This window comes from Trichosurus vulpecula, chromosome 2, assembly GCF_011100635.1.
Source record: "Trichosurus vulpecula isolate mTriVul1 chromosome 2, mTriVul1.pri, whole genome shotgun sequence".
In the NCBI taxonomy this organism is placed as follows: domain Eukaryota; kingdom Metazoa; phylum Chordata; class Mammalia; order Diprotodontia; family Phalangeridae; genus Trichosurus; species Trichosurus vulpecula.
In genome coordinates, this window is record NC_050574.1 from 337777894 (window position 1) to 338062042 (window position 284149).

The following is a 284149-nucleotide window of genomic DNA, read 5'->3' on the forward strand; positions in this document are numbered from 1 at the left end:
TTTGTGGATGAGGAAATTGAAGCTGAGAGAGGTGAAGCAACTTGCCCAAGGTCACACAGCAAATGAGTCATAGAGCCAGATGTTCAGACTTCAGATCCATCAAGTCACACCTGACATTGTTAGCTATTAATTATTTCTAAATTATTTAATTACATTAATATAATTATATAATTTATGTATAATTTATATAATTATATTAATTATGTAATCAATATAATTATATTAATATAATTAATATAAATTACACTAATTATTTAATTATTTATAAAGTGCTTTAAAATTTGCTGGTTATTTTAGATGCATTAACTCCTTTGATCTCTGTGATGAACCTGTGAGATAGGAGCTTTACACCCCATTTTACAAATGAGGAAACTGAGGCACAGAAAAGTAAAATGACTTGCCTAAGGTCACACAGCTATCAAATGTCAAACTCCTAACTCCAACTTGTTGCCCAAGTTATTTTATTTTGGTGCCCACTACTATACTACTTGTCATCTTTGCATCATAAAAGGCATACAGGCACTACCATTTTTCTCCCTGAGCTTATTCTTTGCCATAGATCCCATAATTGAAGGAGCAATAAATCTGGACTAAGAGGACTTGGGTTTATATCCCAGCATTCCCGCTGTGTGGCTTTGGGCAAGACTCAGCCTCTTTTGCCTGTCAAATGAAGAGCTTGGACCAGCTCTCTCCTAAGGTCTATAATCCTAAACATACAAATGCAACGCTTTGGCCCAAGGACATACTCGCAGGATATTTTGCCTTGCAAGGCCCCTATCACAGTGGGTGAACTCTCTGTGGCAGATTTAGGAGAGGACATGGACCACTGCTGCACAGAATGGGCGTGATCAGGAAATCAATGAGAATACACATCCCTAAGAGCATAGGAAGTACTTAAGGTTGGTGCAATGCACATCACATCCTCACTGCTACCCTGTGATGCCAGTACCTTGGGCATCATTAGCCAAGGCGTGACTCAAACCCAACCCTCTCTTAACTCCAAATCAAACACTCTTCTTGCTCCAGTGTTTTTAAGTGACTTCAAAACTGGTTTGTTGCTATTGTTGTTTGATTTTGGTCTAGAGGGTTCAGTATAACAGCTTTGGAGTGCCCATCAGCTTCCTTCTGGGGGTGGGCTCCCTGAAACACTTGGGCATTGTGGTTCAATGTTATGAGTTGCCTGAAACTGTGATGCTAATTCTACTTGAAAAGTGCTGATGTGGCAAGGTCATTCCCGGAATGGATGTCCATTTGAAGCAAAGGCTAATTTAAAAATAGATATGGGGTGTCCCAAAAGTCTTAGGGCAGCTTTAAGCTTTAATAGCTTAAATGAACTCTATTAAAGCTTTATAGTTCTAAGCTATTAAAGCTTTAAAATGCCCTAAGACTTTTGGGACATGCTGCATATAAGCCACAAACTACATCCCTCTTAATTTCCTATTTTAAACTTTAGAAAATTCCTTTTCTTCTATTGGCCATGTCGCGTGAGCCAGTGGTGAGTGGAGAGGAGGAGAAACAAAGGCATGATTTTCATCTCGACCTTTAGAAGCAGTGGAATTTCACTTTCCAGCATTTCATGTGAGATTGAAAATTGTTCTCTGAGATCTCCTATTTTTAGGGTTTTTTGATAATACATGGCTCCTGCAACTTCCAAAAAATCATTTTAAATTTTTTCAGATCCATAATGTACATTTTAATTAACTCAGTGGTTGTGCCAGAGAGAATTATGCAACATTTAATTGAAAATTCGGAGAAAACTTGATGGCTGCTGCTTCCCATGATTCATCCCTACTTAGCATGAGTCAGGAAAAAGACATTTTTGGCTAACAAACTGCTGCCCTTACATTAACAGTGTCTCTTAAATCCCTGCAGGCAGAAAATGAAGTCACTTTGGCCTGATGCCTAAGAACGCATTGACTTCTTTTTCTGTAGTTAAGGAGGGGTTCTTAATAGTCACCCTAAGTGAAATTTAACAGGAACTGAGATTTAAACTCCCCTAACAGTTGAAACTATTTATGCTTAGATTTTTTTTAAAAGGCAGTTTTCTTGTTTGCATCTGTTCAATTTACTTGGTTTTCCTTTATCGGTGTGGTTTGGGGAAGAGAAATATCTAAATACACAATTGGGAGGTAGAATATTATGTTATAATTTCCCCTCTGCTAAGAACAGTGAAATTAGATCCCAGTTGGTCTAATTACTGTTCAACTAAAATCTGATTGATTAAAAGAAAATAGTCTTTTTCTGAACATGAGGGTGTGTAGGCTCCCATGACACAGCAGATGGAAACACATTGACCTAGAACAAAAGAAATGAAGTCCTTCTTAAGATATGTCAGACACTCAGGCTGTAAAGGAACTGGGGAGGGGAGGGGGATGAACTTGAGTAATGAAAACATTGATTTCCAAAGTAACATTATTAGTATTCCTGATTCATGTTTTCAGAGTTTTTTCACAGTTTTCAGAGAACATCTTCAAAATCAGCTCCCAAGTTTTGGGCTTGTAGGACGTCCTTTGCAAAACATGGCTTATGTTCCCCACCCAGACTTCTTCCATTCCCCTTTTAAGATGCTGAGAGGGCAGCCAGACTTAGTAAACGCTTTCTCAGGTTTCTAGGTATGCTTTCTGGATGAGGGAAGAAGGGAGAGAAGTGAGGAGAAACCAAGGCTATACCATTGGTTTTGGGTGCCATCACAAATGAATAGATGCAATTTCTTCTCAGGGTCTCCCTCCTACACAGGCCCAGAGCAACTAGAATCATGGAGTAAGGGAAGGGAGGAAGGTATTGGTAAACACATAAGGCCACTTGATCTGAGGGCCTCCGAACTATTTACCCCTGGTAGGCCATCTGGCTTCTGGTGAAGTGCTAAAAGACCAGAAGCTTTAGGATAACAAAGCAATTCCTTTACTGGCCACTAAGCCAAAAAGAGCTGCCCACAACCTGTGCTCTTGACATCTTTCCTTCCTCTATCTAAAAGATGCAGTGTGGAATTCTCTCTCTGAAATTCCTGTGAGTGGATGAAAAGAGGTCCTGTCTCCCTTGACAACCATGGCGGATACTCACACGTGGTAGTGTTCACAGGTGTTGCCTAGGTGAGTCTCAGCCTAGGCCTGGGGCCCCTGATTTGTTTCTCTCCTTGAGGACAGGTAACTCAGCAGTGAATAGAGAGTGACATTTTTGGCCTTGAAAGCAACCTCATGTGTTTGAAAGAATGAGAGCTCCTGGGTCCATGCCGGCTACACTACTGGAGGTACGCCCTGTATCTATGACAATGACTTCCAAGGGGATCAGCCTGGCTTCCCAAAAGCTATGGGCCTTAACAGTGTTGTTTGGACACTATAGTGCCCATGTTTTCAGTATCAACCTTCTGGAAGAGGACAATAAAAATAGTAAGGTATTGCCTTATGTTTAAATGTTTGTCAATATTCTATTGTGAGTCTTTCATGTTTTAGGGCATTTCTTTTGAGTGGAGGAAATAAATAGCTGTCCTATACTTGATTTGTACTATACACAGTACCTTTCTACTCTTTTGAAGGGATATCATAGACTTAAGCCAAATCTAATCTTTCTTTAAAAATTTTTCTCTTAGGACTTCAGGGTATATTGGAGAGGGCCTAAAGAGTCAAGGAGCAAGAGAAAATAGCCCAGGAGGTTCTTTTTTTGGAGGTCCTGTTCTTTTTAGAGTCCTCCCCTGGGACTGAAGCTGGTGTGTATGTGAATGGAGAATTAGAAGCCTATTAGTGGGAGAAGATGAATGACCCAGCCCCCTAGGACTGAGGGTTCATCTGTTGTTGCACCAGGACCACAGAATCTTAGAACCAGAAGAGACTTTAGAGATCACTTAGTGCAGACTCCATCATTTTAAAGTGGAAGAAATTAGAATGATAGAATATCATCACTGCAAAGGGCCTTGGGTGAAATCTAATCTAAGCCATTCATTCTCTAGATGAGGCACCTAAGACCCAGACAGGGGATGTGGCTTTACCTAACTTATATAGCAAGCTAGGGACAAGAGCCAGGACTTTCTAGAACCAGGGTTTTGTGATTGCTGGTCCAGGACTCTTTCTATTCTCCAAAAGCCTGCTTCATTAACTTTCCCTTTAGCACAGCAATCACTAGAAAATAGAGCTCCTTTTTTCTATATAAGAGAACTACAAAATTATAACACATTCTGGACCATTAAACATTTGTAACCTAGAGCTAATGTTAAAATTACTTTGTGCATTTACCTTGGGAAGTGATGGGAAACCCAGGGCCCAATTTGCATATATACTCCAATACCAACATACAAAGATAAATTGGAGATCTATGCCCTGATCCCCTGGATTCCTAGCTTTAGAAAGTCGTTGCCTAGACTTCAGAGATTGAAGCAGGATGCACTGTGGGAAGGCACCCCTGAAGGGTATAAGAACTCAACTCAGGAAATGGCAAATCTGTGACCTGTCTCATTATGGAAAAGAAGGAAAATCTTGTCATCATTATCATTTATGTAACACTTTCAGGTTTTCAAGGTACTTTATAAATACCATCTTATTTTATCCATACAACATTATGGGTGCCATTTTTCAGGATAAAGCTGTAGAGATTAAGTGACTTGCCTAGGGTCACGCAGCTAGTGTCCAAGGTCAGATCTGAACTCAGACCTTCATGAGTCTAGGTCCAGCATTCCTTCCACTGCTCCACCTAGCTATCTTCTGGGACTTGAAGCCAGAAAAACTGGGCCCAGAAATGGGTAACTAGAATGGTTGAGTTTGGGATAAAAGAACTGGTGATGTTTAGAAGGAAGAGAGATGATTTGGGATGGAGGAGAATGTACAAGCTGTCTTTAGCTTTCATGTCTCCCCCAATAAAATGGAAGTTCTTTAATCACAGGGATGATTTCATTTCTGTTTTTGTATCTTGAGTGCTCAGCCTATAGTTGTTGCTGTTTGTTCTTTGTTTTGAAGAGGACCAATGACATTAAGGAGAGACTCATGAGTGAACTGGAGTTAAGTGAGGCAGAGTTGTACAGTCCTCAGTCTCAACTCTCTCTTCCATGGTCAATGAAGTCCAGTGGCAAGACAAAAGTCAGGATGACTGGTGATGGCTTGGGATGCAATGGATGACCTTGGCATCTTCAATGTCTGACCAAGCTCCAAATGTTCCATGGTGCCTGCTTCAGCCACCTTCATGGCCACTGGAACAAATTGTTCTCATCTGCCCATTCTGCTAGGGGAGGTCTTCACATGCTTGGTACAGATATCCCCTTAACTCACCAACGGGTTTGAGGCCTGTCAGTTACCCTCAACCTGGTTTAGCCCATCTACCAAGAGGGCAGATATTCACACATGGCAGCACTCACAGGTGTTGCCTAGATGAGTCTCAAGTTGAAAGACATGGCATACAGACTAGTCTTGTTCTCTTTTGCTCCAGAGGGAAGAACATTGAGCAATGAATAGAAGTTACAAAGAGGAAATTTAAGCTTGGTAGTAGGGGGGGAAATTCCTAATTATTAGCACTGTTCACAAATAGAATTACAGTTTGGGGAGTGGGTAAGCAGTGGGTACCTCATCATTGGAGTTCTTGAATGGATGAGAATTATTTGTTGGATGTGTTGTAGGAAGCTTGTCCTGGAACTGGTTGGGCAAGACTGCCCCTGAATTCCCTTTTAACAGTGAAACCCTAATACTTACTGAGTCATCTTAGAGCAGTCACTTCTGGTCTCTAGGCCAGGTGATGGAAACAGATCAGACTGGATCCCAGGATTTTGATCTGGAAGGGACCTCAGAGTTCATCTGGCCAAATCTCACATTTTACAAAGGTGGAAACAGAGACCTGGACGGATGATGCCTAAAGTTCGTTCTAGATCTAAGATTCCTTAATTCTATTGGGAGAATATAATTTCATACTATCTCAGGGGCTTAGTTCTCTGGAAGATTCTAGAGGACTAAGTTCCAAAGACAAATGGTTCTTGAGTCAACTGTGCAATCCTCTAATTTCAAATAGGGGGATTTAGAAGAGGGTTCCAAGTAAATTCTGGAAGGAGCAACTTTATGGAAGAAGAGGAGTACAGCAAGTCATTGCTACTGCAGAGCTCAGACAAAGTACTGGTACTGGCTGCCCTCTAGAGGTGTTAGGAGAGAACTATGCCAAGCAGCTTCTCTGATGCTCAGGATGCCAGGAGTATTGTGAAGGACCACCGCATGAGTTGAGGCAGACTTTAGAAATCAATATGAGCACAGTGGAAAGATAATCAGCTCCAGAGTCACAGGACCCAAGTTGAAATAATTTCTCTGGTGCTAATTATTTGTTTGACCTTGGAGAAGCTACTTGACTTTAGATTTCTTGCCTGTAAAATGAGGAGGACAGAGAAAGGGCCCTGGGGATTCTAGCTCTGTGTCGATGATCCCATGACTTCTATCCCTGGCAGCTGCATGCCCCTCACCACCAACACCGAAGGCAATACTGAGGTAGTGAAGAGTACTGATGTGACTTTAGGCAAGTATCTTCACATTTCAGGACTCCAGTTTTCCCAATTGTTAAAAAAAAGGAAATTAGATCACATATTCTCTAAGATCCCTTCTATCTCTAAATATAATTATGTATTTATAGAAAATACAGCTAGGTGGCAGCAAGATGGCATGGTGGATGGGCCTGGAGTCAGGAAGACCTGAGTTCAAATCCAGCCTCATAGACATACTAGCTATGTGACCCTGGGCAAGTCATTTAACCCTGTGTGCCTCAGTTTCCTCATCTGTAAAATGAACTAGAGAAGGAAATGGCAAACCACTCTAGGATCTTTGCCAAGAAAACCTCAAATAGGGTCATGAAATGTCAGACATGACTGAAATGACTGAACAACAATTTATAGAAAAAGGTGATCTTCTATTTTAAAAAATCCACTCGGATTGGTGTGAGATGGAAAGAAGAACAATTATTGAAGTGGTGACCTGGTAGGATTAGAGCTCTGATTGTGGGTAGGGCAGCTCATCCAGCAATAATAATAATAGATTATATTTGACCCTCACATCAGTTCTGGACTTCAGTTTTTTCATTTGTAAGGTAAGAGGGTTGAACTATATGGCCTCTAAAGCCCCTTCTAGCTCTAAATCTATGATCCTACGAGAATAAAGAGTTCGCTAACCTTAGGGTCACAGATTCAGAGGTGGAAGAGGCTCCTTACTTTACAAATGAGAAAACTGAAGCTTATTTGGTCAACTCTTCTAGTATTAGCTCCATCTTCTGTAGGAGGACACTGGCTTATAAAAGTTAAGTGATTGTTCCAAGGTTAGTCCTCAGCTGGAATGTGAGCATAGTTCTTCTAATAAGTTCAGGGCTCTTCTCATTTGTCGTTGTTCATTCATTTTTCAGTCTTGTCTGCATGACAAAAGCTCCAACCCCAACATCTAGTCATATATATGCCATATACGTCATCTAAAGTCACATATTTAGGGGAAATCTGGGAGTCACAGCGGATATAATGCTGGCCTTCGAGTCACGAAGACCTAAGTTCAAAGCCTGTTTCATATCCTTTCTTTTTTTCCCCCTTTATTCTCAATTACATGTATACAAAATATTTTAACATTTAAAAAAATTGAATTTCAAATTCTCTCCTTCCTTCCCTCACCTTCTCCCTCCTTGAGGAGGCAAGCAATTTGATATAGATTACATATGTTCAGTTATGCAAATATTTCCGCATTAGCCATGTTGCAAGAAAAAAAATGCAGACAAAAAAACTCTTAAGAAAAATAATGAAAGTAAAAAAAGTATGCCTCAATCTACATTCAGACTCAATCAGTTCTTTCTCTGGAGGTAGATAGCATTTTTCATCATAAAGTCTTTTGGGATTGTTTTGGATCACTGTATTGCTGAGAATAGCTAAGTTATTCAGTTGATTATCATACAATATTGCTGTTACTATGTACATTCTTGTGGTTTTGCTCACTACACTTTGCATCAGTTCATATAAGTCTTCCCAGGTTTTTCTGAAACCATCTTGCTCATTATTTCCCATAGCACAATAGTGTTCAACCATTCCCCAATTGATGGGCATGACCTCAATTTCCAATTCTTTCACACCACAAAAAGAGCTGCTATAAATATTGTTGTACATATAGATTCTTTTCTTTTTTCTTTGATCTCTTTGGGGTATTGTAACAACAATGCTGCTAGCAGCTACAGTGGAGGTATAAGACCAACAACACTAGCACACAGGAAGGCTGCTAGCATAGGTTCTTTGATCTGCTTTTCTAAGGAAAGCAACTTTAAGGAGTGTACAGTCTCACTTTAATTAAACATACATATATCATTCATTTAGTTCAGGGGAAAAAGTCAGCACCCTGAACTTCAGAGAAAACACGAACAGAAATTACAATCGGAAATTATATAAACAGAGCAAATAATACAAATCAGCAGACAGGGCTTCCATAGACAGGTCTGTCCATAGCAATACATACATAGTTTCCAGAGAGAGAGAAACACCAACATCTGGGTTTTCAAAGCCAAGGAGGAGAGGGGAGGCGGGACTCCTTAGTGGCTACCCAGAGTCTCGTCTGGTCAAATCACACAAGTACTCTTCCAGTGAGTGAGCTCCCAAGGCAAAATGCTAACCTGAGAGTATATATATATATATATATATATATATATATATATACACACTTCTTCAGGATCAGCCCACAGAGGTCATCACAACCATGTGATTCAAACTCATGTCACTTAGGCTTTCTTGTGGCTTAAGCAGGTCACCAAAGACTCTTGATTCAATCAAAGACTCCATTCAAACAAAGACATGGCTCAATCAAAGGCACTTAGTGCTGAGAAGCAATCCAAAATAAAAAACAGCAAAAAGTCCCCCTTTGCTTACCATTACAGGTATAAACCTGTAGGGAGTTAGGGCCGACCCTGGGGCTGCTCGGACCCTAGCGCTTGGCCTGTTTCCTGGGTAATACCAGATAGGCTTAGTAGGAGTTGGAACAGCAGGTGCCCGGAGGAAAGACTTCCGTCCCTAGCAGCCCCCCTAACAGCACCCCCCTCCTGCTCTGATAGCCATCCTTTCTCATGCAGGCAGAGTCCATTCACCAAGGACTCACAAGCCCAGAAGGAGGAACACAGCTGGCCACTACCTAATGCTCTTGAACCAGTGCCTAACACAAACATGCTTTAATTAATGGGAACTTCTTTGATACTTTACAAGGGCATCCTGCCCCGTGCTTCACATAGCTCATACAGCTCTGATATCAGCTGGCTACAGACCTGAGCCTTCCCATGCCTCCGTAGATACTGCAGGACAGCACCCCGCCCTGTTCCCATACTCCTGTGGAAACTACCTTACCACAACCCTAGTTTTCCCATACGCTTGTAGGCAATATAGTTTATAATAATCCAGATTCTTCCCATCAGATATCGATTTTCCCATGCTCTCATCCCCTTACCCCTTGAACACCTGCTTCTGCTTATGTAGTGCAAAAACCTATAAAAATGGATAATGGCTTCCAATAAATTGGAGTTATGACCATCGTTGATCCCACCTCATCATTGCGTACTGAGATAGGGCAACTTGCTGGTCAAACCCTAACATCAACCTAGTTGTAGTATTGCTGGGTCAAAGGGTACACACAGTTTTATAGCCCTTAGATTGGATCAGTTCACAACTCCACCAACAGTGCATTAGTGTCATTGTTTTTCCACCTCCCCTCCAACATTTGTCATTTTGCTTTCCAGTCATGTTAGTCAATTTCATAGGTATGAGGTGGTTGTTTAAATTTGCATTTCTCTAATCAATAGTGATTTAGAGAATTTTTTTCATATGACTACATATAGCTTTGATTTCTTCTTCTGAAAACTAACTATTCATATGACTTGTATACTTATGAATTTGACTCAGTTCTCACCATATTTGAGAAATGAAGCCTTTATCAGAGTAACTTCCTGTAAGTTTTTTGTTTCAGTTTCCTGCTTTTCTTCTAATTCTGGCTGCATTGGTTTTGTTTGTGGAAAAAAAAAAACTTTTAAATTTCATGTAATCAAAATTATTCATTCTACATTGTATAATGCTCTCTATCTCTCGTTTGATCACAAATTCCTCTCTTACACATACATGTGGCAGCTAAAATATTCCATGCTCCCTAATTTTGTTATGCTATCACCTTTTATGTCTAAATCATGTACCCATTTTGAGTCTATCTCAGTATATTGTGTGAGATATTGGTTTCCTATACATTCTGTGTGTCTCTGGACAAGTCCCTTAACCTCTGTCTGCCTCAGTTTCTTCATCTGTAAAAAGAACTTACCTCACAGAGTTGTTATGAGGATCAAATAAAATAACATATATAAAGTACTTTGAAAACTTAAAAGTACTATATAAATGCTAGTTATTATATAAGAACCTCAGAACAAGAAGAGAAATTTTGATCATTTGTGTATGTGTGTGTGTGTGTGTGTGTGTGTGTGTGTGTGTGTGTGTCTATGTAGGAGATGTGGTGTTTATTTTTGTTTTCACAAATGAAGAACCTGAAACCCAGAGAAATGAAGTGACTTGATTAGCCAGCAAGTTGATAGAAGAGCTGGACCCCAAATCCTGGTCTCCCCGCTTTCATTCTCACACTCCTCCCACTACACCCCAATGAGTCTAGCCTTACGTACTGCTATCCTGTATTTTAAAATGTAACCAACATAAATGCAGGCCTCAGATGGTCACCCATCTGTGTAATTGTGGAAAATTCCTCCATAAGAATTAGAGGAGAGGGAAGGTGGGGAGGCACTGAACGTGGGGGAGGGGAGCATTTGTCCCACTCCAGCTGTCACTTCCACCACCTGCAGTCTAACAGTGAGGACACAAGGAAGATTTGTTACTTAGAAGATGAGATGAAGAGAAAAGAAAGGGAGAGGGAAAAATAAAGGGGGAATATGTGAAGGGGAGACTTGAATGACATTAAAGGAAAGATCATGTCTACAGGGTGATGGTGAGGAAAAGGGCAGAGGCTGCTGCTGAGTTGTATTCATTCTCTCAGGCTCCTAATCCTGATATTTTCATGGTAGCTTTTATTTCAGCAGACTCTTTTCCCATTAAGGAAGGCAACAAGCAGTCATTGCTATCTTCAGATGGAGAAATGAAGACTTGAGAATCAGGCCTATTGATTTGCTCAGAACCCACAGCCATCCAGGAATTGGATGAACAAAATTCAAATATTCCAACTCCTGTCTTTTTGTTCTCCTCTTTCAGGACCATACTGCCTTTTAAATTTCACATTCCTTCTTTTAGGCTAGATTTCCTTATTAAGGACCCTGCCTAAAACCCAAATCACTCTGGTTCTCATTGATTGGTCAACAACAGGTCCCAGGCCAAGCTCCACTCAGTCATTGTTTGGGCCCCGATTGGCTCAGAGTATGTAAATAGCAATTGTTTCTGTCTTGACTGGAAACCCTGAGGGTCTTCCCCTTCCAGACTGATATTTTTTTGGACTAGGTCAAAAAAGGCTATTCTTTGCTTCATCTCTTACCTAGCCTTAATCACTGAATGGGTACTGCCTTAGTCAAACCTGATAAAGACCTTAGCTTAAAAGATCAGGGTTTCCCACTGCCTCCAGGGCCATCTCCAGTTGTCCTGATCTATTTCTTTATCTTGCCACTGGGCCCAAATGGCTCTAGAGGAGAAAGTAAGGCTGGTAACATTGCACAGCCCTGCCTCACTTAAATCCAATTCACTCTTATGTCATGGCATCACCTCCTTGATGTCATGGTCCTCCTCGAGAGCAAAGGACCAACAACAACAGCCTTTTTAATTGTTAATTGTTTTAATTGTTAGCTATGAATGTTTCCTTTTCATGCAACCAAGCAAATGGACATCCTTTTCATATGCCCTCACTTGGATCCACAATGACATATTCTCTTGTTGTCCTGACTATTTCTTAATGTAATACCCAGCTGCCATTATGTTTTATCAGAAACACACACAAGTATCACAGAATTTCCAAATTGGAAGGGACCTTCGTAGCCACCCAGTCCAACCCATATCTGAAGAAAAAAATATCCTACTACCACGTACCCAACAGGATATCATACAGCTTCTGACTAAACTCTTCCTAGGACCACCTCTGACAGCCTGTTCTATTGTCAGAAAGGTTTTCCCATCAGACCTCAATTTCCCTCTTTTCTTTGTCTTTGCTTGAATACCACCATAATATTGTCCCTGAGTCATTTCTTCTCCAGGCTAAATATCCCCAGTTCCTTTACCCAATCTTCATATGTCATAGACTTGGGATCCTTCACCATCCTGGTTACCCTTACCTAGACACACTCCAAAGCTTATCAATATCCTTCCTAAACAATAGCACCCAGAATTAAACACAAAACTCCAGATTTGTCCTGACCAAGACATGGTACAGAGAGACTGACTGGTTATCTTTCACTTCTTATTCCTGGAAGCTACATCTATTTTGTTGTAAAAACACAAGTTTTTTTGGCTACCATATCACACTATCCACTCATATTAATAGTCCATCTAAACTCCTGGATGTTTTTCTGATAAACTGCTATCTAATTGTCTCCTCTATCTTGTGCTTGTAAGTCAAATTTTTAACCTAAGCACAAGACTTTACATTTTATTTCTGTTACATTTCATATTATTAGATTCAGTTCAATGTTTTAACCTATCAAGGTTTTCTTATATCCTGATCCATCATATAAGCTTTTCCTCCCAGTATTACATCATCTCCAAATTTGGCCAGCATGGCATATATGCCTTTATTTAAGTCATGGATAAATGTTAAAACAGCATAGGACTAACCACAGATCTCTGGGGTATTCCACTGAAGACCTCCTGTCAAGTTGATATTGAACCATTAATAGCTAAGATCCATCAAGTCAAACAGTTCCAAATCAAACTAATTATATTATTGTCTTGTCCACATTTCTCCATCCTTTCCAAAGGAATACTGCAAGTTAGTATTCCAAACTAAGTTTTCAGTATTACCCTGATTTATTAGTAAAGTAATCTTGTCAGAAAAGGAAATAATCTGGTGTGATCTTTTCTTTTAAAAAATATTTATTTATTTTTAGTTTTCAACATTCACTTCCATAAGATTTTGAATTCCAAATTTTCTCTCCCTCCCTCCCCTCCCCTCCCCCTGCCCCAAGACAGGGGTGATATAGGCTCTACATGTATATTCATATTAAATATATTTTCACATTAGTCGTGTTGTAAAGAAGAATTAGAACCAATGGGAGGAACCACGAGAAAAAAGAAACACAACCACAAACACACACACACACACACATACACAAAAGAGACAGCAAATAGTATGCTTTGATCTGCATTCAGATTCCATATTTCTTTCTCTGGATGTGGATAGCATTTTCCATCATGAGTCTTTTGGAGTTGCATTGCTAAGAAGAGCTAAGTCTATCAAAGTTAGTCATCACACTATGTCGCTGTTACTATGTACAATGTTCTGGTTCTGCTCACTTCACTCAAGCATCAGTCCATGTTAAGTCTTTCCAGGTTTTTCTGAAGTCTGCCTGCTTATCATTGCTTATGGAACAATGGTATTCCATTACATTCATATACCACAACTTGTTCAGCCATTCCCCAATTGATGGGCATCCTCTCAATTTCCAGTTCTTGGCCACCATAAAAAGAGCTGTTTTTGTACATGTGGGTCCTTTTCCCATTTTTATGATCTCTTTGGAATACAAACCTAGAAGTGGTATTGCTGGATCGAAGGGTATGGCGTGATCTTTTCTTGATGAACCAACGTGAACAAACTGATCTATTGAAGTAAATTCATAGCATCTTAGAGCTAGAAGGGACCTTAAAAGATCATCTTTTCCAACCCCCTTATTTTACTGTCAAAGAAACCAGGGGCTAGAGAAGGTCACAATACCCTTTAGTGGCAGAACCAGCTCTTAGCTAGAACTCTATCAAAGATTCACAACGCCCTCCTAAACCCTCCCCCACTACCAAAGAAAAATTGTGCCTTGTTTTTTTGGGGGGGCACAAGCTGAATCCAGGCATTCTGGACTATTTACACAAGGTTCTGAATAGTAGACCACAGAAAAATGCCTAATATGAACCACTGCATCTTTTTGTTAGTATATTTCAGCATTTGCTCTGTTAACTATAAGGAATCCTACGTCAAGCAAAGCACAATGAAGCTTTCCATTCACCATGTTAAGAACAGCTGGACCAAATTAAATGCTAATCAATTTTACTTCACTTGATGCATGGTGGAAAGAATGTTCCAAATTAAGTGTCTCCACCCAGAGATGTTCCTGACCCTGGATGAGTGTGCCTTTACCTCCCTCCCTGATGCTCTTAGTCATCTCTGTTGAGAGAGACCCTGCCAAATGCTCTCAGTGCTATGTGGTGAGCAAGGCTAATCTCATCCTTTTCTGCTACGTGGGAAAGCCGACGAGGTAGAGAAGGCTGTAACCTTTAATATGCCAAGTTACACGGCAAGTTGGAAAGTGAATGAATGCAACTGTAGAAGACACTCTAATAGTAACAGCCTGTGATCATTCCAGCAGTCTTTACCCTCTCTCTTACCCTTAATGGCACTTACCTACTGCTTTGCTCTCTCCTCTTCAACCTCAATTTCCTAATCAATCTACTACTCATTGACTTTCCTATAACTCTCAAGTCATGCCCTTTTCCCACCTTTCTATCACCATATTCTTTTGATTCAATGTATGTGTGTAGTACTTCAAGGGTGGGGGAAAGGAGGAGTATATGTGGCTATAGATGTGAGTTTCTTAGTGCCTATAGATCAAGAGGTTGACTGTGTCTGTCGAGCCTGTGTTAAGTAGTGTGCAAGATATCTGTGTATCCAGTGTGTGTGTGTGTGTGTGTGTGTGCATGTGTGTGTGTGTGTGAGAGAGAGAGAAAGAGAGAGAGACAGAGAGAGAGGGAGGGGGGAGGGGGAGAGAGAAAGAGAGACAGAGGGAGGGAGGGAGGGAGGGAGAGAGAGAGAGAGAAAGAGAGAGAGAGGGAGGGAGGGAGGGAGGGAGAGAGAGAGAGTTCATTGGTATATAGAGTCCCTAGATGAGGAAATTTCCTTCTTCTAATGCAGGCCAGTACCTTCTCTGCAGTTTGTAGCCCCAGCTAGTGTGTGTCAGAGTCAGACATTGAAGCAGGCTCCTTCCCTTGTCTAGCAAGGTGAAGCCATGTCTTCTTGACTCTCAGGTTGCCTATCCACTATCTCATGCTGCCTCTCATATGTAAGCATAAGTGATCCACAGCCCAGGGTTTGGAGGGAACTCACATTAAAGGGCCCCAGATCTGGGCCTGTGCAGACCAGACTCAGTCCTGAGGTATGGGGGAAGAATAGCATGATCCCAAGGAGCAATCAGGCTTTTCTTGTACTCTCTGGCTCCCTATTCCTGGTTCCAGAGTCTAAGGGAAAATCTCTTAAAACTTAGGTTTGGCCCATATATCTTCCAGAAGGGCACTCCATTAACAGAGTAGATCAAGTTTAGGATTAGTTTTAGATATTTATTTTGTCCACCACAAAAGAAATATCAAAAAAAAGGTTCATAAACATAGGCTGACAAATGCCTAAAGTATGATAAGGTAACTCATCAAGTATTTCCCTCTCTTGGGATTTTGATAGTTAAACAATTCAAACTGTTCAATAGGCATTTCTGCTTTTTCCTTTGCTCTGCACTGTCCATGAAACTCACTTCGGGTCCATATCTTCTGCTGAGCTCATGAGGTTGGCTCCAGGAATAGAAACATCTGTCTCAGGATCAATGTTCAGTCAAGGTTGTGCATTTGCTACAATGGATCACCCAGAGCCTGATTGTTCCGATGAATGTTCCCTTTAATAAAACATATTCATATACCACCTACCACCATCACCCCCAAAAAAGCAATCTTCAAAGGAAGTAGAAACAGCCCAGAAAAATAAAAGGAAGTAAAAGTCACCAGCAAGGAAGTAAAAAACAGTTGGCAAGGAGGTTCCCTAGGGTCTCAGGAGATTTGCCCCAAAAGACTAAAAGCCAATTTTATATTCTTCTTGTCCCAAAGACCCACAGCTAGATCCTGAATCAATCCATCTCAAGGAAAAGTTAACCTAAATTGCCACAGGTCTATTCTATAACTTCACTCACAATACAACGAAACAGAATTGCAGGAATGTAGGGAGTTAACTAAAGCCTCTGGAATTCCACCAATGTCCTGGTCCACAATTTCCCAGCACATGCTAGCCATGGGCATGCGAACACGCGTGCACACGCACGCACACACACACACACACACTCTCTCTCTCTCTTTTCAAGTTCTCCCTCTGACACATGTTAACTGTGTGACTCTGTCACTTATCTTCTCTGAGGCTCAGTTTTCTCATCCATAAAACAGAATGAAATGAGCATTTATTAAGTACCTAGTATGTACTAGGCATGGTGCTAAGTGCTTTATGAATAGTATCTCATTTGATCCTCACAATGACCCTAGAGACAGGTGCTGTTCTGATACCCATTTTACAGTTGAGGAAACTGAGGCAGACAGCAGTTAAGTGACTTGCCTAGGGTCACACAGCTAGTAAGTATCTGAGGCTGGATTTGAACTCAGGTCCTCTTGACTCGAGGCCTAGCACTCTATCCACTGCAAAATGGGGGTAATGATAGTGCTTGCCACACAGAGCTGATGAAAGGATCCAGTGAGATGATCTATCTGTTCCTGTTACTGAAAACAGAACTGTCGATGCCCTATTTTCCCTTCCCATGCATCACTTGGACTCCTCTGCTTTCTCAGGAGAGGGCTGAGATTCTATCCCACCATTTGTCTTAAAAGAAACCAGCTCTTCAAAGATAATGTGGGTCATTCATTGTATTACAGATCTGCGTATGTCCTTGGGGTAAATGCAGCGGGAAGACAGGTCATAGGTGGTAAAGTAGAAGGAAAGAACTTGGAGGTTTTCAAACTGCAATATACATTTATGTAAGAGCCAACAAGAGAGACAGACAGACAGAGAGACAGAGAGACAGATTATCTTTGTAATCACTAGGACCTTCCCAACTAGAGGCTCAAGAGAAACAAAAGAGATTTTATTGATCCATATTGTACAGCCTCCCTAAAGCAAGAAACATATAGATCTGGATTTCTCCAGGCAGACGAGTCAGTCCTTAGGGAAAGGGGTTTATAAGGGAATGAGAACACCCTTCAGGCACTTCATATTCCCATTGTTCTTCCTTCACAAATTGGAAAGGAATGTGAAAAAGAAAGAGATGCCAGAAAAGACCAGGTCTATGAGAAGGTGGGGGCAAGCCGAGAGGGAATAATTAGCTCTGCTCCCCATCACAACCTTACCACAATACAACTGCTAGATATGTAAGATACTTTAAAAACCTTTAAACACTATATAAATATGAGCTGTTACTGCCGTTGTTCTTAACATCCCCAGGAAAATCTCTATAAATACAAGCTACAGAACTGTTGCCCCTCTCTTTCTTGGTAGAAGAGGTATCCTTCCTAGGATGGTAAGATGGTCCCTACACTAGGACCTGGAATGAAATCCCAGGGCCAGACAATTACACACACACACAGAGCACACATACATACACAAAACACACACACAAGTGTATACATAAATATATACATGTGTATGTATACATACATATTTGTCCCCAACAAAGATACACACACACATATACATACATACACATACATACATATATATGTATATGTATGTATACATGGAGCGGCTAGGTGGTACAGTGGGTAAAGCACCAGGCTTGGAGTCATGAAGACCTGAATTTAAATCTGGCCTCAGATGCTTACTAGCTGTGTGACCCTGGGTCAGTCACTTAACCCTGTTTACCTCAGTTTCCTCATCTGTAAAATGAGCTGGAGAAGGAAATAGCAAACCACTCCAGTATCTTTGCCAAGAAAACCTCAAATGGGGTCACAAAGAGTCACATATGACTGAACAACAACAACAATCTATACATATCTGTCTGTCTATCTAGTAATCATCTATCCATCTCTATATCCATCCTTTCGTCTATCCATCTAGCTGGCATCTGTCTAGCTCTCACAGCCCTTGCCATCAAGGAGTTAATACTCTATTTGGATACTGGTATGCAGATGTCTTAATCAGGCTCTTTTTAATATTTCAAAGGGAGCAAAATACAGATTAACTTACCTCGTGGACCCTACAACTGTAATTCATTTAAACTATATCTCACTAGTCCCTGACAGTTCATTCTTCTTGGCTTTAGGGAAACATCCCTCGGTAACTAGAAACATTAATACTCAAAAAAAATCCGAAAGCTACTTGTAACCTCTCCAGCTCAGGGAACCAACTCATGTGCTCTGCTCTTTTCAGACCCACCCTGCATCTAAGCGAATAGGGGCCTTCCCTTTAAAGCCAAAGCCTTCAGTGATAGTCAGAGGGAGCCTATGTCTATAACCCTGGATTCTTGCTATATTCTACTCCACTGGGAACTTTGGATTTGGGTCATGGGCCTATATAACCATATCTAGCTGTGGTATCACTCTCCTGAGGCAGAAGCTGCTGGCTTTTTCTACATCTTCAAACTCTTATTCCTTTCTCTCTATAAGAAGCATTTTACTGTATACTGCATAATTAAATCATATCATCTCTGACTAGGGAAGTACTGCACAACTCAATCCAGAAGTATGAATGCCATTTACATCATCCTTTTCCAGCAGACATCCATCTTCTTCTTGAAAACTTCCAGTGACAGAGGATATACCACTCCCCCACCACACAGGCAGCCAATGCTATTGTTGGACAGAATTCTAATTATCAGAAGGTTTTTCCTCCTGATGAATTGTAATCTACCTCCTTATGGATGCCACCCATTGGTCTTAGTTTTATCAGGGCCTAGCAGAAAAAGACTAATCTCTCTTCTATATGAATTGAAATAAGGTTCCCCAGTATACTGTGAAAACATAATCCAAGAAGACAGAATAGACAATACTATGTAAGATGAGCCTGCATTTTTGTGTGTTCGCTACAGCCTGAAAGAAATTCTTTTCTCCAACAATGGCTTTTTCTTTTTAAGGGGCAAGACAGATAGACAGAGAAAGACAAAGACAGAGAAAGATCCTTTGGCTTTAGATACATATTCTCATTTTAATTCTAATACTGAACCCAAAAGGGAGGAGTACAGAACAATCATAAAACATTGCTAAGAAATGACACAAGGTGGTCTCTTGTGCTCACTGCCCAACATTTTCCTATTTACCTCATCTACTTAGTTGAATATTCTGGAAAGCAGACTTATGCTTGTATGCTTTTCTTTGGTGATTCACATTCTTATTATGTCACACTATTGGCTGGCCCTACCTCAATTGTTGTTATATGAAGTAAGGCTGAGTTAGGGGTTGGGAAAAACAGCCATCCATAGCTTTTCCAAGTATATCAAGGGAGGGTCTGTGTGCTGAGCCAAAGGACACCTCAGAATCTCCCATGTGGGAACAGGCTTTGACATCTCCCCCTTAGCAGACTGATCTTTTTGAGAGTGCCATAGCAAACAGAGAGGAGTACAGAAGGATCCCAGAGTCCCCCTTCTGTAGTCACACATAGGTGCACAAACACAAATACAAAACAAATAAGACAGGAGATATTTTCCAAGTAAGTTCACAAGTAATCTCAGTAATAATAATAGTTATTATTGTCATTATTATCAATTATAATATTAGTTATAACTGACAGTGATATGGTGCTTTATGGTATGTAAAGAACTTTTATATAAGGGCTATTCAAATACAATTTAATTCAATAAATATTTATTGAGCACTTACTATATGCCAGGTACTGGTTCTATGTACTGGGGGCACAAAGACCAAGTAAAACAGTCCCTGTTGTTAAGGAAATTTTGTCTACTGCAGGGGGAAGAGAGGGAAGTGGGAGGAGAGAACAAAGCATATACAGATAAATGTATACAAGATTGTAACAATGATGCTACTTGCCGCTACTGTGGCTGTGCAAGGCCAATAACACCAGCACACAGGAGGACTGCTAGCACAAGTTCTTTGATCTGCTTTTCTAAGGAAAGCAACTTTAAGGGGTTTATAATCTCACTTTATTTAAATATAAAAACATCACTCACTTAGTTCAGGGGAAAAAGTCAGCACCCTGAACTTCAAAGAAAACACATACAGAAATTACAAGCAGAAATTATATAAACAGAGCAAAATAACACAAATCATCAGACAGAGCTTCTAGCTATCTGTCCAAGACATAACATACACAGTTACCAGAGAGAGAAGCACCAACATCTGGGTTTTTCAAAGCCAGGGGGACTCCAAAGGCTACCCAGAGTCTCGTCTGGTCAAATAACATGACACTCATCTGGTGAGTGAGCCCCCAAAGCAAAATGCTAACCTCAGAGTATGTATACACTTCTTCAGGGTCAGCCCACAGAGGGTGTCACAACCATGTGATTCAAACTCATGTGACGTAGACTTTCCTGTGACTTAAGCAGGTCATCAAAGACTCTTGATTCAAACAAAGGCAAGTCTCAATCAAAGGCACTTGATTACCTTAGTGCTGAGAAGAACTAGAACTCCAAAAGAAAACAGAGCAAAATAAAAAGTCCTACTTTGTTTGCCATTACAAAGATATATCCAGAGTATGGAAAAATAGTTGTGGTAGGAAAAACACAACTGAAGAGACCAGAGAAGGCCTCCTGTAAAAGGTGGCACCTGAGCTGTGATGAGAAGGAAGCTAGGGAGTCTGTGAAGAATAGACAAGGATGGCTTGTGTTCTATGAGTTATGGGTATTTGATGCATGCCCAGACCACAAGATGGAGGCCTCCATGTGGGAGATTTTAGGGACCTGCTTCTGGATGATTGAGAGTAGCCTCTTGCCACTGTCTGCATAACCATAACTGTCTGTGGCTTTAAATCTGCCTGCCTCCTCCTGCAGTGTCCAGGGTGAAGGACTGGTTTCTCACCATGTGGTCAGCTGAGGTAGTGGGGAAGAATCTGAGAGCTGCCTTCCCCTCTCCTTAGATCCTATGGCCATAAAAAACAGGCCTATGGTTTTGGACTGTTTCATTTGTCCTTTTCAGTTCTAGGTAGAGTTCCTGACCTGGGAAGCATTTCCCCAGTTGCTACCCTGTACCTGGTGAGAATGAAAATGCCCATTTCCTATGGGGACATCCAAATCCAATAAACATTTATTAAGCACTTACTATGTGCCAAGCATTGTGCTAAGCTCTGGGGATACAGTTAATAAAAAAGGACAATCCCTGCCCCCAAGAAGCTTACAGTCTAGAGGGGAGAGACAATACACAAAAGGAGGCAGGAAAGGGGAAGGGGGGACAACAGAGGACATCTTGTTCTAAGGAGTTGAAACCAGGCAGAGCAGCAGATATAGAGTAGAGTGAATCCCCCAAATCCAATTTCTGCCCTCTATAAAGAAAGGTGTAGGGAAAAGTTTGGGACTCTATCCCCCAGCCCTCCAATCAGAGGGTAGAGGAGTCTGAGGGAGGTGGTGTCAGTCCAGGTTAGAGACAATGAGCTTAATCTGGGTCTTTGCCAGAGTGGGCACTGAGAAAAATAGTGAATGATGGTAACAGTTCATCCATCTGGAAGACAAGCTCTACAATCCTCGCCCATCTGAATACAGCAGAGAAATATGAAGGAAGCAAAAAGTCCTCTAAACAGTCAAAAATATGTTACATATGCTAGACCTCGTGCTCATGACTCAAAGGAGAGCCTAGCATAGGCTCACTCAGCATCTACATGTTTTTGCTTTTCACGTAATTCTAACAACGTTTGCTTTTCTGCTTTTCAAGCCTATTGCACATAAAACCCAGCACGTTAGGAGAGGAAAAGGGCCACTCACTACGTGTGGGCACCTTGACGTAAGCTAGAAGTGATAGCTGACAAAGGAAGCAGCAAACTATTAAATGAAAACAGAAAACCACTAAGAGCTCTGCGATCTGAGGCCATTGAGTGCCCTGGAAAATAGCCCTTCAAGCTCATTAGCTCCTGAGGGTAGCACACAGTATAGTCATTGATGTTCATAATGGTGATCCTGAGTCATTAGGAAAAGGCTAAATTGTGTCCATTATCCTCTTGTGAAACCTAGTATATTTTCTCTCCTCACAAAAGTCCTTTGAGGGCAAGAAGCAGAATTTCGACTTCTTTGTATCCTCTACAACAGCTAATACATTCTGTGTAACATCGGATACTTAATACATGCTTGCAGAAAGATGGCGGTATTCCTTGCTTTGTATATGTTATGTACAGATGGACACTTAGCATTTCATTCATTTATTCCATTTATTCTTAATTTCAGATTCAGGGTTCTTTGTAAAATCTGCTTCCTATTATATACATATACACATATATACATAAACATGTAAGTATATACATGCTATATAGAGAACATTAGCTATACATATCCATATGCTTGTAGCTTGAGGCTACCTTGACAATCATTAAAATCTGAAAATCTGGCTAAACCTCTTCTGTGTCTAGAGTTAGGAGAAGGGAAGCATAGAGGGTCATAATTAAGATTTCAAAGTATATGAGTGTAACCAGATGGTAATCTAGGAGCACAGAATGGAAATGACAATGCTATATAAAATATAAAATGAATCTGTTAGATTTTCTTTGCTGTCAGTACTGTGAAAGAGTTTTTCCCCCTACATATTGAACATTTACTGTTTTGTTTACTTTTAAAAAAATCTATTTATTTATTACCTTTTATTTTTAAGAACAAATGTTGTTGTGGCTTGCATTCCAGCACAGCCTAAAGTGGATGAGTACAGAACAATCTCAAAGTATTACTATGGTTTTATTATAGCGAAATTGGTAGAATAAAAAATATGGGCATGGAAACACAGGTTCTCCTTTAGCACCGACCTACCCTTGATTCATGCTTCTCTGAGAACTACGGAATTGGCAGGATCCTAAAGTGTGTCCTTATAATCTGTATGTTGTTTGCAAAAAGCACTTCATTGGAATTAGAAGACCTGGGTTCAAATCTAAGCTAGCTTTGTGGGTTCAGGGAAATCATTTATCCTTTGTCAGTCTCAGTTTCCTCGTCTGAATATAACCCAAAGCTCAAGCCCACTTCCAAAAGACTTTCCTCATTGATGAAAATTCGTTACTGGATGTTCCATACTTGCCTGAAGGATGGAGTTGGTGAGATATCCTGTAGGTATCTCAGTTTCAAAATGTCCAAAAACCCTTCATTATCTTTTGCCACAGAGATAACCCCTTTTGCTAACCTCCACTTTTTGAGTGTACCAGTCATTCAGGTTAGAAATCTCAGCATTATCCTAACTCTGCACTCCATGTATCCAATCAGTGTCAAATATTGTTGACTCCACCTTTACCATATTTCTCATATTCATTCCTTTCTCTCCACTCACACAGACACCACCCTAGTTCGGATCATCCTTATCCCTTGCTTGCATTACTTCTACAGCCTCCTAAACTGGTCTCTCTGCCTCACGTCTGTCCTTTCTCTAATATGTCCTCTATACAGCTGCAAAATTCATATTCCTAAAGTACAAGTCTATCCAAGTAATTGCTTGAGAAACTTAAGTGGCTCCCATGCCTCTGGCATTAAAATACAAACTCCTCTGGCATTTAAAGTCTTTCATAATGACTCCATTCCCTCTGATTTCTCACTTATCCTCCTCATGCACTCTATATTCTAGTCATTCTAGTATATTCTAGTCAAATTGTCCTATTTGATGCTACCCAAAATCAGCATTCTATCACCCACCTCCTGCGCTTTGCACAGGCTATCCTCCAAGCCTATGTAATGGGTGTTCGGGCAGGGATCTACTGTGGTCCAGTCTATGAGCTTCAGAGTGAACTGGGTTTAAAAGTTTTAAGAAAGAAAGAAAGAAAGAAAGAAAGAAAGAAAGAAGGAAGGAAGGAAGGAAAGAAGGAAGGAAGGAAGGAAGGAAGGAAGGAAGGAAGGAAGGAAGGAAGGAAGGAAGGAAGGAAGGAAGGAAGGAAGGAAGGAAGGAAGAAAAAAAGAAAGAAAGAAACCTAGCAAGTAAATCCCAAATTAAGTGGGCAGCTTCTAGCCATCAAAATTTACCTTCCTTTGGAGAGGTGAAGGAGAAGCAGAGTGAGAAGGAGAGGGTGAGCTGAGTTACCCAACTAGTTAGGTCGCCATTCAGGCAGCTCAGTCTACTCACAGGTTCTGTTTGTTCTTAGGCTTAGAGTGAATGTCAGTGGTAACTGTTTCTCTTTGCAACAGCAACCCTGAGGGTCTTCCCCTCCCAGCTTGATTTTTTTTTTCCTTTTTCTCTAATTAAAGGGGCCATCACTTGACTCACTTCTTGAAGAGGCCTATTCATTGAAAGCGAGTACCTAAGTACTCTAAGTGAGTACCTGAAAAGGCCTTAGCCTAAAAGGGCCAGGGTCTCCCATTCCATCCTGGGCCAACTCCAGCCATCCTGATGAATATCTGGTCACTGGATCCAGATGGCTCTGGAGGAGAAAGTGAGGCTGGTGACCTTGCACAGCCCTCCCTCACTCAAATCCAAGTCAACTGCAAGTCATGTCATCATTTCCCTGATGCCATGGACCTCTTTGAAAACAAAGGACAAACACAACCAACAATGGGTATTTGGCAATGCCCAGACCCCCTTAGATGGAGACATCCACAAGGAAGTTGCCGATATTTTATGTTGGCTTGCCATGTGGTTGGGAGCAGCCTCTTTCCATTGGCTGTGCAGACAGAAGTGCCAGCATCTTTAAATCTATTCCAGGTTAAATCATTATGCAGGTTATGGGCAAAGACCCATAAACCTTTTCACTCAGGACCAAAATTTTTCAATTTTTATCCATAGCAAATTTTCCCTAGTCCACACAACTCAACTACCAAGGATCAAGCTTTGCTTCCTCAAAACCCATAAACTTTTTAAAAATTCAATTTTTTTCAATTAACAAAAAAAAATCTATTTTGTCTCCTTTTTACCTCTCTCCTGTCCCTATTGGGAAAAAGAAAAAGAAAACTCTTGTAACAAATATACATAGTCAAAAAATATAAACTTTAAATTTAAAAAAAATACAAACTTTTAAAAATACCAAGCCTAAGTCTTCCCTTTCCCAGCATCCTGCTCCTTCCCCTTCTGGATCCCAACTATCTTTTAATGCTACTAGATAAAGCAGTAGAGAATGCAGGCACTTTATTGGCCATAAGCTAGTTTGGATTTTGAATCACTGCTTGAGTCACATCTGCTTCTGGAACAGCCCACTTGTCATAGACGGAGAGAGGTCAACTTTATGTAGAATGTTTTTTCTTTTGGTCCAGATTAATGAATTCATTGGTATAGGAAGCTCTTTCTCCCAACGTAGACCAGGAACTATTTTGCAATTTAGAGTCTTAGACAGTTGCCTGGGGGTATTGGAAAGTGAAATGATTTCTCCAGGGTTACACAGCCAGTATATATGTCAGAGGCTGAATTTAAACCTAGATCTTCCTGACTCCAAGGCTGGCTTTCTCCCCACTACCCTAGAGCTGTCAAACACATTACCTGTGGTTTATAGGTGGCCCACAACACTCCTTAATGTGACCTGAGTCAGATTCAAATATAATGAGGAAATACATAGCAAAATAAATAAAAATACAATAAAACATGGATAATTTTAAATAATTTAAAAACTAAGTCAGTATGCCGCATGCAGAGATTCTTATTTATAGATTGTTGTTTAGTCATTCAGTCATGTCTGACTCTGCATGACAAAAGTCCACGGGGTTTTCTTGGCAAAGAAGTAATTTCCATTCCCTTCTCTACTGTGTTCCCATTTTACAAATGTAGAACATAGAGGTTAAGTGACTTGCCCAGGGTCATGCAGCTAGTAAGTGTCTTAGGCTGGATTTGAACTCAGATCTTCCTGACTACACCAAGGCTGTGCTCTATCCACTGCACCATTCAGCTGCCCTTTTATATACAAAATAGTGGCCTCATTTATCTTTGTTTGACACATTTACATCACATTAGTCTTGTTCTGCTCTGATGTGGAAAGGGCACTGGATTTACCTGAGCTCAAGTTATAGCTTCATAGACCCTTAGCTTCCTTGTCTATAGAAAGGGTAATAAAAATACTTTTCAACCTTAATCTTATCTGGTGGGTGAAAATGAGCCTCCAGTGAAGTTAGCATCATTAAAGTGCTCTATTTTTAATACCCATGCACAGGAAACAACTCTTCCTTATATCAGCATAACTATGCCCTGAATGGGCTGATAGGTACTCACATCAGTGAGTCCTTCTGTGCCCAGGCAGGGAGTTACAGCCTGATTATTGATAGTAAGTGATTTTAATATCCCTAACATCAAAACTGGATATTTCTCAGAGCATCATTATCACCCACTCCAAAGAAATTTTGCTTAACAAAATTGTCTCTGAGAAAAAATTAGTAAATCAATCATGTGTTGTTTAGTCATTTTTCAGGTGTATCTGACTTTTTGTGACCCCTTTTGGGTTTTCCTGGCAAAGATATTGGAGTGGTTTGCCATTTTCTTCTCCAGTTCATTTTACAGATGAGGAAACGGAGGCAAATGGGGTTAAGTGATATTGACCTGAGAGTTTGGTTAAAGTAGGCAAACAGAGCTAGGTGATATGAAAATTCATATTGTTTATTCATTTATTCCCTTAAAGCATAGCAGACATACATGTATGGGTCCAGACAAAGTCTGACTGCCTAAACAAAGAAATGAGAAAGCTTATAGACATTTTTAGAACAGTCACAATTCAGCATGTTTGTGTTACTCAATTTTATGATCCCCATGTATGTTTAACCATGATACAAGAAAAGGATTTTCCTTTAATAGAATAGGTTGTAAATACAATAAGGTAAGAGAGTTGACAAAATGTCAACTGAAATTACAACCCAGGCTCTCTGTGTTTAATTTACCATTAACATTCCATAACATAGTATATGCCCATAAAATATTAAGATAAGAAAAAGTCACATTATTTAGGATAGTGTCTGGGGTTAAGGTCTCATCCTTAATGGACACAGGCAGAGGAAGAAAGAATGCTCTTAAGTCAGCCCAATCTGGCCTTGTTGACATAGGAAGAGGCATCCTCTGAGCTTACTCAGAGAACAAGGAGGTTGTTTGTTTAAGCTGGTTAATCAGTTCAGTCTCTTCCTCTGGCCCTTACTGAAAGTTACAAAAATTATATTAAATGATATTAATGATCATCATTGACCTGGTCAGGGTCATACAACTAGTAAGATTTGAACTCAGGAAAAGGTGTCTTCTGGACTCCAGGCCCAGCACTCTGTCCACTGTACCACCTAGCTGCCCCCAAATCAATCATTTAGTATTATCTTTAAGTAGCACCAAAAATTCCCCCAATATGCTAGATTATTTGCTAGATAAGGATAGATAATGGTCCAAGAAAAGAGATTAGAATCTCCAGAGTTGCATTATCAACTGACTATTATAGTAGCTTTCTAATAGGTCTTCCAGTTTCCAATATCTTCCAGCTCTAATCCTTCCTTTATACCTTACCAAGATAATCTTTCTTATGCATAGATCTGGTCCCATCAGTACTATGCTCAAAAAATCTCCAATGGATCCCTTTTGCCCCAAGTAAAGCTCAAACTCATTTGCTTGGTATTCAAGGTACCCCCCTATCTTTCCAGCTTTATTTCATCTCACTGTCTTCTGCAGATTCTGAGCTCAGCCAAACTGAATAAATTTGCCTCTGAACATAATCTGCATTCTTCCTCTTCCATGCCTTTGTTCAGGTAGTTCCTGATGCCTAGAAGGTTCTTTCCCCTTTTCTTTATCTGCCAAATACCCATCCCTTACATACCGACTCAAAAAACTCTGTCTGTGAAAGCTTTCCTGATTGCCCCAGCTGCTAACAGCCTAACCCCAAAGATCTCATATAGCACTTTTGTTTGCCATTATCTAATGCACTGACGCTATAATATTGTGTACTACAATTGTCTATTTTAGGGTCTTATTTTCCTGGTCATCTGTAAGCTCCTTGAGGGGAAGAACTGTGTCTCCCCTAAACTTTACCTCTCCTCAGTGATTAGTCAGTGCTCTGACACTGTATAAGTATTTGTCTTATGTTTGTATCGGACGATTCTTTTATCTCGAACAGCAATGCAGCAAATGAGCACAGTAGGTCAATAGGTGACTCTTCAAAAAATAGATGTTTGTAGATATTTTAAGCTTTTATGTTGCTTGAAATTCCCTTGTACCCCTACTCCTTACCCTTCCAGAAAGCCATCCTTCTTAAAAATAATTAAAAAAAAAAGAAAATAAGGAAGGGAAAAAGTACAGCCAAAGTACCCATTGTGTTAAAAAAAAAATCTGACATTCTATGCCATGCTCCACACCCATGGACTCCTCATATCTACTATAAAGGAGTAGAGAAAGTTGTATCCTCTTATCTCTTCTTTGGGACCAAGCTTGTCATTTACAATGACAATCTTGCAACATTCATTTTTTTTCATTGTTTTGTGGTAGTTCATCTTTCAATTTATATTGTAGTGGTCATGGTAGATATTGTTTCCTGCCTGGCTCTGATTACTTTACTTTGGATGAGTTCATGTAGGTCTTTTCATGATTCTCTGTATTCATCTGTATTTTGTCATTTCTTATAGAAGAGTACAATTCCATTACATTCATGCACCACTATATGTTTTGTTTTCCATTTCCCAATTAATGGGCATCTGCTTTGTTTCTAGTTCTTTGCTACCACAAAAATTGCTGCTAAAAGTTGTTGTCATTCATTTGTTTCAGTGGTTTCTGACTCTTTGTGACCCCTTTTGGGGTTTTCTCAGCAAAGATGCTAGAGTGGTTTGCCATTTCCTTCTTCAGGTCATTTTACAGATGAAGAAACTGAGGCAAACATGGTTGAGTGACTTGCCCAGGATCACACAATAAGTGCAGTAAGTGTCTGAGGCCAGATTTGAACTCAGGCAGATAAGTCTCTTGACTCCAGGCCTGGCACTCTATCCACAACACCATCTAACTGCATACATACATACATGCACGCACACACACACGCACACATATGCTGCAAATACTTTGGTATATATGGAGATTTTCTTTTAGTCAATGACCTCCTTGAGGTAAATACCTAGTAATGAAACATCTGAGTCAAAGTGTATGGACGATTTAGTCATTTATTTGCATAATTTCAGATTGTTTTCATAAATGGTTTCTTCAGTTCACAGCTCCAACAACAACACATTACTGTGCCAGGCTTCACTACTTCTCCAACATTGATTATTCCTATCTTTTGTCATCTTTGCCATTTTCTGAGTATGAGGGTGAAACCTCAAGGTTGTTTCGATTCTCATTTCTCTTATTATTAGTGATTTGGAGTATTCTTCAATATGGTTGTTAACAGTGTGCAATTTTTTTGAGAATCATTTGTTCATATCCTTTGACCACTTATCTATGGGAAATGGCTCAATAGGTGACTCTATTCAAAAGAAGAAACACGCCATATTTAATAAATCAACAGTAATGAATAGAAGGTTTCTTTTGTGAGGAGGAGGCAGTGAATCCTAGAATGAATATAATCCAGGGCTAAATTAGTTAAAAAAAACCGTCTCCTTTACCTCCCGTCTCATTAAGTATTTGGGCTTTATTCTGTGATCGGCTATTGTTCACACCCCGATCTCTAGAACTTGGCTTTAAGTTCATATTCACTCGAATTAATTCTCTGAGCCCCCATTCTCTTTGTATCTTTTCCTTACAACCAGCTGCTACATTAATCACATGATATCACATTGTAATGGTGGGGGGGAGGGAAACCAATTTACTTAAAATAGAAATGCAGCATAAAATGAGAAAAAGGCATTCAGTATCCCAAGCACTCTCAGCAGCCCCAAACCAAACCACCTCCCATCTCTCCCAGGTAGGATATTTCAAGCTCAGCTTTGAGGACCATTGCCAATCCTCCCCTTCACCTCCACTTTTATCAGACCTGCTCTAAGCGAACAGGTCAACAGTGAGTTAATAACGTGCCCCCTCAGGTGCCTATGAAAGGTGCTGTGTCTAGGTCACTGATTCTGATTGCTGAAGGAATGCTGAGTCTTCAGGGTTCTGTTATTTCAGCTGTACTTGGAGCAGATGGTTGGTGGCTCCAAGGGCAGAAGAGGACTGCCTGGAGCATTAGAGTCTGATATTCTGACATCAGCAGGCATGGGGAAGATGTCAGTGTTTGCAAATTGAGACAATAGTGTCACAACCTCAATGATCAAGAGCCTGGGAGGACAAAGAAGGGGAGGGAAAGAGAGAGGAGGAGAATATTTCAGTGCCTACAGACCAAGGCAGGGGGAAAATCCCTAAACCCAGCAGTCATATTTTTTATCCCTCCTCAGCTTCCCCGGTAGCTACTGGCTCAGATATATTGGGTGCCCATGCACCTGCCCTGGGGCTGAGAACGCCTTTCTGAGTTTGCAGTGTTATTCCTGACCCTGACTTGAAATTCAGGAACTGCCAGTGAGCAGACTACCAAGGAGATTACTGGCTACCATTGGTGGCTGTCACCTACCTTAACTCACTGTTTTGGAACCAGTTTCCCAGCCGAGCTGGGAAAAGTCTTATAAGCAGCTAAGTGACTGGTGGATGGAGTGAGTGCCAGACCTGGAGTCAGGAACACCCGAGTTTGAATCCTGCCTCTGACACTCACTAGCTGTGTGATCCTGGGCAAGTCACTTAACCTCTATTTGCCTCAGTTTCTTCATCTGTAAAATGAGGATAATAATAATAGCGCCTACCTCACAGGGTTATTGAAAGGATTAAATGTGATAATATATATAAAGTATTTTATGAAACTTAAAGAGCTGTGCAAATGCTTTGTTGTTGTTCAGTTGTGTCTGACTCTTTGCGACCCTATTTGGGGTTTTCTTGGCAAAGACACTGGAGTGTTTTGCCATTACTTTCTCCAACTCATTTGACAGATGAGGAAACTGAGGCAAACAGGGTTAAATGACTTGACTGCGGCACACAGCTAGTAAGTTTCTGAGGCTGGATTTGAACTCAGGAAGAGTGGTCTTCCTGACTTTGGAGCCAGCACTCTATTCACTGTGCCACCTAGCTGCCTATAAAAATGCTAGCTGTAATAATGACATTAGCAATAAATGCTATTTGTCACTGTTGTTGTTGTTAGGTGAGATTTGAAAATTACATCTTTTAGTGTGCTACTAGGCAGCTAGGTAGTATAGTGGATAGAGCACTCTGGACCTGGAGTTAGGAAGACCTGAGTTCAAATCCAGCCTCAGACACTAACTAGCTGTGTGACCCTGGGCAAGTCACTTAACCTCTGTCTCAGTTTCCTCGACTGTTAAATGGGGATAATAACAGTACCTATTTCACAGAGTTGCTGTGAGGATCCAATAAGATAATATTTATAAAGCACTGAGCATAGTGCCCAGCTTGTAGTAGGTACTATATAAATACTTATTTCCTTCCCATTTCCCTTCCCTACCATAAACTAGAATCTTGAGCCTTTACTGTGACACTATGAGATTTGATTTGCCACCAAATTAAATAGCTACCTGCCATGGATATCAGGAATTTTCTGGCATTCAAAATCTGTGCATATTGGATACAATCAGCACCAAACCTCCACTTGAGCTCCCATCCAGAGACCAAAGCCCAAATGGATCCAGAAGATTGTTGATCTAGACTCTATATCTGTACAGAAGCATAGAGCAGGGGAGATCACCTTGACCTGTTCCTCTATAAACCTATGACTTTTGTATCACATCAGATCAGCCTGTATTTTCTTGGTGCCTTCCTCTCCCCATAGTGCCCAATTCTGTGCCCCTTCTTTAGGTGTCCAGTACCCCCATGCTCCCCTACAATCCATCAGAAGCAGTTCCTGGCCACTGATATCGGTTATAGCTTAATATGGACGTAGAGCTGAAAGGGAAATTAGAAGTTATCTAGTCTAACTCCCTCATTTTGCAAACGAGGAAACTGAGGTTGAGACTTGCCCAACGTTACATAGCTGGTAAGTGACAGAGTAGGGATTTGAACCCACATCCTCTAAATCTAGATGCTCTTTCTATTCTGTACACTCTTGATCTGTCCTGTTGGTAGCTGTATTTTAGGCATTAGCTTTAGTGGAAGAGTAAAAGGTTTTGTCCTCCATTAAAGATGCTTCACACATCAACCACAAGGTGAGAAAGGTTTCTTTGGGGTCACTGGAAGCTTTCTCCTGCTTCTGAGTACCCATCACACTGGCAAGGTGCTCCAGGCATCACATGGGTGGAGTGTTATTCCCTACTCTATATTCTCCCCCTTTTTTGATACAACACTTAGCATTTTTGTGGGTTATTAACAGAGGCAGAGAGTACAATACGAACAAGATTAAAATGTAATCGGGAAATATTTAACAAAATAAATAAAAATAGAACGTAGATAATGTTAATATGTGGTTTTCTAAGTCAGTTGTTGTTCATCCTTCATTTTTAAAGAGGACCAATAACATCACAAGGGTAATGTCTATGGGGCTTGCAGAGATTCTTGTATATGGCTTAGTCACCCAGTTTATATTCAAGTTTGACACCACTGGGGTACTGGGTGGGGCACTTGACTTGGAGTCAGGGAGACCTAAGTTCAAACCACGCATCAATTACTTACTAGCTATGTGACCTCGGGCAAATCACTTAGCCTCTCTGTGTCTCAGTTTATGTGTGTGTATATATATTATTTATATGTATATATATATATGTATGTATATTGGTACATATATGTACACATATGTATATACGTACACATAAACTGTGTGTATATATATACATATACACACATATATAAAATGCACATCCATATATACACATATATTTGTATATATGTGTATAATAAAGAGTTATGACTTGGTGGCTTCTGAGGTCCCTTCTCATTCTAACCTATGTCCAGTCCAGACTGGCAAAGGCTGGCACCTCTCCATTACTGACCCCCCAAAGAATTTGGCATTTGGCCCTGGAGCCACTCTTACCTATATTGGAGCCTCTTTTTTTCCTAGACCAGAAGGTTGAGGTCTCTCTTCCCAAACTGAGTTCAGTTCTGTATGCCATATTTCAAAAGGCATACTGGAACATTCCAGCAAACTTGAACACAACAAGCAAGAGGTTAACAGATATTGAAGCGGTCACAGAAGGGCCTCTTAAAAAAACAAACTTGGTATAGTTCACCTTGAGAAGAAAAGATTTAGAGAAGGGCTGTCATCACCATCTCAAAGTATTTAAAGGGTCAATATACCAATATAAGTATACAATACAATAATAATAATTTAATATTATGTAGCACTTTTCAAGTTAATAGGATCATACATTTAAGAGTTAAAAGGGACCTCTGTCTATCTAGTCCAATCTCTTTATTTTATAAAGAAGCCAAATGTCAAGGAAAGTTAAATGACTTGTCCAAGGTAACACATTAAGGGCAGCAGACACAGACTCACTAGGAACAGAAGCACAGAATGAAGATGATGTGCTATGAGAGAAGACCTAGGGCAGACTGGGTTCCCTGGAGACAGTCTACCAAATCTACACAGCCTCACAGAAGAGAAAGAGTCAAGGCATAAAGAAAAGCAACTAACTTCCTTCTCTGATGGTTCTGTGAGTTATGTGGACTGTACAGGTCCCTAGGAAAGGTCAACATTTGTATTAATTGTTATTGGGCTCAGCTATAAGTCCTTTGTATTTTCTGTTGCATTAAATAAAACCTGTCCTATATTCAAGGTCTTGAGAGCCCGAATGCTTATATGGCAGCCGAGGCCCCATTTCCTTTTCCCTTTGTTGTGGACTCTTAGGCACAAACCAAACTCTGATGTTCCATTAGGAAACCTCGCTGTGGGTAAGAGCCAAAGTACAACTTAGTGAGAAGCCTTCAGAAGTGAGCTCAGAGCTATAGTTCTGAGTCATGGGTTACACTTGTTTTATATATTTATAGATAGATACAGATTTAAAAGTACCAAAATGCAAAATTATGTAAATTCACACTCCTGTTTATGCAAAATAATAACTTTCCCCAGCCTTATTTGATCCAATTGAATAACCTTAAATCAGTCTCCAGAATTCAATGTGTAAATGACTGCAGATAATTTGCAAAGTTGACTTTCCCTAAATGAACTGATTTAAAAGCAACAACAATTGGTTTAGATGGGACTGGGACCATATTTTTTAAAATGATAAACTTAATAAGCAACAACAAAAATAAGCAAATATATATATGAAAAATAAGGACACAATCATGCATAAAACCCTTAATGCATTATGCTAAGTAATTTAATGAAGTAGAACTAAGCAACCTTTATAAAAATCCTGTCCTCATGTCTATTAATAGCATGGACAGAACCCTGAAACATGCACAGTTCAAGCTCTAGTAAGTTCTGCCAAATGGGTAAGAGTGAAAGGATGCTCTTCACGATAGACCATGTCTCTGGTCAAAAGAGCAGCATCGCTAAGTACTAAGAGACATGACCAGTAGGTGACCTATTAGATGATGAATCTTTGGCCATGGCAAACCATCAAACAGAAAGGGAAAAAAGGGCAAAATGGCCTTCAATTCCTTTCCCTTTTGCAGTAGCAGAAGCAGAGTGGGGCAAAAGAGAAGTGAAGGTACTAAAAATGATAGTTTTTAGACCATCTATAAACATTAACTTAAGTGTTGGCAAGTTCCTTGAGCAGTGATGGGAGTGACTAGTAGGTACCACAGTGGATAGAACACTGGGCCTGGAGTCAGGAAGACCCAGGTGCGGATCTCACCTCAAATACTTACCAGCCATGTGAGACTGAGCAAATCACTAAACCTTCATTAGCCTCCGTTTCCTTAATTGTAAACTGGGCACACTAATAACTGTCTCCCAGAGTTGTTGTGAGGATCAATTGAGATAACATTTTTTTAAAAAAAAGTACTGAGGACAGTGCTTGGCATATAATAAATACCATATTAATGCTATTAAAATTGATTCGACAAGAAGAACTGAATCATACCAATATCGACATTCTTGCTATAAATTAAACAAAGAGATATAAAAGAGCTGCAGCTAAATGGAAGGATGCCTCACAGGTTCTTCTTGGAGGCGCCAGTAAAAGAGTTGGCTTTGACTCGTGTCCAATGGCAATAAGAAATATTTCATGGGACAACCACTCATTTCGTCTTGCAGTGCTGATGATGAGCATGAGCGAAAAGGCTGTCATGAAACAATCAACAAGTATTTATGATTAAGTAGCTACGTGTAAGCCACAGAGCAAATAACGAAGATTATGTACCAACCTCTAATGCAGATGTAGTCAGACAACACATCATTTCTCATCTGGCAAGACAGGGTCAGTTTTGGTTTTTGTGAAGTTGCTGAGTGCTTACCATGTCAAGTGGGTCTATAACACAAAAACGGTTAAAAAATCCCAGTGTAGACTACTGCACTGAGATTACATGGTAAATAAGTAGGCAGAGCAGCATTGAACTCTAAGTTTCAACATCATCCTTACTTGATTATGTCCTTTTCCTTCTGTTTTGAGGGCTGAAAAGGATGTAATGGAAAGCTGATGCACACCCCTCTGAAGTTATGGGAAAGGGCAGCCATTTGTATATGGGTACCTCGGGGAGGAGATGGAAGGAAGGTACAAACATTTATAAACTGCCAACTATATGCCAGGCACTTTGCTAAGCACTGTTCAAATATCATTGGTTATTACCTGACTCAATCCCTATTATTTACCTTGCTACTCTGTTTTAATTAAATGCCTTGCTTTGCATTAATGTGTCGTTTGGTATTATCTTGCTCAGAGATGCATTGGTTGGGGCTTAATATGAGTATCTGAATAGATGATGATCCAAACATTACTCCAAACCCAGATATAACTAAGGGAAGGAGAGAGAATGCCACAGTTAGAGGACCTTATGTTAATAATAGGATAGGAACTGGGTCTGTGATTTCACTGAGGGACTCAGAGCTCCCACTGAGGAACTCCCTCTACTGATACAGGCAAACAGCTCTGCAACCCAAAGTCTTAGAGAGCTGCCTAGGGCATTGGTGTCAAACTCAAATAGAAAAAGGGCCACTAATCTGTACATAAGGATTTCTGCCTGTTGAAATTAATTTTAAAATATAATGTTATCTGCGTTTTGTTGTATTTTTATTTATTTTGTTAGCTATTTCCCAATTGCATTTTAATCTGGTTTAGGTGCACTCAAGAATATCTTAAAAGGTCTCCATCTAGACAACTCTCCAAGACTATCAGTTGTAGTCTTCACTGGCAGAAGAAAGTTCCCTACACCAATGAAATTATCAGTCCAATCCAACCCAATCTAACCTTGCATATCCAATGTAGGACTGGCCAATGAGGGTCCAGGGCTAGTTTAGCTGTGCATGCTCTGAATCAGGGCAATGCTTCCCCATCTCACATGATCCTACATTTCCAGAAGCTAGATAGACCAACCCCAATGGGTGATAGCAGCAGGAAGAGCCTATTATACATATTTTTAATACTGGGACAGTCTTGAAGATAAGGAGAACTCACCTTGTCTGGCTAGCCAGGGGGATGATTGTTTGAGTCAAAATAATATTCTTGCACTCCTAGCAAATCCTAACTAATAACTAGTAACCATCCTATAATATGTAATATAACATAACTATCCTATAATAAGTATCATAACTAATAACCATGGTGAGTACCCTACAACAGCAGATTTCAGGCCTGTAGGAAGAGGAAGAAGAGGAGGAGAAGGAAAAGGAAAAGGAGGAGGGAATCATGATGGTAGATGTAGGTATTCAGAGAGGACTAGCACCTCTGGTGCCCTTTTCAGTGTTCCTCATTCACCTTTGGTATCTGCCTTCCACCTAACTCTGACCTATGGCTCCAAGAAGCTGTAGCATGCAGTGACCACACCCTGTTAAACCATGTCAGCAGACAGGCTAAATCAGGTTGAGGGTAACTGACAGGCCTCAAACCTGTTGGTGAGTTAGGGGGATGTCTACCCCGAGCACATGAAGACTTTCCCTAACAGAATGGGTAGATGAGAACAATTTGTTCCAACAGCCATGATGGTGGCTGAAGCAGGAACCACAGAGTACTTAGAGCTTAGTTACCTGACAAAGACAAATGCCAACATTATCCTCTGCCTGCCTGGCCACTGCCAGTCCTCTTGACTTTTGTCCTGCTGCTGGACTTCGATGACTCTGGAAGAGAGAGTGAGGCTGATGACTTTCTGCAACTGCCTCTCTTAAATCCAATTCACAGACTAGTCAAGACATCACCCATGATATAATTGGCCCTCTTTGAAAACAAGGAACAAACAACAACAAAACGTCCATGGACTCAATTATCCTCTGTGCTTGGAGCCAAGAGAGACTTCCTTCCTTGAGGAAATTCTTGGAGAACCTGAGGGAATCTTGGGACCCCAGCGGCCAAATCACATATATTATCTCCTTTAAGGGACTCACCTACCTTATAATCATCAATGCCAAACTTTGGCCCAAGCTATCTCCTTTGAGATCTCAGCCTGCAAAGGCCACTCCTTAAACTGATAGACAACCACCTCTCTTAAACTTTGATAGCTTCCTGGGAGGTTTTAAATAATCCACTTAAGACGTAAAGGTCCAACAGAGGCTCTTCTAGTTCCAGCAGGGGAGAGGTTGTATTCTGAAGTACTTTCATAGGATCATGCCCCATCACATGTTTAGAAGGGGAAAGGACCTTATAGGGATCATCTTGTCCAGTCCAGATGAGTAAATTGAAGCCTAGCAAGGGGGAGTACCTACAGATAGAGTCATAGATTGGTTTTCTGTTATTTTTTTTTCAAGGCAATTGGGGTTAAGTGGCTTGCCCCGAGTCACACAGCTACTAATTAATAGCTGTTTGAGACTGGATTTGAACTCAGGTCCTCCTGACTCTAGGACTGGTGCTCTATCCACTATGCCATCCAGCTGCCCCTGGAGTCATAGATTGTTAAAGCTAGAAAGGCCTTTGTACATCATCTAATCCTCTTTTTACAGGTGAGGAACCACCTCAGCCCAGAGAGATAAAGTGAGTTGTTCAGCATTCCACAGAGAGCAAATGGCAAAGCTGGGACTGAACTCAGGTCTCCTCAGAGACTCCACAGTCTCTTGTGCTTGCAGCCCCTGGGGCCCAGGAGTTCTGATTATCAGGGATAGAACTGTAGCTCCCTAGTCACCCTTCCCCCCAAGAACAGCTCGGGGTGGGGCCCATAGGGAAGGTAGATGAGATAAATGAATCCCTTTTGCAGGGTTTTCTCCTGGAATATGAATTTAATAGGTTCATGAATTTGGAACTGGAAGGAACAGCATTTCTTTCTCAGAACTGTACAAAAGAATCAACGTGGGCCCATTTAATGCAGGGTCGATATTCTGTGCCCTTAAACCATGGGACCAGCTGCATAGGGAAATTGGATCTGTGAGAGGAGGGGGGCAAGGGCATTACAACCATAACCAGATTTGGGAGAGAAACAAATGGGAGAAGTCTTTTCAGATATTTCACAGATAGAGAACAGTGCCATGTGGACTAGGCAATACCCCAAGGGCTTGTCAGTGCTTCATGGACTCAGTTGCAGGGACTTTTTTACATTGATTTTATTATTCTTAAAAGTTTTATTGATGTCTCCTGTTTTTTATACCAGTCACTTCTCAATATACCATCCCCTCCCAAATGAATCCTCCCTTGTAATAAAGTTATGCAAAACTGACAAAAAAATCTCATTTCTTCATCTGACAACATATTCAATATTCTGCATCTATGGTCTCCTACCTCTCCATCAGGAAAAGGGAAACATGTTTCATTATCTGATGAACTCAATTTCTCTGAATGTGTTAGATTAAAGGGTAGCTGGGTGGCACAGTGGATAGTGCTAGACAAGAATAATCAGGAAGACCCAAGTTTGAATATAGCCTCAGACACTTACTAACTGTGTTATCCTGGACAAGTTCTTTAATCTCTGCCTCAGTTTAACTCATTTATAAATTGGAGATAATAATAGCACCTACCTCTCCAGATTGTTGTGAGAATAAAATGAGAATATTTGTAAAGTGTTTTGCCATCCTTAGAGAGCTATATAAATGGTGGTAATAGTAGTGGTGGTGGTAGTAGTCGTAATATCAGCAGCGTACTTCAGTGGCATTATGACTTGCTTCCAGGTTCCCAGACACCTTTGGTAAAAGTTACTCTGGTAAAAACTGGTCTTCCATGCCTTCCCTGGTACCTTCTCTCTGCTCACAAAGCTACAGAAATGCAAGCTGGGCCAAGAGGTCAGTAGGGTTCCAATGGACCAGGAAAGGTATAGGTAGATGATTGGGGGTAGGGGGCAGCTATGCAAAACCACAAAGAACCTCTAGTGATTTACAGGATTCCTCAGCTTCCATCCCACTCTGTTTCTCCATTCTGAACACAATTCTAGCATAGTGCCTGGCTCATAGTAAGTACTTAAAAAACGTGCATTGACTAACTGATAATCCTCATCAGTCTCTGGTACCCAGAGACTTTTTCATCTGATCCCTGCCTAAGAAGGTTTTGTAGTATGAGAGCAGAGTTTATCATTTCAAAGAGGATCATATATATGTCTGAAAGGTTCAGAACCGCCGGATATAAGTAATTCTCAAAGTAGGAGGAAGAAGAATCAAAGCACATATTTAGGCTCCACAGTAACCAACCCACAAACCAGCATCCCCATTTTGATATTTTGATCAAAAGCTTCCAGGCCCAATAAGTCCGCCTCACAAGAGTAACCAGGAGGCCACAGAGAAGCATGATGGTATAAAGCAAAATCACATACACACTTCCCCTCTATTGGTAAAAAGATTACCCACTGGCCTCAAGTCCTTGTTCTGCACTCCTCAATCCTCACGTTTGTCAGCTCTGCTACCGGTAGCTCCTGCTTCAGCTTCAGCCGTAGCTGTGGCTGTAGCAGCCTCTGGCTCCCACGGAAGCTGTTTTTAACCATCCAGCTTCTGCGGGGGGTGTAAGGTACGCTGGGGAAAGCACAGGTTCTTTCGATCTGCTTAAGCAAGGGAAGCAAGGTGAAGGGGCCGACAAGCTTACTCCAATCCAACATACAAACAGCGTTCAGTTAGTTCAGGGGAAAAAGCCAAACTATTCAAGGGCACTTGTTGACTAAGTGCTAAGGAGCCCATTTTTGGTTACCAACACAGGTTTATAGGGAATTAAAAAGAAAATTCACCAGAGCTCCTGTAGTAATATACCCAAACCCATCAAAGCCCTTTGTTGTGGAAACCTATGCCTCTAGGCAGCAGTAGGGACTTTTTTTGTCTCAAACTGGCTCTTTCTGTGAGAATGATATCATGGATTAAATATCGAACTTGGAGTTAGACCTGGGTTCAAGTCCTACCATGGACATTTATTAGCTGCATAATCATGGGCAAGTCTTTTGCAAGACACTTAACCTAATTGGGCTCAGGCAATTCTCAAGGACCGTATGACAAGGTTGTAGCTGAGCTGCAGTTTGCTTCAGAGGGAGGGGCTACCTGCAACAACAGAGGCAGATCCACAGCTGGCAAAACCAACCAAACAAAAAACCCTATAAAATTTGGTAGAGAGAGACAGACAGACAGAGGCAGAGAGAGACAGAGAGACAGAGAAAGAGAGAGAGAGAGGCCATAAAGTAAAAGTTACCAAAACAAATATACCCTTGATCCATTAATTCCATTTTTGGGGACATACTCAAAAAGCATTGTCTTCCTTCAGGTCCCAGATAAAATCCCCTTCTACAGAAAGCCTTGCTCGGCCCATCTTAATTCTAGTACCTTTCCTCTGCTGATTATTTTCCGTTGATCCTGTGTATAGCTTGTCTGTAGGTAATTGTTTGCATGTTCTTTCCCCCAATTAGATTGATTTCCTTGGGAGCAAAGACTATTTACCTTTCTTTGTCTAGCCTCAGCGCTTAGCACAGAGCCTGGCATATAGCAGGAGCTTAAAGAATGTTTATTGACTGACAAAATAAAAGGACAGATTTATGTTCAAAAATGTACATAGCAGCATTATGTTAATTACGTTTTTTAAAAAGTGGAAATTACCTGGGTCCAACAACAGAAGAAGGGTTAAACAGTTCCCATTAATGTAACTGAATGCCAAAATGTAATCAAGACTGACAAATGTGGGGACAACAGAGATATCTGGAAAGACTTTTGTGAAATTATGCAAAGTGGAAACACTGGGGGGAAATATAGCACATACTAATTACAAGCATGTAAGAAGGAAAGTAAATGACAATTAACGGACAAAGACTTCTAATTGTGATTTAGAGGGAGCGACGTCCAGAGGGTATGGAGACTTCATGCAACAAAACTAATTTCAGGTAGTAGCAAATTAACCAACATTCAATAATTAGTAATCATTGACTAAATTTTTGCTATTGTTGAGTCGTTTCAGTTGTGTCCGACTCCCTGTGACCCCATTTGGGGTTTTCTTGGCAAAGATACTAATTTGCCATTTCCTTCTCCAGCTCATTTTACAGGTGAGAAACTGAGGCAAACAGAGTTAAGTGACTTGCCCAGGGTCACACAGCTAAGCTAGTAAATGTCTGAGGTCCAATTTGAACTCAGGTCCTCCTGACTCCAAGCCTGGGACTCCACCCGGTCACCCACCCAGCCACCCACCCTGCCCCTCTAGCCACTGGCCTTGATTAAATGTGATTGGTTGTATTGATAAACAATGTTAAGTTTCTAATAAAGCCTTAATTTAAAAAAAAAAAGAGAGAGATGCTCATTATATCATTTGGTTCTATGGAACACTAAAGACAGCCCAAGACATCATCCCTGCTTTCAAAGAGCTTACAATCTACAGCTGAAGAAACACTGCTCACCACAACACAATAAACAAGGCAAACAATATTTTTTTAACTGTCCTGGTGGAGGAGATAGATGTAGTAGCATTCAGATAGGGAAAAGAAAGACGGATTATGAACAACTGGTAGGATTTAAATAGGGAAAGGGGAAAGGGATAGTCATTTTGAGCATAGGGGCAAGGAATAGAAATGAAGGTACAGCGACATAAGGTAGCACGATAGGTCTGAAAGGTTAGTTTAAACCTTAAATTCAAGCTCACATCAAGCGTTTCTCCGTAAGGGGGAAGTAGGAAGTACATTGTAGTCAATATGTTGTACAATATGAATCAGGTATGGTACAGGTATTTATTTCCTAACCACAAAGTGAATAATAAAACATGAAAGATTCCCACAGTTGTGCATTGACAGTAGGACTTAAGCAGCGGGGAGCCTAGCATGACAAAAATGGAGCAGTAGAAAATTAGGTTGGATAAGTAGAGCGGGGCAAGAAATGGAGGCCCTAAAACAGAGAGTTTCAATGTGGGATGATGATGATGACGATGACGATGACGATGATGATGATCAAAAAAATGATAATGATAGTAATGGCTTACCTTTATACGGTGCCTACTCTGCGCCAAGTCCTGTGCTAAGTTTCATCTGATCCTCCTGTGTGATAGGTGCTATCATTATCTCCATTTTACAGCTGAGGAAACTGAGCAAACAGAAGCTTAATGACTTATCCCGGGTCACACATCTTGTAAATGTCTAGGCCTCAAGTCTTCCTGATTCCAGGCCCAGTGCTCTATCCACTATACCATCTACCTGCACCAATGAAAGAAAACAGGGATACACTGAAGGTTTTTGAGAGTGAGGGTTGAGGAGCAAGAAATCATTGTTTAGGGAGAATTAAATTATGGGGCTGTGTTGTTCAGTATGGATTGGAGAAGGAAGAATCTGGAAAGAAAGGTGTTGCAATAATCCAGGTATAAGGAAATGAAGGCTTATGTTTAGGTAGTGGGAAAGGAGAACAAAGGACAGACATGAGAGACGGTTCAAAGGAAATATTAACAGGACGTGGAGGATGAAGGACAGAGAGAAGTCAAAGATGAATCAAAGATTTTTACTTTTGGAAGATGGAAAATGTTTATGTCATTAACAAGAAAGTTAGAGGAGAAAGAAGGTTTGGGGATGGGGCAAGGCAAGGCAGCAAGCATTTATTAGGCATTGCTAAGGGCTGGGGTGCGGGGTTGGGAAATTGCAAGCAAAAAGATAGTCCCTGACTCATGATGGAAAATGCCATCCACATACAGAGAAAGAACTATGGAGTCTTTCCTTTTTGTTTTGTTTTGTTTTGTTTTTCTCATGGTGTCTCCCATTAATTCTAATTCTCATTTACAACATGATTAATGTGAAAATATGTTTAATAAGAATGTATATGTAGAGCCCATAATGGATTGCAGGCCGTCTTGGGGAGGGAGGGGGGGAAGGAAGGGGAGAAAACTTAAAACTTATGGAAGTGAATGTTGAAAGCTAAAAATAAACAAATTAACTAATAAAAAATAAAAAATATATAATAAAAAAGATAGTCTCTGCCCTCAGAAGGCCTACATTCTAATGGAAGAAGACAACACAGAAGAGGAAACTGAAAAGCAGAGGTGGGAGTGAGAGGGAGGATGTACCCAAGTGAGAGCATGGTGTCTAAAGCCAGAGAGTCAAGAAGCAAAGCTGGGAAGGGAATGAAGATTGGCTGGGCTGGGCCCCTCCCAAAAGGGAAGCCCTGGGAAGAACTCAACAATGGGAGATGGGGGCCAGGATAGAGGAGGGGGGAAAAGACCATAGGAGTAGATGGATATTGTAGGGTGAAGAGGCCCCAGGTGCTGAAGTTCTAGCATGCGGCTGCAGCTGAAGCGTAGTGCCAAAGCTGGATGAGTCGGAAGCAAAGCCCAGAGGGGAAAGGGGGAAGATGATAAGCTCAGTTTGGGCTATTTTCAATCGAGATGACAGTAAGACATCCATGTAGAGGTGATCTGTAGACAGCCAGAGGCATGGACCTAGAGCTAGTGTGAGAGGCCATAATGGTACCATTTGTTACTTGAAGATGTCAAAATATCCATGACTTTATACATGCAATTACTTCTTTTCACCAGCACAGATTGCCATCCTTTCATGCTTTAGTAGACTTACATGAACAACATGAGTTGCTACAGGCAAAAATCTCTTTACCTCTTGATGGTCAGCTTTCTGATAACGAGCCTCCCTCAATGACCTCCCCTAGCTAGGCTGGTCCTCAGATAAAGAAAAGCTCTGGCTAAGGCCTCTCCATTCAGAGCCCCTCTGTTTTGGCAGGGCTTGACAGAGGCTCTGCTGACAGAGACTTTAATAGCCTAAAATCACCTCTGCACCACAATACAGAACATTTGTGGAGTCTTATTTAGTGCTTTTGTAGAGTATACATTGGCCCATAGGGGTCACACCAAGGACCATGCACCTAGAGGTCCAATGGACACTTCTGGGGATTGTAGGGACTTGGTTACTTGGCACTTGGGCCCTTCAGAGAAGATGAGCTTCCTGACTATATTAGTACCTCTGGTGGCTCAGAAATTAGATTCGTTGCTTTGGTACCATTTTCGCTGTTGTTTAGTCATTTCAGACTTTTCGTGACTCATTTGAGGCTTTCTGGACAAAGATATTGGAGTGATTTGCCATTTCCTTCTCCAAATCATTTGACAGGTGAGGAAACTGAGACAAACAGGATTAAATGACTCTCCCAGGGTCACACAGCTAATAAGTGTCTGAGGTCACATTTGAACTCAGGACTTCCTGATTCCAGGCCCAGCCCATTTTAGTACCACGGAGAAAACCAGATCCTTCCCTGTTTTTTGACCGTGGCAAGGGGGGACTGGGTGGGCTGTGTCAATTAAAAGGAGAAATGACTTCCAGCTGCTTTCCTCTTGCTTGTGGCAAGTAATGTGCTCTGTCTCTAGGTGGAGGACAAGACTTGCTCTTCACCTCCACCTTGTGACCGAGTCTATGTGGAATTTGGATTCAACCAATGGAGCTCAAACCTGGGCCCCTGGCTGTCTTTGTTGCTTTATGTTTCCTTTCCTGAGTCAGTGACTGCACATTGTTCTGTAGGAGGATGTGTCCAAGCTTAGAAATGACTTCATGATTTTAGGTACTGAGTCCAATGAGAGAAGCTGACCAGTGGCAAGGGAAGATCTACATCAGAAAATCAACCACCACCAAGTGGAGGACGTGAAGGTCTGCTTCCCAGAAGACATGGACTGTGAATAAGACAGTGCAGAACCAAGGTGAAATAGTAAATGTTTAATTAGCAGTCTTACAAGCTGCTTCATGTTTAGAGGGTTTTAACGCTGTCTCCCAACATGGTACAACAGTGGTTAACACTGTCTCTTGTTTAGTTGCATGCTTGTGAGATTCTTTTAGTTTTTTTTTTTTTTAGCATTTCTTTTGTTTGTAGGGGAAAAGTAATAACAAAAACTTGTCCTATGCCTGGTCCATATTGTACACTGAGTACCTTTCTACTCTCTCCTTTAGGGGAAATCCTGGATGTGAGCTTAATCCTAAACGTTAACTAATTTGTCCTTGGGTACCAGACTGGGGGTGGGGGTGGGGTGGGGAGATTGACTGTGTCAAGAGGGATCCTAGCCCTGCTATCGGTAGATGCCAGAATCTCCCAGGAATAAGCCTAGCTGGACTGAGAGAATGGGACCATAACAGAGGGGCCCCTTCAGAAAAGTGGATACAGGGTCCCACTCTATTTGGTCCTGAAGTGGTTTACTATTGTTGGACTTTACATTTACAAAGTGCTTTGTTGTTCATCCTTCATTCTGGTAGAAGGCAATTACATCCCCAGGGTGATATCTTGACTTTCATGTGAACTGGATTCAAGTGAGGTAGAGCTACACAAAGTCATCAGCCTCATTCTCTCTTCCGGTCATCAAAGTCCAGTGATCAAACAAAAGTCAAGGTGGCCCAGGAAGCAGAGGGTAACCTTGGCCTTGGAAGCCTGGTGTATGGATAGAATGCTAATCCCGAAAGCTAAGTGGTACAGTGGAAAAAGCATCCTGCCTGGAGTCAGAAAGACCTGAGTTCAGATGCTCCCTAGTGTGACCCTGGACAAGTAAGTCATGTAATCTCTATAGCCCCCTCATCTGTAAAATGGGGATAATCATAGCACCTCCCTCTCAGGGTTGTTGGGAGAATTTAATGAGACAGTAATTGTAAAACATTTAGCACAGTGCCTGGCACATAGTAAGCACTATATAAATGTTAGCTAATATTATTCTCATTAAATCAGAAAGATCTGAGCTCAAATCCGATCATTGACACTTACTAGCTGTGTGACCTCAGCAAAGTGACTTAACCTCTCTAAACCTCAAGGAACTCTCCAAACCTATAAGTTATAGACAGGAAACAGTTATATTAAAATTTCCATGCTTATTTCATTTGACCCAAGACAACTCCATGAGTTAGGTAATGGTGAATATTATTATCTCCACCGTATAGATAAAGAAACCCAAACACTTAGAGGTTGAGTGACTTGTACAAAGTCATACAGCTAGGAAGGAAGTGGAACTAGGATGAAGCCCAGATTTTTGAACTCCTTTTCCAGTCTTCTTTGCCCTATACTATGCTGTCTCTACATTTGGTAGACTTTACCATAGAGAAGATGACCCCATGAACTGATGTCATCTTAAAGGGAGAGAATATAGAGAAGGCAGAGGATCAAAGACTAAACCTTAGGGGAAAACCACAGTGAAAAGACAATGGGGTAAAGAGGAGTCACAAAAAATAAAACGAAGTAATAGTAGCAAAATGAGGATGATATAGCATCACAGAAAAAAGAGGAATAGAGCTTTTCAAAAAGAATGGAGTTGTCAACAGTGGCAAATCCACTTTCCATATCATCCCAACTGAAATCACCCTCCTTTGAACTCTTATTTCTTTTCATTCAAAACATTTTTTATTGAGTAACTACTTAGAGTATTTATTATCATAGTGCTCAGATGACACATACATGACCTTGTATTGTATCCCCATATCTCTTTCTCTAGATTGTAAACCTAAGGAGGGCAAGGACTTTGCTTTATTCTGGGTTTTTTTTTTCTCCATCACAGACTTTAGCAGGGAATAAATGTCTGTTGATTGATTGACAGTCCAGTGCAATTAAGAGGAGAGGGAGAATGAGGATTAGACAGTGAGATTATCACTACCTTTAAGAGAGCAGTTTCAGGAACACAATGGAAGCAGATTGCAGGATGTTCAGGACAGAGAAGAAACAGGAAACTGGTTGAGAGGTTTTGACAGGGAAAATTAGGTACACTGGACTAGATGTGACAGCAGGGCCAAGTGAGGGTTCTGTTGTTTAAATAAGGGAAGATACTGTGCAAGGCAGAGGGAAAGGAGCTGGTGGAGAGGGAGCTATGGAAGATGCTGGAGGGGTTGGCATAATTGGGGGAACAAAGTCTCTCAGGGATCAGGAGGGCATAGGTTTAAGGGCACAGGTAGGTGGTTGGCTTACAGAGTGGGAGGGAGGAACACAGCGCTTTCTGAAACTGGAGGGAAAGGTTAAGATGAGTTGCGATGGCGAAGGAGGTTTAATGTTAGGGCTCTTTCAAGATGGTATAGTAAATATAGTAGGAGAGATTTTCACCTTTTCCTCAGGAGATCCACAATTAAGGGAGAGAAAACTGGGTCTCCATTCAGCCCCCAAACTAGCTACAGAGCCCTCCTCCGGCCTCTCTATTCCCCTACCTCTCCCTCTACCTCCTCACAGTCCATTTTCAGGGGCACCTCCCAAGTCCCACTGCAGAGGCCCCTCTCCCCACTTTGCCCCCAGCCGCAGAGAAACCTCTTCTCCCCCTCCCTCAATCGCTCCCTTAAGTCGAGAGGCTCCACTCCCCCACTTCCAAAGGCTACTCTCCCCTGTCTCCTCCCCGCTGCCGGGGTTTCCAGTACCCTTGGGTACCGCCCACCTGGCTGCCTCTGCAGGCGCCCCGGGATGGGGGAGCGAGGTTGCAGCAGGAGATTCGGGAGGGGGGAGGATGTAGAGGGAGGAGGGGTTCTCTGCTTCGAGTCCCTTCCCCACCTCCCCTCCCTCTGCTTTGTTGCTATTAGCAGCACCCCCACCCACCCACGCAGGAGTCTCTTTTGGGGTTGGGGAGCTTCAGGGATGGGGATGAGTTGGGTAAGGGGAGGGAAGGAGAGAGATAGGAGAACGAAGGAGTAAGCGACGGAATCACTGAGGCTGAGCGGGGGAAGAGGAGGAGGGAAACAGGGAGAGGGAGCAGAGAGCTGTGGGGGCCGCTGATGCTGATGGGGGGAGGAGGATAGGGAGGAGCTCCGCGGGGTGGCGGTCAGGAAGGGAGGGGTCTTAATGGGGAGGCGGAGGGTGGAACAGAGTTTCTCCTCCCCTGGAGCCCCGATCAGATTTCCTCTAGAGGCAGAAGAAAAAGCAAAGATCCCACCTTCACTTCCCTCTGCCTGGCCCGAGTGGGCTCGCCTCCTGCCTCTCTGTTCTGCGCCGTCCGCCCGGGACCCAAGGAGCCCCAGGATGGTGAGGGAGCTGGCGGGGCGCCGACCTCACGATCGGCCGGCCCAGGATCCGGGGGTGCCTGGGTTCAGGGGAGCTCCCGGAGAGGAGAATGGACAGGAAAGGGGCAGCGAGAGGAAGTTTGTAGGGTGGGGAGTGGGGGGGGGGTGCTGCATTTCTTTCTCTACCCCCACCCCACCACACACCAGTCTCCCCATGATGCTCTCTCTTTCGCAGATCTGGAAAAGCCTGCCCGTGCTCGCCCTGGTGGCCATCGCCTGGGTCCACGCTGAGGTATGTGAGCTGCCCCCCAGTCCGGCCGAGCTAGTGGAGCCGCAGCAGCTGGGTCATTCCTGCGGCTGGCTGCACCGCCCTGGGCTAACCCTAAAGCTGCAGCAGACTCAGGAGAAGTAAAGTGGGGAGGAGGGGGGTGGGAGGGGGATTGAGCGAGTGGCCCCTTGGCTGCGTGTGACCCTCCTCCTCCTGCGAAAGTTTAGTATAAACCCTAAATTGGCAAAAAGTCGGCCGGGCAGAGGAAGACAGGCACTCGCGCGCGCACACACGGCATTAACATGGAGGGAGTGTGGAGGGAGTGGGCTCTGGGAGAAGTAGAGAGCCACCAGAATCCAGTCGAGATCGGAGGAGGTGTCCCACATGCTGCGGAGTTCCTAAAGGCGTCTTGAGCTGCCCTCTCAATGGGGAAGCCTTCCTTCTCCACTCCCCCACCCCCAACCGCCCGCCAATACTATCTGCCCACAAAGAAAACGCTAGGCTGAAATGGAAGAAAATGTCTCTCCTCTTTCTTCTGGGGTGAAAAAAAGTTCTCTTTCTGAAGTGAGTTAGACGATTTCCCTGAGATAGTTTCCCTTCCTGGCCCTCTCTCCAGCTTGGTATTCACGTATGAGACGTTAACACGGGCAGACTTATACCCTCTAAAGTAACAGAATGGAAATGATCCCTTACAGCTCAGACTGCACGAATGTTAGTGATGTATCGGGTACTTGCTTTGGGGGCTCCAGGATTATCAGTGAAAGTGTTTCAGAGCTTTTCTTGCAAATATTTCCTTTTGAACTTTGAGGCCTCTTTCCTGTCATTGGGAACAAACCGACAGACCCCGCACCCCGGGGAACCCCTTCACTCATCCCCCAGGAACTCTAAGGTCTATTTTCAGAAAATAAACAATACTAAATTCCCAGGGGGCTCTGGCCTCCAAGAACGAGTGAGGTCAGAAGCCAAATATTTGACAATTACTACAGGAAATGTGGAAGGAATTAAAAAGCACGAACCCAGTTACATGAGGGAGAGAAAATGGAATGTGCATTACAAAAGTAGGTCCCTGGTGGGTATTTCTTTTCCCTTCATGTTGCAGCTCTGCCCCACCCTTCTTCAAATCACTTCTGCCCAGGCAGATCGTGAGCACAGATTTTTTCCTTAAGATAGAAAAGTCTTCAAACTCATTCTTATCCTCTTCCCTGTCATTTTGTTGATTGAGCCAGAAAAGCAGAATGAGCCAGAAAAGCACAATGCAAGGCATAATTAGTGATTTGTAGTCCTTGGCCTAAACCTAGCCCGTGGTTTGAGCTCACCTATGGCTTTGACCACTTCTGTTCCCACTGTCTGTAACCGAGGGAGGATCGAATCCACAGTCCTCTGAAAGAACTTGGTGACTTCAGGGACTTAGAAAACAGAAGCAGCCGCGGCCAAGAGACAGATGTGTTAAAATTAATTTCTCGCCAAGCTTAAAAATTATTAGCGTGGGTCCCTGTATGTTAATGTTCTGGCAACTTCTTAGGATCATAGATTTAAAGCAGGAAGTCTGTGTCTGCTATGTTGCTCCGCCCACCCTCTCTGTGCTTCTTTTGGGGAAAATAAAGCTATGTTACATTGCCCAGGCTGCTTGTCCTGCTGTAATTATTATGCTATTCAGAAAGTCTGAACTGTCAAGTAAAGTTCTCCCAGCTTGGCAGTTTCCTGATGGAGATGGAAAAGCATGGAGAACTGTTAAGTCTTACTTGTTGTTGTTGCCGTTGAGTCGGGTCTGACTCTTCATGACCCCAATTGGGGTTTTCTTGACAAAGATACCGAATGGTCTGGCATTTCCTTTTCCAGCTCATTTTACAGATGAAGAAACTGAGGCAAACAGGGTTAAGTGACTTGCCCAGGAGTCACGCAGCTAGTAAGTGTCTGAGACTATATTTGAATGCAGGTCTTCCTGACTCCAGACCCCATTCTATCTACTGCATCACCTAGATGCCCCAAGTCTTGCATAAGTCATTCTTAAAATTCTTGAAGGAAAAAAAGAGGCAAAAAGAAGAGACATGAGAAGGAAGCTAAGACTCGGAAACCAAGGGTTGTAGCATAAAAATGAAGAAAGCTCTTAGTGCAATGTATGTGAAAGCAGATAAAAGGGAGGAAGGGGTTAGTGAGAGTAGGGCTAATTTTATGTGCCTCTGCTTATCTCTTAGTGCCCTTTTATCCATCAGTCAATTTCTTAGGTGTCTTGTACTGAATGATTTTGGTGCAAATCACCTCTAAGGATGCATTTGACAGGATGGACTTGAAATAGAAAGGACAAGTATATTTATATCTATGTTCTTAATGATAATAAATCATATGTCATTCATGTAACAGATCAGTCATCTTCATGTGGCATCGATCTGCTGCATTGAACTTTGTTTTAATGCACCTTATGGTTATTGGCTCCCATGATGGTGAGACAAAGTGGTTGAATCAATAGAGAACCCTTCTTAAAGAGAGGAAAACCACAGTTCAAGTCCCACTGATGATACCGTGGATAACTCTGGCCAAGTCACTTGGTGTTCTAGGTAATTCTCTAAAATGGTGATTCTGAATTAGAGAAAATATGTTTAATATTTTGATAACATTGTTTTTCTTTTGTCCTATGTATTTTATTTCATGTGCTTAAACAGCATTTTTCTGAGAAAAGGTCCATAGGTTTCACTAGGCTGCCAAAATTGTCCATAACACAAACAAGGTGCTGTAAGACTCCTAAGTGCCTATCTGCGTTGGCTGGTAGAGGGAGGTGGCCCCCTCAGAACTCCCTATTATACCAATAGAACCACAGGTCCAGTCCCTATCCTGATCCTTATCTCAAGGTAGAAAAACACAGTTCATTGTTTGTTACAAGGGGATCTAACATGCACATGAATACATATAATACATACATGTGTAAACATACATATATGCACTTATACAGCTATATATACATCTATACATGCATGCATACATACACATATGGAGATACAGAGATATAGGTGTAGTTAAGGAGTAATAACCATCTTTAAGAATTTTTTAAAACTTTAGAAAGTCACAAAAACTTTTTTTTTTCAGTTGACTAAAATAGGAGTGATGTTTTGGGACTTTTTCTTAGGAAATATAGACTGTGGTTTTTTAAAATGGGCTATTTGCACCACCATCTTTGGCTTACCTCTGAATAATTTGAAAGATATTGTTGCCTGACCAAGGTGAAAATATGTTAATTTAAAAGGTATATCATAGGATCATAGATATGAGGACATAAGGGACTTTAAAAGATATCTTCTGCAAAACGGCACCATTTTACCATTTTGCAGATGAGGTAATGAAAGGTTGAATTCTTTTCCCATGGTCACACAGGCAGCAAATAGCAGAGTAAGATGTCAAATCCACAGCCTCTGACTCCAAATTTAGGGCTCATTCTACGGCACCATGCTCCTTTCTTAGATCCTAGCGTTAAAGCAGGGCTGGATAGAAGTTGCTACCTATGTGTCCCTGGGCAGCTCACTTAAGGTTAACATGGGTCAGGCAACTCTCTAGGATCACAGGTGTGAAGATAAAAGAAACCTTCCAGGTTGTCTGGTTCAATCCTTTCATTTTACAGTTGAAGAAACTGAATCCTAAAGAGGTTAGGTGATTTTCCTAAGATCATACAGGCTGAGTCATAATTTGAACTCATGTCTTTGTTCACTGACTGACTAACTAAGTGACTTTGGTCCACTTCTGCCTTAGCATTTAGCTATTCGAGTCATAGATAAGTCATACTCTGGTGGAGGGAGTTCCCACACAGGGAATTCTTGACCATGGCAAAATCCTCAGGGGACAAAAAGCTTTTAGCCAATTGCGAAGGAGCAAGGGAATGATATGGCTTCAAAACCAGATGTGATCCAGGAAAGGTGATAACTAGGTTTGGTCATCATAATTTAAAGCTGCTGAAATATTACACAAATTATGTTCTGATACTTTAGCCTAGAGTTTTGTTTGTTGCTGTTGTTCAGTCATTTCAATTGTGTCAAACCCCATCTGGGGTTTTCTTGCCAAAGATATTGGAGTGGTTTGCCATTTTCTTCTCCAGCTCATTTTACAGATGAGGAAACTGAGGCAAACAGGGTTAAGTGACTTGTTCAGGGTCATACAACTGGTAAGTGTCTGAGGTCAAATTTGAACTCAGGTCCTCCTGACTCCAAGTCTGGCAGTCTATCCACAGTGCCATCTAGCTGCCATATTTTCACATAGTGGATATTTAATAAACTATCTAATTAACGAATCACCTAATAAAAGCTATAACTCACAAAAAGTTTTTCAAAAAAAATTTGGGAGGGGTCAAGGGAAATGATACTGTTTCATACGCATTCCATCTTTTTCATGAGGCCCCTGTGGATTTTTGCTGCTTACACAACTCATTTTCTGTAATCCATTCCACTAACTTGGCTCAGCCCCACCTAGCTTCCAGCTGATCCATTTATTCATCCATACTCTCTACTGTCCAACAAATAATAGAGCCTTGGAACTCTTTAGAGTATGTGCCTGCCTATATCACTATGTCTCTGTGTATATGTATATGAGTCTGAAAATTACATGATCTGGTGATTAATCGTCAAAGAGAGAAGCATGATGTCAGAGAAATAGGGTTGGATTGGGAGTTAGAGGACCTAAGCCAAGGGTGGGGAACCTGCGGGCCTCAAGGCCACATTTGACCCTCTAAGTCCGCAAGTGCAGCCCTTTGACTGAATCCAAACTTCACAGAACAAATCCCCTTAATAAAAAGATTTGTTCTATAAAACTTGGACTCCATCCAAAGGCTGCACCCAAAGACCTAGAAGGCCACAGGTGGCTTTGAGGCTGCAGGTTCCCCACCCCTGACCTAGGTTCACATTGTGGCTCTGCCACTGAGTGACTGTGGGAAAGTTACTCTGTTTCCTCATCTCTAAAATGAGGGGGTTGGATTAAGGTGACTTCCAAATTTAAATCTATGATCCTAGGTAGCAAGCTGAAGTAGCCCAGCTTCTAGTAAAGCTGCCAGCCCTAATGAGTACAGCCTGGCAGAAGGACGTGTCAACCTTGGTGAGTGTCATCAGTTATTAGATGCCCTGGAGGGGTTGGTGGTTACATCTGCTCTAGGATAAATTCTTACACTCAATCTTTTTGAAGCTCAATTTGATCAATTCGCCTAAAAACGAAGGGCTGCTTCACGATAAGCTCAACCCATAGGTGGCTGATTTAAAAATCAAGGATGATAAATTTATTAATTTGCAATGAGACCTGACCAAAGATGAAAATTTGACACAACTCCCTCCCAACATCCCTTACACAAGTCACCCTTTACTCTTCTAATGCTTAACACAGTTCCTGGGGCATGTCACAGGTTAATAAATGCTAGTTGACTGACTGCCCGACTTTATTCTCTTCCGCCCTCCTTCCCTCCCTCCCTCCCCTCATGGTGAGAAAGTTTACTGATAAAACCAGATAAAAGACTAGAAGGTTACTTGCTGAGAACGAAATCTGATAAAAGGGAAATGAATGATTTTAAGGCCTATTTGCAGGGGAATCAACTTCTTAGCAGGCATTCTGAAAGCCAGGCCCTGTTCCAGGTGCTGAGGGTAGAAATGTAGATGTGAGACAGTCTTTTCCCTCAAGGATCCTAAATTCTACCAGGAAAGAGAGATTTAGTCAACGGGTCAAGTGAAAGTTTCTAAGAGGCTGGATTTAGAGCTGGAATGGATCTCCGAGTACGACTCTCTCATTTTACAGATGAAGAAACTGAGGCCAAATAGCTTACCCTGAGGTTACATAGTACTATAAGGCAAAGCTGCGATTTGAATTGAAGTCCACTGACTCCACATCCAGCACTCTTTCCTTTGCACTACTCTGTGTCTCTCTTTTTCTGATAAATGGGAGCAGGAATGTGCTTCTACATGTTTAACAATAGGTTCTCCAAAAAAGTTGAACATATTTTTAAGTTTAATCTGCATCAGTAATGTTTTCTCCATCACTTTCTTAAATCTACACAGTTAACAAAACTACAAATCAAACACTGATTGATAGGTTTGCCAATTTCCAAGGTATAAATGCTCTTATTGAAAATTTAACAATCAGCTTTGGAGCCGGTATGAGCTGGCTCCAGCACATATTTAGAAGTTGCTCGCAAAATTGATATTCTTCAGCAGCATAGAAACAACTGAGCTTAGCTTAGGTAATGAGCAAGAATCTAATAGAAAACCACTGAGAGGCATCCTGCAGTACTGGATAAAAAGCCAGTGTTAAAGTCAGTTAACACCTGGAATCAATTTTCACCTCTCCTATATGCTGGCTATATGGCCCTGGGCAAGTCAGTGGATCTGGGGAGACCTGGACATGTTTGTAAGTGGAAGGGAAGGAGCCCATAGATAAGAAATGCTTGGAAATTAGGGCAGAAGAGAAGACAATCAGAGCTGAAAGCTAGAGGAGATGGGAATGGGTTGGTATTGGTAAGGAGAAGGACCATCTTATCCCTGGAGAAAAGAAGATGGATGGTGAGAGTAATGTATTGTTGAGGTCTAGAAGAAAGACTAGTGGTGACAAGATAATGGGACAAAGAAGACAAGGGACAAGGACAGTAGTAAGAGCCAGTATGCTGTAGCTAGGGCCACTAAGTAGCCCAGTGGATAGAGTGCTGGAACTAGAGTCAGGAAGACTCATTTTCCTGAGTTCAAATCTGGCTTCAGACCCTTACTAGCTGCGTTACCCTGGGCAAGTCACTTAACCCTGATTGCCTTCGTTTCCTCATCTGTCAAATGAACTGGAGAAGGAAATGGTTGGTCTAGTATCTTTGCCAAGAAAACCCCAAATGGGCTCATGGAGAGTCAGAAAAGACTGAACAGCAACACCACATGTTGTATCAGAAAGAGCACAAGGGTTGGAGTCAGAGGACCTGGGTTCAGGTCTTGATTCTGCTACTTCCTGTATGACCTTGGAAAAGTTATTTCAACTCTCTGGGTCTTAGTATCCTCATTTGTTAAATGAAGAAGCTATAACTAGAAATTTTGCTATTGGGGCAAACTTCACAAGGGGTGACCTCAATTCATCTTTTTAAGACTAATTCATTTGGATAGAAGATAGCCAACGGGACACTGCAAAGACATGGCTGGGGAGAGTGGAGGGGAACTCACCTGGACCGTATCTGCCCAGGGGAAGGAGCACACCATTTGGAAGCCGCTTATTTTAAATTATTATTCTTGCTCACTGTGATTTCATTGGTATAGGGAGCCTGCATGAGTGAAAAAGTATTTATTGAGTGCTTACTACATATTAGGGATGCAAACTAGCAAGACAGAGCCTGTCAGGGGCAGCTTAGTGGTGCAGTGGATAGAGCACTGGCCCTGGAGTCAGGAAGACCTGAGTTCAAATCCAGCCTCAGACACTTCACACTTACTAGCTGTGTGACCCTGGGCAAGTCACTTAACCTCAGTTGCCTTGCCAAAAAAAAAAAAAGATAGAGCCTGCCTTCAGAGAGTTTACATCCGGATGGGAAGAGAAAACAATACAAGGGATCTCAAAGGGCACCCAGTGGGAGGAGAATGACCCAATGCAGACAGGATGGTTGGGAAATGACCAAGAAGTGAAGTAGAACAAAATAAGGTAAAAATCCAGTGGGAGGGGGCTGAGGAATTTGACTCTGCCTCTACCAATGCAGGTGGGTATCTACTGGACCTCTTGGTCCTAGAGAGATGTCTTAGGGCTTTGAGAAGTTAAGTGACTTTACTTGGGCCACACAGCCAGTATGTAGGAGAGGTGGAAATTAATTTCACATCTTACTGATTATAACACTGGTTCTCTATCCACTACTTCGGGCTGCCTTTCATAGGTTTGGTACTGAATTTTTGCTCACTTGGTACTAAACTCAGTTGTTTCTGTGTGTCTGAAGAATGTCAGTTTTGCCAGAGACCTCTAAATTTTATTGCCTTGGGGCAAATCGCCAGTCACCCCACCCTAGTTATGACTGCACTTGGCTGATCTCTGAGGTCCTTCCCAGTTCTAAAATCTATGATTCATTTCAGCCTTTTTAAAATCTCAGGGTGTCATCCTGTTGTCATTCTAGGGCAATGGAGGTTATGGTGTGAGAAGAGGGGAGGAGAGATGCAAGAAATGTTGAGGCGGTAGACAAGAATTGCCAATTGATTAGATACAACAATGAGGAAGAAGGAAGAATTTAGGATGGTTCCAAAGGTACAGACCTGGCTCAGTGGAAGAATGGTGGTTCTTTACAATATGTTTTATCTTTAAATATAAAGGTTATCTTTACAACATCAAGCCACTCACCCACTGGGGGGAAAATCATTCTAAGGCTATACACAAATTTTAAAAAGCAATTTCATTGAACCAGGCAGGGGAGGATAGAGAAAGCACTTTAGACATTTAACTCACCATTTAATTTGAGAAGATAGGACATAAAATGGATTTTATTGTTTGTTGCCTTTACTAAATACACTTCAGTTCCATATTATGGGTAGTTAAGGGAGAAGGATGGCAGAGGAAGAAATAGAGAAAGGGGGAGAGGGGTGGAGGAGAGGAAGAAGGAAATGAAAGGGCTGAGAGGAGGGGAAGAGGGACAGCTGGGAAAGGCAGAGCTGGGGGGCTGTGCAGAGAACACTGGTCTGAGGAAGGAGGAGGCCTGGGTGTGAGTCCCAGCTCTGTCTCCTTCGGTACCAGGGACCTAAACTGCAGGATCTGGCTCTCTACAAACCCCTCCTCTTTGCAGATGTAATAGGGCTCTCTCAGGGTGTGTTGAATCTGAGCCCATTACCTCCCTCGGGGAAATTGGAGGAAGGAAGTCTCTCTTAGTTAATTGGGCAAATCCCTTCTCCAAGGGGGAAGTCAGATGAGCAAATGTCTTGGTCATTCCCTACATTCCCCTACTGCCTCTCTGCCAACACACACACACACACACACACACACACACACACACAGACTCTCTCTCTCTCTCTCTCTCTCTCTCTCTCTCTCTCTGTCTCCCCCCTCCCTCCCCCTGTCTCCTCTCTCTCATGCAGAAGCAGATATACTTTATCTGCAAGACTTTCTGACTCCTTCCCTGTTTTCTTTATCACAGGATGACAGTCACACTCAGGATCAGTGGAAAGGAAAGAGACGTTCTTAATGAGAGCCTGACCCTGTGGCTCCCTAGTGGTCCTTTGGGAGAGGTTCATCACAGTTTAACAAACCCATCATTAAGACTAAAACAAATTCCAATTCCTTTTCCTCAAATTCCGTATTCGATAATAGCAAACCTTTTCACCATGAAGAAAATAATTCTCCACATATTTAATGTTTTCTGTCAGCTGTTCACTTTTAAAAGTTTGGAGTTTTACACCAAATGGAGACAAGCCTTCTGGATGTGGGTAAGGCTTCTGCCACCCTAGAGCTAGATTTTATGCAAGGTTAAGTTTACCTGAGCTGGTGACACCCTCCGCTTCAGTGAGGAAGAACTCAGCCCACTGAGCCTAATTACAGCTCCAGTTCTAAGCATTCCTTTTCATTAACCTGGAGACTATTAGAGAGCTGCCCAAGAGCTACAGACTGCTGACTATGGAAATCAGGTAACCAGTCAATCAGAGTTTTATTATTGTTGTTCAGTCATTTCAGTAGTATTTTCTTGGCAACGATACTAGAGTGGTTTGCCATTTCCTTCTCCAGCTTACCTGTAAGATGAGGAAAATGAGGCAGAGAGGGTTAAGTGACTTGCCCAGGGTCATACAACTAGTAAGTGTTTGAGGCCAGATTTGAACTCAGGGACATGGGTCTTCCTGACTCCAGGCCTGGTGCTATACCCTCTCCCTAGTTTCCCCTCATAACAAAGTACTTATTAACCAACAGGCTAGTAATAAAATTTCTAGTCCACTAAATTTCAAGTCTTAAGACTGCATTTCTAAACTTTTACTCTTAAAACCAGAAGGACTATTATGCTCCCTGAACTTGTAATGATCTTATTCCTGTACATAATTCAGCACCAGATCTTGTGGTTCCGTCTTGACAGGGATGCTCAAATGCTTTACAAGATCCCCAGAAATGGCTCAGAAGGTTCTACGTACAGGGGGCTAGGTGGCTTTGTGGATAGAGCTCTGGATTTTTAGTCGGAAAAGCCTGGGTTCAAATCCTGCCTCAGAGACTTAGTGGATGTATGTAACCCTGCAGAAATCCCTCCAGCTATCTGTGCCTCAGTTTCCCAAACTGTAAAGTGGCAATAATAAGAGCAGCTATTTTCCAGGGTTATAGTGAGGATCAAATTTTACACACACACACACACACACACACACACACACACACACGCACACACGCACACACACACACACACAATGCTTTGCAAACCTTAAAGCTATATCAATGCTAACTCTTATTCTTACTTACTCTGCTCTTCATGCTTCAAGCCCCCTGAGAGACCACAGTTCTAGAATTTAAGAGAATGACTATAGCTTGGACAAGAGGAGGTGGCCAGCTTCGTGTAGGCGTGATTCTACAGGAGGTTCAAACCAAATAGAATAGACCCATTCGTATTTTATGGTAAAGACTGTCTCAGCAAAGGATCTGATATCGTTGTTAGCAGAAGACAAGAAACGTCAGAGCTTCACATTTCTCTTTGTTTTGGCTTCTAGTTCTTGTGGCCACGCTTCTGATTTACCCAGCCCTCTTTCCTTTCCGCATTAATTTCCCAGACGTATCCTATCTCCTTTTCCCAGGCCACTAGGAGCCTCTGGGAACAGAAAAAAAGTTAAGCAAAACTCACCAGGAGACTGGATCTAACCTCCCAAGCCTTCTATCCTAGATTCTGTCCCCTCCACCCCCAGAATCTCTCTACCAAAATACGATCTCCCGGCCAAGACTGGTCATTCTATTACTCAGCGTTCAACTTCCTTTGAGTGTTCCGTTGTTGTTTTGTTTAGTTGTTAGACATGTATATTATTACATTGGATCGATTTACTTCCCCAGCTCATACGAGTCTTCCTATGCTACTCTGAATTTCTTTTACTTTCATTTCTCACAGTATATTAATATACCATTAAATTTACATAGCACAATTTGTCCAGTGATTCTCCAATCACTTAGCACCTACTTTGTTTCCTTTTTTTGTTATTGCGAAAAAGTGAAGCTTTAAATATATTAGTATATATGAAGCTTTTCTTTCCATTTTTGACCACCTTAGGGATACATGCCTGTGTCTAAGAAAAATGATCAATTAGGGTCTTTTTATCACAAAACTCGAAATTGCTTTCCAGAACAGTTGGACTAATTTCTACCTGATCCCTTCCAGACTTTCCAGCCTTCTTACTCTTATTTACACTCTGCCAAGTTGGACAATTCTAACAATAGTATATTAATATGCCTATCTTCCCATAGCCCCTCCAACACCAATTATCTCCATCTTTTTGTCTTCTTTGCCAGTTTGCTTTGTATGATGTCAATGGTCAGTAAACATTTATTAAGTGCCTACTATGTTCCAAGCTACTGTACCAAATGCTGGGGATGCAAATTAGAAAAAAAAACTATCTCTGCCCTCCAAGAGCTTATAATCTAATAGAGAAGATAATACTCAAAAGGAAGCTGAAAAGGGGTGGCAGGGGAGCTGCCAGATATTTATGAAGTGGAAACTAAATGGAGCAGCTGATGGAAAATGAGGACTTACTTGGAACATCTGGAACCCTCTATAGAGGAAGGCTCCAGGAGGAGTTTGCCGCTGTGCCCTCCAGCCCTCTAATCAGAGGGGTGAGGCTGCTGAGGGTGCTGAGGAGGTGTTGAGTATCAGAGTTGAATCAATCACCATGATGATGAGATTTCAAGCTATGAGCTTATTCTAGGGGAGGCAGGATGATCCTGGAGTCGCATCCAAGCAGAGTGGCTGATGAAAATAAGGTGTGGCTTCAGAGGAGTTTTCATTTTTATTTCTTTTATTAGTACTAATTTCAAATTGTTGTGTTATAATGGAAAGAACACTGGAGTGGAAATCAGGAGCAGAGGGATCTAGCCTATGTTCTGCTGCTAACTTAATGTATGACACTTTGGCTCTCGGTGACTGAGCTGATTATGTGGCTGATGAGGGAGCTTAATAAGGTCCCCTTCAACCCAAACATGCTTTGATTCTCTGGAGGCAAAAAGAGAATCTGTTCACCAGCTTATAATACTAGAAGAAAAGCAATTAGAACCAAGGAGGTGTAGGGGACCAGGGCCCACAGCTCTCTCCAAAATCCCTTGGACCAGAAGAAGCTCTAGTCCTTTTGGAAGCTAGAATGAGTTTACATTTTAATTACACCTTATGGTTCATTAGGAATGAACTGTCCAAAACCAGTCTTAAATCTCAGTTGTCTGAATCCTCTGGGTGGTCAATGAATGTTTTAAAATGATATGCCTGTGTAATCTCAGGGTCAGATTGCCTTTCTGTCCTTGGCTTGGTTTAAGGGAGGTAGAATATACCCCTTTGTCCTCAGGTGTACACAAATTAGGCAACAAAAAGACAGCACCCTTACCTACCCTGCTTTGTTTTTCTTTAAAGTGTTTGCAAGGGCCCTTTCAGCAATATTTAGGCTTATTTGTTGGATAGAGTACTGGACTTAAAGTCAGGAGGACCCGAGTTCAAATCCTGCTGCAAAGATGGAAGAGCTGTGTGGCCCTGGGTAAGTTATTTAATCACTCTCAGCCTCAGTTGTCTTATCTGAAAAAGGGCGATAAAAATAGAGAGATTGAGATTTCTCAAGGTTTTAAAGTTTAAAGTTACAAGATTTTAAAGTTTTTTTTTTCCCACTGTCCCCCTCTACTCCAACTTGCAGCCTTCCTAGTAAGAAAGAAAAAAACAGTTAAGCAAAATCAACCAACAAAGTTACCACATCTGAGGGTGTATGCAACATTCTGCTCATGCAGTCACCCACCTCTCCATTGAAAGAAGGGAGGTTTGTTTAATCTGTTGTTTACCTGCCCCACTTTCCTTATTGAGTTGGGAGGACCAAAAGAGATTGTAGGATTTAGAGATGTTAGATATAATGCATATGAAACTATTTACAAATAATAAAGCACTATACAAGTAGAAAGTGATACTATATTTACACCATAGATACTATTTTGTTATATATTCTTTTGTAAGTTAATAGTGTGTCATTATTTTTAATAATAATACAATACAATAAAAATATTAATATAAAATAATATGATTCAATAATAATAGTATTTGGGGGTGGTTAGAAATCTCTGCCTCCTGTTTCAGGTGCCTCCTTTCCTAGCCCACCAAATGACTAAAGCCTTCTCTCCCTAAGCTACGTGTATATTAATTTCATATTTATTCTGTATACAGTATACTTCTATATGTCCATGCTCTCTCCACCAAAAGAATGTAAGGTCCTTGATAGAAATTCTCATTTTGTCTCTGCATCGCCAGTGCCTAGCATAGTGTCAGCCACCTATTAATAGAAATTTAATAAATGCCTATCGATCGATTAACCTCTGCTCTCGAAGCTTTCATTGTCATATCCTACATATCTCTTCTTCTATTGAATTCATCATAAGTAAGTTTTAATTTGCATTTCTCTTCTTATTGGTAGTTTTAAGGCAGTATAATGGAAGGAAAAGAACCCTAGAAGAACAGTCAGGAATACTGGAGTCCAGCCCTTTTGCCACTGCTAACTTTATGTATGATACTTTTTCTCTAGGCTTTTGATTACTCATATATCTGATGAAGGGGCTTGGCTAAGTCATTTCCAAGGTCACCTTCAGCCAAGTCTTGGCAGGCCCATTCAAACTGGAAAGAATTCAAGTAGGTCCTGGTGATGGACTGTTGGACTGTATGCTTGTCATCCCCAAACCAACCTAGCTGAATATGGAGAGATTCCTCACAAGCGAGTCCAAAAGGAGATGAATTTTTTGGCCACAGCAGCTCTCAAACACCATTGACCAAGTTGCAATCTGTATTTATGGAAGGAACTCTGATGCCAGCAAAATCATAGGTCCTTGAAGTATTGAAGTCTAAAAAGAGGGGTCACTGACTCCGCTTTCTATTCAGGTAGGGCAATGAATAGAATGTCACTCTTGGAGTTAGGAAGGCCCAAGTTCAAATGCTACCTCAGATACTTAAGCTGCATGACCCTCATTTAACCTTTGTCTGTCTCAGTTGCCCCATCTCTAAAAATGGGGATAATAATGGCACCTGCCCCATGAGGTTGCTGTGAGCCTACAGTGGTAGGGGAAGTTTCTCACCTGGAACTCTCTCTAGCAAAAATAAGTAAATAAAATCAAAACGGGGACTTTTTGCACCACATTTGGCATATGTTGAGCACTTAAAAATAATCGTTGACTGACAAAACAAAGGTTGTATTGACTACCTCTCTGGGTTGTTGTGAGGGAAAAAACCTGGAAAATTTTAAGGTATACATATGTTAGCTATTATTATTAACAGGGTAGCACAGTGAATAGAGCATCAGGCCTATAGTCAGGAGGACCTGAGTTCAAATCTGGTCTCAGACACTTACTACCTATATGACCCTGTACAAGTCACTTAACCCTGTCTGCCTTAGTTTCCTCATCTATAAAATGAGCTGGAGAAGGAAATGAATGGCAAATCACTCCAGTCTCTTTGCCAAGAAAAGCCCAAATGGGGTCATGAAGAGTCAGACATGAGTGAAATAATAGAACAACAAACTTATTATTAATATTTGTTAAGGGATGACTGTGATCAGAGCACCCAGCTCGACACTAACTTTGCTCCATTCCCCAGGCTCCACATGAAGCCATGACCCTCCTAGTCTCCAGACCAGTTTAGAGTGATAGACACCCCTGCCATATTTTACACGCAGAAATCAATACTCCAGGTCGGATCTTCACAGCAGGCCTCTGTGCCTATGACTGTATCTCTCTTAGGTTGGGAGGACTTGGGCCACTTGTTTGGACCAGAATAATAGCCAGGACTTATAAAGAACTTTAATATTTGCAAAATAATAATAATTAGCATTTATGTAGCACTATGTGCCAAGCACTGTGCTGAACTCTACAATCATTATCTCGTTTGATCCTCACAACAACCCAGGGAAGTAGGTGCTATTTTTATCCCCATTTTTCAGATAAGACAACTGAGGCTGAGAGTGATTAAGTAATTTGCCCAGGGCCACACGGCTAGGAAATCTTTGCGGCAGGATTTGAACTCAGGTCTTCCTGACTTTAAGTCCAGCACTCTAGCCAACAAATAAGCATAAAAAGGGCCCTTCCAAACAAACACTGGCCAGTTTATCAAACAGGCTGCTGACTGCATAAACTAAAAGGAAGACCTCCCATTCTCCCCTCTCTGAACAGATACCATCCAGATTTGGATGGAAGCCTGAGAAAAGTAGCTGGAATAGACAAAGGGTTAGTGGACTTTACGCTGCTAGGCCACACTACTTTTAGGCTAGAATCCTGGGGATGGCATCTTCCAAACATGGGGTATTTGGGAGCCAGAATGCTTTGCTTCCAAGTCACACTTCAGATTTGTGAAGCCCATCAGAGGAATTGCTTCCACTAGGCATGCCTCACCTTGGCTGGTCTTTCTCCTCATTTCCTCTCACTTTTCCCTGATACCCATGATGCTAGCAGTCCATAGAGACTGAGAAGACTGTTTAACCTAAGAAGAGAAGTGAAGGTCCAAGAAAAAAAAAAGAGAATTTTAGTAAGAAATGCTCCCTTCTGGGGGCATGGTGTCTGAATGTCCCTCTCTGGTACCATCTATTAGGCATCCTCTCATCTGGGCCACCTGCTGGCCATCTCAACTTCCATCTAGTAAGTAGAAAACCTTTCCTTGATAAGAGTAGGCTAAGAACCTTTTAGTTCATGATGGAGACTGTGGTCCTAACAGTCTGCTTAGGACAACCAGATGAAAGCCAGCCATCATGTTTTCAGGCAAGATTAAATCTATTCTTTTGATTGCCTCAGTCTGGTATTGGTTTGAAGTTTATTGTCCCATAGAGCCCTACTGAAGAGTTATGTGGAATTGGGTGCTATGAAGCCCACTTCCCTTGAATCCCCCTTTAATTGACATACTAATGAAACTAAACTAGGATCAAAGCTAATAGAAGAAAGCAAAGTCATAGTCATCCAGCTTCCACATGCTCATCTTTATCTGTCTATGTCTGTCATATATCTACATATCTGTCAGTCAAATATAAACAAAAACACATAAAACAATCTCCCAAACCTGGCTTTTGTTCTGTATTCAGATTGATAGAAGACCTTACTGCCTCCTTTTGTACAGATGCAGAAACTGAGGCTCAGAGATTAAGAGATTTCTTAAGGTTATGTAAAAATCCTTTTGACATTCAAAAGTTGTCAGGGTACCTTACATTTCAAGAGAGTCAGGCTACTTTAGTTCTCAATTCCTAAAGATTTTACTTGGAGCCAATGTTTAATTTATAATTGTTTGTTTTTTCCAAATCTGATCTAGTTTTGGGGCTAGATAGATATTCATGTAAAATTTTACTTTTTTGTCCCCATTATATGAATATTATTCATAAGACAATGTGGTACAGAGGACAGAGAGCTCGATTTGGGAATGGGAAGACCCAGTTTCAAGTCTTACATCTGATGCATCCTGTGTGACCTTGGGCAAGTCACTCAACTTCTTGGTACCCAAGGAAACTACTGACTTGAACCCAGGTCTATCCACTATACCACACTGATTAATGAATAACATAAAATATATAACGAGAATTTCTAAAGTTTAAAAGTCCTTTGGGAATTAGCACTCAACTTATATTTTATGTATTTGCAATACACATTTCGTATGTTTATATGTAAATATACACAATATTCATATATAAACATGCCCAATATATTTAGTGTAATATATACATTTATATGTAGTTTATGTTTATATGTATATATTATGTATAAATATATACAACATATTTTTGTGTAAATATATACAATATATGTTATCTCACTAAATATTTCCTTGTTGACTACAATCTATCTATTCTTGTCTTTACTTGAACCTTGAGGCACATCTTGGTGTCTCTAGACTTCCAGACATTGACCTTTTAAAGGCTTCATGGTATAACCAAAGTATTTTTCTGGTGCTTAGTGTTCATTTTGGCCAGTTAAGACAAGTATCAATGGCATTGGTCTCACTAATCAGGTCTTGCCACATACTACAGTAATGAATGATGATGGGCTGGATCCCCTCCTAAGTTCTAGTGCTCTGAGATTACCTCTCATCTACTCTGTATATACCTTGTATGTACATAATTTACTTATTGTCGTCTCCTTTAGAATGTAGGCTCTTTGAGGGCCAGGACTGTTTCTGCTTCCTTTGTATCCTCAACCCTTAGCACAGTACTTGATAGGTAGCACTTAATAAATGCTTGTTGATTTGACAGTGCAAGTTAAGAAAAACTGTGAATGGTGTTATTTCTCGAATAATTGGCCTAGAATTCTCAGCTGGTTTGAGCTGAACTTCTGAGAAAGTGAACTTGATTGAGCATAGATGTGAGCAGATGTGAGGCTTTGGAAATGAGATGTTGGGGATCATTTAATCCTCAGAGGCCATCTTGTCCAACGTTTCATTTTACAGATGAGGAAACTGAGGACCACAGAAGTTAAGTGACCATGAGTAGTAAGGATCAGAGGTAGGATGTGAACCCGGTTTCTTTTTTACTTCCCAGCAAATCTACCCACTCTCCCTCAATAAAAGAATAGGTCAGTATTTATTTAAGGTCTGCATATGTTGAAATGTTGTACGTTATAAACTTTCCTCAGACACCTCTGACACATATTTTGCTAAGGTTCAAATCTGTCAGGAATATTAGAGAGTATGCTTTTTTTTTCAAAGCAGGGCTGGAAGTTGTAAGAGTTTTTCAACACCTCTGCGTTACTGATATCATCATAGGGTTGATTCTATAAGGCTCTTATCTCCACCTCCAGACCCAGACTCAGAAAATTCCAGAGAGAGATTCCTACACATGCCTTTGCCTCAAACCCAAGTTTTTGTGGTTCCAAGACAGGCCTTCTATCCACTGTGCAACAACCATAGAAATGATAGCTAGCATTTACATAACACTGTGAGGTTTGCGAAGTGCTTTACAAATATTCTCTCATTCTATATTGACAGCCACCCTGACGGTAGGTTGGGAAACTGAGGCTGGTCAAGCCACACATCCAAGGTCATACAGATAGTGAGTACCAAATCTAAGATTTGAACTCAGGCCATCCTGATGCCCAGTCTAGCACTTCATCTTCTGTACCATCTAGTTGCCAATATACAGTTTATAATGGGAACCAAAAAAGTGTGTGTGGGGGGGGCAAATCCTTCCAGAAATAATGCCAGTGAATACTATATGTGTCCTGGAACTGTGGGAAAAAGCCCACTCCCACAGCTATTAAGAAGTCAAATCATGAATGGAGATGAAAAGGAGATCTGAAATTCTGGGGATGACCTTTCCTCTGAATCTTCAACCCTATTATCCTCCCTCTGAGGATCATAAAGAGTTCCTGGCATTTAAAGTGAAAAAAGAGCATTAGAAGATCTATGTTACTCTTTCTTCCATGCTCTAAAAGATTTATGACTTCATCAGTGTAGTGAGACAGATAACCACCCCCACCCTTCCTACCTTGGTGGGTTGTCTTCATGAGTTGCTAGTCCAGAAAGGGGCAGCCAGGTGGTGCAAGAGATAGTGCCAGGCCTAAAGTCAGGAAGACTCATGTTCCTGAATTCTAATGTGGTCTCGGACACGTAGTGACTGTATGACCCTGGGCAAGTCACTTAACCCTGTTTGCCTCAGTTCTTCATTTGTAAAATGAGCTGGAAAAGGAAATGGCAAACCACTCCAGTATCTGTGCCAAGAAAATTCCAAATGGTGTCATGACTGAACAATAAAAGGCCAGAAAAATTCACCATTTAATAGCCAACCTTCAGGGCAAGGGATACTTTCACACTTAACTGAACTGGTCCTCAAATGACAAACGCAATTTGTTGCTGAACCCATATTTAGAACTCAATTTCATTTAGGCAGGTAGATGGCCCAATGGATAGAGCATTGAATTTGGGTTCAAGAAGACCTCACTTCAAATTCTGCCTCACGCACATACTAGCTGTATGACCCTGGGCAAGTCACTTAGTCTCTCCTAGCCTCGGTTAACTCATTTGTAAGAATAATAATAGTACCTGCCTCTTGAGGTTGTTGTGAGGAGCAAATGAAATAGTATATGTCTGTCTCAAAGCCCATTTGCTTGAGGCTCTTTTCTTTAGTGAAGATTAATTACTCAGTGCTTTGTGCCTGTGTGAAGTGGGAAGTTTGAGTAATCATTCCCTGCCAGTAAGGAGAGTTCTATGCAAATGGACTTTGAGTCACAGGTTCTTTATGTAAAACTGTCTAAATGCCAGTTATTATTATTACTTATAGGTAAACTGACAACAGACCCATTAATTTGCTCAATGCACAACTCCCAGAAACATAGATTACACACTTGAACCCAGAAGGGACCTTGGTGGTCGTCTAATTCAAACCCCTTATTTTACAGATGAGGAAATTCAGGCACAGAAAAGTTAAATGACTCATCCAAAATCGGAGAGGTAGTAAGTAGCTGAGCTAGGATTTGAACTCAGGCCTTCTGTCCCCAAATCCAGCACATTTTCTATCACTCCGTCCTAAGCAGGTGGCAAAACTGGGCAAAAAGGCCGAAGGTGAAAAAGAGAAAGGAGAAAAGAGGGGGCAGGAAGACACCCTGGAGGGAGTGTCAAAGGGAAAAGAGTAGAATGAGGTTTTTCCCAGCTGATCAGATTGTTACTGTACCTTTGACAGTGTGGTATGGGTAGAGAATTCACAACACTAGGAGTCTGGAGCTGAATCACAGGAAATAGCCTGTTATAGTGGAAAAAAGACTGGCTCTGGGGTCAGGGGAAGTGGGTTTAAATTCCACTTCTGATGGGTTTTTGTGTGATCTTGGCAGTCACTTAATTTCCCTGGGCCTTGGTTTCCTCATCTGTAAATGAGGAGGTCCCTCTCAGCTCTACACCTATGATCTTGTTGTTCACCAGCTGTGAGGAAGAGATTTCTCTCCCAGCCTTGGGTTCTGGAAGAGATTGGATGCCTCATCTCACGCCAAGTCACCACCATCATCACTCCCTCTCTGCCAAGATCTCCTCCAGCTCCAATATTTCTTATTTTTTTTTATTTTTATTTTTTTATTTTTATGGGTTTTTTTTGTTTGTTTTTTTGGAGGGGAGAAGGCAGGGCAATTGGGGTAAAGTGACTTGCCCAAGGTCACACAGCTAGTAAGTGTGTCAAGTGTCTGAGACCAGATTTGAACTCAGGTCATCCTGACTCCAGGGCTGGTGCTCCACTCACTGCGCCACCTAGCTGCCCCCAGCTCCAATATTTCTTCATCATGTAAACTACCTATGTTATTACTGAGACACTCTATAATTAAATCCTGCCATTTGGTAAATCCAGGTGTGTGAAATTTTCTCCAAAATTCAGGTAGTACTCCATTCTCTTTACAGAGATTGGAATTTATCAGAGGGTCTTGTGGTGCCTTGGGAAGAATGAGTCCTTTGTTTATACAAGTCTCTTCTGCTGGTACATTATTGACCTACCACCCTAACCCTTTCATCAAGTCATCAAGCATTTATTAAGCACTTCCTACATACCCAGAACTGTGCTAAATGCTTAGAATACAAATACAAGCCAAAAAAAAAAAAAGACTCTCCCTGTCCTCAGGAAGCTTCCATTATAATGGAGGAAGGCAACACATAAAAGGAAGTTGAAAAGGGTTGGGTTGGGGGGGAGGGGTGAGGGAAGACTAAGGCGCCCTCTATGAGGGAAGGGTAAAGAATCTCTAGAATGAGAGGTAGGGAATGTAGCATGAAAACTAGTGAAAGTATGGCTGGCTTGGGAGCCCTCCTTAAAATGGAGGTTCTTGAAGAAACCAGCCATGCAAAGGCAGGGGCCACAGGTTTGGAGAGTCATTCTAGTGTGAGAAATTCAATGGTATAGAGTGAACTTCCAGGGTGTAGAGGTTTCTTTGGCATAGTAGAAAAAGTCCAGAGGAGAATCACCAATGGAGCACGAAGAGAAAAGTCCTAGGTAGGCAAAATTCACCAGGATCCTTTAATATACAGAGCACTGCATCTGGTACTTTGGAAAGTTATACATGAAACAGCTGGGAGGAGGGGGAGCAGCTGGGTGGCACAGAGGATAGAGTGCCAGGCTTGGAGTCTGGAAGACTCATCTTCCTAAGTTCAAATCTGGCCTCAAACACTTACTAGCTGTGTGATCCTGGGCAAGTCACTTAACCCTGTTTGCCTCAGAATCCTCATCTGTAAAATGAGCTGGAGAAGGAAGTGATAAACCACTCCAGTATCTCTGCCAAGAAAACCCCAAAAGGGGTCACAAATAGTCAGTCGTGGCTAAAAATGACTGAACACCAATACATGAAGCAAAAGACCTGACCTGTGTACCCAAATTACTTAAAATTCAGCAGAAATCATTTGTCTTTATAATTATTATTACAGTGATAAGCTATTGTTATAAATCTAACTCTTATCTTTGTGGCCATTTATTTTTCCACAGGACTTTCCTCTCTTTCAATAGTGAAACGCTGTGAGTCAGCTTCTGAGAAGCTGATTATTTTATGCATTATCCAGCCCTTTACTTCTCATCTGTTTCAATTCTACACTGTCTTTTGTTCACATCTTTGGTCTTGACAATCCATGCCAGAGGTTCAAAGACAAATGAGGTAAAAGGAAAACCCAAATCAGTCCATTTTGCAATTTAGCAGTAAGTCAGTCACAATCATTTATTCAGACCTGCTATAAGGCTCTATGCTAAGTGCTGGGGGTCAAAAGAAAGTCAAAAGAAAGGTAATTTATCCACTACTGTACCTAGTAGGAATTGTTTAAAAAAATAGGGGTGACCCAGGAAGAGTTGAGAAAATGTATCATATCTCTCTTCCTCCTATGATGTAAAGGACTGTGGGTATGAAATATTGCACATGTGGTCAGACTCATTTGATGCGTTGGTTGGATTTGCTTCCCATTCATACTTTTGTTTGTTTTCATTCTTTGCCACAGAGGATTGTTAATAGGGATAGGAAAGGGAAAGGGGCTTGTGTTCAGAAAAGAAGGTGATGTAAAAAGATTTCAATGATTTTTGTATAAATTTAATAGAGGAAAAAGTTTGAAACTAAAATGAGGTTTAGAGACGTGTCGATTTTAGTTATTCCCTCCTGGTCTGCCCTCTGAGGTTTCTCCCCCATAAATCATGGTTAATTGAGAGTTAGCTCTCCTCTGCCTTTGAGTATGGGTGTGTTCCACAGTTTTGCCCTGGGCCTTCTTCTTTTCTCTCTCTTTTATCCCTTGATGATCTCGTTTACTCCCGCAGGTTCAATTATCACTTCAAAGCAATTGACTCCAAAATCCACATATTCAGTCCTAATTTCTGCTCTGAACCAACTCCAGCCCTCCTGCCTGCTGTTTTCCCCGGGGTGTCTCACTAGCACCTCAATCCTCATATGTCTATCTGAGTTTATAAATCCCTTGACAATCTGGCTCAGATTCTCCCTTCGAATTTATTTCATATGATTCTCACCATGCCCTCTACATTCTAGCCAAAATAGACTACCTGCTCTTCTCTGTACAGGTTGTCCCATCTTTGCACATTCCCTGTGTGTGGAATCCTTTCCCTTCTCACGTGCTGGAAAATTTTTACAACCAGTTCTCTAGAAAGGGACAGAACAATTTGAAGTGTAATCTGCAGGATTAACATTTTATCTATCACTATCTTATTTCTAGACAATCAACAAAATAATACGTTAAGCCCTGATCTGTAGCATTTGCCAATAGTGGAGGTATAAATACCCTGAAAATTTAACAAGTTGGCTCTCCTGAGCCACCAATGCGAGCTGGCTCCAGCATGGCCTTACTTCCACCTCTTTGGACCCCAACTCCCTTCAAACACCACCTTTTTTTGAGGCCTTTCCAGATCCCCTGGTAGTCACTGCTCACTCCTAAATCACTTTAGAGATACTTTGTATTCACATACACTGTATGGGTCTTCCCTTCCTGGGCAGCTAGATGGTATAGTAAATAGAGTGCTAGACCTGAAGTCAGGAAAACTCATCTTCATGAGTTCAAATCTGGCTGCAGACACTTAACTAGCTGTTAAGTGACCCTGGGCAAGTCACTTAACCCTGTTTGCCTCAGTTTCCTCATCTGTAAAATGAGCTGGAGAAGGAAATGACAAAGCACTTCAGTATCCTTGCCAAGAAAACTCCAAATGGAGCCATGAAGAGTCAAACATGACAGAAAAAAAACTGAGCAACAACTCCTCTTCCTCCCCCCACCCCAGTATGCAAGCCCACTGAGGGCTGAGACTTTTTTTTCATTTTTGTCTTTATTTTCCTGGTGCCTCACACATAGTAGTTTCTTAATAGAGGTTTGTTGACTCAAACTGAATAATGAGATGTAGCTTGTTCTTTTAAGAGGGAGCAAAGTCTCCACACACATACCCCCTCAAGCTCCCCCCACCCCCTTAAGGTTCCTGTGAGCTGCCATTAGCACACATAATGGTTTTTCTATTGGCAGCACAGTCATGGCAAAGCTCTCTTGGGGAGCCAGCTCATGAGAGTTATCCAATAAATCTCCATCCACTGGCAGGATTGGAGGCTCCCGTGTCATCTCTTCCCACACTCTTTATATGCTAATTTAGCAGCCGTCACCAATATGCTGTTCTGGGTATTAAGCCTGGATTTATGGGCTATAATATGTTCCCTGAATAATAGTGGACACCACTTAGGATGGCGTTCTTGCCAAAAACAAGTCATGTGATATGTGGCATCAGACAGGACACTTTGCAGGACCCAGTCTCCTTTGTGTGAGCCCTGCAGTGGAGTGTTCCTTAAGGTTGTTTAAGGGGAAAGTGTCTCTGAGTCTTTCTCTATTATTTACTGTCCCAAGATTTAAGACCCTGGAGACTGAGAGAGACTTCTCCTTCTTCCCTTCTCCATCACCCCTCCCCACAGGAGTAGTCAGATAGTAGCATTTGCTACATGTTACCTGTATTCTGAGTGCCATAATAGGCACTATTGGAGATACAGAGGAAATAAAGGACAGATGTCTGCCCCTAAGGCGCTTCCGTTAACCTAGCCAGTGCTCCAGTGCTCCTTCTCCAGATTTCCTAGAAGTGGACATGCAGACAGTATCCATGAAGAGTTCTGAGCTTTTCCTGCTCAGTATTTGGTCGGCTTTTGGTGACCACATCTTGGGCCGACTCTAGGATGTTTGTAGCTGCTGTGATGTGAAAGTGAAATCTGAAAATGATTTGGGTTGATTCGGGGAGGATGGGGCTTCTACCATCAGAAATCACCAAAATTCTCATAATGCCCAGGGCGGGGGAAACCTGCACCCTCAAGGCCACACACAGCCCTCTAGGTCCTGAAGTGTGGCCCAAACATGGATTCAGTCAAAGGGCCGCACTTCAGGACCTAGAGGGCCACGTGTGGCCTTGAGGCCGCAGGTTCCCCACCACTGTGCAGCTAGGCCATTAGGTAGCTCTATCTAGTATGGTGACAGGATAACAGATGAAATACCCATTGCCAGCTTGAAAGTCTGGTGGCCACCACGGCCCGACATCCTCTTCTCTGGGACTAAACGATCCTCTCAGAAGACTCAGAGCCCTCACATCAGGATAACTATTGCAGCCACAGAGCTTGAGGAAAGCTCTTAGCACCTGAATAATAGCAGGCAGCTCGGTCATCCAGTGGATAGAGCACTGACTTTGGAATCAGGACTGCTTGAAGTCGATTCCTATCTCATACACTTGCTAGCTGCGTAAGCTACTTTACCTCTCTCAGCTTCAGTTTCCTCATCTGGCTCTCAACTCAGTGGACCTGGGTTCAAATTCCACTTTGGTTCGTAGATTTAGAGCTGCAAAGGACCTTTGAGGCCATCAAGCCCAGCTCTTGTGAAAACGGAGGTATCAATAGCCCTACCTCTTGAAGTTGGTATGGATATAAGATGGGAAAACATATGTAAAGGGCTTTGAAAATTCAAAACCATATATAAATGCTAGCTATTATTAAGAGAGAGCATTTATGTTGAGAAGAAATATGGCAAAGTAGATAGAAAACTGCTCTCAAAATTAGGAAAACTAGGATTCCAGTCCCACCTCCAACATATGCTAATTTTGTGACCCAGACAAGTCTAGTAATTTCTCAATGCCCCCAGGCAACTCTCTAAGACTATTAAGTTGCCTGAGAAGTGGTTGATCTGCATGTTAGAGAGGTATTTTCTCATGGGAAGTTCTCAATAACAATGAAATCACAGATCAGCCCTCCCGTATATATTTTTTGTTCAGCCATTTTACTCTTACCATTTTACCATTTACCATTTTACTCTTAGTCTTACACCCTTTTGCTGTTTTCTTGACAAAGATACTGGAATGGTGTGCCATTTCCTGCTCCAGTTCATTTTACAGGTGAGGAAACTGAGGCAAACAGGCTTAAGTGACTTCTCCAGGGTCGCACAGCTAGTAAGGGTTTGAGGCCAGATTTGAACTCAGGAAGTTGAGTCTTCCTGACTCCAGGCCCAGCACTCTATCCACTAGGCCATCTAACTGCCACTCTGGGGGGGTGGTAAGAGAGAGAGAGAGAGGGGAGGGGAGAGAGGGGAGGGAGAGAGAGAGGGGGGGGAGAGAGAGATGGGAGGGAGAGAGGGAGAGAGAGAGAGAGAGAGAGAGAGAGAGAGAGAGAGAGAGAGAGAGGGAGAGAGAGAGGGGCAGAGAGGCAGACAGAGAGACACACACACACACACACACAGAGACAGAGACAGAGAGGGAGAACTTTATATATATATAATATGTGTGTATCTTTTTGAAATCTGCACAGTGTTATTAACACATGTTATTTCACTTGATTCTCACAACAATCCTATGAAATAGGTGCTGTGATGAGTCCCATTTTACAGATGAGGAAACTGAGGCTGAGAATAAAATGACTTGCCCAAGGTCACATAGTAAATGTTTGGAGCAGAATTTGAACCTGATATTACTGATTCCCAAGTCTTTTTCCACTCTATTAAGCTAGAGGGACACACTTTGTGATTTTTAGTTTGTCTAGTTGGTCAGTATGTAGAATGTATATTAATTTTTATTTGCTGGGCTCCCTGATATTTAACATCAAAATGGTGCATCTTCCTTCATCTTTATGCATGCAAGGCTCAAAAAGCATTTGTTGAATGCCTGCTAGACCCTGAGAATACAAAGATAAAATGAAGTAACTGTCCCTGCCCCAAAGGAGCTCACATTCAGTACCTTACACACATCTGTTCTACATCCCTTCCTCTATTCACTTAATCCTTTTAACTGGTTTCTTCCTTTATTCTTATCTCCCATTCCAAGGTCTTCCTGTTTTATCTCTAGCTGTCAACAAAGGACCAATATTAAAATTTTATCATTGCTAACTCCCAGAAAGAGCTTCGGCTTAGGGCAGTGTTCTCCAAATGTAGGCTGTAAAGGACCCCAGAAATGGAATAGTTCCAATCTTCCATTACCAACTCCAAGGTTCTCATTAATTCATGGTGGGCTATTTACACGGATTCTAAAGCTCTATCAAACACTGGATTTACCCAGGGCTTAACGTTATTCAGCTTATAGGAATTCTCTACTCTCTGAATGATTGACTCAATTTGTTGGATTATTCCAGCCACAGAATTGAATTACTCTGTCTAGGTGTCATTGTAGAGTTCAAGCACTGCCTCAGACACTTACTAGCTGTACGACTCCGCAAGTCTTCTAAACATTCTTTTGTGAGAACCAGAGGTGGTTGTTGTTCGTACTTTGTTCTCGAAGAGGACCATGATATCAGGGAGATGATGCCATGACATGCAAGCGAACTGGATTTAAGTGTGGGAGAACTTTGCAAAGTTATTTGCTTCACTTTCTCCTGCAGAGCCCTCATCAAGGTCCAGTGGCCAGATAGAGATCAGGACTGAAGTAGATATTCTGTAAACCTTAAAGTCCTTTATAAATGCTATCTATTATTATGCATGTTTGTATGTATCATTTAACTGTTCTCTGTCTTAGTTTTCTCTTCTGTAAATTGAAGATAATGATAGGAACTATGTTATAAAGGTATTGTGAAAATCAAATTAGGGCAACTTAGGTGGCACAGTGGACAGAGTGCTGGATCTGGAGTCAGGGAGACTCATCTTCCTGAGTTCAAATCCAGTCTCAGACACTTACTGGGCAAGTCACTTAACCCTGTTTGTCTCAGTTTCTGCATCTGTAAAATGAGCTGGAGAAGGAAATGGCAAACCTCTCCAGTATCTTCTCCAAGAAAACTCCAAATGGGGGCCTAAAGGGGGTCATGAAGAGTCACAAACAACTAAGCAACAACAAAGATCAAATTATATAATGCATATCAAGTTCTCTCTATCGTTATTATTATTATTTTAAAAATTAAAAAAGGCAGTGGAGGAGAGCAAGCTTGAATCAAAGGGAGCTCCAAAGATGATACCTGCCAGCTGCCCAGTTTTTTGGCTCTCTCCATAGACGTAAATACTAACCCAATTACAGGAGATTTAGAGATATTTATTTTGTAAATAACAAAGGGTAAATGAGTCCTTTCTGAAAACTCTGCTTGATGGCCCCAAATTTTGTCTGCCAAACCAGTATCTCCTTCAAATTTTTCTCCATAGACGGGTTCCAGTTCTGACGTTCCTCCAGTTAATGAATCAGTGAATGTTACCGAGGGTCTGTTCTGCTACAAGTCACTGTGATATGCTAATCGGCAATGACTTCTCCCAAAGATAGAGAGTGATGGGAGAAGAAGCAAAGTGAGGAAAATTATAATGAGAATTTATGAAACATTTCTGCAACTCTCTCGTATTTTGTTTCTGTCTTTTGTTCATTTGTATAAACTCCAATTTCCTCTGAATTTTGTATAGAGAGCCCTTTGCCTTCATTGGCACAAAGCCAACGAGTTCTGTTCAGGGGCAGGCTGGAAATAGTCCTGAAAAGTGCTGGGGATTTCAGCTTAGATGGAAGGCTGCTTCTATTTTTCTTCATATATACCCACCCACAGTCCTTTGCTGAATGTCAACTATAGGAAATGTGTTCCTTCTTCCTGTCTGTCTGCCAATGGACATGTGGCAGCTATTTCCCAGGACAGAGAGTTAGAAGACAGTAGGCTATAGTGGAAACAGCGCTGGCTCTCATCGATGGACCTGGGTTCAAACCCCACCCTGATTCATAGATGCAGAGCTAGAGGCCCTTTGAGGCCCTCAAGCCCAACTCCTTAATTTTACTGACGAGGAAATTGTAGTTTGACAGAAGTTAAGTGATTTACTCAGGGTCCCACTGAGGCAAGATTGGAATCAGGTCTTTGTGACCCTAGGCCCCCAGCATGTGCATATATGATACTACCAGTGTGACTTTTGTCCTCAGTTTCCCCATTTGTAATATGAGAAGGTTGATCCAGATGACCTCAGAGGTCTTTTCTGATTTTTATATCAATATGATATCTATAGTTTATCTTTATATCCTATGGACTCTTTTTCCATATTAAGTTTCTCTCCTCTTCTACTTTTTACTACCTCCACTCTTCCTTGGACTTCGTTGTTCTGCATAATGTCCTCCTCCTTTTTCCTGTTTCAAAGAAAATTCAGTGTGATGTTGATTTGTCTTGTCCTGCTGCAAAGACCTCAAGCCTCTGCATGAGCTAGATCATGTTCACAGTCAAGATAGGGACTGGGATTTTAGGGGATGTGGTCTGTCTGAAGTGGGAAAAACTTTGAATCGGTGCCCATTCCTGTTTCTTATATTTTCTTACCCATTTGGGGTAAAGTGAATTTTCTCAAATTAAAAACCTTGCCAGTGATTGGAAAAGACTGGTCACAAGGAAGAAGGAAACGAGCCTGTATTAAGTACCTACTGTGCGCCAAGCACTTTATACATTTATCTCATTTGATCCTCAACAGTAAACCTGAGATTGTAAAATTATTGCAGTTACTAGTCCCATTTTACAGATGAGGGAACTGAGGCAAACAGGGTTAAGTGACTTGCCCAGGGTCACACAGCTAGGAAGTGTCTGAGGCCAGATTTGAATTTGGGTCTTCCTGACTCCAGGCCCAGGGCTCCATCCACTGGGACCCCAAGTTTAAACTGAACCACTGGTGAAAACGACTAAAGTAACCAAATCTTCCACCATCCCATCATCTGATGGTTCTGGTCATGCGGACCAGTGGTATTAAACTCGAATAGAAATGGGGGTCACTACAAGGCTCCCGTTGGAAGTATTTTGACTTAGAAAACCACATATTAACATTATCTATATTCTATTATATATTTTTGGAAGCAGCTAGTGGCTCAGTGGATAGAACACTGGGCCTGGAGTCAGGATAGACCTGAGTTCAAATCTAGTCTCAGATACTTCCTAGCTGTGTGACCCTGGATAAGTCACTTAACTTCTTATTGATTGACCAAATGGATCCACTGAAGAAGGAAATGACAAACCATTCCAGTATCTTTCCCAGGAAAATCCCAAACGGGGTCACGAAGAGTTGGACACAACTAAACAAATAAACAAACTTCCCAAAGTTAAAATACATAATAATAACTTATTGTGGGGCAGCTAGGTGGTGCAGTGGATAGAGTGCCAAGCCTGGAGTCAGGAAGACTCATTTTCCTGAGTTCAAATCTGGACTCAGACACTTACTAGCTTTGTGACCTTGGACAAGCCCTGTTTGCCTCAGTTTCCTTATCTGTAAAATGAGCTGGAGAAGGAAGTGGCAAACCAGTCCAGTATCTCTGCCAAGAAAACCCCAAATGGGGTCACGAAGGGTTGGACACAACTGAGACAATGACTGAACCTGAATTGTATTTTTATTGATTTTGTTAAATATTTCCCAATTACAATTTAACTTGATTCCAGCCACACCTGGAAGTGTTCTGGGTCGCTTGTTTGACGCCTCTTTGACAACAGTCCTGATTGTGTAGCTTGATTCAATCTCAGCCACGGTCCTATGTTGAAATGTGTTAGATTGTAGCATTCAAATGCTTGCAGCATCCTGCCCGGAGTAAGTGTTTAACAAGTATTTGGTGAATAAATGAATGGATGTTTGGGGCAATTTCAGTGTTTTCCATTTGTATTCATGAATCTCCTAGCCAGGCCAGCATGCATAATCCCCGCTCCCAGAGAGACCGAGGTTGGAGAATCTCTTGAGCTCGGGAGTTCAGAGCTGCACTGGGGGTCCCATCCCAACCCCACCACCGTCACACACATAAACACACTAAACTCCCCTAGGAAATGGGGAAGGGTGGCCTCCTGAGTGTCTTACCCACCCAATTCCTATTGGAGCAGATCAAAGGCCCTGTGCTGATTAGAGTGGTCCTTGTACTTCCAGGCTGGGCAGGATTGGTAGACTCAGTCTTTGAAAACAAAACCAAAAAGCAATGCCCACCTCCAGATAAGTCGTGTTGTGTTTGTCCTTCGTTTTTCAAAGAGGACCATGGTGTCAGGGAAATTATCACATGACTTGCAGTTGACTTTGATTTGAGTAACTGTCATTTACAAAAACCTAGATTAATAATAACAATATTTGTTGTCCAGTTGTTTCATTCGTGTCTGACTTTTCACGACTCCATTTGGGGTTTTCTTGGCAAAGATAGTGGCGTGGCTGGCCTTTTGCTTCTCCAGCTCATTTTACAAATGAGGAAATGAAGGCCAATGTGTGAAGTGACTTGCCCAGGGCCACATAGCTACTAAATGTCTGAGGTTGGATTTAAAATTCCTGACTCCAGGCCCAGTATTCTATTCACTGCATCACCTAGCTGTCCCCAACACCAAGGCTAGCCCTCTCTCTATCCAAGCTTCTCCTTGTGGCTTCGGTGGTTAAAATTGATGATAAAGAATAACTGTGATCTCACTGTGAGCATGTATACTAATTACTTGATATTCATTCCCTGGAGTGTGATAGATTATAAAGAACACCAGTTTTGGGGTCAGGAAATCTAGATTTTTTGGGGCAGCTAGGTAGCGCAGTGCATAAGTGTTGGGCCTGGAGTCAGGAAGACTCATCTTCCTGAGTTCAAATCCAGGCTCAGACACTCCCTAGCTATGTGACCTTGGGCAAGTCACTTAAATCTGTTTGCCTCAGTTTCATCACCTATAAAATGAGCTGGAGAAGGAAATGTATCTTTGCCAAGAAAACCCCAAATGGGTCCCAAAGAGTCAGACACAACTGCAGAATGATTGAATAAGATCTAGATTTGCTCTGCCTCTTACTAACCATGTGACTTTGGGCAAGTCGCCTAGGCTAAGACCTAGTTTCTTATTTCTAAAATGAGGATCATAGAACTAATGGAATATATATCTAGAGTTAGAAGAGATTCCAAAGACCATATGGTCCAACTAAGACCCAGGTTGATGAAGTGATTCTCCTCTGTCACACAGGTTATAGTAAATACATCAGAAGTGGGATTATAGTGCCGGCATAGGGTGGATCAAATGAGAATGGATATGAAAATACTCTGCAGACTACACGACATCCCACCACGAAAAGAACCGTGAAACATCTGTTGGCTGTTACCTGGCCTTACCCTTTGGGGATACCCATTCTAGGAAGTATGATTTCCTTAAGAGTTCAGAAAGGAAGCCCTAGATTTCAGTAACTAGGTAAAGTGCAATGGGCGCTAGATTTGGGGTCAGAGGGCCTGGGCTTGAGTTTTGGTTATGTTATTTAAGTATCTGTGTGACCTTGGGCAAGTCATTGAGCTAGTCTCCTTATCTATTAAAAATTAGTTGATTGAACTACATAATTTCTAAGGTCCCCTCCCTTCCAGCTCTAAATTTTACAACCTTTTCTTTCTGATCTGTGAGCACATTCTTCCCTCAATTCACACAGCTGAATTCCAGCTCAGAAGAAAATTCTCACCCATGAACCCTTTGCCCTGAGGCCTTAAGAAGTTATGTCATGTGTTTGTATTAGCTGAACAAAAAACAAGCATGCTTCCCGGCTGCTCTGGTTCCCTCCTCCCTGATCTCTACTCCTTTGGGAGAGGCCAGTTATAAAGTCTAGACAGTGTCTGCTTGGCAATATATCCCTCCGGTTCAACCAGCACAGTTAATGCTTTCTGATTTTAGTTATTTTCCCGTCACTTGTTTCTTCAGCATTGTTAGCTGTGCTGGAGATGCCTCATGGGACTGGCAGGGGTTGTACTCTGTAGAGGCAGGTGGGGTTAATTTATGATACTCTGTGAATTCAGTAAGCCCCAAGAAGTATGAAGTTTAAAAAAAAATAGCAGCAGTGCTAGCTGGGACTGTTGTTGAGTTTACAGAGATCCCTGATGTGAGCTGGCTTCAACCAAGCCTCTGTTTGTCAGCAGGAGAGGGGCTGAGCTAAGAAGCCAGGGATCAGAATACTGAGAAGCTTCAGTATGGTATGGTAGAAAGTCTTCAGTTAAATTCAATTCAGCAAACATTTTATTAAGCACCTACTGTGTGGTATCATATGAGCAACTAGATGGCACCATAGTGCACAGAGTGCCAACATGGAGCCAGAAAAACTCATCTTGAGTTCAAATGTGGCCTCAGACACTAACTAGCTGCATGACCCTGAACAAGTCACTTAACCCTGTTTGCCTCAGTTTCCTCATCTGTAAAATGAACTAGAGAAGGAAATGGCATACTACTCTAGTATCTTTGCCGAGAAAACCCCAAATGGGGTCATGAAGAGTCAGATATGACTGAAAATGACTGAACAAGTCAAGTGTGGTATTATGTAAAGACAGTTGGATTTCAAGTCAGAGGGCCTGAGCTGGAATCTCAGCTCTGCCACTTACCACCTGTGTGTTCTGGGCAATACACTGACCCTTTCTAGGTCTCAGTGTCTTCATCTGTGAAACCAAGGTTTTCAACTAGATGACCTCTCAGATGTCTTCCAGGACTAAGTCTGTGATTCTGCCTGCATAGTACACTGATGGGGGTAGGAGTCTGAAGCCTGGGGCTTTGGTCCCTGCTCTGCCATTTTGTGATCCTGGAAGTCTTTTGGTCTCTCTGAGGATTGACTCCCAGAGTTGAAGGGACTTTAAAAGTTGTGCTATTTCAACTCCTAGCTGAATCAGAGGCTCCTCTGAAATCTTCAGCCCCTGCTCATATAAAGGCCTCCAGCACTGGGAAGATCAGTGCCTCCTGAGGCAGTCTGTTCCATTTGGAGATAGCTTTAATTGCTAAGACATTTTTCTTTACATTAAACTAAAATTGGACTCCTTTTGTTGCTAGTTCTGCCCTCTGGAGCAGAGCATAACTAATCGATTTCATTTTTCCATATGATAGCTCCTTAAGTACCTAAAGATAATATTTGGGCCCCTGTCTCCCTCAAGGGTTCTCTTCTCTGGGTTAAATTATCCCAAATTCTTTTTAAATTTGTCTTCATACAGCATGATTTCCATGACTGGAAACCATTCTGTTTTCCCTCCCCTGAACCCTTCCCAGCTTGCCAATGTCCTTCCTGAGACGTGTCATTCAAAATTAAACAGCGTATCCCAAATGTGTTCTGATCAAAGCAGGGTACGGCAGGACTGTCACCTCTCTTGTTCAGTGCATTATGGGAAGGTGTGTCCATGATGCATGGTTAAGGCAGCATGAATTGGCATTAGCATTTTGGCTTCTGTCATGTTATTGGTCAGTCATTTTCAGTTGTGTCTGACTCTTTGTGACCCCATTCAGAGTTTTCTCTGCAAAGATACTGGAGTGGTTTGGCATTTCCTTCTCCAGCTCATTTTACAGATGAGAAACTGAGGCAAACAGGATTAAGTGACTTGTCCAGGTTAAGTGTCTGAGGCCAGATTTCAACACAGGAAGCTGAGTCTTCCTCACTCCAGGCCCAGCACTCTATCCACCATGCTGCTCAGCTGCCCCCATTCCATGTCGTACTGTTGACTTAGATTGAGGGCTTTTACTCAATTGAATTGTTGCCTAATCCTCCTGGACCAGTAAGGTTGCTTTTTTTTTTGGCCCAAGTGTAGTATTTATCTTTATGCCTATTAAATTTTATCTAATTACATCTGGTCCAGCATGCTAACCCACTGAGCTTTTTGAAGATTCCCATTTTGTCATCTAATGTGTTAGTCCTCCCATCCGTCCTTGTGTCATCTTCAGATCTGATCAGCATACAAAAATCTATGTCTTCCTTCAAGTCATTTATTTAGATATTGAATAAAATGGATCGAGAGCAGAGCTCCACAGTATTACCTTAGAGATATCCTTCTAGGGCACAGGATCATAGTTTTAGAGTTGAGGGGGATGTTTGAGGTCATCTAGTCTAGAAGTGTCAAACTAGAGACTCACAAAACTCCCAAGGGCTGCCAAACCAGATTAAAATATAATTATAAAATGTTTAATAAAATAAATAAAAATTTAATGCAACCTAAATCATGTTAATGTGTGGTTTTCTAAGTGGACATGCAGCAGCAGGGATCTATTTCTATTTTAATTTGGCACCACTGATGTAGTCCAAACTCCTTTTACAAATTTGGAAACTGAGGCTTAAGGAGAGTAAGCGATTTGTCCAAAATCAGTAGTCCCAGAGCTGGGATTTGAACCCAAAGGACTCCAATGCTAAGTTAAGTCATCAGGCATTTATTATGTGCCCGGCATTGTGTTAAATGCTGGGGATACAAAGGAAGGTAAAATTGTCTGTGACCTCAGGAGCTCACATTTTAATGCTAGTGCTGTTTCCGCAGTACCAGTCAAAGATGGATCCATTGCTCATCTTATTTTCAGCACTTAGCAGAATGCCTGACACATAGTAGGTGCTTAATAATAACAGTAATATTTATATAGAACTTACTATGTGCCAGACACTATACTAAGCACTTCACAAGTAATATCTCATTTTATCCTTACAACTCAGACAGGTAGATGCTGTTATTATCCCCATTTTGCAGTTGAGGAAACTGAGACCTACAGATGTTAGGTCACTCACCCAGGGTCACACAGCTAGTAAAGGTCTGGGGCCAGAACTGAACTCAGGTCTTCCAGACTCCATGAGTAGTACTTTATCCACTGCACGACCTTGCTACCTAAGAAAGGTTTATTGACCAAGAGGCTTGGAGTCTGGTGTTGAACCAGTTTTAAATCCATCTAACTATGCCATCACTCAGACTACATCCTTCCATGGTGTCTGCAAGGACATAATGAAGGATTTTGCCCAAAGCCTTTTAGAAATCCAGATATAAAGTTTCTCATCCTCCAAAAAGTGGAGGAATCAACAGGGCGAAACTATTCAGTATCTGATCCTCACCCAAAAAAAGAACAATTGGCTGTTGGGGTGGAAATGATAAGAACCTTGGGGAAAAGGGACCATTCTATCTTGGAATTTGTGATAGAAAAGGAAAATTAAAGGAGAGTAAAGGGAAGAATAGTCTAGTGTGCATCCTACATTTGGGGAGAGCAGAATTCAAAGGGTTCAGAAAAAAGATAGGTAATATCCTGTGAACTACTATTTCATAGGGGGAGTCATCCTAGGAAGGATGGAAATCTTTCAAGAAGGAAATTCTGAAGATATAAAGAGAAATAATTCTGATGAGGAATTAAAAAAAGAGCTGTCTGAAGAGACCCATATGGATACACGGGGACCTTAGGAACAAACTTAGATTTTACAAAGACACGTACAAAAGACGGAATAAAAGGCAGTTCATAAAAGAGGAATACAAAAGCATGGAGCAGTCTGGTAAGAATAGTGTCAGAGGGCTGAAGTTCAGAATGAGTCTGAGAAAGCTAAAGATAACAAAAATATGGGTTTTTAAAATACTATATTAGGACAGAAGAGGGAGATCAAAGGATTTAGACTTCTGCTTGAGGTAGATGGGATCACAATAACTGACAATTAAGGAGAGACAGAGTGGTTCACCTCTTAATTTGGGTTTTTTTTGTCAAGGGGAATAATTTTAAGGATAGAAAAGATTGAACAAAAGTGGATAATAGAGAATTTGATACCCGAGGGAAGAAAAAAGATAGTAAGGGAGCATCTAGATGTCCTTGATTATACCTCTGGAGCAATGTGGGCACCATGACAGGATACACCAGGTAGATTTGGAACTGGTTGAGTGGTGGGAACCAGGGTTCCCATCAGTTTAGAAGTGGAGGCCCTAATCATTTTGTATTCATCTCTGTGCTTTATGACATTTTTATCACCTATTTAAATGAAAGAAGAGACGGCATCTTTATCAGGTTTGCAGAAGAAATATGAGAGATAGCTAAGATGAGAAAATGAGGGCATGCTTACCAGATTTGCAGATATTGTGAGAGAGGATTTAAATAGTGATGAGAAAGGGAAAAAAACTTGGATAGGGCTTTAATCTAGCTGTGTGATCTTGGGTGAGTCATTTCATTTGCTTTCATATGTATAAAATGGGGAGGAGACCAAATGAACTCAGAGGTCTTGATCAGCTCTGACATTCTCTGATTCTGTGGTGCAATGTCTATGATTACTTCTGTTTGAAATTGATAGTCCACAGAGAAGCAACTAAAAGTACTCTCCTTTAATTCTGCTTTTCTGTCAGAAATTCCAAGATGGAATGGTCCCTTTTCCCCACGGTTCTTATCATCTCCACCCTAACAGCCAATTTTTCCTTTTTGGCCCAAACTGAGGTCCAGCAGTGGGTCTAGAGCAGCAGACATTCTAGATCTATCCCTCTAGAGCTTTGTTTCCCATATAATCACCTTGTGGACATACCGTGCGCACAGATCCTAGTATGTCACTTGTGTACCTCTCCCATCCTCCCCCCATCAATAAATTCCAGTGGCTCCTTACCACTTCCAAGATCAGATAAAAAATGTATTTGGTGTTCAAAGCCCTTCCCAACCTGGACCTTTACTACCTTTCCAATCTTCCCATATCTTACACCCTCCCACTGACCCTGACCCCTGCCATACTTTGTAATCCAGTGACATTGGCCCACCTTCTTACTGTTCTTTGAACAACACCCTCAATATCCCAATGGTGCATTTTTGCTATCTGTCCCACATTCCTAAACTCATATCTGCCTTACTAAGTGAGTGTCCTCATTTCTTTAGGCTTAGAAAAATATTAACGTCTTCCTCTACCCAACATAATGACTTTTAAAGAAACAAAAAAAAGCTCACAGAAACCAGAGAGAAGAATGTGGTCTTAAAATTTCTTTTTCAGGTCACTGCCAAATTATTTGGTCTACTTATTTTTTGCATTTTTAAAAATTTTCACATTAGTCATGCTGTATAGAAGAATTAGGATGAAAGAAAAACATAAAACATAAAAGAAAAAAAGAAAACAGTCTGCTTCGATCTGCATTCAGACCCCATATTTCTTTTTCTGGATGTGGATGGCATTTTCCATCATGAGTCTTTTGGAACTGCTTTAGATTCTTGCATTGCTGAGAAGAGCTAAGTCTATCAAAGTCAGTCATCACATGCTGTGGCTATTACTGTGTAATGTTCTCCTGGTTCTGCTCACTTCACTCAACATCAGTTCATGTAAGTCTTTCCAGGTTTTTCTGAAGTCTGCCTGTTCATCATTTCTTGTAGCACAATAGTATTCCATTACATTCATATACCACAACTTGTTCAGCCAGTTGATGGGCACTGATTCCCCAATTAATGGGCATCCTCTCAATTTCCAGTTCTTGGCCACCACAAAAAGAGCTGCTATAAATATTTTTGTACATGTGGTTCTTTTCCCATTTTTATAATCTCTCTGGAATGCAACCCTAGATATTTGGCTTACTTCTTGATTTCCATCTCACTGCCCTGTTTTGTTGTTGTTTCCACATCCCAGGCTTGTAGACCAACATTTATTTTCATCACTGTAATTCTATTCTAATAATATTTTGAGCATAATTTATGTATCCTTTTAGAAATACAATAAGGCAAAAAAAGAAAAGAAGCACAATAAAGTAGAGAGCCAATCTTGTCAACCAGAATTTATTTGACTAGGTTAAGTATATTATAAAACTAAAAAGAAGTAATTAAATCTATGGCATAATCAGTTTACATAGTAAGATTAAATGGTCATTATCTTAAAAGGAAGGACCCAGAAAAACTCCTGGTCACCCTGACAGATGTGCCCCACTAATCTCACCTCTAATGCAACTTTTTCAAAAAATATTTTTGCCATTTGTCTTTATATTAGTCATTTCCCAGACCACCCCCCTCATCAGAATGAAACCTCCCTTGCAACAAAGAAAAGCAACTAAGAAAAAAAAATCTAACAATGTATGCTATATTCTGTCCTACTCGTCTACCTTCTGACCTAGTCATCCTCTTTGTTTCAAGGGAATTAGTATATTTTATTTTCCTTTGGCCAAGACGATCATTGGCTTTTTCCACTGAGCAGGATTTAGTTTCCTCTTAGTTCAATTTTCATTTATGGTGGCCTTTCCATTATTGTTCTCCTAGTTCTATGTATTTTATTCTGCATCAGTCTATATAAATTTTCCATGTTTCTTGAATTCCTCATATGTATCTCTAAGTTCCTCCTATTTCTAATGCAAAACTGATACACCTGAGAAATATGTGACTGTTCATGCTCACCATCACTCCACACCATGGCCTGGCTTCCTGTTTTTGTCAGAATCATAAAATATGGGGTACTTTTCTTAGACTGCTAATACTTTTTCATGCTGGTTCACAAATGTCTCTTGGTTGAGATGCTGCTTGGTTGAGATTCTGTGGTCATTTACAAGGATTTCACTATATTCAACTTCTCTTCTTCCATGAATGTCACCTCTCAAAAGTTGACAGGGAAAATATAGTTCTTGTGTTCCCCCTTCCCCTCTACCCCACCCCATTAGATCGTAAGCTCCTTGAGGGCAGGGCATGTCTTTTGCCACTTTTTTCTTTTATAAATTTATTTAGTTTTTAGTTTTCACCATTCACTTTCATAAAATTTTGAGTTCCAATTTTTCTCCCCATCTCTCCCCTGTCCCACCCCAAGATATCATGTAATTTGATATAGGCTCTATGTATACATTCATATTAAACCTATTTTCACATTAGTCATATTGTAAAGAAGAATTACAGAGTGTCCCTAAAGTCCAGACACACAGGAAAATTGACGGCAACATGGAGTTCTTGCATCAAGTTCATGTGAATCTTGCAAAGCATATCAACTTTTGCATCACAAATGATGGAAATCATGTTGGAGATGTTATTTGTTAGTATTCCAGTTAAATAAAATGTGGATGAAAATTTCATTCATTTCATTTCTTAAAAATGTGCATTTTTGCCTATGTGTCCAGACTTTAGGAACACCCTGTAGAACCAATGGGAGAAACCACGAGAAAGAAAAAAAGAGAGAGAGCAAATCATGTGCTTCGATCTGCATTCAAATTCCACAGTTCTTTTTCTAGATGTGGACAGCATTTTACATCTTGAGTCTTTTGGAGTTGTCTTAGATCCTTGCATTCCTAAGAAGAGATAAGTCTATCAAAGTTAGTCATCGTACAATATGTCTATTACTGTGTACAATGTTCTCCTAGTTCTGCTCACTTCACTCAGCATCGGTTTATATAAATCTTTCCAGGTTTTTCTGAAGTCTGCCAACTCATCTTTTCTTATAGCACAACAGTATCCCATTACATTCATATACACAACTTGTTCAGCCATTCCCCAACTGATGGGCATCCCCCAATTTCCAATTCTTTGCCACCACAAAAGAGCTGCTATAAATATTTTTGCACATACTGGTCCATTTACTATTTGTGTGATCTCTTTAGGATATAGATCTAGAAGTGGTATTGTTGGGTCAAAGGGTATACACATTTTTATAGCCCTTTGGTTGGCACTTTTTTTCATTCCCAGCTCTTACCATAGTACCTGGCGTATGGTAGGCACTTAATAAATTTTGATTGGTTGATCAACACAGTATCTGGCATCTAGTAGGCATTTAATAAGTGCTTGTTGATTGAATGGTTGATTGGGAGACAGAGAGTCACAGATTCAGAAACAAAAAATACACATAGGTATTGATCTGAGAATCGTGAGATTAATTAAAGGAACGGTTGGAGTTTTTTCCTCCTCTTCTTTTCTTTCAGTCTCTCATTTGGTTTTTTTTTTGTTTTTTCTCTTCTTTTGTGTATATTTGACCTCAAATACAGCCACACACTGAGAAGTTCTATGCTTAGTTTAGTTCTTCATTTTAAGGTTAAGCCCTCCTTTAGGCTGTGGTCATAACCAACCATCCATCATTGGCTCAATGGTCTGGCTGATATTCAATGTAGACCAATTCATTTGGAAAGACCCACATTAGTTTTAAACACACCCTGGATTTTGTGATTTTCCTTGCTTTGGAGAAAAGGGTCAGAGTAAGGAGAGAGGAGTGAAGAAACCTGGAAAGATTTTCTTGTGTGTTGATTTGCATAGAAAATTAACTGGGCCTTCAGGTTAAAGTTTGCTGGTGATGCAGATGAACTGTTGCAACCTTTTCATATTCATTATGCACAAACATTTCTGGTGGACATTTTAAAACATATTTCTGTGTCCTTCAGTTTGAAAGTTGAAAGGTTATACTAAGGACCCCCATTGTAGGCCATCTCTTGTCTCAGACAAAATATGAAAACCATGATAATGTTATCATGTGGATAAGAGCAAAAAGTGCTTTTCTGAAATGAAGGTTATTAACATGATCATATTCCAGCTTGGGAAATTTCATCCTACTTTACTAAATCCCCTTGGTATTTCAATCAAATAAATGCGGTTTTATTTCCTATCTTCAAGTTGATGCCCATTGTTACTCTTAAGATTGGAGGATGACTGTGCTCCTCCTCCCTGATGGCTGCATCTGAGGAACGGATGCCTCTCCATACTGCTACCATCCTTTATGCAGTGTAAGTTGAGTGTATGGTTTATAGGGCACCATTGTGATGTGGTCCGTAGTTACTGCAATATCCTGTGAAGCAGAGACTTTCTCATTTCCCAGTGATTTACTGTTTCATTCTAGGTAAAAGCTTTTTCCTCTGCCTGACCGGATTAGAGAGCAGTCTGTGTGTGTGCGTGTGTGTGTGTGTGTGTGTGTGCGTGTGTGTATGTGTGTGTGTGTGTATTGGGGAGATGCTACACATATTCAAATGTGACTGTGGCTGTTCTCAAAGGATCAACGGCATTATCTCTGAAGGAGAGGGGAAAGTCAGACGTTTCAAGGACAGTGGTATTCAGACTGGGTAATGAAGCATATTAAAATGTTTCTGAGTTTGAAAGTAGGTTATAATAAGGCATATGAGGCCTAGGATTCATTTCTACAAGTTGGTAGGGATGGCCCACAGGGGTCGCCATATCATAGAGTTTTATAGCTGCACTAGATCTTAGAGATTGTGCTGGGGTGGGGAACCTTTAGCCTTGAGGCCACATGTGGCCTTCTAGGTCCTTGGGTGCGGTCTTTTGACTGAGTCTAAGCTTTACAGAGCAAATCTTTTTGTTAAGGAGATTTGTTCTATGAAGTTTGGATTCAGTCAAAGGGTCACCCTTGAGGACCTAGAGCACTACATATGGTTTCAAGGCCACAGGTTCCCCACCCCTGACTGACCTCCTTATTTTGTTTTTTAACATTTTAACATTTGATATTTTTAACATTGTGGTTTTTTTACACTAATAACTTCCCAATAAATCCCCCTCCCACAATTCTCTCCTTTACAAAAAAAAAAGACAAAAATAAAATAAAGCAGGTAAGGACAATCATTCCATTTAGAAGCCTGACCAAGTCAAAGGACTCCATACCCAGAGCCATTTAGGCAGTGGGAAGGAAGTATATCCCAACATTAATCAAGTGGAACCAACATTCAACCTCTTCATATTAGAAGTAGAGAAACTTTCCCAGAGAATGGAAATAACTTTCCCAAGGTCACACAAATAGTGAAGAGTAGGTGATTCTGGCTGTGTCACACAGGTTAAGCCTGGAAGGACAAGCAGAAAAAAGGTGAGAGGCGTTCATCATCTGTGAATTTTTTGTACCATCTAAGATACTTCATAAGGAAGTGCACATATGGTCAGAATAGATGCATGACCAACCATGTAACAGGAACATGTAATCTAGAGCAGGGCTGTCCAAAATGCTGCCTGCAGTATGATTTATGCAGCCCTCCTACAAGCATAGAAATTTCATAAATGCTCTTGCTAAAATGGCAAATCAAAATATATTGTCTATTGTTTCAATAAAAACCTAAGGTTGGACAACCCTGATCTAGAGGACAGACATGTAAGAAGAAGTAGGAAAATCTGAATATATGTCTAGAAACATGACATATGTAGAGTCTGTACTAGCTACATACCAAAATGTGGTAGAACCTTGAGGGAAAGAAATTTAGCCTTAATACCTTGAGCAAGACTCATATACCTCTGGGCCCACTTGTGGTGTCCCAGCTGGGAGGGTAATAATGTCCAGAAGTGCTAGAACAGCCCAGACTTGCACTGATGACCTACTGTGAGTTCTCCATAAATAACATTACATCTCCCACTCTCCATATCTTTCACAGACAGTGTTCTATGCCAGCATTGTTCCCTATCCACAGCTGTAAAAGTTAAGCTCAAATAAGAGGCCTTTTGTATGTTCCTCCCACAAAAAAATCCAATATTTATTTATTTTGTATATATTATATTATGCCAGACTTCACCTGTGTACATGTACACACACACACACACACACACACACACACAGGAGAACATAAGCTACTTGAGGTCAGGGACCATTTTGTTTTTGTCTCTGTGGAATGCCTGGCACATAGGATACAATAAATGCTTGTTTAATGGGATTGAATTGCTAAGGAATGTCATCGGAAGACCCTAACAAGGTAGGCCTGAGCAATAGAGAATGGAGAACCTGGAGAGGCACAGAAAGAAGAAAGAACAGTAACCAGAAGGGTCTGAGTGAGTCAACAAGATGGATCACACAGAGAATGGAGAGCCAAAAGCAAACATCAAGTGCAGCCCCAGTATTCTCTGAGCAGCTAGGTGGTGCAGTGGTTAGAATGCCAGGCTTGAGTCAGGAAGATTTGAGTTCAAATCTGGCCTCAGCTGGGCAAGTCATTTAACCCTGTTTGCCTCAGTTTCCTCATCTGTAAAATGAACTGAAGAAGGAAATGCCAAACCACTCCAGTATCTTTGCCAAGAAAACCCCAAATAAGGTCACAAAGTGTCAGACAGGACTGAATAACAACAATAGAATGGTGAGGGGCTCTCATAGTATCTGAGAGAGTAATCTAGGCATACAGAGGACAAACTAATGACAACTGAATTCAACATTCAACCAGGCAGTGACTGATCTTTTTTAAATGAGTCTTTCTATCACCCAGAACTCTAATTAAAAGGGAAATATCTAGCCATTAGTCCCCACTGTGAGCTTCCAAGAAACATCATTGGTTCCTTGATCCACTTCTGCCTGTCTACTAAAGTAAATCTGAAAATTTAGTGAGATCAAGGCTTACTTTGAACTTCCTAGAATTCTTTCACCCTTCAAGACTGGCCTAAAGCCAGACTGATGCTCCTGGAGGAGCTCTGGATTAGACCATAAACCTGCCCCTCCCTGACTAGCATGCCAAGGAAATAGTTAGAACCAACTGAGTTCTTAGGGGTGCAAAGTTGGAAGAAAGGTACTGGTATGGCAGCACCAGTTGTACTGCCCCAAATCCTTGTTTTCTAATCCTCTCTCTAATTCTTTTTTTTTTTGAGAGCAAGCACACACTTTATTTTTTTTTACATGTGAAGTCATACAAAACATTTTCATATTAGCCATGTGACAAAAACAAAAACAAAAAAGCAAGAAAAATAAAGAAAGTGAAAAAAGTATGCTTCAATCTGCACTCAGAATTCATCAGTTCTGTCTCTGGAGGTGGGTAGCATTTTTTTATCATGAGCCCTTTGGAATTGTCTTGGATCAGAGTAGCTAAGTCTTTCACAGTTAATCATTCTTACAATATTGCTGTTACTGTGCACAGTGTTCTCCTGGTTCTGCTCATTTCACTTTGCATTGGTTCATATAAGTCTTCCCAAGTGTTTTCTGAAATCATCCCCCTTGCCATTTCTTACAGCCCAATAGTACTCCATCACAGTCATATATCACAACTGATTCAGTCATTCCCCAATTGATGGGCATCTCTTCAGTTTCTAATTCTTTACCACCACAAAGAACTATTATAAATATATTTGTACAAACAGGTTCTTTTCCTTTTTTCTTGGATCTCTTTGAGATACATACCTAATAGTGCTATTGCTGGATCAAAGGGTATGCACAGTTGGACAGCCTTTTGGGCGTAGTTCCAAATTGCACTCCAGAATGGCTGAATCAGTTCACAGCCCCACCACCAGTGCATCCGTGTTTTTCCATATCCTCTCCAGCATTTTCCTCCTAATCCTCTTTCAAGCAGCTCAGTCCTCTTCAGCTCTAAGAATAGAATCAGACAGGCTGGGCACATTTGAACCTTCACTGGTCTGTAGGCCTCCTCCCCTCTGCTTTACATCTTTTACTCTAAATAGACACTCTGATAACGCTGGAGTGCCTTAGTCAGACTTATCCAGATTCTGATACTCTTAGCTCCAAGCCAAGTCGTAAATGGTCTCAAGATTGACAGAAGAGTAAAAATATCCTTGCTCTTTTCCTCTACAGTTGGCATTTCTGACCTAATTGGGCACCTCTCCTGACTTAAGCATCTGCACCAGGCAGACGATACATTTCACTGTCTGTTCTCATATAAAACCAATTTCTCGTCTATCTCTCGCCTGTCTAACCTATCCAAAAATTGTTTTATTGCCCCAGCATGAAATGTTAATGATTACACCACACTGTCAGTTGCTAGGCCTAGAGGAAGTGGAAGCACTCAGCAATATGAAAGCAATCTTCAATTTTGCTTGCCAGGTATCAATCATACAAAAGATTCTAAGTCACTTTATCATTTTCCCTGCCAATTAATATCATCCTGACAGCCTTGCCACTAAGTCACTTCTGTAGGCACAGTGGCAAGGGGATGTCCCAGTCTTACTGGTTTAAATCAGAGGAGCAAGGGACTGGTATAGAGCTTTGATTTTACACATAAAATGCCCACTGGGCAAGGTAGATGTCAAAAATCTTCTAGAGAAAGAGTTGTCAAAAGTAAATAGATAAGAATGGTACTACAGGCCAGGGATAAATACTGAGTAGGGCTTCCAACATGTGGAGATTTCATTTAACTAAAGACAGATCCTTTCAGGGCTTCACTACATCTATATCACCTTGTAAGGAATTGGGATTTCTTGGGACATTAATTCCTTCCCTCAAGAAACAGCTGATATGCAAGGCACTGTGGGGAAATATTACCTAGCATCTTAAGGTTTGCAAAACACATGACATAGATTATTTTGTTTACATATTTGTTATTATTATTATCCCAATTTTACAGCCGAGGAAATAGAGATTGAGAGGTTGAATCAGCTAATAAGTATCTGAGGCAGGATTTGAACTCATCTTCCTGACCTTGAACAATTTATCCAACTATACTCTGCTGCCTTAAGGGCAGAAAGAAGACAAAAAGACCCGAGTTCAAATTTGACCTGACACTTATTAGCTTAGCTCTGTGACCCTGGGTGAGTCACTTGTTTGCCTCAGTCTCCTCTTCTGTAAAATGAGCTGGAGAAGGAAATGGCAAACCCCTCCAATATCCATGCCAAGAAAACCCCAAATGGGGTTTCTTGTTTTTTCTAAACCATTTTTATTCTCTTTTTATACTTGGTTACAAAAGATGGCTCAGTCAGGAGGAGAGGGTAAGGAATATACTCAAAATGAAGATGATAAAAGATAAGAAAAAATGTTTTTGAGAAACAAGTAATTAATTCAGGGGTTCTTACCTTTTTATGTGTGATAAAGGACCCCTTTAGCAGTCCAGTGAAACCTATAATGTTTTTTAAATGCAAAAATTAGAATACATAGAATTGCAAAGGAGGTCAATTATATTGAAATGCAGTGACCAACTTTTTAAAAAGTTCATGGACCCCTGGTTATCTGAGCTTTTACTAATAGGCTCATTCCCCAAATTCCTCTCTCTGCTTCATAAACCAAAGGTGAAGCAGTACAGTTATCCCTTCCACATCATGAATTTCCCCATTGTGGTTTCAATATATTGTGGGTCGGCATAAGAAATTAAATGGGATTTTTTTGAGAGTTTTGCAGGAAGCCACAGACAACATGCAAAGGCCAGTAACCAGCACAGAAAAAGTTTAGAAACTCAGAAATGAATAAAATATATGTATAGTATGGCATGATATCAACATATTTTATTTTTAATACCATAAATACACGCAATTTCTTTTTGAAAGTTAAAATAAGTAAAAAGTTAAAGTTTGCAAAAAGAACACAAAAGCCAGTAGATGACACACAAAGCCTAGTAGTTTTACTTAACATTGACCTCCATATTAGCCTATGACCAAATATTTAACCCAAATTTTACAATCAGGTACCGTGAACACCCCATAAAAGAAAAAGAAAAAAATTCAGACTTCTCCAGTAAGAGTGAAGGGCCAAAATTTTTATGGGGATTTTTTGGATAGTGGGGGAGCTGTACCCTAGCCTCCAAGATGTGAAAGGGATGACTGTTGTATAATGTATAATGTGATGATTGCATACCAGGGTGAAATATTAACTGTGACACTCCCTTATTTCACCACTCACCATAGAATCCTAGACTTGAGAGAGATACTAGAGATCAGTGTGCTTAATTCTCTTATTTTACAAATAAGGAAAGGTCACACAACCTAGTGAACTGGGACTAGAATCTAGGTCTCCTGTCTGGTGGTTATGCTATTACCTCATACTGCCTTCCAAAGGATCCAGAAACTTGAGGAATATTGTCCCAAGAAGACATAGTACAATCCTCCTTTATGTACAATACTCCTTTATCTGGTTAGCAAAGAGATGGAAACCTCCAGAATGAAAAAATGCTGCTTTCTACAATAGTACTTTGTTGTGTTTTTAAACTCTTGTAACCATTTTCTTGGTGACCATTTAAGGTAAATTTATCCCTAGAAACCAATGTGTGTGATCACCATTATATTCCTTGGGAGCCACAATAAAAAGAAAAAAAAATTCTTTACATTTTGGTGGTTATGTTTGAGAGTCTCTGGGATTTTGGTACTTTGTAAAAGCAGAGGCTTAGACCACAACAGTCCAGAGTACCTGGCAGTTTCTTATTGGTGGGACTTTTGGCAAGTGAAGTCTGATTGGCCAGCACAATCTGTTTTCCAGCCCCTTTCCCCCAGCTGTGACTTCACAGCTGCTGCAAAGAAAGAATGTGGGCTGAGAATGTCCTAAGAGGAGAAAATGTGCTTGATTCAACTGACTTTAATTTCAAACCACCAAAATTGTGTGTAGGTGATGCTGAAAATAAGAGGCAGAGACAGAATAATCTGTTGACTAAAGAAAGGAGATAACTTTGTGGAATAAACATTTACTTACCAAATTTACCCAGAGATTTCTGTGCAAGAAACCAAAATATTAGTAGTAATATATAGTTGTTGTTCGGTCGTGTCCAACTCTTCTTGACCCCATTTGGGGTTTTCTTGGCAGAGATACTGCAGTGGTTTGCCATTTCCTTCCCAGCTCATTTTACAGATGAGGAAACTGAGGTAAACAGGGTTAAGTGACTTGCCCAGGGTCACACATAGTAAGTGTCTGAGGCTGGATTTTAACTTATGAAGACAAGTCTTCTCGACTCCAGGCCCAGCACTCTGTCCACTATATCATCTAGCTGCTTTACTTTTGATTCAGTCGAACTCAGCAAACATTTCTCAAGTGCCTACATCATGAAAGAGGCTGTGGTCCTGCTCTCAAGAAGGTAATGGGGGAGTGTGTGTGAAGGGTGAGGGGGAAGTACATAGAGAACTGTGTTATAAAGGAGAGTGAGGCAAGTATAAAGAAGAGATTCAAACCACTGCTATGAGAACTTTGACCTGAAGAGGTCATGGAAACCATGGAGTAAATGACGTCCAAGTTAAGTCTTGAAGGAAAGGACTTCAGCAAACTGGGATGAGGGGAACAGGGGAAGGCAGCAACAAAGGAGGGGCACCTCTAGGCGTGGGAGATGACATGAACAGAGATATAGGGATGGAGAGTAGTCCGGTTTACCTGAAACACAGAAAAGATGAAGAGGGTAATATATAATAAGGCAGAGCAGATAGATTGAATCTAGGAATAAAACTTTATTCTTGTCAGACATGGTGGCACATGCTTGCAGTCCCTGCTAGGAGAAGCTAAAGCTGGTAGATCACTTAAGTTCAGGGGTTCTGGGCTTCAGTGAGGCCCAATTTGGGCATCTGCACTAAAAGACTGGTGCTAATATGGTGAGCTCTGGAAGCAGAGAGCCACTAGGCCGGCTAGTCGGGGAGAGGCAGTCCAGGTTGGAATAGCTGGAGTAGGTTAAGGCTTCCATGTTGGTTAGCAGTACAGGCCTTTGGTGAGATAGACAAAGGGAGGGAGGGAGGGAGGAGGGAAGGAAGGAAAGAGAGGAGAGAAGGAAGTAGGAAGGAAAGAGAAGAGAGAAGGAAGAAAGAAAGGAAGGAAGGAGGAAGAAAAGGATGGAAAGGAGGGAGGAAGAGAAGAAAGGAAGGGGGAAGGGAAGGAGGAAAGATAAAAAAAAAAATTTTCTTTTTCAGGAGATAATGATGATCTACCCACGATTTCTCAATAGGGGATTGACATGATCATAACAGTGCATTGGAAATATTACTTGGGCAGTAGTGTTGAAGATAAATGGATGGGAGATACTCAAGGCAGGAAGACCAAATAGGAAACTATTACCATAGTCTGAAAGGAAGAACTGTTAGACACTTTGGAGGTCAAAACTTGTCACTAATTTGCTGTGTGGGGTGAGGAAAGGAAAGAATCAAAAATGACCCAGAGGTCATCATCCTGAGACACAGGGAGGATGGTGATGTCATCGATGGTGATGTCAGAAATAAAGGATCTTAGAGGAATGGTAAGTTTAGGGGCTGCTGGGATAACCAGATGGAGATCCCCAGCAGGAAATTGGCTCTACAGGACTTGACCTCAGGGAAGAGTTATTAGATTGGGAGTTCTCCGAATACTAGTAATAATGGAAGCTCTGTGAGTATTTCATTCTGTAACTGGGGCCGGGTTGCTTCCTCTCTCCGGACCTCAGTTACTTCACCAATAAAAAGGAAAGGGTTAGACTAGGTGATTGATCTCTAAGGTCCTGTCAGGCTTCAGCATTCTGTATTCTGATGCCTCGTCCTCGTTGGGTTTGTGAATGACATGTTCTCTCCAAAACATTCTGTCCCACAACTTATGGAGGGAAAAACATCAGTCTCGCAATACTTATACATACATAACTCTGCAACTTAAATGAGAGCCTGAGACTTGGGCTGGACTTGAAGAGGAAAAGGGAACGAGCATTTGTTAAGTACCTACTGTGTGCTAGGCACTTTATAAATATTATTTTATTTGATCCTCACAACAATTCTTTGAGTTAGGTGCTATTATTATCCTCATTTTACAGATAAGGAAACTGAGGCAGAGGTTAAGTGACTTGCTCAGAATCACATAGATAGTAAGTGTCAGAAGCTGGATTTTAATTCAGGCCTTCTGGACTAGAGGTCCAGCCACCTTAAGATAGGCTGCCTGCAAGAAATCTACTGAATAAAAGTGGAATATGTCATCCACCCCACCTGTACTCCATTTTAGTGACACTGTGTCTCTGTGACACCGGGTAAGATTGTAGGAAAACCATTTTTAGGAACAATTTATATGAATTTGTTAGCTTAAAAGGCAGATTGAACATTTTTGGGATCCTGGGGAAACTGAAACATAAATCTCCCGCACTAGAGGGGATGCCTCTATGTGGTAAGCCCTTGGAGAGTGGTGGTAGGTCAGTTTGCTCTAGGTAAATAATAAACATCCTCACTTACTCCCGGTGGCCAATCAGAAAGCTCCCACAGTCAGACAGCCTTGGTTAGGTGACCTTTTTCTCTGCCTCTGCTGTTTTTCCCCCTCTGCTCATAGGCATGTCATGTCAGTATGGTTGTCTCTGACACCACTCCCAATTTGTACATCTACTCACTTACTCAGTGAATTTTTTTAAGCCCTAGAACGGAATGTTTTGGAGGGAATATATGTTCAGAAATCCATAACCTCCAATAGTGCAAGACAGTAGAATCAGAGAATCACAGATCATAGAATTGTCAGAGCTGGAAGGGAGCTCAGAGGTCATTCGTTCCCACTTCTGCACTTTATAAATGAGGAAGCAAAGGCCCACAAAACTTACTTGCTTTGTGTCACAGACTGAATTAATGTTAATCAGCATGAACAGGGCATCAAAGTGGCGCTAGACAGAGACCTGGGCTTGGAATCAGGAAGACTCATCTTTATGAGTTCAAATCCAACTTCACATGTTCACTAGCTGTTTGACCCTGAGCAAGTCACTTAACCCTGTTTGCCTCAGTTTCCTCATCTGTCAAAGGAACTGGAGAAAGAAATGGCAAACTACTCCAGGATCTTTGCTAAGAAAACCCCAAATGGGGTCACAAAAAGTCAGAAACTACTGAAACAAAACAACCAAATGAACAGGGTGCCTGGCTTAGGTCTCTGTTCTGCAGGGTGCTGCTTGGCATGCCCCCCAAGCATTGAGGCTGTGGATTATGTAAGAATATGCCTGCAGCATAGTGGGAGGATAGAGGGCGGGGCAGAAAGGACACTCTGGGAACCAGGAGGCGATTTTTGGTGGGAAGACCAGACTTATAATTTTAATTGGCACCGTGAACTCTCAATTAAGAAACTCCCTCAGGAGTCTATTGTTATTGTTCAGTCATCTTCAGTCGTGTGTCCAACTCTTCATGACCCCATTTGGGGGTTTTCTTGGTAAAGATACTGGAGTGGTTTGCCATTTCCTTCTCCAGCTCATCTTACAGAAGAGGAAACAGGCAAACAGGGTTAAGTGACTTGCCCAGGGTCACATGGCTAGTAAGTAATTGAGATCAGATGTGAACTCAGGAATCTATATGTGTTAACAAATATTCAGCAATTCACCAAACATGCAGTAATTCAGAAGACATTTATAAGTACTTTCTTAGTGGTCTATATTAAGAATACAAAGCAAAATAAGACACGTCCCTAAGATAAGAGTGAATAACAGAAGGCAGACCTAACCTCTGGTGCATCCTTTGCCATTAACTTACTAAGTTTATTGTGATTATCAGTAGTAATAATAGTTAGTTTATAGAACATATTAAGGTTTGCCAAATGCTTCACAATATTATTTTGTTTGTCCCTCACAACAACCCTGGTGGGGGGAATTAGGTGCTATTTTATCCCCATTTTACAGATGAAGAAGCTGAACCTAGGAGATGTTAAGTGACTAGCTCCATCAGCTAGTAAGTGTTTGAGGTCAGATATGAACTCAGGAATCTATATGTGTTAACAAATATTCAGCAATTCACCAAACATGCAGTAATTCAGAAAACATTTGCTAAGTACTTTCTTACTCAGGTCTTCCTGACTTTGAGGCTAGTGCTCCTTCACCTGGAAAGGATTGTAAGATCATAGATCCTATGGAAGAGAGCTCTGAGGTCATTTAGTCCAACCCCCTCATTTGACAGTTAGGGAAACTGAGGCACAGAGAAGGTAAGTGACTTACCCAAGGTCCCACAGTGACCCAATACCAGAACTGGACCTAGATTCTGGTGCTCCTGAGGACCAATCCTGTGATCTTGACCCATATACCTTCTGAATCTCAGGTTTCTCATCTGTAAAAGGAGCATTCATTCTTTCATTCATTCAGCAAACATTTATCACTGATTTACTACGGTCAAGGCATTGTATTGGCCCTTTGAGAAAGACCAAGGTGAATATGATACAGGTCCTACTCCCACAGAGCTTGCCAACCCAAATTAAATGGAGTGTCATGAGAACAAAATTAAATAAAACACACGAAGGCACTTTTCAGAGCACAAATCTCTATGTACTTGTGAACTATGAAACAGCCCTCAGAAGCACAGCTTCTCCCCTGCCCAACTCGCAGCATCCACCGAAGGCACTAACATTAGTGAAGAAGAGTGGTTTCCAGGATAACATGGGAATTATTTGTGTAGACCCATCCAGGATGTTACTGGATAGCATAGAAAGAACACTGGTCTTGGAGTAACAGCAACCAGCATTTATATAGCACTTACCTATGTGCCAAGCACTGTGCTAAATGCTTTACAAATATTGTCTCATTTGATCCTTAGAACAACCCTGGGAGAGAGGTGCTATTTTTGCCTCCATTTTACAAATGAAGAAATGGAGGCCAACAGAAGTTAAGTGACTTGCCCAGAGTCACACAGATACTAAGTGTCTGTGGCTGAATTTGAACTCGGGTCTTCTTGACTTCAAGGCAGCTAGGCGGCACAGTAGATAGGGTGCTGGCCCTGGAAGACCTGAGTTCAAATGTGGCTTCAGAACTTACTAGCTGCGTGACCCTGGGAAAGTCACTTAACCCCGTTTGCCTCAGTTTCCCCATCTGTAAAATGAGCTGGAGAAGGAATGGCAAACCGCTACAGTGTCTGCCAAGAAAATCCCACAAGGGGTCATGAAGATTCAGACAAAACTAAAAAACAACTCAACAACTTCTTGACTCTAGACCCAGCTCTCTATCCAACTCGCCACCTGGCTCTAACACTTATTAGCAGTGTGACCTGACTTAGTCATTTTCTCTCCCCGAGACCCAGCTTTCCCATTTGTAAAATGGGTGTAGTCATAATTATACTCCCTACTCCACAGGGCTGTTGAGAGGTAGGCAGCATGGAGTCAGAAAGGCCTAGGCTGGAAACCTTACCACTCGTCCTTACTAGCTGAATGACTGTGGGAAGGTCATGTAACCCATCTCAGTTTCCTCGTCTGTAAAGTGGGGACATCTATAGTGCCATTCTATGTGGGATTGTCGTGAGACTCAAATGAAATAATCTATGTAAAGTACTTTTTTGTTGCTGTTTAGTCATTTCAGTCATGCCCTACTCCTTGTGACCCCATTTCTAGGGGGTTTCTTGGCAAAGATACTGGAGTGGTTTGCCATTTCCTTCTCCAGCTTATTTTACAGAGAGAAAACTGAGGCAAACAGGGTTAAGTGACTTGCCCAAGGTCACATGCTAGTGACTGTCTGAGGCCAGATTTAAATTCAGGTCTTCCTGATTCTAGGCCGGCTGTCACTGTGCTACCTAACTGCCCATAGTCAGACTTTAAAACCAGCTGTATAAGTTTCCGTTGTTAAAATATACCCTGAACTTCAGGTGGGAGCTAGGATAATTAGAACCAGAAATTTCCAGGACACAGGACAAAGAAGGTATGCCATGTGTGTTCTATTCAGCACACAGCTCGCCTGTCCTATAAGAACTGACTCAGCCAGAATCTCACCCCCTTTAGTGAAGTCTCAGCAGGGGGCCCTCCTGCTGGATAGGCTCCTTGTGAGTGGGACCAGCTCCAGAGGTGAACAAGAGCTGGCAAACTAAGGGAACAAGGCCCCCATCTGTGAAACCCAAACCTACAGCAGTCTTTTATTGTTCAGCCATCCACTGGCATCTCCTTGGAAGATTGTAATCTTTGGACTCCAAATGCCCCCCCCATTTTCTCCTGACCATCAGTTGCCATAGTAACACACTGTATGAGAACATCTAATTACATCTGTCTGCTTCCACTAGAACCCTACTGAGCAACACATGGAGTCTTCATTTTTACCAGGGCCTCCATGCAGGGTTTTAATATTTCTGGATTCCATGTGGTGGAAAGTGTGATTGCCTCATGGTTTATTCATTTAACAAAGGTTAGCCACACACCCACTATGTACAACTTTATGCAAAACACAAAGATAACTTCCTCAGAGTCATCCATGACTGTCTTTACCATCTCTCTCCCTAGAAAATCAATTGAAAAGTTTTGTCGCTTCCACATACACATCCTTTGAATCATCTCCCTCTCTCCATTTCCACAGTCATCACCCTGGGTTCAGACCCCTCATCACTTCTCCTCTGGACTACTGCAATAGATTTCTAATTAGTTTTCATGTTTTCAGTGTCCTTCCTCCTTTCAAAACCCATTTTTTAAACAGCTGCCACAATGTTCTTCCTGAAACACAGGTCAGACCAGGTTACTATCCTACTCAAAAATCCATGATGGATCTCTATTACCACTAGGATAAAATGTAAACTTGTCTTGTCTTACACTATGCACTTTGACCCAATCTATGTTCCAGAAAACTGTCCTATTTGAGGTTTCCCCAACTCAGCATTCATTCTCCCATGTCTATGGCTCTTCCCAGGGTGTCCCAGACACCTTTCTCATCCCCCTCTCTTAGAATCTTTAGCTTTCCATCAAGGGTCAACTAAAGTGCCACTGCCTATAGGAAACCTTTCTTGGTCCTATTAGTGCCCTGTCTCCTCTTCAGATTGGGGTAGCTAGGTGGTGCAGTGGATAGAGCACTGGGCCTGGAGTCAGGAAGACCTGAGTTCAAATCTGACCTCAGACACTAGCTATGTGACCCTCGGCAAGTCACTTAATCCTGTTTGCCTCAGTTTCCTCATCTGTCAAATGAGTTGGAGAAGGAAATGGTAAACCACTCCAGGATCTTTGTCAAGAAAACCCCAACATGATGTCATGAAGCATTGGACAGGACTGAAAAACACCTGAACAACAATGATCTCTTCTTCAAATTATCTTACATCTTACTTTAACTGTTCACATCTTACTTTACCTGTGAAAATCTCTTTGAGGGCAGGCACAGTTTTTAAATTTTGTTTTTGTACCTACAGTGCCCAGCATAATGCCTTATACATAGTAGGTGCTTTAAAAATGCTTGTTACCCAAATAGGTTAATACCAAATGCTGCGGGAGACACAGAAAATGTATAGTACATTTATATTACTCCCCTGAATAAATTTGCAACATCGTAAGAAGTGACAGTGCACTACACACAATTTTTTGAATGGATCTAGAACAAACAGCAGTTTACTATTGGTCTAGTAAAATAGATTATCTATTTAGAGCTGACAAAGATCTTCTTAGAGGTCATCTAGTCCAACCCTCTGACTTTACAAATCAGGAAACTGAAGTACCATGAGATTTTCATAGGAACCGTGTCTGGTCATGGATTCCTTGAGTTGTGCCTATGGCTTATCTGGAAGGGGAAAGAGGAACGGGTTGCTCACTTAACCCTGTGGAAATCTTAAACATGTTTTTAGTGACTGAATCCACAGTGTTTCCATGCAACAGGATAAGATACTGGGCTTTTCTAACAGGCACAATGGGACAGGGCCAGTTCATTTCCCTGAGTCTGCACTCAGAGACTGAGCCCCAGTCAAGGACTCAGTAATTTGACTCGTGATAGCAATGGCTGGGACTCCTGTCTTAGCCCCCTCCCACCCCATCAGTGGAGAAGATCCATGTGAACCTGCTAGGAGACCCTCCTCTCCTTCCCAAGAATTTGAGACCTCCGTGTTGAAGGGCTTGGTAAGCAAGCCCAGCAATGCAGCTGGAGTTTGCTTTGGGTAGAGCTGCAGGAGGTGGCAAATGGTCCTTCAGGCCGGATGTCCCCCAGCAGGAGACATTTCTAAAAACCAGCTGTCCTGAATTCACTCTCTTTCTCTCTCTTGAAATGGGCTACCTGACTGCTTCTTTCCTTCCCCTCCTCTTGGTGCAGAGTATAGGGTCTGGGTCTTTCTCCCAACTTCCCCCCCCCCCAACTTTTAATCAATGCATTCTCCTTGAGCCGCATGTGGAAATAATTAGAACAAGATTGCTGTGTAAATGTGAACCCTGGCAGCCCTTGACATAGTTTAATGACAGTTTCTTGGCAAGAATGAAAGCCTGTAGGTCATTTGCCTGAGAATCTCATTTGAATTTCCACTAGCCTCACTCTTACCTCTCTTTTCTCACTTTTTTTTTTCTTGTAAAGCTAAGACACGTACAATAAAGCCTGCATTGTTAGCATATTGGGGGAACGAGATTCCATCAAGTTAAGTATGAGTGAATTCGTGTAGGTTCAGTCTCCTTTTTAAGGCATGTAAATCACTCTTTTAAAAGCCCTGTGAGGCAGAGACATAACTCCCCTTCCTTCCCCAGAACCTTCCCAGTCTACCAAAAGACCCACAATGATAACTCTCACATAGACATGAACCAATCTATTGGTACAGGAGTGGGGAACCTGCAGCCTCGAGGCCACATGTGGCCCTCTAGGACCTTAATTGTAGCCCTTTGACTGAATCCAAACTTTGCAGAACAAATTCCTTTAATAAAAAGATTTGCTCTGTAAAACTTGGACTTAATCAAAAGGTCACACCCGAGGACCTAGAAGGCTACATGTGGCCTCAAGGCTGCAGGTTCCCCACCCCTGTCCAGGTATTTTGGATTCAAGTTAGCTTCTTTGGATGGACTGAAGATTCATATCCAGGAATATCTGAAGTGTTGATTTCTTGACCTTTTGTACTTATAAATGACTTGGATTATACGGCTTTTATTTTATCTAATGCAGGTAGAAAGAAGGGCTTTGCAAGAAGAGGGAAAAACTAAATCCCAACAAGGACATGTCCAAAGCCATAAAGCAAGTCAGTTATCTCTTTCAACACTAGAACCTGGAATTTCTGATCAGAAGAATATATATGGTTTTTCTCTTTTAGAGTGAATTGATTTGCAGTTAGAGGTCATGTGTTCTAATCCCCTCTCTTTCATTTACTACCTGTCTGACCTCCAGCACATCAATACCAGTAGTAATTTTTGTTGCCAGATTTTAAAACCCAAGTAATTATGACCTAGAAAACAGGCTCCTTTGGGACCATTGGTTGTTAGGGAGATTCACATCAAGTTTTCAGAAAGGCTTTGAATCTTTTTTTCTTTTTCCTCCCAATATATTGCCCAGCCATTCAGAACTCAATTCCATATCCAGGCCCCTGGACCAGTCCCCCTCACCATTAATTTACAAGGGAATTTGAAATCTGGTATTGCTAAGCCCGTTTCCTTTACATTTTTTTCATTTATTCCCTTGATATCTTTGACCTTTTGTTCCTCCAGATAAATTGTTAGTATTTTCCTAGGTTTATAAGGAAATTCTGTGGTAGTTTAATTGATCTGGCACTAGATACATAAATTTAGGTGGTATTGTCATTTTTACTATTTTCCATTTTACAGACCAGGAAAGCAAGATCAAGATAGACAAGATAGGTTGACTTGCCAAAAGTCACAGAGGCGCAAAATTAAAGATCCAGATTAGAACCCAGGTCCTCTGTCTCCAAATGCAGTGCCCTTCCTCTAGTGGTCCAGGTTTCTACCCAATTATCTTCAAGCCTCAGTATAGCTCACCCCTCCTTTAACAATTTCCTAGGATTCCCTTCCCAGTTATTAGTTCCAACTTTATCTTCTCTTCACTATCTTCCTTCACCTACTGACCTCACTTACATTTTACCAAGAACCAACTTTACCATCTCTTTGCTATCTTCCTTCACCTACTGACCTCACTTACATTTTACCGAGAAGACGAAATGTCACAAGTTCCCTCTTATCCCTTTGTCTTCTCAACAAACCCCTACATTCGCTGTTTTATCTCCCTTCCAGTCGCAGCGGGAGAGTTTTCACTCCTCCCTAAAGCAATCCTCAGTATGTCTCCTCTGGATGTCATTTTTTCACCTTTTCTTGTGGGTCCTCAATCCCACAATATTCCTTCCTTTCTCTAGCATCTTCCATCACTTTTTTTTTGGAGGGGGGAAGGCAGGGCAATTGGGTTAAGTGACTTGCCCAAAGTCACACAGTTAGTAAGTGTGTCAAGTGTCTGAGGCTGGTTTTGAACTCAGGTCCTCCTGACTCCAGGGCTGGTGCTCTACTCACTGCACCACCTAGCTGTTCCCTTCCATCCCTCTTTGCTCATTCCCTCCCATCCCTTAAAAATGTGTGCCTGCTCCTTGTCCTTCCCTTCTGAATAATCTCCCTCGTCTTCCCTCTCAGGTATCTCTATGTTCCTTTGCTTTCATTTTCCTATTACCTGCTCCCTTCCTAACTACCTGCAATTCAGTTTCCATCACAACCACTGGAGTGAAATGCCTACTAATGACCCTCTTTTTGTCAGATTAAATAATCTTTTCTCAGCCTTCATCTTTTTTGCCTTCTCTCCAGCATTTGATTCTGTTGATCACCCACTCCTTGAAACTCCCTCCATTGGGTTCCATGACATTGAATCTCCCTGGTCCTGCTTCTGACTCTCTAAATGTGACTTCTCTAGCTCCTTTCCTGGCTCCCAGCTTTCTCCTCTCAGCCGTCACAGCAGACCCACATACCCATTCTCTCATTTCCAAATCCTGGCTGTGTCAGCTTATTCCCAGGCTTTCTGCTTTTTTTTTTTCTGCTCCTAGGGACTAATTACTGTACCAACTCAGAGATTATATCTGTCCAGGCCTTGTTATCACAGTTCCATCTGCTTCTGTGGGAATTAGCTTCAGATTTAGGGCTCTTACTTAGTCTCCTAAGTACACAGACAAGGTTAGATTCTGGAGCCACCCTATTCCACACGCATCTTTGTGCTCCTGCAGAGCCAGGCTCAGCACCTGAATCTGGGATCTCCTACAACCAGGATCTGTGAGCCAGAGCCTGGCTCAGACATATTCACTTGAGCCTGTTGAAACACACCACAGCCCCAGTACTCTAAGGCACCTAGAGCCCAAATGCTATATAAAACTTTATTGGATGGCCATTACAGATGGACAATGAACACGGCCCAGAACTGAATAAGAAGAGGGGAACGGACTGGACTGTGTTGCTTTGGGGAAATTGTGCAGTGTTGTTAGTGATCTCCAAGTTTTTCCCTTAAACAGAGGCCCATATTTTCAACATCGGTATTTACCTGTTTGTTGTTTAATTGTTTTCAGTTGTGTCCAACTCTTCATGCCTCCTTTTGGGGTTTTCTTGGCAAAGATATTGGAATGATTTGCCATTTCCTTCTCCAGCTCACATTACAGCTGAGAAAACAGAGGCAAACAGGGTGGTTAAGAGACATGCCCAGGGTCACACGGCTAGTGAGTGGTCTTAGGCTGTATTTGAACTCAGGTCTTCCTGACTCCAGGCCTGGAACCCTATCCACTGAGCCATCTAGCTGCCCCATTTTGCTTTGTAATGATGATGATAGTGACACACAGCTATTAGTAATAATAATAACTGGCATTTATATGTAGTGTTTACTGTGTGCTAGGCCCTTTACAATTATTTTCTCCTTTGATCCTTGGAATGACCCAGGAGGCAGGGGCTATTATTATCCCTATTTTTCTAATGAGGAAAGTGAGGCTAAATGACTTACCCAGGGTCACGCTATTAGGAAGTGTCTGAGGCCGGATCCGAACTCCAGTGTTCCTGGTTCTAGGCCAGGACTGTTTCTACTGCACCACTCAGCCGCCCCATTTTGCTTTGTAATCACAAAGCCCTATTTAAACATAAGCTATTATTGTTGCTGGGAAGAAGGAGGGATGCTGGAAGTCTGATGATGGGAGAAATGACCTTTTATTATCTGAGGAGAAAAAAAGATGGTAGTGATAGCATTAACCTTGAAATGAAGTGCGGGCTATAAACATGCCTAATGCAAAGACTCTGTCTCTGCAGCAGCAACACAAATTACCTGCCACTGGCATCTGGCCGATTGCAAGAACTCCTTGCTTGTCTCCCCCCACCTGCTTTCTTAGACAACATACAGCACACCAACGCACCTTCTACCAGAGAACCTGAATTAAACAGACATATAGCTTAACAAGGTAAAAACGAACACTCTAAATGCATTTGAGACATCATTCCTAGTCCCCAAAGCGGCTCAGGTTTTATTGTTCCCCCACCCCTTCCATCACCCAGGGTTGTGTTATTCAGTCAGCCCCCTCTCCTCCCAGCTGCCAGCAGCCCCTCTCTGGGTGGGGCCTGGCCTCCCTGTCTTATAGAACATGCATTCACTGCAGTACAGCCCCACCCTCCCCCAGAAGTCTCTCCTGCTTCCACTCAGTCCTGTGGATTCCTTTGTTCTCAGGCTGCATAGCGTTCTGTCTGTTTGGGGGGGTGGGGGGGCAGGGGGTGCGCTGGTCATTCCATGAAGTTTCCATTACTAATTTTGGCATGGAAAAGAAAACCATTCTCTTCTTAGAATTCTGTTGCAGAATTGCTCTTGCAAATTGAGCCAAGATCTCACACCGGCATAAAAAGGGCCGTTGAAAAGGAAAGTTGGGAAGGAAGAAAAGGATCAGGGATGAGGCCTAACCAGTCCGCTTTGGGGGGTAGATGATATTTTAAGCTGACAGTTTTATGGCTTTGCTCTGTAACTTCCTCCCCAGCCAGAACACATGGTCTTCCTGATCATCCTTCACTGCCAAAAACATAGGTTCACAACCTTTGAAACATCTTCTTTCTTATGCCCAGACTTTATGGATTTGGGTGGGCTGAAATATATCAGGTACACCAATACCTGTTCAGGTCATCTTGCAATTAAGTCCCTTCTAGTGTTCTTGCAAGGAAAGAATCTTTGTGGAAGAAGGAGGAGGAGGAGGAGAAGAAAGAGAAAGAAAGAAAGAAAGAAAGAAAGAAAGAAAGAAAGAAAGAAAGAAAGAAAGAAAGAAAGAAAGATAGGAAGGAAGGAAGAAGGAATGAAAGAAAGAAAGAGAAAATAGAAAGAAAAGAAAGGATAGAAGAAAACAGAAAAAGGAGGAAGCGAAGGGAAAGAAAAAGAAAGAAAACAGAAAAAGAAGGAAAGAAGGAAGGAAGGAAGGAAGGAAGAAAGAAAAAGAAAGGAAGGAAGAAAGGAAGGAAGGAAGGAAGGAAGGAAGGAAGGAAGGAAGGAAGGAAAGAAGGAAGGAAGGAAGGAAGGAAAGAAAGGGATTCCTTTTCCATCCAACTCTTTCCAGTTCTGATCTCTCTCCCCAGCTTCAGCCCCACGTTATCAGCTGCCTCGTAGACATCTGGAAGTGGATGAACCTTAGGCATCTCAGATTCATCATGTCTAAAACAGGACTCATTCTCTTTCCTCCTCAAACCCTCCCCTCCTCCAAACCCCTGTATATATTGTTCAGGGCACACAGTCCTTTCAGTCACCCAGGCACACTCCTCACTGCCACATCCAATCTGTTGCCAAATCTTATCATTTCTACCTTGACACCATCTCTCCTAAATGACCTCTTCCCTCCACTCATTCAGCCCCAACCCCAGTTCTCACTGGTCTCCCTGCCTCCATCTCTCCTCATTCTATCCTCCAATCCTTCCTCCAGTGGGCTGCCATGGTGTTTTTCCTAAGGTGTAGGTCTGACTAATTCACCTCCTCTTCTCACCGAACTCCAGTGCCTCCCTGTTTGGCCTTTAAAGCTTGGCCCCTTCTGATTTTTCCAGTCTTCTTACGTTTTATTCCCCTCCACATGTCCTACAATCCAGCTGTTTGCAGTTCCTCAAACACAGAGCTCCATTTCCTGTGCCATTGCCTTTGCCCTGGCTGTTCCCCATGCCTAGAATGTTCTCTTTGCTCCCTTCTCTCCACCTCTTGCTGTCTCTGATTTCCACCAGCATCAGCAGAAGGCCTTTCCTGGACTCCCCAAGTGCCTTCCGCTCTCAGATTGCCTTCCATCTACTCTATCTATATCTTGTATGTACAAAGTTATTTACATATTGTCTCCCTCATTAGCATATTTGTCCTTAAAAACAGGAGCCATGTTTTTGCCTTCTTGATATCTGTAGCGTTTAGCACAAATTAAGTACTTAGTAGAGGCAGCTAAATGACCCAGTGGATAGAGTGCCAGGCCTGAAATCAGGAAGACCTGAGTTCAAATCTGGCCTCAGATACTTACAAACTGTGTGACCCTGGCCAAGTCACTTAACCCTGTTTGCCTCAGTTTCCTCATCTGGAGAAGGAAATGGCAAACCACTCTAATATCTCTGCCAAGAAAACCCCAGTGGGGTCACGGAGGGTCAGACACAACTAAAAAATGACTAACTGAAAATCTGCTAAGTCTAGCTAGTGCTCTCCCTTTCTCTCTCTTTGTATTACTGGGTTTAGAGAACATCATACCTTCCAGCAGTCAGCATCTTCAAAGTGTTGTCTGAGAACCAAACAAAGGAGATATGAAGTCAAAAGAAGCAAGAATGTCCTAAAAATAAGTGCTGGCCAAACATGGAATGGACTATCTACTGAGGTAGTGAGATCCCCATCACTAGATGTATTCAAGTGGAATTCACTCGTCATGCTATTGTTGTAAGGAGATTCCCGTTCAGTTCTAGGTTGGACTAGATGACTTTTGAGATGCCTTCCAGTTCTAAGATTCTGTGGAGTAAAAAGAAAAGTCATTATTATCTTCTGCGTGCACAAAAGTCCTCTGATGCCTCACTGCAGCATGGAGGTGACTGCAAAGGCTGGGCCAGGACCTAGAAGGGCCTGCAGGGTGACACAGGCTTCTGGTATAGGCCCAGGGGCGTTGGCCCAGGTGTTAAGAAGCTCATCAGAAAATGAAGCCATGATTTTTTTTCAACATCGAGGGATCCACCAAAACCACAGGAAAGAGAATACTACCACAGATCCGTGAGGTGTTCAGTCAGAATGCTTTGCGGGCCAATGCCTTATTTGGGAGCATCCCAATGGCTCCTTCACCTGCGCTTCTCTCCCAGCCAGTCTATCATTTTGAACACATATAAACATACAGATTCTGTATGCCTTAAGACCAGAAGGCCAAATACACACCCATGGAAGACAGGCCCTTAGGTTTATTGTTGTTCAGTCATTTTCAGTCGTGACCGACTCTTCATCGTCCCACTTTGGGGTTTTCTTGGCAAAGACACTGCAGTGGTTTGCTGTTTCCTTCTCCAGCTCATTTTACAAACTGAGGCAAGCAGGGTGAAGTGACTTGACCAGGGTCACACAGCTACCAAGTATTTGAAGCTGAATTTGAACTCTGGTCTTCCTGACTCTTGGTCCAGAGCTCTATCCATTGTGCTACCTAGCTGCCCTGAGGGTTCTCTTAGTATAATAGGGATCCCTATCCCTATCTAAAGAGTTCTCTCTTTCCTCCTTTCACTACAGGTGTTTAGTCTGCTGTTTAGTCATTTTCAGTCATGTCCAACTCTTCATGGCCCCGCTTTGGGATTTTCTTGGCAGAGAGATACTATAGTGGTTTGCCACTTCCTTCTCCAGCTCATTTTATAAATGAAGAAATGGGGGCAAACAGGGTTAAGTGGCTTGCCCACAGTTTCACAGCTAGTAAGTGTCTGAGGTCAGATTTGAACTCAAGACTTCCTGCCTCCAGGTCCAGCACCACCTAGCTGCCCCTTAGGCTTATTACCCCACACATGTTTCAGACATACATGAAAACTCATGTGGTATGGCCACTCTGAAACTTGGACTCTACTAATTGTGTATTTCTCCTCATTTGGAAAGGGGAATGGGCTGAAGCATATCTTATATTTAACAAGCCTTTTCCTCTTAATGCAAAAGACTATGGTGGACTGAGAATGAGAAAGAATACCCTCTCCTCTCCTCTCTTCTCCTCTCCTCTCCTCTTCTCTCCTCTCTGCCTTTCCAAATCCTTCATGCCCTCCAAGAGCTAATTTAAGCCATGGATCTAAAGCCGGGAGGAAAATAAGCCATGTAGTCCTCTCCCACTCACGTTATGTAGATGAAGAAACTGAGGATCAGGGCTTTTCCTCAAGATCATCCAGGGAATAAGTATCAGGGGTGAGATAGGAACCCGGATGAAGCCAGATCCTGAGACTCCAGAGCCCATTCCATGGTACCATGCTGCTTCCCTCCTTCATCCTTAAATTTTTTTCCTGACCACTCCAGCTAATAGCGATCTCTGTCTTCCCCATACATCTGCAGCATTTATTGCTTGTATCATTTACTTGGGCACTTAGTCATAGGCTGCCTCTAGGTATCTATTTCCTGGGTGTATGGCCTCCCATCCTTCAGCTAGATTATAAGCTTTCTAATAACAAGGGCCATGGTGGGCTAGATGAGCTCCAAGGTCCCCTACGGCTACAAATTCTATTAACCTATGGCTCATACTCTTCTGGTATATCTACAATATAACAGCACACTGACCTCCTAATAAAGCTCAATTAATACCATGTCAGCCTGAATATATGCCATCCTTCTAAAATGAGACTTATTTGAAGGCAATAGATATTTAAAGACAGCTAGGTGGCATAGTAGATAGAGCTCTGGGTCAGGAGTCAAAAAGACTCATCTTCCTGAATTCAAATCTGGTCTCAGACACTAACTGTGTGACCCTGGGCAAGTCACTTAACCCTACCCTGTTTCCTTCAGTTTCCTCATCTCTCAAATGAGCTGGAGAAGGAAATGGCAAACCACTTTAGTATCTTTGCCAAGAAAACCCCAAATGGAGTCAGGGAGAGCTGGACAAGACTGAAATGACTGAACAACACCAACAAAAGGCATATAAAAACTGGACCTGTGTCTTCATTAGTCTAGAGAACTCAGAGAAGAGCCAAGTCCCTCTACCAAACAGGTTGGCACCTTTCTTCAGTTCATAGTCCGAGAGAGTGGTCTAGAAGACCTAGGGGTTAAATCTCTTGGCCAGAATCACACAGCTAGCATGTGTCCTCCTGGCTTGGAGGCCAATTCGCAATCCACTGTGCAATGCTACTTTTCACAAGCGTGTATGTGCATATGTGTACATGTGTTTTTGTTGTCGTTCAGTTGTTTTCAGTCATGTCTAACTCTTTGTGACCCCATTCTGGCTTTTCTTGGCAAATATACTGGAATTTTTTGTCATTTCCTTTTCTAGCTCATTTGAGAGATGAGGAAACTGAAGCAAACAGGGTTAAGTGACTTGTCCAGGGTCACACAGCTAGTAAGTGTCTGAGGCTGGATTTGAACTCACAAAGATGAGTCTTCCTAACTCCAGGCCTGTACCATGTAGCTGCCTGCATATGTGTATAGACACACACACACACACACACACACATATGTGTGTGCATCTATATAGATGCATATACATGGACACATCTATGGGTACATGTAGATATATACATACACACCTATAAAGAGTATCCTATAAGTCAGATATACATATATATGTATATACATGTTGTTTTATGTTTATGTATATATACATTATCATACACACACATATGCATACATATATGTTCACTGAGACTCTTGGGAAACCCTTTGTGTGTGTGTATGTAGGTGTATATATATGCATATATATATATATATAATATTTGTATTCATGCATGCTTTAAAAAGCTTAAAACTTCACTGACTTTTGGGATACTCCACACACATATACATATATACACATACACATGTATATTATATTTGTAAATATATTTTTAAAATGAAATGAATATTTTTTTAAAAGTTTTCTAGCCCACTAAAAATGTTTTATTCATTTTTGCCATTACTGAATTCTTTATCTTGACTTTTTTGTTGTTCACTTACTGAGAGGGTGATCGTGTCACCCTCATGCTTCATATATGCCAGATTTGGGGGAAAACTGAGGCCCGTATTTGGACTAGTACAGACTGTTGAATTGAATGGTATAAAATCGAATTTTTAGAACTTAGTACTGTAAATAAAAGAAAAAACTTTCCAATCATCCTGATACCCTTTGTAAGTATACATTTCCATAAACATTTGGTGTATTAGTTATAAGTTTTATTTATTAAGTCTTCTAAGGTGCTATCACTTTATTATAGTTTAAGCTACAGAACTTGAAAGAATAGGACGTTAGAGCTAGAAGTGACCTTGAGAGATCACCAAAGAAAGTGGATTTAGTTTTACAATGGTCTGTGATTTAGACTTCTCATTAATTCAGATGGGCCAATTAGTTCAAATTATTGAGGCTTTACTATACACAGGTAAGCCCTAGTGTACAAACAAGTTATATTTAAGAAGTCTGTTTTTAAGTAGAGGCAAACATATTTCCATAGAAACGACGTTATTATCAAGCAAACAAGTAAGTAATCAACCAACAAGTATTTATTAATTCCCCTTGTCAGGCATCCTACTAAGCACTGAGGATACAGAGACTATCCCTGCCTTCAAGGAGGTTACATCCTATCATGAGGAACTAGGTGGATAGGATATAGAGAACAGTTAGACCTGAGTTCAAATCCTGTCTCCTCAGATGCCTACTTTGTGTGTGTGTGCGCGTGTGTGCGTGTGTGTGTGTGTGTGTGTGTGCGTGCGTGTGTGCGTGCGTGTGTGTGCGTGTGTGCGTGTGTGCGTGTGTGCGTGTGTGCGTGTGTGTGTGTGTGTGTGTGTGCGTGTGTGTGTGTGTGTGTGTGTGTGCGTGTGTGTGTGTGTGTGTGTGTGTGTGTGTGTGTGTGTGTGTGTAGACAAGATAAATTTTAGAGGATGGTGGTGCTAGCAGCTAGGGAGAACAAGAAACATTTCAAATAGGAGGAACTTAGAGGACCCGGAGTCCAAAATCATTTTATTGTAAAAAAAAATTGCCCAGAGTCCTCAAAGCTAGTAGATGCCTGTTGTTGTTGTTTGGCAGATTAGTCCTGCTTGACCCTCCATGACCCCATTTGGGGTTTTCTTGGCAAAGATACTAGAATGATTTGCCGTTTCCTTCTCCGGCTCATTTTACAGACGAGGAAACAGAGGCAAAAAGGGTAAAGTGACTTGCCCAAGATCACACAGCTAGGAAGTGGCTAAGGCTGGATTTGAACTTAGGTCCTCCTAACTCCAGGGCACTATCTACTGTGCCACCTAGTTGCCCTTCTGGATGCCTATATTTATTATAATGACTGAATTAATAAATAAGCTTATTTGTAACTAATATGGCAACTGACTATATAAATGTGTACTTCTTTTTTTAAATAATATTTAATCCCCCCCCACTAATTACATGTAAAAATAATTCTTAAGTTTTGAGTTCCAAATTCTATCTCACCCTCCTTCCCCTCCCCTTTACCTGGAATGGTAAACAATCTGATGTAGGTTATGCACGTGCAATCATGTAAAACACTTCCATATTAGTCATTTTGTGCACACAAGATGGGTGATACCACAAGAAGAGCTGCTATAAATATTTTTGTACAAATAAGTCCTTTTCCTTTTTAAAAAAAATCTCTTTGGAATATAGGCCTAGTAATAATATTACTGGATCAAATGGTACATATGGTTTTATAGCCCTTTAGGCATAGTTCTGAATCATTTCCAGAATGGTTGGATCAGTTCACAACTTTACTAACAATGCATTAGTATTCAATTTTCCCACATCCCCTCCAATATTTATCATTTTCCTTTTTTTGTCATATTAGCCAATCTGATAGGTATGATGTGGTACCTCAGAGTTGTTTTAATTTTCATTTTTCTAATCAATAGTAATTTTAGAGAATTTTTTCATGTGACTATAGATAGCTATGATTTCTTCGTCTGCAAACTCTATTCATATCCTTTGACCATTTATCAATTGGGGAATGACTTGTATTCTTACAAATTTGACTCAGTTCTCTGTATAATAAATATGTACTTCTGAAGTTTGTTACTTCAGCAGAGTCATGAAAAAAGAAGGGATTCGGAGTAGAAGTGAGGTGGGAATTGAGTTCCAGGGATGGAAGACCCCCAAGGAAAAGGCACGAAGATGGGAGGTGAAGTGGGGGGAAGTGGAGTGGAGTGAAGAAGAGCAAGAAGGCCCAGTTGAGCTGGATCTTAGAATTCAAGAAGGAGAAAAATGTGTAATAGATTTGGAAAGGCAGGTTGGAGCCAGTTTGTGTGGGCCTTTCAAAGCTAAAAAGTGGAGTCTGGCCATGAAAAGAAGAGATACAGAACCAACTATAGCTTAAGTGATGGTAAGGTCTATCGAGGTTTTTTTTTCAGTATGGGGAAATGTTGAGCATGTTTGTAGTCAAAAAGAGAGAACCAATAAGATAGGGAGAAATCAAAGATTAGACATGGGAGGGGATGATTGTGGGAACAGTCTCTTGGAGAAAACAGGAGAGGATTGAATCAAAGACATATGGAGAGAGGTTGGTGCCAGTAAGAAGAGCTGCCATGTCTCCATCAGGGACTGGAGTAAGGGAAAAAAGACTTGGAGGTGATATTGAGGGATTTTTAGATTTAGAGAAGGAGAAGAGAGAGAGAACTCACTATGAATGGCCTTTAATTTCTCGGTAAAGTATGAGCTCTTCAGCTGAGCAAGAGGGAGAGAAGATGGTATGGGAGATGAGAAAAGAAGATTTGGAACAGCTTCTGTGAAGAGTAAGCTAGAGAAGAGGGTATGCATTTAGTTGGGCATCCAGACTAGTCCACAAGAGCCTACTGAATTCACAATGACCTTGAATTTAGCAACTATCATTTTCTCTTGCAATTACATCTAAGCACAATGTTTAATTTTTCTACAGTATTCTGGGCCTGGAGGCTTACTAATTTAAAAAAATAACATCTCATTTTTACCCCCTGCTTCTCAAGTCTTCCTCTCAATTTCTTCCCTCTTCATGTTGTTCTCTACCCCACCCCCCTTACCCCAGAGAATGTAAGCTTCTCCAGGTCAGGAACTAAGCTTCATTTTTGTGTTTGGATCACAGAGTAAACACTTGATAAAAGCTGGTTGATTTTCACAGGTTTGCCTTGAAGAAGAAATACATAATGATAATGAGCTGAAAAATGGAAGTGTTAGGTTAAATGTCACCAGAAATGCCAGAAAACCATTGAGTTTTACTTTAGAAGTCAGCAACTATTCCACTCCTCTACACTTCCTCCCCTCCACAGCCCCCACCCCATCAGCAGGGCCCTGTAACTCATTAACTCTTCATATTTGCACAAGACAATGTTGTTCTCTACATCAGACCTTTCCTAGGTGTTCTAAAGTCAGGAATGAAGATTTGATTAGAAGGGTAGGGCAGAGGAGTGATGCCTCTGGAGGAGATGAGAAGGAAAGGGAAAGAGAACGGACATTTATTAAGTGCCTGCTATAAGCCAGGCACTGTGCTAAATGCTTTACAAGTATGTCATTTGATAGAAATTTAGAAACTTCCTAGATAGTGCACCTGATCTATAGGTCTAGGATTATGGAAAGGAAATACCTAAATACCTTGCCCCCTTTTCCTCTTTCTCTTTGATAGTAGAGGTCCATCAGGGATTCTTAACCTGGGGTGAGTAGACTTTAAAAAATGTATAAGTATTTCAATATAACTGGTTTCCTTTATAATCCTGTGGATTTTAGTTTGTGCATTTACAGACATAATTCTAAGATGGAAACCATAAGCTTCACCAGACTGTCAAAGGGGTCTATGATACCAAAAATGACTAAGAATCCTGGCCTAAATAATGTCCTGATGGGTCAATTTACATAGAGGAATATAATCAAAAATAATGGTGATTCTAAAACGACCCGAGCATTATCTACTTTGTCTCCCCATTTTACAGGTGAAGAAACTAAGACCCTAAGCTATATTGTAGTGTAGCTCTTGGAGGCTTGGAAGAAAAGGTGACTGACCACGAGTACCCCCAGATTTGAGTATGAATTCTACTGTCTCAATGGGAAGAGATGTCTTTAAGAGGAGAAAATCCAAAGGCTATAGGCTTCTATATCTCTTGGTCAAGATTTCAAAATCCTTTCTCGAACAGTTTCTTCAGATTTGGAGAAACTTAAAACAAAGCTGACTTAATTTAAAAATGCCACTTTGAGATCTCACATTTCCTGTGGCTGTTGTGAAATTAGCCCTTTGTCTTCTGCCATATCTTGGACTTCACCAGGAGAAATTTGAAGTGCTCATTGCGCACAAGTATTTATTGAGTACCTATTATATGTCAGGCTGAGAGATACTTCAACGTTTCAGTGGATCCCTCACTGAAGTATGTTCTAATGGTGTAGATTGCAACCCATCCCTCATCATGCATTTATTAAGTGCCTACTTTGTTGCAGGAACTGTGCTAGGCAATATCCATGCCCTTTTATCTCGTTCTGAGATACAGAAGAGCACATGGAGATAACACATACTGACAGATTTTCTTAGGAAGTGTAACAACAATGCTGCTAGCAGCTGTTGTAGGGGTGAAAGACCAACAACAAGAGCACACAGAAGGGCTGCTAGCACAGGTTCTCTGATCTGCTTTTCTAAGGAAAACAGCCTTAAAGGGTTTACAATCTCACTTTAGTCAAACATACATACATCATTCATTTAGTTCAGGGGACAAAAATCAGCACCCTGAACTTCAGAGAAAACACAAACAGAAATTACAAGCAAATCAGCAGACAGGGTTTCTAGCTGTCTGGCCATAGCAATACATACAGTTACCAGTTACCACTAATATCTGGATTTTCCAAGCCAGGAGGCTCCTAAACGGCAACCCAGAGTCTCCACACCAACACTCTTCCAATGAGTGAGCCCCAAACAAAATGCTAACCTCAGAGTATATGTACACTTTTTCAGGGTCAGAGTGCTTCACACCTCTCGAGGGCTTCACACCTCTCGAGGGCTTCACACCTCTAGTAACCTAACAAGCAAAAGGGTGTGGGCCTTCCTACAAACAAAGGCAAGACTCAATCAAAGGCACTTGATTGCCTTGGTGCTGAGAAGTACTCCGAAAAAAAAAGAAAACAAAAAGCCCCACTTTGCTTGTCATTACAGAAGGTTGGATACAAAAAAGAGAGATAATAATAAAAGCTAACATTTACGTAGTACCTACTATGTGCCAGGCATTATGCTAAATATTTTACAAATATTATCTCATTCCATCCTCACAACAAGCCAGAGAAGTAGGGGCTATCATTATCCCTATTTTACATTCGATTAAACTAAGGCAAACAGAAGTTAAGTGACTTGCCCAGGGTCACATGATTAGTATGTGTTTGAGGCTAGAGTTGAACACAGATCTCCCTAACTTGAGGCCCGGCTCTCTATCCATTGTACCACTTAGCTGCCTCAGATATGAGACAGACTATAACTTGAGTCATAGTGAGGTCTTTTGAGGATTTCTTCAGTATTGGAGAGATTTGAATTGGAGATGTTTGTAGTCATCAGGAAAGGAACCGGTAGATCCTGGGAGACATAAAAAGAATAAGATACTTCTTCCCCTTAAAGGCAGCCCTAAGTAATCCTAGACATTTTGCATTCTTGGGAAACACAGAGAAGGAATTAGGAAAGGAGTTTGAATGACTAAGGGATCTCCTCTGGAGCATGCTGTGAATGGTCAAAGAATTGAGACCTAGAGGAGACCTTGGAGAGCTCTGTCCACACCCTTCATTCTACAGATCATTATCATTGTGGACCTGTGTCTCAGAGGATGCCAGGGGAAAAAGAGAAAGAGAAATATTGTGTCTTGTTAGTGAAACGGAGATGTTCTTTTTCCACATTAGCAAGCACCCAAACCTGATATCCACTGCCAAGCATGTGTTGTGTAATGCCTACTGATGCACCCCACTTTTTAAACCTCAGCTTAGTGAAAGCAGAAATTAATCTGATCTGCTGAATGAAGAGAGGCCGTGACTTCTGCATTGCAGGCTTCTGGGAGTGTTGAGAAAAGGAGAGAGATTGCCACCTACTGTCAGACATATCACCTGCCTGCCCATTTACTTGCTTGAAGGCTAAGGCTAGTATAAGCAGTTTTTTTTTTCTTTCTTTAGCTAAGATTCAACTAATGATCTCTTATACTCAGCTCTAGGATTCTATGATTTTTTAAAAATTCTTCCTCCTTTCACCTTCCTATCTGCAATCTCTCTCAGCAAATCTTCTCACCCTCTTACCTAATAATAATTTTAAATGTGATTGCCCATGTGTTTGTGTCTTTCTACCTGTGTATATTTATATTTCAAGAGTTCTTAATCCGAGGTCTGTTGTATGTATGTATGTACACATATGTGTGTATATTTCAATATCATTGGTTTCTTTTGTATGCACATATATGTGTGTGTATATGTATGTATGTATGTATAGAGGAATTTCAATATCATTGGTTTCCTTTGTAATCCTATGTATCTTATTCTATGTATTTAACAGCACTACTCTAAAAAGGGGTTCATAAGCTTCACCAGATTGCCAGAGGGGTCCAGGACACAAAAAAAGGTTAAGAGCCCACAGTGGGGGGAAGACAGGGGAAATCCAACAACTTGGCATATCATTTAGATACAAACAAAGAAGCAATCTGTGTTCAGAGTAACTGCACCTATGAGCACATACCCAGAGTTACCTGGGAGGATAAGATCTTGCTGGAGCTAGGGCTCCCTCAAGGTTATGCTTTCCAGACTCACAGCTTCAAAATAGCCTAGAAATATACCTTTGTTTAAAAACCCAGAAGCCTCAATTCTCCAAAGCTAGAGCTACAGTTCTAGAGGGTTCTAGAGGTCTCCAAGAGCCATCTTGGGGTATGTGAAAGATCATGATAAATGATGTTTGTGAATTGCAAAACTCTTTACAGACATTGTCTAATTTGATTCTTACAACGACCCTGTGAAGTAAGTGCTACAGATAGATTGTCATCTGTAAGCTTGTGCAGTGGGGAGGGGCCCACAGAGTGGCAGTACAAAGAATGTTCATGCCAAACTAACTACCAGACGTCTGGCTGTCCAGCACTGCAGCTGAGCCCCAGGCTACAGACAGAAAGTCTATACTTTTCTTAGAACAACACTGAGTATGTTGTATGTATTTGAGACTCTGGGTGAATATCAGGGCTATATGGGTACAAAGCATCAGCACACCCATATGTGGGCATGTACATATCTAAGCCAAATATTCTTAGCCTTTTAGGTGTCCCAGACCCCTTTGGCAGTCTGGAGAAACCTATGAGCCCCTTCTCAAGATAATGATTTTAAACACATAAAATAAAATACATAGTATTGCAAAGGAAACCATTTACGTTGAAATATGATATCAAAATATTGTATATTATTTATTCACTTTCATTATGTAGGTTTTCCCATAAGTCTTAGTTTACTTTCAGATTTTATTATTTATTATTATATTATTTATTATTTTTATTATTGTTTGTATTTGACAATTCTTATGTTTATTGTGGTTTTGTTTTAAAAGTTCACAGGCCCCAGGTAAAGAACCCCTGGGCCTTAAGGAGAACCAGGAATTTTTTCACTTCATCAAAAACAGTCCTGCATAGCCCTCCCTGCATGAGCATTATGTCAGAGAATAGAGTGTGGGGATAGGAAAGGAGGAAGAAAACTGAGGTACTTTGGGGTCCCAGAATCTCGCAGATGAGGACTGAGTTGCTTCAGGTTGGAGAAAGTTCTTCGTAAGCTAAGAACTGATGGGGAGAGAGAGCCAGGCCCTTAGAGAACAGGGGCTGCTTTGGAGACAAGATGTACTTCTGTGGACCTTCTCCCTTCTGGGGAAGGAAAAATTCCAACAACAGGGGCCAGGCTATTCTGGGCAGTGGAGTTGCTTCTCTCTGCCAGGGCTTTTGCTAATTCCTTGAAGCAGGGACTATAGTTTGCCTTTATTTGTATCTCTGTCATTTAGCATAGTGTCGTCCAATTGTTTCAGTCGTGTCCAATTCCTCATGACCCCATTTGGGGTTTTCTTGGCAAAGATAGTAGAGTGGTTTGCCATTTCCTTATCCAGGTCATTTTACAGATGAAGAAACTGAGGCAAACAGGGTTAAGTGACTTGCCCATGGTCACCCAGTTAGTAAGTGTCTGAGGCCAGTCCTCCCAATTCTGGGGTGGATGTTCTATCCGCTGCACTCCCTAGCTGCCCATATTGGGCACTCAATAAATGATACTTTACTGACTTAGGCAATAGAGTGCTTCAGTATCACCACTTCCAACTGTAGGGATGACACAAGACATTGCCTACTCCAAGTGGGAGAAAGAGGCATATCAGGTAGTACTTGAGCAAAATGAGGAAGACTCCTCAGCAAATCCTGTCTTACTGTTTGTCTTCTAGGAGTAATTCTACAAGGAGATGGAACAACCCATTGTTCTGCTTCCTTGCCCATCCTCTCCTGGCTTGAGGTTATGTATTTGCTCTTTTCTAGGGCACGCCTTCCTCTTCAACCCATATGAGGCAGCTGGGGGCACTGCTGAGGGGAGATAAACTATGCCCTCCCTCAGTTGTTGGCACGTGAAACAAAGCCCCATTCATCCTAAACTAGTTAGAGCTGTTTATCCTGTTAAGGTGTATGTGGGAGAACTATACCCCTCTGTATGGGCTGAGTTCAAGAATCAGAAGCTCGATCATTTACTAGTAACTGCCAGCTCAAAGAGAGCTAGGTGGCACAATAGAGTGCCAAGCCTGGAGTCATGAAGACTTGAGTTCAAATCTGGCCTCAGACACTTCCTAGATGTGTGACCCTGGCCAAGTCACTTAACCCTGTTTGCCTCAGTTTCCTCATCTGTAAAATGAGCTGGAGAAGGAATGGCAAAGCACTCCAGTATCTTTGCCAAGAAAACACCAGAAAGGGTCACAAGAGTCAGAAACTACTGAAAACAACTGAACAATGAAATACTAGCTCAAGGTCTCTTTGGGTCTCAGTCTCCTCATGTATAAAATAAGAGACAGATGGATTTAAAGTCAGAGGACTTGGGCTTAAACGCAGGCTCCTCCGCCTACTCCTTACACAATGAGCAAGTCTTGTAACCTCCCTGGGCTTCGGTTTCCTTGTCTGTGAAATGAGGGATCAAATGACCTTCTAAGGTACCTTCCAACTCTTAAATCTTCAATCCTTTGACTAGATGATAATATCTCACACTTATATAGGCTTTAAGCTTTATAAAGTACTTTATATTCATTACTTCCCCGGCTCCTCCAAGCACCACTCTGAGCCACTTTAGAGATGAAGACACCAAGGCTCAAGTTCACTACGTGTCTGAGGCAGAGTGTGAGCTGTAAGTTCCTAGGCTTTCACTGATCCCACCGTGCCTCTCAGATCTGAGATCTGAGCCCCTGTCATTCTATGAGATAATAATTCCTGTCCCACCTATGGCTGAGGACCAAATATGCGGAAAACATTCTGTCACTGAAGCAGGGTTTAAAATGTAAACCATTACTTCCTCTGCATATTTGGAAGTCATTTGTATGTTGCATCTATAGACAAATTGCCTAACAATGTACAGATTTGCCAGTGTGTGTTTGGAGATGTTGCTATGTCTGACCTTGATATTTGATGAGCTTTCGTGTGTGGTGTGTTTGTTCATAACGTGTGTGTACAGACATTTCCTCTTCATTGATTTTTTACTCCGGATTGTGAAATTCTTTTCCCTGCTTAAGCTTTATGTTCTTGGTCCTGTTCCCAGGGAAGAGTGGCCCTGCTGGGAAGGCTGTTTATTCTTATTTTTTTTCCCATTTCCCCCCTCTTTTCGGGAAGCAGAAGCTGCCAGCCTCCATCCCCCTTTCCTCTCCTCCCCATTAACCTCATTGGTTCCTTTCCTTTAACAAGACAAAAAAAAAAAAGGCTCAGGTAGTCATTGGTTGAGCGAAAAAAAATCAATGAACCAATGAAATGCGAGCTTGGAGGTTGTTGCTAGACCAATGGGAATCTTGGATGTCAAGGACAAAGAAATAAGCTTTTCCAAGAACTGAACAGGACAAAATTCAGAAAACGGCCAGCAGATGGCAGCAGATTAAGCTGCATTGATGGCAGGCTGTCAGCTTCCAATGGCCCGCATTGGGCGGCAATGGGAGGAGGGGGGAGGGGGCGGGGGGGGGGGGAGCAGGGAGAAGGAAGCATGCTCTCTGTTACTTCTCCCTTGATATAAAGTAACGAATCTTGTATCTCATAGTTGCAGATTTGGGCAGTAGGAAATAAAGTACCCAGATTTTGTGTTTAATTTGTATTTCTGCAGGTTTAGATCGGTTGTCCCTGCCTGTGCCCAGGGCCACGGTTATTGACATTATCTATTTCTCAGCCCCACCCCACCCAAGGTGGCTACATGCCTTGGGGACTGCTGAGGCTGAAACAATGAAGCCTTGCTAGAGGCATCTCTCCCTGCGCTGCCATTCTAGGAAAGGGGTTGGAAGGAGGATCTCCTTAACTTTACTACTGCTTTCTCCAGAAAGGAGGACAGCGGCCAGCTTTCTGCAATAGAAAAAAAGTAGTATCTTTCTTGGAATTAAAGTCTGGGTGTGGCTGTCATCATAGCCATCTTCCTCTTCATCCTCGTCATCACTCGTATTTATATGACACTTTAAGATTTGCAAAATGCTTTACAAATATTCCCATTTGACCCTCGTAACAACCCTAGAAGGCAGGCATTACTGTTATCCCCATTTTACAGGTAAGGAAACTGAGGCAGGTGGCATTTTAGTGATTTGCCCTGGGTCACATAGCTGGTAAGTGTTTAAGGATGGATTTGATCTTCCTGATGCCAGGCCTGACGCTCAATCCACTGTACCACCTAGCTTCCTAATAATAATAATAATAATGTTGTTGTTATTGAGTGATTTCAGTCACGTCCGGACTCTTCATGACCCCTTTGGGGTTTTCTTGGCAAAGATACTGGAGTGGTTTGCCATTTCTTTCTCTGGCTCATTTTACAGATGAGGAAACTGAGGCAAATGGAGTTAAGTGACTTACCCAGAGTCACAGAGCTAGTAAGTGTCTGAGGCTGGATTTAAATTCAGGAAGATGAGTATTCCTGACTCCAGGCCTGCACTGTGCCACCTAGCTACATAATAATAATGATAACTGCCATTTATGTAGGCCTTGAAGTTTGCAAAGTACTTTGCATACTTATCTCATTAGGAAATTAACTTTGTCCTCCATGAGTCTTTCCCTGATTCCTGCTTCCCACCTCATCCCCACCTTGTCCCCAGTTGAAATCTTGATGTAATAGAAAATGACCAATAATTTTAACTATCTAAAAGTGAAATGAGATGGCTTAAGAGGAAGTGTATTTCCCACACTCACTGGAACTATTCTAGCAAAGGCTTACTGAGCACTTGGGACCGCTAGGTGACAGAGTCGGTGGAGTGCCATGCCTGGAGTCAGGAAGAATTAGCTGTCTGAGCTTAAATCCAGCCTCAGTCACTCAGCTGTGTGACCCTGGGCAAGTCATTTCACCCTGTTTGCCTCAGTTTCCTCATCTGTAAAATGAGCTGGAGAAGGAAGTGGCAAACCACTCTAGTATCTCTGCCAAGAAAACCCCACATGGGGTCATAAAGAGTCATTCACAACTGAAACTACTTAACAAAATGACCACTCGTCAGGTATACTTAGAGATTCATATTGAGGTTGGACTAGATGATCTCCCCATCCGATCAGAGATCTATCATCTGTAATTCACCCTCAAATTTTTCATGACACTTTGCCTAGACCTCTCCTTGGAATTTATCGCACTTTTCCTTGTTCCAAAGTTATTTTCATACTTCCCTTCACCCATAAACTTCTAAACTACTTAAAATCAATATCTGGGCATACTTAGGTGGTGCAGTGGATAGAGCACCAGCCCTGGAGTCAAGAGGACCTGAGTTCAAATCCAGCCTCAAACACTTACTAGCTAGTGTTACCCTGGGCAAGTCACTTAGCCACAGTTGCCTCCCCCAGCCAAAAAAAAAAAAGGACAGAAACAAAAAAATAAATAAAAGCAATAGCTGCTGCATTCTATGATATATCACCTATCTTTGTATCCTAATGCCTTGAATTGTGCCTTGCCCTTTTTTGTTTATTTTGTTTGTCCAGACCTGTGATTTCATTTGTGTTATGAATTCCCTCAACTGTCGCAGACCAACAACTCCTCTGTGAGTATGGTCTTAGACAACTGCTTGTGGGCATTGATACTACCCTTAGTCACATGGCTAGTGTGTTTTAGAGGGGGGACCTGAATACAGGCCTTCCTCCAAAACCTGACTTCCATTCACTATTCCATACTGCCTCTCATCTAGTACATAGTAGATGCTTAAATATTAATGGAATTAAATATAGCAGGCCATGGGATTTTCTTAAGTCTAGAACTTAGAATCATAGAATGGTAGGACTGAAAATGACTTGAGGTCGTTCCATCCAACCTCACCATTTTAGACATGAAGAAATGGATCTTTAACATCGTAGGCTAAGCTTATGCCCAGATCGATCATATCTGCCCTCCATGTGTTTGGAGAGGGATACATTTACTGATGTACCAGTTTTGTATCTGGAGGTACAATTCAACAGTCAGAGGCTGCTGACCAGATGCTACCAAATTGGGTAATAACAGTAACCATGACTACACAGTGCCCAGCTCATAATAGGCACTGAATAAACATCTGATGAAAGGAATTTAATTTCTAAGCGTAGAGTTTTAATGAATGCTCTGTGTGGTTTGGAACTGCCTTAAGGAACAACCCTCCCCCCATCATCCCCACCCTCACCACCTCTGTCCTGGGGGTTAGTTGACCATCAGTGCTAGGTCTTTCAAACTAGGACTTCTCAGAAAATAGTTTCTAACATTGACCTATTGTCCCAAGGTAGTGGTCAGGTAAGGAAGCACTGTGCTTTGTAAGTACTGAAGGAAGCAAGAGTACTGGACTTGGTATCAGAACATTCAAGTTCAAATCCTGGCTCTGCCACTTGCTACCCTGGAGAGATTACTAATTTTCCCTCTCTAGGACTCAGTTTCCTTCTTGACAGAATGAGGAATTGGAACTAGCTGTTTATTAAGGATCCTCCTAGGTTTACCCTTCTTTTTTCTTTTTTTTTTTTGAAGGGGGTAAGGTGACTTGCCCAAGGTCACACAGCTAGTAAGTGTGTAAAGTGTCTGAGGCTGGATTGAACTCAGGTCCCCCTGGCTCCAGGGCCGGTGCTCTCCTCACTGCACCACCTAGCTGCCCCTTAACCTTCTAAAAGTCTCTCATTAGTGAAAGCTGATGGTCTCTGATAATTAAGAACATTACTATGTCTTTGTAGACCCTGTGGTCCAGACTTTTGAGTCAACAGTTGAACCTAGTTCAAAGAGCTGAACCTGAAAAAGCTTAATGGGAATGTTGTCAGTTGACTTGCCCCCATACGGGATCTTTCTTGATTACCTAGTTTCTTTTCTTTTCTCTTTTTCTGTTTTAGGAAGAATCAAAAAGCAAGTCCAAAGTGTGTGCCAATGTGTTTTGTGGTGCCGGCCGGGAGTGCGCGGTCACCGAGAAGGGAGAGCCAACCTGTCTTTGTATTGAGGTAGGTTATTCAGGAAAAGGAGCAGCTTCAGAAATGGCTGTTTTGTCAAGGGTTGACTTTCACTAGGATAATGCAGAATATATGTGTGTGTGTGTGTGTGTGTATACATCTATATAAACATATATGGATGTGTATGTGTGTGTATATATGTGTGTGTGTGTGTGTACACATCTACATAAACATATATAGATGTGTATGTGTGTGTGTGTATACATATATATATATATATACATACATACGTGTGTGTGTGTATATTCATCCGTCACAGCATCATAGGCTTAGAACTGAAAGGAACTTTAGAATTTGTCTAGTCCAGTGCCTCCATTTTAAAGATGGGGGTGGGGAGGGAATGGAATAAGCATTTACATAGCACCTCCTATGTGTCAGGCACAGTGCTAAGCACTTTACAGTTATTATCTCATTTGATCATCAATAAGTGCTGTAATGACACTCATTTTACAGTTGTAGAAATCGAAGCAAACAGAGGTTAAGTAATTTGCTCAGGGTCCCACAGCTAATAAGCTGAGGTTGGATTTGAACCATGGTTTCTCTGACCGGTGTTCTATCCACTGTTCCACCTACCTGCCTCTAGATGAAGAAATTGAGACCTAGTTCAGTGACTTCCTCAAAGCTAATAAGTGGCAGAGCTGGGTTGCAAACCTGGATGGTTTGACACCAAATCCAGGATTCTTTCTCTTGCATTACACTGCTACCCACATAAATTTAGAAATGAAACAAAATACCCTTTCATCTCTCTCAGTGACCTCTGGGATTTTTTCAGTCTGGAGGGAAAAAAATCCTAAATTACTCATTGTGGTTATGAATGCAGTTTTTGAAGACTCATACTTGGGAGATCAGAGTAGGAATTGGGGAAATATCTTATTTGCTTCCTTGTAAGAGACTTGCAGATAAAACTTTACTCCTTAAATGAATTAACATAGGAAAGCTGCCTTGTAGGCCTTTGTCTGGCACTCCTGAATTAGGGGTATGCTGACAGTGCTCAGACCAGGACCACCATGGGACATATGGGAAGGGTGCTGGATCTGGAATGAGAAAACCCGAGTTCAGCTCCCTACTCTGCCACATATTACCCATCACAAGGTCAAGGCATTTAAACCTTTTGCTCTGTTTTCTTATCAGTAAAATAAGAGCTTTGCAGTAGATTAACTTTAAGGTCCATTTCAGCTCTAAATCTATCATCCCCGTGCTTTCCCTTCTGGTTAAACACTTCCCTAGTCAGTTCATTATCAAAATAATAATAATAATAACATGGCATTGGCTGAAAAAACTGAAAACTTTTCAATTAAATAAAATTGAAATTAGAGAAATAGAGTTAAACTAAAACAAAGACTTCATGTGCAGTAAACCAGAAATAGCACAACAATGGGGAAAAGACTTAATAAATGCTTCAGGGGAAGGGCCATACATGTATGGAGAAGAATTAACCTGAATACATATACCTCACACCATACATACCAATAAATTTCAGATGGGTTAGCACTAAACATAAAAATAAAACCACCTACTTAACAAAATAACAAAAACAATAAATTGGAGGGCACATTTTAAAATTGTGTATTGTATTATATATAAATTATATAATACCTATATAAATATTATATATTTATAAAATTAGAGAGCATATTTATACCAGCTGTGGAAGGGAAATAGAGTCTTGGCCAGTGAAAGAGTGACCAAGTGAAAGGTGACGTTGAAGTAGTGACAAGATGTGGGTATTCCGTTTTTATTAAAAAAAATAAAAATATTTGCAAAATGAAATGCAATAAAATACATATCCCAGGAAAATCAACATATTAGGAAGAAATAAAATGTAAAAAAATGGCTAAAAGTTTGGTCTTCAAAATAGTGAAAGAATCTAAATATATGTGTATACGCATGCCAGAGTCCACTTAATAAGTGGTCGAAGAAGATGAAGAGTTTACATGTGAGAAAAATAGACAGCAAATGATCACATAGAATAATGATGATGATGATGATGATAACTGACATTTATAGATAGCATTAAAGTTTGCAAAGGTTTCTATTATCTCATTTGAAGTGCCTGCCCTTATTAACAATTACAAAATGCAAATTAAAACAGCTCCAAGGTGCTGCTGTATACTGATTAAACTAGCAAAAGCAAATTGGAGTTATAAAAACTCAATGTTGAAGGGCTGTGTGTGGAAGGGGTACTCTCAAATAGCGCTGGTGGCAATAGACATCTATCCATCCAGTCCTTCTGGATAGCAAGCTGTCAGGATGTAGAAGCATATATACCAAGCTGTTCATACCCTTTAGCCTGGTAGGTGCGCTTTGGAAAACATATTTGGATACTTTAAGTATCCATGATTGCATCCGTGTGGATATTCCCTCTACTCCTGTGGTTTGCAGTCTTTCCATGGCTTAGTAATAATAATCATATCCAGAATTTACATAGCAGAGTGCTTCACAAATATCTCATTTGATCAATCAATAAGTGCTATCATGTACCAGGTACTGTGCTAAGTGCTAGGGGCACAAAAAGAGGCAAAAGAGGGTCTCAGATGTCAAGGAGCTCACAATCTAATTGGGAAGACAAGGAAATAAATATGTGCAAACAAATGCTGTTGTTCAGTCATGTCAGACTAGATATTGGGGTGGTTTGCCATTTCCTTCTCCACCTCATTTTACAGATGAGGAAACTGAGGCAAATAGGGTTAAGTGACTTGTTCAGGGTCACACAGCTAGGAAGGGTCTGAGGCTGGATTTGAACTCAGGAAGAGGAGTCATCCTGACTCCAGGCCTGGCATTCTATCCACTGTGCCACCTAGCCGCCCCTCTGTAGGTACTGCACACGTTATTATCTCCATTTTATAGAGGAGGAAACTGAAGAAAGTTAAGGGACTGGACTAGGAACACACAGCTAGAACTTGTCAGAGGCAAACTGAACCCAGACCTTCCTGGCTCTAAGTATAGCACTGAGTCCACCATGTCACACTTGCACAAGGGGAAGCCTCATCCATGCTAAGGAGAAAGCTCACCAATGAGCTGGTTGATGTCTGTGTCAGCTGCTATGGGAACATTCCATCCTTGGGTCTGTTCTAGCAATGCAAATCTCACAAGAGGCCTGTGTGTGGCAGTAATGGGAAGACGTACCTCAACCACTGTGAGCTGCACCGTGACGCCTGCCTCACTGGGTCCAAAATCCAGGTGGACCACGATGGGCACTGCAAAGGTAAAGTGTGTTCATATCATAGCATGTAGCCTTCAACTCTGTGGCCTTGAGTTGGGTTCAGGGGGATGGGTAGAAGACCAGGTGACAGAGGTAAAAAGAATGTATCCACCAAACTTCTTCCAATTCTCCCCCACTCCCTCCTAGCCCCTGCCCAAATCCTCATTAATTACTACTTCTTACTAGAGATGGTGCTGGTATCTAGGCTCTGACCATCACTTCCAGCCTGTCAAGTTCTCTACTAATGTCTTATGACCTCATCTCCAGCTGGACAGTAGCTTGGACTCATAGGACCATAGATTAATAGTTGGGAGAGACCTCCCCAGTCATCGAGTCCAGCCCTGCCATTATACAGATGAAAAGACTAGGGTCCAAAGATATTAAGTGATTTACTCATGGTCACTTAGCTAGTAAATATCTGAGGTAGGCATGAAACCCAGGTCTTCCTGGCCCTAAGGGTACTCTTTTCCTTACACCACATTTGTGGAGCCCCTAACTTCTGTATGTTATTATAAAATTGTCTCTATCTATGCTTCTGAATAAACTGTGAAGGGATTTGGTAACACTTCAGCACATTCAATGTCATCTTGTTACCAGGTGGTAATATACCTTGGTTTTATACCTTAACCATCTCCCTTTTAGGTGAAAAGACCTTTGACCTCATCCTGTACTACTAGCATGTTGCTAGCATAGAACAGATGTCCTGGGCCTTGGATGCTAATTACGACCTGGGCACTCTGAAGAAATGCTATGGATCAGTTAGCTTCCTTCCAGGAGTTGGTCTAGTTGAAATAAAGGGAGAGTAGGACTGACTTAAGGTAGAAAATAATAACAATGCTGCATGCATCTCAACTGCCTCCCAGCAGGGGCCTAACCATGATAATGAAATGATTTCATTTTCTGCTTTGACAAGTCACACAATTTCCTATTTCCTTTGGCAGAGAAGAAACCAGTGAGTCCATCAGCGAGCCCAGGTGAGTGTTCGCCTTTCCTGCCAGCCCACATCCAGGGAACCACTTCCTAATGCTTGACATCAGGTTTGGGTCATTATCAGTAAGGCCTTCAGTGGACGTTGCATGGAAATGGGTATTGATCCCAAGAAGCTCAAGCCTGCATTTTACACATCGGATTGAACCAGTGGGTTGTATTGATGCAGGCAGGATTTGAACTTTGGAGAAGTTATAGTTTCCTGTATCTTGCCCACTTGCCCACTGAGTCTTTCTGTGGTCATTGGCCCAGAAGAATCAGATATTCAACATATTTAAATCATGTACTTATTCTATTAAGGAAAAAAATTCATGCATATAATGCTTTAAAACTTATGGATTATTTTCCTTACAACAAACCTGTGAGGTGATTAGTACAAGTATGCTTATGTCCTTTTATAGATGACAAAACTGAGGCTGAGAAAGATTAAATGACTTACTCAGGGGTCATGCAGTTAGTATTCAGAGTTGTAATGGCTGGAAATCCCAATAAACCCACTTTTATTTTTTTTTCTCAACTTTCCACTCTTGGGTGTTTCCAGTCTCTTTTCATCCTCTGTCTTTCCCATTCTGGTTTCCCATTCATTACTTCCTCAGCCTGAATGTGGTAGCTTTGGTAGCTGTCCCATCTGGTGTTTAAAAATATTGATGCATTCTGGGCTCAAATGAAATCATGGATGTAAAACACTTTGCAAACCTTCAAAGTGCTATATTAAATGCCAGTTATAATAATAATAATAATGGCTGTTGTTGTTGTTGTTAGCCTACAGTCACCAGGCCTCCAGTTTGGTGAAGATGGCATTTTCTAGGCCTTCTACTGTGCTCAAGCAATGACTATAAAGCAAAATAGGGGTGAGCCGGTAAATGTTTAACAACCAGGCTCTCTATTTAAAAACTATATGTACCTATATTTTAAAATTTAATCTGCATTATTACCGCTTTCTTAAATCTAGATAATCAACAAAACTATAAATCAAGCCCTGTTACATGGCAGTTGCCAATTTCTGAGGTGTAAATGCTCCCATTGAAAATTTAGCAATCAGCTTGAGCCAGTTAGAACTGAATGCATTCCTTTCTTGTGGAATATTTAACAGTGATTTATATTGACACAATCCCAGATAGTATATAGGATAGGTAGGTGGTGCAGGGGATAGAGTGCTGGGCCTGGAGTCAGGAAGACTGAATTCAAATCTAGCCTTGGACACTTACTAGTTATATGACCCTGGGCAAGTCACTTAACTATTTGCCTTAGTTCTTCATCTGTAAAATGAGCTGGAGAAGGAAATGGCAAACCACTCCAGTATCTTTGCCAAGAAAATCCCAAATAGGGTCATGGAGAGTCAGATGCAACAAAACAACTGAATAACAACAACAAAAGGTATATAAATTGATAGGGATGAGAAATTTGCAGAATATGATTATTCTACATGATGAGATAGAATGGTCATGTTAAAGACCCAGAATCAGGTGGGTTGGACAGTTGAAATAGTGAACATTGACATGGTATTTGTGAACTACTTCAACACAGCACTAGGCCAGGATAAGATCACTTCTTAAAAATTTTTTCATTTTAGCTTGCTGATCTCTACCTATAGAGTGAACATTGACTTAGCAAGCATTTTTTTTCCCTTATCTTATAATCAAAACATTGATTACCATAAACATCAAGATTAATTAAAACTCCTTTTAAATATTTTTTCTCTCCTGCATTTCTCTTACTTAGGTTGCACGCCATCTTTCTTTCTCTTTACTTACTTCTGACTTTTCCTGTATCCTCCCCACCACGTCCTTTCTCCTTCTTTCTGTGATTTTTCTCATCTCTTTCCCACAGTTGTCTGCTATCAGTCTGACCGTGACGAGCTCCGGAGGCGCATCATCAAGTGGCTAGAGGCTGAGATCATACCTGATGGCTGGTTCTCTAAGGGGAGCAACTACAGCGAAGTCTTAGACAAATATTTTAAGGTAAGAAATGTTGTTGAGTTGTTGCGTCATGTCCAACTCTTCACGACCCCTTTTGGGGGTTCTTGGCAAAGATCCTGGAGTGGTTTCCCATCTCCTTCAGTGTGTCCCCATTTTACGGATGAGGAACTGAGGCAAATAGGGGTTAAGTGACTTGCCCAGGGTCACACAACTAATAAGTGCCTGAGGCTGGATTTGAATTTAGGACTTCCTGACTCCAGGCCCAGCACTCTATCCACTGCATTACCTACATGGGAGATCACTGCATATTTATTTACCTTGAAATCATTATATGTGAAGCACCTATATGGCATTCTGACCTCTTTGGATGGCAAGGTCAAGAGAAAGATGGCTGCATCTTTAGAACCTCTGAGGTTTTTCTTGCATTTTATTCTAGCTTTTGGGTATAGTTTAAACATGAAGCTTTTGGAATTGCTATAAATTAGGAAAAGAAAACAAGTTAGTCTTTAGCCCCTCCCCAAATTAATAAACATATTCAGTCCTGTACTTAAAATCCACACATCTATAGATACACATAGAGATGCCAGTAGAGAGAGACACACTCACAGATATACTGATATAATACAAAATGACATGTGATTTCATGGATAGTCAGCAAGCATTTATTAAAAAGTTATTGTGTTCCAGGCACTACATTAAGGTCTGGAGATACAAAGAAAAACAGAAATAGTCCCTGCTCTCAGGGAGTTCACCTTCCAACTAAAGAGACATAAGTAAAAAATTGTCCCTGTAGTACCCACTACTAGGGAGGCTGAGGCTACTGGATTGCTTGAACTCAGGAGCTCTGAGCTACAGTGAGCTAAGCTGATCCAGTATCTGCACTGTCTGGCACCAGTGAAGATTCTGAGGCTGCTTAAGAAGGGGGAGAACTGGCCCACATGAGAACTAGAGCAGGTTAAAGCTTCCATGATGATCTGAGTAGGATTGGGTCTGTGAGTAGCCACTGAGATAGGGAGACTCTGCTTTTTTTTTTTTAAAAAAAAAGGGTATTTACAGTAAAAATGCAAGGCAATCTCAGTGGGAAGGTGCTAACAACTCTGGAGGCAAAGGGCATCTCAGGAATAAAGGCACATACCCACAGAGATATACATATTGCTAATAAATTTAAATCCACCCAGATACAGATGTACCTAAACATAAATCACAAAGACAAATAGACACAGAAACACAGTTTCCTATAGGTATGAAGAGATGTAAACACACAAGGACAACTGCATTTGTTTGAATTTCCATTACAATAAACTCAGAGATATGTATGCCCCAATATAAATACACATGCAGAGAGATAGACCATCACAAATATAGACAGCTGTGAATGACAATTATCCTCCCTTTGATACACACATACACACAGATACAGTGAATGACAATTAGGCATCCCTTCGAGATTGCCTAGAGGAGTGTTACTTAAGAGCAGGCTCCAAGATGTTCCCTAGAAACATGCTAGATGGAAAGAGGAGAAAGAAAAGGTGTACAAGACTTAAATAATTCATTACCTGGCAGCATTTGCTTATCAGGAACTGCCCCTGGCCCTTTCTTCCCCCTGCAGTCCCCACCTCAGCTAGGTGTCACCAGTTTTCCTGTTCTCACCTACAGGACCAGAAGCACCTGGGCTGGGATTATTAGCTCCTGGCCCACAGGAAGAGCAGGATCAGGAGATTCTTTCTGTGACTGAGCCTTTTTTGGACAACACTGTATGTTCCTACTTACAGTAGCCTGGTCTTTTTTCAACTCATACAGGGCTGACCTGGTGTCCAGAGCCATAACTAGGACAGGGCAACAGGGAGGGCCTTACCCCAGAGTGCTAAAGTGATGACATTTGCTGGGCACCTAATTAGCAAGAATAAAACTCTTCCCAGATCTGGGGTTCTCTGTTTCCTCACCACCAACCGACCTGCCCCCTGCTCCCCAAATTGAGGGTACATTTGTGCCACTTTCCCTGGGTGAACAAATTCCTAGTTATGGCTTGGCTTGTTTCTAACCCCATTATTGTTGAAATGCCTCTTTGCCAATTAAAGGCATAATTCTAGATCCAGGCAGTGAAGCCAGGGGTCACAATGTGGCCAGCCAGGCATTAAACAGGTTAAGACAGAGCAGGGGTCAAAGCTAGGCAAATCCCCAGAGACAAAGAGACCTTGGAAATAAGACAAGGCCTGCCTCAGAGAGGAAGTCTTTCATTTTCCTCCTTAATAAGTGCTTGTTCCCTTCCTTTCTTTCTGTCACCGGAGGATCCAGAGACTGATTTCCCTAGGTGTGGCCAGATGGGGCTAGGTGACTCAGGCTGTTTTGAAGCAGCCAAACCCAGTAGAGTAGCCGTATGAGTGGCATCTCTAGAAACCCTTTAGAAGAAAGCAGATTGTTAAAATGTGTTGAAACAAAGTCCTCACTTTCTTTTGGTCAAAGACTCAAGGATCAGCTTTATTTAACTGTCTTAAAGTATCAAACTTCTAGCGACCACATGTGAGCCACGAAGCTCGGGCCAGTCCTTCCTCCTTTCTGTCTCTCAGAAAACATCCCCACACTTACTCCGTTGCTCGGCACACAGACAGCCCTTCAGGTCGAAGTGTTCCTGGCGGGGAAAACACATCAAAGAATAGGGCCAGAAATAGAAGGTAGGGGGAGAAAGAGACTTGGACAAGACACTTGACAAGATAAATTGCCCTTGACAGGAGTTAGGAACACAGGCATTGCTATGGTAATTAAAACACCAGGGAACCCTGAGATCCAGACCTCTCCACAGGGAGGGGTTTGTGGCTTTGTAGTGTTAATAATGGGCCTTTGGTGACATGAAGCCTCAGGTATTATAGACACCTGCAATTAGATTTGATTACTGGGTACCTGTATCACACTCCCACATCCACACACACCTCTATCCACCCCTCACCTACAAACCTATACTGAAACAGGCTCTCATCTAGAAATGTGCAAGTTCCCTGGAGAGAGATCTTTGCTAAAAGGGTCTTCTCTCACTTCTGTCCTACAGTTTCTCTTCTTGACCCATGAACCATAGCTCTGGCCACCCCACTTAGAGTTGATTGGAGGGCTTCACTTTCCATTCTCAACTAACCCAACTGAGAGATTATTATCATTGAGATCAAAGTTGGTTTAAGATTGGGGGCTCTTATCCACTGGTCTTAAGCAGCTATCAGTTGGTGACGGAGTCAGGTGGCTCCAAGAGACAGAGTCTAAACCTGTAAAACAAAGATAGATGTCTCATCTCCTAGCTTACCTTTAAGTCACTCCACTCACAGCAAGGGGAAGGAACATCAGTGAAACCACATCTTCCTGGCATGTTGACGGGAAGGACTTGACAATGACAGCATTTTTTCCTTCAGTCATTGAGGTTTTAGCATCCATTTCAAGACAAATCCAGACAGAACTAAGAAGGCAGATCACAAAGTCATCAAGATCTTTACAAACAAATGACCTATATCTAATTACATATGATAACAGACAGCCTGAAGGGTGTGTACCTGGGCTCTTGTTTCTCATCTCTCTTTTCTTGGTGTTCCATTACCCTCTGGCCCCAGCCAGAGACCCTGGAGTGGTCCTCAAGCTGGTGAGCACTGCCATTCTCTTCTGAACATTCTCAGGAGGTTTAACAAGAGCAACCAAAATGGGTCTCTTGACAGATATCTTTTCTCACTATAACCCTGTGAGACTAGCTAGAAGATATTCCTTCTGTCTAGTTTACAACTCAGAAAATAGAAACATGAGAAGACATGACCTTGGGCTTGGATTGCGCTGCAAGGGAAGTCTCTGAGCATTAAGTGAGGGCCAAGTACAAGTTGAGAGGTTTTTGAATGAAGAGTCAGGCCTTCCAAGCTACTTCTCTATGCTCTGTATCCACACCTCCTGTACACCCTTCCCTAAGGACTCAGTTATCTCCAGGGAGCAGATCAGAGCCCATGTAGGGTCAGAATGGGCTCAGGGACTGTAGGAGTCTGCTTAGACTTAATCAATCAACAAGCATGTAAATGCCTATTATATGCCAGTCACTGTGCTATAAAGGAAACAGTCCTTTCCTTCAAAGAGCTTACATTCTATTGAACTTACACTTATGGGAACAAGTGGTCAACCGAGGAGATTGGACTACAGTTTTGTCGTTTTTGAGTTGTTTCAGTCATGTCCGACTCCCTATTTGGAGTTTTCTTGGCAAAGATACTGGTGTGCTTTGCCAGTTCCTTCTCCAAGCTTATTTTACAGATGAGGAAAAACGCAAATCTCCAACTTAAACTCACCTAGAAATCAATACCCTTAGCCATCCGATGCTATATTCCTAGGGAGTACCTAGTGTTGTAGTCCTCATCCACCAGGCACTTCATTTATAGCTCAAGAAAGTCCTATGCTATGACAATCACATCTGTAAGATCATAAATGTTGAGCTGGACAGTATCTAAGTGGTCATCTAGTCCAACCTCTTGGTTTTACAGGTGAGGGAACTGAGGCTCAGAGAAACGAAATGACCTACTCGAGGTCACGGTGGTAGTAAGCAGAAAAACCAATATTCAAATTCAGGCTTTATGACTGTTCAAAGTTCAGAACTCTCTCTATTACACCATGCTGTTTCCTCTCCTTCCAGCTCTAAGGCACATCATCATATGATGCTTTATAATTTACAAAGGGCTATTCTCACAACAGCTCTGTGAGATAGGCTGTACGAGTGTCATTAGTCCATTTTTACAGATGAGCAATTTGGGAACCGAAAACTTAAATGACTTTCCCACAATCCCATAGCTCATAAGGGTTAGAGCCAAGACTTAAACACGGGTATTTTGAATTCCAAGTCCAACACTCTTTCCACATTATGATTCCCCCACAAAAATAATAATCCTTTACACTGGTAAACACTACCTTTATAATTTACAAAGTACTTTCATCCAAACATGTGAGCTATAATTATTACCTAGTTTAATTCTGTGAGATAGTACCAGTATTATTATCACCTTTGGAGAAATGAGGGAAATAGAATTGTTAAGTGCTGAGGGCCTGGACGAAGGTGGTAGTAGTGCCAGAGGAGAGAAGGAAGCGTATTCAGGAGATGTTGCAAAGTTGAAATCCACAGGCCTTGGCAACAGATTGGATATGGGAGGATGAGAGGTAGTGAGGAGTCCAGGATGACTCCTGGGTTGTGAGCCAGAAGGACAGGGAGGGTGGTATTGTCCTCTACAGTAATAGGGAATGTTGGGGGGTAGGAGGAACTTTTAGGGGAAAGGTGAATTCTGTTTTAGACCTTCACTTTCATCTCATGTCTTAGCAGCATGTAAGAGGGACCATAAAAATTGATCCATAGAAATATGGAAGTATCCCTCATAGAAGTATGACAGTTGAAGGCAAGAAGCTGTATGCTTTATGTCCTTCCTTTCTTCCTTCCTGCTTTGTTTACACACATATATATTTATTTATGCTTTATATTCATTATATATAATATGTGTATAATATAGTATATATAATATATGCATAATATATTACTTATAATATGTATATGTGTTTTATATATTTATGTTTTGTATATTTACTTGTGCTTTATATATTATATAATACATGTGATATATGTATAATATATATTATATATAACGTGATATATGTATATTATATATAATATGTATATATAATGTGTATTATATATAATATATTATTGTACATTTATGCTTTATAGCAAGAGAAAGATTTTGTGACACAATGTGGAAAAAGCAGTGAACTTGGAGCCACAGGGCAGGAGTTCAAATCCTAGCTCTGCCACTTACTGCCTGCGTGACCTTGGGCAAGTTCCTTCATCTTTCTGAGCCTCTCTTAGTTTCTTCCTGTACAGAGAAGGAACTAGACTAGCTGACCTTTAAGATTTCTTCTAGTTCTGTATCTATAACTTTGTGATCATCTCATTGGCAGCTTGTGCAGAGCAGTGAAATTCATCACTCACTTCTTCCAGACGGTACTGTGTCCTCTTTAATGTTCACAGATGGTCAAGGTTTCAGTTTAGTGTCTTATAGGAAAGTAACAGCACCAGTGTCCACTCCCTTGCTCTCCACCTGGAGGGATTTTACTGGAGCTGAAATTGCAAATGGTCATCCAGGGATTTGTGTTGACATCTCCAGAATGGCTCATGGTTTACATGCCAGTCCTGATGAGCTCTCTGCCTCTTGGAGCCTGCAAGCTGTGAATTTGTAGCCTTACTCTCCGGAAACCATCTCCCCAAGGCCATTGAGGAGGAGATGACTAAACTAGAGCTGTTTGACCTGAGACAGTGAGTCATGCTGAATATTACTCTTGTCTTGAGACATAAGGGACTGGCTCATGAAGAGTTAAATATTGACCGCAAGGCAGAGTGTGATAGAATGAGCTGGGTCAGTCATGGTGAGCCCAGGTGTCAGGTCAAAGGTGAAGAAGCTTGGTTTCAGTTGTGACTTCAGGGGGCAAAGTTGGTGAAGTGTGCCTTTCTCCAGTCAGCAGAAAGGTAATGGGCCATTGGTACAGAATGGGGCACATATTATGAGACATGGCCAGCGTACTGATTAGTTTTATTTAGCTGTGTCTCTTTTGAGAAAGGGTTTTGGATGAGGGAGGGAAAGAAGGGGAGGCAGTAACTGGGAAGCAACAAGGATTTTTTAAGACTATCAATAAAACATTTTAAACAGCAGCTTAATGTACTCTCAGGTAAGGTTGATCTGTTGTTTTGCTGCAGATTTTTTTTCCTCTTTTCTTTTTATTCTTACACAGGGTGGCTAGGGGGAAGGGGAAAAGATATATTTTAAAATGAAGATGATATAAAAGCAAGAAGTATCAAGAAGAATTAAAGGGAAAAAAGAGAGGTAAAAAGAAGCTTTAGTCATCTGTCTAAGGCACCACAGTAGAGTCCACGGAACCAGCTGGGCATTGTCAGGAGACTGAGGTCATAGCATCTTAGAGTCAGAGCTGGAAGGGAACTTAGAGGCTAGTAAGGCCCACCCCCTCATCTTACAAATGAACAAACTGCAGCTTGCATATGGTCACATAGGAAGGATCTGAGGCAGAATTTACATTTAGATCTTCCTGAATTCAAGCCCAGCTCTCTGTCCACTGGCCAACCCTTTCTTAGATTGAAAGATGCTTCAGTGGTCTGTGAACAGTTCAGATCTATGATAGCAGTTTCTGCCTACTCCATTCCTGGTTTTCTCACTTAATAGCCATGTTACTTCCCCTTCCCAGGGCTTCAGTGTCCTCTTCTGTACAGTAAGAGTGAGGGGGAATAGATTAGATGATCCTTGAAGCCACTTTTAGCCTTTCCATTACTCTATAAAGCAGCTCTACCCTACCTGCTCAAAGGTAAGGGATCCAAAGGTACTTCAGCAGTGTCTGAGCAGGCCTTCTTCTCAACAGCATTCTATGCCATCCTCTGTGGGTAGATGGAGGAGTCCAGAGGGCTCTGAATGCCTCATGGATTTGCAGTATTATAGCTATCATCCTCTGAGTGTCTAGTGGGGGTGAAAAGATGAATATGTTTAGACCTAATTAAAAGATATAATCAAAGAAACTATATTTTGTTAAAAGGTACTAGAGACAATGAAGTAATTTCTCTGATAAGGGGGACCTCATTTCTCAAATATGTACTGAGTATAGAACTGAGTCAAATTTATACAAATAAGAGCCATTCCCCAATTGATAAATAGTCAAAAGATATGAACGGGCAGTTTTCAGAAGAAATCAAAGCTATCTACAATTATATAAAAATGTCCTGAGTCCTTATTGACTAGAAAAATGCAAATTAAAATAACTCTGAGGTACCACCTCACAGCGCTCAGAAATGACAAATGCTGAAGGGGATGAGAGAAAAATAGGTGCATTAATGAACTGCTGGTGGAGTAGTGAACTAGTCCAACCATTCTGGAGAACAATTTGGAACTACGCCCAGAGGTCTATAAAACTTTGCATACCCTTTGATTCAGTAATACCACTACTAGGTCTGTATCCAAAAGAGATCAAAGAAAAAGGAAAATGACTTGTATGTATAAAAATATTTATAGTGGCTTTTTTGTGGCGGCAAAGAATTGGAAATTAAGGGGATGCTCATCAATTGCGGAATGGTTAGACAAGTTGTGGCATATCATTGTAATGTAATGCTATTGTGCTATAAGAAATGATGAGGGAGTGGCTTCAGAAAAACATGACAAGACCTATATGAACTGATGCAAAGTGAAGTGAGAAGAACTGGGTGGGAGATCATTGACCACACTACCAGCAATGCTGTAATGATGATCAACTGTGAAGGACTTTGCTACTATGATCAGTACGATGACCCAAGACAATTCCAAAAGTCTAAATAATGCTATCCACTTCAAGAATAAGAACTGATTAACTCAGAGTAAAAATTGAAATATAATTTTCTCACTTTATTTTTCTTGCTTTTTAAAAATATGGCTAATATGGAAATGTTTTGCATGATTTCACATGTATAATGGATCTGTTGCTTGCCTTCTCAGTGAGTGTGGGAGGGGAGGGAGGGAGGTAGAAAATTTAGAGCTCAAAATTTAAAAAGAAAAGAATGTAAAAATAAATAACAAATAAGATGTTTTTTCTTTTAAAAAAGATAAACTGGTTTAGTCAGACAATAGAAGGAAAGATTGTCAAACGTTTGCTTATGTATGCCTTTCATCCTTTTTTTAAGAGCTACGATGATGGAGACTCCCGATTGGACTCCAACGAGTTCTTGAAATTTGTGGAACAGAATGAAACCGCTATCAACATCACCACCTATGTTAACCAGGAGACCAACAAGCTGCTCAGGTGCAGGGGATTTGGAATAGCTCACGTCAGGGAAGGTTGGGAGGGAGAAAGGGAGGAGGACCCCTTCCTGTGGGCCAGAACTATTTCTATAGGGATGTAAAGGACTAGCAGTTTTATTTATTCTTTCTCTAGCTTCTTATTGTGGTAGCCTTTTCACATGTTTCACAGTTACAATTTACAGAGCATTTTCCTGAGGTATGGAGCATAAATTGATTCCCATTTTACTTGAAGAAGCAAACTCAGAGAGGTTACAACTTCCTCGGTGTTATACAGACAGCAAGGGAAAGAACTGGGACTTGAACTTGGCCTTCTTCTCCCAAATCCAGTGTCCTTTTTACTATGTATCAATTAGATCAGGTCAGATTTTCAGTTTTTGAAAGACAGCATGGAGTAGTAATAATAGATAGAGTGCTGGGCCTGGTGTAAGGAAAACTTGTCTTCCTGAGTTCAAATCTGGCCTCAGACACTTACTAGCTGTGTGACCCTGGGCAAGTCGCTTCACCCTGTTTGCCTTAGTTTCCTCAGCTGTAAAATGAACCAGAGAAGGAAATGGCAAACCACTCCAGCATCTTGGGCAAGAAAATCCCAAACAGGGTCGCAAAGAGTCAGACACGACTGAAATGACTGAACGGCAAGTGTGCTCTGGTCCATTCAGAAGAGAGGCATCATGGTATAGTCCAGTTATGGCAAGCTCAAATAGAAACATGTCCCTACAGGCTGCGTATTGACTTAGAAAACCACAAATTGACATCATCTATGTTGTATTTATGTATATATTTATTATATTATTATATATTCCATAAAATATGTAATATAATATATACCATATTTATCTATATACATATTTATTTTGTTAAACATTTCCCAGTTACATCTTAACATGGTTTCTTCCTGCACTCAGGAGTTTTGCTGGTCAAGAGTTTGACACTTCTGGTGTAGGGGAAAGAATTGTGACTTTGAGTCAGTAATATCCAGGTTTAAATCCTGGCTCTGTCCTCTGTTATCCATGTGGCCATGAACAAGTAACTTCATTGCTCCAGGACCCAGTTTTTTTCATCTGTAAAATGAAGATGGACTAGATGCCCTCTTACCATACTGTAATCAAAGGGATCAATATGGATGTGCCTTCCAACAATACAGATCACAGCCCACATGTGCTGCCTCTCTTTGTGTGGCTCTTGCCCGTGGCCTCCTGTAAATACACTACAGGGATTCTACACTCTGTGCTAGGGGTGGACCTTCCTCACTTTCTCCTGACATCTTATTGAAATGCACAGCATTATTTCTTTCTCCTTTTTAAAGTATCAGGGCCTTTGTAACCCCAAAGTCCTATACGTTTACCACAGATGTAGGCCCTTGGTAGACAGAATAATATGCTGGACCCAGAGACGGGAAGACCTAGATTCCAATCCCACTTCAGACCTTTACTAGCTGGGTGACTCTGGGCAAGTCATTTAACTTCTGTGCCTCAATTTCCTCATCTGTAAAGTGAGAAGACTGGATTCAGTGGTCTCCGGGGTCCCTTCTCAGTCTTAACTCTACTACTATTTTATGGTCCCTTCGTGTTTTGAGTATTATTTTCAGAGTTCACCTTTAGATTTTAGTTTCTACAATTGGCATTTCTGATTTGGTTAATTTAAAGGAGATACAGTGGTGAAGGACTCTGCTAGAGTAAGGTTTACAAGGACAAGAGCATCTGCTGGCCAAAATGGAAAACTCATTCAGGAAAAAAACGACTTGGCATAGCAAGAACATTTGGACAGCCCAAAGGATCTGACATCCAGGTTATTAATAGGCTAATTCATGGATTAATATTTTTATTGTCATGAGGTTTAGAGCTGGAAGGGACCATAGAGATCATATAATCCCATCCATTTTACAGATACAGAAACTGAGGCTTAGAGATATACAGTGACTTGAAATGGCAAAGATAATTAATACTTGCTAGGTATGACTTCAAAGTGCTTTTCAGACACTGATCACACAGTAGAAATGATGGAACCTCACTCCTGTTGGCTATTTTCTTGTTCTGGGCCTAGTGGCTCTGGGAAGGGGAGCTGAGGTCTTCCTGCTGACCCTGTCCCCCCCTGTGTCTTTTGTTTCAGGGGACTCTGCATTGATGCTCTCATTGAGCTCTCTGATGAAAACGCTGACTGGAAACTCAATTTTCACGAATTCCTCAAGTGCCTCAACCCTTCTTTCAATCCTCCTGAGAAGAGTAAGCTTTCTTACCTTACCTGATAAATGAGGGAGACATTCATGGTCATAGGACTGAGAGGTGCTGGGATCTTCCAATACAATTCAGTAGTTCAATAAGCATTTGTTGGACACCCTACTATGTGACAGGTACTGCTACTCTGTTGGGTGCTTGGGATATAAAGACTGACTTTCAGGCGCTTACAGTCTTTTTGTCACTATTTTGTCAACAAACATTTCTTAATTTATTCATTACATTGTAATAGAAAGTAAGCTGCTTGAGGCCAGGCACTGTTTCATTTTTATCTATCTCTACTACCTAATGTCATGAGAAAGATTAATGACTCTAGGGTCAAAAGACCTGGGTTCAAATCCCACTTCTGATGCTTACCAGCTGTGTGATCTTGGGTAGGCCCCTTTGCCTCTATAAGGCTTCAGTTTCCTCAACTGCAAAATAAAGCAATTAGACTAGATGGCCTCTGAGGTCCCTTCTAACTATAGATCTATGGTTCTTGCACATAGTAGGGCTAGTAATATATAATACTTTTTTATTGAATTAAGTACTTACTTCATATAGAGCCTTGGAGGAGATATAAAGACACAGTTAAGAGATATTCTCTTGATTCATGAAAAGGGAAGGTTAGAATGTCCTAGTGAAAAGTGCAAGCTCCAAACTGTTTACTAAAACCACTGCCCCCATTTTTTTTTTACCCCGATAGAATGTGCCCTGGAAGACGAAACCTATGAGGATGGAGCCGAGACCCAGGTGGAATGTAACCGCTGTGTCTGTGCCTGTGGGAACTGGGTCTGTACCGCCATGACCTGTGAGGGTAAGTGTTACTCCAGGTTCAAGAAAGAGGGAAGGTTCCTTCATACGATCAGCAGCCAGCCTTCAGTCAGTGAAGATACTTATTAGAACACAGGGAAGAATTGGATCACATGTCAGAACGACATACTTGTGTCTGCGCTTGCTTTGGAAGAGCACGGATGGTCATGTGCTAGAAATGCTGAATTCAGAAAACACATGAGGCCCATAGAGGCATTTGGGAAGAAGGCCCAAGGAGTCGACAGGACCTTTGGTAATAGTCTTAGTTTCATAGTACTAAGGTGATGGGATTAGGAGGATGTGCTACAGGTAAAAAGTACTCAGGTGTTGGAAGGCAGATCTGAAAAGAGGGAGATCTAGGCCAGGTCCTTCAGATACCAACAGACACTGGCAGACCCTTGAGACAGAAATGTGTGACTAGCCGGGAGGCATAAACATAAAAAGATAGAACTCAAAGGGAATTATAGAGATCATCCAGTCAAAATTCTAGAAGAGAATGGGGCATGGTGAACTAGTAAGACAGGACTATTAGTCAAGAATGGAAGTGCCAAAGACTAAGGTTAATGGCAAGAAAAGTAAATGATCTGAGCTCATAGAATTTAGAAACAGTGTAGTATGGTTCAGAGGTTCTCAAAGTATGGTTTGGGGGTCCCTGAGACCTTTTCAGGGGGGCTTGGAAGTCAAAACTTTTCATAATAATACAAAAACATTTTAATTTCTAAGATAGTAAATGTTGATAGCTATAACCCACATGAAAGCTCTTTGGGAGGCGAGGTGATCAGAGAGAGAGATTGTTGTCTACGGTTCTGAAGAGTATAAAAAGGTTCTGAGACCAGAAAGTTTGAGTATTAATGGTATAGTGGATAGGATATTAGTAATCAGGAGGACATGAGCTCTAATACTGCCTCAAATACTTATTAGTTATGTGGCCCAGGACAAGTCACTTAGCATCTATGTGTCTCAGTCTCCTTAACTGCAGAATGGGAAGAGGGGAAGGAGCTGGATTCTGACCTTTAAGCTCTCTTCCAGCTCTAAGAGGATAATATTATGAATCTATAAAACTGAAGGTCAAATGATGTGGAGGTGACCGTGGGATATAGAATACTGTAATGGCTCTGCTGGGTCCTAGAACACTGGAAAGGCTTCACATATGAGCCCAGCTATGGACTCTCTATCTGCCCTCCAAGAACTGGTCCAGCCAAACTGGAAGAAGCTCACCACCAGAGAGCTGGCCACATCTACTAAGATCTACCTGTTACTCCACATTGCCTCCTCTTGATATATTGTTTTGTTTACACTATGTTGCTTCACACTTTGGAGGCAATGAATGGGTGGAATGTGACACCAGATGTCTTCAGATTCAAGGAAATGGAACTATAGCCAAGTAACCTCTTCTTCCATATCATGTACTTGCTCCTTGAAATAAATTTTATTAGTATCTTTCGTTTTTTAATCACCTACATTTTCCAGTGTATGCCTTCCCTTACTCTCTTGCTTCCATAGAGATATCCCTTAACAAAGACTAAAAACAAAACAAAAAAATTCAGCTCACCAATAAAAACTTACCAACACACCAAAAAAAGACTGACCTCTGAAGTTTTCCACACCCATAGTCTCCAACCTCTGCAAAGAAGAGGGGGAGGTGCTATTTCATATCTCTTCATTTGGGCCAAGATTGGACATTAGAATTTTATAGCATTCATTTTCAGTTTTGTTATACATTGGTGTAGTTGCTGAGTACATTTTCCTGTTTCTTTTATATTATGCCATATAGTTCTTTTCTTGCTTCTCTATTCATCATATTTATCATTTCTTCAATAATATCTTATTACATTCATGACCTAACACTTGTTTAGTCATTCCCCAATCAATGGGAACCTACTTTGCTTCCAGTTATTTGCTACCCCAAAAAGAGGGAGGGAGAGGGGGAGAAAGCGAGGAGGTGGGGGGAAGGGCATACCATGTACTTGGAGAGAGCTCCATGTAGGAGCTAATGATCCCTGGAAGATCTCAATCGGGTAACTCTTAATATGATTGCCAAACTAGTTTACTGCTTCTACTATTCTCCTGAAACTGACTTTTTCTTTCAGGAAAGAATCAGAAAGGGCGACAGCCTAATGAAGATCTGACTGAAGAGGAGCTGGCTAGATATGTCCAAGAACTACAGAAGCATCAGGTGAGCAGGAGCCTTTCATTTTGTCCAAGCTAGTCCCAAGACCGACAATTTAATTTACACCTCTTACTTTGCTGCCCTGGAATGCCCAAGTGACCTGTTTTGTTAAAGATATCAGCGGGGTCGATTCAAGGGCATGGGGATCTCAACTGATGCTACTGTGTTAAAAGCCATTAGATTCAGACTCTGTCATAGCTGACTTCCCGATTAATCTGCCTCACATAACTTGTGTTTATCCATGATGGCAGGATGCAGCATGGCAGAAAATGGTGTTAATTCAGAATAGTGGGGCACAGAGTACATATTGCTGTGCTCAGAAGGCTGGTAGATTATAACAGGAAGAATCTAGGGCAAAGGGTAGAGAAGGCTGGAATTTACCTCAAAGGAGCAGAGATTGCTCAGTGATGGTGGCAAAGATTGAGCAGAAAGTAGTGAGCAAAGAGTATGTCTGCTCCTTTTTTCTGGTCCCATATGGTAGAGGGCATGAAAGAAGGAACAACCCTCCTGGGGAGAGTGACTGAAGCATCACAGTTCTAGAGTGGGAGGGGACTTTAGTCCAACCTAGTCATTTTATGGATGAGGACATTTGGGTTCCAGGTTAAGTAACTTGCCCAAAGTCACCCAGGTAGAGATTCCAACCCAGGTACTTCAATACCAAATGTTGTATGCTGCCCACTATTTTGTTGTTGTTCATTCATTTTCATCATGTCTGACTCTCTGTTGACCCCATGTAGGGTTTTCTTGGCAAAGATACTGGAGTGGTTTGCCATTTCCTTCTCCAGCTCATTTTCCAGATAAAGAAACTGAGGCAAACAGGGTGAAGTGACTTGCCCAGGGTCATACAGCCAGTGAGTATCTGAGGCTGGATTTGAACTCAGGAAGATGAGTTTTCCTGACTCCACTGTAGCACCTAGCTGCCTCATTCTCCACTATACTAGGCTGCCACTGAGTAGTATCAGAGGAAGGAGGAGGCTTCACCTTGGCAGACAGCCAACTCCAAATCACAGGGAGAAGAGGAGGAGGCGAAAAGAGGTTTCTTCCAGTTTGACATCTGATGATCTTATGAACTATTGATGAGGAAAGGGAGTCTCATGTCTTTCAGCAGCAATGGCAGCCTTCCCATGTGTCAACTTTATGCACTTAAGCAATGCTGAGTTTTAAAAATGTGTCCATTGTGGCTTTAAGGGGGGAAAAAGATAATTATAATGGAAATTGCTAGACAACATTCTCTAAAGCTGCTCCATTTTTCCTTTCCTTCTCAAAGGAGACAGCGGAAAAGAACAAGAAGCCAAGCACCAAAGAGATATAACAGAAGCTTCCAGCCCCTGAAGAAGGAACCCAGGGATTCTGCCTCCCGGCAGGCTCAGCCTGTGCCCGTTTACTTCAGCGCTGAATTCCATATACACAAGTGTCTGCTACAGTTTCCAAATCGCCAATATTTACATTGTATAATGACTTTTTTTCACTTATTTGTTTTTGTAATAAAGGAAGATGTGGGAGAAGAGAGGGGGTGGGGCCATAACCTTCGTTTCTGAGAAAGCTTTAAGGGAAACTGGAACTGGTGTTTGGGGGGCTCCCCAAGGAGGCTGCTTCCCAGTTACAGGTGGAGCCCGCTTGGATCAGAACCACATCCCAGTCCCGGGCAGCTCTCAGATGAGCTGGAGGAAATGCAATGCTAGAATGCCAGGGAAATCTGTTCATAGGAGAGAGGATGGCTGGTGGCCATTCTGGATTGGAGGGAAAGGAGATTGTAGATGAGGGAATACATTCCTGCTCCAGAGAAGGCACTAGGGGCAGGGGAACCATACTGTAGCTTGGCTCCTGAGATCCCATGCCCTCTCAGCTTGTCCTCTCCCGCTCTGTCCAGGAGTGTACCCTCAAAAGACAAATGGAAAGGCTAACTCACGGCAGCTTTCCATTGGCCAGTTGTCTGTCAGTATGACCTGAACTTTATACCTCTACTGGTGACCCTGGCAACCTGTTAGTGACCATACATCCTCCAAACCACCTACTCCTCATGAGGCTTGGGCAGAGAGCTCTGGGAGTCCCAAATCTCTGTGCTCCAGCTCTTGTCCTCCCTACCCCTATTGGGCACACTCTTTCATTTGTTTATTTTGTTTTGTTTTGTTTTTACTTTTCACAAAGGTGCTATCTTCTCTTGAAACACTTTTGACAAGTTGACTCTTTTTTTCATTTATTTTTATTACCATTGCCTGTTGTTCATGAATATTTTATTTTCTGGACTAGGAATTGAGTTTTTGTATTTTTCAGTACTTTCTAGACTTTGGAGGGGAGGGAGGAATTTATTATTATTTAATGTCTCATTCCATGCATGGCCTCACCATGCCTGCAGCCCAGACCACACACTACATTGCACACTGGATGGTCAGGGTTTTCTTCCATCACTTCCAAAGACATCAATGTCTGTGAGTGGGAACAGGGGCTGCCTCAAAGAGAAGCCAGTGAAAGAAGAAACATTGTCATAGAAAACTCTCTATGTAGGAAGACCAGGTTTTGACTGATTCTATGGAGATGATTTTGAGGGCTCCAAATACAAATGTCTATGTCAGAATTCAGATATTCCAAATGGAGGTTAAAAAAAGTATAACAGAATACCTCCTCTTTCTACAGAGATCTGGGGACTGGGAAATTATTGAAACAAGGATGGATAGCAAGTGATGTAAATGGATGGGATAAACCTCTAAGGAGGAGAGATTGCCCAATGAAAGCAGAAGAGGAAAGGTCTGGATGTTGAGGTTCGAAGAGGGTGTCTACACCTTTCTCTGGCCCAGAGTGTCAGGATTGGGGAGTGAGAGGAGCACCTTGTATCAGAGAGACAGTGGCCAGGGGTGCAATGTCTTACAGAGGGAGCCAGTTTTCCATGAGTGCAAGAAGGCTTCTTGTCTACCCTTAACCCTTTCAGGTTTCTTCAAGCTCTGAGATTCTGTGAGTCTATGACTCAAGTTCATGTGATTTTAGTCTCCTTCCATGAGATGAAGCTCTGTTATGATCCACCAAGATTGGCAGCAAGGGCATAAATTTAATGATGATGGTAGATTATGCTAAAAAGCAATGGAGACAGCAGGCAATAGAGGGAGGGAAATATAGCTGATTTGTTTTGAGCTTGTTTTTTTTTTCCATTTCATGTTAGACTCATTCTTTGAAACAAAAAAGAATATCTTCAATAGCAATTTATGGTAGGATGTCAGTCAACAAGTATTTCTTAAACACCTACTATGTGCCAGGCACTTGGCATAAAGGAAAATCACCCAAAATGGACAGGCATGGATGGACTGAAATCTGCTTCAGTGGAGGGAATACTCACTTAGAAGAGATCACAGAACCATTAGAATATGGAATTAAAACTTGGCTCCTAGTTTCAACAGGGAAAAAGTAAGAGACCACTCTGGCACTATCGGGCTTGGGAAATACAGGTATTAGACAGAAGCCACTTCCTGTTTCTGAGTACTTCAATTCTAACTTCCCTTTTCCCACACTTGGCACTGTGTCTACTTCAGATCAATACACAGATGCATAGGTGTTCCATCTAGAACAATTCCTGCACAGTAAATGTTTGTTGATTGACTGATAGAACAAACATGAAATCCTGTGTAGAAGGCAGACAAGGATCCATCTTTTCTTCAGAATTAAATGACTTGAGTTATAATGCATGAACAATGATGAGAGGCTGTTGTTTTTAAATTGGAATTCTCTCTAAATAGATTTCCTTTCCCCCATTCACTGAAAAAAGTATGCAATTTCAAACACTCCAACTTGGAGGGATCCATTTTGCTTAGAATTCTCATTTTTCATCTATCTTTAGCCTAAGACATTGTTAACTCCTTGTCTATTCCTGAAGTCCAAGCATCTCCTTGTTCAAGTGCCTTACAAAACCTCGCAGCCAGCCTTAATCAAACTACAAGTTTTCACTTGCAGAAAATGGGCTCCTTTTCCCATCCCAGAATCCTTGAGGAGAGAGGGAGGGTCAGAGTCTGGCAGTGAGGTTGGAAGCAAATTACCAGTGCAATGTCCCATCAGTCAATTCCACCAATACATTTAATTAGCGGCACAGGTCAAAATTACCATCACCATATGAGCTAATAGATTGAAAGCTGGAAGGGATTTCAGAGGTAAAATTCAACTCCCTCATTCTACAGGTGAGGAACTTGACATCCAAAAAAGGTTCAATGACTTGACCATTGACATCTAACAAATGTCTAAGGCAAGATTTAAACCCAGGTCTAACTGACTCGAATGCCACTACCAACGCCCCCTCTCAGAGCACTGGGGCAACTTGGATCTACTCTAAAGATAAAATGTATAATCAGTCTGGCCTGGTCTGTAAACTGAGGGCAGCTCTAACCAGTTCTATCAAATTACTGCTTATGAGCAGCCCAAAAGCTCATGGAAAGGACTTTGTGGCTCAAGCTGAGGGATCCTTCAGAGAACTCTGCACAGAATAAATGGAACAAAATTTCATAAGGTATAATTCTGTCCCTCTGGGAAGCAAGCTTCAATGAGTCTCTTCTTTCCCCACCCCCACTATGGTCTTGTAAGCCTGTGTTTATGTGTTAAAACGTATGCATTAAAAACAAGCATCCATGGAAATGTTAATATAATCCCCTGGCTGACCACTTTCCAAGAGCAAATGGGTCTTCCTTCTACTTACTAATTAGCCTCACTTCCACCATCTACCAAGTTCCAAGTAACTGTCTCGGAGAAAGGACTGCAGGGACATTTTCTCCTATATGCTTACTTTCTACATACAAAAAAAAAAACTTAAAAAAAAACAATGTAAGCCTTCTTGTGTTTCTCGTGCATGTGAGAATGTGTCGATGAAAGGTCTCTGTAGTCAATAGTAGGCTTTCATATTGCATTTATTTTAACCCTTTTTGTAATTCCTGGTAGGTTCATTTTTTTCCTTTTCTTTGGAGATATAAATGCCAAATAAAGAAATTAAAACAATGATTTCATTGGTTTTTTTTTCCTTTCTTAAGTATGACCAAATACTATTCTGCTCTGGACCAACCAACCAATCTCACTTCACTAAAGTCACACTACGAAAAAGTAGAATTGGGGTCTGCAGAACCTTAAGAAGGGACTTTAAGTGACCCATGAAAGATTCAGAACCCTGTGGAGAAAACAGGATTTCCATAGGAGATGGGAATGACTGTCTCCTTCTTGTGCCAAGTACAGCATTTACAATAGGAGAGTAGGGCACAGTAGGAAAGTGGAGCAATATTGCTCAATATTTCCTGGATTGCTACAAAAGGAATGTTATTACTAAGTCCATGGAAAGAGATCAAGCACAGTGAGACTCCTCATAAGAAGGGCAGTCAGTAAGAAATGGATTTTTTTAACCTCAGCCTCTCATTCAAGGAGCTTCATTGATGAAGTGTGTGCCCATCCCATTGAAATCACGGATTTTTGAAGTTCTGAGGTTGAGAAGTAAGGATCAGGACTCAGAATATACAGTGAAGCCATTTCTTTGTGCCTCAACCCCCTACTTCTGCTACCATACACTCAAAATAAGGACATAATCACCAGACAGCCTAAAAAAATCAATGATATCCATCCTCCACACTCTCAATTTGAAAAGTTTAGCCAATCTGGAAAAATTGTATTCCATTAACCCTTAGAGGTTTTAAGTAGACAAAGTAGCAGAATTTTGTGAAGAAAAATGTTAAAAGCTAAAAATCCAAAACCAGTCCTTCTAAGCATAAAGCAATATACAAAAACGTCATTGCAAGATGGGTCTTTTGGGTCCGGACCTGAGATTTCATAAGGAAGGAATATCCCTTCCTACTACTGAAGTAGAGATTGGAAACTCAACTGTAAGTTATAGTCTTAGAGAATCGCCTCTCTACAATTAGTAGAGAGGTTAAATGATTTTGGAGGCAGTCATGATACAGTGGAAAGACCACTCGATTTAGAGTCAATCTCCAGCTACTATATTCTGTCCCTTTACTTTGGGGCCCTAGTTTCTGTCCTAAGTCATGAACTCTATACTCTATGTTTTGGTGACCTCACAAGCTCCTATGGTTTAATTATTACTCCTATGAAAATAAATACCAGATCTATATATCTAGCATTCATCTCTCTCCTAAGCCCTAGTCCCATGTGCAGGGGCATGCTGAAGCTTGCTGGGCCCTGAGTCCATTGTCAAATGTTGAGTTTACATTTAAAAACACCTTAGAAACTGGCAAATGCTACAAATCTGGGCTTCATTTCTTGTTTTTTTATTGTCTAGACCTAAGAAAGTAATGAAGAAAATGTTAATAATGCAGATTACACTTAAAAGTATATCATCCATACCTATTTTTTTGAGAACCAGATGTTAAACATTTACAAGCCCACCTCTGCATATTACCTTTCCAATTTCTAACTGGATGCCTCCTAAGTATCTCAAATTCCACATGACCAAATAAGAACTCATTTCCCCTCCAACCCACCCTCTCCTGTTCCCCCATTTCTATTGAAGACATTACCATCCATCAATCACTCAGGTTTGTAACCTTGGAGTCATCTTCAACTCCTTATCCTCCCTCATGGATTAAAACTGGACTTTGGAAGACATCTATCTAGTCCAACAACCTCATTTTACAGCTGAGAAAACTGAAGCTCAGAGAAATTAAGTGACTTGTGTAAGTTTATGTCAGAGGTAATATTTGAATTCAGGTCTTTTCTCTCCAAGGTTAGGGCTCTGTCTACCATACATTCCACATGTCAAATAAATGTCCATATTGTGCTGCTTTCACTTCCATGTATCTCACATTGCCTTCTCTCTACTTACACATCAACACCCTGCTTCAAGTCCTCATCGCTTCTCCCTTGGAGTATTGTATCTTCATTGGTTTTCTGACCTCAAGTCTCTCTATCCAATACATTCTCTACACAGCTGTCATAACGATTTTCCTAAAGCACAAGTTTGACCATGTTAGTCTCCTGCTGAGTAAATGCCAATGGCTCCTTATAATTTCTAGGATCAAATGCAAATGTATACACTAAGCTTCTTCCCCACCACATTTTATCATTTATTTGTTTTTAAATATTCTTTTTTTATTTTGAATTCCAGATTCTCTCTCTTTCCCCCTCTTCCACACTCCCTGAGAAACCAAGCAATATGATATCAGTTATACATGTGAAATCATGCAAAACATATGCCCATATTAGCCATTTCATAAAAAGCAAGAAAAATAAAGTGAAAAAATGGTATTTAATTTGCACTCAGAGTTCATCAGTTCTTTCTCTGAAGGTGGATAGCATTTTTTTCATCATGAGTCCTTTGGAAATGTCTTGAATCACTGTGTTGATCAGAGTAGCCAAGTCTTTCACGGTTGATCATCATTACAACATTGCTGTTACTGTGCACAATGATCTCCCACTCCTCACTTCACTTTGCATCAGTACATATTGGTCTTGCCATGCTTCTCTAGAGCTAGCTCCCATTGTTATTTCTTATGACATAATTGTACTCCATCACAATCATATGCTACAACTTGTTCACCCATTCCCAATCAATGGGCATCCCCTTGATTTCCAATTCTTTGCCATCACAAAAAGAGCTGCTATAAATAAATACTGTGTACATATACATCCTTTTGCTTTTTCTTTGATTTCTTTAGGCTATAGACCTAGGTAGTGGTACTGCTGGGTCAAAGGGTATACAGAGTTTTATAGCCCTTTGGGGATGGTTTCAAATTGTTCTCCAGAATAATTGGACCAGTTCATTATTCCACCAACAGTTCATTAATGTACCTATTTTTCCTTCATTCTCTCCAGCATTTGTCATTTCTGATAAGTGTGAGGTGGTACCTCAGAACTGTTTTAATTTTGATTTATCTAATCAATAGTGATTTAGAGCATTTTTAATATTACCATTGATATCTTTGATTTCTTCTAACAACTCTCTATTCACGTCCTTTGACCATTTATCAATTGTGGAATGGCTGTTATTTTTGTAAATTTGACTCAATTACCTACATATTTGAGAAATGAGGCCTTTATCAGAGAAACTTGATGTAAAAATTTTTTATATTACTTCATCGTCTATGGTATTTTTTTAGTAAAATATAGTTTCCCTGATTATCTGTTTCAATTAGGTCTATTCTGCTTTTGCTTTGAGATCATGATTGCTACCCCTGTCTTTTTTATTTCAACTGAAGCATATCAGATTCTGTTCCATCCCTTTATTTTAACTCTTTGTGTGTCCTTCTGTCTCTTGCAAACAACATGTTGTTGGTTTTTAACCAATTCTACAATTTGTTTCTGTTTCATGGGTGAATTCATCCCATTCACTTTCACAGTTATGATTATTAGCTATGTATTTCCCTCAATCCAATTTTCATTCATATATATATATATGTATATATATATATATATATATGTATATAAGTATGTATATGTCGTGTCCCTCCTCAAAAGTCTATTTTGTTTCTAACCACTGCCTCTCTTAATTCACTCTCCCTTCTATCAGGCTCCCCTCTTTCTCTTATCCCTTTTTCTTCCCTCATCCCCATAGGGTAAGATAGATTTCTATACCCAACTGAGTGTGTGTGTATGTATGTATATACACACACACATACTCTTTTTTCTTTGAAACAATTATAATAACAATTAAGTTTAAGCATTACCTACTATCCTTCCATTTTCCCCTCCATTATAAAAGACCTTCTTGTGCACTTCTTTTATGTGAGAAAAATTTCCCTATTCTGCTTCTCCTTTCTTCCTTCTCCCAGTACATCCCTATTTCTTACCCCATCTTTTTTTTGGAGATCATTCCAATATAATCAGCTCACACTCATGCCTTCTGTCTATGTATACTCCTTTTAACTGCCCTAATAATAATAAAATTCTTAGGAGTTGCATATATCATCTTCCCATATAGGAATGTAAACAGTTTAACTTTATTGAGTCCCTTATGTTCTCTTGAGTCTTATGTTTAAATGTCAAATTTTCTATTCAGTTCTGATCTTTTCATCAGGAATGTTTGAAAATCCTCTATTTGATTAAATATTTATTTTTTCCCTGAAGGATTTACCCAGTTTGGTTGAATAGGTTATTCTTTGTTGTAATCCTAGCTCTTTTGCCTTCAGGAACATCATATTCTAAGCCCTCTGCTCCTTTATAATGGAAGTTGCTAAAACTTGTGTGATCCTGACTGTGGTCCACAATATTTGAATTGTTTCTTTCTCACTGCTTGAAGTATTTTCTCTTCAACCTGGGAGCTTTGGAATTTAGCTATAATATTCCTGAGAGTTTTCATTTTGGGATCTCTTTCAAGAGATGATCAGTATATCCTCTCAATTTCCATTTACTCCTTGAATCTAAAATATTGGTGCAGTTTTCCTTTATAATTTCTTGAAATATGATGTCTAGGCTCTTTTTTGGATCATGGCTTTCAGGCCATCCAATAATTCTTAAATTATCTCTCCTTAATATATTTTCCAGGTCAGTTGTTTTTCACATTTTCTTCTATTTTGTCATTTTTTGGACTTCATTGTTTCTTGATGTCTTGTGGAGTCATTAGCTTCCACTTGCCCCATTCTAATTTTTAAGTAATTGTTTTCTTCAATGAGCTTTTGTACCTCTTTTTCTATTTGGCCCATTCTGTTTTTTAAGGAGTTTTTTTTTTTTCCTTCATTGAATGTTTTTGCTTCTTTTACCTTTAGGCCAATTCTGTTTTTCAAGGTATTATTTTGTTTATTATGTTTTTTGTGCTTCTTTTGCCATGCTGTAACCTTCTTTTCATAATTTTCTTGCATTACTCTCATTTCTTTTCCCACTTTTTCCTCTACCATTGTTATCTCTTTCTTTAACTCTTCCAGGAATTCTTGTTGGGCTTGTGTCCAATTAGCATTTTTCTTTGAGAAGCTGCTTGTAACTGTTTTCACATTATTATCTTCTTCTGAGTTTGTGTCTTGGTCTTGTGTGCCACCGTAGTAGCTTTTTATGGTCAAGTTCTTTTTTTGTTGGGCAGCTAGGTGGTGCAGTGGATAGAGTGCCAGGCCTCAGTAAGTCAGTAAGACTCATCTTCCTGAGTTCAAATCAAAGAGTTAGATATGACTGAAAAACAACTGAACTTCCTTCTTTTTTGTTGTTTGCTCATTTTTCCAGACTATTTTTGACTTTGAATTTAATGGTAAAGTTGGGCTCTGTTCACTTGCATGAACCTGGGGTGGGGAGGCACTGTCTCAGACTTCAGGCATTTTTATGTGGCTGTTTTCCAAAGCTTAGCTTTTAAAGTCTTTCACAACCTAATGCCAACCTAACTTTCCAGTATTATTACTTCTATTTATTCCTCCCCCTTCATTTACTGAGTTCTAGTCAAACTGACTTTCTTGCTGTTTCTCACATGTGACTCTCCATCTCTATCTCTGTATCTTTGCACAGTCTGTGTGCAAAGTGCTAGACATTTCTTTTTTGCCTAGTGAAGTTTGAGTGTCCGCAAAAAACTCATGCCCTGGGGCAAAGTCCCACCCATCCTGTCTTAGTTATGGGATTCTATACAGGCAAGTTTTCCATGCCTCCTTCACTTTGCAGACCATCCTGATGTCCGTGGAATTTGTGAAATTTCCAGTAAGATTTGCAGATATTCCAGGATCATTTTGAAATACCATGAAATTGGTAACAGAAGTTAGTTAAAGTCCAGGGACCTCTTTACATCTCCAAGGAACCAGGTTTGAGCCAAGGATTGATTATGATGTCACTTGTCATTTTAGGGTGTAATCAATCAATAAAACACTTATTAACCACCTACTACATGCCAGGCCCTGTGCAAGGCACTGAGGACACAAAGACAAAAGTAACAATAGTCTCTTCCCTCAAGAAGTTTATACTGCTGACAACAAGAGGAGGGATGTGAGGGGGTGTTGAGCAAAATGTGCATATACAAAATAGATTTTTAAAAATACTTGAAAGCCAGCCTGGTACAGAGAACTGAGCACTAAACTTGGAGTGAGGAAGATCTGGGTTCAAATCCCCCCCTCAGACACTTATTACTTGTGTTATCAATCAACAAGTAGTCATTAAGCACCTACTTTGTGTCAGGCAGTGTCTTGGGCACTAGGAATACAAAGGCAAAACACTTAACTTCTCTGTGCCTCAGTTACCCAATCTGTAAAATGAGGGTGGTTGGACTTATTGGCCTTTAAGAGCCCTTCCAGCTCTAGATCTTTGAATCCATGAAATACAAGGTGATTTGGGTAGGAAGGCAGTAACAGTAGGGGGATCAGAAAAGGCTTCATGTTAAACGTGGTACTTGAGGTGAGCCTTAAAAGAAACTAGGGATTCTTAGAGATGGAGGTGAGGAGGGAGTACATTTCTGGCATGGAGGAGGGCCAGAACAAAGACAAGGAAAGTTGCTAATGTTTGGAACTTCATTCTTTTCCCCTTAATTTGCTTTCTCTTGATCTCAAATTCTTTTTTTTTCTTTATCAGAGGTGGTAGGATGATTTGAAGAAGTGGGGAAAAAAAAGTGAATGCCCAGTATTCCCCAAACCTGCCTTCTTTCCACAGTCTTTCCCCAGTTTCGCTTTGGCTTCTATTTATTTTCTTTCCAGAGAAGAAGAGAATGCTTCATTATGGAAGAGACATTCGTGTTAGTGTTCTGGGAACAGAAACCTATAATGGCAACCCTTTCCAAAGAAAACAATTGCTTTGGAGTGGGACTTTGGTGAGATTGGGCTGGCTTCAGGATCCAGTAGGGGGTTCTGGTTTCTCTAAAGAAAGTTATGTGGGCCCTGTTTGGTTTTCAGCACCAAGGTCCTCTGAATAAACTGCTAAATCAACCCAGCCTCCCCAGGGGGGAGATGCCTGCAGGGGTCACTTCTGGCCATCAGAACTGCTGAGCTGCACTTCAGGAATGAATTAACTTCCTGAGGGCCAATTGGCCTAGATTAGTCCCAAATCTCTTGCCCAACCTTCTCTCCCTCCCCCACCCCAGAGGTTTGGACTGAATGAGACTGACCTCAGGAATGTGGGAAGTCAAACATCTGTTTAGCTACATGAATCCTTGTTTCCCAGTCAGAGAATGTTTGAGCTGGAAAGAATCTTAGAAATCATTTACTCCAACCCCATGAGGCCTGCTTCCTGATTTTCCTTTTTGTGCTCTGTAGAGGTATTAGAACGAGACGTACATATTTAACTAGTAGAAATATCATCACTTGAGTTCACTGAATATCAGACGTTCCTGTATCACAGTCACGTTGGGTATGGAAAGATTAGATGGAAAGATAGATAGATAGATGCAGACAAGGAGACATAGAGCATTTGTTAAATTAATATTAAATTATTTACTTCCTGCAGTCAAGAGATAATAAGTACTTCCTGTGTGTAAATGGGGGGAGTAAAACAAAAAAGACACTGTGTTTCTGTACCCATGATGTCCTTTCAGTTACCATTCCCCATCTTTTCTCCTCTCCTATAACTTCTACCTGCCTCCTACTGGCTTTACCTTTAGTGAAAGAGAGAGAGAGAGAGAGAGAGAGAGAGAGAGAGAGAGACAGAGACAGAGAAAGAGAAAGAAAGAGAGAGAAGAGAAAGAGACAGACAGATATATATATATATATATATATACACACACACACACACACACACACATACATACATATACACATATAGGTTTACATATACACACATATATATATATATAATATCTTCCCCTGAGGGGAGAAAGAAAAATGAGATGGGTGGTAGGAGTCTATACATAAAGATGAGCCTGAAAGGTGGTGAAAGAAAGAGCAGAAAAAGACTAGGAGCCAAGAGAATTTTGGGAAATGAATTTTAAAAGGGTAGAAAAAATTTTAAAGGGGTAGACTTTAGCCAATTAAAGCTATTCAGTGTTTTGTAGTTGAGAGGGAATGTGGTGTAATAGAGTCAGTGAGACTTTAAGTTCAAATCCCATCTTAAGCATTTACAAGCTGTGTGACTCTGAGCAAATCCCTTAACCTCTCTGGGTCTTGATTTCTTCCCCTATAAAATTTGCCTCCACGACCTCTAAGATCCCTTCTGACTCTAAATATATGATCCTATGCAACACTGGTGCACTCTGCACTACTCATTTCCCAACCATACACCTCCTTAGGAAGATAGATGCCTCTCTTTCCTTAGTGCCTCTTTATAGTCTTAAAAGATGCCTACATCATGCATAGGTTCATGTATTTATAGGAAAAAGCAGCCTTGGAGTTCATCTAGTTCATCTCCCTTATTTTATGGAGGTAGGAACTCAGGCCCAGAGAAATGAAGACACCTGTTCGAGATTAGTTGGGCAAGGAGCAGCTGAGCTGGCCTTCAAATCCCAATAGTCTGGTTCCAAACCCAGGCATGTCTCCACTAGACTAGGTTGTTCTAAATGCCCAGCCAACAAAGAACATGAGTTTCAATAAAAGAAATACACGTAAAATTGATGGCTCCTCATACTTTTAATTACCATTCAGTTTCTTTCCATTTAAGACTTTTAAACTTTAACTAGGGAATTACATGTGTAAGGAGACAAAGGTGTATCTCATAAATACAGAGAGAAAGAGTCCCAACAGGCACTAAATAGTGACACCAGACATCTGAAGGTGGCACCTGTTGCCAATTCACTTCTTTGTATGACAGGCGGGTAGAGTATGGAAAGATTAGATTAGATAGATTAATTGAAAGGTAGATAGTTATTCAGTTGTGTCTGACCCTTCATGACCCCATTCAGGGTTTTTGTGGTAAAGATTCAGGAGTAGTTTGTCATTTCCTTTTCCAGTTCATTTTACAGATGAAGAAACTGAGGCAAACAGGGTTAAGTGACTTACCCACAGTCACACAGCTAGCAAGTATCTGAGGCCAAATTTGAACTCACAAAGATGGGTCTTCCTAACTCAAGGCCTGGCACTCTATCCACTGGACCACCTAGCTACCCCAGAGGGAGACAGAAAAACAGACGAGTAAAGCATTTATTAGTTACATAAAGTACTTCTGATACAAATACAAAAAAGTAAGACAGCCTCTGCCCTTGAATTCTAATGCGGGAAGACAATACATAAAAGGGAGATGGAACATAGGGGCAGGAGTTGAGAGAAGGGCACAATACAGCTGCCAAAGAGAAATTCTGGCAGTAATGTGAAATGGGCATAATAAGGTCCCTCTTTAAAAATAGTTGATGATCAGGACATCTGGAGCAGAAATTTCTTGAGCGTGGGGAGGCAGTTGGTAAGGAGTAGTAGAAGACTGGAGAGCCATGTCAGTAGTGAAAAGGATGTTGCCTCTGAGGAAAGGAAATTGGATTGTCTGTGAGCATGGTATGGTTATGGTCCTCGGTCAGCTTTACTCAGGTTGCTAATAGTAATCATACATTCGATGAAACTTTCTTCCTGGAGAAGAAAAAAGAAAAACTCAGGGAAAAGGAGTTTGGCATTACAAGCAATCCTTGCCTCTCATCTGAATAGATCTCTGGGGACCAGATAGAAAAAAATCAGAAGGGTGAAAAAGGAAACTTTTTTTTAATAGACATTGTATAGTGAGCAGTCCTCTTCTTTTTAAGATGGTCCTCTTAAATTTGTAAAACAAGATGCTGCCTGAATTTGCAGGAGCGTAATAGGGAGGAAAGAAAGGACAGTGGAAACTAATGAACCATTGACTAAGAGTGACAGATTAATGGTTGGAATGAACGAATTAGTAGATGGTGGAGAGGCAAATGATAAGATTTAGAGTTTTTTAGTCACTGTCTGATGAGCATATCAGCAAAAGTCAAACCGATCAAAAGTAGAGCCAGCTATATCTAACTTTCCCTGGGACAGAAGAAGATATTTCCCTAGCGATGTCCAAAAGGTTCTATAAGGTTTCTGTTTAGTTTTTTCCAAGTTTAGGGGAAGGTCATGCAGACAAGAGAGTAATGACCTAAAAATGGCTCTTTTTTTGCTCCTAAGAAAGGACAGGACAGAAGTAGAGAGGTGTGCCTGGAAAATGATCTGGCCATTTTATTGGACTACAAGTTCAGTATGAGTGATCCATTGTAATAGGATAAGCAAAGATGCTAGCGCAATCTTCGCTGCTTGAAAAGAGACATGGAGTCCAGGACCAATGAATGTGGTGATGGTCCAAGGACATTCTGCCTTAGTTAGAGCGCACCTGGAATACTGTGTTCAGTTCAGAGTATCAAATGTTAGAAAGGACATTGAGAAACCAGAAAGAAACCAGAAGAGAGTAAAAAGGATTGTGAAGGACCTCAAAATCATTGTCATATGAGAATCAGTTGAAAGAACTGGGAAAGTTTAATGTAGAAAAGAGATTTAGGGGAGGTATTGTCATGTGGGGGGGGCGGGGATTAGAATTGGTTTGCTTGACCTCACAGGTCAGAACTAGGAACCATGGGTAGGAATTGCAGGATTTAAATTTGATTTGAGAAAAACTTCCTAGCAATTAGAACTATCTAAAAGTGAAACGTGCTGCTTTTGAGAGGTTGACAGTCAAACAAGCAATTTATGAAGTACCTACTACGTGCCAGGCACTATGCTAAGTGCCAGGGATATAAAGAAAGGCAAAAACACATTCCCTGCTCTCAAGGAGCTCATAGTCTACTGGCGGAGAAAATAACTATAGAAATTATATACAGGACAAATTGAGAGTAATCAACAGAGAGAAGGGAGTGAATTGTCAAGCCAAAGCTTATTTAGAAGCTGTGGAACATTGTGTTTTGTTCTTCATGCCCCAGGACTCACCCCTGGTCTGATGCTGGACCAGAGCCCAGAACTAATGGAGTGATCACAAAATAATATGTTTCTCCATCCAGTTTGCACTAGTATACACGCTAGCAAACAATTGATGGCAACCTGCAAATTTGTCAAAAGATACACATCTGCCAGTCCATTTTATATTTCAACCTTGAGGCTGAAATCAAGCATAGACCAAGGAGGAATATAAGTTTCAACAAGTTTGGACACACATTCTCATCCCTTGACTTTATTAAAAAATGTCTCTTTCACACTCCATACCCCCTCCCCCACCTGCCCAGCTCTTCTTAGAAGTGAGGCAGTACAGCTCAGAGATGGGTTGGAATTCAATGATGTGACAATGCACTGTACATTGTACAGCTGAAATTTCACTCACTTTTCTATTTTCCCAAGTATTATACACTTAACATTCTTTAATATATCAGTACTTCAACCCATCCTTCAAAATTCAGCTCAAGTACCACCTCCTTCAGGAAGGCTTCCCTAACCTCGCAAACTGGTAACTACCTTCACCCTCAGACTTAGCATAGAACTTTGTGTTTTCACTCTCTGATATATAATGTTTATTGCGATTAATGAGAGAAATCATTATTTTATTATTATATTAATAGCCACTTATTAATCTGGGATTCGGGCTTTCTTCCTTTATTTCCTCATTTAAGGTCCAGCCCCTGTAAAAAGGCAATTTCTGAAGGACTTGATTGATTGATAAGATTGTCCTAGCCCTCAAGGGAAATTCTCTTAGATCTTGGGTGGGACTCTACCCAACTAGGGGACTTTACTGCTTTTTAGAGTGTAAACAGAATCCAGTTCTTTGGGGGCAAAGGGGGAAGGAGAGCCCCTGTCCTTCTACCATTCCATTAGAGCTTAGGGTGACCCAGCTCACGAAGGAGAAAACCAACCAGACTGGTCTGGATGGAAATGGATTCCCCTGTACAGGTTGCTAGAGGCAGCTGAATCCCATGATCAAGCCACATTCTTCTCAGCAGGAGGATCTGACGACTCACTTGTTCATCTCCGCAGTAAATATTCACCAGTCAGGGTTGATTTTCAGTTGCCAAGGGAATTCCATTTCAAGGGTTGTTTAAAGTATTCAGGCTCTCCCTATCTTTTGTCTTTGGTTGCCAAGAGAAACCACTGATCATCAATGTATTGATTATTAGCTTGCCTAATTAATAAATTTACTATTAATTACCCAGAAACTCTGTCTCTCAGGATTTTTCATTCATCACATTACATAGTTAATATAATTGTCTCAGTTGAATGTAAGCTACCAAAGGACAGGGACAATGCTTTATCTAAGCTTTGCATCTCCAACAGTACTTTGTGCATACTTATTACTTCATTTCAATTCCAGAAAGATCTGTGATTTTGCCAGTATGGGTACTCCCTCCACTGATGCAGATTTCAACCTTTTGATAACTTAGGAGATCGTCCCTAAAAATTTCTGCGATTAAAAAAATCACCATGATGCAGCCTCCATGACCTAACCAGGCTGGTCCTTAGATGATAGATATTCTGTCCATTATCAAATCCCCACTTTTAACTTTTCCAGCTGTGTTGGACCTGCCAGATTTTGTCTCTCACTGGCATAATCTCTGAGAACCCAGGGTCACTCCCATGACACAATGAGACAATGGAGGGGAGCTTTAATAGAGGACTCAATATAAATCATAAAAATGATAATTGATTTTTGTCTTAAGTTACTAAGGTAACAAAACTAATTCTTTCAAAATGTTCCCAGATGTCTACTGGTTTTTTCCCTTAATTTAAAAATTAAAGTACTGGAAAATATTTAGTTGGGGGAGGGGGCCGGTGGGCAGAAATATGTATCACACTTTTAAAAATGTATATAACATTGTCTAATGACACTTTAGGGCAGCTAAAGTGGCTCAGTGAATACAGGGCCTGGAGTCAAGGAGACTCATCTTCCTGAGTTCAAGTCTGGCCTCAGACACTTCCTAGCTGTGTGATCTGGGGCAAGTCACTTAACCCTGTTTGCCTCAGTTTCCTCATCTGCGAAATGAGCTGGAGGAGGAAATGGCAAACCACTCCAGTATCTTTGCCAAGAAAACCCCAAACAGGGTCACAAAGAGTCAGACATGACAGAAACACTCAACAACAATGATACTTCAGACTTCCATAGAACACAGTGAGAACAAGTGCTATTAGGCACACTAAGGGGGATCAGAACTCATCTGGTGGATGCGGTCACTGTGACTTATCTTATGCTTATGCTCTCCTTGGTTCCAGACAAAGTGGCCAACTAGCTGATTCCCATACTCTCCATTCCAACTCCCACCTTCTCACATTTGCACATGCTGTTCCAATGCACTCCCTCCTTATCTCCACCTCTCAAGCTTTAGCTTCCATCTTTAGCTTCCTTTCAAGACTCAGCTCGGGTGCCACCACCTGCCTAAAGCCTTCTCTCCCTCCTCAAATCCTTATGCACTGATTTATCTACGTGAATGTTGTATACCTCTAGTAGAATGTAAGTCTTTTGAGGGCAAGACTTCTTTTTCATTTTGCTTTCGTATCCATAGCATCTGCCACAGGGCCTGGCACATAGTAGGCACTTAATAAATGATTACTAAATGAACAGTTTTACTTAGAATTTGAGTAGATGACCCCTACCCCAAGCCAGTGCAGCTTGGATTTATTTACAATCCACTCTGTAAATTATTAAACACTTAGTACGGAATGGGCACTGTGCCTGAGCTAAATATCTCAGGAATATTCAGAAATCCTCCACCTTCACTCCTCAGCCCACCATCTTCTATTTTCCTCAAATAACAAACATTTTCTCCTTGCTTCTTAATATCCTCATTCCCCACCCCCCCCCCCCCGCCACCCCAGCCAAAGTATCTAGGAATTGCCAACAGAGACATTCAGTAAATTGTGATTAATGATGATTTTTTTTTTTTACTAGTGAGTCACCGATTGCTTCACTGTCTCTTTAACTACAATTCCACTTACTGGGGAATTTGCGGATAGTCCTAAATGGTTGAAAGTTGACATCCGTCTCTATTATGCGACAAACATATTTCTCATTGAGTTTGACAGGGTATTTCAAGACAGAAAACACTCTATATGCACCATTCATCTGCTCCTCCAAGATTTCCACGGTGCTGTAGTTGGATAAATCCCTCTCTCCTCGGTCCAGCCAAGTCACATTTGGCAGGTAATACCAGCCTGTGGAGACGCAGGTGGCCACGGTTTCATCATCGATTTGCTTAAATTGCACCTGGGGCTCCTCAGAATCTAATTATAAAAAAAATAACAAAACAATTAGTGGCCTTCCGATTTTAGCCTCAGTGATAACTGCCCTGGGAGGCTCAGGGACTAAGCAGGAATCTTGGCCCTACTTTTCATGTTAGCCCCTTGTGAACTTTGTTCAAACACTGGTTTCCTGGGAGTAGAAACATAATGGGAAAAACCACAGATCTGATAAAAATGCTTTGTAAACACATTGAGTCTCTCCCCTCCCCCCCCCCCTCTCTCTCTGTCTCTCTCTGTCTCTCTCTCTGTCTCTCTCTCTGTCTCTGTCTCTGTCTCTCTCTCTCTCCCTCCCACCCTCCCCCGCCCCATTTTTTTGTCTTACAAGCCCTGCATGGAGTAAGAGGGACCATGATGTAGAAAGTAGAGAGTTGAACTCAAAGCCAAGAAGACCTGTCTTCAAGTCTTGTCTCTGATACATGCTGACTGCATGACCCTAGGTGAGTCACTTAATTCCTCAGTGATCTAGGCAGAAAAAGTGCCAGCCTGCAATCAGTAGGAGTTTCCTCATCTGAGATCTCCCTAGAACAATGTAATCACAGGTTCAGACCCTACCCCAGCAGGGAGACTCCCTCTACTGATGCAGATGTGAATAGTCTTTTAGTCTTAGAGACCTAATTTTGTCACATGGTTATACAACTAGTACATATCAGAGACAAGCCTTTCTGACTCCCATGCTTGCCCTCTAGTCTAAGTGGCCAGGTGGTAAAGTGGAGAGAGTGCTACATCTTAGACCAGGAAGTTGTGAATTCAAATCTAGCCTCAGATACTAGCTGTATGACCCTGGGAAAGACACTTAACCTTTGTCTGCCTCAGTTTCCTTAGCTATAAAATGAGAATAATAATATTGCCTGTCTTCTAAGGTCATTGTGAGGATCAGAAGAGATAATATTTTTAAAAATGCTTTGCAGGGGCACCTAGGTACTGGAGTGGATATAACGCCAGCCCTTGAGTCAGGACGACTTGAGTCTAAATCCAGCCTCAGACTCTTACTAGCTGTGTGACCCTGGGCAAGTCACTTAACCCCAATTGCCTCCCCCAATAAAATAAAATGCAAAGCTTGAAGTATAATATAATATAATATAATGTAATATAATAACAATATAAATTCTGGCTATTATTATCCATTATACATACAACATGCCACCTCTCAGAGCCCTTCCTAATAGGAACATAATGTGTCAGGAAGGTATGTTAGAGCCTTAGCTTCCCCTTTCCTCTGATTCCTGATCCCCTCTCACAAAATTCAAAGAAACAGAAAGAGAGATGAGGGCAGGTTCAAACCGAATTCACCAGCTGATTAACAGAAGAAGGGAAGAGTGGCTAGAGAGAGAGAGAGTCAGGGAGGATTCTTACTGACGTCTTCCATGGAGCCTCAAAACAAGGTTAGGGCAGGTGGCCAAGACATCCAGGAAGTCTGACTGTTCAAGTCATGGCAGTTGCCCATCTCAGGTCTCATTCCCCAGGAATTGCAATCCCTGGAGCAAATACCACATCCAGTTTGAGGAGGAGAATGGATATTTCACTTCCGTGTGTTCTCTGTAGCCTTTGGCATCACGCTTTGTATGTATTTCATGCATTCATGAAATGTCTGTTGAATTCGGGAGAGCTGCTGCCATGTTTTAAAGGGGTATCTCATGTACTTCCAAATTCCCTTATTTCCTCTATTATATTCGCTTGACTATTATAGCCTTTAACAACTCAGTACTATTTCCACTTAATATTCACTCAAAGTCAGTGAACAAATATTAAATGGATGTTAACAATGGAAACATGGAAAAGAGGACATATTCAATTTTTGTTGTCGTTGTTCAGTTGTCTTCAGTTGTGTCCAACTCTTTGTGACCCCATTTGGGGTTTTCTTGACAAAGATAACTGGAGTAATTTGCCATTTCCTTCTCCAGCTCATTTGACAGATGAGGAAACTAAGGCAAACAGAGTTAAGTGACTTGCCCAGGGTCACACTGCTAGTAAGTATGTAAGGCTAAAGAAGAGGAGTTTTTCTGATTCCATAGCCAGCACTCTATCCAATATATTCAGTAGGTGCCACAAAATCTAGCATAGTGCCTGGCACATGGAAGGCATTTAACAGATTTCTTTAATACATGAATGGCATTAACAGATCTCTTTAATAGATGAATTGACAAGATCTTATAACTGATTAGATGTGGAGGGTAACAGGGAAAAGTGTTGTTTTTTAAATTAAGTTCTTGATTTAAGTTTTATTGATGCGCTTGTTTTCACATTACAAAAATTTACTCCCACTTCGTAAGAGATCTCTCATAGCAAAATAAAACAGTTAAGTTAAACTAATAATACAATGACCTCATCTGAAAGTACATGCAATATTTGACACCTGAAGCACTTTATATAGGTACTTTTCTATTTTTCCCCAAATCAACAGAAATCCATTTTCCCTCTCTCTCACTCCCTACCTAATTTAAAAAAAAATGTAATAAATATGGACAGCAAAACAAGTTCCCACAAAAGCTGTGTGTAATATATATACATATATATATATGTATATATATATATATACATATATATATATATATGCCTTATTCTGTACTCTAAATCCATTACCTTTCTAATGTGAGGCATGTTTCATCATGGAAAAGTTAAAGAAAACCATTGGCCTGATCATGGTCACAACTGAATGAATGATATTGTCACTAGAGAAATATGAAAGAAGAACATGCCTGGGGAGAAATATTTTAAGTTGGGCCTACCTAAGCCACACTGAATTTGGAATGCCAAGGGAATATACAAGTAGAGATGTTCTATTTGAGATGTCTGAAGCATGGGAGAAAGTAAGGTTAGACGTACAGACTGAGAAGGTTTGTGTATTGAAGAGTCTGGAGAGAGGAGAAAAGGTATGAAACAGTGGGAACTGCAAGAGAAAAGAGATTCTACTTCCAGTTGTCCTGTTAGGTAGCAGTCAAGTTTTTGGCTGAGTTTAATAGCTCCACAATCATAAAATGAGGGGCTGCACCAAACAGCCTCTAAGGACCATTTCACTTCTAGAATTAAGTGTACCGGTGAGATTAGGATAAAAGTACAATAGTCACCAGAGCCAGAGACCAGGTAGTTAGGTGGTAGAACAGATAGTAATGGACTTGGGGTAAGGAAGATCTGAGTTCAAATCCAGCCTCAAATACTACCTGTGTGACCCTGGGCAAGACACCTAACTTTTCTCAATCTCAGTTTCCCCATCTGTGAAATGGAGAGAATAATTACACCTATCACACAGGAATGCATGTGTGTGTGTGTATGTGTGTGTATAGAATCGTTATTGTTTGTCCTTGGTTCTTCAAGAGGACCAGGATCAAATGAAATAACATAAGGAAAACACATAATTCTTAAGGCATTATTTAAATATTAGGGTTTGTAGCTACAACTCCAAGTAATCCTCTTACCTTCTACGATTAGCTTAACTTTTCTTTCACCCCTTCCAATTGAGGAGATAGCTGAGCACTTGTAGATGGCTTGATCCTGAAAATTCACATTTTTTAGTAAGAGGGACAGGCTTCCCTCAGGAATTTCTGCGGGATCCACAGACACTCTTTTCTCATACATGGAGTTCTGCTCCTCCGGTTGTTCCTTGTTATTTCTAAATTGGTAAACCACTTTTGAGAACACCTCAAAAAAATCATAGAACCTAAAAAACCGGAAATAATCGCTGTCATCTTCCACCTCAAATTCCTCCTTGATGTCTTCTCTTTCCCAGGAAAATTCAAGATCATCGATGCGTTTCACGAAGGAGAAATGACAAGGTAAGGTAACGTCAGTGTAAGGATGGACCCTTATTTCGTTGATTGCCACTGGGAACATCAAAGATGGAGACAAAGTTAAGTAAAATACCCATAAAATGAATGATTCTGAATCTCTCAGGACACAGTTAGTAGTTCTACAAGGGACCAACGGCTATAGGCACCCAGGGGTTGGGCTTTGTGTCATTACCAGAACCTCAGATGAAATGCACTGGTATTTTAGAATCTTACAACCACTTCTTTTTTTCCTTTTGCTTTTTTTCCCCCCAGAAAAAGGAAGTGAAGTCACTCAGCTAATTGATGGCAAAGCTGAAATTAGAATTCAGGCTTTTGGAGCTAAAAAGGACACTTGTTGCTTTCCAAACTTTTTGACCTCCAAGACTATTAAATTTCCTTTGGTGAACAGTGTGAGGTGAGAGTGGGGACTCAAAGAAGGGAGGCTTTCTCTTTCAGAGAGACTGAGAAAGTAAGGAACAAGTGCTAGTAAGTAGCCGCAGGAAAAAAAAAAAGAAGGACTGACCAGTTTGAATTTATGGGTAGCATTGTATGCAATGGGGAAAAAAAACCAAACTAAAACAAACAAAAAAAAATCATCAGGAAACATAGGAAGGAAGGAATCTTAGAAAAAATTTAGACCAACATTCCCATTTTCTAGATAGCAAAAATGAGGTCAGAAGAATGAAGTGATTTGTTCCTAGGTCACACAGCTAGTAAATGTGGAAGAACCAAGAAGCCTTCCTTCTGCATGCCACTGTACCTTTTCCTCCACACTGCGCCTCCTCCTCACAGTGATGTCTCACAGGCAGTGGGAAAAGATCCAGTCTTCCCTCATCTGAGAGAAGCCTGGAAAGTCCTTTAAGGGGAAATTCTGCCGATGCTTGAAGCTTTATTTGCTTTCTGGAAGTGGAGCTAGGTAGCTCCCAAAAGTAAGGACTTGGTAGACAGGTATAATTTTGTACAAATTCTAAGGAGCTAGACTTTTTTTTTTTTGGAGGCGGGAAGGCAGGGCAATTGGGGTTGAGGGACTTGACCAGGATCATACAGCTATTAAGTATGTCAAGTGTCTGAGGCCAGATTTGAACTCAGGTCCTCCTGACTCAAAGGCCAGTGCTCTACTTACTTCACCACCTAGCTGGGGTTAGACTTTCAATGAAGATATTTGAGGATAATGAGGCAGCTAGGCAGCACAGCAGGTAGAGCACTGGGCCTGGAGTCAGGAAGACCTGAGTTCAAATCTAACTTCATACACTGTGTGTGTGACCCTGGGCAAATCATTTAACCTCTATATGCCCCAGTTTTCTCATCTGTAAAATGGAGACAACAATAACACCTACTTCCCAGGGTAGATGTAAGGACCAAATGATTCAATAATTGTAAAGTGCTTGGCACATAGTAGGTGCTATATGAATGTTAGCTTTTATTATTGGATTTAGTCTTTTTCTCACGATAATTTCTGCTGTTTCTCTAATGTGATTATAATGCTCCCTCCACCTACTGATAACCCTACTCCAATCTCTCTGATTTGTTAAGTATCAAGGAATGTGCTGGTAAATGTTTTAACAGCCAGCTCTCCAAAGAGCCATGGGACACACTGTTAAGTTTAGTTTTCATTATTAACCTTTCCTCCATCACTTTCTTGGTCTAGACAATCAACAAAATGATAAACCAAGGCCCGATCTGTAGCATTTGCACATTTCCAAGGGTGTAAATGCTCACACTGAAAATTTTACAGTTGGCTCTTCCAAGCTGGTTAGAAGGGGCTGTAGTATACAACCCATGGTCTAATACCCCAAATTCTGAATTTACATGTGCCAGGACTAACTAGAGGGGTCACTGACCCCAAAATAGCGTTCTCTCTGTCTCACGTTGTCCTCATCCAGAGTTCTCTCTTGATAGAGGATTTTGCAGGGCCTGAATAACTCAAACTAATGGCGGAGAGTAAAATCAATCCAAAAGAAGCATTAAATATTTATCCAAGTTTCTTGTTCCCCCATATAGTCCCTTGCTATTCCTCCTACTTCAGGGACTATATATGAGATCTCCTTCCCACATCAAGAGGCATATTAACCAGGAATTTCACCTTCTCTAGACAGGAGGCTAAACTCTGGGATTAAGCGCGAGGTTGCTAACATTAGTCTCTAAGTATGGACCTGACCAGGAAATCTACTCTTCTCTCACTAGAAAGCTGTATTTCAGAATTTAACTTCCCAGGATCTTTTCTTTCCCTCATTCAGAAGGCTGGGATTCAGAAGCTCTCACCACGGGGCTATTTAGTCCTCCTGGCCACAACTGTGGTCTTTCAAACTGAGAAGTTACATCAATGCCTCTCTAAGGCTAGTCCGAAGAAAGTTAAATTTAAGACTTCCCCTCTCAAGTCACATGCGCAAAATTACTTCAGGCAGCAAAGATGTCTCTAGGAAATCGAAGTTGATTTTTCTTGTAGGTGAGTCCATATCCTCAGGGTATGTGCGTCTGAGTCTTTGGGGGAAAATGAGAAGCACTGATATTTTGTGGTAATTTCTATCCAGCAATTCTGTGCTTGCTTTTCTTTGAAAGGAGTCCAAAACCACAAGGCTAGTACTATTAGCCTGGAGCACTTTAGGACCTGGAAGAAAGGTAGAACCCACTAGAGAGGGAGAATTGTCTTGATTGCCATGGGCTGCTATGTTGTTATTGTTCAGTTGAGTCTGCCTCTTCTTGACCCCATTTCCTTTTCCAGCTCATTTTACAGATTAGGTAACTGAGGCAAACAGAGGTTAAGTGATTGCCCAGGATCATATACCTGGTAAAATTTGAACTGAGGTCTTCCTGACTTCAGGCCAGCTGCTGTATCCACTGCACCACTGCAGTTGCCCATGTGCTACCATAGATCTTGCCATTACATCGTCTGTGGTGTGAAATAAATGTTGTCCTATGTTCAACATATGCATAGTTACTTTCAGTGTTTGTATGGGATCTGGAGTCTCCATTAGCCGTATTTGTGGAGAACTATATCAGAACTATATTTGAGATATATTCAGAAATTTCCCGGAGAGAACTATTGATAGGAAAAACACAAACCAAAGAGAGAGTGATATTTTGGGGGCAGATTACAAGATTGGACCAGATGCATACAAAGGACGTTTAGGATTTCTAAACCACAATTTATAATTAGTTGACTGGTTTTTCTCTGACTCTCCTTATGTGGGTTTGCTACTTTCTGCCCCTATTTTGTGTATGCAATTGAGTAATCCTTTCCTGTCCCTGTATTAAAGAAAAGAGTAGATCTGGATCATCTAAACTAGACTGGATCAGGGGTTGACTCCAGCTTCTAGTACCTTGGAGAGACCGGGGAACTGCTGGAAGTCATGGAGAGTATGAGTATGTCTGAGGACTATTTACAGGTTAGATCAGTTTGTTGGATTATCCCAACCATAGTTTCTAGTTACAGTATGGTGGCCATAGGTGGGATTTTTCAGGACAATCTTATTTAAAAAAAAAAAAACAGGTCTTGACTCATGGTGTTGACCACCTATCTGTGGGGTGATGGGTCTCAGTCTTCTATAGCTGTGTTATTTCCTTTTATATTTTTAATAATGCTTTCTAAAGAGAATAGTATTTATCAGACTATGTGTCCAAATTCTGGGTTTAGAAAATATGGCCATGCAACTTAAAGTTTTGTGCTGGGGTTGTTTTTATTTTTTAGATTACTGCAATATGGGGCACCATGATACAGTAGAAAGCACACTAGATTTTAAATCAGAGGACCTGGATTCAAATCCTGGTTCTGCTAGTTACTACCTGTGTGACCTTAGACAATTCAGTTCAAACCAATCCAACAAGAGCATCTATTAAGCACCTTGTACAAAGCATTGTGATAAAGGAAAATTAAATAGTTCTTGCCTTCAAGTTACCTCCACTCTATTAAGTGAATACAACATGTACATAGATAGGTATATACATAGTAATTTGAGGAAGAAGAAAATACTAACAACTAAGGGTACTAAGACAGACTTAACATTGGAGGTGGTACGTGAGCTGAGCCAAGAAGGAAGTCAGGGATTCTAAGACCAGGGGTGGGTAGGAATTGACTTCTGGGCATCAGGGACAATCTATGCAAAGGCAAAGCACTCAGAGATGGAATGCCACTCTCTAAGACTTTTCTCATCCAAAAAATGAGGGAGTTGGCCTCAATGGCCTCCAACATTGCTTCCAGCTCTCTAAATCTATGATCTATAAAATAAAGTACCTGAACTAAATGGTCTATCAGAAAGGTCTCTTACAGGATATGAGGAATATAAATCCTATAGGTCAAAATTTTTGTTCCTTGATTTGCATAAGTTTACACAAAGTGTTACGTGAGGTATAGTGAATGACAAGTACATGGTTGTTCAGATGGATCTCTAAAAAACAAGTAGATTAAGGAATGAAATTATTCCATGCTCAGGTGAAGGAAGCTAGCCTAAGGAATAGTCATAATCTTTTCTGTAAACTGACTCACCTGCATGCTGAGTTAGCAGAAGTAGGCTGAGCATCACCAGAAAGGAAGACATCCTCAAAGCAACACAGGAGGAAAGGCAGAACATCTGCTTTTGCAAGAGAGAACTTTAGTCAAAATGATCACAATGATCTTCAAGAAAGATTTGGGGAGAGCTATACTAGTAACCACCAGTGCTCCAAACCCCCAGCAAGTATCAGGGGAGACATCCCAGGGCTTATAACCCTAAAAAAAAAAGTGCTTTTTACACTGTACCATTGACGCCTTCCTTATGCAAATTCAGGATTTTTCTAGGTTCAAGAATAATTTCTGATATGATACTTCATGGAGCCAGAATTTCTTCCAAACAAATGATTGCTGGCCTTCTTTGGATTTTGTGGAGGAAGAGACAGCAAGGCAAAAGTCAAGGCAAGAATGCATATATGAACAGCTAACATAAAAGAGAAGGAATGAAGGAAGCAAGGAAGGAGGAAGGAAGGAAGGAAGGAAGGGAAGGAGGGAGGGGGAGGGAAGAAAGAAGGAAGACAGGAAAGGAGGGAGGGAAAGAAAGCAGAAAAGGAGGAAGGCAGGAAGACAGGCAGGAAGGTAGGCAGGAAGGAAGGAAGGAAGGAAGGGAGAAAGGAAGGAAGGAAGAAAAGGAGGAAGGAAGGAAGGAAGGAAAGGAGGAAGGAAGGAAGGAAGGAAGGAAGGAAGGAAGGAAGGAAGGAAGGAAGGAGGAAGGGAGGGAAGAAAGAAAAAAAGAAGGAAAGGAAGGAGGAAAAGAAGGCAGAAAAGGAGGGAGGGAGGAAGGAAGGAAAGGATGGAGGGAGGAAAAGTTTCAGTTGTTCAGAGGGAGAGAGAAAGAAGGGAGGAGCTCACAATCTAATAATTCATGGACAAATACATAGATACATAGAAGTATACACACACACATTCATTTATTTATTCATCTATTCTTTCATTTATTCAACACTTATTAAGCTCCTACTGTATATGTGAACATGTGTGATGCTGAGTAAAATATAAAGTTTAGCTCTACCCACAGTTTAAGAAGTGTCAAAGGGGTCACAAGTGGAAAAAATTTAAGAAGCCCTGGGTCAGATAAGGTCACTGCTATTGTGGAGCTGACAAGTCCAGTCATAAAATCAAGAAACTATACTTTCTTGAACCCAACTGGAGGAAAAAAACTAGCCACCCTATATTTGATTAGACGCAAATGCTAAGAATAATTAAATAAGCATTGGCTCCAAATGCAGCCCTCAGACACTAAAAGGCAGCCTACTCCTTGAAAGAACAAAAATAAAGCAATGTGATAGGTTTGAACAGTCAGAGGACATTCAGGCCTGGCTGTCTCTGGGAAACTGTAAGATGTTTCCGAGGTTCCAAAAGAAATTACCCAAATCTGAGTCATTCATTCCTTCACAAGCATGTAAAACATTCAAAATTCCTTAGAAAAATAAAGCTTCATTTCAAAAGTGGATTGTGGGTAGCAAGGGGGTGGGGTCAAGAGAACCTTGAATTGATTGATGGACCCTCTAGTCTTGTTGATCTGGTTAAAGGACATGGACCTTTCATGGAGCCCCACTGTCACAACATGATGAGCTCCACTGACTGGTCCCCAGAGCCTGTGTCCTCTGATTGTGAGGCGCAAGAAGGTTCAGTTTTGTTGGAAGAACCTCCCCTCACCTATGTAGCCAATAAGAAATCCAAGGAGAAAAGGATGGATTATGCAGAGAGAGAGAAGGAGAGAGAGAGAGAGGGAGAGAGAGAAAGAGGGAGAGAGAGAGAGGGAGAGGGAGAGGGAGAAGGAGAGGGAGAGGGAGTGTGTGTGTGTGTAAGATTTCTCCTCCTTATAGCAGAAGCAGCAAGGTACACTGAGGGAGAGACAGGAAGCTGCAAGTACCAGGCAACTCAAATCACCTCTACAACCTTGAATACCACTTCTCCCCTCAAAGCTCTAGGGGGGTTTTACAGGACCTTGAACCCCAAGATCCTTAGGAATAACTATTTCCTTTATACTACTGACCCTGCTTCAAATACAGAATTAGCAGCCATCATTGAGGGGAATAATCCCTGTGGAGAAGGGGCCAGTCAATGCCATCAACTGCAATCTATGGGGCAGGCAATCTAGCCTGAGATGGGGCAGCACATGCCAGGCAAGTCAAATCACCACTACCACCCTAACCATCACCTCTCCTTAAAGGAGATAGCCCAGGCCCCTGAACCCAAGAGCCTTGGAAATAGCAGTGCCCCCTCAGACCACAAGGCCTGCTTCCAGCCCAAGCCCCACAGACACCACTGAGGGGAACAATCACTGCAGAGAAGGTGCAACCTTCTTCAACACCACTAATATCAGCTATTGACCAAGACTTCTACTGAGGCTTACATAGCCCAAGAACCATGGCAGTGGCAGCACCCCCAAGGAACCACAATCCTGCTTCCAGCCCAGCCCCCTGGCTATCATCCCAGGAGGCTGCCCAGACTTATCAACTAGTCCCAGAGGCGCTGCAGCCATAGCTACTGATGACTCAGAAAAGAACATTCTTGCTACCAAAGTCCTTGGCATGATCAAATGGTTCAAAATTAGAAACTGATATGATTTTATCAGTGAAGTAACATTAAAGATGGGGCATTGCCTTATGCATTGCAGCTGTACCCCAAGGACCATTTTGTTTGACATGCAGCTAAAACTTTTTGTCTTCTGTCTGTTGTGTCTCCCCCATGAGAATGTGAGAAGAGACTGCCTCCACTTTTTTATTTGAATCTCTAGCATTTATCACAGTGCACTGTACATAGTAAGCCCTTATACTTTTTCATTCATTCATTCGTTCATTCATTCATATGGCTATATGAGACATACTTACATGTAGCCTGAGGAAGGAAGTTCCCAGATCTCACAATTGCTGGCACCTTCCTCCCTTTTGTTTTTCCTTCTCTAAGCACAGATCAGTGACTGGAACCCTAAGAAATGGATGATTCTTGCCTTAGAGAGGAGAGTACAGTGAGAATAATTGGGGTGATTTAAATTATCTGTATTTGGCTTTGTGTCCTTTGCATCTGATGCAGCAACTTCAGTGAAGGAAATTTAAAAAAAAAAGTCCTCTACTTGGTACCCATATTGTACATTAAGTATCTTTGTGAGAGGGTACTCTATTACTTGCATGTCAGGGAGATCCTAGACATAAGCTCCATCTAAGTATTTTTGTTGTGACTTTATTTTGTTTCTTAGGGTGGAGGGGGAGGTTGATTTGTTTTCGGTTTTTTGAGTTTGAGTGTACCAGTCTTGCTCAGGTTGGAAGTGTGGCTCCTCTCAGATCCCAGCATGGCCTAAGTTGTGTTTAAAAGATTTCCCTGGAGCTGCTCCAGGGTTGGAACAGAGCCAGTCAGAACCTGACCCTCTTCGAGATCAGGACCCTCAGGATGAACTTGGGCCATGTAAGCCCAGTCTCCTTTGAGGTCTTCCCTAGACTGCAGGGTATATCTTACTAGATCCCCTCTAGAAGGAATACTCAGTGTCCAATATGGGCAGCAGATTTTTATTTCTTCTGCTACATTAACTACTGTAGTAGTTAACATCTATACAAGGCATCCCTATACAACTTAATGCACCCAAATGCCCATTATGTTCATTATATTCACCCCTAGAAAGCAAAGGCAATCTTGTGGGACTGCTGAACAAAATTTGCTTTCACCTCAGAGCTGAAATATCCGAGTGACTCACAAAGGCCAGATCTTGTGGCCAGCAGGGGCATGATTCATGATTTCCTCAGCTCTGGAGCTCTCAAATTCAGGGTTGCTCATGAGGTAACTAGGGCAGAAAATATCGGGCTATTTGGAATGACTGGTTGTTGAACTAGGCTCAGAGAAGAAGATAGAAGGGCAGAACAAGACATCAGCAATTGGAAAGTTTAGGAACCTTGAATCACAGGCTGGATGTAAGCACCATCTCGTTCTTTTCTAAGCTGATGTTCTCTGCTGGGATTGGAGACTTCACCTCCAAGTCCAAATGAGAGAAAGCCAGCAGAAAGAAAGAAGGATCTAAAAAAGGTACATGCAGGGTCAGATCTCTTACAGGCAGGCCACAGAGGGAGACAAGAGTCCATCCTCATGGTTCTCAATCAAACAATCTTTAGGAGACATTTCTAGTCACTGGGGACTAATAAAAGGCCTTTGCCACATCCTCCCAGAAGATGTATGTCCCTCACCAAAGGGGCCAAGTGCTCATGTCCAATGTCATGAGAGGTGGTCCAGCCTAGCAAAAATCTACACCTTGTAATTTCATTAAATGGACCTGGGACCCCACCAATCAGTCAGGGGCTCCCCTGATTACCCTTGTTAATGTGTGTAGCATGGAGAAAAAAGTAAACTATTTCCCATTTTGGAAAGGTCTATTCCTTTTCTAAACTTCTAATAGCACAGAACTCAAAGCCTGGAGTCCTAGGGGAAGGGAGATCCAAAACATAGTTTTTAAACTCTAGAAACACCAGAAAACTAAACTGAAATATTATTTATCTGGTCACAGACATAAAAAGTAACTTATTGTTTGTCCTTTGTTCTCAAAGAGGACCAATGACATCAGGAAGGTGATGCCATAACTTGCAAGTGAATTGGATTTATGTGAAGCAGGACTGTGCAAAGTCACCAGCTTCACTGTCCTCCAGGGTCATCAGATTCCAGGGGCAACATATAGCTCAGGACCACTGGAGATGGCCCCAGATCCAGAGTGTTCATTCAAATCTACTATTTGTCTTTTCATCAAAGGCAGAGTGGGCAAGGGTCCCAAAGTCAAGTTAGAAGGAAAACAATAAATTAGGCTACACCACAGGAAGGTAGTTTTAGCCTTTTCTGAGACTATCTGGGCTCACCTTCTCTCACTCCATCTGCTCTCTGCTTTTGTATGCATCATTCTCTCTTACTCTGCTTCTCTCTTACTTTGTGTATATCTTCATTCTTCAGGGGTTCTTACCCCAGGTCCATGAACATGAAAATGCTTTTTTAAAAAAATTATATTCTATTTTAACATAATTGTTTTCCTTTGTAATTCCTTGTATTTTGTTTTAATGTATTTAAAAATATTACTCTTAGAAAGGATCCATAGGCTTCATCAGAATGCCAACAGTCCATGATACAAAAAAAAGGTCAAAAACCCATGCCAGTGTCTTTCTCTGCCCATTTAACTCCCCACCTTCTTCTTTTTTCTGCATTTCTCTACCCATCTACCCATTCTTTTGTACCCTATGGCCTCTTCCTCCTTCTCTCCTTCCTTTTTGTTGTTTATCCTGTAGATAAAAATCTTATGCAAATGGCCACTCCCTCTGCTGGTGAGAATCTCTTCCTTTCCCTGCCAGTTCATCCTGGTGGGTGACCCTGCCTCAAGCCTCTCCTCATTCCAGTATCTCCTCCGCTCAGCTGTCAAACCCATATTCCTAAAACACAGGTGTGACCATTCCCCATCACCCCTCCCCCACTCTTCAAGAATCTCCATAGATCCCTATTACCTCCTGGGGATTCAATATAAAATCCTGTTTGGCATGACTTTCATAACCCAGCCTCTTCCTACTTTTCCATTTTTCCACTTTTCCTTGCCTTTCCATCTCGACTGTGCATTTTCACTGTCTGGCCCCCATACCCAGAATGCCCTCCCTCCTTATCCCTGCCTTCTGGCTTCCCTGGCTTCCTTCAAGTCTCAGCTAAAATTTCACTTTCCACAAGAAGCTTTTGCCAATCCCCCTTAATGCTAGTGCTTTTGCTCTGGGATTATCTCCAATTTATCCTTCACATAGCCTGCTTGTACAAAGTCATTTGCATGTTGTCTCTCCCATGTGATGTCCTTAAGATGAGGGATTGCTTTTGTTTTTTGTTTTGTTTTTCCTTTCTCTGTATACCCAGCACTCCGTACAGGGCCTAACACATAGTAAGCACTTAAATGCTTGCTGATGACTTCACTTGACCCTCCACATCCTTGTCTTTTTCTCTCCACATCTGTATTACTTTCTCCCTTCTTCATCTTTTTCTATTCCTCAACTGTCCACAGGATGAAATTTAAGTAATTTTTATTACCACATTCATTTAAAAAAATAAATTAAACTTGCATGTTCCTTGTTTTCGATTCTTAAGTGTGTGAGGTATATATTTTACATTATCTTTTCACTAGTTAAAAGAAATGGGAGTGACTTTTCACTTGCGTATGTCCCAAGACTTATATTTTTTTCCCTACAGGTCAATGGCCCTTGACAGAAAAAGAGTTCCTATTCCAGGTTTAGAAAAGTCTTAATGAAATTGGGGAATAAATTTACCATATCCTCTTAGGCACATTTTTTCTTTGTTTCCCTGTATCCACTGAAAAAACGATACCAAATATAAGGTCTTCCAGCATCTCACCAAGTGCAAGTCAATTTCCAAAGACACTTTTAGGGACCCTCTCCCCACAGATGTAATAAGATGTTGGCAAGGAGTGATGTGCAGATATAATACACAGATGGTTCAGGGCAGATGAGAAGTAATATCCTTAGGCTACCAGCTCTGTAACTTAATAGGCCCTTGAGATGAAGCTAAACAAGCAGGAAGATGGGTCTTCTACCACCTGGGTAATCCCTGTAGAGTTTGGTGAGCTTGTGAAAAGTGAGGGACCCAAAACACTCCAGAAGCAACGGACCGAGGCAGAAGAGTGTCCTTTTACTCGGTGTGACAAACATATCACTCAAACTCCGTGTAAGAAATAGACAATCAGAGTAACAATTGGTAGAAGTGGTTTCATTTAGAAACTTTCATTCCCTGAGTTTTGGACACTAAGAACAATTTTTAAAAATGTGTTTAAAACAAGAGAGAAAATGTATTTAAAACAACAAGAAACAAAAGATAAATAAAAGCCATCTTGTATGCCAAGAGAAAACTATATGACACACTAAGAATAAAATGAGTCATGAAAATTAATAAAATAAATGAGCTTCCTAGAACACTGAGGTTTTTCTTTAACACAGGTGAAAAATGATTACAAAAAGGAATCTGGATGCTATGCAATTCTACAATACATGGGAGGCAGGACAAATCACATGATGCTTGGAAAAGAATATAAAATAGAGTAATAAAGAGAATGTCAGCAATAAACATGGATATTGCAAGCAGCCTCATCTGTCATACGTCAAGTTATTAGGGCTTTAAGAAATTAGCTCTGTATAAAGACGTAAGTGGAAAAGTATTAACAAGATGGACAATACCTCTCATCCTCTAAATTAATAAAAGATCCCCACTGAACATGCTGCTGCTTACCTGTGTCACAACTGGTCCCTCTGCATAGCCAGCTGAATCCACTGAGATGGAGGAAGTCTGGCCAGGAAGAAAGGGTGTGTCCCAGATCAAAGTGGGAAGGGCCAAGGCTAGAGTGGTGATAGTCTCCAGTGGAGGAGTTTGAGTGAGACGACTGTGTAACACCAGCTAAGACGTTTTTGTGACTTTACATTTTAAACTATAGTGGTATAGAATAAATTCAATTGATCAGCAAGTGTTTATTGAATGCTACTTCCCATGTCCAACCTGGCCAGCTCTTTCTACTTCAGTGGTTGTGGTTTCCAGAGAATTGCTTTCTTTACTTTGCAGCTCTAGTGAGTCCTAAGCGGAAGTAGAAAACAAATCAGCACCATATGGCTCTAGAAGAGATTATTCATCTATCAATCAATATCCATGCAATTATTATACACCTTTTATTTAATAATATCGTTCCATGAAAAAGAACTCTTTTATACTTGAATCAAAATGGAGATATCACATAGGTTCATCTACACTCTGAAACTTATATGATATAAGCACAAGGATCAGTGGCAAGAACCTGCCTTAGTCCAGCCTCCTAATTCCTAGAAAAGGCTTACTCTTGTGGTGAAATTGAGAGAAGAATAGGTGCATACAGAGAAGTAACTAGAATATTTTTTTGTCTTAAGAATCTTCATGTAAGTCTAGATGGAGATGGCCTGTTGACTTCCAAGAAGATGGCATTGCCAGAGGTAGAGGATTCTGAGAAAGGAGGAAAACTTATCCCTGTGGTTATAGGGTCATGCACTTGCTAGGCATTTTCCAGGACATATTTAAGAGCACCAGGAAGTAATCTCAGGGTTGTCATGGGTTTTGGAGTTGTTGGAAATTGGCCTGGGTCCCGAGGAAGCAAAAAAGAAAAAAAAAAGCCCCACATATACTAGGATATTCATAGCAAAAGCAAAAACAATGACAACAGCAAACAAACAAAAAACCTGGAAACAAAGTGGGTGCCCATTAATTGATGGATAGCTAACTAACCTATGGTATATGGATGTATTGGAATATTATCACACTATAGGAAAGAATATATATGAGGAATTTAGAGAAATACAGAAAGACTTGCATGAACTAATACAGATTGAAGTCATCAGAAATAAGAGAACAAGATAAATGATTACAATAATGTGAATCAGTGTGTGAAAAGAGAAGATAATATGGTGAATGATAGTTTCTCAGGAGAGGATTTATGGAGTGGTAGAGAAGAGAGTGAGTAAGGCAAGTGTGTAACTGGCCATCCCTGGTTGAGTCATGAAGGGTGGGATATAGGAGCCTGGGCACTAGTGACTGAGCTACAGTTCTGACAGACAGAGAGTGGCACTGCAAAGAACCCAAGTTCCTCCAATACTTACTAGCTGTACGACTCTGAGCAGGTCAGGTCACTTAACTTCTCTATGGCTCAGTTTCCTCATCTGTAAAACGAGGAGGTTGGACTTAGTGGTCTCTAAGATCCCTTCCAGCTTTAAATCCAGGATCCCATGACACTCATAGTTCTCTCAAAAAAAGAATAATTAAAATGTCCCCAAGGAAGCAAAATTTCTAAAACTCCACAAAAGAAAATTAAAATTTATCAAAAACAGGAACAGGAAATGAGCAAACAAAAGAACCCTGAAGCAAAAAATATTGTAGCTCAAGTTAATCAAAGACCAAAACATTGAAGAAAACAAAAAGAGAAATTAAACATGATGCTTTGAAATTAATGATTGGCATATTTCAAGAACTTAGGGTAGAATGAGCCCTACCAAGAAAACCATGATAAGAGATAAAAGAACTTGGAACAGCTAAAATATTTCAAAAAGACCCAAGCTATAAGAACAAAAGGTTCTTCTGAATATCAAAAGAATATCAAAGGAATTGATGAAAAAAATGTAAAGGAAAGAGGTTTCTAGATCTTAAACTGTATTATTTATTGTTTAGTCAAGTCTGACTCCTTGTGACCCCATTTGAGTTTGTTTGGTTTGGGGGGGGGTGCAAAGATACTAGAGTGGTTTGTCTTTTTCTTCCTTTTTACAGATGAGGAACTGAGGCAAATAGGGTTAAGTGACTCATCCAGAGTCATGCAGCTAGAACATGTCTGAGGTCACATTTGAACTCAGGTCCTCCTGACTCCAGGGCCAGCACTCTATCCCCTGTACCAAGTAGCTTCCCCTAAACCTAAACAGTATTATGAGGCAGTAATTATAAAAACTATCTGGTAAGATTGTCTGAAAAATAGAAAGGTGGATTAACGGAAGGGAGCAGACATACAATACACAGTAGTAAATGATTATAGTAACTTTTGTGTTCGGCAAATGTAAAGATTTAAGCTTTTAAGGATAAGAATTCACTATTTGGTAAAAAAAAAAATTGTTGAGAAAACTGGAAAGCAGTCTGACAGAAATTAGGTATAGACCAATATCTGACATTATTTACAAAAATAAAGTCAAAATGGTTATATGACCTAGATATAAAAGGAGATAGTATAAGTAAATTAGAAGAACATGGAACAAGAACATATGGAACATATCAAACTTATGGATAGAAGAAGAATTTGTGAATAAGCAAGAGATAGAGAGCACTGTAAAATGTAAAATGGATATGGATAATTTTGATTATATTAAATTTAAAAGGCTTTGTATAAATAAAATGAATGTAGTCAAGATTAGAAGGAAAGCAGAAAGTTGGGGATAAATTTTATAGACAGTTTCTCAGATAAAGGTTTCATATCTCAAATATATAGAGAACTTTGTCAGATTTATAAGAATATGAGTCATTCCCCAATTGATAAATGGTCAAACGATATGAACAGGCAGTTTTTTCAATGAAGAAATCAAAGCTACATATAGGTATATGAAAAAAAATGCTCTAAATCATTATTGATTAGAGAAAATGCGAATTAAAACAACTTTGAGATACCATCTCATGCCTATCAGATTGGATAAAATGATAGAAGGGGAAAATGACGAATGTTGGAGGAGATGTGGAAAAATCAGAACACTGACTCGCTGTTCATAGAACTTCGAACTGATTGAACTGTTTTGGAGAGCAATCTAGAATTATGCCCAAAGAGTTATAAATTGTGCATAGTCTTTTCACCTAGCAGTACCAATATTAGGTCTGTTTCCCAAGGTGATCAGGGAAAACTGGAAAGAACCTATATGTTCTAAAATATTTATAGCAGTTCTCTCTGTGGGAGCAAAGCATGAGAAATTGAAGGGATGTCTATCAATTGGGGAATGACTGAATAAATTGTGATATATGACTATGACTTACTGTGCTGTAAGAAATGATGAGCAGGTTAATTTTAGGAAAACATGGAAAGGCTTACATGAAATAATGAAGAGTGAAATGAGCAGAACCAAGAGAACATTATATGTAGTAACAGTAATATTGTTCGAGAAATAATTGTGAATGACTAAATTATTCTGAGTATTGTATTCAAATCAGATACAAGGTACCTAGGAAGGAAGATGCTATCCACCTCTAGAGAAAGAACTGACAGGGGCAGTTAGGTGGAGCAGTGGGTAGAGCACTGGCCCTAGAGTCAGGAGATCCTGAGTTCAAATTCAAGCTCAGATACTTGACTGCTTACTAGCTGAGGGTGACCTTGGGCAAATCATTTAACCCTGATTGCCTTGCCAAAAAAAAAAAGAACTGATAAATGGAAGTATGCATAGTATGGTATGTGTATATACATACATGTATATGTGTGTATATCTTAGCTCTGTCAAATGGTGACTTTCTCTAGGGTAGGGTAGGGAAAGAGAAGGAGACAGTTCAGAACTTAAAATGTAATAAAAAACTAAATTAAAAAATAAAATCTAAAAATAGCTACAAAATTATATTCATATGCAACTTAATAATATAACTCATAACATACATATTATATAGGTTATGTTATTATAGTATATACAGGGTGTCCCTAAAGTCTGGATACATAGGCAAAAATGCATATTTCCAAGAAATGATACGAATGAAATTTTCAACAACATTTTATTTAATCGGAATATTAACAAATAACATCTTCAATATGATTTCCATCATTTGTGATGTAAAGGTTGATGCTCTTTGCAAGATTCACATGAACTCGATGCAATAACTCCCTTTGCCATCAATTTTAGCACATTCACTCTTTATGCATTCAGTCGAATGTGTTGCATCTGTGATTTTCATTGAGTACACGTTCTCCTTTAGCATACCCCAGAAAAAGAAGTCAAGGGGGCTAAGGTCTGTTAATATTCCAAATATTTCAAAATATGCATTTTTGCCTATATGTTTAGACTTTAGAGACACCCTGTATATACTATAATAATATAACTTATAACTTAATACTAAAAATATCAAGTACAATAATGAAAATATTATCAATATGAAGAATACAACAGAAAATCTGAAAATACCAATACACGTAATCATGGAAATTGGACCAAATGAAAATAAATTTGCAGATAAGACAATTGAAATAGAAAAAGATAAACAGAAAATAACTCAGCTGGAAAGAGATTTAGAAATCACATAGTGAAAATGATTAATCTGGAGGCTGACCCAAGATGTAGCAACTTCAAGGTCAATGAGATTCCAGCAAATGCAAAAAAGCAAAAAAGTATCTGATCACTTTATTTCAGGAAACAATTAAAGGAGGATTTAGAAAAGTCTTTTTGAGTGACATTCTGCAAATAGAAACAATCCATAGAATCCCACAAGGAAAAGCTTAACTTTAGTTCTCCCACACATAATATTGTTTAACCGCAAAACTACAATGTGTGTATATGTTTGTATATACATGTATGTGCACACTTATCTATAGATATATGTATATAGCTATACATTTACATAGTATAGTAATATATAGATGTGATATATTAATATATTATACATTACTTCCCTTCACATATTCTAGAGTCCAGACAAACTGTCTCTCTTACTATTCTGTGCACACAACATTACCTCTCCTGTACGTTGACTTTGCACAGGCTGTACTCTATGCTTTGAATGCTCTTGGATGCACTCGCCCCTCTTTTCTGCCTCTTAGCATCCTTAGTTTCCTTCAAAACCAAACTCAATGACTCTCCTATAGAAGTCTTTTTCTACCACCTCTAGCTGCTAGTGTCTGTTCCCAAAGTACCTTGTATTAAATCTATGTGTGTATGTATACTTATATACACATACACATGCATATACATACATATGCATGTGTATACATGAATATGTACATGTATACATACATGTTTATATATATTAACATAAACCTGTATATATACATATACAAGCATAGATCTGTGTATATATGTGTGTATACATGTGTGTGTGTGTGTGTGTGTGTGTGTTAGCAAGAGGACCAGTTTGGCTGGACTCTAGAACATGGGAAGGGAAGTCATGTATTATACTAAGGCTAAAAAGTAGATTGAAGGAAGATTTTTGTGACCTATGTATATACATATATGTATATATACAGGTTTATGTTTGTGACAGGCTTTAAATGCCAAACAGAGGAGTTTGTTTTTGATCTTACACACAATGGGAAGCCACTAGAGTTTATTGAGAAGAAGAATGATATGGTCAGAGTTATGCTTTAGGAATATCACTTTTGCAGCTGTGTGGAAGATGGATTGGAGGAAAAGCCTTGGGGTAGGAAGAATGATCAGAAGCTAATTGCAATAACCCAGGTAAAAAGTGAAGACATCAATTTATGGTTCTATAGCAAAAGTGTCAAGGAAGCAGGCATAAGTAAACTGACCAGATCAAAATGTAATTAGGAAACATTTAACAAAATAAATAAAGATACAATAGAACATAGATAATGCTAATATGTGGCTGTCTAGTCAATATGCTGCTGCAGGGACCCTTATATGTGGTTTAGTGGCTCTCATTTCTGTTGGAGTTTGACACCACCATTCTAAAGGTGCAGCTGAAAAGACATGGTTACTGATTGACTATGCAGAGTATAAGGGAGAGTGAAGAGCTGAAGAGGAATCCAAGGTTGTGAAACATGGTGAACAGAAAGATGGTGGTGTACTCAACAGAAATAGGGAAACTAGGAAGAAAGATTGGTTGGGGGAAATGATAATTAATTCTGTTTTGGACACGTGAAGCTTGAGATATCAAAAGTGAGATGAATGAAAAACCTGAGAGCCAGTTTCTGGGTAATTAGTAATAAATATATTAAATAGGCTAGCTGATAATCAATAAATTGATGGTCAGTGGTTTCTCTCGGTAACCAAAGACAAAACCATGGAGGTCCCTGAATGCTTAAACACCTTTGGAAAAGGAGGTGCCTCTGACAGGTAAAAATCAACCCTGATTGGTAAACAATAATAAGGGGGTGGGCATATAAGGAGGAGGTGGGCTAAAAGTCTTCCACTCCAAGACTCAGTTGACAAAGGAGTCTATCTCCGCCCAGACCACTCTGGTTGGTTTTCTCCTTCATAAGGTGAATTCCCCTAGCAGGGGTGGGGAACTTGTGGCCTGAAGGCCACATATGGCCCTCTAAGTCCTCAAGTGCGGCCCTTTGACTGAATTCAAACTTCACAGAATAAATCCCCTTAATAAAAGAATTTGTTCTGTAACACTTGGACTCAGTCAAAAGGCCACACTTGAGAACCTAGAGAGTCACAGGTGGCCTCAAGGCCAAAGTTTCCCCAGTCCTGCCTAGACACTAATGGAGGGGTACAATGATCAGCTTACTTTCTAAGGGCAAGAATTCACCTAGATCAGACTCTGTTTATAAGGTCTTCTAGTGGGGTAGGGTCCCATCCAAGGTCACATAGCATGTACAATTTGGGCAATCTCATCTATCAGCAATGTCCTTCAGAGACTGACTGACTGATCCACAGGGACTGGTCCCTGAATGAGGAAATAAAGGGGGAAAAACCCTCAATCCTAATTCAATAATTGATTATTAATATAATAGAAAAAATAATTATTTCTCTCAATAGTTAAAAGTCAATAAGCATTAATTAATCACCTGTTATATTCCAGTGTATTGGTAATTAAGGTGGGACTTTTTTTTTTTACTGCTTTCCCTTTTGGAGCACTGAAGTAATCAAGTGCCTTTGTTTCTTTGATTAAATCCGGGAGTCTTTGATGACCTGCTTAAGAAACAAGAAAGCCTAGTTCATATAGTTTTGAGTCACATGGTTGTGATGCCCTTTGACCCTGAACAAGGTATATAAACTCAGAGGTTACTGTTTTGTTTGGGGCTCTCACTCATTGGAAGTGTTGTGTGATTTGACCAGATGAGACTCTGGGTAGCCATTGTTAAAGGAGCCCCCCAGCCTTGAAAACCCAGATGTTGGTGCTTCCCTGGTAACTATGTACTGAGATGTTGGACAGAAAGCTAGAAGCCTGTCTACTAGTTTGTGTTATTTGATCTGTTGATATTTCCTGTTTGTAATTTCTGTTTGTATTTGCTCTGAAGTTCAGGGTGCTGGCTTTCCCCCCTGAACTAAGTGAATCATACATGTATGTTTGATTAAAGTGAAATTGTTAACCCCTTAAGGTTGCTTTCCTTACCAAAGCAGATCAGAGAATCTGTGCTGGCATCTCTTCTCTGTGCTGGTGTTGTTGGTCTTACGCAGCCACAGAGTGGCAAGCCACATTGTTGTTATAGCGAGGCACTGTGCTAAGTGATGGGGATAAAAGAAAAAGAAGGAAAAGACACATCCCTGCCCACAAGGAGCCCACACAATAATGGAGGTGACAACAAGCAAACTCTGAGGGATACTTAGGGTCAGCGGGGCATGATCTGGATGAGGATCCAGCAAAGAAGATTTGAGAAGGAGTGGTTAGTTATGTAGGAGGAGAACCAGGAGACAGTGGTGTCCTGAAAACAGAAGGGAGTATCAAGGAGGAGAGGTTAATCAACAGTGTTAAAGGCCGAAGAAAGGTTGAAGAGAATGAGGATGGAGAAAAGGCCATTGGATGTGATGATTAAAAGATTGCTGAAAATTCTGGAACCCTCAGGATTCAGTCCTGGGCCCTCTTGTCTTCCCCTCTATACTACTTCACTTAGTGATCTCATCAGCTCCCATGGATTTAATTACCATCTCTATGCTCATGATTCTCAAATTGACCTTTCTTGCTTCAGTCTCTCTGCTGACCTCCAAGCACACATCTCCAATTGCCTTTCAGACATCTTGAACCAGATGTCAAGTACACATCTTAAACTAAATATGTACAAAATGGAATTTATCTTCTTTCTCCCTAAACCCTCCCCTGCCTCACCTTCCCCATTACTATGGAAGGCAACTTCCTCTCAGTCCCTCATGCTTATAACCTAGGAGTTGTCTTGGACTCCTCACTATCTCTCACCCCCCTCCCCCCACATCCAAGGTGTTATCAAGGTCTGTCAATTCCACCTTTGCATCATCTTTCCAATATGCTCCTTTCTCTCCTCTGCCACTGCTACCACTCCAGTGCAGGCCTTCATCACCTCACCAATGAATTACTACAATAACCTGCTGGTGGGCCTGCCTGCCTCAAGTTTCTCCCAACTCCAATCCATCTCCATTTAGGCACTAAAGTGATTTTCCTGAAGTACAGAGCTGATCCTATTACCATCCTACTCAATAAACTCCAGTGGCTTCCTCTTGCCTCCAGGATTGAATACAAAATGCTCTGTCTAGTGTTCAGAGCCCTTCATAACCTAGCTCCCTCCTACCTTTACAATCTTTTTATACCTCACTCCTTGATACATACTCTTCCATATAGTGATATTGGCCTCCTTGCTGTTTCACAAATAAGACATTCCATCTCTTGGTCCTGGCATTTTCTCTAGCTGTCCTCCATGTCTGGAAAGCTCTCCCTCCTCTGCTCCATCTACTGACCTCCCTGGCTTCCATTAAGTCTCAACTACAATCCCACCTTCTACAGGAAGTCTCCCTCAACCCCTCTTAATTATAGTGCCTTTTCTCTGTTAGTTGTTTCCTATTATATATATTTTTTGCATATTGTTTCCATATTAGATTGTAAGCTCCTTGAGGGCAAGGACTGTCTTTTGCCTTTTTTTGCATCCCTAGCTTAGCACAGGGCCTGACACATAGTGGGTGCTTAATAAATGATTGATTGACTGATGGGAGAGAGCAGTCTTAGTGGAATGATGGGGTCAGAAGCCAGATTATAAAGGGTTAAAAAGAGAGTAAGCGACGAAAAAGTGGAATAACCTACTGTTGACGGTTCAAGGAGTTTAGCCAAAAAGAGCAGAAGACATATAGGACAATAGTTAGTAGGGATGGAAGGCTCAAGTGAAGGTTTTTTGAGGATGGGGAGACATGGGCATATTTTTATGCAATAGGGAAGTAGCCAGTAGACAGGGAGAGATTGAAAATAAGTGATAGAGTGGGGAATGACAGAAAGGAGAATCGCTTGTAGGAGACAGGATGGAATGGCATCACTTGAGCAAGTACAGGTATTAGCCTTGGTAAGAAGTGTTAACTGGATTAGAACCAGCCTCTAACCTATGGGTGGCTGGAGCTGCACAAAGCAGGCCAGAGGCAGGAGAGTCAGAACACAAACAGAAGTTTAATTTCAAAGTGAGTGGAAGCCCCACCTCCTGAGAAGGAGAGCTCAACATGCTGGGGCAAGGCAGTGCTTTATATACATAAAAAACCACAAGTGAGCTGGACCATGACATAATAATTCGCGGGTCTTGAGTAGCTGTTCCCATGGCAAGCTCATTCATGGACAATTAGGCATTCCTGGGTCCTGTGGGAACAGTCTCCAAGTTGATTGTCTCACCACAGGGTACAGAACTAGATCTAGTGAGACGGGAATAGGAGTACAGTACCTGGTTCGGTTCACTTAGCTGTTACAAGAAACAGATTGTGAGCATGTCAAGATGTGTGATGGATGGCTCTCAGGTCCCTGGGAAATAGGAGGCAGTGAACATCTGGCGTTGATCAAAACAATACACTTTGCCAGGGGGTGAGATCATCCAGAGCACAAAGGACTGCTGTTATGCCAAGCTCAGGGCACAGCCTGCTTGCTGCACCTTAGCTCTGGGAAACAGAGTGTCTCCAAATATCTTTTTTTTAATTTTTTTTTATTTTAAATCTATTCATTTAACATATTTAGTTCTCAGCATTGATTTTCACAAGAGTTTGAATTACAAATTTTCTCCCCATTTCTACCCTCCCCACCACTCCAAGATGGCATATATTCTGGTTGCCCTGTTCCCCAGTCAGCCCTCCCTTCTGTCATCCTACTCCCCTCCCATTCCCTTTTCCCTTCCTTTCTTGTAGGGCAAGATAAATTTCTATGCCCCATTGCCTGTGTATCTTATTTTCTAGTTGCACGCAAAAACTTTTTTTTGTTTGTTTTTGAACATCTGTTTTTAAAACTTTGAGTTCCAAATTCTCTCCCCTCTTCCCTTCCCACCCACCCTCCCTAAGAAGTCAAGCAATTCAACATAGACCACATGTGTATCATTATGTATAACCCTTCCACAATACTCATATTGTGTAAGACTAACTATATTTTGCTCCTTCCCAACCCATCCCCCTTTATTGAATTTTCTCCCTTGACCCTGTCCCCTTTCCAAAGTGTTTGTTTTTGATTACCTCCACCCCCATCTGCCCTCCCCTCCATCATCCCCCCCTTTTTTATCTTCTTCCCTCTTCTTTCCTGTGGGGTAAGATACCCAATTGAGTATGTATGGTATTCCCTCCTCAGGCCAAATTTGATGAGAGCAAGATTCACTCATTCCCCCCTCACCTGCCTTTTCCCCTCCTCCCACAGAACTGCTTCTTCTTGCCAGCTTTATGCGAGATAATCCACCCCATTATATCTCTCCCTATCTCCCTCTCTCAATATATTCCTCTCTCATCCCTAAATTTGATTTTATTTCTTTTAGATATCTTGCCTTCACCTTCAGCTCACCCTGTGTCCGCTCTCTCTCTCTCTCTCTCTCTCTCTATGTATATATATATATATATATATATATATATATATATATATATATATATATATATATATTTATTTATTTATTTATTTATATATATGTGTATATATATATACACATACATATATACATACATACATATTCACTTATATATATATACACATAAACATATATATATATATATATATGCATATTCCCTTTAGCTACCCTAATACTGAGGTCTCATGAATCATACATGTCATCTTTCCATGTAGGAATGTAAACAAAACAGTTCAACTTTAGTAAGTCCCTTGCAATTTATTTTTCTTGTTCTTTTTCTTGATTACCTTTTCATGCTTCTCTTGATTCTTGTGTTTGAAAGTCAAATTTTCTATTTAGCTCTGGTCTTTTCACTGAGAAAGCTTGAAAGTCCTCTATTTTATTGAAAATCCATATTTTGCCTTGGAGCATGATACTCAGTTTTGGGTAGGTGATTCTAGGTTTTAATCCTAGCTCCATTGACCTCCAGAATATCATATTCCATGCCCTTTTATCTCTTAATGTAGAAGCTGCCAGATCTTGGTTATTCTGATTGTGTTTCCACAATACTCAAATTGTTTCTTTCTGGCAGCTTGCAGTATTTTCTCCTTGAACTGGGAGCTCTGGAATTTGGCAACAATATTCCTAGGAGATTTCTTTTTGGGATCTATTTGAGGAGGCGATCGATGGATTCTTTCAATTTCTATTTTGCCCTGTAGCTCTAGAATATCAGGGCAGTTCTCCTTGATAATTTCTTGAAAGGTGATATCTAGGCTCTTTTTTTGATCATGGCTTTCAGGTAGTCCAATAATTTTTAAATGATCTCTCCTGGATCTATTTTCTAGGTCAGTGGTTTTTCCAATGAGATATTTCACATTATCTTCCATTTTTTCATTCCTTTGGTTCTGTTTTATAATATCTTGATTTCCCATAAAGTCACTAGCTTCCACTTGCTCCAATCTCATTTTTAAGGTAGTATTTTCTTCAGTAGGTCCATTGGACCTCCTTTTCTATTTCGTTAACTCTGCCTTTCAAGGCATTCTTCTCCTCATTGGCTTTTTGGAGCTCTTTTACCATTTGAGTTAGTCTATTTTTTAAGGTGTTGTTTTCTTCAGTGTATTTTTCAGTATTTTTTTGGGTCTCCTTTAGCAAGTCATTGACTTGTTTTTCATGGTTTTCTCGCATCCTTCTCATTTCTCTTCCCAATTTTTCCTCTACTTCTCTAACTTGCTTTTCCAAATCCTTTTTGAGCTCTTCCATGGCCTGGGACCAGTTCATGTTTTTCTTGGAGGCTTTTGTTGTAGGTTCTATGACTTTGTTGACTTCTTCTGGCTGTATGTTTTGGTCTTCTTTGTCACCAAAGAAAGAATCCAAAGTCTGAGACTGAATCTGGGTGCGTTTTCGCTGCCTGGCCATATTCCCAACCAACTAACTTGACCCCACGTTTGGGGGGAATGCGCCAGCTCTGCCACACCAGCACTCCTTCCCCAAGAACCCCCAACCCGGACTGGGCTTAGATCTTCAACAGGCTGTGCACTCCTGCTCTGATCTGCCACTTAATTCCTCCCACCAGGTGGGCCTGGGGCAGGAAGCAACAACAGCTGTAGCTGCCCCACCTCCACTGCCCCCGGGGCTGGAAGCCGAATTGCAAACTCCTTCCACTCCCGCAGCTTTTCCCACTAACCTTCTCTGCTGTCTTTGGTGTTTGTAGGTTGAGAAGTCTGGTAACTGCTGTAGCTCACTGATTCAGGGCACTAGGGCCCGCTCCGCCCGGCTCCTGGTCTGGTTGATCCATGCCGCTCACGCTGGGCTCTGCTCTGCCCTGCTCCCAGCTCCGTGTGGGATAGACCTCACCCAGAGACCATCCAGGCTGTCCCGGGCTGGAGCCCTGCTTCCCTCTGCTGTTTTGTGGGTTCTGCAGTTCTAGAATTGGTTCAGAGCCATTTTTTATAGGTTTTTGGAGGGACTTGGTGGGGAGCTCACGCTAGTCCCTGCTTTCCAGCTGCCATCTTGGCTCCACCTGTCTCCAAATATCTTGACCGGAGGAAGGCCACCTCCTCATTATGTGAGACAAAAGTGAAAGAGGAGATAGTGGCAGAAGGCATATCAATGATGAGAGATGAATAAAGAGGGAAAACAGGGAGCTCATAGCAAATGGCCTTGTTTTTTTTTTCTGCAAAATATGAGGCAAGGTTCTCAGCTGAGAGGGTAGGGAGGTGATGTCTATGGGACATTTCATTCAAAATTCTCAGTAGTCATTTGATGATGTCAGACTAGAGCTCAGGATAGTCTAGGTGTAGATCTGTAGATATGGAAATCATCTAAGTAGAGATGATCATCGAACCTCTGGTAGTTGATAAGGTCACAGACACTGTGGGAGGCAAAGAAAAAAAGATGACCAGTAATGACTGAAAAAATGGAATATCATTGTACATGCATAATTTTAAAATGAGGGCCACAAACATATTCCAGAATACCTCTGCGTGATGTTTTGGGGGCAAGAGGTGGACATTTAAGAATCAAAATTACTTTGATTCATAGGAAGTACACTTAGAAACATTCTCAGGCTTGGCATGGTGGAATATGCCTTTAATTCCTGCTATCATGGAGACCAAGGTCAGTGGATACCTTGGGCTGAGGAGTTCTGAGTTGTAGTAGGATTAAAACCTATGGAGTATCAGTATCTAGCACCAAAATGATGGCACCCCAAGAGCAAGGGGTGGTGGGGCTGAGGAGAGGCTAATCTGCTGAGGTTAGAAATAGAACAGGTTAAAGTTCTCATTTGGATCAGTAGTGGGATCTGGCCAATGGGGCCCAGGGGAGCTTGAGGTGGGGTAGGGAAAGAAAGTATAACTATAATAACAGAGAGAGAGAGAGAGAGAGAGAGAGAAAGGAAGGAAGGAAAGAAGGAAGGAAGGAAGGAGAGAAGGAAGGAAGAAGGAAGGAAGGAAGGAAGGAAGGGAGGGAGGGAAGAAAAGAGCATCAATGAACCAGTTTTTAAAATAGACAGAAGAGAACTAAAGGAAGTTCAGAGGGACACAGAAAGAAGAACACTACTGTGTTCAATTAAAAAAACTATATATAATAGAATTTTATGGTTCCCTATACAAGCCTCCTTTTCTATTCTTTGTTTGTGGAAATGTTCACACTTATTGTTGTTTATAAAATTCACAATTTAAAAAAATTTAAACAGAAAAAGGCAATCCTTTAACATAATTAAGAAATAATGTACTTAGAAAAGCACATATACTTTTAAACTAACTCTAAGTCTAGAACCCTAGGGAGTAGGTAGCAAGCCACAGGGATGGAAAAGAAGGTGAAAGGTTCCAGTTATTAAGCCATTCATTAAGACTGGGGTTTATCCTCACCAGGGGAAAGGGGTGAGGTTGGGAGTAGAAGTCCAGATCAAGATCCAAAGGCCAGAATGGAGTGGAAACAGTAATTCTTCAGAGTACCAACATCCAAGGGACTGAGAGAAGCTCAAAGCTGGGTCCAGGAATAAGAGTCTCAGGCCTAAATCAGTACTGCATCAGGAGGCAAGATAACAGCTCTTAAATCATAGCAGGGTGAAGTCTCCATCTTTACTTGCTCAGATATTTGGAAACATGTCTGTGCTGGCATTTGGGGTTGAGCTCTCCCTTGCCCTAATGCACTAGAGAAGCTGTGGAAAGACATTAAGAATGACCAGTGTATTTGGTTGCCTAAAGTGCTGAATGTTACAGAATTGTGTTTTAGTTAAAAAAAGAAAAACGAAAGTGAGAGATGGAAAGAATGAGTAGACCCCAAAGTGAAGCTCCTATCTTTGATAACGGAGGTACAGTCAATCAATCAATCAAACATTGATTAAGCATCTACTATGTGTCAGATACTGTGCTAAGCACTGGGATACAAAAAGATGCAAAAGATAGTCGCTGCCCTCAAGGAGCTTAATAGAGATCAGAGGTAAAGAAATATAGTTAATAGCATAAATATAGGAATTTTGTTTACTGATCTTTTAAGTTTGGTTTGATGGCAGAAATAGTAAAATAAGAAAGTTTCTATTTCCTTCTGACAGAGTGAGCAAAAAAATAAATAAAGAGAAAAAATAGCATGATATGGTACAAAGTATGGTCCAGGGACCCCTAGGGGTCCCTGATATTTTTCCAGGGGATCCAAGAGATCAGAAATGTTTTTATAATAATACTAAGACATTTTAATTTCTAATATGGTAAATGTCAATAGATACGACCCACAAAAACAAAAGCTCTTAAGGGTCCTTAACAGTTTTTAAGAATGTAAAGAGGTGCTGAGACCAAAGAGTTTGAGAACTCTCTGGTAAAGGGGATTGTTGTCGTTGTGTGTCCTTTGTTCTCAAAGAGGACCATGACATCAGGGGGGTGATGCCATGATATGAAAGTGAATTGGATTTAAGTGAGGCAGGGCTGCATAAAGTCACCAGCCTCACTTTCTCCTCCTGAGCCATCTGGGTCCAGTGGCCAGATGTAGATCAGGGCGACTGGAGATGATCGAGGATGTGGTGGGGTACCTTGGCCTTTTTAATCTACGGTCTTTAATAGGTCTCAGTTTGAGTGAGGCAATGCCCATTCAGTGATTAAGGCTAAATAACAAATGAGTAATAAAGGGGTGGTTTCCTCACTAGGAGTCCCCTATACTAGGGACAAAAGAATACATTAATAGCTCATACAAAAAATCAACTTACTAGATCACAAAGAATTTGCAAGTAAGTGTACAAAAGCAGAAGTTGTAATATACAAGGTCTGTGGACCACAATGCAATAAAACTAGGTGTAAATAATGATACTGTAAGTAAAATAAATAGGTCTATATGGAAACTAAGAAATAATTAAACCATGCCTACACAAAAGAGACATTCTAATACAAAATTCTCAATTCTAACACAAATAGCAAGCCATGAACTCGAATATAACTATAATAAATAGTACAATCAAAACGTACTCAGAGACAAATTTATCTTAATGTAGTGAGCAAGGTCTTGACACTCTCCTTGGAGGCACAGTATCTACCACCCTCACTCTCTTTTAGGAAATCTTCAAGAAACATAAATTGCATAGTCTGTACCAGTTGCTTCAGTTGCCCCAAAGGATGAAAGGTGATGGAAAAACAAATTAAAAGAGAATATGCTATGTTTCTGACTTGTGAACACACTGGAATCTTTCTTATATATGGATAAGTGTTTAGTAAACTAGTTTCCTGAGAAAAGAAATGAAAATTAGCTTCTGGAAACAAGTGGCAGAATTAGAGAAAACATGAAATCAAATTGGTAATGAAATAACTTGCTGATTGCTGATGAGAGCTGTAGGAAGTCAAATTGTAGAGCATATTAGACAAGGCCCTGGATAAAAGGACCACTGCTTGCTCCAAATGGAGAGCCACAGGAGGCAGAGTGATGAGAAGAGTTAGAGGGAGCAGCAAGGGGGAACGAGTGAGCAGAGATGCCGCTCATGGACGCAGGAGCTGAGAAGTGAAAGGAATAACAAGACTTCATAGAAGTAGGGAATGTGGAGGGTAGGTAGAGGAGCAAACCCTAACTTCTTCCTGCTGAAGCCCTATCAAGGACGATATAGTAAGGCCCTGAGGCTATACAGGTGTCTGGGGAAGGCTTGCTCATTGATGTATATCATTACTTTCAATGGGCACAGTGGTGAGTTCTACCTGTTTCTATTAACTTGCAAATATCAAACATTCAAGAAACAACTCATTCCAATATTACATAAACCATTTGCAAAAATAGAAGGGATCCCAACAAATTCTTCATATGACACAAATAAAGTCTTGAGGAGACACAAAAAGAGAAAGAAAACTAGAGACTAATATTCCTAGTGATTACTGATGTAAACATTTTCAATAAAATATTAGCAAAAAACAACATATCAAAAAGATTATACATTATGAATTTATATCAGCAATATAGAATTGGTTTCATGGGTTTTCTTGGCAAAGATACTGGAGTGGTTTGCCATTTTCTTCTTCAGCTCATTTTACAGATGAGGCAACTGAGGCAAACAGAGCTAAGTGACTTGCATTGGGTCACAAATGTAGCAAGTGTCTGAGGCTCAGTTTGAACACAGGAAATTAAGTTTCTGACTTCAGGCTGGGCACTCTACCCACTGTACCACCTAGCTGCCCATCACTTCACTACAGTACATTAAATTTACATGAAATAAACAGCTACTTACAATAAGAATAGTTTTAGATCTTAAATATAACCATTTATTCAATATTATTGCAAAAGAATTAATGTTGGGGCAGCTAGGTGGCACAGTGAGTACAGCACCGGTGCTACAGTCAGGAGGACCTGAGTTCAAATCTGATCTCAGACACTTGACATACGTACTAGCTGTGTGACCTTGGGCAAGTCACTTAACCCCAATTGCCCTGCCTTCCCCCCTGCAAAAAAAAAATTTTAAAAAAGGATTAATGTTATAGGGGTCAATATGTTAAAGTAACTACATATGTAATAAAATGCATCACAAGATACATACAACCCAGATCACAATCCTTCACCAATGCACTCAGTAATAACTTTTGTGAAAAGTGGGCACATGCTTATACAAACCTGGCATAGGAAACACACAAGGGAGGAAAATGTACGTGCTTAGGGGAATTCACAACTCTAGATATCAGGCTTCAATGTTAGTGGTCCATTCAGAAAATTCTGCTCACTGCTTGACTGTTGATCCTTACCACTCTTCAGAGAGAGAAATATTCTTTTTTTCTCTCCTCTGCCTTTCTCTCCTTTTCTCTTCTTTCCTCTTCTCTTCTTTTTCAACTTAGCCTTTAAAAGCTTTTTTCACCACCATCCTTAAGAGAGGTTTTAGAAAGTGTTAGCTTTTAAAGTGAATAGCAGTTCTCTTTAAGCCAGATCACTGCCAAGCTCCTTAAATTAGCCAGTTCTAGACTACACATAGGGCAGCTAGATGGCACTGTGGTTAGAGTGCCAGGCCTAGAGTCAGGAATGCCTGAGTCCAAATCCAGCCTCAGATACTTACTAGCTCTATGACCTTGGGCAAATCACTTAACCCTGTTTGCCTCAGTTTCCTCATCTGTAAAAATGAGCTGGAAGGAAACGGCAAACCACTGCAGTATCTTTGTGAAGAAAACTCCAAATGGGGACATGAAGACACAACTGAACAACAATAAAAGGCTATACAGCTCAGCCTGGTGAGGTATTCACTCTCTGGGATGCTGCACAGTCCAATCAGAATGAAAGAAACACAGCTCCTCCCGTCAGAATCCCAAAGCAGCGCCAAAGCCTCTATGCTTTTCCTTCTCAAGCCAGAGGTGGTGGCAGAGAGCATCAAGCCCTTAGGTAAAACCTCACCTTCCTCTAACTCTAGGTGGCGCTGAAACGCAGTAGCTGTCATTCATGCTCTTGACCCATGATGTCAATTCTTTGTGACCAATCAGGAATCACTCATTTGAAGCCTTATCCCCTAACTGCTTCAAACTACCACATTTCTAATGGGACAGCTTTCTTCCCCCTGAGGGTTTTTTTTTAACTTTTCTCAGGCTCCTCTAACCAGGCTGATGTCTCTCCCATGATGCCTCCTACTCTTCTCAGCCAATCAGAAGTTTAAATGAGAGCTTCCTGCCTTGCAATGATTCACCTTTGAGCTTAAAAACTCACAGCTCCCTAAATTTGTCCTTTCAAATAGTCCTTTTTAAACTCATACTCCTTTCTTCAAATGTTTACATGATTTCTGGTTTTCTTAATTTTACTCTCTTTAGTGACAAAACAGTTACATGCAAATGAGCTGAGGTACCCATCATGCCCTGCTCTGAACTTCTCAACAAGGTCTCTGACCTTGAAATGGTATGTCCTTACAATCAAATTTTGCTAGGTTTTTTTTTCAATGAAAGATCTATCTCTGCCTCTTTATAACATTAAACCATTCCTTCACAAGTGAGTCACCACTCCACATTGTTAACAAAGAGATCCAAGTCCTCAAATTTATACCACAGATCATTTTCCTGCCAAAGCTGTCCAAAATCCTGTCTGAAAGCACATGTTTTAGCAGTTTGTGTTAAAACAAAGTTCTTTTCCCATTCATTCTAGATATCCAACTGTTTATCCATAGCAGCAGCCATATTTCACATTTTCAATAATTAATATAAATCTCTTTCTTTACATGAAAACACTTTTTCTGTCTTTTTCAGCATTAACAGCACCATGTGAAAAAGGCTTTAAAGACATGGCAAAAATCACCCCAAGATAAGCTCCAAATGAATACATGCAGGGGTGCTGAAGCCAGCTAGAACCGCTTCCTGAGACCCAAAGTATGAATATTTACACCTCAGAAATCAGCAAACAAATCAGGGTTTGATTTATTGTTTTGTTGATTGACTAGACTTAAGAAAGTGATGGGAAAATATAATGAAGGTTAAACCTAAAAGTGTATCCTGCACACTTTTTCTTTTTCTCAGAGAGTTGGTTGTTACACATTCACTGTACACCCCTGGATATGTGACTTAGATATATAGCAGGTCACATAAAAAAAATGAGAGAAGCAAGGAAGAAATTATCTTTCATATCTATGGGTAGAGAAAGAGTTCATAACCAAAATAAGGGAAAGAGAGGATTAGAGAAAATAAAATGGACATTTTGATTACATAAAATTTAAAAGTTTTCATATCAATGAAATCAACGTAGTTAACTGGAGGGAAATCTTTGTAGCAATTCTCCCTGATAAGGATCTTAATTTTAAGATATACAAGAAATTGATTCAAATTTATAAGAATGAGGGCCATTCCCCAACTGATAAAAGTTCAAAGGATATGAACGGGTGATTCCAAGCTATCAATAAGCTTATTAATAAATAGAGAAATGGAAATTAAAGCAGCTCTGAATTTCCACTTCATGCCTAGCAGATTGGCAGAATTGACAAAAAAAGGAAAATGACAAATGTTAGAGGGGTTATAGACTGCTTTCAGATATCTTATTGCATTGTTAGTGACACTGTGAATTAGTTCATCCACTCTGGAAAGCAATTTGGAACTATGCTCCAAAAGTCAATGAACTATGAATACCCTCTGATTCAGAGATACCATTCCCTAGGCCTATGTTATCAAAGGAAAGGTAATCCAGTTTCTTAATTCTATGTCTGATGAAGTTCAGGCCCACACAAATCGAGTGACTAGTCCAAGGTCACATAGGTATTAAATTGCAAAGCCAAAAATCAGTGCCCCTCCTATACCACTATGCCTCCTAGAAGTATACGAAAAGAGCCAAATATATCATAAGAGGGACAGAGCAAATTAGACCTTTCTCTATTCCTTTTGTCCCAGGGATAAAAGTATCTGTTGTATGTGTCTGTCTAATGCGGTCATATTTGTGCTTTTCAATTTAACCTTAAAGCTCACGTCCAGTACTTTTTCCTGACACAGAGTGTCCAAATCCTGTTCCTGTTTGTTCCAAAGAATTCTACCCTGAGCAAGAAGAATTATTGAAACAAATGAACTCAGAGAAATAAAAGGAACAGAGGCCTCCTTCTCTGTTGGTGGCAGGAGCAACTGTGCATCCTGCCCCCCAAGAAGAGCAATCATTCAGCTTCAGTGAAGTACCAGGGCAAATATAGGTCAGTTCTCTATGTCATACTAAGGGTCCTGAACCTTCTTGCCTTCCCATCAAGAGAAGAACATCCTGACAAGGACATAATTTGAGAGAAATATGAAGAATGCTTCTCTTTACAATTTGTTCCCAAATGTGGTATCATTTGTAAAGATGCCAGACCCCAGGAATGAATCCTTCTGGGATGAAGAGGAAACAATAAAGTTTTTTAGAATTATATAATTTCAGATCTGGAAGGGTCCTTCAAGGTCATCTAGTGTTTTTATGAAACATTTACTCAGGAATTCTTGTAAACTATTAAAAATATATATATTTATTTTAATATCTTTATTTTAACATAATTGACTTCCTTGTAAACCTATGTATTTTACTTTATGCACTTAAAAATATTAGTCTGAGAAGGAGTCCATAGGCTTCACAAGACTGCCATTGGTGTCCATAACATGAAAAGGGTTAAAAACTCCTGATCGACATGAACTAGCAGGGAAATGAGGTGTTCAAACATTCAGAAAGGAAAAAACCAAAAAACCAAGATTAGTCTGTCGTCTCCTTTGCCTGGCATTCAAGGTTTTCCACGTGATTGGGACTTTCCATTCATTGAACCTTTGAATACTTTACCTGGAATGTCCTCCCCTATATTACGACCTATCAAAAGTTTATGGGTTTTCATGGCTCATCTCAAATGTTACCCCTTTAGGAAGCCATCTCTAATGCCCCTAGCTATACAACTCTCTTCTCCGAGCTCTTATGGAACTTTTTCTCACATTCTTTTAGTACTTATTACTTTCTGATTTATAAAATATTTGTAAAATATTCAATATAGTAGACCAGGTATTCAAGAGGCATCTTTTTAAATTTTATTTTTAGTTCTAAACTTAAATACCAGATAAAGTAAGACAGAAGTGGATTGTACATGAAACTGCAAATTTCTATTTCACATAGTTTGTTTTTCACTTTTGAGGATATTATTAGTTTAAAATGTAACTTTAAACATTTTTATTCATCTTTTGTTTTTACACTGACTGGGATTCCCTTCAGTATCCTTCTTTCTTACCCCTCAGAAAGCTATCGGTATGACAAAAGGGGAAAAAGAAACAAAAAAAAAGGAAAAGTCAATTAAACATTAAAAGATAAAGGAAGGAAAGGTAGGCTGGAGTCAGACTGTGAATGATTTTAAATGTCAGAGGATTTGGTATTTATTTTGTCCTAGCAGGAATAGGGAGTCCCTGGAGTTTTAGAGCAAGGGGGTGGCATGGCCAGACCTGCGCTAATGTGTGTAAGATCGAACTGATGCTGGAGGCAGGGAGACTGACTACTCAGTAGTGAACTGCTACTACATTATTCCTCCAGCCAGTTCTAAAACTTTGCCCTGCTCTCACATGATGGACGGCAGAAGTCACAGTCCGTAAATCCCACAAACTCTCGGTTGGTGGTAATTTGCAGTCCCAGTGCCCAAAAAAAGACAGTGAAATAAAGAGATCCATGGTCAGCACGATTTACATATCGAACTATTACTTAATTATTCCAATTTTACAAACTCAGGGAATTACCAGCAAAGGTACTAAGGTGCCTTCAATTTCAACCAGCATCATAAGCAAGGTGTTTTGAGGATTCAAAGCATTGAGGATACATGTATAAATAAAAACAGTTTACACCTTCAAGAAGCTTGCATTCTACTAAAGAAATATATATATCCATATATATCCATATACACACACGTGTGTGTATACATATGTATGCATATACATAGCTATGCATATATGCATACACACACACACACACACATATATACACACACTGATACATAGCTAAGGATAGTAAAAGAAAAGTGAAGGAGAGATGCTAACAGGGGTTAGTAGGTCAGAAAAGGTTTGCTGGAGAAGAAGATATCTCGGTCGAGCCTGATGGGAAAAACAAGAATTCTAAAAGCAAAAATAACGGCTAATAGTCCAGTTTGGCTGGTATGGATAGTTTTTGAAGGTGCATATCTGTGGTTCCTTTTTGTCCAAATCTATTGCTACCTGGTGGGCAGCTGGGTGGTGCAGTAGATAGGGTGCTAGGTCTGGAGTCAAGAGGACCTGAGTTCAAATGTGACCTCAGACACTTATTATCTGTGTGACCCTATTTGCCTCAGTTTCCCCTCAACACCTAGTTGCCTCAGTTTCCCCTTCTTTAAAATGGGGATAATAATAGCTCCTACTTCCCAGGGTTATGGTGGGGATCAAACGAGATAATAATTGTAAAGCACTTAGCACATGTAAGTACTATATAAAAGCTAGCTGCTATTATTATTTATCACCAGAATATAAGGGCAACATGGGATAAAATACTTTCAAGGCATAACAGGGGAGGTTATGGGAGGCCTTGAAAACCAGACCTAATGGTTAGGCATTCATCTAGTTAGCAATGAAGTATTGCTGTGGATTTTAGAGTAGGAAGTAACATAATAGGCTGAAGAAACAAAGAGAAGAATGAATAGATAGGAGGAGGGGGAGATTAAGATCCTGAGGTGTTGAAGGAACTAGGTGATAAATGGACAATTAATCACTAATTGTTTCAAGCAGAAAATGACACCAAGGACATTAAACACTTAGTGATTCAGGAACATGTAAATTAAAAAAAAACTTTAAGCTGTAGTTTTTTTTAAGTTTTACTGAAGCATTTTGTTTTCTTTCAGTTATTTCAAGCTATACCTGTACTGCCCTAGTGAATTTACCCTTGTAACAAAGAAAAATAATTATGCAAAATGGAGCAACATTCCACACCTATTATCCCCCTCCTCTCTAAGGAAAGGAGGTACTTTCCCTCTTATCTTTTCTGGAGCCAATAGTGTTACAATTACCCAAGGATGACTCACATATTTGACAGCTAGGGCTCAATTTCTTTTTATTGGAATGTGTGGAATATTGAAGTATGAAGAAGAGCTACATACCTAGGGGAAATAGATTCTTTAATACCATACCCACTTTGTGGTCTTCTGTTCTGTGAAAGAATTGGAATCTTGTTCAGATACTTGCATCCCTATAGAGTGGAGATGATCACCAATCTGAGAGTCTCAGACTGTGATGTGAAACCATCAGTAAAGAGACAGGGCCTAACGGTACTGGGGCAGCTAGATGGTACAGCAGATAGAGTGACAGGTCTAGAGTCAGGAAGACTCATCTCTGTGAGTTCAGATCTGGCCTCAGACATTTACTAGTTCTCCTGGGCAAGTCACTTAACTCTGCTTGCCTCAGTTTCTTCATCTGTAAAATGAACTAGAGAGGGAAATGGCAAACCACTCTGGTATTTCTACCAAGAAAACTCCAAATGGGGTCATGAAGAGTCTGAACAACAAGTAGTAAAGCTGAAGGACAAAGATAGAAAGTCAGCTACCTGATACCAGATCCGATCTGTTTCATTAATTGAATACCAGATCCCAGAGTCAGGCAGGAAATGGTGGTCCAAGTTCAAAAGCAAGAAAAGTCTGTACAATAGTGTCAGGAGAACGACCTCAAGTGAGGACTACAGCCCTTCCATTTATCTCCAGAATTCTGGATGTCTCATGGAGCCATTAACTTCCACTTGCCCAATTCTATTTTTTAAGGAATTATTTTCTTCAGTGAGCTTTTGTACCTCCTTTTCCATTTGGCCTACTCTGCTTTTTAAGGAGTTCTTTTCTTCAGTAGATTTTTGTGCCTCTTTTACTGTTTGGCCTATTCTGTTTTTTAAAGTGTTATTTTCTTCAGTATTTTCTGTGTGCCTCCTTTACTAAGCTGTTGATTTTCAGGCTTTTCTTGTATCATTCTCATTTCTTTTCCCATTTTTTCCTCTACCTCTCTTATTTGATTTTTAAAATTATTGTTGAGCTCTTCCAGGAAATATTTTTTGGGCCAGAGACCAATTCACATTTTTCTTTGAGGTTCTGAATGTAGCAGTTTTGACTTTGTTGTCTTCGGGATTTGTGTTTTGATCTTTGTTACCATAGGAACTTCCTGTGGTCAGGTTTTTTTTTGTTTTGTTTTGTTTATTATTTGTTCATTTTCCCAGCCTATTCCTCAACTTTTAACTCTTTGTTAAAGTGGAGCTCCAGACCGGGGTGGAAGGGGCACTGTCCCAAGCTTCAGGCCTTTCTTGCAATTGCTCTTAGACCTAGTTCTGGAGGTCTGTAAGTTTTCAGTTCTTCCAGCATGATCTAAGGAGAGGTGTGGTCACTGTTCTTCTGGCCTATGCTCTGGTCTATGAGCAACCATAAGCACTCTTTTACACCCTAGAACTGCAATCAGGGTCCCTACTTCCCTACAGCTACAAGCTCTGGGACTATGATGGGAACCATGTATGGGTGATACAATAAAGTCCTGCACCCAACGCTAGCAAAGTGACCCTGTAATCTCTTTTTGGCTAGTTGTCTGACTCCCTTACTATTTTGTGGGCTGAGAGCTCCAGAAGCTGCTGCCACCACCCCGGATTCATTCTCCCCCAGGGCCTGCTGCTGGTTTGCTGAGGCTCCACCTGTGCTGAACTGTGCTCCACTCTCACCCCAGTGTGACAGACCTTTCCTGGGGCCCTTCTAAATAGCCTTGGGCTAGAGAATTATTTCATCCTGTCCTTTTGTAGCTCCAGAATTCATATTTAAAGTTGTTTAGAGAGGAATTTGTGATTGCTCAGGTGAGTCTCTGCCTTTTCTCTGCCATCTTGGCTCTGTCCCCCGCTTGCCTGAAGTCTTGCTAATGAAACCAAATCATTATTTGGTTCCTTTTCTTTATTAGCATAGTTCTGGCCAGTAGAATCAGGCTGACTTTGTCACTGATCAGTTGATTAAATTTAGTCACTTGTGTCCACTTTGATGTTATGCAAGTATTGACTGATAGAGATGATGTACTATTTCTGGGTTCCTCAATAACCTTTTCAACTTCCATTTTTCCCCTTTTCCGTGGCTCACAATGTTGTCTCTGGCATTTTCCCAAGTCACAGTCACTTAAAGCAGTAATCTCTACACTTTCTTGTTCACATATTTTACTATGTGTGTATATATTTGTATATAAATATATATGTATTTACCTATTTACATATGTATATGTATATATTCACTTATATGTATATAATACTATGGTAATTATATTCATATACTAATACTAATAATTATGTACATTACAAAACCTACAGAATGATAATAGCGAACATTTATGTAGTGCCTTAAGGTTTGCAAAGTACTCTATATATATTGTCTCATTTCACTTTCACAACCATACTATTAAGTAAGTAGGTGCTATCATTCCATTTTACAGATGAAAAATCTAAGGCTGAGCGAGACTATAGGTGACTTATCTAGGGTTACACAGCTAGCAATTTCTGTGGCAGAATTGAACTCAGGTCTTCCTAACTCCAAGTCTAACAATTATACGACCTAGATGCTACAAAAAAAAAATTAAAAAGGTTTAAATAAGGACTTTATTTAAATTTATTTACTTTTTAAAGTCAATAGGTTGCCACTGGAGTTTATTGATTGGTCAAGTAACAGTCAAACCTGCACTTTAGGAAAATCATTTTGGTGGTTATGGGGATGATAGATTTTGTGCCAGGCACTGTGGTAAGTGCTGGGGATACAAAAAGAGGCAAAAGATAGTCCCTGCCCTCAAGGAGCTTCCAATCTAGTGAAAGAGACCTTTACACATACATATGTGTATGTAAATATATGTATATGTGTGTGTATACATGCATGCATACATAGTTATTGTTTGTCCTTCATTTTTGCCACGGACCAATGACATCACAGGTGATACCTTGACTTGTGTGTAATTGGATTTAAATGAGGCAGAGTTGCACAGTCATTGAAATCCAGTGGAAAGACAAAGGTCAAGATGACTGTCAATGGCCTGATATGCAGAGGATGACCTTGGTAACTTCAATGTCTGACCTCGCTCTAAGTGTTCCATAACACTTACATCAGCCATCTTCACGGCGGTCAGAACAAATTGTTCCCATCCAGCCATTCTAAAGGGGAAGTTTTCACATCCTTGAGGTAGACACCTCCCTAATATATCAATGGGGTTTGAGGCCCATCTGTTACCCTGAACCTCGTTTAACCCATCTGCTGAGGATTTTACTGAGATATGGCTGATATGCGTGCTACAGCTTCTTGCAGCCACAGGTAAGAATTCAGTGATAGGGGGACATGAAAGGTGGACGAGCAGCCCTGAAAAGGGTTTAGCAAGCCCTCACACCTGAAATGCTAGTACACACATACACATACACACACAGCTATATGAAACAAAACAAGGTTGTTTGGGGATGTGGTATGCTAGCAGTTTGGGGGACCAGGAAAAGCTTCATGAAAACGATAGCAATTGAGCCAAGTCTTGAAGAAAACCAAGGATTTCAAGAGACAGAGCTTTAGAGGGAGAACATTTCAGGCATAGGGGATAGCCAGGACAAAAGTCCCTGGAAGGAGGATCTTGTGTGTGAAAAAGCAACCAGGTCAATGTAACTGATTGCATTGCTTGTGGAGAAGGTAAAGCTAAGAAGACTGAAAAAGTAGGAAGGCATTTGATTGTGAAGAGCTTTCAATACCAAACAGGAGTTTATATTCGATTCTTAAGTTAATAGAGAATCCCTGGAGTTCAAGTAGCAGTGATAACATGATGACACTTTAAGAAAATCACTTTGGCTGTTATGTGGGAGATGAAAAGAAAGAGAAGAGATTGAAGCTGGGAGAATGAATAAGATTCTATTGCAGTAGTCTAATATAGATTTTATGAGGACAAGTAAAGAATAATAATAATCTTGGAGAGAACAGTCGGAGCTATGTTTCAAAGGGCTTTAAATGCCAAACAGAGAAGTTTGTATTTTATCCTACACAGGGATAGGGAGTTACAGGAGATTACTGAATAGGGCAGTGGCATGCTCAAAATTTTTATTTTAGGAATATCATGTTGGCAGCTGTCAAAGATGGACTGAAGATGGAAGGAGACCTGTGGTGGCAGGATGGCTAATTAGGAGGCCATTGCAGTAGTCCAGAGGTTAAACTACGACGGTGGTTGAGTGAGTGGAGAGAAGGAAACAGATGTGAGAAATTCTGAGATTGAACAGAGAAGGCTTAATGTTTGATTAAATATATGGGATGAGGAAAAATGAGGATTCAAGGGACACTCCAAAGGTGTAGACCTGGGTGACTAGCAGGAATTTGCAGCTTCAACAGAAACACATAACACGTAAAATAGATTTGCAAAGTGTGATTTCAGATCCAAAGGAGAGAGGGGAAATATTACTGAAGACTTTATGGAGAAGGTAGCATTAGAGCAGGACTTTAATGGAGAGATAGGTATTCAGCAGAGGAAGAAGGGGAAGGACACTTGAGGCACAGCAGGAGCAAAATTGTGGAGACATGAGAGCACAAGGCTTGTGGGTGGTTTGGGGTGGGTAGAGTTTTCCTGTTTGATAGGAGCAAGGAATGCGTGGGGAGGGAAATAGTATGTTACAAGGCTATATCATAATTTAAGGGACTGTTATGTGCCAGGCACTGGGCTAGGAAACAATTCCTGCCATCACAAAGCTCTATGAACTCTTCTTTAGGGTAGGTGGGTAAAACTGTGATTAAGTACACAGAGAGGTTTCTTTTTCATGTGGCAGCCAACAAGTGATCCTATTGGACATAACAGGAGGGATCAGTTTGGTACTGGGGACTGTAAGGCCACAGCTAACCAGTTCTTACTACCTTCTTTCTCTAGTGTGATCTGACAAGCAGCACCCCTCCCACTACTATCATTCTAACAGAGGACACAGCAATCCATAAATCGATCATCAATAAACGTTTATTATTCGGGTAGCTAAGTGGCAAAACGGCTAGAGAAATGGTCCTGAGTTCAAATCTGGTCTCAGACACTAAGTAGTCGTGTGACCCTCAGCAAGTCACTCAATCCTGTTTGCCTCGGTTCCTCCTTTGTAAAAATGAGCTGGAGAAGGAAACGGTGAAGCACTCCAATATGTTTGCCAAGAAAACACCAAAATGGGGCCATGAAGAGTGGAATGCAATTGAAACGACTGAACAACAACAAGAAACAACTAAAGGAATGAGTTCAAAGAATCTTGGGTAATAAGAAATCACACAGAACAAAGTGGCCAGAACAGGAAAACAATTTATAAATAAAAATGCATTTCTAAATTTTGACAAACAATAAATGCAGGTAAAACAAATTGATTAGCATTTTTAAACCCCAAATCCTTACGGGGAAACACTGACAAAGACTTACAAAGTCCTTTATTCCCTATGTCTTAACATGAATGAGGGGCAGATTTAATGCTGACAAATAAAAAGAATAATATTTTACACCTTCTTAAGTGAGTTTGGGAACATGAAGTAGGAACAGACAAAAGCTAAATTAAGGAAGATCCTTTCTATGTCAGTATTTAAACAGAAGGCATTTAGTTTGGGGTTTTTTTTTAATGCTAATCTATTTGTTTTATAAGCCTTCAGTACTTGTCAAAACAATGAAATACACGCATTTTTTCCCCAAGGTTTTAATCAGCTTTTAACCAATGAAGAAATTATATTGTCAGAAATTCTCAATCAACTTTCAAAGGAAATGCCATTTCCAGATAACAGACTAAGATTTTCCTCTTGAAACAATGTGTACTTAAAAAAATCAGATCTATGGTTTCTTTATTGCAGGGAGGAAAGGACAACTAATGCAACTTCACCTAATCTAATCACTTAGTCTTAGATGTTCCTGGTACTGAGAGGAGTTAATGTACTGGAGGTCACATAGCAAGTATCAGATTTTATCCTATTTCTTTCTGACTCAAGAGATCAGCTCTCTACACATTCTGCTTCTCAAACAGTATATTCTTTTCCTACATATCCTAGTATTAACTCTTAAATAGCATATTAACAGTTAATATTAATAGTTCTACAATTTGCTAAAGGCAAACCACCCTTTTTCCTCTTTTTGTCCACTTTTAGGCCTAGCTCAACGCCCCTTCCTGACATCTATTAAGGATATGTCTGGGGATGGATGGGCTATACAAGATATCACACAATTCTTTTAACAATCCCAAGCTTTTCCCTGACGGGCTTGCCTTTTTAAGCAACAGCATTGCTTCCCATGACATCTGATGAGTGTCAATCCTGGAATGCCTAGGCTCTAGAGAATTCAAACTGAGGATGCCCAAATGGCAACAGAGAGGCAGGGTCAGCAGGCAGGCTACAAACATTACAAAAAAAAAAAAGGAATTTTTTGCAGAAGCAGCACAAAGAATTATGTAAAAAGGATCATCAGAAAATGTAAGACTCCTCCCCGCTTCATGGACTTGCCACATGGAGACTTAGTTATAACCGATGGTCAACTGGCACCCAAGCAAAGTCAAGGGAATTATAGGAACACCTTCCCCCCCTCCCCCCATCGGATTTGTGTCAATTTGTTCCAGACGCTTGGGTGCAGCAATCCCCAGATTTAGATGACTTCTCTCTCTGGGGACAGAAAAAAGCCCAGCTCAGCTCATTAGGGAACATGAGTAGGTATACTTCATAAAGCCTGGATGGGGTAGGCACTGCATTCTCTCTTTATATAAACGGAGTGGTGTTGGGAAAGACACATGTAAATCCATAGTTGGAGGCTTACTGGTAGCAGTTCTAATTTATTTCTCATTGCCCCGGCACTGCAGACTTTGCATTGGATCAGGGCACAGCAGGCCGCAAAAAAGAGCTTAAGTGAAACACTACTGGCAAAATTCAATGGGTCAAGGTTAGTGTGAGCTGGGCCTGGGGGGGGTTGTTGGGGGGTAGCGTTTGGAGGTGACAAGTGTGAACAATTCGGCCCCAGCCAAGTGGGATTGCACAAGCCCCTACGAGCTGTTTATATAAGCACAGGAGAGCTACGTCTTCCTCTGCGTTGCACAAACTCACGAGTGTTCCATCTGGACTTTGTAGATGCCAATGCCTATTTACACCAAACGGCAAAAAGAGCTCTTGCCAGCCAGAAGCTGAGAGAGGAGGCTTGCGAGGTCCGCCGTCCGCCCTCCTCTGCCAGCGTGGGCCGCCAGCCCAGAGAGGTCGCGGTACCTAAGACTTCTAGGATCGGGAGCCTGCGTGCTTAGCCACGTGGTCCTATTCTCTGCTGGGGGTGTGAACCGCCGAATCCCCCTCCGCCCCCGCCCCCTGAATCAGCTTTCGGAGATAATCTCCCTCCCCGGACGCAGCCTCTGAAGGCTGTTTACTCAGGTTCCGGGGCAGCGGCGGAAGCAGCCCGAGATCGCGAATCGCGCACAATCCCGTCGTTGCCGGGGTAGGAATAGGGCGGGGCGTATCCAGGTTACGGGGCCGCTAGCTCTTCGGCGTTAGGCCGTGAAGGATGGAGGAGGCCGGAGCGGCGGCCGGGGCTGGAGCCGGAGCCGGAGCCGGAGCCGGAGCCGGGCCCGGGGCCACCGAGTCGGAGCTGAACCTGTCTCGCCTAGGCGTGTCCCCCGAAGCCCTGGCGCAGGAGCTGGAGAAGCGAGCCGAGGAGCGGCGGGGCTCCCGGGAGACGCAGCGCCTGCTGCTGCCGCACAACCGGCTGGCGTCGCTGCCGCGGACCCTGGGCAGCAGCTTCCCGCAGCTGCAGCTGCTCGACGTGAGCGGCAATGGGCTGGTGGCGCTGGGGCCCGAGCTGCTGTCCCTGCGCTGCCTGCGCACGCTGCTGGCCAAGAACAACCGGCTCGGCGGCCCCGGCTCGCTGCCCAAGGGCCTGGCCCAGGCGCCGCTCTGCCGCACCCTGCAGGTGCTCAACCTCAGCGGCAACTGCTTCCAGGAGGTGCCCCCCGCGCTGCTGGAGATGCGGGCGCTGCAGACGCTCAGCCTCGGCGGCAACCAGCTGCACACCATCCCGCCCGAGATCGAGAACCTCCAGAGGTGAGAGGGGAGGGACGCCCCGCCCTCCGGGGGACCCCCCCCCCCCCACCGTGCGCCGCCTCCGCGGAGACATCCCCCCCTACTGCTCCCCAGGAGGAGAGCACCCAGCTACTGCTCCTCCAGAGAAGTACTCCCTTACTGCCCCTCCAGGGGAGACCGCCCCCCCCCGTGCTCCTCCAGGGAAGACCCTCCCCCCTACTGCTCCTCCAGGGAAGACCCCTCCCCTACTGCTCCTCCAGGAGAGACCCCCCCCCCCACAGTGCGCCTCCAGGGAAGACCCCTCCCCTACTGCTCCTCCAGGAGAGACCCCCCCCAGTGTGTCTCCAGGGGATACACCCTCTCTACTGCTCCTCAGGAGGAGAGCACCCAGCTACTGCTCCTCCAGGGGAAGACCCCCCCCCAGTGTGCCTCCAGGGGAGACCCCCCAGTGCCCCTCCAGGGGAGACCCCCCCTAATGCTCCTCCGGGGAGACCCCCCCCAGTGCGCCTCCGGGGGAGATCCCCTCTACTGCTTCTCCAGGAGAGACCCCCCCCCAGTGTGTCTCCAGGGGATGCACCCTCTCTACTGCTCCTCAGGAGGAGAGCACCCAGCTACTGCTCCTCCAGGGGAAGACCCCCCCCCCCGTGCCCCTCCAGGGGAGATCCCCTCTACTGCTTCTCCAGGGGAGACCCCCCCCACTCGTCCTCCAGGAGAGACCCCCCTCTGCGCCTCCAGGGGAGACTCCACTACTCCCCCCATACTGCTCCTTCAGAGGAGAACCTTTGTAGTTGTAATGTTTTATGTATTTAATAGCATTCCGAGAGAAGGGGGGTCCATAAGCTTCACCAAAGGAAAAATGTCAGAACCCGTGGACTAGATGATAAGGTGGAAAGAGTGCTAGATATGGAATCGGAAGACCTTAGACAAGTCATTCAACCTCTTTCGGCCTCAGTTACCACCTGTGTAAAATGAGGGGATTGGAATAGATGATCTAAGAAAAGCTATGCTATCAATCTCTGAATCCAGACTCCCTCCATTCACCACTTCATGACTCTGTCAAGTGTTTTTGTTCAGTTACCTCTAAGAATCACCAGGACCAGAGTTGGGAAGGACTTCAGAGGCCTCTTTTTGCAGATGAGGAAGCTGATGCCCAGAGAAGGCCATCTCGCCAAAGTCACACAGTAAGGGGTAAAGAGGCAGTTAGATTAAGCCTAGATCCATTGACTTCAGGGCATGTGCTCTTCCCATTGTTTTTCTGCTGACTCCCCTGGCCTCCGGCCTTTGTAACAATGTAGTCTTTGGCTGCCACTGTCCTTTCTCTGTTCACTGACACCTGTGACCTTACAAATAGGAGTTTGCAATGGTTGTTGTTTAGCAGAACACCCAAAGTGTAGGGTCTAGGGTATAGTTCCTTAATCACAGTTGAACAGAATCCTAGTCATAGAACATTGATTGAGTCCTGAAAAGATTTCAGGTATTAACTAGTTTAATCCTCTCATTTTGTACATGGGGAAGCCAAGAACCAGTGAAATGACCTTGGTAGGACTGGGACAAGATTCTGGGTCTCTTGAATGTTGACTGTATTTTCCACCATACCCCCAGATTTACTTAAAAATGACTTATTGTAACCACAGTCTGAAGGGCTTGGAGTCATGAAGACCTCAGTTTAAATCTGGCCTCAGACAGTTACAAGCTGTTGTCACCCTGGGCAAGTCATTTTACCCTGTTTGCCTCAGTTTCCTCCTCTGTAAAATGAGCTGGAGAAGGAAATGGCAAACCACTCCAGTACCTCTGCCAAGAAAACCCCAAGTGGAGTCATGAACAACAACTAAACAAAAACAACATCACTAGTATGATGGGGAAGGCATGGTTAGTACTTGTTCTGAAAAAAAAATCTAGTGGTTTTACTAGACAGCAAGTTCAACATGAGTGTGATGTAAAAACTAAAAAAATGCTAATGTGATCTTTGGCTGCATTTAGAGAGGGGCATGCTTCCAGAGTAGGGATGTAATAGCCTCTCTGTACTCTGCCTTCACCCAACGTCACTTGGAGTATTGTGTTCAGTTCTGAGACTCTCACTTTAGGAAGCCAGGGTGGTGAAGTGCCTTTAGTCCCGAACATGTGAAGGTGGCTGAAGGGAACCTGGGCATGTAGCCTGAAGAAGAGAAGACTCACAAAGGGCAGTTCCTAGTTGTCTTCAAGTTTTGGAAGGACTATCATGTGAAAGAGCAATTCCTTTATTGGGCTTGACCTCAAGGGGCAGAACCAGGTGCAATGAGTAGAAGTTGCAAACAGGCCAATTTAGGCTTGATATCAGGAAGAACTTCCTAGCCTTCAATTAGAGCTGTCCCCAGTGAAAGGGTCTCCGCCCAGGGGGTGGGTGCCCCCTTCTGGGAGGTCTTCAAGCACATGCTACACCGATACTTGTCAGGTACATTATAAAGGGAAGGCAGAGAGGGAGCAGTGTGGTGGTTCCTTTTATGTATGGGTTGAACGAGCTGGCTGGCTGACGTTCTTTTAGACCCAAATTTTGTGATTCTGTTTTTCTGTATAGTTGCATTGTGACAGTGTCTTTCTGACCTAAGGCTTTCTTAGAGGATATATATTTGACAAATTCAGTTTATAGCTCTGTTTGTTGATATAAAATGTTGATATGCTGGTGTCCTCCCTGTTCCTTAAAGGTAGGGACTATTTTGGATGTGTTGTCTTTGTATCCCCAGAATCTGGTATGGGACCTGAATTCATTGCTATTGTGCAGTGGTGTCAAACTCAATAGAGACATCCTAGTGTAGCCGAAATAATTGACTTAGAAAACCACAAAATTAACATTATGTTGTATTTTTGTTTATTTTCTTAAACATTTCCCAATTATGTTTTCATCTGATTCACTCTGCTAAAGAGAACTGACAGGTGAGAAAATTTCCTCTGCCAGTGAAGTTTTAGCCACTGTTGCATTGCAAGTATGTGGCAGGGGGATTTTAATTCCGATCTTCTTGGCTCTTTCTCCATTATGCACCAGTGCCTCTCTGTCTAGCTCATAATAGGTACTTAATGCCTATTGAATTGAATTCTAAAATTAAGAAAAATGTTATTCTTTTGGGGCAGCTTAAAAAAATGTTCAAGAGTGTATATAACCCATGTAAACCTCCTTTAGTTCAAAGGAAGGGACCTTTAGTATCACCAATTAACTATATTAGCTTTTCAGCAAATACTTTTGGCTTAATCTTTGTTGACTTGTTTGGAATTGGCAGTGATTTTATCATGTGGGTGATGCCTGTATGCTCCTGACCCTTATCCCACTTGCAAAGTATTTGAAGGTGAAAGAACTGAAGAAGTCTTTTTGAAGTATAGTGAATAAATACATAGGACTTTTAGATCATAGGAATAGCTGGAAGCAGTTTATAGAGTGAATTCTTCCAGAATCAAGCTTTTATATTGAATTAAAATTTCTAATATCTACTATGTTCAAGGAACTGTTCTGTGTCCTGGAAATCCAAAGACAAAATAAATACTTGGAGGGAGGTGGGGGAGGGGGAAGGAACATAACATTTACAAAGTTAAGACAAAACAATTTTTAGAGGCAAGAGAACACCAGCAGGGCATTGGGAAAGACTTTTTATATGATGGAGTATGAACTGAATCTTGGAAGCTAAAGATTCCAAGAGTTGGAGGTGAGGATTTCAAGCAAGCAGTATGCCGCACAGTGCATCATAGAAACTAGAGACGAATACCAAATTCAGTATTGGTCCATTTGCCTAGAGTGAATAGTGCATGAAGACAAAGCCAGGTGAGATAGTCCTAGAGAGACAAGCGAGAGCCAGATTGTGAGAAACTTTATGCCAGGCACAAGGAGCTTATATATTTTGGCCAAAAGGCAGTAGGGAGTTACTAATGATCTTGAGCAGGGGAGTGCCATGTTCAGAGCTGTGCATTAGGAGGATGATTTTAGCAATTGTAAGGACAGGAGAGGAAAACAATTAGAACCCAGGAGATTAATTATGAGGCTTTTGGGATAGTCCAAACAGGAGGTTATATGATGACCATATGCATAGAGAGCAGATATGCTGGACATGCTACTGACCTGTACCCCACTTGCAAAGTATTTGAAGATGAGAGAACTGAAGAAACCTTTTTGAAGTATAGTGAATAAATACATAAGACTTTTAGATCATAGGAGTAGCTAGATGTTTAGGGCAGCTAGGTGATGCAGTGGGTAGAGTGCTGGGCCTGGAGTCACTCATCTTCCTGAGTTCAAATCTGGCCTCAGACACTCACTAGCTGTGTGACCCTGGGCAGTGACTCACTTCTGTTTGCTTCAGTTTCCTCATCTGTCAGATGAGCTGGAGAAGGAAATGGCAAACCATTCCAGCATCTTTGCAAAGAAAACCATAAATGGGGTCATGGAGAGTCGGACATGACTGAAATAACTGAAAAAGATTTTATGTTTGATCCACCTTATGTTAAAATTCTATGTCACTGCCTTTTCATGGAACATTTTTCTGGAAGACTGCTAGCAGAGCACAAATTTTGGCAGGTCCTACCAACCGGGGAAGGCCTTGTGAGTGGTGACTTTATGGGGCAGAGCAACTTTTTAAGGTTCTCACAGATTGTGATCTGAATTGTGGGTGAGCTTATGCGTATCAATAAAGCTCCAGATTCTTGGATAGACTTGTGAAGCTATTTAGTTTCAAAGCTTTTTCACGTAAGGCTAACTCAACCTATACAACAACCCTATGGGTCTGATTAAGGTAGTCCTTATCCCCATGCAGATTATGAAACAGCTCAGAAAGGTATCACCTCTACTGAAAATAACATGTCTAACCCAGGTCTAACTCTTTGTTGGGCTCTTTCCCAGTAGAGTATTTCATAAGTTGATGGATTTTGAACTATCAGTTCAAATCCAAGAAAAAGGTTTAAGAGCTATTTCAGTTAACAAATATTTATTAAGCACTAAAGGCAGTTCTTTTCCTCAATTGATAATCTAGTTGTGTAGAAAAGATGATTTATTTCTTATATTCTTTTGAGAAAATAATATAAAACTATTAATCAAAAAAAGCTCCAAAAACCCAAATCTTGGTTGTGGCTAAAAAGGAAAAAGTTTTGGAAATGAAACTGAAAAAAAATTGTATACGTGATCAAAACTATAATAAATTCTAGAATAGTTCAAAGAGGCAGTATTGTATTATGTGATGATTCTGTGAAAGTGAGCCATTATCAAGTTCTGTCCAACTTATATATGAAGTTATCAAAATTATATAGACTGGTTCCTGAAAAGGACAACTAAAATATTAAGAGGCTTGGAGGCTTTTTTGGTTTTTCTAGATAAGAATAGACTACGAAAAACCTGAATTGAATTAGATTTGAGTATAGCAGTGGTGGGGAATTTTGACCTCAGAGGGTATCATAGTAGCTGACACATACAGTGCTTTGAGGTTTGCAAAGTTACATATATCTATTTTGGTCTTCAGAATAGGTGGGTTCTATGACATATATACAATTAGTATTTCCCCAGTTTGCAGATGAAATAACTGAGATTCAGAATAGTTGAATGCCTTGCCCAGTGGGTTCACGCAACTAAGATGTGTCTGAAGGTGAGGGATTTGAACCCAGGTCTTCTTGATTCCACATCCAGCTTTCCATTAGTCTCATAATTTCTTTGACTAGACTAGATAAATGTTAATGATTCACAAATTAGTGACAGTAGGAGTAGTATCGCCTTTGAATGCTATCAGATTTCAGAGATGTTTCCAGTTTCATAAAGGAAAAATGGCTTTCACTGACCTCAAAGGATGGGTAAGATTTAGATAAATGCAGAAAGGAAAATAGAGGTCCTCTAAATGGGAAGAAACAGTTTATTACTCTACAAGGCAGATGAAGAAAACATAAATTTAAGTAGGTTTAGTAAATTCATATTTATACTAGGGAAGCTAGAATTGACATGAGAATTGAAGGAACCTGAGAAACCATCTATTCCAAGCTTCTGTTGCAAGTTTCTTTCTGTTGACCTTGCTGACAAATGGTCATCAAAGCTTCTGTTAAAACATTTCCAGAGACTGCAAAATTTCACCATTTTGTGAAGCAATCTATTCTTTTGTTGACTACTTCAACTGTCAGAAAGGAACAGTTACATAAAATACAAAATAAGCCTACTCCTTCTTCTACATGGTGAGCCTGCAAACATTTGAATGGATGTCAGTACCCCCTACATCCTTTCTCCTGGCTAAAGATCTACAGATCACTCAACTATTATTTGTCTAGCATAGTTGCCAAACCACCCTGGTTGCCCATTTCTGAACGTACCCTTTTTTGGGTCACCATTCCTAACATTTTGAGATGTCAGAAGGCAAACCATGCTCCCATGGAAAAAATGCCTTTTAGAAGCAAAAAATACTGTGTTGCATGACATCTGTCTGACAGTGGCTTTTTTTCTGTTTTAATTAAATGGAAGCTGTATGAATAGGTAGTCAATTCAGCTGTATTACTTACTAGAGAAGTTGTGGGGTGTATATAACCCTCAAAACATTTCACGCTAGACTTTACATAGATGTTCACGTTGCCTGTCTAGAAACAATTTACTTTCCTCCTTGTTTGGCCTCAGCTAATCAGTTTATTTTCTTTGAGTACAAGTAAGGATGAGATTGAAAAGCTGTCTATAAAAGCGAAGTGAGCAGAAGCAGAAGAACATTGTACACAGTAACAGTAATATTGTACAATGATCAGTGTGAATGACTTAGCCGTTCTCAGCTATGCAGTGATCCAAGACAATTCTGAAGTAAGATGCCATCCATCCCCAGGAAAAGAACTGATGGAGTCTGAATGCAGATCGAAGCATACTATTTTTCCCTTTCTGTATTTTGTGTGTTTTTTTCCTTTGAGTTTGTGTCTTCTTTCACAACATGACTAATAAGGTATTTTGGGTTATATGATTGAACAGGCATAATCTATATCAAATTGCTTAATATGTGTCAGGGAGAGGGGAAGTGAGGGAGGGAAAAAGAAAATTTAGAACTCAAAATTTTTGAAAAATGAGTGTTAAAATTTATCTTTACATGTAACTGGGGGAAAACGCTATTGTTTTTAGAAGCTGACTGTACATAATGGAGAATTTTAAGTTATATTCTTCCATGGTGATTAAAAATTTCACAGCTCTGCTGTGAGATGCGGAATCACCTGGTGGATAGGAAACTGGCTTCAGAGTCTGAATGACCTAGATTCAGATCTTGCTTCTAACAACAACTGACTCTGTGGCTTTGGGCAAGTCTTTTAACCTCTCCATATCTCAGTCACTATTTGAAGTTGCAGAGAAAGTGCTGACCTGCAGGGGTCCCTATGCCAGGGAAATCACGGATCTTGCTTCTGTTCTCTAGCTGGAGTGCCCTACATTTAGCAGCATAAGCAGAGTTCCTTCTTAAGGTTTTAAGCTGAAAGATATCCAAATAGTTTTGTCCAAACCCAGTTATAGTAAATTGTTAGCACTTAAAAATTTGTTTACATCAAGTTTTTCTTGTGCATGTTTTGTTTGTAAACAAGAGAATATATCTATGTAATTTGTTTGCCTTAGAAATACTTATATGCTTTGCTCTGCTATTGCATTTGAATGCAATATTGTAAAACATATTATAAAAATTGGGTATGGTTTTCAAAATTTTGTGGTGGTGGTTGGAGATTATTTTTTGACAGTTTATTAAATTATGTACCAAAAGTGTTTGCACGAAGCCATTCACAGGCCTGATGCTGAGATACTAGCTTAGACCCTGTTCCATTTCCTACTGTTTATTAAGTGCCTACTATGCTAGTAGCCACTGGGTAAACGGAGAAAAGAATAAAAAGTCTATAACTCTCAGATTTACATTCTTCTGGGAAAGATTACTGTTCTACATTCTCAAGTACCAAAAAGTGTAATTGCCGCCACTGTCAATAATATTTGAAAGGTTGTGAAAAATAGGAGAGGTAAGTACCCCAAGACTGGAAAAGGGCAGATTGTCCCTTTTAAAAAAAAGAAAGAAAGGGAACAACATCTACAAATAAAAGCCTGTGAGCTTGATATCAATTCCTAGGAAAATTCTAGAATGGATAATCATTAAAGAACTCTTTGATGATCTGCAAGAAAGGAAGAGCCAGCATGGCTACGTCATGAGCAAGTCATGCTAGACAAACTAAGTTTCCTATTTTGATGGAGTTATTAAACTGCTAGGTAAGAGAGATGTTAAAGAGCAACGTCTTTGCTAATCCCACATTACTCTTGTGGAAAATGTGGAGAGATATAATCCAGTTAGGTGGATGCAAAAACTAGTTGAATACCTAGAGTCAAATAGTAGTATCGTTGTTAATGGTTCAATATCAGCATGACAGGACTGTCTTTAGTAGAGTATCCGAGTCAGTCAGTCGAGAGACAGAAATACAAATAAAAATAAAGACAACCCTTGCCCCAATGGGGTTAGAGAGTTTCCAGGAGAGGTCCAAAGAAGTCCAGAAACAGTATAGCTGGTGGGGAATGGGGAAATGACTATGCTCATCCCCATTCTTAAATGGAGGCCCTGGAGCCCATGGCCCTGCCCTCCAATCACAGGTTCTGTTCAGAGGAGGCAGAAGTTGTTGATGTATTTGAGAAGTGAGACAGATTAAATCTCACAGGATAATGAGATTTCCTAATGATGAGTTGTATGTGTGTGTTTACATTTTTGTCAGTGACTTATATATGAATAAAGACATGCTCATCAAATTTTGCAAATGGCGTAAAGCTGGGAGGGAGACCTAATACACTGGATGAAAGATTTAGGAACCAAAAAGATGTTAACATGCCAGATCAGGGGGAGTCCAATTTGAGGGGATCTTTGAACTTGGATAGGAAAAGAAAACTACATTTACTTCGTAGTTGAAATTCAGTATTTCCTTCACTTATTTAAAAACATTCTTCTGAGAATGGCACTCTAGGCTTCAGACTATGAAAGGAGTCCATGGCACAAAAAAAGTGAAGAACATTTGAGACAGAGTATTTCATCAAATAAGATGAAATTCAATAGGGATAGATGTAAAGTCTTGCACTGGGGTACAAAAAGATCAATTGGATAGATATGAGGGAGGAAGGTATGGTCAGGCAGCAGGTTGGCTGAAAACATCCTCTGGAGGTTTTAGAGAAATGCAAGCTCAAGATGAGTCAGCAGAATCATCGGCAGCCAAAAAAACTCATTTGGCCTTGAGCAGGGCTGAGAGAGACATGAATTCTAGGAGTAGAGATGTGATGGCAACGAACTCTGCCCTCGTCCTCTAGGTTATTGTGTTCAGTTCCTGGTGCCACAGTTTAAGAAGGCCGTTGATAAGTTGAAAGGTGCCCAGGATGGTCAGGATGGTAGAGGGCCTTTCGTTCATGTCCTATGACTATCTGTTGAAGGTAAAGGGAAGACTTAGCTTAGAAAAGAGGAAGGCTACATGGGAAGGCAGTGGGCAGAACACGTAAGATAACCATCTTCATGTAATTGTAGAGATATATCTGTTCTGTTTGGCTCCAGAGGTCAATATTGGGAGCAATGGGTGGAAAGAGCAAAAAGGAGGCATTAGGCTTGATGGCAGGAAAATCTTCCTACCTATTACAATGGCCAGAAGTGCAGTCGGTGATCTGCCTTGGGAGGTAGTAAAACACTGGCACTTGTCACCTGTCAGGTGATGGGGGGTGGGGGGAGGATTTCTTTTATGTGGGGATTAGATTGGATGGCTGTTGAAGTCCTTTTCAACTCAAATTCTGTGATTCTGTGACAGCTTAATTTGTGTCTCTATCTCACCCTAGCTAGAAGTATAAAAGTACAGGCCTACCGATGGATAGGAAAGCTTTGACCTGCTCCACTTTTAACCTTGGCTGATTTACCTCTTTTTTAAAAAAATTTAATAGTAGTTTATTTTTTTCCAATTACATGTAAATGCAATATTCAACATTCCGTTTTTGAAAGATTTTAAATTCCAAATTTTTCCCCCTTCCTTCCTCCCCTCCCAAAGGCAGCAGGCAATTGGATACAGGTCTGATACATCTGCCGATTCACCTCTTCTGAAGCAACCTGGAAAGCCCCACACTTCCCAGAGTATTGTTGCTGAATTTAGTGTGGACATTATATTTGATACTGCAGCTCAGAACTCCTGAGCTCAGCAGATCCTCTTGCCTCAGCCAGTAACCCAGGGATTACAAGCTTGTAGCACCATACCCAGCTCAGATAACTCTTAAAAAACATTGTACTTATAATTATCATTAATATTAAAAATATTTTAAAATCTCAAAAGGAGCCAGTTACAATAATTTATTGAAAATAATTTAATAGATGTGAACGTGAAACAAAATGCTCTACATTTGGATGGATGAACTTACAGCATTTTAAAATAAGGGAGTGGATTCCTTTTGTAGTACTTTAAACACTAGCTATATGAAAGACATAAGTAATGCTCATTCTCCATAAGTTACCCTAGCCCTACCAAAGCTGGACGTGGAATCAGAAGACCTGAGTTCAAATCCTGCCACCTCAGACACTAGCTGTGTTACCCTGGGCAAATGACTTAATTTCTCTGTGCCTCAGTTTTCTCATCTGTAAAATGAGGATAATAATAGCACTTATCTCCCATGGTTGTTGTGGAGCCCAAATGAGAGAACATATGTAAAGTGCTTTGTAATCCTTAAAGCGATTTTTAAATGTTAGCCACTATTATTTCACTATAAGCAGTGAGAGACAATGGTGACTGAACATCAGAAGTCTGTTTCTCTTCTCTCTGTGCGGTGCTGTGTGAGCTGCTACAGAGTAGAAAGAACAAGTGATTGTCATATGGAAACCTGCCTCAGATAACACATAGACTGAATGTCTCTCCTTTTCATCTTATATTGTCATCACAAGGCCAAACTCTAAAACTCTAATGAAAATCGGTGGGAAAATGATTGATCATCCTGCCAGTTTATTCTGTTTCAGAGCTTAATAGGCTCAAAAGGGGGTTTATCAGAAAAAGCTTTTGGTAAGGGGAGAGGGGAAATGTCACCAAAGTTTTTGTTATTTTGAACTTACCCTGGATGAGATTTTGGTTATATATTAAATAATTAGTTTCAAAGATTAGTAATTATTAGCACATAATTATCAGGTTCTCTAATGTTTAACCCACTTTAATCCTGGAGGGACCTTAACTCTGTCTCCCTTAAGTTACCTGAAAAACATTGAATTTTTATGACAGATCTATACATTGTGTTTGCTGAGATAACCCTCCATAGTTCTTTTGTCCAGTTTTAGCACTGGAATTAAACCCCACAGAGGTGGATGTTTAACTGCTCTGTGTACTCTTCTGGGGCACTGTGGTATAGAAGAGAGAGCCCTGGATTAGGAGTTTGCTAACTAGCTGGCTGGTTGGGGCAAATGTGTCATATGTCCCCAGACCTCAGTTTACACATCTCTAAAATTAGAGAACTGGGTAAGATGATCTCTAAGGCCCCTTCCAGCCCTATTGGTCTGTTTCTCCTAAAATGAATACTTATTGTTCTGTTTTCTCAAAGAATAGTCACACCCTCCAGGTTAGGCCTGTGTTCCTATGCTGGGAACAGTTTTGCTGTCATTCTGAGTTAATTTCTATCTAAAACACTTTGAGTTTGTGGAGCATCCCATGTTTTGCAAAACACTTGGCCCACCACACGCTCAAGGCTTTTGCTCCTGGATTTAATGTGAGTGCCCTGGTTGGACCCTTTCTTTTGAGCAACTCCCCTCAAACTTGAGCTCCAGCCCTCACTCTCCATAATGCCAGATCTGCTGGCCTGAGAGCCCCATGAGCTGCCCTTACAAAACTTGGCTCTTCGGTCACAGACAGAGCTATTTACCCTCCCAAACTTATATTCGAATTTTCATATACAAAGTATGGAAAAGCACCTGCCAAGCACATCAGTTTCTCCTGTTCCTCCTCCTTTTTTCGTGCATGGATATGTTTATCAAGATATTCCTGACTCTGCCACTAGCCCCCCTCCTTGAGACAACTTTTTCCACCCCTAACAAGCCCAAAATTCATCACTGAAAAGGAGATCAGAGTCTGGTCAAAAAACCCAAGATGAGAACAATGTTTTCTCAGACTTAACTGAACATATTTAACTGTAGATTCATGGAGCAAAAATACCATAGCCCTTAGCAGACCCTAACTGTGACTGAGAATTTGAACCTCACTTATGAACGAGTCAAGACCTGTTTTCAGAACCAGAGAATGAAGTCAGAAAGATACCATGTGGTCAAAGAATGGCAGCGGTATGGTTCAGAATGGATCAGCTGTTGGGAAGTACTTAAGCCTCTATTCCTCATTTCACCAGGACTATATAGTGAATCTTTCTAAAAACTTTACAGTATGGAATAAACAAACAGTTTCAGAATGGTGATGAGGGCTCCCATTGGTACCAGATGTTCTAGCATATCCCTACCCTGCCAGGGACTTGGATACCACCTTTAGAAATAATGCTAGTGAGAGTGAATGGGGGGGGGGGGCGGAGCCAAGATGGTGGCTGGAAAGCAGGGACTTGCCTAAGGCTCTCCCCCAGGACCCTCCAAACACCGATACAAATGGCTCTGAACAAATTCTAGAACTGCAGAACCCACAAAATAGCAGAGGGAAGCCTGAATGGTCACTGGGTAAGGTCTGTCACACATGGAGCTGGGAGCGGAGGGGAGCAGAGCCCAGCATGGGCCCGGACCAACCAGACTGGGAGCTGGGTGGAACAGGTCCTAGCACCCTGAATCAGTGAGCTGTGGCACTTACCAGACTTCTCAACCCACAAACACCAAAGACAACAGAGAAGGTTAGTGGGAAAAGCTGCTGGGACAGAGCAAAAGGCGTTCACAGTTTGGCCACTGCCCCGTGGCAGTGGAGGTGGTGCAGCTCTGAGGACAGAACTATAGCTGCAGTTGCTTCTGGGCCCAGGCCCACCTGGTGGGAGTAATTAAGTGGCAGATCAGAGCAGGAGTGCAGAGCCTGCTTAAGATCTGAGTCCAGTCCGGTTGGCGGTTCTTAGGGGAGGAGGAGCGCCGGTGTGGCAGAGTTGGCTGTATAGAAATAGCTCTGAAAACAACAACATCCCCTCAAGCTTGGAACAAAGTGCTCTCTACAAGCAGTCATACCCCGACAAAAAACTCAAGGGTCAAGTAGTTGGCTGGGAACATGGCCAGGCAGCGAAAACGGACTCAGACTCAGACTTTGGAATCTTTCTTTGGTGACAAAGAAGACCAAAGCATACAGCCAGAAGAAGTCAACAAAGTCAAAGAACCTACATCAAAAGCCTCCAAGAAAAACATGAACTGGTCTCAGGCCATGGAAGAGCTCAAAAAGGATTTGGAAAAGAAAGTTGGAGAAGTAGAGGAAAAATTGGGAAGAGAAATGAGAATGACATGAGAAAACCATGAAAAACAAGTCAATGACTTGCTAAAGGAGACCCAAAAAAAATACTGAAGAAAACAACACCTTAAAAATAGAGTAACTCAAATGGCAAAAGAGCTCCAAAAAGCCAATGAGGAGAAGAATGCCTTGAAAGGCAGAATTAGCCAAATGAAAAAGGAGGTCCAAAAGACCACTGAAGAAAATACTACCTTAAAAATGAGATTGGAGCAAGTGGAAGCTAGTGACTTTATGAGAAATCAAGATATTCTAAAACAGAACCAAAGGAATGAAAAAGTGGAAGACAATGTGAAATATCTCATTGGAAAAACCACTGACCTGGAAAATAGATCCAGGAGAGAGAATTTAAAAATTATTGGACTACCTGAAAGCCATGATCAAAAAAAAGAGCCTAGACATCATCTTTCAAGAAATTATGAAGGAGAACTGCCCTGATATTCTAGAGCCAGAGGGTAAAATAGAAATTGAAAAAATCCACTGATTGCCTCCTGAAAAAGATCCCAAAAAGAAAAGTCCTAGGAATATTGTTGCCAAATTCCAGAGCTCCCAGATCAAGGAGAAAATACTACAAGCAGCCAGAAAGAAACACTTTGAGTACTGTGGAAACACAATCAGAATAATACAAGATCTAGCAGCTTCTACATTAAGGGATCTAAGGGCTTGGAATATGATATTCCAGAGGTCAGTGGAGCTAGGATTAAAACCAAGGATCACCTACCAGCAAAACTGAGTATCATGCTCCAAGGCAAAATATGGATTTTCAATAAAATAGAGGACTTTCAACCTTCTTCAGTGAAAAGACCAGAGCTGAATAGAAAATTTGACTTTCAAACACAAGAGTCAAGAGAAGCGTGAAAAGGTAAACAAGAAAAAGAAATCACAAGGGACTTACTAAAGTTGAACTGTTTTGTTTACATTCCTACATGAAAAGATGATGTGTATAATTCATGAGATCTCAGTATTAGGGTAGCTGAAGGGAATATATACATCTACAGAGGGCACAGGGTGAATTGAATATGAAGGGATGATACCTAAAAAAATAAAATCTTATTAAGGGACTAGAGAAGAATATATTGAGAGAGGGAGAGAGGGAGAGATAGAATGGGCTAAATTATCTTGCATAAAAGTGGCAAGAAAAATCAGTTCTGTTGGGAGGGAAGAGGGGGCAGGTGAGGGGGAATGAGTGAATCTTTCTCTCATCGGATTTGACCTGAGGAGGGAATAACACACGCACTCAATTGGTATCTTACCTCACAGGAAAGAAGGAGGAAGGAGATAAAAAGGGGGGACAATAGAAGGGAGGGCAGATGGGGGAAGAGGTAATCAAAAGCAAACACTTTTGAAAAGGGACAGGGTCAAGGGAGAAAATTGAATAAAGGGGGATAGGATAGGAAGGAGCAAAATATAGTTAATCTTTCACAGCATGAGTATTGTGGAAGGGTTTTGCATAATGATACACATGTGGCCTATGTTGAATTGCTTGCCTTCTTAGGGAGGATGGGTGGGGAGGGAAGAGGGGAGAGAATTTGGAACTCAAAGTTTTAAAAGAAGATGTTCAAAAAAGAAGTTTTTGCATGCAACTAGGAAATAAGATGTACAGGCAGTGGGGTGTACACACCTATCTTGCTCTACAAGAAAGTAAGGGAAAAGGGGATGGGGTGGAGTGGGGTGACAGAAGGGAGGGCTGACTGGGGAACAGGGCAATCAGAATATATGCCATCTTGGAGTGGGGGGGAGGGTAGAAATGGGGAGAAAATTTGTAATCAAACTCTTCTGAAAATTAATGCTGAAAGCTAAAAATATTAAATAAATAATGATTAAAAAAAGAAATAATACTAGTGAGAACTATCCCATGAAACCACAGACCCCTACCCCCATCTAATATCTCCCAAACTATTCCATTAATATATAGCTTCCTCCTGCCCTCCTTAAGTCAGAAGAGAACTGTGATTATTGGCAGGCTGGAGATCCTCAAACCTATTAGTTTTTAGATCCCAGTGGAGTGCATATATTCTCTCCATAATCTAGGTAGTTAATTCCCACCCCCACCCCACTTCCCGAAAGTACTCTTTCTAAGGCTGTCTTTACCTCAGTTTCTTTTCCCTACTGTGACTCTTCTCCTTTTTAGTCCCTCTGTCCAACTCTCTGGAGTTGGTTAGTTTATATGTGTGAGTGATATGAGTGAAGGTATATCTTAGTCCTCTTGAGATTCTGCCGGCTGCTCCAGGTTTAGGCACCATTAGACAATGTAGAAAGTCCACGAATTTCAGAATTCTGATTGAAGTGACAGGATGAAACCCAGCATCAGTGGAAAGCAGAGGTGCAGAAAGGACATGTCAGTGAGATTTTATAGCTTTGTGGTTTTTAAACTAGGCTTTTGGTGAAATATTATGGTTAGGGTAAGCTAAAACTATTTGTCTTTCTGGATTTTTTTTTATCATTATTATAGTCTTTTAATAGAGACAGAAGGAAGTTAGTGCTAGTGCCTTCCCGCTGAGAAATAATCTTGTCTTATTTGTACATAGTTGTTTGCATGTTCTCTCTCCCATTAGGTTGTAAACTCATTGAGGGCAGGAACTGCTTGCCTTTTTTTTTTTTATCCACAGTGCCTCGCACACAGTAGGCTCTTTAATAAATATTTGTTCACTTAAACAAAGAAAGAATTGAAGACATTATGATGGTTGCATTTTCTAGTTTTGTGGGAGTAGAGTAGCTGATTTCCCTATAGTTTAAGACTCTTAGTCTCGAAGATACTTTGTCACAAAGAGGACATTTGTGCTTCTTTTTATTTTTATTTTTTTTTGGACTTTACAGAGAGACGGAGCTTTTTTAAAGACAGAAACTACAACCTTGGGAATAGCCAAGCTATATGGAGTGCTTTACAATTTCTGCCTAAAATTTACCCCAAATTGACCATTTTGGTTTCCTCCCCTTTTTAAGGTTTTCCTGGTAGAAATTCAGTAGTGACTAGGGATTGTGCAGATTTTAAAAGAAAGGAATATTGGTCATTTTATTGGTAGGCAAGCAAGAATCAGTTGTTTTAGAGGAGGGGTATCACTGCCAGATCCACAAAGAATCTTCTGGAGAAGCCTCCTTACTATCATGGGAAAAACTGAAGTTGTACAATTACATTTTGTTACAAAACACATACTGTGTCTAATTTCACTAAAATAGCCAATTTGAGTGTAATTTTATTGATATTGGTTCTAAAAGCTGCAAAGGGGGACCCAGATTCCAAGATGGGTTACTTAAACGTGTTCATTATGTCATTCTCCTACTCAAAAATCTTTAATAGTTTTTTATTGCTTAAATCCTCAAGTCTAAGGTCTTAATCTTAACCAAGGCTTTTCTTCCTTCTATCAAGCCCACCTTTCTCCCTTTCATCTTGTATTCCATTCCCCATCACAAAGCCCATATTACAGCTAAAATGTTCTGTTCTGAACAACATTGTGTAACTGGGTTTGGGATCAGAAGACTGGGTTTGGATTCTGACTGGGCCATCAGGACTAATATGACATTGAGTAAACTTTTTAACCTCTTTGGGCCCCTGTAAAATGAGGGGGTTAGACAAGACAATCTCCAAGAAATCTTGGAGCTCTGAATTCTGTGAACATACACTCCCCAACCTGAAGTAGCCTCTTTGCTCCAGCTTAAGGCCTGCCCATCTTTCAAAGGCTACTTCAAGTTTCACTTCATCTGTTTATCCTTTAATGACTGTAGCATTCTACAGTAAAGATAATATTAATTTAAATTGATACAGCACTTTGGAGTTTGTAGAGCACTTCCTTTGCAACCACTTGTGCTAGAAGTAGGGCAAATATTTCCCCTATTTTACAAATGAAGGAAAGCAAGGCCTATAAGTGAAATGCCTGGGTATCCAAGCGACTGGTGGGTAAGCAGCAAGAAAAAGGGCTGAAGCCCTGCCTCATAGACTAGGCCAGGCTGTCTTGGCCCTCCTCTGAACCTTCCCGCCATGTATGCACTGCTTTGTGTTAGCTTCTGCATTGCTGTCTTGTTGCATTGTCTCATGATTGAATATTTCTTATGTCTGTGCCTTGTATTTCCTGACAGATCATACACCTCTTGAGGGGAGAGTGTTACTTTTTATCTTTCAGCATGCCTGATGCAGCTGTGTGATAGGAGTTGAATGGAACTTTAGATCAATTTTTCTTTTCTTTTTTTGCAGCTTAGAGTTTTTGTACCTTGGAGGGAATTTCATCAAGGAGATCCCACCTGAATTAGCAAACCTGCCTTCTTTAAATTATTTGGTGTTGTGTGACAACAAGATTCAAAGTATACCTCCTCAGCTAGCCCAGTGAGTAGTTGCATGATACTTTAAATATATCCAAATGTCTTAACATTACAAAAGGTTACCTTTTTTGTTTTCTTACCAATAGGCTACCCATGTAAATGAGGGCCAACAGTTCTTAAAGTATGTAGTGCATAAGAATTGTGTCCCCAGGATATACTGTTAAATTTGTAGCTGCTAAGGAAGTAAATTGTAGTTTAACTGTGTTACAGAGGACCTGTGTTGGAATCCCATCTCTGCCATTTACCGACTGTGTGACCTTGAACAAGTCAACCCCTCTAGACCTCATTCGAGTTAGATAGTCCTTCCCAGCTCTAAATCTTATGATCCTTAAAGTGTGGCTTTTTCCTAAGCAACTTTATTATTCAGCCTGTTTGAGGATAAATAGAAATACAAGATAAAATTTGACATAGCAGTATTTCCATATGTTTGTATAATACTTTGCAATTTCTAAAGCACTTCAACATGCACTGTTGCATTTGAGTGTTGCAAGACTATTTCTACTTTACAAATGAGAAAACTAAACTTGTCTCAGAGGTTAAAGGAATTAACTAAAGTCAGATAACTGTAAAGTGGCAGAAACAGAACTAGAACCTGGCTTTTCTGACTCCTGGTTGAGTTTTTCCTTCCTCCTTTAACATATATTCCCTACTTTGGAAGTAGGACCCACTTAAGGACATCCAAGTTTCCTTAGCTTTTGTGAACTTTCAGTGATTCTGCTTTTGATTGATGAAGCAATTAACTAATCGAACTCTGGTCTGTCAGAGTTTATAGAAACTCTTGGTATGAAATATTATGTGTCATATTATATCTGTTTTTCCTTTTGTAGACATCCAGGAGATAGTTCAGTTTGGTAAAGATCTGTTTTCTGTCATAGTACTTACTATCATATTGTGCTTCTGCTCTTTTTTTTTTTTTTTTTTGTATTGCACAGAGGAACTACAGGCTGAGATTTTCCCATGGCCCCTCCTACCACGCCCATAAGCTTTCACAGTTCCCTCTGCCCAGGTCACTCTTACACATTTCGTCAATGGATCAGTCAGAGCCCAGTAGCTCCTAAAAAGTCATTTTACTCAGGTAAAAGCAGTTCTCAAGGCAGCTAAGCAACAACATAGGGAGATAAAATACAAATTAAAACAACTCCTGGCAGTAAGGTCAGAAGCACTGGGCCAGGAGGCCTTCACCAAAAATGATTTATGTTCTTCTTGCCCAAAGGGCCTGATCTAAGTTGGTCTTAGGTCAATCCACCTGCAATAAAAGTCAACCCACGTTTTCCCAGGTCTGCACCACAACTTTCTTGCTGCGGTTTTGGGAATTGTTGTGGGTAACTCACACTTCCCCATTCCATCAGCATCCTACCCCTAACAATATTGATCTTACCTTCCATATTCTTAAAAGTGAGACAGAATTGACATGGGCACATATTTAAAGATTTTTAAAAATATAAAGTGACTGTATTACTCATTCTTTACTTATTGAATACTTTTTGCTAATATTTTTCTATCAATAATTTGATATTTTATTCATTCTAGGTTGAATTCCCTTCGTTCCCTTAGCCTCCACAATAATCTCCTGACATACCTACCTCGGGAGATCCTTAGCTTAGTTCATTTGCAAGAGTTGAGTTTGCGAGGTAATCCCTTGGTGGTTCGTTTTGTCAGAGATTTAACCTATGACCCTCCAACTCTCCTGGAATTAGCTGGTCGGACCATTAAAACCCGAAATATTTCCTACACTCCTTGTGACCTTCCTGGAAACCTTGTTCGATACTTGGATTTAGCCAGCAACTGCCCAAACCCAAAGTGTGGAGGTAAGTTTGTTCATACTTCCTGCTTGTGACTCATTATTCATTTGCCCTTGTATTTAGTACACAAAGCACATTTTAGTGGATGAAAGTGTCTTCTCATATCTGCTAGAAAGATGATTTTTTTACTATATGTTGTTAGTCATTGTTTCCATGCTCATCTTTCCAGCAAGTAAGATTGTGTCTGTGTTCTGATATTCTATTCCTTAATGTATTTTGAAGCTTTTCAGTAAATCTCTGTACCTTAAGAATTTCATTATTTACTTTGACTGCTTGGAATATGTGCTAGGCAACATCATTCAAATGGCCTTTGGTACTGTCTAAAAGTCCCATGGAAGGTAGATAATAGAGGTTCTTCTTAACTTAATATTTATAAACTTGCTTTTATTTTAATATTTTGCTAATTTCATTTCATTATAATTGGTTTCTTTTGTAATCCTATGTATTACATACATTTGAAAACATAATCCTAAGAAGGAGTTCCTAGACTTCGGACTATCAAAGGGATCCATGACACAAGAGAATAAGAACTCTTGGTATAGGAGATTGGCTAGAATGTCTACTGATTGACCACAGGACATGCTCTAAAAGCCTCTTTGTTTTTTTTGTTTAATCCTGCTTACTGTCATAAAACTTATCTGTAAAATAGTTAAAAGTTTACAATTAATTGAAAGTTTTGGTTCGTTGTTTTCATCTATTAAAGTTTGACTGTACTTTACACTGTTTAATACTTATATAGTAAAACAAATTGTTTATGTGCATAGTTATCAGAGGACACTTAGTAATTAGAGCCTGTTAAGACTCATCAGGAAGTCCCATTTCCTTTTGCTACTGCCATAAAAGTAACCAATGGAAAAAATATAAAGACCACTTAAAAAGTACGATTAGGCACATGTGACACACACACACACGCACACGAATGTCCTTTTTTACACATATCCTTAAAAGCTGGGAAAGGGGTGATGTGCCACTGAAAAAATAGCTGTCACTTGAGCCTCACTAATACCTCTTTCTTTGAAATGGCAAACAAATATGCAAGACATCACCATCAAGTTGCTTGCTTAAAATCCTAAATATATCCTGCCCCTACAAGACAACTCTTAATGCCTCTTTTCTACCTTAAAGGATTTCCTTTAAAAAGCCTTTTTAGTACATTTATTCCAGGAACAAGAAGGCATTAAGGATAAAGATGTGTCTACCTACAACTAGAGAGGACACGTTGAGGACAACAACTAGTGCTATTCTTGGACATTTTTATTCCTGACTTATTGGCTGCTGAACTAGGAATTAGAAAAAGGAAGGCAATACATTTTCTAAAATGCCTTTATTTTGATACTGGATATATTCTTAGGATACACCACCTAGAATAGCAACTTAACATGTAGTAATCACTTAATAAAAAATGAGTTGAACCTAAGAGAAATGATGGTAGTTTCATGCTGCTGTCTATCCAGAAGATGCAGAACAGTTTCGAAGGCTTTGTTTTATTCCTCCACTCGTTTTATTGACTCGTTTGTCATGTTCGTAATTATATCTTCAACATACTGCTTCTGTCTATTGAATTTATCACTACTTCTTAAGAACCCAAGCTGCTACAGAGAATGTTTTGTCTTTGAATTGTAAGTGTCATTCATTCATCAGTACTTTGGTGGATGTGTGAGTTCATCATCAGTATGGGTACTCTCTCCAGTGGTGCCATAATCCATTCACTATCTTTTCATCCTGTTTGGTTCTTCTCCACACACACCCCACATCCTCTATGGTAGATTGTACCAGAGCCTTCCTCTGCCTTTGACTGTTTTGTGAATACTGGTATTGCACCTAGGTTGTCCATCTATCCTTTGGTCATTCTGCATGGCCAGTTCATCTCCAACACACCAGAAAAACATAAGGAGTCAGGAATAAAAAGGAAAGGCAGAAAGGAAAGGAAAAAAAGAAGTAGGAAACTCAAGCTTTTCCAGGGCAAGAACTGTCTCATTTTGGGTGTTTTGGTGCCCTTGCTTGCTCAAAATCCTAAATCTCTTTTTGAATCCATTGTTGTCTAGAAAACTTCCTATCATTATTCCTTTTTTTCTGACTTCAGCAACTTCTTCAAATCTGCCATTATATGGTGACTGTTTTCTGCTATAGCATAAGAAGCACTAAAGTAAAAGAACAAAACTATTATTTATAACAATATTTTTTTCTTTGATATTTGGTAGCTACAAGAATGTTACACAGATATATTAGATTGCACCAACCTCACACAGTGATTGTGAGGATCAGATGAGATAACATTTAAAAGCACACTGCAAACCTTAAAACGCTATATAAATGCTATCTACTACCATCATCTATAAGAGGAGGAACAGCTAAAATTTGTCTCTCTCCATACCCTAGTCCAGGATTCTGTACATAGTACCCACTTATTAAAAGTATGTTCTAACATATAACTGGGTACTGACAAGGAAATACTTTGTTTTCAGTTATTGACAGGAGAAAAAATGTTTCTTGTGCACATGTTTCACAGCAGAAGCAGCTTCCTGGACCGTAGGGGACATTTTTCAAAGCAAACCATAATTCACTTAATGATTGCTTTGTATCCCTCCCCACAGGTGTCTACTTTGATTGCTGCGTTAGACAAATCAAATTTGTGGACTTTTGTGGGAAATACCGGCTCCCACTGATGCACTACCTGTGCTCTCCAGAGTGTTCTTCCCCGTGCAGCTCAGCTTCTCACAGCTCCACGTCCCAGAGCGAGTCTGACTCAGAAGATGAGGCGAGTGTTGCTGCCCACAGGATGCAGAAGGTTCTTCTTGGATGAAAAGGTTTAGAGAAGTGTGAATAAAACACGAAGACTGAATGGAAGTGGTTAGAAAAACCAATGCTATATAACTTGAAGTTTTTGAAAAAGCAATAAGAGATTTTGAGAATTTTAGATTCATAACCTCATTTTCATCTTGTGTACTCACGGCTTGACTGGAGATGATCTGGACACACCTTGTGTTGTGCCAATTTATTCAACAGGAATTAATCTCATTCCATATGTGGATTCTTTGAATATATAGTTTGCACAGAACTGCCATTTCAGATCTGTTATAAAAGACATTGTGATCAGTAGCCTGCTTCTTTTTGTATGTGAGAAATGGCATGTAGCAAAGCGGTTTATTCTGAGGCGCCACTACCATGATAAACTATGACTGTTATAATCTTGGGGGGAGACGGGCTGGAAATGGAAGGAAAAACCCATTGTTATAATTATCAGTCATCTTTGTATCCCACCCCATTGTACCACAACCCTAGGATTTTCCACCTTCATGTAAAATCTATTCATATAGATTCTCAAATGATTTTATGGGACCTGTCACCCTTTGTATCCTTTGGGACCTTCAAGCTATGGTAAAAGTTTGAAGACTATAATCTATGCCTAGGCTTTGAGAACCTCCATTCCTGCTTCCTTATTAGATTGCTGCTGTTACCCTCGTTCCATCTTATTCTACCTCTTCGTTGTGGCTATGTATATAGTGCCTTCAGCTTAACAAGGATATAGGGCAGCTTATCCCACATTTGGTGCTCCTATAGCCTGTAGCATTATTTATATATACTATGCAAGGAATCTTACAATGTACTTTTAATAGTGCTAGTAAAGCAAATAAATTTCTAATCATAATCTAAGTTCATAACTGCCTTCCATTTTCCCCCCTTTCATTTCTAAACAAAGAAAGATTCCTAGTAGGTAAATTACTTTGCTCCTTAGGAGGGAGCATGCTAGTTTCCAGAATATATGAAAAGTTGCAGGAATATTTTTGCTTCTAGTGAAATGAGAAGGCAGCATTGATTGAGGAAAGTTGAGACCTTCTTCATTATGCCCAATTAAAATTATCTTGCTTCATTTATATCCTGTGCTAGATTCTTATATTAGTTGTATTTTTTAAAGGAGAACTAAGATAAACATTACAATCTTGGGGTTGTATGTTTAGTGCACATATGTCAGGGAATAATAGTATTGCCATACATTTATGTAGCACTTAAGAATCTCCCTTCCCGTGATTGTATTTAGTTCTCCTCACAGTCCTGTAAAGAAGCAGGAATGAATATTATTCCCACTTGGGCATTAAGTGACTTGCATGGCAGAGCCAGGGAGTAGAACCTGGCTCTTCTAACTCCCAGTCCAGTGTTTTTCCACCAACCAGGCTGCCTCTCACTTTACTTGGCACTATTATACCAAATAATATAATTATATATGCACTTTTTGTATTGGAAAGTTTACTGGAGAGCATTACGGATGTAATGTGCTTTGGTATAAAGTACTGCTTAAGATAATACAAATGGGACAGAAAGATGAAGAAAGAATTTATGTAGTGAACTGCCCAAAATTGAGGATATGTCTAAACAGTCTAAAAGCATTTAGAAATAGGTTCTTGGTTAGTTGTGTTGCCCAAAGCATTTATTTTCTGGATTTTGGTATCTTACCATGGCCTTTGTCTCATTGAAATGAAATATTAGGTAATAATTAAGATTATGAAATTAATGGAGACCAAGTTCTTTTTCCCTGGGGTTAGACTCTCCTTGTTTCCTAATTACCTTATCGCTAAAAATGACACAGATTCCTGTGTATGCTTTTTGATGGTTAATGCAGCTGTAGTATTTTACATGAAAGCACATTTTCACAACTAGGGAGGAGAGACTTACTCATGTAAATTGTTTCAGGTGTGAATGGGTACAACCAGAAAGACAGTTTTCCTGTTTGTAATACAGATCTGTGAGAAAGTGGTTTCGGAAAAAAGTGATGTCATTCTGTATGAATTTGAGAGTATTCTCTGTATATATGACTTAATGGCCAATTTATAATAATGGAATCAACAGATGGCTGAAAAATGATGCTTTGGGGTTATTAGTTTTGATCTTCTCTCACATCAAACTTTTTACATGAATTAATAGAGGATAGTTTGCCCTTCTTTCACTGTCTTCCTTCTGGCAGATATGCTAGCAATCTACTGATATATCCAGAAGGCAATGCATCCAGCAGGATGGGGAAGATACAAAGGAAGTGGAGGCCAGGGTCCAAATAATCAGGTCTTCGATAATATCTAGTGTTCACTCTGTGGTGAAATGAGTTTCTATCTCTTCAATTTCTCTGGTTGTGTTATTATAGTTAAGCTATAATTTTTAAATCTATTATTTTTGATGTTTTTTTTCCCGAAAAACTACACATTTTTATGTTGAAATAAGTTTTCTCTATTCCATAAAGTTTAGTTATTGTTATAAAGCTAAAACTTTTTTGTGTGCAATTTACCAGATTATTTCAAATTTTTAGAATGTATTTTTGAAAGTGTTGGTTTGTATGTTCTTAAGTATATTCTGGAAACTCTAATTCTCACAGCTTTTCTGAACCAATTCTGAAATTCCCCGTCTCAATTTAACCTCTGTTATAGAGGTAGTCTAATTTGTAATATTAATCTTGTCTTCCCGTTTTTTGGAGTCACACTGACATCCATGGCTGCATTCTAGTAGAGAAAGTAGGTCTAATAGCTTATAATTAATTTTATGAGCGCTACGTAATATAGAGGCATCATTTATTCTTAGTAATTTTTCTATAGAATTTCAGACTCACAGAATTGCTCATATAGCGAACTTGAAGATTCAGTTTGTTTACATTGCCAAATTTTGGTTGCAGTACATCCATAATTAAATAATAGCTCCTACCCGTTAGGGGAATGTCACATTATACATCCCAGCCCTGTTAGATATTGTAAATTCATGGGTAAGAAAAACGGGGAATTGGAGGTGGTGGATAGAAGTGGGACAAAGGCCACAGTGAGATAAAGCCCAGAAAATGAATGCTGTTTCTAGACTGTATTGTCCATTGTATCACAGAATTGGCATATCTTAACTTTTGTCATCAATTTTCAATTTAGTGTACTTCTAAGGGATTTTTTCCCATCTCTGATGTAGTAATAAAAGTCAATGGGAAATAGGATTTGCTTAACAGTTGGCATGCTGCTTTGGGGAAGGAATAAGACCTCATTAATTTGGAATTCATGGTCATTAAGGTAGAGTTGGGCTGAAATTTATTTACTTTTGTGGAATCTAAGAAAAGAGAAATGCCTAAGCAAATTATGAGACTATGCAAGGTTTGACCTACTTAAAGGAAACATGTTTTTTAAAGCACTTTAGCATTAGCTGTTTTATAAAAATGCACTAATCATAATTTGACACCTGTTTTTAAATATTGAGTACCACTTTTGGCACTTAGACATATACGCTTAAACAATAAAACTATTTTTTGAAAGGTTAAGTTTACATTAGATTGCCCTTCTTCCCAATTAGGCCAAATTAATGACTTTTTATTATAATATATGTAGTCCAAAATAGCCATGTTGGTCAGCCCATCTAATAATCGGGGTTTAAATACCTCTGGACCATCTCAGTACTATTCTATTTTAGGCAAAAAGTACTGTTATAAAATCATAATAGCATAGTAATTTAAATACAGTGATATGTTCAGATACGATTAGTGTAAACAAATGATAGACCTAGCCCTGTTGGGGATACATTCTGTGATAAGGAGAGCTAATATGTTTGGAACCTCCTAATCACCCCAGGGCTAGAGTTTGAGGAAGCAAGGCTGGCTCTGAAGCCTTTTTTCCCAGCAAAAGACTTAGAGCCCAAGACCAGGGATATGGGTTATATGCAATCACAAGTGCCTTGAACTAAAACTAATGAACAGATAATCTGAAAGGAGGACAAATTTCTGTTACTAGTCAAAGGTAATAAGTAAGTCCCCAACAACTTAACATTTATATTGTTAAATAGTAATACTTTTTTTCTTTTTATTGGAGAAATTGCAGTATCTTGTTATATTGGTTTCCTTTGTAAATACTGTAATCAAAAAGGATTATGAAATAAGTTTTTAATATACAAATATATGTACATGTCTTATTCTTTTCCTGTTTCTCCTTACTCCATATTTACTAAGAATTGAAGCATAAGATACTTTGTAACTGGTAATCAGTTTTATCAAACATGTATCGAACCACTCACTGCTTTCGGTGCCACAAAGTTTACGTAATCTTAGTTAGATGTGGTGCCTTCCCTTGAGGACATTATTTAATCTAGAAGCTAATAAAATATTAATTTGAGCATATATTTTCATTTGGAGACTATGTTGCTTCTGGAAAAAAAGCCTGTGGTAGAGATTTGCCAGATTTACCAGGAAGTGAATAGGATTAAAAAGTAGTCTTCCAGAATCTGGGAGGTGGGAGGTGGCTTGTTTGTAAGTTACCACAGCTTGGATTCAGATACTTTTAAGCAGGGAGAAAATAGTTCCTCTTGATAATAATATTTCTCTCCTAAGAAACCAAGGTAAAATTATTTGCATCGTGAAATTGAATGGGACTCAATCTGACCTGATTGCAAAACTAAGAGCTTTCCTCTTCAGACCAGAATTGGATGTTCTTCCTTCTGTTTACTTTCCCCTTCTTCCAACTCAATACACCATTTACTCTTCTTGGAGAGAGATTTTTTTACAATGTTGATCATATTAGCCATTAAGTTTCAAGAGAGAAAAAAAATACTGATGTCTTAAGATTTTTTGAACACATTTCCCTTAGGGCATTTTCTCTAAAATGCTTTATAAACTTTTAGGAATGTACAATGAGATTTCATGAATGCAATACCTCAGACTCAAGAGGATTCTTTCAACATATGTTTTTGACTACTGGTAGCCAAATCAAGAGATAAAAGAACTGCAAATTCTGCATTACTTTTGATAGGGGGAAGGACAGAGAAACAGCTCAAGGACTGAATAGGCCAAAGATTCCATTCCAGAGTGGTAATGACCTTTTCCACGGTGTTTCCCAATCATTGGTACATGGACCAGCATCCTAGAGTTTGGCAAACTTACCAGTCCACAAAACTCTTGGTAGCAAAGACCCTTCTTAAAAATCTCTAAATTTAATTAACTACTATTTCTCTCTATGCCTTCTTCCTCCCATGTCTTTTTACTCCTGGTTCCTATTCTTTGAGCTCTTAGGCTTTTGGAGGAGGAGTCATCCAGTGCAGTTTAGGTCATTTCAAGTCCCCAGTATAATTTGAGCTCAGAAACACTGAACAAGGTGACCACGTTGTCTTATGAATTCCAGACAAGAAACTGGGGAAAAGCCGGATTATTCTAATTGCTGGCACTAAGTATAGTCTACATCTCAGAGGTTGGTTCATGAAAATGACATTCAAAATTACTAAATCTCATTCTGTCCTAATCTGTCTCAAAATCTTTTCACAAGCTGAATACGATTGGCATAAAGATGAAAAAATGCAAATCTAAAGCACTTTCTCTGCATACCTGAAGTTCTTTGTTTTTACAGTTGAAAAGTTTGTAGCCTTCCTGAATGCACCTATTAGAGGTATAATCATCCATTGGAAGGCATTTTATGGATTAACTGACACTTGAACTTTGTGTAAAAATCCAGGCTACCAGTGGCCCTTCTGCAAAAATATTCTGCCTTAAATGTATTGTACTTTCATGAACTGATCACTTACCTGCTTTTGAAATTTTGAATAATGGGGTAGTGAAAAGAATTCCTTTTATTATCAGTAGCAATAAGGAATGAAGCTAATAAATCAAAGTAATGATTCCAACAATTGAGTTTTTAAATTTAAGTCAAAAAAGAGTTTGAGGCATCAAATCTATGGCTTGATACATTCTTAATGTTGGTAAATGGTTCCTTTTTTATATTTCCAGAAATTTTTTCAATCCTGTGTAACTGCATGTTTTATTCAAAATCACAAATTTCTTGTATTAACTAACCTGCTATTTGAATTGCTTTATCTAATAATGTGCCTTGTTTTTTCAAAGGTGTTATGCTAGAAAGGTGGCTTTGTATTGCAGAAAAGTAATAGTATTTCATTGAACTGTGACTTGACACATTAAAAGAAAAAATAAATGTCTTTTCATTTTTGCATTTAATTTAAAAATACTTCCACCATTTTAACAATGCTTGTCTTCATACAAAGATAGAATTCAATGCATAAAACTCAATGGCGACATTGTTCAATTTGAAAGCAGTGAGGCTGGTCTGTAACAGTTTTTATATTTGCCTCTATTCTCCATCCCAAACCATTTCAAGTCTTCAGCGAGCAGACTGGATTTGTAGTCATTCTGAATCGCTCCCAAATCATTTTAGGATCCATAAAGTGATTGGCATTACACAAAGTTTTAGAAGTTGAATGTAGAGAAGATAAAACCTTTACTACTGGATAGCTCATGTCCAAATATAGATAAAACAAGACTCATTAATTCCTTGGATGGCTGAAATGAGGTGGAGAAAAAACACATTTCTTTACCTCAAGATACTGGAGATGATGATAAGTCAAGAATTTGGTGAATGGGGTTCTTGACCCCTTCATTCCACTTATGGTTGAAATTGTATCTTTCTCTACTTGGATGAGGAACTGTCTCTACAACTAATTTCCCGCTCCACCCATCTATAACCTGACTGTCCCCCTTTTTCCCCCTACCCAACCCCAGTAGCTATCCTGCTAGATTTCTGTTCCCTCTTTTAGGAATCTCCCTTATAACAGACTTCCCTTGAGCCCAGCCAATAATGGACACCTTATAGTTTACCCATTAAAGAAATACACATTTCTTCCTCTTAACCACCCTCAAAAAGTGCTGATCCAGGCCTCAGACCTTTCCTAGGGATTTCTAGACTCCATATTTTACAATATTGCAGAATCTTAGAGTTGTGCATGACCTCAGTGGCCATTGAGTCCAGCCTATACTTGGAAAATGGTTTCTTCTACAACATTCCTGACACGGTCATCTAGCCTTCAATACCTTCATGTCATCCTCCTTACCTCTCAAAAAAAAAAAAAAGCCAAGTCTAGCACCACATCCTCCTTTTGCAAACCAGGCCAGAGTTAAAATCACTTAACAGAATCCTAGAATACAAAGGCTGAAATGGACCTTAGATGATCTATTCCATTCCCCTCATTTTAAAGGTGATTAAAAAAAAAAGTCCAGGAAGTTAAATGACTTGCTCAAATTGACAGCTAGTGTGGAAGAGGCAGGACTAGACTTCCAAGCCATGCTCCTTCCCATGGTACCTTTTTAAAAAAAACTTTTTTCCCCAGTTACATGTAAAGACATTTTTTAACATTTCATTTTTTAAAACTGGAGTTCAAAATTTTCCTCCCTCTCTTCCTCGCCTTCGTGTTCCCTGAGACAGTAAGCACTTTGATATAGGTTATACATTTTCAATCATGCAAAACATAGTACCATATTAATCATGTTGTAAAAACCCAACGGAAAGAAAATCACCAAAAAAAAAGGTCAAAAATAGTATGTTTCGATTTGCATTCAGACTCCAATCAGTTCTTTCTTTGGTGGTTGATAGCATTTTTTTCATCATAAGTCCTTTGGGATTTTCTTGGATCATTGCTGAGAATAGCTGTTACTTACAGTAGATCATCATACAATATTGCTTTTACTGTGTACAATGTTCTCCTGGTTCTGCTCTCTTCACTTTGTATCAGTTCATATAAATCTTCCCAGATTTTTCTGAAACCATCCTCATTTCTTATAGCACAACAGTATTCCATTACAATCAGATACCACAACTTGTTCAGCCATTCTCCAAGTGATGGGTATCCCTTCAATTCCGAATTCTTTGCCACTACAAAAAAAGCTGCTGTGAATATTTTTGTACAACTAGGTTCTTCCACCCTTTTTTTCCTCTAGGATATTGCTGGATCAAAGGGTATGCACAGTTTTATAGCTCTATGGGCATAGGTCCAGATTGCTCTTCAGAATGGTTGGATCAGTTCACAACTCCACCAACAGTGCATTAGCATATCAATTTTCCAACATCCCCTCCAGTATTTTTCATTTTCCTTTTTTGTCACATTAGCCAGTCTGATAGGTGGTATTTCAGAGTTATTTTAATTTGCATTTCTCTAATAGTGATTTAGAGCATTTCTTCACATGCTTACAGATAGCTTTGGTTTCTTCATCTGAAAACTTCCTGTTCACATTCCTTGACTATTTATCAATTGGGGAATTACTTGTATTCTTATAAATTTGAATCAGTTCTCTTTTATAGTTGAGAAATGACCCACTTCTAATATATATTTGAGAAATGAGGTCTTTATCAGAAACACCGGCTATAAAAATTATTTCCCAGTTTTTTGCTTTCCTTTTTTTTTTCAGTGTTTTTACCAAAATTTTATTGAAATTTTTTTTTTCTCTCCATCACCAGAATCTTACCCCAAATTCCTCCCCCATCCTCTGCCAGACATCCATTTTAGATTCCAAATGATTTTTCTTCAGGGGGTGAAAGGGTAAAAGAAAATCAGCTCAAATGATCAACATGTCAAAAAAAAAAACCACACCAAACCCCAAACCTGCCATCTCTTCAAAGTGGTGAGATTAGAGAGTCTTCCCTGATCTCTCCTAGGAGTTGTGTTTTTCTGTATAATTTTGCCACATTGTTTGAGGTGGTTCTCAACTTGAAATTTTAGTAGTCTTAAAATCTGCCTCAAGAAGGGAGAGGATAGGCAGGTGCAGTGAGCCTGCCTTCGCTAGCGTAAAGACTTCCTTTGTGTCCCCCTAGACACGAAAAAAGAAAAGCAGGAGAGAAAGAGGGAGTAAAACCCCATCAACCCCTTGCAGCTGGTCACTGGCAGACTCTTGAGTCTGAGTGCACATTGGCCTCCTGGGGTTTCCTGGTGGCATTGGAAAGTGGCACCTAGAGACCCTCAGCTCAATCTACAAAGGCGAAGCTTTAGAGGGAAAATGCAGCCTAAAAGATGCTCTGGCTCTGGCTCCTCCCCTCCATCCAGGTCTGACTCCCTGTTACTCCTCATCTGGTTACCAGGTGGGCACCTGGGATACATAAGGTCATCTTCAAAATCTTCCAATTGTCCTGAGGCAAGTGAGGGGGACCAAGGAGCCACAAGTGATTCTTCATCAGAAATCTTCACTTTCATTGCTGCCTGTATCACTTGAAGCAGACATGGTGCCACTGTCATCCAAAGTGAAGCCTGAAGGTGGGGCTTCCTGATCTTTCCATTGACTTCTTGCTTCCCTCTCTTTGTGCTCTTCTTCCTCTTCCTCTTCCACTTCTACTGCTTTTCCACTTCTCTCTATAGTATTTGTGTAGCTGTGTTCTAACTTAATTTGCATGCTGTGAAGGTGGGAGCCACCAGTGTGCATTCCTTGTTCTTGGAGTTTGACATGGTCATTGCTGTAGGCATCGCTGGCATGATCATCATGACTAAGATTGCTACTGGGATCACTGCTGCTGTCATGCTTTTCATTGCTGTCAGAATTCTCACCATTACTGACACCACTGGTTTCAGTCTTATAGCCAGGTGGGAGCCTGGGATATATAAGGTCATCTTCAAAATCTTCCAATTGTCCTGGGACAGGTGAGGGGGACCGAGGAGCCACAAGTGATTCTTCATCAGAAATCTCTTGTGTACTTTCATTGCTGTCTGCATCACTTGAAGCAGACATGGTGCCACTGTCATCCAAAGTGGAGCCTGAAGGTGGGGCTTCCTGATCTTTCTATTGACTTCTTGCTTCCCTCTTTTTGTGCTTTTCTTCCTCTTCCTCTTTGTCTTCTACAGCTTTTCCACTTCTGTCTGTAGCTTTCGTGTAGCTGTGTTCTGACTTGATTTGCATGCTGTGAAGATGGGAACCAGGGTGCGTTCCATGTTCTTGGACTTTGACATGGCCATTGCTGTAGACATCACTGGCACGATCATCATGGCTATGATTGTCACTGGGATCACTGCTGCTGTCATGCTTTTCATTGCTGTCATCAGAACTGTCACCATTACTCACATCACTGCTGTGAGTCTGGTAGGCTGGTGGGAGGTCAGGACTCATAAGGGCATCTTCTAAGTCTTCAAACTTTCTAGGGATAAACTCAGGTGGAAAAAAAAGCAGAGTGAATTCTTCATCAGCACTCTGTTCACTTCCACTGCTCTCTGGGTCACTTGAAAGTGACATGATGTCACCTCTGGCCAACATGCAACCTGAGGCTGAGGCTTTGTTATCTCCAGGCTGGTTTCTTGATTCCTTCTCTTTCTGTAATTCTCCTTCCTTCTCTCCCACTTCAACAACTTTTTCACTTCCTTCTTCAATTTGTCTTTTAGAGTTTTGAAACATCTTTGCTTGGTGGAGAAAGTGGAGGTAAACACTGTATGTTGCCTTTTCCTAAATGTTGAACTTTGATGTACTCATTGGAAACTTCTCAGGGGGCCAGAGAGCTCCACTTGCAATCTCTGCTCTGAGCAGGAATCCTTTTGCTTTCCTTCTAATCTTGGTTACATCGGTTTTGTTTGTGCAAACGCTTTTTAATTTAATATGATCTAAATTGTCCATTTTATGTCTAGTAATCCTCTCTATTGTTTAGTCATAAATTCCTCCCTTCTCCATAGATCTGACTATTCCTTGCTCTCCTAATTTGCTTATGGTATCACCCTTCATGTTTAAATCATGTGCCTACTTTGTATATGGTGTAAGATGTTGGTCTGTACCTAGTTTCTGCCATACTGTTTTCCAGTTTTCCCAGCAGTTTTTGCCCACAGTCCCTATTTGAAAGAGACACAGGCTAGTTTGCAACAGAACTGAATCTAAAATTGAGGTTTATAGATTCTGCAACCCCTTGTTCCTTCCATCAATGCACAGTCATTTTTAAAGGATGAATAGCAGATATGCTGGCTGGGGCGAGATGTCTATAAGTGCAGGATGGAAGAACACTTCAGATGATGCAGAATAGTTGTAAGAGTCAAGAAGACCAATAGCAGAAAATAGCCTCATTGCTGACTGCCTATGAGATCATGGGCAAATCACTTCACCACTTCTGGGCAGTAGTTCTTCATCTATAAACCGAGAGGGTTGGAATAGATAACATTTAAGGGGCCTTATGGGGTTTTCTTGGCAGAGATACTAGAGTGGTTTGCCATGTCCTTCTCCAGCTCATTTTTCAGATGAGGAAACCGAGGCAAACAGGGTTAAGTGACTTGCCCAGGGTCACACTGCTAGTGTCTTGAGCTTGGATTTGAACTTAGGAAGATGAGACTTCCTTACTCTGGGTCCTGCGCTTTACCCACTACACCACATAGCTATCTGTTTTTACTTAATTATCCTTTATTACAAAGAGTGAGGGAGAGCATATGGTTGAAAACAGGCATAAGTAATGGATTAATAAAGGACTAAAACTTTTTTTAAAAAAAGTTCTTACAGATGGGAGTAATATCGAGAAGGGAGTGCAAATAATTATAGAATGAAAGGGGGAAGTAAAGGGAATAAGCATTTGCACTGTCACCTACTAGGTACCGGGCACTGTGTTAAGTGCTTTTTAAAAAATTATTTCATTTGATCTTCACAACAATTCTGTGAGGTAGGTGTGCCTATCACCCCCATCGTACTGTTGAAGAAACTGAGGCAAGCAGGTTGAATGACTTGCCCAGGGTTGCTAGTAAATGTATGAGGCTAAATTTGAACTCAAGTCTTCCTGACTCCAGGCTCAATGTTCTATCCTTTGAGCCACTGGCTGACTTCAGATTGTATGAATATAACTAGTCTGGACATGCACAGTTCTTTTAAACTCTCCTCTTTCCATGCCCCCTGTCCTCTACCTCCAGCTGTACTATTATAACATAAAGGCAGAATTCATGATTTCAAAGAAAATCGTAAATATGCCTGAATGGTTCAGAACTGCAGAATATAAGGAATTCTCTAAGTAGAAGGCAGAGGAATTAAAGCATATATTCAAGCTCCAAAGTAGCAGACCCACAGACCAGTGTCCTCAACTCAATATCCTGGCCAAAAGCTTCCAGGCCCAATAAGTCCACCTCACAAAAGTAACCAGGAGGTTACAGAAAAACATTATGACGGTAAGCCAAATCATATTCGTGCTCTCCCCTCCACCCACCCCAATGCTAGAGCTCTCCAGTAAGATTACCCACTGGCCTCAAGCCATTGCTCATCACTCTCTGGTCTGCACACGGGTCAGTCCAGCTCTCAGTAGCGCCTGCTGCTTCAGCTTCTTCAGCTTCGGCTGCCGCTGCTGCTGCTTCCACCACTTCTTCTTCTCCTGCCTCCACCATGTCTCAATCTCCAAGCTGTGTTCTCTCTTTTTATACAGTTGCTAGACATCATCCAATCGGCTAGAACATCATCTGAGTGACCAGAGGCAAGGTGCCCACTGTTGGCTCTGGTCCCAGCAACTCCCCCCAGGACTCTGGGGGCCTCACGCCCACATAGGCCCAGCTACTGCTAGGGGTTTTGGGCCTACTTGAGAGCGAAGATATAATCAGACCTCCCTTTGTGGGCCCCAACTGGAGCCTCACCTGAAGCCTATTCAAATGGGGGGCAGGGGCGGGAATATTCTCTTTGCTGATTGCCTTAACAACTATTAAACATGAAAAACGTTCTATATGATAAGTCTTTCCCTCTCCTTTGAATATAACCTTTCAGGCAAGGAAAATTTGTCAGTTCTGCCTTTGTGTCCCCACCGATTAGCACAGTGTCTTGCATGTAGTGGACATAGTGAGCACTTAATACTTTTTTGAGCTAAATGATACCACTAGGCTCTGGGAACAGACCTGCCTAACAGCAAATACACAGAATATCCCTAGCAAAACAAAAATAGAAACTCCTAAGAGAGTCACAAGCCCACTGAACAATTTCTAGTAGGCCCAAGGACATGTCTATGGCCATGGGGTTATTTTCAGAGTTGGATACAAAGAGAGATGCAAATACTTGACAGGTTTAAAGGTGAAAGAGGTCTTGATTATGGAGTCAGAGAAACACTGAAGAAATGATTGTGTTTGTTATTTATTTCCTACTAGTAAAAATGGCCACATTAGGGGATGACGTAGCTCTCAAAAGGCAGGATTCCAAAGTGTGCCATAACATTTTGAAAATTGGATAAGAGAAGCATGATGTTTGTAAATTGTTTTCCAGCAAAGAGAGGTTCCTCATTTTCTTGTCCTCAATTTCCCAGGATCTTAGAATGTTAGAATGAGGAGAGACTTTGAAGATCATCAAGTCCAGCCCATTGTTTTGACAGATGAAGAAATGAGACCAAGGGAGAAAAGTGACTTGGACAGGGTCATATAGCTAATTAGTGGCCCAACTGGTACCGGTCTCTTGACCTTGGTCTCTAGTTTTCTAGACCACCGGTATCAAAAAAGAAACAGGAGCCACTAAACCATATGTAAGGATCCGTGTAGCCTGTATATCGATTTAGTTTTATGATGTAATACTATCTGTTTTAGGCAGCTGGGTGTTGCACTGGTTAGAACACTGGACTTGGGATCAGGAAGACTCATCTTCATGAGTTCAAATCTAGCCTCAGATACTTCCTAGACATGTGACCCTAAGCAAGTCACTTAACGCTGTTTGTCTCAGTCTCCTCAACTGTCAAATGAGCTGGAGAAGAAAATGGCAAACCACTCCAGGATCTTTGCCAAGAAAGCCCCAAATGGTGTCATGAAGAGTCGGACACAACTGAAAAGATGACTGAACAACAATAGCAAATTTGGTTACCATATTACTGATGGATATTAAACACAGTTGACAATGGAGGGAGGTGGTTTAGAGAAGGCAAGCTAAAATTAAAATTTTGTCATGGACAATCCCCCCACAGAGAATTGAGGGTTGACTATAGACACCCAGTGACTTGCCCAAGGTCACCTAGCTAGAGAGTGTTTACAACCAGGACTCAACTCCAAATCAGTATTCTTTCCATTACAGCCCTATTTCCCACTCTTTTAGCAAAATTCTATTCAAAAGCATCTGTTACTTCTTTATCCTTTATGTCTTTGTCACCTGTCTGGGTTTCACTCAAATGGCCAGGCTCTTTCTAAACCTTGGCCTAGAACATTTACATTGTGAAACATCCCGCATACCACCTGTGTTCTTGTGAAGCAATGGCAGAGATGGCGGTTTCCCTAGAAACCACCACAAGGGTGAATAGCTTGATAATTAGCACCCAAAATAAGTTTCGAGTTTTCTGGCATATACCTATAACTCACATCTACATCCATTCCTCTCCCCTCTGGCTATGTTCTGCAGTTCTTTGCATGATCCTTTGCTGCGTCTGTTTAGGAAAACTGCCTTTCAATATGCCCTAGGCTTGGGCTGGACTAGTAGACCTGGGATCAAGCAATAATGTCTGACATTTATATAATACCTACTGTGTGCTAGATATTGTACCAAGCACTTTACAAATGTTTTATAATAACCCCGAGAGGTATGCACTATGGCTATGTCCATTTTTACAACGGAGGAAACTGAGGTTAAGTGACTTGCCCGAGGTCACACAGCTAGCATCTGAAGCAAGATTTGAACCCAGATCTTCCTGACCCCAATCTCAGTACTCATCTACTAGGTACCATCTAGCTGCTTCGGTACAGGATTTCCTACTTAATAGCATTTTGGCCTTGAACAAATGACTTCATCTTTCTGAGTCTCAATGTCCGAATCTGTAAAATGGGAGTATTGATACTCCCTGTCTACTTCACAGGGTTGTTGCAAGGAAAGTGCTTTGTAAGCTAAGTGATATGTAGACGTAAACTTTTATCATTCCTGACACAGGCATCACTGGAAGTCCTTTTGAGTGGTGCTTACATGAAAGTCTAGTTAGGGACTCAAAGGTCAATGTATGCTTGACTGAGTCAGTGATAGAGTCCAAAAGGGGTGAAACAGAGGCCTAATATCTACCATGTACGAGAGGTAGAAAGCCTGGAGATCTGTTTTTCCTCAGCTCTTCCTATTTCCCTAGCTTCTTTTGTTGTTATTCGGTCATGAACTTGACCCCATTTGGAGTTTTCTTGGCCAAGATCCTCGCAGGGGTTCTCCATTTCCTTCTCCAGCTTGTTTTACAGATGAGGAAACTGAGGCAAACACGGTTAAGTGACTTGCTCAGGGTCACACTGCTAGTCAGTGTCTGAGGCCAGATTTGAACTCACTACAATGAGTCTTCCCTGACTCTAGGCCCTGCACTCTATCTGCTGCTGCTTTTCTAGTTTCTACCTCTTTTCTATTACTGATTTCCTTGCATTTCTCTTCTCTAAAGCCTCTTAAGTTTTTTCATCTGTCCTCTCTTCCTGTGCCCTCCCTTCCTCACCAGTCCCCATTCCCTAAGCATCATCAACGGAAGTCATACCTATATTTCCCAAGTGTTATTGTCAAAAGTAATATTTACACTGCGATTACCCTCTTGTTCTTGCAACTTCAGCTTGGTTTCCCACGAAATCAAACAACTTTATACTACCCTACCACCTGCATTGCAAATGGGGTCTTCCCACAGCTCTTGTCAGCCTGTGGTACAGTAGCTGGCTCAGGGCCACTGCTGCTCCCTGACAACCTGCAGTGGCAACGGTTAGCCCCTAGAGAAGGGAAAAACAATCCCTATGCTTCAAAGGAGCCTTATCAACGAAAAGCTAGGGCCAAATGAGGAGAGGAGAGAAGAGGGAAGGGGAGGGGAAGGGAGGGGAGGGGAGGGGAGGAGAGGAGAGGAGAAGGGAGCTAGGGGAAAAAGAGGGAGGGAGGGGAGAGGAGAGGATCATGCTGAACTAATAAGATCAGAAGATTGTTTGACTTTCAGATAGAGTAGAATTATTGAACATTTAAAAACGGTTGTCTGCTTTTCATGCCTCCTTACTGTGTGAACATGGGTTCTGGCTATACCAATAGGGTACAAAGACTCGGGGAGGTTCTACTAAACTAGAAAGGTTCTGAGCACCCATCAAGGAAAACAAGAACCAGCATAAGCTAAATTGGGAATGTTCACAAGGTTGTCTTCTGGTCAAAGGGAGAAGGTGGGCAACTTAGTGGGTGCAGTGGATAGAGTGCCAGACCTAGAGTCAGGAAGACCTGAGGTAAAATCTGACCTCAGACACTTACTATCTGTGTGACCCTGGGGAAGTCACTTAATACTGTTTGCCTCAGTTTCCTCATCTGTAAAATGAGCTGAAGAAGGAAATGACAAACCACAGTATCTTTGCCAAGAAAACCCCAAATGGGGTCATAAAGAGTCAGACACGACTGAACAACACCAGAAAGTTGGGGGCTTGGAGGGATGGGGTGGGAGCAGTACAGCAATCAATGAAGACTGTCTAGTAAAGACAAAAGGGGGGCTGTGATCTGCCTCAGTGGACCTACAGCAACAAAATCACTAAACCTCTTGAAGAGTTCATAAGTTTTTGCTTTGAATGCAATGAAACCTTGTAGAAGCTAAAAAATATATTGGTAGTTCAAGACATCTTGAAGTGTATAAATGAAGACTTGGCATAGTCCACCTGAAAGGTCATTCGTTACTCTCCACTCTAACGTCATGTATTACTGAATGTTTTTTGAGGTCTGTGCAGTATTCTGTACCCTGCTCTGCCAAATAACTGTCTAATGGCCAAGGATGAGAATGATAAGAACTAACATTTACTTAGTAGCTTTATGGATTGCACGTGGTTTACAAACATTTTCTTATTTGATTGTCATCAGGACATCCTGATCTGGATGTTCCACAGACATCTTAAAACTCAACATGTCCACTATGGAATTTATTTTATTTTTCCCAGAATCTTCCATTCACCCTAATTTCCCTGTTGCTTTCAAGGGTATCACCATCCTCTCAGTCACCCAGGCTTACAACCTTGGTGTTATATTTAATTCCTCAATCTCTCTTTCCTCCCAGGTCAAGTCACTTTCCAAGTTGGGTCAATCATCCCTTTGCAAAAGCCCTCTGGTTGCCCTGCCTGCCTCACATCTCTCTCCCCATTGCAGTCTATCTCCCAAAGCCCAGTTCAGACCATCTTACCCCAATTCAATAAGATTAAGTGGTTCCCCGCTACCTCCAATCAAATATAAAGTCCTCTCTTTGGCTTTTAAAGCCCTTCATAAATTACACCCTTAACTACCTTTCTGGTCTTCTTATGCCTTACTCCTCCATATACACCATGATCCAGTGAAACTGTCCTCCTTGCCATCTCTCACACAAGACACTCCATCGCCTGACTCTGGGCAGTCCTCCCCTCCTGGGTTTCAACCTCCTGGCTTCCCCGGTTTCCCTCAAGTCAAAGTTAAAGTCTCATCTTCTTCAAGAAGCCTTTCCAAGTTCTTCTTAATCTTAATGCCTTTTTTGAGACTACCTCCAATTTACTCTGTATATTTTATTTTTATAGAATTGTTTGTTTTCTTCCCCATTAGACTCTGAACCGGGATTATGTGTTTCCTTTTTTTTTTAATTCTCCACAATGCCTGGCACATAGTAGGTGCTTTATAAATTATTTTATTATTTTTATTGGAAGTAATCAGTGACTTGCCCAGGGTCACACAGCTAATAATTGTCTAAGGCTGGATTTGAACTCAGATCCTCCTCACTCCAAGGCCAGTGCTCTATCCACTATCTTACAGATGAAGGAATGGAGGCTCAGAGAGGTTAAGCAACCTGTCCATGGCCACACAGCTAGTAAATGATAGAGATGCGATTTGAAATCAGGTCTACCCTGACTCCAAGTCCAGTATGCTCACCAATATACTAGGCTTCTTCTATCTTGTGTCAAAGCTCCATTGACCTAATTATGATGCCACAGGCATAGTGCCTGGTAACCATTAAATGATGATGATCAGAAAGAATTGTTTCACAACATTGTTGTTGGCTGAGTATCAGATGGGTAGGACACATTAGAACTGTGGCGCAATGGAAAGATGACTGAATGTGGGGTCAGCTGAGGGAGGCTGAAATACTGGCTCTCCTGCTTAACACACCTGTGCAGACTTGGGCAGCTGAGCCCCTGACCCCTGGTTCCCTCATCTCTAAAATGAGGCTTGTTTTACGTAACCGTTTTCCTTTGTTGAAAGGGATGGTTCTCTGGGGTGGAGGACTAATTAGGAAAAGATAATAATAGGGAAACAAGACAAAGCAAAAAAGCTGCAATACATTTTTTAAAGGAGAAAAATTAAAATGGTTGGAAATAGATGACCTCTAAAGTCCTTTCCAACTCCCACTCTGTGATCATGACTCTCAACCTAGTTTGAAGTCGTATTATTGCCATAAATGTATGTGTGTGTGTGTTTGTGTGTGTGTGTGTGTGTGTGTGTGTGTGTGTGTGTGTGTGTGTATGGCAATCATTTCCAGTCAGCCTCCCCTCCCTTCCCACACACCACCACCACCACAATTGAATCCTTATTTATAATAAAGAAAAACATTTCAGTGAAACTAACAGACTCAGCTATGACATATAGCAAATACTGAAACCACGCTATTCAGTCACCAGTAATATCTTCATTGCAAATCTAGTGGTCTCTTTTCCATCCTCATCCTGCTTGACTTCTCTGCAGCATTTGACACTATTGGCCCATCTTCTCCTCTTTCACACACTCCCCTCTCTGGGTTTTTGTGACTCTGCTACCGTTTGGTTTTCCTACCTGTCCTAACCACTACTTCTAAGTCTTTTTTTGCTAGATTTTCCTGTATGTCGTGCTTTCTATCTATGAACATATTCTAAGAGTCTGCCCTGGCTTGTCTTCTCTCTCTGCTATACTCTTTCTCTTTCCGTGCTCTCATCAGTTCCTATGTTTAACTATCTTTATACTACTCTCTCTCTCTTTCTATTTCTCCCCCCACAGATACACACACACAAGTATATGTGTGTATGTATATATATATATATATATATATATGTATATATATATTCAGTCACATATATACTATATGTGTGCACATACACATATATATGTGTGCATTTGTGCACACAGATACATGTATGTGTATATACACATATGTATATGTGCATCTACATATATGTATATACATGCACGTGCATATGTATATATCCATGTGTGCATATACATATATGTATGTGTGTGCATACATACATGCGTACATACATATCTCAGGAGATTTGGGGACTAGATACACACACACATCATTCCCATCTCACCAACTTCTTATGTAATATATGAACTGAATATCCTATAGACATCCCAAATGCAAGTTGTCCAACAAAGAACTCAGTATCCTTCCCTGTGAATCCATTCTCCTTTTGAACTTCTCTATTACCGCCACAATCCTTCCGCAATTCTTAAACTCAACATGTCCAACACTAAACTCATTATCTTTCCCCCTAAACTTTACTTACTTCCAAACTTCCCTATTATTGTTGAGGATACCACCATCCTCCCAGTCCTTCAGACTCAACTAGGTGTCATTTTCAGTTCCTTATTCCCTCTCACCACCACTATCCCCACCAAGGCTTTACAGGATAAGCTACTCCAAATTGTAAGGTTAAATATTTTGCCTTTGGAAATATTGTGTTTCAAGATCTCTTATTTTTGTAAATACCATGTCTTACGTAGTCTTAACTGTGGTCCCATGGTACTTGAACTACTTTTTTCTATGATGTAGGAGTTCTGGATTTTGTCTATGATACTCCTGAGACTTTTTCTTTTGGTTTCCTTTCAGGAGGTGATTGGTGGATTCTGTCTATCTTTACTTTGCTCTCTGGGCAGCTTTCATTTATGATTTCTTGAAATACAATGCCCAGGCTTTCTTGGGCATGATTTTCAGGGTATCCAATTATTCTTAAGATATCTCTCCTTGACCTGTTTTCCAGGTCGGTCATTTTTCATATCAGATATCTGACATCTATTTTTTTCAATCTTTGATTTTACTTTAATATTTCTTGCTATTCTACAGAGTCATTTATTTCTGTTTAGTCTCTTCTAGGTTTCAATTAGTTTGTTTCATGAATGATAGTGACCACTTTTTCTTCTGAGCTATTTATTCTCCTCCCAAATCTTTCCTAAAGAGCTTTTATTTCATTTAGTCAATAGTCATGTACCAGGCACTGCATTAAGTGCTGAGGAGATGAAAGAGAGGGAGAGAGAGGAGAGAGGGAGAGGGAGGGGAGAGAGAGAGAGAGAGAGGGAGAGAGAGAGAGAGAGCAGAGAGAAAGAAAGAGGAGGGGGGGAGGGGGAGAGAGAGAGAGAGAGAGAGAGAGAGAGAGAGGGAGAGAGAGGGAGAGAGAGGGAGAGAGAGGGAGAGAGAGAGAGAGAGAGGTAATCCCTGTCCTCAAGGAGCTTACAAAAAAAGGAAGCCGAAAAGAGGGTCAGTAAGAAATATCTGATGTGGGAGTATACTGGAAAAGTCAGTCAGTGAAATCCCAAAATAGTACAGTCAGATGGCTGAGATCTCTCCTTAAAAGAAGGTTTGGAGTTCCTTGCCCCATTCTCCCTCCAATGGAAGAGACAAAGGGCGGGGAATAGCAAGGCTGATGAGATCTTAAAGGATGACATTATCCCAATAATGATTTTTTAAAATCTCTTGCTTCTTTTATTCTAGTTGTCCATGTAGTCCTTGTGGAAAATCTACTTTTGCCTTTGAGACTCCACTTACAACTGTTATGAAATTACTCTTTCCTTTTGGGGTTCTCTAGATTTGCAATAGTTTTTGATACTGAGCAGTGTTTTCTTGATTTCCTCATCCCTCCAACTTTAGTTTCTGAAGTGGGACTCTGTGTCAGGGTCAAAAAGCCCTACTGGGCTTTTGGGTTGGGTAGTTAGCCTTGCTTGGTCGTTCTCTAGGTCCCTTGGGTTTTTGCAGTGATCTATACCTTTCTGGATTAGGCTCCTCTGGATCTTGGGGGTTCAGAGTGCTGGATCTTTAAGGCCTTTTATAGACTCTCAGAACAGAGGAGTAGGAACCTTAGAGCCTTGGCTATCTGAGTCTGAGTCTGAGTGCTCTGACACCAAAATACAATATTTTTTGTTGTTCAGTCTTTTCAGTTGTGCCTTACTCTTCATGACCTCATTTGGGGTTTTCTTGGCAAAGATACTAAAGCAGTTTGATATTTCCTTCTGCAGCTCAATTTACAGATAAGGAAACTGAGGCAAACAGGGTTGTTCCTCGCTGCTATTTCCCAAGGCTTCACAGGTTCCCATACTGTGACTTCCTTAAGGGGGTCCTCTGCTCTTACTGCTTCCAGACAGAGTACTGAAAGCCACATAGGCCTCATCTCTGTCTGCTGTTGCTAGTACTCTCTTTTCTGGAAGTGTCCCTTTCTCATTGCCCATGGTATAATTGTCGTGAAGTTCCACCATGGAGGAAGCCACTTGCTATAGTTCCACATTAAATTTCTTGCTCATTATTCAGTTTAATGCAAACTGCAGGGTTTTGCTCCCGGGTACCTGGAAGCTGGGAGGTTGGCCTCAGGCAGGGTTCTTAGCAGGGAGCTCTCTCCATTTTTTTTCACTGATGATGGTTCAGCAATCTCATCTAGCAATTCTCCCTGAACCTTTCCATGTAGTTTTTCCAGGCCTGGTAACCTAAAGTTACTAAAAGCAGTGAGGCATTTTCTCACCATTTCCTTATCTGTTTTCTGTTTTAACTCATTAACATTTTTGTGTCCTATATTTCTCAACTGGATTATTCTCCTTAGAGAAATCAGAAGCAAAATAAAAACTAAGTAGCTCTCTTCCTTCTTTCCATCAACCATTACACTATACCAGCTATTCTAAGCAACCAATCTACAAGTATTTATTAAGCATCTAATGTGTGTCAGGTGTGCTCTCTCTCTCTCTCTCTCTCTCTCTCTCTCTCTCTCTCCATATGTGTGTGTGTGTGTGTGTGTGTGTGTGTGTATCTCAAGACACTGGTGAAAGAACGTAATAGTCCCTACTCACCTGGAAGTTGCATTCTAAGACAAATGATTGTTTCTCTCTTTTATTAATAACTAATTATTGAATTAGGACCAAGGTTTTTCACCTTTTCTACTTCCTCATTCAGAAATCAGGCCCTGTAGGCTATTCATGAAGTCTTTGAAGTGTGGGGCTGATGATGAGAAGGAAAACTAAGATCTGTTCAAAAAGTAAAGAGATTATACTTTAGGTGAATTGATGGATTTCAGCCCATTGTGTTTTACTCAGACAGGTCTGGGAAAATGTAGATTCTCCTTTTCGTCAGATGGCTGATATGGGTATAGATAAGTCTCTGACTAAAACTGAGTGATCAAAATCAGGACCCCTAGCCCTTCATTAGAATAGGTCCACCTCTCATTATAATATTCATTCTCTCATTGTTAACCAATCGGAGTTGATTTCCACCCTCAGGAATACCCACTGTTCCAAGGGCATATAAGCATTGAGTGGGTTCCATGAGGGGTCTTTGCATTTGAGAGTGTCACTGACCCCTTTTGTTAATTATATGCTAGCATAATTAATAAAATAATTGATTACCCAGAAATTGTCTCTTGAACTTTTTATACATTGCGTTTCTAAGCAGTACTTCTACCACTTCTTTCATCTTCTTCTTGCCCCCAACATATCTTAAAATGCTCTTTTTTCTTATTCTTGGTATTTTTCATGAGCTTCATTGTGAGGCTTATTTTGAGTTTTAGCACTTCTTACTCTATTCTTAAAAGACCATGTTCTTTCACATTCATTTTCTGATAACTGCTCTTGAATTCTTCTTTTATATGTCTTTTATTTCATTTAAATTTCGATTAACAAAAATCTGACTTCTTTCCCTCCCACCCCAATCCTCTCCCAGGAGGAGAAAGTGAGGCTAGTGACCTTGCACAGCCCTCTCTCACTCAAATCAAAGTCAACTGCAAGTCATGTCATCATTTCTCTGATGTCATGGTCCTTTTTGAGAACAAAGGACAAACACAACGATCCTTTTCCAAATTGAGAAATAAAAGGAGGAAAAACTTGCAAATATGTAGAGTTAAGCAAAATAAAATTACTGAAATAGCCATGTTAAAAAAAAGTCCCATTCTATACTCTGAGTACTTCACCTCTCTATCAGAAGGTAGGTAGCATGTTTCATCATGAGTTTCTGAATCACTGTGATTGGTCATTAATCAAAATTCCTAAGAGTTCAGAATTGATTGTCTTTACAATATTGTTGTCCATGTATAAATTGTCCTCCTGGTTGTGCTCGCTTCACTCTGCATCGGTTCATACAAGTCATCCCAGGTTTCTCTAAATGATCCCTTTCATCATTTCTTACAGCATGATAGCCTTTCATCATATTTATATGCTATAGCTTTTTCAGTCGTTCCCCATTTTAGGGACATTCCCTCAGTTTCCAATTCTTTACCACCCCCCAAAAGATCTATGAATAGTTTTGTATATCCTTAGTTTATTTTGTTTTAGGATTAATTCCTCTCTTAATCTATCCTTCCCCTTATTTACTCCTCTCCCTTCTTTTTTCATTTGAGCTCAGTGTTAAGGAAAGAGAAGGATTTTGACAAGTGGAGACAAGAAGAGAGGGCATTCCACTAGACAGGAGAGATAGACTAAATAAATATGCAAACATATACATGTATATACACACATATATGTGTGTGTGCACGCATTTGTGTGTGTATTCATGTGTGTGTGTGTGTGTGATTTGAATAGTAGAAGGGGTTTCTTATGAAGAACTTCCTTCACCAATACAAATTAGTACCTTTTCTGTAACTCTGAGTCTTGGAGAGTTGCCTGAAGCCCAGAGGGTACGTGACTTGCCCAGGGTCATAAAGTCACTGTGTCAGAGATAAAAATGATTTCATGGTTCCAATACCAGCTTTCTATCCTGCCCTCCTTAAATATATAATAGAGATGATATACACACATATCTCCCTATATCATCCATGTCTATACTACTATACCTATATCTAGTCAGCTATTCAAATATTATCCATGTCACCCTTGTGGCTGCAATAGTTCTCATAGACTTGGGTTCCTGTTTGTGGGCAATTCTCTCATAAACCACCTGTCTTATCTTACTGTACTCCTACCTAGTCAGAGACTGGGAACTTCCACAATCAACTTGAATTTAGATATTTAGTCATTACTATGCTGACAGAAACCCAGGAAACAACAACAACAAAATAGAATTATAGTCTCCAAACAAAACCAAAAACATTTATTTGGAATGCAAAAGGAAATATAAAGCAATAGAAACATTCTGAGCACCTCCTTTCCAAATGAGTGCCATCCCATTTCATTCTTCTGCTGTCTATGAAGAACACATCATTCCTTCCCCCAGGTCCCTGCCTACAATTTAGGGGAAAACTGGGCAAAGTCTCTCCAGCTGTGGGCACTTGCACAAGGAACCCAATTGCACAGTTTATGAGTCAGGATTGAGCGAAGGAGAGGAGGATTCAGGAATTTCTGCATGATAATGAGAGTGTGACAGTGTTTTGAAATGTCAGTGAAATTCTACATCATATTTGTGCAAATCTTGCAATTCTGGGACTTGTGGAGACGAGCACATGCAGCTAGGAGGGCCAGTTAATTTGGGGTCAGCGAAGGTGGAGGAGTTGAAATTGATTGACTTTCTATGGTGGCTACAGAAAGAAGCTGAGAAACACATACTTGGCTGGACTGGGTTGGGAAGAGAAGGCTGGAATATTTTTTCCCCTTTACCATTATAGCAATGATTACACCCTAAGCTTTGGTGTGCAAGCAAAGAGCTGCAGGGTTTATTGGGCAGCATGACCAGTTTTCTACCTTCAACAAAGCAAGTGAGTTTACTCGGGTTGAATCTTATATAAAACCTGGGGTGGATCACAGGATTTAAACAAAGCACTCCGAAGGAAGAGAGGCTGCCTGACTTAGGGGTTGCCAGCTCCCCAGTCCTGATGATCTAGGTTTGTGTCCCATCTTTGACAAATGGTGACTGTGTGACTGGGTAAGTTGATTAAACTTCTCGTGGCCCGTGACATATTTCTAAGACTTTAACTTGCTGGTCTGTCTTGGTATGGAGCTTCCTTCTTGTTGTTGTTCATCCTTAGTTCTTCCAGAGGAACGATGGCATCACAAGGGTGATGTCTTGTCATGTGTGTGAACTGGATTTATGTGAGGCAGGGTACACAAAGTCTTCAGTCTCACTCTCTCCTCCAGAGTCATCAGAGTCCAGTGGGAAGACAAAAGTCAAGACAATGGGCAAAGGCCCAAGATGCACTGGGTGACCTTGGCCTTTCTAAATTAAGGTCCTGAGCTTCTCTACACCAAGGAAATCAGAGGTCTAGATAAAGAAAACTTCAAAGCTAGAAGAGACATTGAAAGTCAGAGTTTCCAACAGCCTGTTTTTAACAGAAGAAAAATCAGAGACCAAGAGATCTGAAGGGATTGTTCAGGTCACCACAGGTGGTTAGTTAGAACCTAGGCTATTGTATCAATGGGGCTCTGTTTTGTCCTCAAGGTGGCATAAATAGCACTCCTCTTAATTGCTTGTAAGTATCTCTTATTCACTCAGATAGGCTTCACATTAAGAACAAAAACAGAAAGTTCCCCAGTCTTGAAGCCTAATGTTTAGAGAACAGATAGGGGGAGGGGGATGAAGGGCCCTCCACAGAAGATCATAGGCTCATAGACTTAGAGCAAGAAGGGACCTCAATTCCATTGTTTTTACAAATGAGAAACTAACATCCAGACATGGGAAATGGCTTGCCACAGAAGAGTCCATTTATCCAGCAGCATAGCCTGAAGTATGTTTAGGAGTATTCAAAAATAGGGATTGGGATTTTTTATGCTTAAACTCCCAACTCGCTAATGTTTTTGAAGTTCTTTTCTCCCCTTCTTGGAGTGTTCAAGACCCCCCCCCCCCATATATGTGGTAGCTTTTTTTGCTGGACTCTTTGTAGAACCTTGAATCTGCATCCCATCCATCCTTGTCTCCCAATTCAGATGCTGTCATCAGCTATTCTGAGAACACGCTCGGATGCTATTGGAAGGATCAGAAATCTAAAGTTCTTTGGACCCTTCCAAGCTCATCAGATCCTCCAACAAGGAACTAAGGGAGATGGGGGTGAGGGAGAGATTAGCCTAAGGCCAAATTGTTCTCCTCTCTCAGTCCCCATTCCCCATGCCACTACCCATGCAAAGTCCTCCTCAGAGCTTAATTGTATCCCCTGGGTCATTACACATGTCCATCTCCAATTCCAACTAACTAGATGGTTTTCTACAGATCCCAGAATACATGACCAAGTTCCTCAGCCAATCCAAATGGCTTCCTGTCACACCCAGAGAGGTGTCTAGACCTAGTGAACAATCCAGATGTGTATTAGGGCTAAGTGTAACAGGGCTATGCGGTCTCATCTGGTAAACGTATCAGACCATAACAACTTATTACCTAGTTTAAGTGGGATAGGGATAAATCAACTCAATGACTCTCACCCTTGCATCTGTTTACACCCTATTCTTTGATGAGAGACAGAATTGTGTGGTAGAAGATGGAGACAGAGAATAGCTACCATTTACTTCTTAGCTGTAAGGACTTGGGTGAATCAGTTAACCTCTGGGCCAGAATTTCCTCACCTCTATAATGATTGGGGTGAACCAGATGGTCTCTAGGTCCCTTCCAGTGCAAAATTTTTGAGTCTATTATTTCACCGACTCCTATGAGTTCAATAATAATCTCTATGTAGACAGTTCCCAAATCTACATATCCAGACCTATTATCTCTCTCTTAAACTCCAGTCCTAAATTACCAACTGTTAAACATCTCTATCTGGATGCCCCCCTAGGAGTCTCAAATGCAACCTGTCCAGAATCAGAGTCATGACATTTCCCCCAAAACCCATCTCTCCTCCAAACTTTCTGTTAAGGGCAACTAGGTTTATGTATTTGGTATCATTGTTGATGTGTAGCAGAGTGGCACAGCAGAAGCATGATGGGCCCATAACCTAGAGGTCAATAGATGGTAACCATCCTACGCTGGTAGTTTGTATTTGGGGCAGGGCATGTATGGGGCATAGTGGTTGGAGCACTGGGTCTGGAGTTAGGAAGATTCTATCTTCCTGAGTTCAAAACTGGACTCAAATACTTACAAGCTGTGTTACCCTGGAAAAGTCACTTAATCCTGTTTGCCTCAGTTTTCTCATCTGTAAAATGACTTGGAAAAGGAAATGGCAAACCACTCCTGTATCTTTGCCAAGAAAACCCTACATGGGGTCATGGAGAGCCAAACATGATGGAAATGAATGAACAACAACAGCAGGAACTTAATAAAAGTTTGCTGGTTAGATTGGTCAGGACAAGAAATGGAGAAAAACATAAAGCAGTATCTAACTCTTGAAAATGTGCTATATTTTAATGAATGAATGAAAAAAGAAACATTTAGTAAGCACTTACTATATGCCAAGCATTGTGCTAAGCCTGGAGATTAAATGCAAAAGCAAAGACAACCCCTGACCATAAGAAGTTTACATGCTAATGGGAGGGACAACATATGTAGGGGATGATGGTCATGGAGGAGTACTTTGGTGTGCAAAGTTGATGGGATGATGAATAGGGCCATAGAGAGTAGACTGACATACACCATTGAGGAACAATGGTAGAATTAATCTGATCATGATTTGTGGATATGGGACTGGAGATAAAGGGATGGAGAAGTTTATATATCTTTGAAGTGACAAGAAGGTTGTTGAGGCTATGGCAAAGATGTCCAGAGAGTAGAGAGTAAAGCATGGAGTTGGGGTTTTCTTGAAATAGAGGGGAAAGACAATCACTAATTAGGCCATTGGGATCCCAGTGCCATCAATTCTCTGGGGCATGGAGGTAGTAGGTTTGGCGAGCCTATGGAAGAAACATTCAGAGTGAGAAGTTGGGTGAATCATTGCCCTTCTTTGGGAGCAGGACTCAGTGGCCTTTAAGGTCCCTTTTAGCTCCAGATCTATGACCTTATGAACCAAGGTATGTCCCTACTTTGAATCCCATATGTAGCTCTTATCCTCACACTTCAAAAAAGATATAAGGGGACCTGAGAAGGCCAAGAGGAGGGAAATCTGAACAAAGAATGGAGGAGGATCATTCCTGTCGAAAGTCTAAAAATATTTGGACTTTTTTGTTTTGTTTTGTTTTTTTGAGGGAGAAAGGCAGGGCAATTGGGGTTAAGTGACTTGCCCAAGGTCACACAGCTAGTATGTCAAGTGTCTGAGATTGGATTTGAACTCAGGTCCTCCTGACTCCAGGGCTGGTGCTCTACTCACTGCGCCTTCTAGTGGCCCCAATATTTGGACTTTTTACAGTGAAAAAAAAAAACCAAGGTGGCTGAGAAGGGCTGTGATTGAAGTCTATGAATTCATAAGGTTTACAATTTAGTTAAGATAGAAACACAGGTAACTAATAGACATTATTACATAATAAATAATTTAGAGAGAACGGGGAAAATGAATTTATTTGCTAAGTCCTAAAATACTTGAGACATAGCTAATGATAGAGTGCAAGGAGAGCCTCTGCCCACTACCTTGCTTTTCTTGAGCAAATCCCTTCCCTCCTTTGGCCTGAAGGGGGATTCCCATGAGATCTAAGATCCTTTCCAATTTTAAGCTTGAAAGAGAGAAATTTAGGACCAACACAGTGGGTAGTAAACTTAGGAAAGCCATTATTTATGAGTCATGCAGGCTGAAAATAGAAATAGGTTCAAAAGGGTTTAGGAAAATTCATGGATGAGAGACCATAACAGGTTATTAAGGAAAGCTGAGGATTTAGGAGGTACATACCTAATTTTCTGAGGCTGATGTCATAGAGGTAGAGCCATGCCCTCCCAAAACATTTCCCTTGTTTCTACTGTAAGAGAGACACTATGTGTCCAATTCATAAGGTCATTTAAATTTTTCCTTCAATGTAGGAGCATTTTTGCAGTAAATAAAAAGCCTCTAAAATAGAAAACTCTGAAAATTATTTTGTATATTAAAATTCTATCTGATCTGGTATGATAATATAGATTTAGAATCAGAAGGACCTGAGGAAGCATCTAGTCCAAGGATCAGCAAACATCAAGCTAAGAATGGTCTTTATAATTTTAAATAGAGTTTTATTGTATTTAAAAATGTAAAAATCCGACTGAAGCATGCTATTTTTCACTTTCATTTTTCCTTTATTCATGTCTTCTTGTGCAAAATGACTAAAATGGAAATGTTTTACGTAATTGCACATGTATAACCTATATTTGATTGCTTACTGTCCCAGAGAGGGAGAGAGGAGACAGAGAGGAATAGAATTTGGAACTCAAAACTTTAAATAAAAATGCTTTTAAAAATTAGGGAAAAATATAAAAATCATTCCTAGCTCACAGGACTCGCAAAAATAGGTGATTGAATTTAGCCCTCAGGCCATAGTTTGCTGACCCCTAACTAGTTCAATCCCTTCATTTTACAGATGAGGAAACCTGAGACCTAGAGAATTTAAGCAGCTTGGGTGATTTATTCTGGCTACATTGTTCAATGGTTCAGGAGTATCTGGCTCTTCGTGACCCCATTTTTGGTTTTCTTGGCAAAGGTACCAGAGTGGTTTGTCATTTCCTTCTCCAGCTTATTTGACAGATGAGGAAACTGAGGCAAACAGGGTTAAGCGATTTCCCTGGGGGTCACACAGGTGGTGTCTGAGGTCAGATTTCATCCTGGGTCTGCCTGACTTCAGGCTTGGTGCTCTATCCACTGTGTCACCTAGCTGCCCTATTCAGGTTATAAACAGAGCCAAATATGAACCTAGGCTGTCTAACTCTATATCGAGCATGTTTTTCACTGTTCAATTATCTAAAGGTGGTTTGCCCTGTTAGATCCTGCCTTATTTCTCTGGGCTTATCCAGAAGCCCAGTTATGCTACATCACTGGTCCTACCTTCATAGAGTACCAGGTTATCCCCATCCAAAGGCTGTCCCACCAGTCATGGTTCACATGTCCCTGTAAAACAGCCTCCATTCCCAGACAGGGTAGTTGTCATCCCTAATGAACACAAATCCTTTGTTCACCACACCCCGTATGTGGGCTCTTTTCATTCTTGAGGTAGGGACGGGAAGAGGAAAAACTGTTTTGGAAAAGAAAAAAGAATAAATTTTTTCAAGAAACTCTGAGACAGAACTCTACTCAGCCTCCATCCTCTAGATTTACTAGAAGTGCTGTCAAGATGCTGTCACCACCCAGTTTTCTTGCCTCAGAGTTCTGATGGATTGCATTGGTCCTGACGAAGTTTGAACCTGGTTCCAGGAAGTCTGGTGTTACCAAAAGAATGCTTTACCCACTAAAGTGATACCTCTGATATACATGTAGCTGCAGTACATAAAACACGGGGTGATAAAAGTTTTTTATGAATGTCAGATATTATTATAATAATTATTTTAATAAAGTATTTACTTATGCACTCACAGGTGTTTCTCTCTGCTCCTTGTTCCTGCCTGTCTCACAGTGCCCAGAGTCTAACAAGAGAGGACCATGAGTTACGTGTTCTAGGAATCCCACCTCCCCCAGCCAAGCCATCAAACAAGCATTTGGTAAGCACCTTCTATGTGCAAGGCACTGTCCTAGGTCTTGGTGAGACAAAGGGAAAAAATTGTACCTTTATAAAAATATGAAGAAAATTAAGGGCATCAGGAAAGGCTTCTACTGGGAAATATCAAATGGCCTGAGCATCAAAGGAACCTAAGGGTTCAAAGAAGTGGAAGTAAGTAAAGGACAGCATTCCAGGCATGGGGAACAGCCTTTGCAAAGGCACAGAGGCTAGATATTCGATATAGGACCACAGGATCATAGACTTAGAGCTAAAGAGACCCTAGTTATTCCTCCTACCTGAAAATTTGATCAGTATGTTAGCTATGTCTTCTTTCAAGTCATGTCATGTGGCTAAATGAAATCAAGGTGATGATTTCAACATAGAATAATGTTTTTAAACCATCGGTGAAAGTTTAGCTTGAGCATTTCTTCTAGAATTCATGGTCATGATAATAACCACAATTTAAATATTGACTAAAATATACTCAAGATCAGATCTCTGTGGCATTCTACTAGAGGCCATCTTCCAGGTCTCAGAATCATAGTTTTAGAGGTTGGAAGGGACTTTTATAGCCATCTAGTTCTACCCCTTCATTTTACAGAATGAGGCTTTTAAAAGAGGCCAAGAGATCGTTCGTCCATCCAAGATAATCGAGGTGGCAAAGGTGTGGTCATTGTTACAGCCATGAATTCTAGCAGAGATGCTTGAGCTAAAAATTTCACCGTTCCTTTAAAAACACTGTTATGTGTTGAAATTATATGCTTGATTTCATTTAGGCCCATGACATACAAGAAGCAATATGATATGGAGAATAGAGTATTGGATATGGAGTCAGGAAGACCTGAGTTCAAATCCCACCTCAGACAATTATTAGCTATTATCCTGAGCAATTCACTTCACCCCTCTTGTCCTCAGTTTCCTCATATGTTAAATGGCAGAGGATGCCTTTAGGACCTTCAAATGTCTACCTTCAAACTCTATGCCTCTGACATGAAGAAAGGCAGGCACACAAATATCTGATTGGCCATCATCTGGTGAGTCAGTGCTGCTAGTTTATACAGGATCAGTACTGACACAGCAAAGAATGTTATTCTACCTGGCTGTGCAGGTCAGGTTACATAACACAGCTAGCTTCTTCCCAAGAAAAGAAGGAGGAAACCAGCCTGTGTCACTGAGGATAGCACACAGTAGCAGCAGTACATTAGACAGGAGGGGGAGGTGGAACTAATTCCAAGGTCCCCCGACCTCCGAGGCAGAGAGAGCTGCAGACTGGAATGAACCATATTGACTCCTGGATGCTAACAGAAATCAATTGCCTTTCATCTTACTTATTTTCCAGGTGCTAATTTACTGTTTTGGACCCAAGAAACCTAGATTAGTCTCTGCCCCCCTGGACAAAGTTGGCTAATCTAACAACTTGAACTGATGTTACATTCTAGCCTCTTGGACATTTTTGTTTTGTGTCATTTTGTTTTTGCTAAACTGGGTTCTAACATCACCAGACTTTCAGACAGCCCTGCTATTCCTTTAGCCAATATTTGGCTCCTAACCACTTACACAGATGAGCCTCAGCCTTCACCAGTCTAGCTGGGATTTCAGGATACAGAGGCAGAGCCAAGTATTCCACTGATCTAGCTTGAGAATATGGTAACACACAAAACAATCTAGTTAACAAAGGATGTTGGGGACGTATGTGCTTTGCAGCCCTCAGTGCCACTTGGGGTCTTAATATGATTTTGTTTTGGAGGAGTAAAGCAAGATAAGACAGTTCTAGGTGACCAGTCCTGCCCAGAATTTTGCAGGCTGATTCTGAGTGGCCCGAGGCAGTCAGGGTCTGTGAGGTCTTATACCAAAGTAGAAGAGAGGAATCCTTCAGAAATGCATCTGTCTAGGGCAGAGGTTCCCAAACTTATTTGGCCTACCACCTTCTTTTTAAAAAAAAGTTACTCAGCACCCCTCTGGAAATCTACTTTCTTTAACCATTTAATGGTTTTGCATCATTTCAAAAAATATATAATTTTTTTAAATGACACATCCTAAATTTAGTAATTTATTGTAAATTTGTGGGTTTTTTCCTGCATTGAAATTTCGATGATGCAATATTGTGTCATGCAACTGTATAGTGTCATATTGTAAACAAGTCATTACATGCACATATTCCTGCCAATGCATGCTGGATTTCCCAACAATGCGTGACACGCTAGCCTGCTTGTTAAGACCTGTGATTGGACTTGACCAATGATTGGTTATAACTTGCATTTTGTGTGCTTATTTGGTAAATAATGTAATCACTACAACTTTAATTCTGTTACACAGCAGATGAAACATATATGAGTGGGTTTTCAAAATTTTCTTCTCTTCTTTCCTTATGCTTCCATGGCCCCCTTATTTTTATTCAGTGACCCCCGCCTTGCACCTGAAGCTACTATCTACTACCATACCCTGGATCATTTCAGTGCCCCCCAGGAGGTGGAATTGCCCACTTTGGGAACCTCTGCTAAATACACCAATGATGAGTAGGTGAGATAAGGATAAACATGAAACTTGTTAGAATTCCTTTGGTGTCAGGGACTGTATGTACTTAATGGACTCCTCTACTTCTCCCCCATACTGCCTCTGGGGAAAATGGCACAATCTGGTCAGATTACATCGCCTTCCCTTTACAAGCAGTGTGTCTACATAGTTTACTTGATGCCTGCAACCTGGACTCTCCCACTCCCCTCAAAGGATGAGTCTAACTACAACCCTGAAGGATACAATGCTTTTTCTCACTCTTGACTCCACTTTCAGGCCAGGAGAAACAGGATAGACAGTAAGTTGGGAGTAAGAAACACCTGGATTTAAATACTGTCTCAGACACACACTGGATAGAGGACCCTGGGCGAACGACCTTTACCTCCCAGTTCCCTCAGGCCATTCAATAAGACTAGAAGTTGCAAAGCAAATGCTGATCTACATTGGTGAAAGGAGTTTTCTCACCTAGAGTTTCCTATACCATTGACATCATGGAGCTAGGTCAACTCAAAAATATCTGGCAGATTACTTGGTACTTATTTTACATACTTGCCATATTTTATTTGGGGTAATAATCAATTATGTGCATGTCTTATCTTCCCTATTCAAATGTCAACTTTTTAGGGCCAAGGCCCATGATGTTCACCTTTGTATCTTCTTCAGTACTCATCATATTTTATATCTGTTTCTGTCTGTAGAAAGAGACAAGAAAAATCTAGAAGTAGCAAAGCCAGAGGGAAAGAGAAGGCCATTCTTTGAATAAGCTCCATTAGAAAAGCAGGATAAATAACTTTAGCTAAGAAACCAACAAGGCTGGGAGCAGGTGAACCCTATAGCTAGGAATGCTCTGACATTGCTGGTAGAAGGGACAACATTTAGCTTTGTGCCAAATTTAAGGAAGGCAAAAGAAGGCTTTTTTGCTGGTAGAGGTACTATATACATTTCTGTTAACTTTAGTTAAGTTTGTCTCTCAAGAAAGAAAGGATCAGGCCCAAATAAACCCCTGGGTCCCTAGAGCGGTGCCTATACTGTCAAAAGCCTTCTGGGCAGTTTGTCATACTTGAATAATTTTTTGTGAACTCTGCCTGGATGCTCTGATCCACATGAAGATTATAGGTGGGAAAAGGATGTGTAATTTGCATTGTGTCTGATCAGGTAGTGCTTACCCAGAATATTAATTCCATTTCTAAAACTTATCAGTTGTTTGACCTGGGACAAATCATTTGAATCATCTGAATCTCAGCTTTCGTGTCTGTTAAATATAGTTAATAATATTTCACAGAATCTCAAAGTTGAAGGGCTGTCCTGACTCCATATCTAATATCTGTTCCTATCTCCACTGTGACATATTTAGATGATATTTTTACTTGCTTCTAGCCTCAAAAGGAACATATCACACAGGTCTGAGAAGTGCTCGCCCAGTTGTTTCACTGGGGCATTTTTTTTTTTTTGCTCACAAGGTTTGTGTTGAATTTTAGAGGGTGACAAATGAACCATAATATATATGTAGATCCTGAAAGGCTGTCTTCACCAACAGGAGTCAAGGCTTTCTGGTGTTTTCTATGTAGGGTGAATTTTTGTAGACAATCCATTGCAGGGAAATTAGGGTTGACAGAAGCCCTCACGTCATTGCTAAGAAAGGGAATGTTCTGCAATTGGGATATGGCCTTGAAGAGGACCTTCATGTCTGGGTCTTTGATGTGACATCCAAATCCAAGTCATATCTTTAGAGAGACTATTAGGACAGAACTTATCAGAAGAGAAAGACAGGTTGGAGCCCAGGGCTATATGAACCTCAGAGTTTATTACTCCTACTAGTTGACTTTGTTGGCAAGAAACAACACTATAATGGAAAAGGAACTGCTAGCTATTACAGCTACCAAAGATACCACAAAATGACTTGGAAAAAACAAAGCACATAATCTTAGTCCTAATTAACCACAAAACTTAGTATATTTTAAGATGTCCTCGATCTTATCTGGACATCAAGCCTTAAAGTTCTATGTAAATGTGAATTATGATCATTACTAAGGCATTATCTCCTCCCAGCAATTCATGTCCCTAGAGTGAAAAACACTTCAGCAGCTCTGCTATTTTGAAGGGTAGGATTGAGGAAGAGGTGGCCTAGCTGTGCCAATATAATTTTTCTAAAAAAGTATGCTATGCCAAACTATCAAATGGTTACTTTATAAAGCTGGACAAAATTATACCAAAATTCATTTGGAGGAACAAAACATCTGGCATCACAAATGAAATGGTGAAAAGAAACAAGAATCAAAGATATAGTCTAACAAATATTAAACTATATTATAAAGCAATAACCATAACAATATTTAGCACTGGCTAAAAACAGGAAAGTAGGTCAGTGGAAAAGATTAGATAAGCAGGAACCACAATGATAAAAGCTAACATAACCCTGTTTGATAAGCCCAAGGACTGTGTGCTTTTCATTTCCCACAAGTTGCACTGTTTCTGGACTTCTCCATCATGGACTTAACCAGGTGCGCTCTCCCCAACCCCATTTTCAGCGTCTTTTTGTGTGTTATCTTCCCTTGAGGGCAGGGACTACCTTTCCTTCCATTTATATTTGTATCCCCAGCACTTAGCACAGTATCTGGAACATAGTAGGGACTCAATGTTTGTCTACTGACAAACATTTGAAACATTTGAAATGGAGGTTTTAGGGAGGTACTCACCAATCAGAAGAGGAGGCAATAGGGGTAGAGGTGTTGGCACCATGCAAAAAGCCACTGGAAAGGAGGTGGCAATGTCATCTGGGGAGATGGGCTGAGCCAGATTTGAAATGCACCCAGATTTGTGAGACAACTCCTATCAAAAGAGAACTGGAGAACGTCTGAACAAACTGGGAGATTTAGGGACCTTTAGGTTCTCAGGCTGTACATATTGCACATGTCTCCCCAAACCATATACTTCTGCTATAATTTGCCATTGCTGTTGGGGGTGAGGTGAAGATGAAGAGGAGAGGAATCTTCCCCTTTTCCACCATGCTGCACTCTCATGTAGGTCTTATATGTCCAAAGGAGAAAAAGGCACTTGAAAAGGGGTGTCAATCATTGGCTGATACACAGATCACGCTTATAGACCATGAGTAGGGCAGTTCCTGAACAAGAGGTCTCCTGGGTTTCAGCCAATTAACCATCAGGAGATCCCTTCAGTCACTAGAGATCAATCAGAGGAGTCCCCTGTATCCTCCTAGCAAAGCATTGGGCTATGTATCTCTCAGCAGGGGTCTAGGGTATTAGCTCCAGCTCTATGAAAGGTGCCCACTTCCAACAATGATCCAAAGCCTATATGTCACCAAGATGATAGGTGAGTTCCATCAGATGAATTGAAGGCTCTCCTGATCAATTTTCTCTTAAAAGATTCCAGTTGTTTTTGCTATTTTTCTTATGTGAGAGAGTTCAGTTTAGGGGGCATGGAGGAGAGCCAGGAAAAGGCCAGGCTGAGAGAACACCTGAGTTCAGGTGCTGACTTTCTGAGAGACCTCCCCAAAGTGAGCATGTCCCTGTGTGTCTCCCTGCAAATGCCAACTCCTAGGAAGGCAGCCAAGTGAACCAAGTAGGCTTCTGTTTCTCTCTTCTACTAGGTGTCCTGTATGCAGTGGCTAGCTTTGTTACCTCTCTGTTAAAACCTGGGGTCAGTCTCCTGATATTAGGTAAGTCTGTAATGGTAAGCCCTTTCTGAGGCAATTTCAGATGTGTCATCTGTCTAGTACTCTGCCTCCACCAATCTCTGAGAAGCTTTGAGAGCCTCAGATAGACCAGTAAACTTCCTGGGACCTCAGTCTCCTTAGGAGTTTCTCTTTGGGTGCACTCTGACATGGTGTGTTGACCAGTAAAATGGAGGTAAAATTACATTGTCTCCATTCTTTTGTGAGATAGCTCCTAGAACATATATGTGTGTATATGTGTTTGTATGTGTGTGTGTGTATATGTATATATACACATACATAGATATATACATATACGTACACATGTTTATATGTATGTGTGTGTTTATACATACACATACATATGTATATATAACCTTTTAACTCTGTTATTGGTTGTGTTGCAGTCAATTGCTATTCACAGAAAAGGGTTCCTCACATCAAGATCTTTTTCCCCACCAAGATCCCCATAGGTGGGAATTCCTTTAGCCAACTTAGGTAAGTATATTGCTCTTTGGTGAGGAAGTTCAGACCATCAAATGTAAAAAATTAAATGACATCATAAGACTTACAAAACAACACCAAACAACTAAAGAAGTGCTATGAGTCAGTAAAAGGTGAGTACCAGATAAGTCTTAGTACACACTGCAAGCACTCTAGGAGTTCAGAGCAGGAAGAGTCAGGGACTTGTGTTGACTCCTGTTGAATTGTTTCAGTCATGTCTGATTAGGCCCTACTCTGTGACCCCATTTGGGGTTTTCTTGGCAAAGATACTGAAGTAGTTTGCCACTTCCTTCTCCAGCTCATTTTATAGATAAGGAAACTGAGGCAAATCAGGGTTAAGTGACTTGCCCAGGGTCACACAGCTAGTAAGTGTCTAAGGCCAGATTTGAACCTAGGGAGAGCAATCTTCCTGACTCCAGGCCCAGTGCTCTACCCACTGTACCACCTAGCTGTCCAATGAGAGATGTAATAGGGAATTACAGAGAAAGAAGGAAAGCTGTTAGCAGGAAGATTAGGATTAGGAGAAATGAACAGGCAGACAGATAAAGGATAAGAAGTACAGAAGGAAAAGAAGACAGAAAAACAAGATGGGCAGTGGCAGGGTTGGGGGGAAGATAGATAAAGAGATATGTAGAAAAGAAGGAGCATCAGAAAGAGAAAAGGAATGTAGACAAATAAAGAAAAGACCAAATTCTCTCATGCCAGAGTAAACTTCTTCCTCTTCCCCCTTGAAAACTGGAAGATCCTCATGCACCCTGTCCCTTGTAGACAGATAAAATAGATTTGAAGTAAATCTATTTTGAGAGAGCTAGAACAATAGCCACATTTTAGTGTACTGCTGCAGATAGAAGCACAAAGAATAAATGAAATAATCCCTGATCAAAATGAATTTGCCTTCTAATTGAGGAGACAAGTTCACATAAAAATCTATACAGCATTTATAAAAAGTTAATAAATACAAAACATGTACAAAACAGTTGAATGCAAAGTCGTTTGAGAGGGAAGGCACAAGTAGTTGAGGGCATTGAAAAAGGCTTTAGGCAGAAGATGGTGCTTGAGTTTCATCTGAAAGTAGCAGAGGAACTCCACAATGCAGAAGTGAGGAAGTCCATTCCAGGGATGGGCGTTGGCCTCTTCAAAAGCCATGTAGAGGGGAGATGAAGTATCATGGGTGAAGAGCAGAGGAAATGCCAGTTGGGCTGGATTGCAGAGTGAGGGAGGGAAAATAATGTCCAATGAGGCTGGAAAGGTTGGCTACATTTGGGACACTTGGGTCCCTAGGCAAGAGTAAAGGCCCCATCTTATGTCAGCAACAGGATCAATGAGATGATGCTTCCTTGATGACGTAAGGTCATAGCTCTGGGGTCATTCTAGCAATAAGGATCGAAGAATTGCTGCTGGTTACTGACCAAGTTCGTATACAAACTGGCCGGTGGGTTGACCTTTAAGAAATAGTTGTCTTCATAAATTTTAGACACACCCAATGTGTGAATTTGTCTTGTATGACTTTGCAACAATGATATTTTTTCTTTTTCCTAACAGAGGAAAGGAGGTGTGGAGAGAAAATATTGTTAATTGAAAAAGAAGAATTAAAAATTTTAATGACAAAAGTTTAAAACAGCTGTCTTCAAGTATTTGAAAGGTTATCATGTGAAAGAGGATTGAGTTTGTTCTTTTTGTCCACAAAAAGCAAAATCAAGGAAAATGGGGAAAAGTTGAAAAGTGGCAAATTTAAGCTTGACGTCAGAAAAAAAGTCTTCCTAACCATTCAAGCTGTTTAAAAGTAGAATAGAATGTCCCTAAGTGGGAGGTGATGAGTTCTCCCTAATCATCAATCTTCAAAGAATGGCTGGATAATCACAGCTAGCATGTCTTATAGTGCAGGATGCCTTTCAGCTATGGGTTGGACTATATAAGCACTAAGGTCCCCCTCCCCCCAACTCTAAATTCTGCGATTCTATGAAAAGACACGTCAAACCTACAGGGGTGGGGGTGGGAAAGGCTACACACAGATATGAACGTTTTCTTGAAAAGAGACCTAAGCCTCCACTCAGCCTTGCCAGGGAACCATGTGCATCAAGAAGCCAGCACCAGATGGAGACACAGACCAACAGGGAATTGGGGCCAGACACACATAGTAAGATCTGGAGGAAGGCCAGCACAATCTTCTCTCTATGTGGGCCCAGGAGAAAGGGAACCCGTGCCATGTGGAAAGGCAAAGGGGAAGAAGGATCAGCATAGCAAGGAGTCACAACTTGGAGGGAGAGCCCAGACCCAGTTCTTCACTCATACTCAGATGGCAGGATTGCTTGACTTCCTAGAAATTTCAAGGTCTTTCTTCTTGCATCAGGGTACCAGGGTTGTGATATGGGGAGAAGGGGGGAAGGAAGGGGAGCACACATACGTTCCAGAGGGCAATATAGGTCCCTGGGCAAGCAGAAGCCCACACTACAAGGGGATTACTTGATTTTTTTAAAAGCAATCTCAAACTTTCTCCTCCGCAGGGGAGTCCTCATAAAATAGCAACATGTTTGGGGAACCTGTAGTTCCTTAGGGAAAGCAGAGACCCATTGTAGAGAAAAGAAAAGTTTTCTTTATGGTTTATGGACTTAGTGATTAGTCTTTTGTGTTTTGTCTGGTTATAGGTGATGTTTTTGCCAGCCTGATGACTTGCATGGGAGTTGGAGGTCTTTCCTCTTTTTGGTATAGAGATCCAGGCACAGGCAAATTCTGGTATTCCTGTGGGAAGCCGTGGAATGAAGGCATGAGCAAGAGATTTTAAAGAACAGCTCCCAGTGTTGAGCCTGGTTCCTGTGAGTCCAGAATTTCCTTAATGAGTTATGAGTTACATAAAGTGTTGTAGTTACTTGCTGTCACTTGTTAGTGTCACTGTTAATTGTGGTCATTTGTAATTGTTTTTGTTGTTACCTGTTAGATGGATTGTTCAGAAAAACTCTTCTTGCATTGGGGACATAGCTAGCCTGCTCGCATTTTCTTTTTTTTTTGTGGCATTTTATTTTATTTTATTTTTTGGCTTTTTTTGCATAAATATTTATTTATTTAATATATTTAGTTTTCAGCATTGATTTTCACAGGGGTTTGAATTACAAATTTTCTCCCCATTTCTACCCTCCCCCCCACTCCAAAGTGGTGTATAATCTGGTTGCCCTGTTCCCCAGTCAGCCCTCCCTTCTGTCACCCCACTCCCCTTCCATCCCCTTTTCCCTTCCTTTCTTGTAGGGCAAGATAAATTTCTGTGCTCCATTGCCTGTGTATCTTATTTTCTAGTTGCATGCAAAAACTTTTTTTTTGTTTTTGTTTTTTGAACATCTATTTTTTAAAACTTTGAGTTCCAAATTCTCTCCCCTCTTCCCTTCCCACCCACCCTCCCTAAGAAGTCAAGCAATTCAACATGGGCCACGTGCATATCATTATGTATAACCCTCCCACAATACTCACGTTGTGAAAGACTAACTATATTTTGCTTCTTCCAAAGTATGATATTCCCTCTTCAGGTCAAATCTGATGAGGGCAAGATTCACTCATTCCCCCCTCACCTGCCTTCTCTTCTCTTCCTACAGAACTGCTTTTTCTTGCCACTTTTATGTGAGATAATTTACCCCATTCTATCTTTCCCTATCTCCCTCTCTCAATATATTCCTCTCTCATCCCTTATTCATCTTCAACTCACCCTGTGCCCGCTCTCTCTCTCTCTCTCTCTCTATATATATATATATATACACACACACACATATATATACATACATACACACTCACATATACATATATATACATAAACACATATATACATATATATATATACATACATATATACATGCATATTCCCTTCAGCTACCCTAATACTGAGGTCTCATGAATCATACACATCATCTTTCCATGTAGGAATGTAAACAAAACAGTTCAACTTTAGTAAGCCCCTTGCAATTTCTTTTTCTTGTTCTGGATTACCTTTTCATGCTTCTCTTGATTCTTGTGTTTGAAAGTCAAATTTTCTATTCAGCTCTGGTCTTTTCACTGAGAAAGCTTGAAAGTCCTCTATTTTATTGAAAATCCATATTTTGCCTTGGAGTATGATACTCAGTTTTTCTGGGTAGGTGATTCTAGGTTTTAATCCTAGCTCCATTGACCTCTGGAATATCGTATTCCAAGCCCTTCAATCCCTTAATGTAGAAGCTGCCAGATCTTTGGTTATTCTGATTATGTTTCCACAATACTCAAATTGTTTCTTTCTGGCTGCTTGCAGTATTTTCTCCTTGACCTGGAAACTCTGGAATTTGGCGACAATATTCCTAGGAGATTTCTTTTTGGGATCTATTTGAGGAGGCGATTGGTGGATTCTTTCAATTTCTATTTTGCCCTGTGGCTCTAGAATATCAGGGCAGTTCTCCTTGATAATTTCTTGAAAGATGATATCTAGGATCTTTTTTTGATCATGGCTTTCAGGTAGTCCAATAATTTTTAAATTATCTCTCCTGGATCTATTTTCTAGGTCAGTGGTTTTTCCAATGAGATATTTCACATTGTCTTCCATTTTTTCATTCCTTTGGTTCTGTTTTATAATATCTTGATTTCTCATCAAGTCACTAGCTTCCACTTGCTCCAATCTCATTTTTAAGGTAGTATTTTCTTCAGTGGTCCATTGGACCTCCTTTTCCATTTGGCTAATTCTGCCTTTCAAGGCATTCTTCTCCTCATTGACTTTTTGGAGCTCTTTTGCCATTTGAGTTAGTCTATTTTTTAAGGTGTTGTTTTCTTCAGTATATTTTTCAGTATTTTTTTGGGTCTCCTTTAGCAAGTCATTGACTTGTTTTTCATGTTTTCCTCGCATCCTTCTCATTTCTCTTCCCAATTTTTCCTCTACTTCTCTAACTTGCTTTTCCAAATCCTTTTTGAGCTCTTCCATGGCCTGAGACCAGTTCATGTTTTTCTTGGAGGCTTTTGTTGTAGGCTCTATGACTTTGTTGACTTCTTCTGGCTGTATGTTTTGGTCTTCTTTGTCACCAAAGAAGAATTCCAGAGTCTGAGACTGAATCTGGGTGTGTTTTCGCTGCCTGGCCACGTTCCCAGCCAACTTACTTGACCCTTGAGTTTTTCAGCAGGGTATGACTGCTTGTAGACTAAAGAGTTCTATGTTCCAAGCTTGGGGGGATGCGCCAGCTCTGCCACACAGGCACTCCTCTTTCCCCAAGAACCCCCAACCGGGACTGAACTTAGATCTTCAGCAGGCTCTTCACTCCTGCTCTGATCTGCCACTTAATTCCTCCCACCAGGTGGGCCTCGGGCCTGAAGCAACTACAGCTATAGTTCTGTAGCTGCCCCCGGGGTGGTGGCTGAACCGCAAACTCTATCCCAGTCCCCAGCAGCTTTTCCAACTAGCCTACTCTGTCGTCTTTGGCGTTTGTGGGTTGAGAAGTCTGGTAACTGCTGCAGCTCACTGATTCAGGGCACTAGGACACACTCTGCCCAGCTCCTGGGCTGGTTGGTCTGCGCTGCCCATGCTGGGCTCTGCTCCGCTCTGCTCCCAGCTCTGTGTGGGATAGACGTTACCCAGAGACTATCCAGGCTGTCCTGGGCTAGAACCCTGCTTCTCTCCGCCACTTTGTGGGTTCTGCAGTTCTAGGATTGGTTCAGAGCCATTTTTATAGGTTTTTGGAGGGACTTGGCAGGGAGCTCACGCTAGTCCCTGCTTTCCAGCCGCCATCTTGGCTCCACCCACCCCACCCCACCCCCAGCCTGCTCGTATTTTAAAACCCCAAAACTGAGAGTTTTATTTTTCTAGTGGAACACTCTAAATTTTGTAACCACAAAGGAATTATCTCAGTTTTATTCATTTCTTCCAACACTTCTGAGGTGTCTCAATGTATTTGCTAGCTAGCTGTACCTAAAAAATTCCTTTACAATTCGATGAAATATGTCAAATTGCCTTGTCTTTGTTGAGAGTTTGCACATGTTTCTATCCACAATATGTAAAAGTTATATTTGGAATCAGCTTTTACTTTCTTGCTGTTTTTGTTGGTTTAAATTTCAAAGCAAATTTACTTTCCTATCTTTGGGTGATTCCTTGTTTGTTTTGGTCTAGTTGAGTTCTAGTAAGACTATATTACAGTGGAAAACAATGACAATTAAAAACACCCATTGAGAATAAGTTAACTATTATTCATAGCTCTTTACTCTTATCAAAATTCCAAAGATTCTATTCTGAATTTGATACTCATTGGAATCTAAAAGATCTGCTGGGTCAACCCTAGAGTTTATCTTCTACAGCTTGTTTTAGTATTTCCCAAACTACTCCCAGAATCTTCCATGAATATACATGAATTGATGGCCATGAATATTCAGATTCCTATTGAGGCATTTCTCACTGGGCCCCACCCCTTAGTGCCCTAGTCAAGATTTATCCTACATCCTGCAGTCCAACTGGAGGAGGAGTGGAAGAGGCAAAGAGAACTAAGTCTGTGATTCCATTGATGTAGGGAGGTCCTAAGAAGCAAACTTCCTCTTCCAATACAAATCAGCTCATGCTCTGCAATTTATAGAATTATCTGGGCCACAGAGAAGTTAGATGACTTGCCTAGGGTCGCACAGCTAGCATATATTAGCTGAGCCTAGGTTGTCTACCCTCAATGCTTCCAAACTAGAGATAGGGACTGGACTTGTAATTCCCTGGCATTGTGAGCTCCAAGGTGAAGAAATTGGATCTATCAATCAATGCAGGTCAGTACCTTCTCTGCAACTTGTCTTAGAGAGTTTCTGAGAGGATAAGTGATTTGCCAAGAGTTGCATAGTCAGCATATGTCACAAACAGGACTTGAAGGATTTGAACCCAGATCTTCCTGACTCTGCGACAGGATCTCTCTTCACTACCCTATGCTACCAAACTAATCTTTCTCAAACATAGCTTTCATTATGTTATTTCTCTACTCAAATATTTTTTCAATGGCTGTCCTTTGCTTCCCAAGTCAAGTCCAAACTCCTTCCTCTGGCACTCAAGCAAGACACTCTAAATCCAATCTTTCTTACCAGTCTTATGTCCTATGATTCCTCTACACAATGCCTTGTACATCATTTGCACTTAATAAATGGATATTGACTGAATTTTGTACAAACTCTCAGCTCTAGCCAGAGCCCTACCTAGGAATTTTTTCAAATGGGTCAAAAACAAATGTGGGGCCATGATGGCAGTAGCCATGTTGGTGTAGAGGACCATTTATCTGGGAGGGCAAGGGCAACTCCTCCCCCTCTCCCAGAGGATTCTGGTCCTCACCCCTATGTGGGAGTTGCTGGGAAAGTCAGGCCTCAGGAGAGGATCACCATGGCAAAAGGATCCTGGTGATGATAGACTGGGAGGTGGTTGCAATCACCTTCCAGATTCTTCTGGTAGGCAAGGTACAAGAACAGCAGCTGCTTCAGAGGAGAAAGTGTACCTTCTCTAGAGTAAAGCTGGGTACACTCCATGCTATTAATGACTCCATCCCTAGTCAAATTGTTCTGTATGCTTTGAGCTTTCTTTACCCTTTGTTCTTGCTAATCTCTCTGTTTGGAATGTTTTCCTTCTTGTCTTGGCCTATAAAAATAATTTATCTTCTTTTAGGCCCTGCCCAAATACCATCTCAATCAATCAACAAGTATTTTAAAAGTACCCGGTATGTAGTGGGCTCTGTATTCCACAAAAACTTTCCTGCACACCCCAGCTAGAAGCGTTAGCTCCCTCTCCTGTATCCCTAGAGTCCTCATCGTCTGTTCCTTTCATGTGACAAATAATAAACTGCCCAGTCAAGGCACCCATGTTCACCCCTTCCACCAGAATGCAATTTGCTCCAGGATTAGCATTTTGAAGGATGCAATCCATATCTGTGGAATGAATGAATGAATGAATGTGTCATTCTGACAACAAGCCACTTCCATGAGAAATCATTCAGTGATGCCTCCTGGATCAAAGAGAAAGTGGTGCTATCCTAATTGTTCTTTCCATGAGTAGGGCAGGCAACAATTTGAGAGCTGTCAAAAATCTAGCATGCCCAGACTACACCCATGTCCCTCTCTCCCACTCACCATGGTGCTGTCCCCTTCTTACATGGCTTGAAATTCCCACCTAATGTGAGTTTAGCTAACAATCAATCAATAAGAATTTATTAATTATCTACTATGTGCCAGGTACTGCTAAGTGCCAGGTATACAAAAAGAGGTCAAAGAACAGTCCCTACCCTTAGACAAAGCAAGCTATATAAAGAATAAATAGGAAATAATTGGCAAAGTGAAGGCACTGGAATTAAGAGGAATTGGGAAAGGCTTTCTCTAACAGGTGGAATTTTAGTTGGGATTTAAAGGAAGTCCTAGAGGAAGAGGGAGAACATTCCAAGAATAAGGAAAATGCTTGGAGCCAAGAGATGGAGTATCATGTCTGTGGAACAGCCAGGAGGCCAGTGTTACTGGATTGAAGAAGACATGTCCAACAGTACAGTGTAAGTAAGAAGACTGGAGAGGTTGGTTGGTTGGTTGGTGATTGTACCTTATGCCTGAAAAGGGCCAAAGTGATATCACTATTTTGGGGCCAAGGTACAGCATGTCTGACTATGGCTGATCAGAACAAGACAAGCTTGAAAGGCGCTACCACAGTTTGGGCACAAATAGTCCATGTGAACATTTGGAGTGGAGATATCTCCAAATTTATGCATCTCATGTTTCTTTTGAGCTACTGAAATTCTGCTTTGCTCATAGAGCACAGGGCCATCTTTGATGCAGGAACACCACCCTTGACAATCCTGTGCCAGTGTCTCCCATGTCTCAAAACTGATTCCAGATTTCTTCAGAGAGACCTCAAGAGTGTCCTTGTATTGCTTCTTCTGACCTCTGTGTGAGTGCTTGACTTGTGTGAGTTCTCTATAAAATAGTCTTTTAGGCAAATAGTTTGTTGGAATTTGAATGATGTGGCCAGCCCAGTGGAGTTGCCCTCTCTGCAGTAGTTTGATTGCTGGGCAAATTCAGATGGAGAAAAAGGACTCAGTGTCTGGTACCTAGTCCTGCCAGGTGATCTTCAGAATCTTCCTAAGACAATTCAAATGGGAGCAATTCAATTTTCTGGCATCGTGCTCGTAGACTGTCCGGCTTTCACAGGCATACAACAATGAGGTCAGCACAATGGCTCTGTAGACCTTCCGTTTGGTAGGCAATCTAATTCCCCTTCTCTCCCACACTTTCCTTCGGAGCTTCCCAAACACTGAGCTAGCTCTGGCAATGCAAGCATCACCTCATCATCTATGTGTACATCCTTGGAAAGCATACTGCCAAAGCAAGTGAACTCATCTACAACATTCAAAATCTCTCCATTTGCTGTAACTGGTGTCTCCAAAAATGGATGTTGTGCTGCTAGCTGGTAGAGAAACATCTGTTTTCTTGCTGTTAATTGTCAGATCCAAATTAGCACAAGCAGCAAAGAACTGATCCATACCCTATTGCTTCTCAGCCTTAGAGGCTGCATTGAGTGCAAAAAGTGGTGCACCAACTCTCCCTCCACTTTATTCTTGGCTTGTAGCCTTTTCAGGTTAAATAATTTACCATCAGTGTGGTAGCTGAGCTCAATGCCATTTTCATCTCTGTTGAAGGCACCTGACAACATAGCTGAAAACATCACCTTAAAAGGCACGGATGTAAGCACATAGCCCTGCTTCACTCCACTGGTAACTGGGAAAGCACTGGAGCATCGTCCATGATCCAGAACTCATGCAAACATGCTTGTTGTGGAACTGGTGTACAATACTGATGAACTTCTCTGGGTAACTAAATTTTGCCATGATTTTCCACAAGCCCTCACAACTGACAGTATCAAAAGCCCTGGTCAGATGATGAATGTTGGATACAGACTTCTGTTTTGCTCCTGGCATTTCTCCTGGTGTTGTTGGGCAGCAAATACTATACTGACCATTCCACAGCCCTTTCTAATGCCTCACCAGCTTGGGTAGATGACCATCTTCCAAGTGAAGGATCAGCTGATTAAAAGGAGGACTGTGGCGAGAATCTTGCCAGCAATGACTAAGAGAGAGATCCTCCCTGTGATTGTCACAGGACAATCTGTGAGGAGAAACCTGGATTATGGAGGGCTTTGAATGCTAAACAGAGCATTTTGTATTTGATTCTGCAGGCAATAAGGAGCCACTGGAATTTATTGAGCGGGGGTAGTGACATCATCAGATACACTTTAGGAAAATCACTTTGGTGGATGAATGGAGGATGGAGTGGAGGGAAAAGAGAGTTGAGGCGGGCAGGCCCACCAGCAGGCTATTGTAATGATCCAGTCATGAGGTGATAAGGGTTTGCATTAGAGTCTTAGAGGAGAGAAGCAACAAGGTGGTCCCCAGGAAGTTAAAGTGGGCCCATGTTCACCTTCTAAGCTCTTTGCATGGGGATCCCTTGCGACAGTCAAACTAGTTGGCACCTTGGGCCCCTAAGAGATGAGATAGTCAAGTCCTTTGCAGGGCACTTATGGTGAGGAAAACTATCAATGCAGATAAACAAATGTTCTGAAATTCATAGTCTTAGATTGTTGCTTGTGGGCACTGGGGGGTTTAGTGACCTGCCCTGGGCCACAGAGTCAGTAAGTAGTTGGAGGCAGGACTAGAAGGTCTTCCTTATTGGGAAGTCCTCTTGACTCCAGGTTCAGCACTCACCACTGCACCACCCAGCCTGCTCATGCTAGACAATTGTCTCTGACTAGACAATGGCCTCATATTAGACAATTAACTGTCAATGAAGAGAGCGAGGAATCAATAAACTCTGGATAAGTGTTCCAGTTCCCAATCACCTTGTGAATCTAAGGATCATGGGAGAACAGATTTAGTCAGGAACCTCAGAAGTTAATTCCAATCCCCTTCCCCATTTTACTGGGAGGGAGTTGCAGGAAGGTTCAGAGACTTGCTAAGGTCACTTGGTCATTGTCTGAGGCAGAATCTGAACTCATGTCCTGTAACTCCAAATCCAGGGCTCTTTCCACTGGCTCATGTGGCCTCCATAAATCCATTGTCTTTTAGGAGAAAATTGGATCAAACAGGAGTCAGGGTGTTAGAAAACTGAAGAAAATTCAAAATTCTACCCTCTTACCTCCTCCCCACCCACTTCAGAAAGAGCCCTCTCCTTATTTTGGAATCAAAACTATTCACTAATGGCAAACCTAAATTTATTGAAAT

The 284149-nt window shown here is 41.0% G+C and overlaps 3 protein-coding genes across 3 annotated transcripts; 2 read left to right on the forward strand and 1 right to left on the reverse strand.

Annotated features, from left to right (window-relative positions):
- The first annotated feature begins 47989 nt into the window (after positions 1–47989).
- FSTL1 (follistatin like 1) lies at positions 47990–152637 on the forward strand. Its single transcript, XM_036745716.1, has 11 exons — positions 47990–48290; positions 48504–48560; positions 127433–127537; positions 130622–130751; positions 131690–131722; positions 133566–133696; positions 142356–142474; positions 144580–144692; positions 145390–145500; positions 147587–147672; positions 148934–152637. The coding sequence occupies exons 1-11, from the start codon at positions 48111–48113 to the stop codon at positions 148976–148978; spliced, it is 1110 nt and encodes a 369-aa protein (XP_036601611.1). The 5' UTR covers positions 47990–48110; the 3' UTR covers positions 148979–152637.
- A 13695-nt stretch (positions 152638–166332) lies between these two features.
- LOC118837136 (butyrophilin subfamily 2 member A2-like) lies at positions 166333–174954 on the reverse strand. The gene is made up of 3 exons (XM_036744108.1): positions 174903–174954; positions 170069–170473; positions 166333–166637 (listed from the first exon to the last, which is right to left on the reverse strand). Exons 1-3 carry the CDS (start codon positions 174952–174954, stop codon positions 166333–166335), a joined length of 762 nt encoding a protein of 253 aa, XP_036600003.1.
- Positions 174955–212694: 37740 nt separating this feature from the next.
- LRRC58 (leucine rich repeat containing 58) lies at positions 212695–241932 on the forward strand. Its single transcript, XM_036742776.1, has 4 exons — positions 212695–213526; positions 231078–231206; positions 232733–233010; positions 235599–241932. The coding sequence occupies exons 1-4, from the start codon at positions 212991–212993 to the stop codon at positions 235805–235807; spliced, it is 1152 nt and encodes a 383-aa protein (XP_036598671.1). The 5' UTR covers positions 212695–212990; the 3' UTR covers positions 235808–241932.
- Positions 241933–284149: the final 42217 nt, after the last annotated feature.

Coding starts and splice junctions, on each gene's coding strand:
- FSTL1 (XM_036745716.1), top strand. CDS start 48,111: ATGGGGAGGCGGAGGGTGGAACAGAGTTTCTCCTCCCCTGGAGCCCCG. Junction 142,475..144,579: donor GAGACCAACAAGCTGCTCAG/GTGCAGGGGATT, acceptor CTTTTGTTTCAG/GGGACTCTGCATTGATGCTC. Junction 147,673..148,933: donor AAGAACTACAGAAGCATCAG/GTGAGCAGGAGC, acceptor TCCTTCTCAAAG/GAGACAGCGGAAAAGAACAA.
- LOC118837136 (XM_036744108.1), bottom strand. CDS start 174,954: ATGTCTTCCTTTCTGGTGATGCTCAGCCTACTTCTGCTAACTCAGCAT. Junction 170,474..174,902: donor TCTGCTAACTCAGCATGCAG/GTGAGTCAGTTT, acceptor TGATGTTCCCAG/TGGCAATCAACGAAATAAGG. Junction 166,638..170,068: donor AGTTAAGCTAATCGTAGAAG/GTAAGAGGATTA, acceptor TTTTATAATTAG/ATTCTGAGGAGCCCCAGGTG.
- LRRC58 (XM_036742776.1), top strand. CDS start 212,991: ATGGAGGAGGCCGGAGCGGCGGCCGGGGCTGGAGCCGGAGCCGGAGCC. Junction 213,527..231,077: donor GAGATCGAGAACCTCCAGAG/GTGAGAGGGGAG, acceptor CTTTTTTTGCAG/CTTAGAGTTTTTGTACCTTG. Junction 233,011..235,598: donor CCCAAACCCAAAGTGTGGAG/GTAAGTTTGTTC, acceptor CCCTCCCCACAG/GTGTCTACTTTGATTGCTGC.